Genomic DNA, 253,326 nt, shown 5'->3' with positions numbered 1-253,326 from the left:
AAAATCTACTCAGGATAGTGAGTCAACTAAGACTGATTCTACTACCAATGCCTCTACAGAGTCAGATTTGCACCCTTTAATTGTGCATAGACTAGAAAAGAGATTGGGATATGATCCACAAGCTCATATGAGAGCTAGAGCTGAGATTATGGATTATGATGATTATTATGATCCAGGATCACTTAGGGATCAAATGAAAGAACAGTCAGGGTTAGCTCATACATCTTCAGAGTCAGAGTCAGATTCGGATTCAGATTCGGATTATGAACCTTAGTGCTATTGATTTTGTATTTTTAATTAAACTACTTGAGTTATAATAACAGTTAGGGTGTTAATCAAAGTGTTATTCAGCTTAGAATAGTTATCAAAGAATTATTCTGTTCGGCTTAACATATTGACAGTGTAATTTTTAAACACTCGAGTAATGAAAAATAATGATTATAAGATAAATATGAATGTATGTGTTACATTATATTTATGATATAATATTATTGTTGTAAGTTAAAATAGATAAAGATTATAAGATAAATATTAATGTAGTTATTACATTATATTTATGATATAGTATTATTTATTTTAATTGCTTTTAATGTATTTATACTATTTTATTTTGTCTTGACTTGTGATTTATGTTCTTTATCTTTGTATATGTAAATCGTTTGAATTGCAGATAAGCTTCAAAGGATAGGTGCATTGGACGATCTTGATGCTGATGAAGATTTGGAAGAAGGAGAGTTCATTACTTCTGAAGCTGATAGACAAAGGTTGCTTGAGACACCTTATGACTTTGATCGTGTCTTTAATGAAGATGAAGTCATTCAAGTTGAACCGATAGTTGAAGTAGAACATCTCAATCCAATCAGAGATAGTCCAGATGAACCTAAGAATGTTGCAAGGTTAAGATTTGTTGTATATGCAAACATAGTCGATGAAGGACATAATAATATTTTTGATCTATACTGGAATATAGATGCTACACAAGAGGTTGACCTTGGAAGATTTAATATACCTCCGGTGCAGCAAGATCATGAATTTATTATTGATAGACTAATTCCAGGTTATAGAGGACATACTGGTTTGATGATACGTGATACGTATAAACCATCGATGTTTTGGGAATATGTCTCAGACAAGGATGCACCCAAATACTTCTCAGTGATTCAAAGTTGGTTCTATGATCACAGAATCAAATTGTTTATTATCAAGAGAAAGGAGGGTTGCCAGTACATGTCAATAAGTCGAAAACATTTCCACTCTCTCAGTGATTCTGATATGATAGATCTGGGAAGACACTAGTTCGTTAATCTTCAGAGCAATGGACTTGCAGATTTCTACTGGAATAGATTCAGAGATGAAAGGATTAAGTATTTCAGTGATAGAGGTCTGAAGCCAAAAAAAAGGATGATAAAGCCAACACCTTTGAAGAAGATTAAGAATCCAGATGGCATATTTTGATTTGTCCATAGAAGAATTAAATGTGTTAAGAAGGTTCCCGCTATCAGATGGGATCAAAATATGCTGACAGAGATGACATTTTGGCAGATAGATATCAAGTCAGGCAAAGCACAGATGTTTGTTGATGATTCAAAGAAACAGATGTTGTTGCGCATGTATGATCCAATGCAGGTTGTCAATTTGTCAAGAGGTGATCAAAGAAGACTTTTGGATACACCTAGCTCATTTGTGGATTTTTGGAGAGTAGAGGAAAGACGCTATCGCAACATTCTCGCACACTGTTTACAAGAGAGAATTCATGCGAATAGCACAAGACTTTTGTTTAATGGATAAGATTTGAAGTTCAAGTTTTGAAGACTTTAAAGAGATCTAGTTGCAATCGTCAAGGGGGAGTCTGTAGATGCAGATTCGTTGTGACAATCGCAACATAGATTTGATTATTGTTTACGTTTTTAGGAACTTGTTTGTAATCATTTAAATAAGAACTTGTGTTGATATTTAATGATTACGTTTGAACTTCAATATTATATCTGTTTATGTTTTGTATTGCGTTTGTGTGTTATATATTGTTTTGCAGGTACAAGAACATAGAATCAAGGTTTACAAGTGTCGTAGAACACTTAAACGATGATTGGATGTTATGTACGAGCCAAACGAAGTCAAACAAAGAGTCAAAGGCACGTCCCTCGTGCTGACGTCATCAGCATGAAGGATTACCCTCGTGCTGAAGTCAGCACGAGGTAAGTCGACTTATTGTTTATTCGGGCCTAATTACACAATTAAGGCCTAAGCCCACACGAACCCAATATCAATTAGTATAAATACAAGACCTAATCTACGAAATTAGGTTAATCGTTTTCGAATTCTTGAGAGTTATTTACGAATTTACGATCTAAGGTTAATTGTTCCTTCGTGTAGCCTCCTACACGAACCACAAGCCTTGTGCATCTCCTTGGGTTGGTTAATTGCTCATTAATCAACGAAAGGCAATAGCAATCTAGTTATCTCAAGAGGATTCCGCACTCTTGACATAACGAATCGCGTCTTATTACGATCCACGAAACAATAAGGCACCTTACATTATGAAAAACCTATTTGGTATTATTTTTTAATGGATTATAAATGCATTTTGACTATTTTCATTAAATTGTAACAAGTTTTGGAAAAATTTTATGAAAGAAAAATAAAACAAATTAAAAATAGTCGTATCGGCCGGTATTTCCGGTAATACCGATAATACCATAAATTTTTCCACACCTGTATGACTAAAATACCAGTTTTTAAGACATTGGCTTAAAGCGGAATTCACCATTCAAAATAAAAAAATTTAATAACTAAATATTAGGTACCATTTAAGTAATTGAGAAACATTATGTTTGAAACCAGCAATATCGTGCAAACGTTAGCTACCATTTAAATAATTATGAAACACGATATTATATCTTTACCCCTCACGTGCAAGTCACGTGGAGGAATTTTTAACGACCACGTGACGGCGTTAGCCTCCAGTATGGTCCGAGTGGAGATTTGCATACATTAGGTATGATCAGCGTAATTTCAAAAGGAAATGTATGAAACCAGTAATATGGCGCAAAGGTTAGGTACCATTTTAGTAATTAACTCAATTTTAAATTTCATTGGAATTCAAAACGTTCTTTCACATTTGCTAAGGAATCTTGATTCCTTCATATGATGGAATTCAAAAGAATCCAATTCCTTTTCCTTACGAACCAAACAAGTCAAGGAATGGAATCTGAATTCCATTCTGTCAACCAAACATGATATGGAATGAAATTTAGATTCCAATTCCATCAAATTTCAACGAATTATGCGAACCAAACGCCCCCTTAGATTATTAGGATTATTTTTGTTTGATCCGGTCCGAATTAATGAATTAAATGACTTTAATATAATGCTTGGATCATAATGATAGCAAAAAAAATTCCGACCTCTACCGCTAAAACTTTCAAGATTCGTTACTGGCAAAATGATTTCTAACATGGACTCGGTTAAGACAACATATGTTAGTCCTTATAACTTTCGAGAGTAATTCACACATTTCAAAAAAAAAAAAAAAAAATTAGATATGTAATAAGATATACACTTGTTTGTGTTAAATTAACTTATTTGGTACGAGTTTTCTTTTTAACATGGAGGTTTTAGGTTAAAATCTAAACATAGGATAGTTTAATAAAATATTTGATGAATAGTAGATTAGGATTTAATTTTGAATAAAAAATTGGGTGATGGAATTGTCTAACGTGAATATGATTAAAATAAGATAGTTTAGACTCCCTTGTTGCAATATTTGATCCCGAACCTTTGAAAATTATTTTTAATTTTAAATTAGAAAATAAAAGAACTAATAATAGTGAAAGTCAGAAACAATGCTAAAAGGCCTTACTTGTTCACCAATGGGCACTATTACCTTATATTTTATTACGAGTAGTTGACTTTTTGTGTAAATTCTTTAACTAAACCTTTTAACTTCTACGATATTGACCATCTAGTTAGGCTTATTGGCAAACTGCGCCCTTCAAAGTTCAATCAATAAATAGGTATATTGGCATTTGGCAAAATGTACACCTCAGATCAACAAATAGAGATGTGATAGATTTATCACAAAGTTTGCTTCATATAACGTCAGATCAGTTTCATTTACTGTAAACATTATAAGTTGTGAACTTGTGATAAATAAATAAATCAGAAGATAAGTAATTAACTTTCTCAACTCTCATAAATAAGGTTTTAAGTTTTATTGGAAACCTCTAGCTTGGCTAAAGCCTGAGCTTGATTCACATCCTTTTACCTTGTTTGAACTCATAACTTCAAACATAAATCCATACGCACAAGTTTTTATCAAATATATTGGTTTTAGCCAATATGAACATATAAATACAAATAGAAAATAGTTAATCCTCCAAAATATATTGGTATGCGCATTAGTGATCAACTCTATATGCGTTAATGTCATTTAGAGAGAAGACCATAAAGTCTTGACATAAGTAAATTTTAAGTCTTGACATAAGTATATATATGAGGTAGTTTAAGAATAAGGCTATATTTAAATAACTACCTTTAGGTGAACTAAATCATTTAAAACACTACCTTAGTAATACGGGTTTAAATAAAACTCGACCAAATTAATATTACGGTTATCAAATCTCAAACTGGTCTTTGTATAATGTGAAAGTTAGAGCAAGTCTGACGCTAATTAAGGGGATACAAGTAAGTTGACTCACCAGTAAGCCAACCTAGTTACAAATTTACAATATCAAAACTAAAAAAATTTAAAAGAAAAAAAAAACACAAAAATTAATGATAATTCCCCAAAAATCCCAACTACATAAAAATTAATCCAACAATCCAACATTAAGTTGGGACTATGTATTGAAATTGTAAACTTTACGTAAATATTTTCCAACTTAGTTACATTAAATTACATCTCCCAATAAATATAAAAGAGCATCCTAAATTCTTTTATAAAAAAAGTCATAACCCTTTAAAAGAAAGATTAAATTAGAACCTTTAGATTGCTTTGTTGACATCATTTGCCTTATTTAGATTTTTATACTAAATGACATTTATATTTCCTTTTAATTAACTTAAATGTCTTATAATAATAAGGGGTTTGATAAATACAGCCCTTAAGTCTGTGTTTAAGATGCATAAATTTTTTGTACATTTACCATAAAAATCAGGGGGCGAACTTTTAATATAGAAGGTACAAGTTTTTTTATGCACGTTAAATACATAAGTGCTATATTTAGCATTTCCTTAATAATAATGATAGATATTTAATACAATAAACTAGCTAATTAAACCCGGGTTTAACCCGAGTCATCTAATTGAAAACTTTATAAATAGAAATACATAATTATCTATATTATTTGTTCATAATACACCCTTTGTTTAAAAAACTCCAACGATAACACTTTGTTTAGATATTTAAAATATGGGGTTAAAAGAGTAACATATAAAAACATGAATTTAGTTAAACCTTATTAATAAGGAGATGACATCACATTAACAAAATTAGTATATATCAAGAATTCATGTAAGAAAATGTTGAGAAGCCATGTAAGCAAAAGATGATGTCATAACAATTTTACTTTATTAATATAAGAGATTTAAATTGTTATTTAATTTGTGAAAATGTAATTCATGATTCGGTAATAAAAACGATGTGAGATATGAATAATTATTTTAGTTTTGAATTATGTTAAATTGTAGGAGAGTAAGTATAGGATAAGTGATATTGTTACATGATGTTACCCATTTATCAAGGTGGTTTTTTACAAATTTTTGTTTCATATAACTGTAAAAGGGTCTCTATATCTAAAAGATCTAAAATCTTATAAGATATCATTTAAATGTATATCACATATTATGTATATTTCAAAGTATTGAAATCACAAACATTTTCTTTTGATTAAAGATATATAAGGTGATACACATTATAGTTTCAATCCACGTTATTATGAGTTTGTAAAACGATGCATGGAATTGGTCTAAAGGAAATATATTATTTGTTTGAACGACATATAAATAAAATTTTATAGTTGGGTAGCCTTAAAGAAATAATTTTATATTTAAGTGGTCTCCATGAACATTATCCCTAGATATGGATATTATTTTGAATACATAAACTCTATTTATTTTTTTTACCATTTATCTATCTACTAATATATACATATTACATAAGAATAAGCTTTGATATCAAATCATAACTATTTCATGATGAGAAAGTATACATTACATATATATCGTTATGATATATATACATGTCTTATCTATCTTTAATTTTACATAATTATAATACAAAAATATAACAAACTTATCTTAAACATCTATAATAAAAACCATTTTTAAATAATAGTATTTTTCAGCATGATTATTTATACTTAACTTTAAATGCATTATTATAAAAAGATATAACATACATATCATACTAACCATCGTAAAGAGATCGGTACAAAATATTTTTTTATTTGCCACTAATTGTATTTGATTATTTTTTTTTTTTTTTATGTTGGTATATTCTATTTCCCCAAAAGAAATGATATAGTTACAAACAAAAATCTACTAACAATATTTATAAACTTATGTAGACCAATAAAAAAAGAAAAGTAAATCAAGAAAGAGATAATGCATATAACTTTATTAATGTTTATTGGTGTCACATATATTTGTAAATTATGTTTGTAAAATTTTGTTTGTGAATATAACATTGCTAACCACAACTTGCTTGTTTATGTTTTTAATATTTTATCATTATCCTTTTATATTCGTCGTGGAAACGAGAAGCCGCGTATGAACATGCCAATTGCCAAAATGGCTGGGAGGGAAATATTATAAAGTTATTATGAGTTAAATACACGCACGTCATATCCGTTTTTATATATATCCACTGTTATTAAAAGAGAAATGTTAAATGCATCTCTTAATGTTGTATTTAACGTGAAAGAAAAAAAAACTTTATATTTTCTATATTAAAAGTTCACCCTTTGAATTTTATAATAAATGAATATTATAGTAAATGTATAAATAATTTATGTACCTTAAATACAGTCCTAAGAGTTGTATTTAGCAAACCCAGACTTAAAATGTATGGGTTTTGCTAAACGCAGCCATTAAGGCTGCAATTAAGGTGCATTAAGTAGTTGTACACTTACCATAAAATTCAGGGGGTGAGCTTTGGATATAGAATGTACAAATTTTTTATGCACGTTAAATGCAGCCCTATGGCCTGCGTTTAGCTTTTTCCAAAATGTAATACACATGACATTCATCTCTAGTATCGTAACATTTACCGTCCGTAGCAAAATCCTACATTTATTTATATTAATGCAAATTTATATTCACAATAATCTAATTTTTCTACTATATAAACAAACTCATTTTCATAACTACACTACCCTTTAATTTAAGATCTTTTGGTAGATGATTATATTAGTTAATGTTGGTGGATAGTTGTCCCTTGATCAAGTGCTCCAAAGTACCCTCAAAACTTGTGTTTTTGTTTATGAAATGATGAATCTTAATGTTATGGTATTGTGTCTTGTTTAGTTTCAACTCAACATTTAGTATTGTAAGAATTATGTTAAAGGGTGAAATTTGGATAATTTGGAAACTTGGGTAAATGACCCGTTTAGTCTTGTAAACTTGGTTTGTAACAATGGATGGTATAAAGACTTTTGGAAATGTTGTGTTATGTCTTTTATGTCAAAATGAAGTTGTTTATCAGTTCTACGAAACTCGGTAATGAGAAAAAGGGGTTGAAAGTTGATTAAAGTGTCAAGTACGAAGCTGTAGGAGGACAACCTTTGTTTCCAGGGACGGCCTTTGAGGACAGCTCTTGCAGAAACAAGATCCGTGCTCTTCTGTAATTTTTCATAAGTTTTTACCGAGATTTCGTTTGACCTTTCAGGGATCTGAAACTCATACAATAGACTTATGTTAACATTCTAAGAAGGTTCTAATTGTCATTTTTCAAATTTGAGAACTTCGATTTTTTGACGAAAAACGGTTTAAATTTTCTAAGTATAAAATTGTCTAGCTTGTTTAACATAAGTTTTCAAATAATTGTATGCTTTTCGAGTCAAAATGGTTTGGGGTGTTACATTTAAACTACTTAATATGTCCTTTTCTTTTATTCATTATTTTTTAAAATTTCTATTTAATATACTTATAATATGTTTAATAAAATTAGTTTACAACATTTACCTTTTATTTTTTTAAAAATAACTACACTATCTTTTTTACATCAATAATTACGACCTACACTCCCGTCGCCGCCATTAATACAACTAGTCGTCATAACCACCACTACCACCACCTATAGTCGCCGCTACCATTGTCACCACCTCATATCGTGAGCATTTGTGTAGTCATACTAACTTATATTAGGTTACTGAATATTCAATACACTAACACAGTGTTCTGTGTAATGTGATCGTGGTGACAACAATGATATATAGTTTGTTGATGGTGGTGTTAAGTAGTGTAGTTTGATGTAAATGTAATTGGTGTAAAGATGGTACAAGAGATATTTTAAAAATTAAGAATTTAACGTGTAATTTAATAAGATAATAGTTTATGTTGTAAATCAATTCATTAAAAGAAAAATGAATCATTTCTAAAACAAGAAAGATGTTATAATTTTTAGGGTTAAATCCATAAAAAGGTAAGATATTAACTCCAAATTCCTAACGATATTACCATTATTGAGAAATTTTCAAAAATGAAATCCTTTAAATATACGAAAATTAAATAAGTTTCATTTATTAAGAATTTTGAGTAAATATCCTACCTTTTTATGGATTTTTCTATAATTTTTTATCTATAATATAACTAAAAGAGGAGGTTAAGAGTACACTTGGCACCCCTAATAAAAAGGTAAGATATTAACTCCAAATTCCTAACGATATTACCTTTATTGAGAAATTTTCAAAAATGAAATCCTTTAAATATACGAAAATTAAATAGGTTTCATTTATTAAGAACTTTGTGTAAATATCCTACCTTTTCATGGATTTTTTTATAATTTTTATCTATAATATAACTAAAGAAGGGGTCCTTGATGCTAAAGCTTCATCCTAATTAATCCTTAATTTTTTTAATACTTTTTTAATAATTAAATGTGAGTAGGCCGACCTATTATTACTTAAAAAATCTTTTTATCCTTAAAAGTCTCTAAAAAATGTATCTATATATACATACAACTTAAACTTAAAGAAAAACCCTCACATATTCTCAAAAAAAAAAAAAAAAACTACGTCCAATCAAACTAAAAAACAGTCGACTACTAAGTTTATTTTAAAAAATTTACTTTGTTCATACTTATTATTATTATTATTATTATTATTATTATTATTATTTAACATTAAATTATTATGTTATTTTTATTATTCATCACTTTTAATTTAGTTTGTTATTCATTATAGGTTCATTATGGTCTCTTCTTCAACAACAACGGATGATCTTTGTTAATGAATTAGTATGTATATTTCAAATTATATACTGTATATATATTTTTTTTTGAGCTTAATGTTATTATGATTGTTATTATTTGACAAATAGATTCGACAAAAGCAGGTTGTCAGTGTTTTTCGATTGTGCGTATCCAACTTTTGAATGGTTTATTATGTGTCAGACCAGGTGTTATATTAGTTGAAGAAGTATAAACTATTCGGCTTATTGTGTGTATCATACTCTTAGTTTATTGTTATTGAATGCATGTATGTATATGATTACCTTTTTACGAGGTAAGTGACTTTAGCATTTATTTTTACTTGATGTGATGGTAATATATAAGTTGTCGTATCATCTAAACCTGTGTTTACAAGTTATAATCATTGTAATATGATGGATTTCCATTGTATGCTTTTTGTAAGTTGCTACATACGAAGCCGCTGGGATTTTGGAAAAAAAGGTAAATGCTTAGCGAATTTGACAGCCACTAGGATGAGGGAAATTCAATCATGTTTATATTGCAAGTGAAAAGAAGGCGAGGAAATTACTATTTGCTTGACATGCTTAACTTTATAAGTTAAACTTTCATCTTGAGCCTTATTTGTATTCGTGGGTTTCTTATCATCATTTTATGCTTTTGTGCTTCTGCAGGGCAATCATGTTGTGGCGCGAAGGTGCTTTTTCAAAAGGCAGCCGTAAAGTTGAAATCCAAAGCCATCCTTGAGCATCATCTATTGTTTGAAAGTTATTTTCCACTGGTTTGGTAAGAGTTCTTAGAAAGTACTTTTCGATCTTTGGTAAAATGCGTCGTATTTTTCAAATTATATAGTATACAATTTTTGTTTCTATTTTTGTTGAGCTTAACTATTAATTGTTTAGTCTAAAAGTATTGTTTGTGTTTGTAGTAAGTTTAGATTTAACAAACTGTAAATTTTTTATTTAACTATTTAAAGTTGGAAAAAAATGGTAAACTGAAATCAATATTTATATGAAATTAATTTTCATATGTTTCATTATTTAGTTTCCGTATTGATTAAATTGTGATATTGGTCACATATAGATTTAATATACTTGAATTCTAATTTTTTTAGCTTTGATTAATATATTTTGAGACCACCACTCAGGCCTGAGCACTGATAATATGTGACTAAATAACATGGTCTTTAATACAGAGTATTCGATTATATTGGAGTAGGTGAATGTCTGAATGATAACAATTAATTTCGGTTTGGTATATTCTTTATGTGACATCTAATATTTCGGCTGCAGCCACTATTGACGAAGGTACACTTTATTATTTTGATAGTTTGTTTACATAAGCGTATTGTTTATTCATGAAACTTAAAGTCAAACGGCTATTTCCTCAAGGTAATTTGTAACAAGTTCAGCTCATAGATTTTCTACTGTTGCCCACAAACGGTAAACTTACGAAGACAAGGCAATTCATCGGTCGAATCATTTATTGAAAGTTTGAAACAACTATCAACTATGAAAGTTGTGCACCACTTTTTAACAATAAACTTAATTATTAACTTTCGACAAGATATATATGAAATAGTACGAGTATATCTGGATTATGTAGCATAGAATCCATATTGTATTTGTAATATTCTTTCTCTCAGCTCGGCGGATTTCTACTCAACCGATTTTCCAATTAATTAAAATCGATCTATGTCGTTAAAAAAAAAATGCTCTGCTGTCTTTTTGTTTTTTGGAAAAGCTTTTAAATCTATTATGTTTCTTCTAAACCAATTTGTTCAAATTTGAGAATTAGACAGAAAAACTATATACAACTATTTTCTTTTTATAGAAGGTTGCAAAATAGCTTTTTTTTTTCTTTTTCAAAACGGCAATATATATTAAAAACTAGATTATTTTTCTGCGTACAGAAAAAAAAAAAAAAGGAATTTTACAAAATAGTTACATCGAACAACTATGCTAAGACGTTTACACATTAATATTCTTCTTCGATTGTTATTCTTAGACATCATACAAATCAAGCACACCCACTAACCTATTATCTAACTCCCATAAAACAGTTGGTGAAAGGAAGGTCAAAAAATATGTCTACATCAAGGAGCTAACTGCCAACAATTAAAACTTAAACACTCGCATTATATGGGTCAATATGCAGTATCATATTATCCAATTGGACTCATCATACCCCCTTTTAGTAGTTCATACCCGTATTATTTTACGCCCATTTGGCTTTTCCACGTATATACAGTAGTATTTGTTTTTAAATTAACGTTTTAATCACAACCTATCTATAATACCTTATAAAGGAAACTGAGTTCCTCCCCTTTACTTAATTAAAAACCTGATAAGACAAAAATACCCTTAAATAATCTTCTTTGCTAGGCGCCTTCTCATGTGATATACCAACTATGCCCTTCAACTATTTTCATCTCTAAAAAAGTACTCTCACCGCCACCACCGGACCGTCTTCCCCACCATCACCGCCGCATTGCGCGGGTACCATGCTCGTTAACCTTTTAACATACGGAAATTAGTCATCTAGGTTCACCCTTTTAATCAATAGAAAAATTTTAATTATGTTTAAATCTATTCGATGAAAATCGTAAATGGCCACTATATATACTAGTGACCAACAATGTTGTTGGCCCGGCACGAATTGGTTCCATCTATCCACGGTGTTGACGTGGGAGCTGGCTGTGTTTCTTGTTTCTTGATGAATTATTGTGGGTATAGACGATTAATTATATACGTTCGACAAATATATATATATATATATACATCTCTAAAGATTGCTAACAGTAACACTTTCCATATTTGGGATATGTTTAGTTAACAAGCGTACATCTCTTCTATATATAACTCATTTTCCAATCAAGTCAAGATATACAACCTTTAAACCTAATTAAGATATAAAATCCATCAAATTAATTAATATGACACTTTAAAAGATAGGATAAAAGAGGTATATATATCGAGTGGATTTATTTAATGAACAAATGAGGCAAGCTGGAGGGTTGACTTGAGGCAGGATTAGATCAGAAGCAATATTGTACGGGGTTGACATCAAGCCTATAAGAGCATATGCCATAATATGCTTTAATTGATTCTTAGTGTAATGCATCTTTAAATACTCGTGAATTTCAACTCTTTTTTACTCACCTGCTAATAATTATCTTTCCTATAATTATCTCTCGAAAAAACAATCGCATAAGGTATGCTTTTTATGCACTCTTGCGTGTTACATGTTTTCATGCATAAATATAAGGCTCATTGCAAGTGTTTTCATTTTAGATTGGATTTCCAACCAGAAAAATTGTGTTAAATTCGATTAGCAGTTTTAAGATATCACGATTTATGAATAATTTTTGAACATCTTAGTTTTGCTATACAAAAAGATCATGAATGATACAACTTCTTTCCCGCTTGCCTTCTTTTGTATTTTAAATTAATATACAATATACATTGCTATATCTAGTAAAAAGAAAACTATCAAATATCAAAATCAAACTAGTATAATAGCAAAAGTTACTATTCAATTCGATCAATAGACGTGTATAGCCTTTTAAGTGTTGTTCCATTTTCATTTATTTTTTTAAAACACAACTTTAATTAACCTTGGATTTGTTTAACTTTCTTTTTAACCTTTTAACATTTACCCAATTTTAGTTTTTACCTTTACGCCTTTTTTATTTTAACCTTATACTCCTATCATTTCAATTTTCTACTAATATACACAAAAAGTACTCCAATTTTAGTTCTTTTGCCTTATTTTTAAGTTTAAATTTTTACTTGATGGTTGTATATCGATTACGTACCTTCATGGAAAGAACGGTATAGTATATATGCACTCGATATTGATCAGTTCACACGATTTGAACTCAAGTTTTAGCTATTACGAATAATCTGTTAAATTAAGCTTGACTTCATATTTATAATTTTTTGACTTGTTGACACGTACAATTTGAAAGTCATTCATACATCAACTTAAGATGAGCCTTAATTATATACAACTCGTAAAGCTGAACATTATCATGCATAACTACCGAAATCATATATAATGCATCACTAGTTAATACATATTTGGGGATATATGATCATCTAAAAAGACTACTTCAATTCGTATTAGTTGACGAAAAAATAAGTTTTATGTACATTCTTTGAGGGCGTTATAATACACTTGTATGTAAATGTAAACAGCTCTTTTGTTTTTTTGCAGGCTGGTATAGATTTCAAACAGAAGAGTAGCTAGCCATGGCTCGAGAGCAATTGCAAGTGCTCAGTGCACTTGATTCAGCCAAGACCCAATTGTACCATTTCACGGCAATCATCATTGCTGGAATGGGTTTCTTTACGGACGCCTATGATCTTTTCGCGATATCCCTTGTCACAAAATTGCTTGGGCGTATCTACTATCACAAAGACGGTGCACCCAAGCCTGGAACCCTTCCCCCTGGCGTCGCCTCATCGGTTACTGGTGTCGCCCTTGTTGGAACACTATGCGGTCAACTGTTCTTCGGATGGCTCGGTGACAAAATGGGCCGGAAGAGAGTCTACGGAATGACCTTGGCTATGATGGTTATATGCTCTCTTGCTTCAGGCCTCTCATTTGGGAACGAAGCGAAAGGTGTCATGGCCACCCTTTGTTTCTTTAGGTTTTGGCTCGGTTTTGGCATTGGTGGTGACTATCCGTTGTCGGCCACGATCATGTCAGAATACGCTAATAAGAAGACCCGTGGTGCGTTTATCGCGGCTGTTTTCGCTATGCAAGGGTTTGGGATTTTGGCAAGTGGGGTGGTAGCCCTAATCGTGTCAGCCGCTTTTGACCACGCGTTTAATGCGCCATCCTACGCAACGGACCCAACAGGCTCCACGGTTCCACAAGCAGACTACATCTGGCGTATTGTACTAATGTTTGGTGCCATTCCGGCAGCCTTGACATATTATTGGCGTATGAAGATGCCTGAGACCGCCCGATACACCGCTCTGGTGGCCAAAAACGCAAAACAAGCCGCACAAGACATGACCCGAGTTTTGCAAGTAGAGATTGAAGCTGAAGAACAAATGGTGGAGAAAATTTCCAAGGATGCTAGCAATTCATTTGGATTGTTTTCAAAACAATTCCTCCACCGCCACGGCCTCCACTTGCTCGGTACCTGCTCCACCTGGTTCCTACTCGACATCGCTTTCTACTCACAAAACCTTTTCCAAAAAGATGTCTTCACCGCCATTGGGTGGATCCCAGCGGCGGCCACAATGAGTGCGACCGGGGAGGTATGGAAAGTGGCTAAGGCTCAAACTCTAATCGCACTCTGCAGTACAGTTCCCGGATACTGGTTCACAGTCGCTTTCATCGATATCATTGGACGTTTCGCGATCCAACTCATGGGATTCTTCTTCATGACGGTCTTCATGTTTGCTCTAGCGATCCCTTACCATCATTGGACCTTACACGAAAACCGTATAGGTTTTATCGTCATGTACTCATTGACATTCTTCTTCGCAAACTTTGGGCCAAATGCCACTACTTTTGTGGTCCCTGCAGAAATCTTCCCAGCCAGGCTTCGGTCCACTTGTCACGGCATCTCTGCCGCAGCAGGTAAAGCCGGTGCCATCGTTGGTGCTTATGGGTTTCTCTATGCTGCTCAGAGCACAGACCCTAAGAAAACGGACCATGGGTACCCAACAGGTATCGGAATCAAGAACTCTCTCATTGTTCTTGGTGTAATCAACTTCTTGGGCATGGTATTTACATTTTTGGTACCCGAGCCTAATGGCAAATCACTCGAAGAATTGTCTCGTGAGAACGAAGGAGACGATGAGCCATCAACCAACATGCCTAACCAAACTGTTCCTGTTTGATAGATAATTAAGTTACATATCAGTCATGGCCGGGTACGTACGTATTGCCATGCATATATATATATATATGGATCACACACAAAGGAGATTCGAAAAGGCCAACCCGGCCATATGATCATACCATTCATGTTTTGTTTGTCGACCTGTGGTTACATTATGTTATTTTACCTCGGTGTGCATGTTATATACTGTATTATTCTGTTCATTTTGATGTGTGTTGTGACATTTAATTTGTATTAATTTCATTATATAAAGTTGTAACGCTTTCGCTTATATATCAAGAAAAATTTAAGTTTGTATTAATTAATTGTCATGTATTCAACATGTCACTCTAATGTTTATTTACGATCGAGCACACAAAACAGGCATACACATGTTATTCAAGCTGTACAGTACCGACATTTAACCTCATATAATTATTATCGATAACCTTATTTAATGACTATATATTATTATAAAAATTAGTCCACTTAATCTAGTCATTAACCAAAATCAGTTACTAAGAAAAATAGAATAAAATAAAATAAATAACCTTATTGATAATTCGGTTTCTAACGAATGTATATATAGTGAAGAAAATGACCCACTAATTTTTTTTTTTTCCTAACATTCGGTCGATATATGATATCAGGAACCTCACTGTATAATAATGAAGCTTTGCACGTACTCTAGACAACAAGATGTTGAATATATATGAGTCGTTACAAGTATTTAGAGGAAAAAACCCCAAGACTTGTTATCCCTAAAGATCGAACTAAAAACGTTAGGTAAAACCTGCGATGTCTCTGACCAGTTAGACTAGCCATCATTGGCTACAGCTCTTTCAAATTTGATCTCTAACAACATATATAAGTAACCAAATTAATTTTGTGTGACGAAAATTTGGTCATCACACAAAATTAATAACCAAGTATCATTCACCACTAATTTATGTTTTTTATGTCAATAATCAAGTTTTATTTAACTTGCTTTCTCAAAGCATATATTTGAGTTCTAATATATATGACTATATATATTCACAGAGTAATTTAGCTTTATTAGATCATTTATGTATATATATCATCACTATATATATTTTGATTACTGGAGAGGCAATGTCTATACTACTATATACCTTGATAGACGTTGACCTCATGAGTCATGAGCATATACCATAAGATGCTTTTTCATGTGTTCTTTAAATACCCATCAATTCTAATTCTTATTTTCTCACTTCATTTCCTTCATTCTCTCCCTCTAAAATAAGATAGATAAATACCTATCGTCTTAATAAAGGTATGCTTCATCTCTCTCCCTCTCTGTTTGTATTCGAGTATGTGTATACCGTTTCGTATTAACTTTTTCATATGTATATAACTATATATATTGGACAAAAGATTTCCAAGGTTTTACAAACTTTTAAACATAGAATCGGATTGGAAAATATTGTTTGATTAATTATCACATGTATTATCATATATAATAGTGTAGTTAGATGGTATTTCATTCTCTATAAGTTTCTACGTACAAAAGATATAACTAGATTTCTTCATAAGATTATGTAAATAGCAAATACGTACGTACAGTGAAAGTGAATTGAACTTGATCAAGTGTTTTAAGTTTTCAATGATTTTAGTAAAACAATATATGGATGTATATATATATATATGGAAGTCATTGTGCTACATGATATAATGTACTTTTGGTGAATTATAAACATCATATTGTTAGTTGTTTTATAATTAGTTTTAGCTCTAAAAACGTCAAAGTAACATTTTCTTAATTAGTTTCTTAATGACATTCATATATAGTATGCACATGTAGACAAGAGTGTATATTAATTATACTTATTATAAATAATGAAAAAATAATATAACTATATATATGATTGTCACTTGGCAATTGTTGACCTTGTAGTCCAGTATAAAATAGACATCTGATTTATTTAGTCCTATAATTCGAGTATAATTTTATCTTTATTGTTTGTAGATGCATGCATGACTTTTAGCTATGTAGTAACAAAAAGTCACCGGTCCTAATCAATATATGTCATCACCTTTGACAACCGGCACATATATAAAATATCTCACGACCAATTTTAATAGAATTAGTTGAACATTTAAACATTCAATAATTAGTGATAAGGTACTCAAACAAATATACTTAATTATATCGATCTAGTAACGTATTTGTTTGACAAAATTATACTTACAAGAAAACAATACTAAATTGATATATAGTACTCTATCTTTACATAGATAGTCTCGTTTTTCTCTTTTAAACCAAATTAAGTTTATGAATGCATTATTTATAATTGGTTTTCTCTTTATTTACAGGAAGGTATAGTAGTTTTGGAAAAGAAGACTAGCTACCAGCCATGGCTCGAGAGCAACTTCAAGTGCTCAGTGCACTTGATTCAGCCAAGACCCAATTGTACCATTTCACGGCAATCATCATTGCTGGAATGGGTTTCTTTACGGACGCCTATGATCTTTTCGCGATATCCCTTGTCACAAAATTGCTTGGGCGTATCTACTATCACAAAGACGGTGCACCCAAGCCTGGAACCCTTCCCCCTGGCGTCGCCTCATCGGTTACAGGTGTCGCCCTTGTTGGAACTCTATGTGGTCAATTGTTCTTCGGATGGCTCGGTGACAAAATGGGCCGGAAGAGAGTCTACGGAATGACCTTGGCTATGATGGTTATATGCTCCCTCGCCTCTGGCCTCTCATTTGGGAACGAAGCGAAAGGTGTCATGGCCACCCTTTGTTTCTTTAGGTTCTGGCTCGGGTTTGGGATTGGTGGTGATTATCCACTCTCGGCCACGATTATGTCTGAATACGCTAATAAGAAGACCCGTGGTGCCTTTATCGCGGCTGTTTTCGCGATGCAAGGTTTTGGGATTTTGGCTAGTGGGGTGGTAGCATTAATCGTGTCAGCCTCTTTTGACCACGCGTTTAACGCTCCATCCTATGCAACGGACCCGATAGGGTCCACAGTCCCACAAGCGGACTATATCTGGCGTATTATTTTAATGTTTGGTGCCATCCCGGCTGCCATGACATACTATTGGCGTATGAAGATGCCTGAGACCGCCAGGTACACCGCTCTGGTGGCTAAAAACGCAAAACAAGCCGCAGCAGACATGGCTCGAGTTTTGCAAGTAGAGATTGAAGCGGATGAGCAAAAGGTTGAGAAAATTTCCCAGGATACTAGCAATTCATTTGGATTGTTTTCAAAGCAATTCCTACATCGACATGGCCTCCATCTTCTCGGAACCACTTCCACTTGGTTTTTACTCGACATTGCTTTCTACTCACAAAACCTCTTCCAAAAAGATGTATTCACCGCCATCGGGTGGATCCCTGCCGCGGCCAAAATGAGTGCTACCGGCGAGGTATTCAAAGTGGCTAAAGCTCAAACACTAATCGCACTCTGCAGTACAGTTCCAGGATACTGGTTCACCGTCTTTTTCATTGATATTATTGGGCGTTTCGCAATCCAACTCATGGGATTCTTCTTCATGACGGTCTTCATGTTCGCTCTAGCCATTCCTTACCATCATTGGACCTTACACGAAAACCGTTTTGGATTCATCATCATGTACTCCTTGACCTTCTTTTTCGCAAATTTTGGGCCCAACGCCACAACCTTTGTGGTCCCGGCTGAAATCTTTCCGGCCAGGCTGCGGTCCACTTGCCATGGTATCTCCGCAGCTGCCGGAAAAGCCGGGGCCATAGTTGGTGCCTACGGTTTCCTTTACGCTTCTCAGAGTACGGACCCCAAGAAAACGGACGCCGGGTACCCTACAGGTATCGGGATAAGATATTCTCTCATTGTTCTTGGTTGTGTAAATTTCTTGGGCATGTTGTTTACGTTTTTGGTACCGGAACCTAACGGCAAATCACTGGAAGAAATGTCTGGTGAGAACGAGGAGGAAATGGAGTCTACTAGCTCGAACACAGCTAACCGAACTGTTCCTGTTTGACTTGCAAGATGGATAGTTGTATTATATTGTTGTAATGCAAAAGGTAATTAATATATCATGGGATCAATTTCACATACTTATTACATTGTGATCTTTTGTACTACGTGTGATCACTTTAAGAATCTCGTAGAGATTCAAAAAGGGCCGGGCAACTACATATACCCTTTTGCTTGTATCTACTCTGTTTCGATGTATTACTTTTGTGTATTCTTTTCCTTTTATTTTAATCAAATTTGTAACCAATACCGGCCAGAACATTCCATGTTAATTCGTATAGTTGTAAAAAGTTTCACGTGAACAAATCCTAAGTTTATATTACCACTTCCTTTCAATGAAACGAGACCAAGTACCCGTGCGTTGTGGCGGTGAGATGGTGGGATGATAGGTCATAAAATGTGATAGGTCATAGAGTGTAATAACCAAATGCCTTAGCCGTACGGGCTCCGCCCTTAGATTTAAAAATTCGTCGAAAGTAATCGAATGACATCTCTAATGAAAGAGCATGAAATTTTAAGAACACCTATATAATTTTTATGATTTATCGATGTACGGTTTTTGAGATAAAAGATTTTGAATGAATTGACGGAATAAATGATTTATGGAAAAGAGAGAAAAAAAATTATTGGTTAACATTTGAGGAGGGGGAAAATATAATATACTTATTTTAGGTAAATATATAATATATAGGGGGTATTTTAAAAAAGTAAATGTTGAAACTTAAATTTAGACAAAGACTTTTTGCTTTATAATATGGTATAGATATATATACGGAGGATTATCTACAATCACTTACACTACTATTTATCTCATTTGTGGATTCCAATTTTTAATTCAAAACCGAGACTATTTATTTTCAAAATGTCAGATTTATAATATATAAAACAATATTAAAAAAATTTGTTGCGATTTAAACTTTAATTGATTACATAAAATTAAAAAAAACATTCTCCAAGTTTTATATTTATACGTGAAGACAACGTACATTAAAACTCTGATCTATATAAATTTTAGTTAAGGCTCTAAATAGGTGAAATGTTAATTTTAAATAAGAAATTACGCTTTAACATAATGCTCGATAGTGGATAACGACGTCCATAAAATGTTAAAGTTAGAGGCCTTGAAGCCATGAATTATACTCTACCATACCTTCATTTACCATCTTATCCGTTGCATTCGTACAAGGCAATGCCATCAATTTTCTTATCACTCAAGCTGGCAACTTGGATGCTCGATCAGCTCTATTATTGCTTGTGTGAAATGTGAACTCCCTACATATCATATCTTGTATTTTTATTGACTTTGACTTTGGAGGTTTGGACTAATCAACCAAAAGTCCAAAAGCAAATGGTCCAGATCTATAACCGGTGTGAAAAAAATTACTTGTAATCTCAGTAAAAGTTACTCCATGTCATCAAAAGCTATATTTAAGCATGATGTTGACAAGATTCTTACATTTGATAAATCTTCTTAATTATGACGCCAGACGGTTGCATACTTTCCTTTTTGTAGTAGTTACCACTTTAATTAATTAATACAAGTAATAATTTTCTTACCAATATAGGGGGAAAAGAGATTAGGAGTTGGTCAGGTTACATATTGGGAGACATGCTTTCTAGTTTCTATTAACTACTCACTCTAGTTTTAAGGAGAAAGGAGTGACAAAAGATATTGTTTTTATCACTTGTTAGTGTATATGGATAGCTCTCAACGACTTAAGGTTTTTCAATGTAACTATTAATTTTGATAAGATTTTCAATGATATTAGAACGCTTGGTTTTTTAATTGGTGTAATTTTGTTTTGAAGTAATTGTGTTTATGTTTTTGGTCTTACCACTAATTGGTGGGTAATGGCTTTGTAAATAATAGTAAACTTTCAAAAAGAAAAAAAAAGCTACTCAGTCTAGTTAATTACCAGCTAAAAAAAATGTTCATAAAGACATCTATTGTCTCAACACCAACGAATGGATACATATATCAGATACAATTTTCTTACTTTTCGAACTTACAATTTATTATTTGTTTTTTATGTATGTTTAAGAAAAACAGATAGATGATATGATGTTGTCATGCGTAATGAGAGAAAAAAATTGAAACCCGTGACCCGAACCGGAACCGACCTGGAACCAGCCCGAACCAACCCGCCCAAAGGGCTAACGGTTCGGGTCATGGGTCAAGCTTTTGTTGCATTTTCGGGTCATGGGTTGCACTGGTCGGGCCGGGCCGGGTCAAGCCAAAAACCGAAAAAAGGTGAAGGAAACCCGTGACCCGCTCACGCCCGCCCGAACCCGACTCGAACCAAACTATCACGGGCCGGGTCACGGTTCCGTTTTTTATGTACTTGTGGGGCGGGCCGGGTTTTCGCGGTTCGAACCATTTACACATCCCTAGATGATAGTAGAATTAATGGTTATTTTTTCATGTGTATATATCAACATGAAAACCTCAATTTATATTTATATCATATATCTAATTCTTTCGTTGAAATGGTCAAAATGTTGTTATCTTTCTTGAGAAAAGAGTTAGGAAACTTGGTTACATATACATGGGTAGTGGGGTGGGTAAGCAATTCTATGTTGACCAAGCAACTTATAAAGTTAGGGCATGTGTACGTAGACATCGAAACACACCTAATTTACCTAAAGAATAACCGCTCGTTATATTACAACCTTAAATTGATTTATCAATTAAGTTAAGTGATTAGCTTACTGGCAAAAGCTAGAATCTTGTACATTTCCATACTTAAACTTTCTTAAGTTTGTTTTCGAAAATTATTATTTTTTACCAATCATGTATGAGTATGTACGTTTGCTATGAATGAATAGTTGTCATATATATCGTGAAAGTTAGTCGACAATTATATATAATCAGCTTTTATTTAATTTAAAAATAAGATGGATTAAAATCATAAGTTTAAATAAATCTAAGAAAGTCAATCAACACATATATGATAAGAAGGAATCTCCCGATCAAATTGAGAGTTTACTTAATTTGTCAGTCCATGAATATGTCGCACCTAGCAATTCGAGATCAAATTGAGAGTTCGCTTAATTTGCCCGTCAATGAATACGTCGCACGCACCTAGCAGTTCGAGGAGTTGGCCAGATACGGATCGAAGCCCCCGAAAAAGTCAGGATTGTAAATGCAATACATTCATTGTTGATTTGTTAAAATGTATTCAAAATAATTTTACAAAAAGAAAAAATGAAAAAGCTAGCAAGTATTCTCGTTGACTTGGACAAAGGCTCACATGAAGTCCGTCAACTGTACGACATTTATTAGATCAGAGAGCTGGCGCTCTCCAAGTGGCCCCTTAATCCTACGGTCTACACGCATGCTGCACACTTCTTTTAATTAGTATGGGAGATAGTGGTCGCTCGTTGCAGCGGTGAGATGGTGAGGTGGTAGGTAATAGGAGGTGATAAGGCATAGAGTGTGATAGTTAAATGCCTTAGTCGTACGCCCTCGAATTTGAAAATTCGTCGAAGGTATATCGAATGACATCTCTAATGAAAGAGCACGAAATTTTAAGAACACCAATACAATTTTTATAGTTTATCGATATACGGTTTTTGAGATAAAAGATCTTGAATAAATTAGAAGAATAAAATAATTTATGGAGGGGAGAGAAAAAAATGAGTGATTGAGATTTGAGAAGAGAGAGAAAAATGAAAAGTTGAGATTTAAAGGTATTATAGGTATATTAGGTAGAGATGTTTAAATTAGTGAATAAAAAAGAGGAACAATATATATACTTCAATTCATCTTTTGAGAATTTCAAAAAAAAGAGTCTTCCTTTATAATATAGTATTCGATAGGAGCCCCTCAACCTTTCAATTTTTCTAAGTCAATATATCAATCATTTTCCAAAATACCCTTATTTTCTAATAAGTTTCGTCCGTGGTCCAAAATCCAAACACGACTTGTAGAAAATTCTATGCATATCTTGAAATTTGTTTTGTCGAATTAAAAGGAGTACAGATATAAAAATATTCAACACATGATGGTTAACTTTTATATAGCTAATTAGTATTTTAATCTCAGGCATTGTCCCGAGAAAAATAACAATGCATAAATCGTATATCATATATAAGGGTGGTGATACATACCTAATGATAAACGTACATTGATGTAACCTAATGGAATTGTGGTGGTGGTGTTGACATAATGAAAAATTAAAATTAGTACATAATGTATTAGAAAATTGAATGGGTAAAAAGTTGAAAAAAAAAGTTGTGTTAAAGTTAGTGATCAAATTTAGAAATCCAAAAGTTGTGACATAAAGTTGTAACTAAAGGGCTAAATCTAAAGAAAATGAAATTTGTGGTAAAAATAGAAAGTTAAAAACTTTTGTTGTAAAAAAAAATGTAACTCAAATTAAAAACTTAAAAAAATCCATGTAGTTAAAAACATTTTAATCGTTACATAAATAATTTAGTGGCAAAAACAGCAATTTGAAAAGTTATGGTGAAACCTTAAATAAATTAAAAAGGTTAGGTGGTCAAATTTAATGCTAAGAAACTTAGGAGATCAAAGTAAAAATTGAAAAAAGGGAAATTTAAAGTGCAAAATTAAAAAAAATCATAAAGTTAAGTGTAATAGTTTAAAAGTTAAGAAACTTATTACAAGATAAATATAAAAAGTCATGAAATTTGGGGTAAAATTAAGTAAACTTAATTAATCGTAAGCATGTTCTCAAATATATATATATATAATTGTATTAGTTATATTACAATTATAACTAAAGTTACAATAATAAATTTATAATTATAATATATATTATGAAAGTAAAATATGTCTTATAGTATATATATATATACAATTTCAAAAAACTGAAAATTATTTGATGGTGATAGTGATGGGTTGTGGTGACAGCGATGGGTGATGATGACGATAATTGATAGCGGTTGCGATGAGTAGTGAAGATTACTGATGTAAATTTAATAAATTTAAAACGTCACAATTTAGTTATTTTAGAGTTCAGAGATGAATCTTATGTTATTTCATTAAAGGTATTTTTGGTAGACCAATTATGTTAGATGATAAGTGTGCTTATTGATAAGAAGTATTTTAAGTAGACGAAACATATAATTTGAAAAGATAAAGCAGAAATTAATAAAATGAAACAGAAACTAATGTTTTACATATCGTTAGATCCTATTGATTTGTTTGGGAATAGATTTTTTCAAGTTTTCTAACATGACTAGGGAAGTGTTAACCATTAGATTAAAATCAATGGTTAAGATTTAATAGTAATTTTTTGAATCTTAGATTCTTAATTTTGATTCAAATAGTCATGTATTAACGTGAGGGAATCCGTTTCCTATTTATTTTAATTAAGCACGTAAAGCTCTAAAAGGTCGTATTTTGCTGTTATACATTGGAACCGAACAAAATACCTCCTTGAAGTTTTGTTTGCACTTATGAAAGAAACATGCAACTTTTCAACGACACGTAACCGGTGAGCATATTGCTTGAATTATAATACTTTGCAAATGAATTACTAGCAAATGTTATGCTTCTTTGAAAAATTTCTTTATAGGGATTGATCCTAAAATTTTTTTTTTATAAGAAATAAAATGTTAATGAACTATTATGCTCTAGCTAATTAAGCAATGTTCACCCTTTAATTTTTTCTTTTTACCTTTTTATGATTCACCCTCGATCTAGTTTAAGGGCAGTGGCGGCCCCGAAAATTCAAGTACCCAGTCCGAGACAGGAAAAAAATGCCCATAACTCTTAGGAATCCAATTATATAAGAATTTTTTTATTTTTATAATCGAAACGTTATAACAATAACAAAATGATAGTATTAGAAATACATATAACCACTGATTCGAGAAGCCCGCTTAGCATTTTTCATAGCAAAATGGTTGATTAGCTCTTCGTAGTCTATACTCTCTAGCTAAGATTTCATTCTCAATCGCTATCATCGCCAATCCACTAAATCTTTCTTAGGACATTGTTGATCGTAAATAAGATTTTAATAACTTCAACTTCGAAAAACTCCTTCTGGCAGATACAACTGGAAGTCAACAATATTCTATATGCAATGGTTGCATTCCAAAAATAACCAACCAACATCAAGACCTTCAAAAAGTGTTTAGGAGGATTTACTTTTTATATTCTTAATTTCATTTACATGTTTAATTTTTAACTAGGTTAAGGACTCGTGTTAACACACGGATTCTCTATTTATTACTAAGGACATAGCTTTGTATCTACATACATATTTAGTACCTAAAACTTTATATATTTACAATTTAGACATTAATTTGTTATTAGAATGAAATATATTTATACCTATAAGATATAACATATTATACTTTCACTACAAGCTAAATGACATTTAGTGACTGAATAAAAGAGTCACTAAAAGTAATAAAACAATCACTAAATCTGTTATGGCCTTCTCCTTCTGAAAATATAAGAGTCACTATTGGAACCGTCACTAAAAGTCTATTTTGACACAAATAAACAGTCACAAAAGACCGGCACGAACTAATGACTGGAATTTCAGCCACAAAAAGTCTCAAAAACATGCTAGTAAAAATTTGTTAATGACTGACATCTTCGGTCACTAAAAGTCATGAAAATACCAAAAAAAAAAATAGCAATAATTGCAATCCAAATTTACAAAATTTATAGCTTGACACAAGTTGATAATTCAAAGATACTTAAGTTGATAGAACATTTTTTGTATTTACACATAACCCGATGTAATACAAATTCCTTACATTTCTCTAATCAAGTAAGTACATAAAAAACATGTCTTTGAAAATTAACCTAAGCATCTCTACTGAATCAAATAACTGGGGTCGACATGTTGATGTAACACTGTTCATTCATGCAATGGTGCTGCCATGGATTTTAACCTTGGCTTGCACTAGCTGCACTCCATTCGGTTTCTGGAATCTGTTTGGAGTTGCAATCATCCTCGACGTCCAGGACATATGTATCCCTCATGTCGGAGATTTGTACACAGTACACCGTTTTCTGGAATCTGTTTGGAGTTGCAATCTGTTTTGAATTTATATATGTAAAATTTTACATATATAATATCCATAAAAAATTTCAAATTTCTTGTGTCCCCCTCAAAATTGTGCCCGACCAGATGTCTTGCTTGCCCCACCTCCGGGCCTCCCCTGTTTAGGGGCACAATAGTTTATTCACATTAGATTTTCTTGTATGCATCGAAGGCATTCATGGAAGAATCATAACCCCTTTTAATATATGTTAAGATTAATTAATCATTAATCAATAACTAAATGTATATTAAATACTAAGCAAAGCTGCTCAAGTAACCTGTTAATCACTATAGTCTCACTTAATTAATTGATCATTTTGTTCTTATTGACAGATGCATGCAAAGAGGTCTTTGTATTCTTTCACTAACATCCTTAAATTACTCGCCTCTAATTATTGGGGCTCTTCCATAATTTTAAAAGATTGGAGGCTTCCAAATCTGTTCGTTATAAAAAGTAAAATTCTCAACTACAATTAAAATGATCGAAGTGTGAACAAAATGTGAATGGAATTAAAGAATAACGGAGATAATGAATAACAATACGAAAAAATTAAGTAAATCATACAAGTTGTAGAAGCAGCAAAAATGAATTATGTTAGCCAGGGAAGGAGTGTCTATCTGATTCTTTTATGTTTATATGTCCATGACTTATGTCATTGTTTCAATGCTTATTATCCTCGTATCATTTCATATTTACATTTTGTCATGTGTCACAAATGTATGAGTAGATCGAAGGATATGTAATATCATTTCTCAAAGCGTTCTAAGTTAAATTTATTGTTCAAAAACTATGATGACAATGGCCCCATTTCGAGCAAAATGCTCCGACATTATAGTACATAAAGGATAAAAGACTTCAAACTATGCTTGTTAATTTTCATGAGCGATCTCAAAATGCTATTTAGCAGTTGAATTTTCGAGATTCTTTGTGAACGGCTAAATTTAATTTCATAAGTTGAAACTTTGGGCTTAGATCTTTAATTAGTGTGTAACTAAGTTGATTCGACTTAAAGTAATATGCGAATATAATCCTATCATATTTTCTCTAATATATATATATATATATATATATATATATATATATATATATATATATATACTTGTAATCATATTGATTAGAGTATCGTTGAGTCAACATCAAATATAAACTCACATAATTGTCTTCGACCTACTTAATTTTTTCAAGGTTAAACGAATATACTTATTAGAATTTATACTTGTCTACTAACATTTTGCAAACCTAACTCGTCTAAATATCACATATATAAACGATAGACATAGTTTTTTGAAACTATGATTAATTTTTATTTTTTTTTTAAACAGCAAAGGCCGGATCACGGATATCCGGACTGGATACATTGGATCTACCCGTTTCCCTCCCTCCGCTCTCGCCCCACCCGGTAAATGCGTCACGAAAGACCAAGAATTAAACCTAAAGCCTGAAAATCTCACGCCCGAGAGTATTAAACTTGAGACATTCGAATACAAGCCTAAAAGTATTGGATCTTTTCCTTTAAACTTCAGAAAGTGGGTATATGCATAATATATAACACTTTTATATATGACCTAAGAAATTAACATGTACAGCTTAAATATTATGTTTATCGTTTCCTAAAATTTCCTACTACATTTGTTTTGATAAAAATTTGTTTTTTGCTTAAATCATTTTATAATTATCAAAATAGTTAACTCAAGTTCGAATCATGTACACTATACAAGTAACTTGAAAGTGGTAAGAAAAAATATTAGAACTAGCGACATATGGGAAAAAGAAACTCAGTTAGATTAATTACTACGAAATTACTAAATTACCATTATTAAACATTTATTGTGGAAAAAAAATTATAAAATAATAAATTTGTCATGAATGAATTAATTTACACTTTAAACATTTATTTTAATAGTTAATATTTTAAGCCTTTATCTTTTAAAAAATTTTCACTATCACAATTACATCAACCAACATAACTTGACACGACCACCACCACCACTAATAGTACAATCACCGACACTACTAGACCACCTTCCCCACCACCGTCGTCGCATTGCGCAGGTACCATGCTCGTCTTATAAAAAGAAAATAGCCTCCATGTTGAAAATTACATGAGGAAATATCCAAAATATTCTTAATAATTATATTATATTATCAGTTTTTTACTCGTATCTATTAAAATGTTTTCATTAACTTTTTACAGCAATTATTTTTATATCAACTATCTACACCACTCAAAGCCGCCTCTACTACCTATAATCGTCTCTCACCACCACACCGTCCCGAACATCATCGTATTGCGTGGATACCATGCTAGTTTTTATAACAAGAAATGATCAATCCTCTTAAAAAATTGCCTAAAAATACTTCTAATATCATAAATATTTGACATGTGTAATCTACTTATTATTATTATTTTTTTTATCTCCCATTGATTTTTTCATGTGACACAATCTTATGATTAAGAAAAAAAAAGATTTTTAAGTTATTTTCCTAAAAGAATTAATCATTTTTCTTTTATAAATAGATCTAATCTATATTTATACTATATTATAAATCAAATTTTCTCTGTCTAAATTTCAAGTTTCAACATTTACTTTCCTAAAATGTCCTCACTATTTATTCTATATTTACTTAAAATAATTATAATACCTTTTCCCTCTCATTAAATCTCAACCAATCATTTTTTTTCATTCTCATCCATAAATCATTTATTCTTCCATTCATTCAAAATCTTTTATCTCAAAAATCGTACGTCGATAAATTATAAAAATTATATGGGTATTCTTAAAATTTCATGTTCTTTCATTAGAGATGTCATTTGATATACTTTGGACAAATTTTTAAATCCGAGAGCGGACGACTAAGGTATTTGGCTATCACACTCTATGACCTATCACCTCCTATGACCAATCACACTCTATGATCTATCACTTCACCATCTCACCGCCACTAACTCGATAGTTGCCGCAACGCGCATGTACCGTTATCCTAGAGTAAAATACATGTTCTCGCTACACGCAAGTAGAGTGGCCAATGCGTAACGTTTAACAGTGCATCCGATTAAAGCCATGTCAGCCGAAAAAGGAATCATAGCCGTAGAAAGTTCAAGTACGGCGGGGAAGAACTAAAAGTAGTGGGCCCAATTGAAGTCGTTAAATACAGAGGGCCATATCATACTTGGACTCTCACCACAACCACACCATCATATACTATCAAAACACCACCTTTGCTTCTTCCACAGCATAATCTGCCTGAACTCTACTAATTTTGTTGCACAACTTACAAGCTACAAGGACTTTCATTTCTTAGCTGAAGGTCAGCTTCACCAATTATTTAACTTCTTGTTCCTTTCGATTTCTTGCTATTCCATATTTTCGTTCTTTTAGTTAAGTAATTTACTGTTCCATTCAAAAAAGATTTCTATATATTTAATGTAAAGAAAACGCTTTTTGTTTAATTACTACATACCTCTAATTCTCTAAGATTAAGAATAGTAACATATTTCCTTTCTTCTAGGAATCAAATACTGTAATAAACTCTCTAGCTATGACATTTATTTTAAATTTTTAATTAACATCCAACAACAATGGATGTCCATCCGAGAATAATGGACGTCCATACTATTAAATTTTCAATTAATATATGAGAATAATGGACGTCCATCCGAGAATATTAATTAATGGATGTACATACTAACATCTGACATCTGTTTTAATCTGTGCCCGTGGATAAACTGATGTCCGGTATCAAACCCTATATAAATTTATGAAAAGTATATGTTTTAATGTATCGGAATTGAAATTCATAAAAAGTATTTAGTGCTTAATACATCCATACAAAAAGTTCATGGAATAAACTCGATAGTCATCTTGGAGACGTTATTACAAAGTTATAATCACCACAATTAGACAATAACATAATTAAAAAATAATTCACAAAACATGACCACATAAAACTTTTACAATATGCTTGATTTGTTACGAGTACTTATTAGAATACGAGAAAAGATTTTATATTATACTCCTAATAAACGGTGTAAACAAGGAAGTTGGTCAAAACACAGAAGAAATGGTTATACTTACTATCGTATAACATGGTGTGGGAACTGGGAAATGATACTTACTAGCTAGGCCCCCATCGGATCTCAATTTAGACACATGATGTATCGACTTTATATATGCCAGCCATGTAAAATAACAGTACAAATTAAACATTCTATATTTGGTTTCCATTTTATATAATTTATACGGTACGTACTCCGATCCGTAAATACCAAATAGATGTGACTTTCTTTTTTAGCATAACACGAGGCCTGACTAAGCATCCCCTATCTTGGGAGTTTGCGGAGTTCGTAGAGTTTGGTTTGTAAACCACAAATGGTTCCCTAACTAACAACCTCAGGAATGACTACTTCTCCATTTTACCCAATTAGGTATAATATATTAAGTTCATAACAATACTCTCAACCATTTTACTAAATAATACTTAGTCAATGATTAACCGACTTGTAATTGGTTTTTTTTACTGACGGGTCTCTCAAATATATACTGTACAAGTAATTTAACATATATTTCAGTTTTCAAATAATTATGCTAAACTTTGAGTGTACAATTTCCACGTACGCACGATTAATTGTGTATAGTAGAAGTGGTTAGTAAAGGTATCACGAGTCCATTTAAAAGTCATCATTATTGTCATTATATTTCACATGATTTTAAACTACAACTTGGAAAATCTTACCATAAGTCTAAAGTAATATAATTCAACTTTTGACTTTTCATTATATTGTTTAATTATTTATATTGTTACCATAAGTCCATTTAAAAGTCATCATTATATTGTTTAATTATTTATATTTCTTTTCAGGGTATGGCAAATGATAATTTGAAAGTGTTAAATGCACTTGATGTAGCCAAAACACAATGGTATCATTTCACAGCAATTGTAATTGCTGGAATGGGCTTCTTCACTGACGCCTATGATCTCTTTTGCATCTCTTTAGTCACCAAACTACTCGGCCGAATTTACTACCACGACTTCGGCGACGACAAGCCAGGGTCGCTCCCGCCAGGGGTATCAGCCGCGGTGAACGGTGTAGCTTTGGTCGGGACCCTCGTGGGCCAACTCTTTTTCGGGTGGCTAGGTGACAAAATGGGCAGAAAAAAAGTTTACGGAATGACCCTTATGATTATGGTCATTTGTTCAATTGCATCCGGGCTTTCGTTTAGTGACGAGCCCACTGCGGTTATCGTTACACTTTGTTTCTTTCGGTTTTGGCTTGGTTTCGGTATTGGGGGTGATTACCCTTTGTCAGCAACCATTATGTCCGAATACGCAAATAAGAAAACCCGAGGGGGTTTTATTGCCGCGGTTTTCGCAATGCAAGGTTTCGGGATTTTGACTGGTGGGATGGTGGCTTGTATTGTATCCGCGGCTTTCAAGTCAAAGTACCCTGCTCCGGCTTATGAGGAAAACCCGTTGGGGTCGACCGTGCCACAAGCTGATTACGTTTGGCGTATTATTTTGATGTTTGGGTCGATTCCGGCTTTGATGACTTATTATTGGCGGATGAAAATGCCCGAAACAGCCCGTTACACGGCTTTAGTGGCGAAAAATGCAAAACAAGCGGCTGCGGACATGTCAAAAGTGTTACAAGTCGAAGTCGAGGCAGAGCCAGAAAAAATGGTAGAAAGACGAAAGAACAACGATTTTGGGCTTTTCTCGAAGCAGTTTCTAAAACGTCATGGGCTTCATTTGCTTGGAACAACTAGCACTTGGTTCTTGCTCGATATCGCGTTTTACAGCCAAAACTTATTCCAAAAGGACATTTTTAGCGCGGTTGGGTGGATCCCGCCTGCGAAAACAATGAACGCGATACAAGAGGTATTTAAGATCTCGAGAGCTCAAACTCTTATCGCGCTTTGCAGTACTGTTCCTGGATACTGGTTTACAGTGTTTTTCATAGATCGAATTGGGAGGTTCGCGATCCAACTGATGGGCTTTTTCTTCATGACGGTTTTCATGTTCGCTCTTGCCATTCCTTATCATCATTGGACACAAAAGGATAACAGAATCGGGTTTGTTGTCATGTACGCTTTGACGTTTTTCTTTGCCAACTTTGGGCCTAATGCCACTACATTTGTCGTCCCGGCAGAGATATTTCCCGCGAGGCTTCGGTCAACATGTCACGGGATATCGGCTGCTTCAGGTAAGGCCGGGGCGATAGTTGGTGCATTCGGGTTCTTATATGCAGCTCAAAGCCAAGACAAAACAAAAACCGATAAAGGGTATCCCCCGGGTATCGGTGTCAAAAACTCACTTATATTGCTAGGGGTGGTGAATTGCCTAGGGATGTTGTTTACATTCTTGGTGCCCGAATCAAATGGCAAGTCGTTAGAGGAAATGTCGAGAGAAAATGAAGGCGACGATGAAGAAGTAGTCGAGATGGAGTCGGTTAGGGCTCCTGAAAATCGAACAGTCGCAGTGTAAACAAGGTTTACAAGGTTATGTTGTTTAAGCAGTGTATTTATGTTTAAACAAGGTTATGGTTGAGTGTAGAATGCTTCGGACCACTAGTATAAGGCAGGTGGATATATGTAGTCGAAGATATGTGCTATTTAAACTTGATCTGTATGTAATTAACGTTCCAAGCTAGCGTAGTATTGAATTTTGAGTCTATTATGGATTTTCCTTATTAAATTTTTTTTATATATATATATAGGCTAACACTCCGGTAAGAACACTTTTAAAATAAGAATGGTGAAAACACTTAAAAAACTTATTTTGATGCATTAAAATTCAATAAAACTAACATAGTGCTTAACTAATTATCATTATTTAAGTGTTTAACAACACATTGATCCGCCAAAATCGAAAAAATCACGGTTTTTTTTGTGTGCATCCATCTTGGATGCATATTTATCAAATTGATGCATCTAACAAAAAACGTGATTTTTTGGATTTTGACGGATCGATGTGTTGTTAAACACTTAAATAATGATAATTAGTTATACACTGTGTCAGATTTATGGACTTTTAATGCATCAAAATGTAGTTTTTAAGTGTTCTCATTTGTTCTCATTTTAATTTCATTCTCATTTGATAGCCACCATATATATATATTTTTAACAACGAGATAGTTGCTAATATTCGAGATACCATAGTAACATCTAATTACACAGTATGTGAAGCTCGAACCATGCATTCCTGGGATGAAACCCAAGAATCTTGGAAACTCCCTTTAATAATCCATTCATACAAATGTAGGAAGTGAAATTCAAACCCTGATAGATTTTCCAATGGTTTAAGACCTTACTAATAGGATCGATTGTGTTTCTATTTTAAGCATCATTTAAAAATATATGCTTTTTTTATTAGCAAAAAATTTATGAATTTATTAATGATAAATTTTAACAAAATTGTCACCACAAGATGATAAATGTCCGTTTATATAGATGAAATGAAAGAAGCATTAGCCTAGTCAGAAAACCTAACAAATTTATGTTAGCTGGACCTTATTAATTACAACCTGAAGCCCATTGTTCCGATACAAGGCCCAAGCAAGTGTTTTTTAAACCAAATCAATTTGTATGCTATGGGCTTATGGCGTTATGCAAACTATATCAATACCAATACCTAAAATACCGAATTCGATTTCACAAACCGAATACCGTACCAAAGAAGGTATACTGGTATTGCCTTCGATAAAGATAGTTTCAATATTTCACATAACGTTTTCAGGTTTCTTTGGCTCAGTCGACAAGATATTATTTACATCGGAATGCAACCATTAGAAATTAAAATTGGCCTAAGTTCTATGGTGATAAAAGTCACATTCATGGAACAGGTAGAAACTGTTAGTTTTTTAGAATACTGAATGGTTTATCTGGCCTTTAAAAATAGGTACCAACCCTGGTTTCGAACTCAAGTCATGCAGACTTATAAAAAAAGGGTAATGGAGGGAACCCTGACCCTGATACCACAATTGAATACCCATCGATTCACCCCGTATGAGCCATACTGGTACAATACCTCCATCCTAATCCCCACATGATCTGGGCACCCCGAAGGATCGAACCCACGTATCTAAACTTTACATATGGGTCTAAGTTTAATTGGTAACATGTTCCTTAAATGAGTTATTTTTTGCCCCAAGTGAGGATTAAACCTGAGACTTTAAGGTCACCAAATGTTTGCCTTATCACTAGGCTAATTCCTTGTTGGTGTCATGCAGACTTATAAGTGAAACTCCTACCAATAGTTATGCAGGAGGGTTGGTCGAAACTGCTAGTTAAGTAGTGTATATTTGACTAATCTTCATCAAATCACCTGAAGATGGGAAACCAAAACCAATTTTTAATAAGATCCATGAAATATATGATTCCGATAAAAGTCAAACAAAAGTTTCGACAAATGTTGAAACACATTAGTAATCAAGCAGATAGTGAACTTTTTGTTTTCATCTGTTAATACTTTATAAATGAGTAAACAAACTTAGTTTTGTCTCTTGAATTTACTTAGAGATGACACTTTTAATTTAGTTTTAAATAATTTTATTGTGAGAATACCTCAAATCCTTGTGAGAATATCAACTTGTCTCATTTCTAAGCCACCTTGGTGATGATTTGCAATTTGTAATGAGCTCTTTGTAATACCATTCTTTTTTCTGAACATCAAGATTTTTATTCAAAAGGAAAGACCAACTAGCAGTATACCTTGTCGAAACTATACACTGCCTTTTTTTTTTCTTTTCATTCACCACTAATTAATGTTTTGCCTCATTACTAGGCCATCTTGGTGATGATTTGCACTTTGTAACAGGCTCTTTGTAATTTATCCATTCACCACTAATTTATGCATCAAGAAGTTATACCTGTAATTTCGTTTTTATTTAAAATTCGTTCATCCCTACTATCTAATAAAAATGACAGTGTATCTATCCTAATCCGTTTGTCAAACATAATATTTTGTTTTTCCCACTAACAATGAATATGAGTATATGACTGATAAATGATTTAATTTAGCAATTTAATAATTCAATGACTGTTTTATGCAACTATCTGTTTTCATATCAATAATTGATCATGACATGGGATAAAATTTCCTTTTAGGTCCATTATTGTCTTTAAGTTTTAAATCCATCATTAAGTTTTTCAAAATCTACATATGCCAAACAACACAGAGAATGGTTAATGGTGATGAATAATGGTTAATGGTGGCATCAGAAGAGATTTACATTCTATACAGTTTTTTACCCAAAGGTAAAAATCCAAAACAGAGAATGATAAAATGGGATGTTTTAACGTTTAGTGGTGTGTCCCAAATTTCTAAATAAAGTGAAAACAATATCAAATGTACCTTCTCTTGATCAACTTGACTCCTCTATCACAAGATTTTCTGATTTTAGAAAAAGTTCAAAATATCTTTTCCTATTAACACAAGGACAAAATTATCCATTTGCCTAAACAGACCCTCATGCCCATGTGAGATCAATCAATGCCCCCATCATCTTCCTTCCTCTTCTGCTAGTTTCTTTGAGAAATACATATATATATACACACCTATATATATAGTCAAGGCCTCAAGGGGTATTAAAACCCCCCTTTTTTTTTCTCATCTGGGTTCCTTTCAAATCATACAAAAAAATCATTCACTTTGTAATCATACCAAAATCTGTAGAATTTTGAGATCAAGATTGTGTTTTTTCAGTAAAGATCAAAACTTTCTTCAAGAAACTTTGTGGGGTTTTCAAGATTGTTAAAAAAATCCATTAAAGATTTGATCTTGATCCAAGATCCTGTCTGGAACTTTCTGAATTTTGTGATTTTAGTGAACTGAAGGAAAAAAAAGTTGTAAATTTAAGTGGAAAAAAGAAAGATGGGAAGTAGTAGCAGTGATCACAAGACTATTGTTTGGTTTAGAAGGGATTTAAGGATAGAAGATAATCCTGCACTTTCTGCAGCAGCAAGAGATGGTTCTGTTTTTGCAGTGTTTATCTGGTGTCCAAAAGAAGAACAACAGTTTTATCCGGGTCGGGTTTCGAGATGGTGGTTAAAGCAATCTTTGATCCAACTAGGACAGTCTTTAAAGTCACTTGGTGTTGATCTTGTTTTGATGAATGCTCAGAGTACTATTTCAGCTCTTATTGAATGTATTTCTGCTATTGGTGCAAATAAAGTAGTGTATAATCAACTCTATGGTATGTATCCTCTGCTTCTATACCTTAATTTAGTTACTAGTATACTATAAATAATAGTAGTAGTATATTTGGACCTTGGTGGGCAAATTTGTTATCTAGAAATTGGTGATGAACCTGTAATAATCATTGTTAAATTTAGGATATGTGTATTGTGTAATTAATTAAGCTTTTACATGAGCGAATACCCATTTTGCCCTTGCATTTAATATATAGTTAACTTGAGAAGTTATTATAATGGTAATTAGTTAAGGTTATAATAGGTAAGTAATATAGTAGTAATATATGCATTTTTGTGGAAAATGAATAATTATTTTGGTACAGAAAAGATGGTAACGTTGTTGACAATTAATTGGGAATGAGGGATTATTATGTACGTACTTAGGTAGTGTAGTACTGTAGTTTTCCTTAAACTATGTCTCCTTAAATTACTGTATATTGTTTGACTGACAAAATGAAGGATTACAATCCTTGAACCAAGTAGCCCCTGGTTCATGGCCTTTTTGAATAACAGTCGATCTTTTAATACTTTTGTTCAATTTAGTTTGAATTCAAAACTAAATAAAGCATTCTTTGTGTTGAATATCTTAAATTCAGTTCTTAGACTCACCTGGTCGATATCATCTCTCCCATATTCCAATTCTACCCTGAACGGCATCATGGCAAGTTAGAACTTGAAATTCAAAAAGCCCTTGAATATCAAAAGATGGAATCTATCGTGACACTAGGAAATATCAAAAGTTATGAATATTGAAATTTATACTGATATTGAGATGATCCGTTGTTTATTTATATTAAGTTCTGGTTACTTCCAGAGATCTTAATTTGTGTTTTTTTAGATCCTGTTTCACTTGTTCGAGATCACAACGTAAAAGTAAAGCTTGGGGAGCTTGGTGTTCCTGTTCAAACCTACAATGCTGACTTGTTGTATGAACCATGGGAAGTATACAATGACGAAGGCTATGCTTTTACAACCTTTAATGCATATTGGGAAAAATGCTTGAAAATGCAGAAGGACCCTGTTACACGTCTTCCTCCATGTCGAATAGTGCAAGCCACAGGTACATGAAATATGTTAACTTCAGATAATCTTGGAAATGATATAGCCCCCAAGTATAAACCGAAAGTTATGCGTGTTGACTCAAAATAATACCCTTATGGCCATATGAGTGATTCTCTTAGCATCATGTGTAATTCTCTTAGCATCAATAACGTTTTAACATTCTATTGAGTGATAATGATATTCAAATTCTAGAATGAACAGTTGTGTAATGGGATGTTGGAGATAGTATGTGGATATGTTTCAGTCATTTAAACTTGTAATAATCAGATAATTAGTTGTTTAGATGTATGCAAATTCTGATTAGGAACCGATAGGCTAGTCTTTCTTGTAAAAAAAGAGATTTGGAATGAAATGGGGAGTAAAAGTCTCTCAAAGTAGGTTAAAAGAAAGGGTAAATAAGCTACTCGTATTTCTTATTTATGCGTTGATAATCAGTTTTGCTACATGTGTTAAGAAACATGATTTTTGTTGGCCCATTTGGACCATCCCGGACCCGATTTAAACATGTCTAATGAACAAAACTCACTGACACACAAATTCACACATTGTATATAATGAAATTCTGTTGAGTTTTTGTGGACACGTCTACTTATAGACATATATCCGAACCATTGTGACTTTTCCCAGGAGTCACAACTTTCCATAAATAACTACCTATATAACCACCAATAACTAACTTTTCGGTTGGTGACTTTATTCTTGACATACTAGGACCCTAAACTTATAAACTTTACACACACGACTCTAAATACATAAGCTAATTACACAACGACCCCTAATCACGGATTAATGAATTAACATCCAATAAGTTTGTGACCCCTATTTAATAAGATATTCAGAAGCAGAATGTGTTTCTTGAAGTCATGATAATTATTCAGCTCACAAAAACATAACCAAATACCTCTTAGACATACATCCTTGGCAGCATAGTGGTCTAGATATGCAGTATAAAAGTAGAGGTCAGGGGTTCAAGTACTGGTCAGCAGCGGGCCGATAATGGTTCGATTATCCATTTTAATTTCATCTTCTTATGTTTCTTATGATGGACTAATAACAGGATCCGTGGAGGATTGTGCAATCGAGAAACTTGGTCTTGAAGATGAATCAGAGAAACCAAGTAATGCATTACTAGGACGAGGGTGGTCACCAGGTTGGGTAAATGCTGACAAAGCTCTTACCATATTCATAGAAAACCATCTTTGTGATTATGCAAACAATAGACAAAAAGTGACCGAAAATTCAACATCAATTCTATCTCCATATATTCATTTTGGTGAAATCAGTGTTCGGAAACTTTTCCATAGCGCAACAATGAAGCAGATTTTATGGACAAAAGAAGGAAACCATCATGGAGAAGAAAGTGTAGCTTGTTTTCTCAGATCTATCGGGCTTAGAGAATATTCACGTTATATTTGTTTTAATTTCCCATTCACTCACAAAAGATCACTTCTAGGCAATTTAAAGCATTTTCCTTGGCAAGCTAACCAGGCACATTTTAAGGCTTGGAGACAGGGTAGAACTGGTTACCCATTGGTTGATGCAGGAATGAGAGAGATTTGGGCAACGGGGTGGCTTCACAATAAGATCAGAGTTATTACAGCGAGTTTTTTAGTCAAATGTTTGTTGTTGCCATGGCAATGGGGTATGAAGTATTTTTGGGATACGCTCTTGGACGCTGATCTTGAAAGTGATATTCTTGGTTGGCAGTATATATCAGGGAGCTTACCAGATGGGCATGAACTTCATCGTCTCGATAGCCCTGAGGTATGTTTAGGTCAAGCATACATTTGAGTGTAAAACTTGACATAAAATTTGCTGTTTAAAAATAAACTTATTAGCTGTTACAACGTTTGTGCTTTGTAGTGTAATTATAGGCAAACTTTGAAATTATAGTTAATCTCCCTGGAAAAATTGTCATGTTAATGCATAACCAGATCAGAAATCAAGTATTTGCCACTGCCATCAATCTTCAATGGATAGAATAGAAGGGCACAATCATGTTAAAAGTTCCAACGTTATAATTAAAACTTAGCAAGGACTACACACACACACACACATGTCTTTTGCATTCTTAAGGGTTTGAACATTTACACATTCTAGCTAGTATTATACACTTATGAGTACGAAGTATGCACACACTTAAGGATTTGTTGTATTTACAGCTGACAAAATGAATAGGTTAGACACGTTGAGTAACGGACTAAAATGGGTGATTATTTATCTGTATTTGTTGAAGTGGGTTGGGTTAGTTTGACCCGAAATCCTTCTAATCCATATTGTTTCTTTTTTCATTAAATAATTAGTATGCCAAGTTTGATTACAAATATCGTAGTGCTTCAATAACAATTCAAATTTTATGAAGACAATGTTTTAGGAGGTTTAATGCATTGATATACACAATGGGCGACGTTTGACCTATATGACATATTTCTTGTTGAACTATATTTTGTTTCACTTCTTTGACATGTCAAAGATCAAACGATACCTGGATTTACCAATTTGTAAGTAACTGGTCGCAGTACCACCTCTAGTTGTAGTGATAGATAGTTGCATAAATCTTACTGGAAATTTTGATGAATCAGGTACAGGGGTTCAAGTTTGACCCAGAGGGTGAATATGTTCGGCAGTGGTTACCTGAGCTATCAAGAATGCCTACAGAATGGATCCACCATCCATGGAATGCACCTCTTCCAGTGCTCCAAGCCGCAGGAGTTGAGTTGGGTTTAAACTATCCAGAACCTATAATCGATATTGAAATTGCAAGAGACCGTTTGACAAGTGCCATACTACTTATGAAAGAAAAAGAATCTGCTTCAAAGCAAGACAACTGTGAAGGAACAAATGAAGTCGTGGTTGATAATTGCGATCCTGAAAACTTGCCCATTCCTAGAGTATTTCTCAAAAGAGAAAGGGCACCATGTCCTTCAACATCCTCTAATGATCAAAAGGTCCCTTCAATGCATAAGGACATTTCAGTCATACCAAATAATAATGAGAGAAAAAGATCCATGCCTTTAGAGGAGCAAGAACACGATGAATATAACTTGCATGATTACAAGAGTGAAAGTGAGTTATCGAAAACAGATGATGATTTGTGTTCAACTGCCGTTTCTTCTTCTGCTAGTAAGAAACAAGCCACAGGAACAAGTACTTTCTGTTCACCGTTTCTGATAAAGTAACACAAGGTAGTAGTTCTGTACTGGTCTGTTATATATTCGCTTGTTTTTGATAGTTGATGCTTAAGTTTTGAAGCTGAAATTTTGAGTGCTTGTTTCAAAATGATATCTATAATACATGAAGTCATCTGTCTGGTTTATTTCTAGTATCTTGTTAGTGTATGGTTCATGTTGCTATGGGTTTCGTTGTTGTATTGTTCATGTTGGTTTTAACTTTGGTTTATAAAATATATGAGCAAGTGAGCAACTATCAGATAATTATGTGATTCATATATAATATAGAGGTGAGGTTTGGGGGGAGTACTCTATAAAAACACTATCATCTGTATTCTGTACATCAGCTACATATCTATCATATTTTTTCCTCGTCTAGTCGTCCACACAACATTAATATAAGAAAAAACAATTTTCTTAGAAGAAAAGATAGCTACTGGGAGTCAGGCCGATCACCTTTCCCGTAGTCTCCTTGGTGGTGTGATGGCCATAATGTGAGACGCTAGTAAAAACACCTCAATTTTGGTACGACATAACTTTTAATGGTGCTACAAGTTTGTTGTGTCACTTTAGCTACCCTCATGCCCAAAACCGCTTTAACTTTTAATGGTGCTACAATGTTTATTTATGTTTCTTTTACTTTCATCCATCTCACTTAATTACTCTTTCGAAATAAAAATGATGAAAATCAATAAAACATCCGTTGTGATCAAATCATTCGAAAAACTTCAAGCGACTTACCATACCGAATGTAAAGTGACACATGAATAGCTCATTCATCACGATGTGATTTTGTTTCCACAACATGTGTTTTAAAAGTTATATTTTCCAATATCCCCAATATAGATAAATAAAAGAGGTTTCTTTTGGTCATAATTTTCACAAGATTTCTTAAATCAAAGGTTTCTTAAATTAAAATTTTCATTAACCATAGACCTTAGGCTATCACTAAAATGTTCTATATAAAATTTTATATCCGATATTTTAGTGACTTAATCCGAGTTAATAATCATAGACAATACTACTCCTTTATAATGATTACCCACCCCCTATTTTAGAAAAATAGTTAGATTGCCCTTAATAAACAACCCTTATGCTGCATTCTTGAGTTTATTTAGGTATGGAAAGGAAAGGAAGAGAAATGATAGTTTTTTTGCATTCTTGAGTTTTTTAGTAAAGAGAAATGGATAGAAAAGAAAGGGAATTTAAGGGGTTTTAGTTTTAAATACTTTCCTTCCAAAATGGACTGGAATGAAAAGAAAATAATTACAACTTATGTGTTATTACTATAAAGCCCTCATCCATCATATTTTACTTATAATATAAAAGGGTATAATTGTAAAGTTGTTATTACTTTCTTTTCTTTTCTTATCAACTCAAAAATAACATACTTATTTAAGTTTTTCTTTCTTCTCATCTCTTTTCTATCCCTTCCTTTTCTTTTCTCATAAAAAAAAACTTGAGAATAGAGCATTAATGAAAGAGTTATTAGATATTACCAAAATTACCCTTAATGAATTAATTTATACTTTAAACCCTTATCTTCTAAAATATAATATCACCATTGTATCAACTTACACGGTTAGACCACTTGACACCAATTATCGATGTCATCGATCACCACCTGTCACCGACACCACTAAACCACCGTCTCCGTATTGCGCGGGTACATTGCTAGTCATATACAACGAAAGTCGTAAAATTAAATTGATGACATGGCAAAGAGCATAAATTCCAAAACAAATTACCAGAAAAAGAAACAAAACCGCAAAAAGTTTTAAAAACCAACTACCTGCCGTTTGTTTTCCCCCAAATTCACGAAACCCCAAATTGAAACCCTAATTCGAACCCTAAAAGTCACACGATCCTACAATTGACTCCCTAAAAAAACAAAAAATCGGAAATTTCAAATCTAATTCCACTCATTTTCTACTCAATTTCATATATCTTTCTTCAATTTGACAGATTGATGGAATCTCAAGGTAATTGTGAAAAGAATAAAAAAAAAGCCCTAGTTTTCATCATTTCGAATTTTATTTGTTTGTTAAAAAGTTTAGATTTTTATAAGTGGGTTTTGATTTTATAGGGCAGAAAACATCAAACAATCCAAAGGCAATGCTTTCATCTCTTATGATTAAGAGACAAAAGCTTCAAGAAGAACTTCGTACTATTGAAAAACAGGTTGCTTTTTTATTTTTACATTCCTTATATTATATAATAATAATAATAGTTGTTATCTACTCTATCATATTATAATAATAATGTTTTACATTTATATATGAATTAAATTTGACTAAAAAGGCATGATTATTAAAATTAAATTTGACAATGTGGGTATATGTTAATTTTTCTCTTAGTTGAGTAAAAGTTCAATTTTTGCCAAGAAATGGGTGATCTTTAATATAAAAGAATTATCGGGGAGTGTTGAACTCGGGTGTGTTCATTTGAGAAGGACGAAAAACTCGAGAAATAGGGAAGTGATCCAGGCCCATAAATCGAAAATGGATGGTTAAGATGGTTGGTAATCACCGGTGATTATACACTAGTATATATGGAGTGCGTATTTGTTCATTTTTCACTTGTGATAATCCGATGTTAACCGATTGCTCTTTATTATCTAGGGTCCCCAATAGTTCTCTAGCTCTGAATTGTATTTTTTTTCTCAGATGAACCTTCCCGTATTGGTATATTTTTGGGTACCTAAATATATCAAAAAAAATTGAAACTTTTACGCTTGTGTTTGTCAAAAGTTAAACTATCATTGCTTTTGATGAGAGAGAAATTAACAGATGCCCCACGTTGTCAAATATTTTGTATTTTTGAGTACCTTTCTTAGCAATGTGGTCAGTTTAACATCTGTATATAGAAATAAAGGCATTAGCTTGGTTATCGAGTGTACAATGTTGCCAAATGTTATATTTGGCAATGATGGAGATCCAATGTGGTTCTGGGGACAGTCTGCCCTCCTTTACCCTTTTTTTTCCAAATGTAATATTAGGTTGTCTTTATGATTATTTACAGTTTTAAAACAAGTTATCTACTGCATACTCAAACATGTTAACACAAAGCTTTTCTCTCAAAATGTTAAATTAAAAAATGAGTTTTGATTGTGTTGATGTCATAATCACTTTGATACTAATAGTTTTTTCAATTTATATAAGGCATACTGAAAACTTCAATTGTTCAATGTTTAATGAAATACTCATATACGTATCTTATGATGAATATGAGATGAGATGATTAAAAGAGCATAATGTGTTTTGTGAGTAGATCCAAGTACTGTTTAGTATATGTTTCCACAAACTTGACATTTCTTTTTTACGGTGATGCATGATATACCTTTTTAGTTGATTAAGAAAATTTCCTCTGTTTTTCAGCAAGTTTTATTGTTTATGTTGAAATGATTAAGATAGGTGTATGAGTTAGAAACCAGCTACTTACAAGAATCAAGCAATTTTGGTAATGTGTGGAAAGGATACGAAGGCTTTCTTTCTTCATCAAAGAACGCCACCAAGTATGTTTCTTTGTCTACTTTTTTCTTATACTTTCAGATGAATTCATTATTTGCATATTTTCTGCATCCACTTCGGACTTTTTACTAGCGATATGTGGGTCTTGAGCATTATACTTTTACCAAATTCTTACAAAGGGTCATATCGTAGATAATAGATTATCATTTTAGGCCATTGTATTTGGCTTCTTGCTGTGAATATATCACCACCCTTATGAAAATGCAATAGTATTAAGAATGAGTAGTTTGTGCAAAAGTGCAATGGTTCATTCTTTCATTTTTTGTAAGAATGGTTGCCTGTTTAGTATTTACAACAAAAAGCAAAGGATGTTTGATAAGTTTGTCATTATTAGGAGAGGGACAGACTAGTATTGTTAAGTTATACAGTGTGGTTGAAGGCAAAAAGTAAAAAAATAACAGGGTTCTAATGTTATGGTTACATTGCTGAAAATACTTGCATTGTTACTTTTACTTTATTTTATGACCTAGTTTTGTTCATTGTATTGCAGCCTGAAAAGGTCGAGAAAATTTCAGCATGAAGATAGACTCTTTTCCCTATCCTCAGTTACCTCACCAGCGGTATGATAGATATATTTTTTCACTTCTATTTTCTTCCCTTGATTTTATTGTTGAAAGTATGAACAAACTGTCACTTTTCTGTAGTTGGTATAATAATTTTCCCACTTGAATGGAGTAATTATTTGAATTTCTAGTCTATTCGTATTTTGTATATCTTCAGGCTGAAGAGCTTGCAGCTGGACGCGAAGGTGAACCATTTTAACAAGATCGCTCTAATATATTGCTTCTTCTCAATTATAATTTTTAGTTAACATGATGTCAACTGATCTATTTGACTTCTATGTTTTCATTAGAGGGAAGATCAGATGTAGGCCCTGGACGACCTAGAGGTGGAGGCCTGAGTATTAATGGACAGTGAGTACCCAATTCTCTTTACAGACTATTTTACAAGTGTTTGAGATAGGCATCAACAACTATAATGTTCATAAAATTGAAGAGGAAAAACAATATACAATTGTCTTAGAAATGACCATTAGTTGAGCTACGAAAGTAATCCCAACTACCATAAGTATGACCCATTTAGTGACTCCTTTCTAAGGTTCATATGTCCATAAGTATGACCCATTTATCTTGCTCAGGGGAAAACCAAAGAGAGGTAGAACTGGACCAAGAGATGGACGAAAAATCAGGCTGTCGAATGACATGGATCTTGATGACGAAGATGATCACGATATGGGTGGCATGAGATAGCCACCCCTTTGACTTGTATTTGATGACCTGTAATCTTGTTGTAAGGAGTACTAAATCTATGTAATTCTATGTATAATTTTCTATTTTTGCATTTTCATTTTTATAAGCAATCATGCTATAATTCTGCATTACAAGTTGGCAATGTCTATGTATTGGTGTCAATGTGTCACATTAAGTATGCTCAATAGGAATGCATCTTTGTAAACTGAAAATCAGATAACAGATCTTTTCTTGTACTGCATCTTAACATGTATTTTGCCAAGAATGATTAATATAGAGAAACTAGGTACTGTGGGAATTCGAAGGTACGTTCACTGGAACAATACGGACATACGGTATCACATTTGTTATGCATACATGGTTTTGATCCATATTATTAGAAAACACATATACTTATTTGTTCAATAACTGTGATGAGCTTGAAAAATAAATTTCATTAATAGTCAGTCTGTTTTCAGTTCTCAGCCCTTGGTATCAAAACCACATCTGGTCTAGTCTAAACCGAAAGACCCATCCCAATACCAAAGTACCATCTATCAAATTCATGTTACATACAGAATAACAAATACAGATACGTGTGTCTTTGTTTTGAGCGATGCTACGTTAGCAGACATGGTGTATGAACTGGTAATCTTGTATGTGGACGTGCGCGTCAAAGATCAGTAACATGCTTTATAGGCTGATAACAATCTTAATGAAAGATCCATGCAGATAACGGAGGTTTAGAAAATTCTCATCGTACCATTTACGCAAGGGTGCCTGTGAAAAGTATCTTTAATGTCACTAATTGGATTTTATACACATAGGTAGACATAAATGAGGATATGTAAAAGTATTACAATCATTTTTTATTATGTAGAAAAAAGATGTTATTAATAACACGTTGGACATTTTTTACTTAAATGGTGGAAATTTTAGTGCTATTCTTATCTTTAGGTTTATCTTTTTAACAAGTGCTAAATGGAGATATTTTCCACTTTCAGGTTTAAATGAAAAAAAAAATGGATACTGATAAATCAACTAAACTAAAAATAAATTTAATCATAAGGTGATAACATTTAGAAAAATTAATGGATAAGATTAGGATAGACACTTAGTGTAATATTTATGTCAATTTTTTTTTAGGTTGATTTTATTTTTTGGGCTTGGATATACAACTCTAACCATTTTCAAACTCTTTTTCATTCTTAAAATGTTTTGAAAATTTTAATCTGAAACCTCTAGTAAAAATATGCGTTTGTTTGACCCACCTTAATCGTCACCGCTTTTGAAATACTCCGTAATGTATATCTAAATTTTTAGAAGAAACGGAAGTGATGACAAGAAATAAATTTTAAAAAGAGATCTGATTTTAAATAGAAAATCCATGGCAGATTACTAGAGGGTGTTTGGTAGGGTGGAAATGGAATGAGAATCACTTCCCTTGTTTGGTTACACAAAAGAATGGAAATGAGGAGGTAGAAGGAGAAATCATTTCATTCTCATGATTCCTCCCAAAATGGTAAAGAATAGTGAGAATGAAATCAAATTACCCTTTTTTTTCTCATGTATTTAATTATTAATTTTAATTATTTATATTATCATATTATAATTAGTTTTTGTTTAAAAAAAAATTCATATTAATTTGTTTATTTTTTATGTTTCTCTTCTTTGTTGTTACCAAATAATGTAACTATTCTCTTTCCAAATACTCATTATCTTTCCTAATATTTCCATTCTTTATTACATTTTCATTCTCAATGATTCCCTCTTACCAAACGCCCCCTATAATCAAATAAAGACACTGAACTATTCAGAGTTTCTGACGTAATCACGTTACTCTACTCGAGCCAAATTCCATTTCCATTTATTGGGCTTGGATGGGAAATTAAAAAGTGGGCCTGAGTAGCTCCGTCATGCAACTGAGGCAACAGACAAGGCTAGAAGCGTAAGAAGAAGCGGTTAACCGGTTTCAGTTATTTTTTGAAACAGTCATAACCAGTTATGGTTAATTTGTACTGGTTTCTAGGTTTTAAAACTGAAACCTATTTAACCGATTTCGATTAATAATAACCGATTAACCGATACCGATTAACTTATTTGGTTTTTTTTAACCGTCCATTATAATATTGAGGAAGTGGTGAAGAATGGGAAAAAACAATCATTTCTGACAAGTCTGAGTGATGAATCCATATTCCAAAAACATCTCATATTCCAAATAAATATCATTTTCTAAACACAAAACAAAATTAATCATCCCAAATCTCAAAAACAACAAAAATTTAATGTTGGATCTGATTAAAGAAGCATTAATCTATATATAATATAGATATATTAAAAACTTACGAAATCATCTCATGGTGCGATTTTTCCGTCAGTATATGTATATAATATGATTCATATATATATATATATAATATGTATATAGTATATGATTAACCGGTTAACCGATTATTATTTGTAATAATTAACCGGTTAATAATCGGTTTTGGTTTTAAAAAGAGTAATCAGTTAGTAAGCAAGAGTTTTTAGTAACCTATAATCGGTTTTTACTATTCCTTTTACTAACGGTTTCGATTATCGGTTACAAATCGGGTCGTTTCGGTTAATCGGTTTTTTTTTACACCTCTACTGAAAACTCACATAGAGGTTAATAACTTCTAGGTATATATCCAATTTTGTCAATCTCTTCAAAAACAAATGTCAAGAACCTTACCGACAAGTCAGATAAATTGAACATAAACATTAAATCTAACTCATATACAAACTAGTGAATTAAGTACGAGTTTATGCTTCTACTTTTGGTCGTTTATACAATATTTGATGATGCAGCCATTTGGTCCTCAAGTCCTTATTAAGCTTTATACACCTTTGAAAATAAAATGTTTAGTTTTAATAATAATCCATGCATTGCTAAATCGTGACAAGGGCCCTCATTCATCTTTAAATTATAATCACCATTTCACAATTAATACAGTATTACTTTTGCTTTTCGAAGTGCCCAATTCAAATAGAGTATTATTTAACGGAAAACGATTATTGATGGCTGCGTAACTGTTGAGCCATGCACATATATAATTACGAAAGACAGTGTCCGCGTGTTGCGACGGTGAGATGGTATGGTGATAGGTCAAGTCATAGAGTATGATATTCAAATGTCTTAACTGTACGGGTTCTGCCCTCGGATTGAAAAATTCGTCGAAAGTACATCGAATGACATCTCTAATGAAAGAGCATGAAATTTTAAGAACACCTATACAATTTTTATAATTTATCGATATACGGTTTTTGAGATAAATTTTTTTGAATGAATTAGATAAATAAAATTATTTATGGAAGAGAGGAAAAAAAATGAGTGATTGAGATTTAAGGGTATTATAGGTATATTAGGTAAAGATATCTAAATTAATCAATAAAAAAAAGGGTAATTTAAATACTTCAATTATTTAATTGAAGTTTGAAAAAAAACAAAATACTTATAAGATAGTATTAGATTCGTGCATTTGAGATTTGTAGCATATATAGCAGCCACAGCCCACACACCCGTCATAATAAAACACCAATGCAATGTTAAACTTAAATCTGTATTTATTCCGTGTCGTGTATACTACACACGATTTGATTAAAATAATGATTTTAAACATTTAGATTAGTTTTTTTTTTTTTCATATATAGTGATTTTTTAGACATACATTTATATTTTTATGTGTAATAATAATTTAGACATACATATTTATGAGTCAAATTCATTACAGATTTTGATACTTTTGTAGATCGAGGAAACTTTAAAATTACATATTAAATCGTATATGATTAAATTCATTCAGATAAAAAATGTACGAGTAATATTAATAGTTTGGTTTCTCATTTCAAGGTATTTTTCATCAGGAGAAGATTGAAAGTCCAACGAATTGTTGGTTAAAATTTCTTTTAACACGTCTGAATTGAAACTAACTTTGAAAAAAAAAAAAATGTTAGGGAAGAAAATCAACCATCTAACTACTCAGATATCTAATAAGTTTTTTAGTTTGTAATACGTACGTCTTTAGTTTAGCAACTTGACTATTCTTGAATAGTTAATGTTCACTTGTCTTTTGTCTTGTTTTTTGTTTTTACTTTTTATTTTTTTGGTACTTGCACTTTCTTTCAGCAATTAAAGCGTTCATAATATCGGTCACTTGGTCGTCCTTGTTTCTTTGGAGGTTAAATGTGTTATTAAATGGAATTTATTTCTTTAAAACATTTGTTACGATTTATATGGTATACATCTCATAATTTATATTTTATAATACATGCAGAGTTTCATCAACGTATAATAAGATATATAAAAAATATCAAATACCGATGAATAAATTGCATCTGATATGTACCGTTCGAAAATTCCTGTTGTAGATGTTAGATAACTTTGATCTTCAGTTTAAGTATATGGGTGAGGATTCCACAAGTGTTTCAAGTTGGAGAAATCTCAAGTTCGCAATCAAATCAAGGTTTGATTTAAAAATTAACCTTAAATCATGAACTTTGATTTTTAATCAATGGTTAAGATTCTTTTAATTTACCATTCAAATTAATTTCAATTTGTGGAGATTTTCACCTTAATTAGATATACTAGTTAACGTGATTACCGACTTGACAACATATGAGAATTGGGATTATTTAAATGTATACACAACCTAGGTCGCATTTTAGTATTAAAAAATGTGAGGGAAAAGTGATATTTCCTGGAATCTACATATAGAAACTTTAAACTTACTTTAAAAACGTAGTAAGATGATTTTGTCTTCGTCTAGCACTAAGACTAGTTAAATTAAATTATATTTATATACACAGATCTGCTCCATCCCATCATCATTAAAGTTAATATATTTATTTTTCCGTATAAAGCATATTCAAATTTGGTTGATTTAGTCCAACTTTACATAATTAATAATGAAGTTAAAAAAGGATAATCTTTTATCTGAATTTTACATAATTAATATTTATTAATCACTACAATATATAGTTGAGATCTACTAAAAATATATAGGATTATGAATAAAACGCTAAAAAGAGTTGTAAATAAAAATAACCACCTTTTAAACATTTTTTCAGTCGCACTATATGATACTTTCTCTTACATCTTATTTATAATAACAAACACCTTTTAAGTATGTTCGATTTCTGTCTTAATGAGCAGATCTTAGCAACGTTATATCGATCTATACATGGGAGAACAAATCTTTTAAAATGTTGTAAGGATTTGAATCCGATAGAGTATTGATAATTTAATTTACAGAGAAAAATTATTTTGGGATGTAGATATCGAATACTACAAAACAATATTATAATATAATAACTAATAATAATATTAAAGACAAATGAATAGAAAAAGAAATCAAGTTGATGATCGAGTATAAATAGGCATCCTTGGGCAAACACTTCACTTTGTGCCTTGGGATCTCTTTTAATACAATCCAATAGACAAATATAGCTAGATCAAGAATTTACATATATGGGGAGAGCACCATGTTGTGAAAAGATGGGATTGAAGAAAGGCCCGTGGAGTGATGATGAAGATCAAATCTTGATTTCATACATTCAACAACATGGCCATCCTAATTGGCGTGCTCTTCCTAAACATGCCGGTAATTAATTTTCTCACACATTTATCTAGCTTGAAAAAGAATTGTATCATCGATCGATCCATTTCCTATCAATCTTTTCTTTTCAAAGTCACTTTGCATGATATATAAAACCTTACAAATTATGGCTTTGAATTCTCATTTTTGGTTTTCTTTTGAGTAAGCTGCTAGCTAACATATAACTTTTGAGTAAGCTAGCTAGCTAGCTAACATTATACTCGTATGTATTTACCAAAAGGCGAGACAAAGGGTCTTGGCCTAGCTAGTGTATGTGAGGTGACCCATGTCGTCACTACTCATTAGTTTCATAGTAGACAAATTGTAAATAAAATGTAAAAATACTTGTCTTTTAATTAAAGTAATCATTAGGCTGTCCCGAGGGTCGAGGACTCGAGGGAGGCATATGTGCTTTGCGGGGTGTCAAAAGTTACTACCTCATCGGTCACTATATTGAACTATCTATGCTGGATGACATATTGGATACTTTAGAAAATCAAAGATGATACAATCTAATTAATTAATTTGCACAAGAATTGATAATGAAAGCCTCATAACACAATTACTTTGTTCATTTTGTACATGATCAAACATGGTAAACACATTTTTTAATTAGAAATGATAAACGTGACTAATTTAATAGGCTTAATTACAAATATGCCCAAAGTTTAACTAAAGAAATGGTTCATATATACTCTTACCGTTTGATTTGAAACCAAAGTGGATTAGCTAGTGTTAATTTATGGGTTTGTTTTGTAATTTTGTGGTTTAGGTCTATTAAGATGTGGGAAGAGTTGCAGACTTCGTTGGATCAACTATTTACGACCAGATATTAAAAGGGGAAACTTTAGCAAAGAAGAAGAAGACACCATCATTGAACTTCATAAAAAGCTTGGAAATAGGTATAAATTATCATACGTTTTTAATTTAAAACATTATTTTTGTATACTTTAGTTAAGACAAATATATTCACAACACATAAAGTACTATGGCCATTTAGACAATAAAATATATAGCTAGTGTAGTAATTTAGTGTGACTTGGCAACTATCATTTCTCTTGCAATTTCTATTGTTTCTAGGAAGACCAATTCGTTTCAAAGCCGTACGTTGGCATAATTGACTTGATAAGTAAGTTTTGAATTATACAATGAACTTTATACATCTATATCTAATATCTAGTACCTCCTCTCATAATATATTAGTTTTGAATTTTTAAAATATTCATTTTTAAACTTTGACCATTAATATATATATATTTATATTTATGTGTTATTTAATACTTGATGAAACTTATATTATATGAAAACACATATTAAAACTCAATTAATTTAATATACTTGATCGCTAGCACCTTGCTAGTCGACTTTATTTTTTAATATACTTCTATTTCTGTCGTTAAAAAAAAAAACTCAATTAATTTACGTAACTTTCATCAAATATTTTGTATAATATAAACAAAAATATTTAAAGTCAAAGTTTTAAAAGAAAGACTTTAAAATATAAAAAATATGACACTTTTAGTAGGACGAGAAGAATGTAACATTATTGTTATTTACCTCAACTTCAATATTGAACTCTTCACGTATTAATAAAGTTAAATCTATTAATTAAGAGATGTATCGAAGATAGTTGGTACTAGACTATATATAGTGGAATTTTTTTAAATAAAATTTAGATCCGTAGGCATGATAATGACATGATGAAAATATATATATTGTTAGGGCCATCATATTATTCCGAATTGGCTATTGGCTACCATGAATCGCAATCCCGGTTTTCATGCTTCAGTAGATTAATAAATACTCGTAACTTTTTACAAAAGAGTGGTTACAACAACATGTATGCAAACAACATAATGTTTACAGGTCCCTATGCATAAAATATACAACATTTAACTCGTAGTCCAAGATGCACAAAATAATATAACATAACATTCAGTTTTATTTAATAAATAAACATTATTTGTGTATTAGCTCGAGATATTCGGATCCATATCTTTGATATATTTTATGGAAGAACTAAGAAAAATATAGAATGATAAATGCTCTTAAAAATTCTCCAAAAATTATATAAAATAAGACATGTAGTATCTATTAAAATCTTTTTTTTAATCTTGCTTTCTAATTTTATCACATGTTTTTATCCAATAGTTAGTAATATTTTTAGGCATTGTATTAGGAGGATTAATCATTTCTCTTTCAAAATTCTATACATGATAATAATGTAGCGAAAAATATGATTGTCACGTCTAGGAAAAGACTTTTTTTTCTTGATAAAAAAAGTAACAAGATACAATAACTATGAATAGAAAGTTTGATATGTGAGATTTTTAAAGTTGAATTCATATAATAACCAATGTGACAAACTTATTACTCCCTTGTCCTGTTTTAATTATTTATATTTTTCTTTAGTTTGTCTCATTTTAAGTCAAATGTGAACATTAAAGAAACAGAAAAAATTCAATTTATACACTTATACATTGTCATATAACCATTTACCAATTCTTTTTTTAATTAACATTAGTTTGGGTATTTATTTATTTATTTTTATAAATAATAGATGGTCAGTAATTGCATCAAAATTACCTGGCCGAACGGACAACGAAATAAAGAATGTTTGGCACACCCATTTGAAGAAAAGGCTTGAAAGTCATCAAACCACTACAAAGAAACGTCGCACCAAATCTAAATGTGCTTCATCAAAGGCTATACCTCTTAAAGGACAGGTTCTTTCTCAAAATCTCATTCCACAAGAGGTTGAATCCGAGGAACTAGACGTCTCTAATCAACCATCCTCTAGTGAGTCTTCATCGATAACAGAAACGACAACTAGCTCATACGGTATAACAAAGCATGAAGACAATAGTAATGACAATGAGGCGTTTCTTGATGATAGTTTTTGGATAGAAACGTTATCTTGTGAAGGAGACGACATCGTTGAATCTAGTTCACTAACGAACGTATCAACCGTTGAGGTGGTTCCAACTAGTCCGCTAACAATGATCAAGAACAAAGACATATGCAATCCAAATTTGGGCTATGACATGGATAACGTGGACTTATGGTACGACATTTTCACACGAATTGAGAATTTGTCCGACTTACCTGAATTTTAGGTTAGATATATTGATCATTGTATTTTGTTAAGATCCAGGACTAGATTAGATCAACTTAGTGTAGTTGTGTCTTGTTATTTGAGTACTACAATATTACTAATAATAGGTGAGTTTATTATCTTGACAAAGAGGTTATGTAAACACTTCCACTTTAAATTTAATTTGTACACCTCTAATCTGTTTCATATGGATTGAGATCCCCTCAAGTTACTTTCAACTTGAGGGGCCAAGTTAAGAGGTTCTTAACCCTTAGATGAAATTCAAAGGTTAAGATGCAAAGATAATCTTTTAATCTTGGCCCTTGATTTTCATTCAATGGTCAAGATCATCTCAACTTGACTCAAGTTGTAGTTTCAACTTAAGGAAATCCTAACATATGGATTAGATTACTCGACTATTAAAACATGGTCATCATTTTTTTCTTTTTTCTCATCTTCATTTTAAATCTTGTCGTATTTCTTGATCTTTTTCATTGACATTTTGAAGTTCATGAATTTTAGTCATACAAATCATTTTGTCATCTACATATGTATACCTATATCTTCTTTATACATTTAACTCATTACAATCCTTTCTTTTAAAACTAATACCTTATTTATTGTTTAGTTAGTCAAAAACAATCATTCATCTCCCAAACACTATATAACATAAGAAAATGCTAACCTATCATTCAAGTACTCGAATCTCATCTATTCATTTCACACGACTATTCATACTTTTGAATTTAAACTTGATTTTGTTTCAAAAAACATACGTTGTTAACGTTAATTCTAATATGAAGTAGTAGTCATATGGAATGAGTCATAATCATTATTCATTGTGACCAGGTTTCGTTGTATTGCACGAATACAAGATAGTTTTAAATAATATAATTTCCACTTGAGTATCACAGACTTTGTTTTAGTAGTCGATTTCAAGGTTTTCAATTTCGATTTTGTAGGTTGATTGATTGGATGGTCATATTAAGGTATCCTACTAATTTGTCCTATATATTGTGATTTCAATATCTTTACTGTATTGACTAAAAATATATGAGTGCAAGAGGGGACCGTTTTGTTTGAAAATATCGATAAAATCTTTTAAATGATTAATAAATATATAAAGTATATAAGTATATTACTGTATATCATATTTTATAAATTATAATTATCATTTATTATCACGGCGCTTTAATTCTAGTGATATCATGTTACATTGTAAATATCCTACGGGACCATTTTGAAAGGGAATTGATATTAGTATCACATTTTTTTTTATAATTTATCATAATTATGCATTATTGATTTATATAGTCAGCTGTGAAATCTGTACGTTATGGTATATTAATCAAAAATTGTGATATGATATCACCTCCCATTTTGAAACACTTTGTTAGAGATAGTTATGAACTTCGCTCTTGCCGAACAATATTTGGGATTAGTATTTGGAAAATGTCAATTGGGTCCAAAAAACAACAAAGGTTACAATATAACGCCAACGACAATGGTTAGCAAAAGTCAAAATACGCATTTAAACAACAAGATGTTTACCTGCTCATCCATAATAGTATATACTCTAGTACAACCGAAGGCTAGAAGGATTACAGACCAAATTAAACATAAGTATTGATTTTAAGCACGGTTTTGTTTTTATAATAACATGATGATTAATATATTTGTTATACAAATGGTAAAAACTTTTAATTAGCCGCCTAAGCCATACTCTACTTTTTGGTGCTTGTCCACTGAATGAACCTAGCCCATCAACAAAGAAAGTTAAAGTGACCTACATGTCGTCTAAGTTCTTTCAGTAAATTGATTATGACCAAGTTCTAGCTAGTCGTCACGATCACCTTTTAGGATTATGATATAAACAAATGAAATCGAAATAAACAACATGTTTATAATATCTATGATGCAATTTCAGGTCTTTGAATTAGTTATTAATAGAGAAAAAGGAATTAAAGGAATTGATTAAGTTTTAATCAAATCTAAAGATCCAACTTAATAAACATATACCTAAACATATAAACAATATTCTTTTTCAAACTAAAAAAATAGGAAGGATAATGATGTATTATTTTTTTTTATCAAATTTCTTCCTTGTGATGTGTACAGATCAAAAACCAGCATGATCCGTACAAAACCCATGACCCATAGATGTATCAAAACATAACCGTGATCACTGATCCGGTCCATTACCCTCTCGTGCAGGTCGGTTTGGTTTTCGGATTTAAGAGACTTTTATTCATTCACGCGTCAATAATTAGCGGACCCCGGCACGGACCGAAACCCGAAAGTGCACCAAAACGATAACCGTGACCCGGCCCGTTACCCTCTCGGGTGGGTCAGGGCAAAAACAGGTCCTAAGTTTTCGGGTCAATTGCACATCCCTACTTCCTAGTCTTCTATTATAAGATCCCAACACATTTTCAACAAAATTATCATTTTCTTTTATAAGATCATTCTCCCTAGTTAGTTCGTCACTTTTTTTGGGCGATTGATGTGCCAGTCTAGTGCCACAAAAGTATTTTTAAACTAATACGCAAAATTAATTAAAAGCCCAATACCAAACTTATGGTTAAGCACCCTACCTTGGGATCACAACTTTTAAAAAATAAAGGATACCATTTATACTATTTATTTATTTTAATAAAAGTGAATGTTATAAAAAGAGTGAAGAAGGCATGAAACAAAACCCACACACAAGAGATGGAGGGGGAGCCACTCCTAGAGACACGTGATGGAGGGAAGAGTGATCCGAGTCATGAGGGCGAGCGGAAGGGGTGGATGTAGAGATGGGGCGGGTGACCCGCTGTGATGGAGAGAGTGAGCCGATTGTCGGGTTAGGTTGAGAGGAGTGTGGAGGATAATGTCGTAAGGTTGAGATGGGACAAAAACCCTTTCATACCGATCACGGTTATACCAAGCACACTTCATTTAATTGTTTGAAACTAAAAACATGTTTTTCTTTCAATTCCTAAGTAGTGTATCCATGTTTAGCTAACTTTGATACATTGAACGAGGTTATGTATAATTGTTCTGATATAATTTAGTCTAACGTTTGGACAAGTTACAATTGATCAGCGCTAACCCAAAGGACAAAAGTTGGATACTTTAGCATATACGAGTAATTTATAGCATATTTTATTTCTAATAGCATATGCCCATAAGCTAGATCACAACCATTTACATAATCCAGCCCAGATTTTTATTTTAATACCATGCCAGTGCCACCTTTCATCAATCAAACCCCTTGAAATATCTCCCGACCCGCTATATTGACTTTACTGTTGATGAATTTTAATGCCAAGATCAGATAGTCAGAAAATGTGATACGTAGTTGCTTGAGCTTCTTATAAAATCAAATCTAAGCTCAGAACTTTTCCTACACACCGAGGGGAAAAAAATTGCATGAACTAGCCACAGACCAATCTTAAACTGTTACAATAACACAAAAAAAGGCTCTTCATCCCGAAATAATCTTAACCAAAAAAATCAGTGGCCGAATATATAATATGAATCATTCTGGGGTTAAATCTTTTGACATACCACAGGTGGTTGATTTGAGCAAAATTTAAAAACATTCAAGATGTATAAATTTAACACATCATAAATTCATAATAGGTCAACTGGAGACCCAGATGCCATTTTTGGAACGAACACTCAAGGAGGTTATAATCATTAGGATGTCAAGTTAATACAAACATATATTATGTTAAAAAAATGAAAACGATGTGTATGCTAAATAGGTCAAAGAAGCGTTGGCATTATTTCATATGAGACCAAAGGAAATGATGGAATCCATTTTTACCACAAACAAAATGTAAAATCTCATTTGAGATGGCAACTCTGCCTATGACAATAAGTGTTCAAAAATTCATAAGTCCCCTGCTACAACAGAGCTACGGATCTACTACATCACAAACAGCTCACCATAATTTATTTCACCAGAAATTAAAAATGGTGTTATTTTGGGGGGTGAAAGAAGCTGCTTGGAAATTCACACAGATAGTATGAGCATTCATAGCACATGACTATGGTAAAATTTAACAAATGATTTATGAGAGGCATGAGTATGCAAGAGCCTTCTCCTCAGAAAGTTCTTCAGCTGTCAAGTCCAGCTTCTTCCTTGAGAACTCATCAATGGAAAGACCTGGAAAAAGAAATTTCATAATACAATCAGTACTCTGAATGCAAAATAAAATGATTAAGCTTCTATGCATTACATATACAATTTGAATGACCCTAGATCACTTTGGCCCCATTAAGATCCCAAATCAACCCATTCAAAAGTAAAATGGATATGTTTAACAGAATAAATTATGTTAATCTTAGAATTAGTAAGCTACTTACAAGTTACAACAAAGATTTACAATTCTTTTTAAACACATTCAACCAAGCATTATGTTACGTAACTAGGTTTGGAAAAGTTCTAACCTTGAACTATTGACCATTCTCCATTGCGGCAAGTGACTGGGAAGGAGTAAATAAGTCCAGCAGGAACATTGTATGAGCCATCAGAGTACACCCCCATTGAAACCCAAGTTCCCTATAATTTGCATCACAATAACAAAATCAAAAAAAAGAAAAGAAAAAAAGAAAGAACACACAACTGTTTGTGTGGTTCAACTAATTGAATATTACAGAAGAACTACACTAACCTCTGGAGTTCCACAGACCCAATCACGGATATGGTCACAAGCAGAACTTGCAGCAGAGAGTGCACTAGAGAGCTTCCTAGCCTTAATGATTGCAGCACCACGCTGTTGCACAGTGCTAATGAATCCAGATTTTATCCTAAATGATAAATCACATATAATTAGGAAAAGTAGGAAAAAGTTGATAAGAAAAGGAAAAGAAAAAACTTTGTTTTGGAAGGCATTTATGTATCATACCATTCATCATCCTTGATGAGCTCTGGGACTGGCTTGTCTCCAACAGTTGCATGAGTGACATCTGGGTACTGAGTTGATGAGTGGTTACCCCAGATGATAACATTTTTGACATCTGATACTTGCACATCGAGTTTCTCGGAGATTTGGCCAAGAGCCCTGTTATGGTCCAACCTTGTTAAACAGGTAATGTTCTTCTCAGGGATGGATGGTGCGAACTCCTTCAAGATCAAAGCATTGGTGTTTGCTGGGTTAGCAACAACCAAAACCTGTATGATACAATAAGCAACATTTATTAAGATTATGGTATACTGGTAATGAAAGAGATTACTTTGAATCTATTACAATATACGAAAAGACAGGAAAAAAATCAGGCAAGAAGCATAGAGTTAACCAACTTACCATCCAATACTTCTTAATTTTAAGGAAAAAAATGAGCACCATTACATTGTTTTCGCACACCATATACATAGGTCTACATCCCAGCCCTTTTAGTAATAATGAAAGTATATAGTTGAAAACAATATGCAAGTTAAAAACACAACATCATTGTCTCCACATATTTAGTTGGCTTGTAAGTTATAAATCATCATATGCAGGAAAACTGATATAATTAGATGAACAGAATGCAAGTCAAAGACACATCAGCTTTATCACCGTCTATACTTACATACTAATGGTCACATTGGTAAACTATTAAACTATAGCAGGCATAGTAAAATGACATTAATACACAAAACCCACGGAAACTGTTTTCTCCCACAAGACAACCTAAACTCGTAGACATCAACAGATAACATCACATAAACAAAACTAACCTTGCAGTTTGGAGCGGCATACTTCTCAAGAGCGGAGGCTTGTGACTTGTAAATTGAGACATTCTTTGACATCACATCCTTTCTTTCCATTCCTTCTTTCCTGGGAAACCCACCAACCATGACGGCTACATTCACACCCGTGCATGCCTCAACAGCATCAGTAGTGGCAACAACTCCTGAGATAAACATCGAAATACATCTTCAATATCAGAATCATGAATCACAAGTTAACATAATGAAAAACTACAAATAAATAATAACTATATGCAACTATTGATGGCAATACCTTTAAGAAGAGGAAATGCAGCATCGACCAACTCCATTTTAACACCATTCAAAGCCTCTGCAGCTGGTGGAATATCGAGCATGTGCAAGATCACGGGCTGGTCAGCCCCCAACATGATCCCCCTAGCAATCATCGGAACAAGAGCATACCCGATTTGTCCTGTTATCAAAACAAGATAAGTCAGCACTGCAGTTCAAAACTCAAGAAAATCCTACAAAAAAAAACCGTTTCTACGCAACCACCAGTACGTCTAAACTATCAAACACATACAATTTACAAAGCTTTACACTATTGGATCGTTATGCATCCGCTAAAACTTAATATATATCCGCAATTTCTGATTTTGTATATTATCCAGATTTATCCAAATAAATTCAATCCAAACTCATAAAACAACCATCGATCCCACGATCTCATCTACACAAACGGCATAACAAGTACATCATGATTTTCATCATAATATATACAGAATATACGTATACATAGTAACTACAGGCTTTAAACTAAAAAAATAAAATATAAACCTAACTCATCTAAATCAAAAACATCAAAAAAATAAACCATGAAAGCTATACAAATACAGTCAACGATTCAGTCAAAGTAATAAAAAATAAGTCAGATCTAACTCAGAACACACACTTAGGTGAATTAAGTGTGTGTATTACAATACTTGATCAGTAAGCAATCATATAAATGAAAAAAAAATAAAAAACACGATCAGGTCACATAAACTCAAACAGTAACAATCATACTCAACAGATCCATACTAAAAATGATATAGAAACTTGAAATATATATTATATGTATAGATATAGAGATTTATGTTACCTGCGGCACCGGTAACAAGGACACGAACTGGATCTTTGGCCATTGATGATGATGATGATGATGATGATGATGATGTAGATCTGATTAACAGAGAAACGAGATATATATAAAATATGTATATATGTGTGTATAGGCGAAGTATACGATGGAAAGGGGAAGTGAGAGTAGAAAGGATTTTAGGGACTGATATTTAAGGAGAAGATTATCAGCGAGAAAGTATATATGTATGAAACGACGACGTTATGGGATGATGATAAACTGATAAGGTGGTGATGTGGATATTTTTTTGTTATCATATGGGCCACGTCAGGGCGGTTCATGGACCAAACATCTGGCGCACTATAGTGGTGTTGGGCTTCGGCTTTTTCCATTGTACGCTATGTGTGATTATTCATTAATTAATCATTGTGGTTTTATTCATCACAAAATGTATGCAACAAAACAAATCATTTGATGTAAATTGTTAAATCTTACTCGTGCTAATTTGTTTTTTAAGATTATTATCAAACTAAAGATCAATATTTTCTAACTGGTTCTCATCATCTTTGATTTTCCATCATATTGGTTGTACATGTGCTAGATGATTATGGTAGCTCTTGTAGGCACGCTCTTCTCGTAGTACTAACATAGTGTCCGTATAAAGTGTCATCGGTAATGATACATTGAGAGTGAGAGGCATCAATAGTGATATTGAGATATATGAAAAACATTACATTTTCAGCGATGCAAATTTTCATAATTTCTTATTCACATTTAATCATCTATCGTCCAAGAAAAAATAATTATTTGTCATTGTCATTATTATCATTATATTTATAAATAAACAATAACAATAAAGTCAACTTGTAGGTTTAATTGAATTTAGTTGAAAATGGCCCTATAAGATGTTTTTTTTCAAAAGCATGGATAATGAGATCATCGAAATTATTCCCTAAGAAGATGCATCATGCATGCTTCACCTAGTTTACGAAGTTACATATTTTGTACTTTTTCAAATACTCAGTATAATTGTATTACAAAAATACATGACTACCAAGTACTTGTTAACGACATCGTAGTGTTTTTCAGAAATTATAGACTAACAAAGTTATTGAAATTTTATAGCTCAAAAAAATAAAAAATAAATTTGCGGAGCTAGTAACAAAATTGTACACTAGGTAACTTTAGTCTTGATTTCACATCCACTCATACCTTTTAACATTTTGTATCTCTTGAATGTACTTTCAATATCTACAGGATTGTGGGATCTTTGTATCTCTTAAATATAGTTTCAATATCCGCCATCACATCTGGATTCAAGGGTCTCTCTGTAGTCAAGAAAGCGTCGATATCCTCTTTTAGCTGTTCTAAAGATGTTGCGCCGATGATTGTGCTTGCCATGAATGGTCTGTCTCTCACAAATCCAAGTGCTAGCTCAACTGGACTGAGTCCATGTTTCTTTGCCATCTCAATGTATTGTGCCGTTGCTTCCTGGCATACAAGAATAGCTTTGTGGTCAAACAGACCTGCTTACTAATTAGATGCAAATTTTCTATGGATGATGGAACGCAAGCAAGAACATAATTTAAAAGAAAACAATCAGTTGTACAGATGACACACAGTTTAAGGAAACCTTTTCTGAATAGTTGCACACATAAAACTGACTCTCTTCTCTTGGGTCCAAATCATTACCACCATGTAATTAAAATTGATTTAAGTCAAGCATCATTATCAATGTGGTTTACTTGTCCCGTAATATATTTATTTTTAGGTTTAGAGATTGGGGGACATGCTTCATAAAACTTCATTTACAATGTAAAAGGTTTGAACTTAGCCGACTCTATAGGTAATTCTAGTTTGGGTTTTACTCGCCAGGTAATAGCTAAGTCAATGCAAAATTATATAAGGTGATGGAAATACCTTGGCAATGGATTTATTGTATCTTTCCATGTATCCAGGGAACAGCTGAAGCCTGCCCTTTTTAGCAGCTTCAGACTCCGAATCCAAATACTTTCCACTTAAAGCTCCACCAGCCAGGGGAGAATAAGAAAGTAGCCCAATATTGCAGTTATTTGGGTGGCATACTTCAACAAGATCAACTGCAAAATTTGAAACAACACATCGATTTTGGGTAGCATACTTCAACATGAAAATCTACAACTTTGAGACACCAGACTCTGTATTCACACATCGTGGCATCAGGTTTTGTATTCCCCTGACTTCATAATAAAATATCACTTACATAAGACCAAAAATATATTAAGCTTGACTCCGCTAAATCACATGGCTAAATAATGGGATTAAATGGAATTTGTGTCTGACCATTGTAACTAATGCAACCATGATCTCAAAATGGACAGTCAAAGGAGTAACATGTAATAAAACCAAAAAATGTTTGGAGTAATTGAGGTAAATATCATGAAAAGAGAGCCTACCTTCGAACTTGCATCTTGTTAGCAGGCTATAACTGTTTTGAATGCTGACAATTTTTGGAAGTCCTTCAGCTTTTGCAGCATATACGAATTCCATGACTCCATATGAAGTTTCATTTGAAACTCCTATGTAGCGTACCTACTCATCCAAAAAAAAAAACTGTTATCATGATCACAATGGCACATCCTGAAATACTAAAGAATATATCATGACCGTTTTTATGTCCAGATCTCATGAAAATTATTAAATATTACATTAAAAGATGTACCCAACACTGAAAATGGTAGAAAATGAATTTAGATGAAACATGTCATTACCTTTCCTTCTTCAATAAGTTCTTGAAAGGCCCTGAGCTGTTCTACAAATGGTACACTTTGCCTCCATTTTAAAGGGTCATACAAGAACTCGCCAAATAAAGCCACATAGCGATCTGGCCTGGAAAATGTTAAGAATATAAATGTTAGCAATATATGTCTTCTCATTTATACCACATGTGTGGGTATTTGTGCGTCCAATACAGAGTTTCATCATGTAACTCACCAATGAATTTGTAATAAATCGATGTAATCAGTCTGAAGACGTTTTAAGCTTTTCTCAACACTTTCTTTAATGTTGGCAGCATCAACCCTCACAACTTCTGCATTATCTCGTACATAAGTAGATCTTTCGGAGTAACCACACACTTTAGTGGCCAATATAATCTGCAAGATACCAATGCCCCAAAGTGGAAATGAGAAACATGATCTGTGTGGTTAATATAATGTGGCGTTCTCTATGTGAAAGATCATCAGTTTGTGTCCAAAAGTGCAACTGCTTCCATGATTGAAACACAAAATACTAATGTAAATTAATGCTTCAGATAAGATTCTCAGGTGTAAAAAACGTTTCATTATTTCTAAATAAAATTAACTAGCAGCACAAACAGTGCATGATTACGATAATATTAAGATAATGTCAATAACATAGCAATGAGTTGCTCACGGAAGCAAAACATTTTGTTGTTGGGATACATCTTGTAATAGATATGAAAACAAGAAAATACAGATACATAAAAAGAAAGGTTGAGAACTGATGCAGAACCATACGATAGATTACTTTTAAATATTTAACAAAGGTGAAACATTTTCAAGTAATGTCAAATTGTCAAACAATAACTTTTTGTAATCAATGCATACATACATGGGTATCGATACCTTTCCCGTTACCTGCACTTCCAATTTGTAAATTATAATGATACAAAAAGACTGACAACGTTCAAAAGAGGAGAAAGTACCTGGTCACGAGGACGAGATTTCAGCCAATTTCCAATGTAAATATCTGTTAAACCTTGAGTCTCCTTCTTCACTGGAACCGGATACTTTAAGAAAATGGAATAGAATAAACAGAGTGGTTAAAAGAGAAATCTGTAGCTAGCTACTAAATAACTGTAGAGTAACAAAACAAAAAATGCAATCCAAGGAATTATAAAGTGAATCCTTATTTCTTACCATTTCTGCAGTGTCTAAAGTATTAATGCCATTTTCACAAGCGTAGGATAACATTTCATGAGCTTCCTTTTCAGTGTTCTGCTCACCAAAAGTCATCTGGAGTCCAGCATGAAACAAAATCAACACAAGTTTGTTATATGAAAAGAGCTTCTTACAACAACAACAATACTCAATCCCATCAAAGGCGAGGTATTGGGGAGGTGGGTATTGTTAAAACTAAAGAACAATATAGCCTAAAAATAACTACACCGTATATTGCAACTATTGTTGTTGTTTCTTCTGGTGGGGCGTTTTGTTCTAAATGCAACACCTCAGATCCTGTTGAGGTTCACCAGCAGAATACCAGTTTGGCGCTTTCTGGTAGACACTGGACAACAGTGGTTGGTGCCTTGGAGAGTGATTGTGTCACATTATTGCATAGCCATAAAAGCAAAGGTCAGGGCTTGTTCAAATCCCACATTCCTACCCATGTCCCTTTCAGTAGAGTTACGTGATACAGCGTCGGTGAGACGGAAAAAGATGGGTGATGTGGTGCATTCGTGTTGGAGCTCCTTAGAGATAGGGCGGGGCCAACATTCATAAACAGGCCGGTTGGTCTGATTGTAAGCAAACCAGTCAAAAGCTAGACTAACACATAGCAATCTCATTCATAAAATCTTTAAAGATAAGTTAAAAGCCCATAAATCATTTAAAAAAAAAAACTTACAGATAGATACAACTATATAAGCAAACAATTAGCAGAAGTGAGAATTAATTAATAATGAAAACCAGTAAGAAAAGAAAATGAACTTACGGTGCCGAAAGTGATTTCACTGACAACAAGGTTAGAATCCCCGAGTTGATTATATTGCATTGGGCTTCTTTGTGGATGCTGTGATGCAGCCGCAGCCATGGTTCTAACCTTCTTCTTCTTGTTGTTGTTATTAATATTATAAAGGGATGATGGAAAAAAGAAGTTGGATGAGGAGGCATATTTAGGGGAAATTGAGGCATTGTTGCGAAGAGGGTGGTGACGTATTCTGGGCCAAGAACAAGCAGCAGCATCCATTGAATCTTTGAAGAAGATACACACACGGTATTCTGATTTTTCTTGCACTTTCTTTTCTATCTTTGGTTTCTCATTCACACATAGGGGTCAATTTACTTACACAGTTATCATATGTCCACGTCATCTTTCTTAACTTGAAGACCGAAATTCCTCGTATTTAATTGTAATTAAATTAAAAGGGATTACAATATAAAACTGTTAGACACTTAATCGGGTAAAAACTCCTTTATAAATCATTTTTAAATTATAAAAATCATGGAACCCATAAATTTATTTAAAATATTAAAAAATTAGTATGTGAGAAATTTTTGTAGAGGCATGACGGTCATATTTAATTGTTACTCGTAATTAAAAACATACCCACTCAATATTTTAGTTGTTTTAAAGATTGAATGATTTATAGTATAAATTATTTTATTAAAAATATCTAGATATATTAAATAAAAATATTTAAACTAATAAATAAAAGAGAGATGCATTTTAGGTATGGCTGTAAAGTGTACGAGTTGAAAAAATGTTAAAAAATAGAAGATAATTTAAATATTATTAAAGCTGAAAAGTTGAAAATGAAGAAGGACAATTTATTTTATAGGAGAATTAAGATATTTTAAATATATTTAGTTATTCAAATATTAAAAGCAATTGTTTAAGAGTTATATTTTCAAAAAATACTTCAAAAATTCATAACTATAAATAAATTTTAGTCAATGAGTTGGTGGCTCATTGGTAAAAGGAAATCCACCAGGATTCGAACTTTACTTCCTACATTTGTATAAGTAAATTATTGAGGAGTTTTTGAGAGTCTCGGTTTCATCTCAGGCATGCATGGTCTCGAATGCTGACTATTAACTACTAACTCGTTGTTAAAAAAAAATTTGGCTTTATCAATTTATTTTTTTAATTGTCAACTTTTACTTAATAAATTTGGGTAGCATGTAAATAGATAAGCTAGCTAAAATACCTTTTATTTTAAACTTTACAAAAAAATTACTACGAGTAAAAAAAATACAATTCAATTCAAACTAAACACAAGAGCAATCCACCAATGCTATATAGTTTATTTATCTTTATCATATTAACTATTTTTATTCCATTTTGATCATCTTGCAATATCTAAAGGATGGTGGGGTCTTTGTATCTCTTGAATATAGTTTCAATATCCGCCATCACATCTGGATTCAAGGGTCTCTTTGTAGTCAAGAAAGCGTCGATATTCTCTTTTAGTTGTTCTAAAGATGTTGCACCAATGATTGTGCTTGTCACGAATGGTCTATCTCTCACAAATCCAAGTGCTAGCTCAACTGGACTGAGTCCATGTTTCTTTCCCATCTCAATGTATTGTGCCGTTGCTTCCTGGCATACAAGAATAGCTTTGTGGTCAACAAGCGAATTTACTAACGCAAATTTTCATGGAATGCAAGAACATAAAGTGCAGGACGACAATTAGCATATGCATGATGCATAGTTCAAGGAAACTTTCTGACTTGTTATAGACAACAATTGGGTCGATATCAGTAGCATCAAGTTTGCTACTTTGCTAATAACGATAATAATTATATGTGGCAAAACGGGCGGGTCAGGTAACAGGTCATTTATAGCATGGATTGGGCCCGGTTCAGTTCAGATTGGGTTGATCACCCAACACATTTTTTGTCCATTTTCTCTTAACTTTTGGAATTTTATAAAGAATGAGTTTAATATGATTACAAATAAGTAAATTCAGATATTATGAATTATGAAAATACCAATTCAGAACATTGTATCAATTTGAAATACACTTTTGCTAGTGCTTGGCCTGTTTTCCTTTTAGCTAAGGTAAGGTAATATACAACCCAAATCAAGCCATTTGACTCATTGATCTAATCTAATCCAAGTTAGCCCATTCATAAGTAAAATGTTAAATTTGCCATATGATGCTAACGCTTCAAATCATATCGTGGGGACCATCCATGTATTATATGTTGTATGTTACATTATTTGAAGAGGTTTAACACATAACTTTGACACACTAATTGTTAGCTAAGAATGTTGCAATTGTCAATATACAACTTGGCAACTTGCAAGTTGACCATACCAAGGCTCTGAGCAGAGTAAAGATTATCATAATAGCTAAATGAACACAACAAAATATAAGTTCAGTTATGCTATCAAGGACTCGAGGATTTTCAAGCAGCAATTTACTGGGTAATAGCTAAATGAACACAACATAATATAAGTTAAGTTGATGAAATACCTTGGCAATGGATTTGTTATATCTTTCCATGTATCCAGGGTATAACTGAAGCCTACCCCTTTTAGCAGCTTCAGACTCTAAATCCAAATACTTTCCGCTTAACGATCCAGCAGCCAGGGGAGAATAACAAAGTAAACCGATATTGCCATTATTTGGGTGGCATACTTCAACAAGATCAACTACAGAAAATAGAAACATACTTCAACAAAAAAGAATAGAAATAGAGAATGTTTTTGCACAACCTTACATAACTTACGTTAGCTTTAAGAGTTAAAAAAATGTTGTAATTTTCTCAGAAACATATATTGATCTTTAGCTTTAAGGATTATTCACAATTAGTACAGATTATCTTGTGCACCACTAAATTAGACAAAGTACTTCGCTGGACCTTTTACTCAATTGTAGATATCTTTACAAATATCACCCTCAAAAATGAATTATTGAAACAAATGATTTGTAATATCAAGATGTCAGAAAGTAATATATATTACACATTTACACTTGGTGGGAGAAGATGATATGATTGGATATCTTACCTTCAAAGTTGCATCTTACTAGCAGACTGTAACTGTTTTGAATGCTGACAATCTTTGGAAGTCTTTCATCTTTTGCAGCTTGAAGGAATTCCATGACTCCATATGAAGTTTCATTTGAAACACCAATGTAGCGAACCTAGACATAGAAAAAAGTTGATAGCTTTAACAAACTCTCACATTTACTTTTGTCGGCATTTTTCATAGATAGCAGTGGAAGATATCTTATTAGTCCTACTCTCCATCTTTTTAGTAACACAGTTAGTTCCAGTTAGGGAAAAGGAATACATGTTACCTTTCCTTCATGGATAAGTTCTTCAAAGGCCCTGAGTTGTTCAACAAATGGCACGCTTTGCCTCCACTTTGAAGGATCATACAAGAACTCACCAAACAAAGCCACATAACGATCTGGCCTAGAGGGAAATTAGGAAAAAGGTGTTTTAGCACACAAAACGTTATTACGTGGTTATATATTACTATGATATAAAGGATAAAGGAATGCATGTCTGACATATAATTAAGAATTAAAGATCTATAGTCATGGATGACAGACGGACACCTTTGTAGATGTTGATTAGTAGGTAGTATGATATACAACAACATACCAAATCCCGTCACTGCATTGTAGTTCTAAGGGTTAGAGAATGCAGAATCTTTTTAACTCATGAGATATGATTAGATACGCTACTAAACACCTTGATGCAACTGTGAGTATGTGAAACTCACCAATGAATCTGTAATAAATCGATGTAATCAGTATTAAGACGTTTCAAGCTTTTCTCAACACTTTCTTTAATGTTGGCAGCATCAACCCTCACAACTTCTGCATTATCACGTAAGTAGCTTAATCTTTCTGAGTAGCCAGCCACTTTAGTGGCCAGTATAATCTGCAATATAAGGCCCAAAATGAAAATGATCAGCATAATCAGTTAATAGTTGATAGTTCCATTGTTCAAATTCAATATATTGATGTGAATACTGAATACTATGGTTTAAAAAGGTTGTGAGATGAAAATTTGTAAAAATATAACTTGATATATAACAAGTGCAAAGAGAGCATGACTACCATCATAGTAAGATAATCTAAGGACTTTTGAATATATCTTGTAAGTTGTAACTTCAAGTATATACCAAATCAGAAAATAGCTCTAAAGTCTAAACTAGTTAAAAAAAACACACACAACAAAAGTGGATGCACAAAATGGATTACTTAGGATTATTCAACAAAAACTTTATTATCTTTAAGTAGCGTCACAAAGTTTAGTCTAAGCAATGACAACATAAAGGGATACCTGTTACCCACACCTTCAGTCTGAATATTGCACTGTATGACTCAACTAACAAAATAGATAGTATAAAAACAAAATGACCAGATGGAAAAGAGGGACAAATACCTGGTGACGAGGTTGAGATTTCAGCCAGTTTCCAATAAAACGATCTGTTGATCCCTGTGTCTCCTTTTTCGCTGGTACTGGATACTTTGAGAAAATAGAATAAGGAAATAAGAGTGGTTAGATGATAGTATACAAAAAAGAAGAGGGAACCATTCAAATTCTTCTGCAAGACTGCAAACAGTTGCTAGTGATTAGATAATTGTATACAATCAAACCAATACTTCTGGAATTGCATATTAAAGAAAGAGAATTTGAAATAGCGGACGGGAATGACTATATATGTCTTACTACTTCTGCGGTGTCTAAAGTATTAATGCCATTTTCGAATGCATAGGAGAGCATTTCATGAGCCTCCTTCTCGGAATTCTGTTCCCCAAATGTCATCTGGAATTTAGCATCAAATAGCAATTATCAGAGGTTTTTAATTCTGTTTTTATGTAAGAAAAAAAATCACCTAGTATATATAACTTGAACACTTGGGAAAGTTAATTGTCTGATAGATAAAAACATCAAGGTAGAAAAATATTATGTCAACATATAGAGCAATAACATAAAAACATCCGAGGAGCCTAAATAGATAACTGATTCTCAGCTGTGGTATATTTCATTACGAGGGTTTTGCTAACTTGTGCCCCCTGTGCTTAGGAAACGTGACCATATTCACAAAGTCATCTCCTCCAGACCAACTGAGCTACATGCCCCAAAAATTGTACCCAATGGTATATTTCATAAGCGATGGTAACCTAGTAGTAGGGGACATGCAGATGGACCGTCGGGTCAGTAACTTTTTTCAGATCAAGCCCCGTGTACATTTAGCCATAGCAGCATATATATGTATGCTCCATTTTTATTATTTTAAAATTTTTTTATGCTCCATTTTGGTAGTGTGACAGTCTGGGCAACGGTCGGTTAACCCCTTACTTTACGCCTGGTGTATCCCGACCAACATTTTTGGTATCTCGACCATATCGCTCCAAAATAGTGTGGGCCCCCTGTCTGTAATGGTAAATCTGGTACAGTAAAACCGGCCCCCTGTCATTAATAGTTTGGTCGGGTTACCAAGAGTAAAAGCGGCCCCCTGTCATTAATAGTTTGGTCGGGTTACCAAAAATAGGTCGGGATACCAGGCGCCTTACTTTATTGGCCAACATTATCATCAATTGTATAACACATGTGAAAAATGTACAAACTAGGGGCAAAAAACATAGATACAGATATAGTTAACTAACAATTAGCCAAACAAAAGTTATAAATGTAAAAGGAAGGGAAGTAAAAAAGTGACTAACAGTGCCAAAAGTGATTTCACTGACAGTAAGTTCAGAATCACCAAGTTGGTTATACTGCATTGGCCTTCTATCCTTTTTCTGTGGTGACATGGCTCTGATACAAGTGGTGGATTTGTTCCTAATGAAAACATATTTTGGGGAAATGGGAAGTGGCTTGTGACGATGATGATGAATTATAAGCCAATTAGTATTAGCAGTAGATGATGGAGCAACAGCCATTGTCAATATATTTTGTTGTTTATCTTACTTAATTGAAGATCTTTTTCATGCCGTTGTGCCCATTGGAGATATATGGTGTCCGCTAAATTATTGAAAGACATGGATAGACAGAAGCTGTTGGGGGGTCGGTTGGATTCTACCACGTAGGACGGGTCAAATGCTCTGTTTCATTTTTTTTTTCTTTTTAATAACAAAGTTAAATATTACACTATCTACTACCAGTCAAATGCTCTACTAAACAACCTTACGTGGTATATTTTCATGAAAAAACTGATTTTTGAACCCGGGCGTTGTCCCGAACGATACGTAAAACTTACAATGTGTATAAGATTGATGATATATGCGTAAAGATAAACATACATTATAAAAACGTATCATAAAACGAAAAAATTACAACATGGAGGAATAGAGGATAAAAAATGGCTCAAAAGACTATTTAAAAATGATACCACATCATAGTATTACGTGATTACCGAGTCATTGGTCATGCAAATATCAGTTGTTTTTAATTTAAAAGAACCGTTAAAATTTTTTTCATAAAAATCAATTAGTACACTAATCAATGAATAAAGAATATATAAAAGGTGAACGTTAAGGAAAAGTATTATAAAAAAAATAAAAAATCAAACATGCAGTCTTATAGGTGGATATGGTTATTAGTCGTGGATTATGTGAACGTTGACTGGGGATAACAAGTCTTAGGTTTTTTTTTTATGTAAACCTCTTTATAAAAAAAATTACCAATGAATATATGACTAAATGAATAAACAAAAAACTATTATAAAAAAAAAAAAAATCAAAGTTAGACAATAACATTGACAAAAAGGAGAAAAGACAAAATCAAGTATGCATGTTTAGATATAAATATAAGCGACATGTTGTTCATGATAATAATAACGTGAATTTAAAAAAAAAAAAAAAAGAAAGCAGGCTAGCAGCCCTGTTTGCTTTGCTGTTTATAAGCTCGTCCTTAAATGTATGTATATACTTATGGTTTTTTTTATAACAGTCAGTTGGTATTTGACATCAGGAGACACCTCATCGTATAATTGTGAAGCTTTGCACACACTCTAGACTACAAGATGTAGACCATAAGCAGTTACAAATGATTCAAAGAAAAAACCTTCAGGACATGTCACTCTAGAGAGTCGAACCCATGACCTGAGTAAAACCAATTATGACTCCAGTAAGTTGATCTAGCCTTCATTATCTTATATATACTAATGCTAAATGATTTTTTTAAGACGTCACTTAATATAATTAAAAAATTGTATACTTTAATATATCAAATGTTCACCTTTAAATTATATAGCTATTTAATTTTCATTAACGAAAACCCTTAAAACTTATTTTAGCAAAACTCTATTTTTAAATAACGTATATTTTCTATATATAATTTTAACCAAAGTATTAGGTTTAAAAACAATATGCAAACATAATTTTATCAAAGAGATGTAAACATAAGGTTGTCGCATATTAAGTTTAAGTTAGGGGTGTTCATACACCGGTTTGGTCTGGTTTTGACTAAATCTTAAACCAAACCAACATTTTCGATTTTAAAATATATTAAATCAAATTAGACCAAGTATGTTGCTAAACTGAACCAGACCAGACCATGTGAGTCGGTTCGGTTTGGCCGATTTGACGGTTTCAAATTTTTATTTCCCTTTCTTTTATTCCATATAATCTTGTGTATATATGTGAAGATTCGTGACAAAAAGTAATCACAAACACTTAAAATTTGAACATTTATCACATTATTAGAACACAATATATGTTTGAGCCAATAATCAAAAGACATTCATCGTATAATATTTTTTTTATAGATCCCACATAATTTACTTAAGAAAAAGTTTATTTTCTCTAAATTTATATAAAATGGAAGCAAAATATTTACATAAAATATATTATAGCCATTGTAATACCAACATGTTATCGTAAAATATAAACGTATATCATTTCTTTTCCTTTAAACAGTTAAATATTATCAAAAAAATATATACACATATACTTTTTGGCCTGTTCCGGTTTATGACGGGTTTTTTTTTTATTTAAACCGTAACCGAACCAATAATACTAAATTTATTTATTATAAAATAAATATTAAAAAATCATGAGGCCTATATAATTTATTTATTATAAAACAAATATTAAAAAATTAATATGAAAGAAATTTCACATTAAGCTTAGATTTATGGCAACTTTATATTCATAACTTTTTTTTTACCAAACTTCCACGACATATGAATTATTATTAATTCATAATAATGTGTTTGCATATTGTTTGTGGCTGTGTAAAAAAAAATACAATTTTTTTTTTTTTTTCAATAACCATGTAACATTAATCAAAAGGTCAAAATAAATTACATTACTTGTTGTCATACATTACCCACCGCCCACGTACGTGGATTATTTTAGTACGTATTATATTTATATGTACCTTTTATATATGTTGGGTTAATATTTTGTTATCTCTACTCCTATATAATAGAGGAGTTATATTTTATTTAGTTACTAATTTAAACAACTCTACCTAATATACCTATAATACTCTTAAATTTTAATTATTTATTTTTTTTTATCTCTCTTCAAATTTCAACCACTCTTTTTTTTTCTCTCCTCCATAAACCATTTTATTTTTCTAATTCATCAAAAATCTTTTATCTCAAAAACCGTATATCGATAACTTTCGGCGAATTTTTAAATCTGCTGGCGGAGCCTGTACGGCTAAAACATTTGACTATCACACTTTATGACATATCACCTCTTATGACCTATCACCTCACCATCTCACCGCCGCAACGCGCGGGTATTTTCTCTCGTAATAGTTAAATGTTTTTTAATAACATATATGAATCAAAATCACATGGTATTTAGATTACTTTTTAGACATGTTATAAAATTTTAAGTCTCTACTTTTTCAAAAGATTTTTCTGAATAAAATATGGTATCTGTTAAGAAAAAATTTACTTGCTTAAAAAAATACAAGCTTTTGGATGTAAAGGTTGTCGCAAATCGTTCCCAAAAATTGCTCTACTTTTTCAAAAGATTTTTCTGAATAAAATATGGTACCTGTTAAGAAAAGATTTACTTGCTAAAAAAATACAAGCTTTTGGATGTAAAGGTTGTCGCAAATCGTTCCCAAAAATTGCAACTTCAGTTTCTTATTTGTCAGAAAAAATATATAAATATTTCACACAATTAGAATACATTAACAAATCCCCTAAAGAATTACTATATCACATTTTGATAAGATTAAATAGATATGCATATATGGAAATATAAATCATAGCCAAAATTACATCCTAAGTGTGACAATCATTCCAAATAAAAAACACTCTAATCTATACAAAATATTCTTGTTAGATTATCTATATGCAATCTCAAATTGGATATAAATAATCCTCTAAGCCAAACCGCGTTTCCCCATCTCCCTGTGTCCAATTTGTGAGAATTAACCAAACGATAGATCTTCTAACAATATTCCATGCCCTTCAAACTGAAGAAGTCCGTAAAGAAGCTCATACACGTTCAAAGAGCGTGTAAGAGCTTCATCGAGACCCTTCAATCCAATGCTTGCAAAGCTTTAGAAAATATGACCACTATTGCTGTTTCACCACGCCAAAAAACACACATTCGTCATACAAGACAGCGTTTCACCATGACCCATAGTCATGACCACTTTTTTCAGCGTGATTCAATTGATGAACTCTATGTCACAAAATCGTGTCAACTGTCTAGAGAATCAACAAGTCGTATAGATGAAGAATTATTACATGTTACTTCGACTAGTACAAGTACTATTCGTAGTAGAAGGGAAAAGAAAATGGCAAGGATACATGATTCATTGCCGAAAGAGAAAAAGAAAAGTGAGGACGAGTTTCAGACACAGGAAGTACTCCGAGGGATTGATGAGAAAGCAGAGGAATTTATTTTGAAGGTTCGAGAACATTTGAAGCTTGAAAGGGAACAATCCATCACTGACTATCACGATATGCTACAACGAAGTGTTTGATTTCTTTTTTTCGTCATATATACTTTAGTTACAGCATAAACTTTGAAGCAATATATGCTTTTTATCAGCCATATGTTTTGCCGGTTTATTTATGGGAAAAGATATGAGTTTTGCTTTTAATAATTGTTTTATCTCTAGATTTTTTTTTCTTTATGGTGGAATACATACATATTGTTTTAATATTTGTGTGACAATGATTATTTTTTTCCAAAACTAAATTTGATAATTATCTGAATTATATTTAATTAAATTTTGGGTTTTGATAAATAAGATTTTGGTTAAGTTGTATTAACTAGTTGTACATTTACTATATAAAATTCAGGTATAAGCTTAATTTTGATATAAAAAAATATAACCTTTTATAGTTTATGCACTGTGAAGCCCTAAAAATTTCATTATAAATTTTTGAGTTAATTGCAGGATTCGTCCCTGTGGTTTACCCATTTTCGTGGTTTACATCCCTGTTAAGTTTTTTTAAACAAAACCGTCCAAACTTGTCATATTCTTTGCAAGTTACGTCCCTGTGGCTAACGACGTTATTATTTGGCCGTTAAGTCGACGCACGTGAGGTGCACGTGGGGGCAATTTTGTAATCTTCTACCCACAAACAACTTTGTAATTGCACGATTCTTCCCTGTGGTTTGTCCATTTTAGTGATTTACATCCCTACTCAAGAATTTTTGTGGAATAGATCAAAAGTACGCAAATTTGTTGCATGTTCCATCCCTGTGGTTGATGTAGTCAATTTTTTCCCGTTATATGGAATCATGTGCCACACATGTGAAGATATTTTCGTACATTCTCCCCAATTGTACACCTATTCTTTTTCTTTTTCTTACTTCTTACGACTCCAGCAAAATTAATTCAGTTTTTCTTTCCTTGTCATTTTCACATATCTTTCACATATCATCAAATTCCTCTTTATTCAATTTCCTTCTCATCCAATTATTTTTGAAATTAATTCTTATGATATTTAGGTTGTTAAGGCTAAAACAAAAAGAAACTTCATATTAATACACATCGAAGGCCCAGAATCCTATATATATATATACCCAATATATATTAATATAGAGGGAAGGGAATATGAGGCTGTTAGGCACCTAAGTTAGGTGAAAAACCCTTCACATACATTTTTTAACCATAAAAATCATTTGGGGGGGATCATTTATTCAAAATATTAAAATATTGGTATGTGAGAAGTTTTTTCACATAAGTTGAGTGTATAACAGCCTCATACTCACTTCTCTCATATATATATATATATATATATATATATGTAAACAACATACAAAGTAGGGATGTAACATGCAACAAATTTACGTACTTTGGATCTATTCCACAAAAATTCTTGAGTAGGGATGTAAACCACTAAAATGGACAAACCATAGGGACGAATCGTGCAATTACAAAGTTGTTTGTGAGGACAGATTACAAAACTGCCCTCACGTGCAGCTCACGTACGCCGACTTAACTACTAAATAATAACGTCGTTAGCCACAGGGACGTAACTTGCAAAGAATATGACAACTTTGGATGGATTTGTTTAAAAAAATTTAACAGGGATGTAAACCACGAAAATAGGTAAACCACATGAACGAATCCTGCAATTAACTCTAAATTTTTAATACATAGGCTTCAAATTAAACACAAAGTAACAAACCCTCGTGTGTCGGTATGTGGATGCAAACTATCAAACTTTTCCTCTAGAACTAGAATCATTATGTCCACTTAACCAATCCATCTGTAAATGCCGAACCAATATAGTTATGGGTTTAAATCTCATATCAAGTTTTTAATTCATTCTACAACTTTTTACTATGTTTCTACAATTTATAAATTAACTTCAGCATTAAGTAGCTTAGATGGTAACCATGAAAATTCCCATAAATTTATTGGTACCTATCAAATTTAGATGTCATTTATAATATAAACATTCATTCTAAGCTTTAAGTCGTTAAGTTCATTATGTGTCTTCTGCATGACATATGTAAGCTTGTACAGTTTAGTAAATTTATCAGAATGTTTGGTACGAATATCAATTCCCCTTTTATAAAGATATAAAGTGTAATTCTCTAAAGAATAGAGAAGATTGAACCCATAAAAAAAGAAGCAGCATATATTCAATCTTATAGGCATATAGCTAGTTCCTAATACGGTAGTAAGTATTTTCTTTAGATTTAAATTAACACGTAATCCGAACAAAATTAAAGGAGATCAAGCTAGCTACACATGACCTCTTCCCTCCACCAATATTTTAACACATTTTCTTCATCCCATTTCTCTGGATCTCCCCCCCTACATTGACATAATCACGCATCATCTTCATCTTTCTAAAACTGGAGTTTCCATGAAATCAAATACAATCTAATTTCTGTTTTTGGAAATCAAAAACTTTCTATTGTTATATCTTTCTTGAAATAGAAAAAGATAGGTGCATGCATGTATATAATTAGCCATGGGTCGAAATAAGCTTCCAATGAAAAGGATTGACAACAACACAAGCAGATTGGTCACATTTTGCAAACGTAGGAATGGACTCATTAAAAAGGCTTACGAGCTTTCGGTTCTATGTGATATTGATATCGCTCTTATCATGTTTTCCCCCTCCGGTCGCCTTAACCATTTTTCTTGCAAACAGAGGTCTCAATCCTAACCCTATATAATCACATTTACAATGGCCGTCGATATGTTGTGTATTTGATGAATGTTTAACGCCGGATTATATTTTATAGAACCGAAGATGTACTCAATCGATTCATAAATCTTCCTGATTCAGAAAGAGGAAGGTACTTGCATACATACGATCTTGTTGTTTATTTTCTATAGTCCATATCGTGATACATAAATTGGTTTTGTTGTTTTGGTTGCAGTGTGATTCAACATAGAGAGGTATGATTACAAGTCATCAATATCAATTTAACATGTCCATGCACTTTTACAAGCAAAATAATACTTATTTGATCATCATTTGTTAATTACTGCCATTATTTACTTATGTTTGATATGATGTAGTCACATATATAGTTTGTATAGTCAAATGTGTAGATACAATATTAATTGGACGTACAACCTCGAAATGACACAATGTTATTTCATAAAGTGTTTAGGTACCTTTTTGGTCTATTTATCATCACAATGATGATTATGGGTCCAATTGATGTTCATTTTTCATAAGCAAAAAGCTTAAATAATATACCCAGATATAGTTAAGCTATAGTTAGCAAAGCCCTTTCTATAAATAAGCTTAATTTTATCCCAAACAGAATCCTATTGTTTTGAATTACATATGGGATATTTTGATTTGATGAATGTTGCAGTATCTAAACAGCCTCCTAAGCAAGATCAGGAGTGAAAATGAGTTAGCCATCCACATTCCCTGGTTAGTCCCTCTATCCATCTCATTCATTTTGAGAAATGTAATATCATACTTAGTTTATTTATCTGAAAAAACGCCAACGTGAGGTTAGCTCACGTGGTAGAGGCTCACATCTTAGACAAACCTTTTTTGGTATATACAAACATTCTTATTCTTATATGTATCTAAAACAACCTTAGCTAACTTTGATGTTTTGATTTTTGAACCAGTCCTGGGCCGATCGATATGCAATCTGAGGTACCAACATTGCATATTTAATCAGAACTTCTATGCACTATCTTACAATTAACATAGATGCTTGTCTTTGACTCATGTGTCTTTTAGGAAATCCATCAGGAAATCAGCACCTTACAACATCAGCTTCATATGGCCAAAGAGCAATTAAGGTATTAATGATATGATGTTCTGTCTTGATCAATAAAACATGTTTGTAGAAGTTGTATCCCAAAACATAATACATATGTAGACCGAATAGTCCACGTAGTACTTGTGTTTTGGATAAAGATTCCACAAGTATGGTTAATTATGTTACTAACTCTTCTTTGGTCAATGATCAATCCAAAGGATATTTGAGCCAGATCCAACAACTTTTACATCACTATACGATTGTGAATCACACGAGAAGTTGCTTTATAAGACTTTGAATCAGGTTACACAACACAAGGTAGTCTTATGTGCTCTTCATACACATTTATCTTTCAATGTAGCTAAAGAACTCATACAGAAGAAAAGAGTGTCGATCAGCTAATTACTCTTTCCTTCTTTCATAGGAATATATGTTGAGTAACCAATCCGCTGCCTACCATCCAAGAACGTTACAGGTAAAAACTTGAATTAAGAGATGGTATTGATCTTTTGAACCATTGTACTTGTCTTTTGGTTGTGATAAACAACTCTTTTTAGCGTATGTGACAAGATATATTTAAACGATATACCTTTTGAAAGAATGAGCTACATACACCTAAAGAATTACTCGTGAAACAATGTTAACTAATAACAATATTGATGGCCATGCTTTCTTTTTTCTGTTTTTCCATAAGCTAAATGGTTTATATGACTGATATTTGAGATGCAACAGGGAGAAAGTTCATCAAAGAACGAGGATATTACTTGTTGGCCTGAAAATGTTTGTGATGGTACAAATCAAATGAACATACAGAACCACCCAAGTATGTTTACAGCAAGTTCACCCGAAAACCCATTTGAAGCCACCAGGTCTGATTATTGTTCTACAAATAGGCTTCGATCTATTACAATATACTACTTATTTAAATTCCGTAACTTTGTTCTGTCATTTGCTTTTTGCTAATGACTTTATATATATATACACTCTGTTCAAAAGGAAAAGTACTTATTTGAACAATAAAAGAGTTGATATGATCAAAATGATCTGTATGTTTTGCAGGAACGAATTGTCGAATGCAATATTTGACCCACTGCCAAAATCAACCATGAATGAGGAACCGCAATGCATTGAAGGGTTTCATGGTTGTAACCAAACCACCGACGAGAGCCTTCAGCAACTATGGCATCAATCAACTGACGAGTTACTCTCGTCTCTAATGACACATGATGTCACTTTTTCTATCACCAAGGTTCATTTCTTTCGACCCATACATTCTATCTGGTTTTATTCCTTGTATCATGGAAGTAAGTCAACTTGATTTTTACATATCTGTAGCAAAAGGAATTAATCAATCCAAGTGGAGGTATGGAGATGATGACAAATCAACAAGTAGATGCATCCTTATTGTGCCATCAACCAAGGAGTTTGTGACAATGAATTTCATGTAATTGTGGTTTTAAATATATATGTCATGTAAAGTGACTTTTTAGTAATAAACCCACCCGATATCGATTATTCATACTGAACAAAAATGGTACCAGGCGAGCCTATCCAAAAGTAATCTATATGGAAAGTATGTCATTGTTTAGTATCTTCTATTCTCAATTACCTTCCCTTGAATTATTGGCCTTCTAATTGGTTTTGTGGGGATATGATGCGTACGGTTTGAGTCAAAAATGCCAACATGGGCCAGTTGAATGGTGTTTTTGGGTGGGGTGGGGGTTAAACAGGAAATTGGAGGGTTAAGAATTATCCTTAAACCCTATTTTAAGTAGAAGTTACTAAACGAGTAGCAAAAAGAAAAGTAAGTAAGTAACTGCTGATGTAGGCAGACCTTACCTCTACCTAAGTAGAGAAGCTGCTTTCAGTTTCTACCTAAATGGTAGAAAAGGCCCTCCAACCTTTGCATGGGATGATAATCGAACCCATGACCTCTGTCTCCAAAGGCAAGGGTGTTTACCACTGATCTAACCATGCTGCTTTTACTAAATGAGTAACAATTATCCTTAAACCCTATTTTAAGTAGAAGTTACTTAATGAGTCTTTATAAATATAAGTTTTTCTCTTTTGTAATCTCATTTTGGTTTTGATTTATCAAAGTATTGTATAATTTGGAAAGGGGCCTTTGTCAAACTATATAAAAAGAAATCTTTTATTCTATCATTGTTACTAGCCATATAACCATACGCTCATATATAGGTTTACTAAAGTGAAACAATACCTTCGACAATACTAGACATATAGCCATATGCCCATATATAGGTTTACTTTGATAAACAATACCTTTTTGGGTGAATAGACTTTTTAAGGTAGATCCAGTTAAGACATAGACCATCATGATAATTTTTTTTTTCTTGAATATTCAGTTTTTATACGACATTAGAGAAACCATGAAACTTTGCACGTAGCTTAGACAAAGAAATATTGATTATGAGCAGTTACAAATATTCAGAGAAAAAAACTCAAAGTTTGACATCGTTAAAGATCAAAATTAAAACTTTAGGTAAAAAGGGAAGTGTCTCTCCCAAGCTACATATCATTCACTCATGATATTCTGTCAAAAATAACAATAATAAAACAAAAATAGAAATAAAAGTAAATAAATTTTTTTAAAGAAATTTTAGGGATGGTTCAGTTTAAAACAAAAAGAAACCTTAGAAAATCTTCCCAGGAGTTGTGTCGCCGGCGCTCTCTGTCGCTTATCTAGGCGTCGCCGTCTATCCGGTGACATTTTGGACATAGGTATGTTCATTTTTATCAAATAATAAAAATTTAATTCTGATTGATTATTGATTATACATAGGAATTATATGAATATCATTACTGTCCGTTTGGCGTTTCATAGTGGCAATGAAATTCAGTTTAGTATCTCAAGTTATCTTGTTGGGTTAAAGGATCTTCTCTATATTTTGATAATTTGATTAAAAGGTTTTACAATGAATGAATATCACATTTATTGATTCAAGTTGGTAAAATGTTTGGAGAGTTGCTTATCAACTCCATCCTAAATGGTTGAGAGGGCTGTGTCTGCACATATACTTGTTGACAATAACTATAAAATGGAGAATCGGATCTATATTGTTTAGTTACATGATAGTTGGTCATCTTTGCAGTAATATCGTTATGGGTAAAGCTAAGGGCAATGGCCGGATGTTGTGGAAGGAAGATTATATCAAATGCTTTCTTGAAGCATGTATTCTCGAAATGACTAAACTAGATAGAAAAGAAAGTGACCTTCATCAGTGGTCATGGGTATATGTGAGAAATCAACTTCAAAAAGTTTGTCACAAAAAACTTGCTATTAAACAGATGATTCTATCAAGTGGAGGTTCTTAGGATGGGCATATCTGAAAGAGAACATGGGACACCTGTATAATCCTGAAACTAATACTTTTAACTTGACAGATGACGATTGGAGAGATTTCATCGAGGTGTGTATATGCATTACATATTTATTGATAGTAATGCGTGCTAATGAATGTATAGTATTGGTCTTCACAACTTTTATACAGGAACATCCGAGGGCTAAATCTTTGAGAAGTTCTCCACTTTTGTTTCCCGACTTATGCGCTCTTCTACATGAGAGAACCTGTACCCTTGGCGGGCTTAGGTGGAGCCCCACCTCCAAACTTCCAAGGTCCCCTGTATCACTGTCTTCTCAAGATGATCAACCACTTGCTATTGAAGATGTCTCCTCTGATAATAGTCAAGAAGATGATACTGAAACCCCCTCTACTTCCATGTCGCCAAATACACAACTACCTGCAATGGTAGCTATCCCTAATAGTCTGAAAGGTGATATTGAAGAATCCTGTAGTCTCAGATCTCCAAATGCCCATATACTTGAGGCTGAAGATGCTCAGAATGGTAATCCAAAAGGTAACCCTGCTGCCCAATGTTCTGAATCTACCACTTCTGCTCCTTTGGTTGATAGAGCTAAGACAAAGAACAAAAACTTTATCGAGGAAAGACCTATAAAAAGGTGCAAAACCGCACAGAAGGTTTCTCAGGTAGAAGATATTTCAGATGCATTCAGAGTAATCATCAAAAGTCATCTCTCCCAGCTAGAAGCTATTTCAGATACACTCAAAGTAATCACCAAAAGCCACGTCGGGCCTTCACAAAAGGAGTGCATTGACAAGTTGAACCAACTCGGGTGGGCCAAGAATAGTGCTAATTATGTTGCAGCACTGGGTATATTTTGTGAGGGGTCTAGCTACAGAGAAGCATGGATGTTGTTGCCGATATTTAATGATGAGTTGATAAAGTTGTGGGTTTCATCTGTTGGGAGGAAATTGGGGTATATGTAAAACTAGTTTTCAGGATACTTTAACTTGACCTTTTAGGATAGAGATTTTTGAACGATGAAGCATATATTGACCTGATCATCTCCATGATTTTTGTTCTTTTTAAGGTCAACAGCTAATGTTATTGACTTATCGTAGTATGTTTGGTTTAGTTTCTCAAACCAGGTCCCCTTCTTTTTTTTTTTTTTTGAAAGAGACTACCTGATCATCTTCATTCCCCGAGTGGATGACCCAAAGACTATCACTGTGGTAAAAATCGAAAGCCCTCATTTTTACCGGGCAAATTCTTATCCTCCACCCGCACTAATTTCCACAAATTAACCCCCCTCCCTGCATAATTTTCTTCTTTTTATATTGAGTAGAAGACGTTATTGTTTAAAAAGATGCAAAATTGTTCATGACCCTTTTTATATCAACACCCTCAAATCAAGCTTAAAATTTGATGAAACAAAATCTTTTTGTATTTTTTAATTTTATTAACATCAAAAACTTTGAAAGCTAGTTCTAAACTTATAAAAAATGCATGCACATGATAAAAATCTCAAAAATATCTCTACTTATCCTTAATATTAAATTATATCATTAGTCCATTATATTATAAAATATCTCTACTTACCCCCTTTAAATCAAATACTTTTACCTACACCAATTGATGCCGCCGCCACCATCACCATCCGTTGCCCTCATCACACCACTGTTATCACCTTCTCACTGTTGCATTGCGCAGATACCATACTCGTAATTATCTAACTAAATTTACAAATTTACGGCAGCTATAATATATTGATTATGTTTCAATGAAAATTCATCTTTATTGTTTGAGAATCTATAATTTTAGCTAGATCCAGTTTTAATAAGGAGTTATTTAATTAAGATAAAAAAGTTATTTAGAACTTTTGACATAACATTATGCTTTGAGGAGAATTTCTTATATTATATTAAGTTAGATTGTGTCTTATTTTTCATAATAAGTGTAGGCATGCTATAGGTTATAGATGGTGTTAGTATTGACCCGATCCGACCAATTAAGACACACGTTTTCGATTTAGATTATGTCAAGGACTAGGATTTACCTTACTTGAAATCCTAGATTTGCCATTGATATCTCTATCTCTATATATAATAAAACAAGATTGTCTCTTATAAGTAGTTTTAGAAAGTTTTTGATGTGACAAATACATATTTCATCTTCAAATTTTTTTTATTTAATATGATGTCATATATAAATAAGATAGAAATAGTCTTTTACATGTTTAATAAAAATATTAATCATTTATTTAAAGAATGAAAGTTCTCTCTTATATATTCGATAGATATTTCATCTTAAAAAACTTTTTATTGAATTATGATGTAAGATAGAAGTGGTCCTTTACATGTTTAACAAAAATATTATTCATTTATTTAAAGAATAAAAATTCTTTCTTATATAATATTACAAATAAAATGTCTTTTTCTATTTAGTTGATTTAGTAACTATATAATTAATGTGTTAGTTGAATTATTAGATTTATATCAAGTTATAATCATTTAAGAACAAACATTACATATTTTTTTTAAATATATTTTATAATTTTAAAATTATAATTAACATGCCTGGGTTAAACCCAGGTTGATTAACTTGTAGGTTTACTAAAGTGAAACAATTGAAAAAAAAAAGTGAAACAAAAATACTAGAACAAAAAATTAAAAATTGAAATATATTTTAACAAAAAGCGAGCTTATGGCCTTACACAACTATTACTAACGTCAAAGGCGGACTACTTGAAAGGATTCAACCCAATTAGACCTTAGGTATTGAAACAGAAAGCTTTTATGTCTTATACTCAAAAAAAAATGAGGGCATTTTTCACGAAAAATTGAAATGTTCCAAATTGAGAAAAGACACTTGAAATGTTCTTAAAATGATGTAAATAGACTACTATGAAAGTTTCAGGACCCAAAAAGGTCAAAAATGATATAAATAAACGAAGGCTCAGAAACTGTGAAGTCTTGCACGTATTCTAGACAACGATAATATTTATTATGAGTCGTTATAAGTATTCGGAGAGAAAAACTCAAAAGTTTGACATTCTAAGATCAAACTTAATAAAAGTAAAAATGAGAGTGTCTCTTAGTAAAAAATAACAATAATAAAACAAAATTAGATTTATTTTATAAAGATGGAAAACTCCTTAAATAGAAATAAAGTATAAAAATTTTTTAAAGAAATTTTAGGGATGGTTCAGCCTAAAAGAAAAAGAAGCCTAAGAAAATCTTCCAAGGAGTTTTGGCGCCGGCGCTCTCTGTCGATAATCTAGGCGTCGCCGTCTATCCGCTGACATTTTGGACATAGGTATGTTCATTTATCAAGTAATAAAAGTTTATTTCTCATTGATTATTGATTATACATAAATTTTGTTCCTAGGGTTTGTTTGGCGTTCCATTTTTTATGCTATAAAAATTACTCAGCTTTATCAACTAATATAAAAAAATATTTCTTTCTTTTCTTATTATGCACATTACTTCATAGAAAATGTTATCAGTTAAACTTATGAATTTAAGGGATTTGTTAAAATTAAATATACACAAAAACTTTGATAATATTTCAGTTCTTTTAATGTTAATGTGTGATTGTTCAAACATATTTGTGCTTTTCAAAAAAAAAAAAAAAACTTTATGTGAATGAATAGGAATTAGTAAATAGGGATGTAAATTATTGCCTGGTAGGGTTGAGGTGAGGACACGGCCGTCGACCCGTATAGTTGCGTGTGTCTAAAAACTCGACCATAACATGGAGACATTAGTCCATGTAAACCAGAGCATTGCCCTGTGTAACACGACCCGTTTATCTAAATGAGTTGCCCTGCCCGGCTAAACAAACTGTAAACAAAATTTCACCTTACTATTTGGACCTGCAGTTTGATATATAGGTCCTCCAAATGAAAAGAGTGCTAAGGAAAAGAGTGCTAAAGGAAAAGAAATCGTAAGTGTATGTTACCTATGTTTCAAGCAATGTAACTTTATTCTTACAACATAGGAATTATATGAATATCATTACTGTCCGTTTGGCGTTTCATAGTGGCAATGAAATTCAGTTTAGTTATCTTGTTGGGTTAAAGGATCATCTCTATATATTGATAATTTGATTAAAAGGTTTTATAAGAATGAATATCACATTTACTGATTCTAAGTTGGTAAAATGTTTGGAGAGTTGCTTATTAAGTCCATCCTAAATGGTTGAGAGGGCTGTGTCTGCACATATACTTGTTGACAATAACTATAAAATGGAGAATCGGATCTATATTGTTTAGTTACATGATAGTTGGTCATCTTTGCAGTAATATTGTTATGGGTAAAGCTAAGGGCAATGGCCGGATGACGTGGGAGGAAGATTGTGTCAAATGCTTTCTTGAAGCGTGTATTCACGAAGCGACTAGACTACATAGAAAAGGAAGTGGCCTTCATCAGTGGTCGTGGGTATATGTGAGAAATCAACTTCAAATAGTTTGTCACAAAAAACTTGCTATTAAACAGATGAGGAATAAATATGATTCTATCAAGTGGACGTTCTTTGGATGGGCATATCTGAAAGAGAACATGGGACACCTGTATAATCCTAAAACTAATACTTTTAAGTTGACAGATGACGATTGGAGAGATTTCATCGAGGTGTGTATATGCATTACATGCTTTCTTGTTTTGGTTAAATTGTTGATAGTAATGCGTGCTAATGAATGTATAGTATTGGTCTTCACAACTTTTATACAGGAACATCCGAGGGCTAAATCTTTGAGAAGTTCTCCACTTTTGTTTCCTGACTTATGCGCTCTTCTACATGAGAGAACCTGTACCCTTGGCGGGTTTAGGCGGAACCCCACCTCCAAACTTCCAAGGTCCCCTGTATCACTGTCTTCTCAAGATGATCAACCACTTGCTATTGAAGATGTCTCCTCTGATAATAGTCAAGAAGATGATACTGAAACCCCCTCTACTTCCATGTCGCCAAATACACAACTACCTGCAATGGAAGCTATCCCTAATAGTCTAAACGGTGATATTGAAGAATCCTGTAGTCTCAGATCTCCAAATGCCCATATACTTGAGGCTGAAGATGCTCAGAATGGTAATCCAAAAGGTGGAACTCAAAACCCTGCTGCCCAATGTTCTGAATCTACCACTTCTGCTCCTTTGGTTGATAGAGCAATAAGACCGAGTGCATTGAATTTTAACTCTAATGGGGAGAGAGCTAAGACAAAGAACAAAAACTTTATCGAGGAAAGACCTATAAAAAGGTGCAAAACCGCACAGATGGTTTCTCAGGTAGAAGATATTTCAGATGCATTCAGAGTAATTATCAAAAGTCATCTCTCCCAGCTAGAAGATATTTCAGATACACTCAAAGTAATCACCAAAAGCTACGGCGGGCCTTCACAAAAGGAGTGCATTGACAAGTTGAACCTAGTCGGGTGGGCCAAGAATAGTGCTAATTATGTTGCAGCACTGGGTATATTTTGTGAGGGGTCTAGCTACAGAGAAGCATGGATGTTGTTACCGATATTTAATGATGAGTTGATAAAGTTGTGGGTTTCATCTGTTGGGAGGAAATTGGGGTATATGTAAAACTAGTTTTCAGGATACTTTAACTTGACCTTTTAGGATAGATCTTTGAACGATGAAGCATATATTGACCTGATCATCTCCATGATTTTGTTATTTTTAAGGTCAACAGCGAATGTTATAGACTTATCGTAGTATGTTTGGTTTAGTTTCTCAAACCAGTTTTTTTTTTTTTTTTTTTTTTTTTTTTTTTTTTTTTTTTTTCTTTTCTGAAAGAGACTACCTGATCATCTTCATTCCCCGAATGGATGACCCAAAGACTATCACAGTGGTAAAAATCAACAGCCCTAATTTTTACCCGGGTATCGTTCATGACCCTTTTATCTAATCAACACCCTCAAATCAAGCTTAAATATTTATGAAACAAATTCTTTTTGCAATTTTTAATTTTTTTTTAACATCAATACTTCCAAAGCTAGTTTCATGCAATTCCAATGCATGCACAATTGTACACCAATTCGGTACATTTTTACCCTTTTTTTTATAAGTATTTCAATGATATTTAAGGTCAATGAATGAGTAGACATCAAGGGTCATGAGATTCAATAAAGGGATTACTTTTTTGGAATGTAACTATCTTTGCCCGAATGTTTATAGTAGGAAAAAATTAAAGTTATGTGTATTGTATGTAAGCAACTTGAAAAAATGTTTATTGTATGTAAGACTACATACGTGGCAACCATATACAGGTGTCACTTGTCAGATTGTAATTGGTTGAAACGAAATTCTTACATACAATAAACATTATTTCAAAGTTGTTTACATACAATACACACGACTTTAGTTATTTCCTACTATAGACATTCGTTCAAAGTTTCTTAAATTTTAGGGAACTAATCCCTTCAATAAAAGGCTAAATAACTATCTCAAGCATAACCACTTCAAGACTTAGATTTCACGTTCTTACTTGAATAAAGATCACACCCGATTATCTTTCATTGGTCGCCGAGCCGTTACAAAACAGGTTTTTCCTCATATTTTTAGTTACTTTCTTTATGAAAGTGAGTCAAACGGAATTAGAAGGACCATTATTAACAAAGTCAGGAAAACATTTGGGATCGAGACCTGACTGACGATGTATATACATACACCCTAATTATAATAAATAAATCAAATGTGGATGCTACGATCGAGACCGATGAAGGTACCATTTTTATTACACGTCGTCGTTTAATATATCATATATAATTACGATAGTTATGTATTTTTATTTTATCAGAACACAGATTGTAAGGTTTATTTTTTAATTAAAGGTTATATTTGAATTTTGTGTCAGATTATCGATCGTCATAATATGTGAGTTTATAAGAGGGTCACATGTTGTAGAATGTGTGTGTATAATTGTATATAGATATAGGTATGTTAACAGATATCCATATGTGATGTTCAAAAGCATACGACGAATAATCTCAAAATTATGTAATCCATTAATTGTGCGTACTACAAGCAAAAAGGGGCTAATGTGACGATGAAGGCCAAAAGTAATAAATTGAATCTTAATTTTAACCTTGATAATAATACATTTTATAAAATTTCAGGTATTTGGAATGCATGCTAATGGTGAAGCATAAACTGGGCGGGCCGGTATGGATGATAGAGCAAGTAGTAGTAGTGTCGTTGCAGGCGGAGAAGATAGAATAAGCAATTTGCACGATAATATCATTCTTCACATTCTATCTTTCCTTGACCTGAAATATGCTGTTCGGACTAGTGCATTGTCTCGGAAATGGAAGCATACTTGGACTTCAATCCCTTGTGTTAACTTGAATCCTGACGTTTTTCAAACCAAGTATAAGTTTTCCAAGTTTGTCAAGCGTGCACTAACTTGCCGAAACACTGGTGTTAAAGATTCTGCGATTAAGCTCACGTTCAGGGGATCAATCGTCCAGGGGTTTGTTAACAATATCGTAACATATACATACTCGTATAATGTTAGCAAACTGACTTTGATATGGCCCACTTGCACTTACGATGAGCTCCCAGAATATCTTTTCAGTTCGTGCACTCTCAAGCATCTCACTCTTGATAATCAAGCTCATGTTTTCTACCGTAAAAGCCGCATCAAACTAAATTCTGCTTGGAGACTTCCTGCTTTAGAAACTCTGAATTTGACTGATCTAGAGATAGGTTATATTGAATCTAAGAGACCTAATCTTTTTTCCGAGTGTGTGAACTTAAAGGACATCACCTTGTGTCGTTGTAGCGTGAATGAGTTGGGCACATTCACTATTTGTACTCCGCAACTGGTTAATCTCACAATTACAGATTGTGACATATGGTCGTCAGTTCTCAAAGTGAAAGCTCCTCAACTTAAGAATCTGACGGTGTCATGTAACAACACATTTCCAAAGTTTTTCAGCTTTAATGCTCCTCAACTTGAGAATCTTACTGCAAGTGTCAGCACTAGTGCGATTAGTTTTCCATTCAATCATTTTCTGTCGTTTTCCCGACATAATTTCAATTCGCTAGAGAAAGTGAATCTCTCTTTAAGATCTAGGTATAATGAAAAGCAAGAGGTTTCCCAACGACTGCTCGATTTATTCAAGATATTGCGCAGTGCCAAATCTCTGATCCTTGATGTGCACATCATTGAGGTACTATTCTTCTGCTAGTTTTTGTGCTTTGTCTGAATAAAAACTGGATCAAAAAAATGTTGTCGTGTATATATTGCATACTATTCGTTTGTGTCTATATGAAGTTTCTATGCTCTTACTAATGTGTATATGTTTGTTTAAGAGTCTCTCATCAAGCCTGGATCAACTAGCACATGAACCTTGTCCGTTCAATAACTTGAAGTTATTGAAGATAAATATGGTTCCACTGAAGCAAAAGGACCCAATACCTGCAGTATTTACTCAAGTTATAAATTACTTGCTTGAGAACTCTCCATATGCCACTGTCAACATGGATTTACCACAGGTATTTTACACGATTGTATGCTCTTGTTATATTAACTTTTGGCAGTTACTTTTGTAGTGAAGCTATGTATGCTGGTGTTTGCATCTCTGATACATGTATCTTGTGTAGTAGTTGGGTCAATCCATATAACAGCAGAAGTCTAATTATGCTCCAAACAACATATTATCAACATATAGTGAACTGTTGATTGGTATTTGTGGTTGCTTAAACATGTTCTTCCTGCGTTTGAATGTACATTTGGACTTCTTTAGCTAGTAACTATAGAGTAATATTAAATTTAAAATGTATTTCTTAAAATAAATAGTAGAATCCAAATAAAAGTAAACCTGTTTATCATAGATGAAGGATATTTTATGTTTTATATTTTAATTTTTTTTTCGGAGTAACCAGTCCGCTTTCATTGAAGGTGCCCCAAAAGAGATCATGGCAGCAGGTACCTAATGAAGACAGGCCTAAGAAGGCGACCAAGCTGGAGACAGGAATATCGACTATGGTTGATGAGAAAAAATTGCTGGAGGCTCAAATACAAATGCAAGATCAAGTCATTGCAAAGCTGAGGGCAGAAATAGAAAAGAAAGATGAAGTTAATGCAAAGCAAAGGGCAGAACTAGAAAAGAAAGATCAAGTTATTGCAGAACTGAATGAAAGAATACAAATGCAAAATGTCAATAACATTCAAAGCCAGTTAGTTCATGCTGCAGAACTTCCTGCGGTACCTGGACCATCTTCAGCTAATGCAAGTTTTCCACCAACTTGACTCCATGGCTATTAATACCGATGATGGGTCAAAAGGACAACAATAACTTCACTCCATGGTATGCACCCTTAATGGCTTACACCCGTTATTTAACCCATTTGACCTATCGATTGGTTTTGTCGCATAAAGATATGAGTGATGGTTGTTGAGAAGCTATATAACCGACTTCATATTTTATATCTTTAAGATTTGTAGTCTTGTTTATTTTTAATTTACTATGATGTTGTAGTTGTTTAAGGTAATTGCCTTTTATATGCATCGGTACTTTGCTGTGGTGAACACCTCTCAGACGTTTCTTTTTGCTAGTCTAACTTTGAATTAATAGCAAATCTTTTTGGTTGATCTTTAGCCATATTGGTTGGTTTTTTTATATATATATTTTGGATATATATGTTAACTTTGAACAAGAACAGCACCCTTTGTGCAGGAAACAGTTCTGACAAGGGCCGGAACTGCCCAATATAGGCTTCAATATAACACCCTTTCTGCACAAAGAGGTAGTCAATCTACAAAAACAATGCATAATAACAGCAGGTTAAAAAGGTTTGGATGATTTTGGGGCTGAATTTACAACAGGCTTTAAGTAAAGCTATGACATTCACATGCTAGATGTCAAAATTCTTCACAGCAGATAAAGTCAATTAAGTGGCAAACATCCTATTTCAAGAAAATTAACAGATAGCAATAAGAAAAATATCATACAGCTACAATTAAACACAATCATGTAAAAGTTGTGAAAATTCACCGAGTTCAACTAGAAAAACAATTGGATTCATGAATTTAGTTATAGCAGCTATCATTATTAACAATGAATTCATGAAATACTACATGGTTTCTCTACAGAATGCAATATAGTTTTTCTATACAACTCAATTTCTTCATCTGTTCATATTTCATTAGGTAGAAAAACAGGGGAGATATGGTGATTCTGTGTGCAGAACTATAGTTTATGGACAAACAAAAGCAAAATCATGATCCAGTTATGACAATGACATCATAGATATCCAACTATTTCTGGCTCATAAAGCTCAGAAGATATAAAACATCAAGTAAACAAAAAACAAGAGGGAATAACTGGTATTCATGGAATCAGAAACCGGCATTTAACTACGACAAATGCAAATAATCTAGAGTCATTAATTCGTTATTCAGACTGGTCCAATGACCTTACACATGTAGCCTATATCCCCAAAAGGTATATAGCGTACTGATTTCCAACTTTCTATGTTCTGTTGGCACACTCTTCAATTCTCGATCTACACCAAAACTCAAGCCCTTCAGTTACTTTCTATGTTTTGTTGGCACACTCTTCAGTTATTTCAAACTACTGGGCTAGACAGAAAAACCAAGGGCCTCCAGCCAATTCTTTTGGCAATAGTTTACGTATCGACTTAAGCAAAGTGTTTCGTAACGAGCCAGCAGCGATCTGATCAATAAGCAACGATAATGTTGAAACATCAAGTGAATAACGTCTTGCATCCATTTCCTGTAAAAGCATCTCTACATCAACATAGTGCTTGTTCTTTAGATAACTTTGGAGAAGAAGGCAGTAAGTAACATTATCTGGTGGGCACCCGCTTTCTTCCATTTGAAGAAACAACTGCTTCGCATCACTTGGAAGACCTTCTCGGCAAACAGCACGTATCATAGCATTATATGTCCGAACAGTAGGTTGCACACCTTTCACTGCCAAGTCTTGGAAAAGATTTCTTGCAATCTCATGCATCCCGCATTTGCTTGCACCATCAATAAGGATATTGTACACTTCAACATCCGAATTTAGCTTGCTATTACCCATCAACTTGAACAAAGAAAGTGCATCTTCTACCTCATGGTTGTTGTAAAGACCGTGTAAAATTATTCTATAAGTGCATTCATTTGGGATTTGGCCTTGTGCTCGCATCTCATCAAAGAGTTTGCGTGCAGCTCCACATTGTTTAGCCGTAAACAATCCTTGTATCATGGTGTTGTAAGTGACTGTATCGGGTTTCATACCTTTTCTAGTTATTTCATAAAACATTTGCAAGGCCTCATCTATCATCAACTTCTTGCAGTACCCATTCAGGAAACTGTTGTAAGTAAAAACATCAGGGAGGATACCTTTAATCACCATGGCATCAAAAACTGTCATTGCTTTGGTCATCTCACCTCGCAAACAGTAACCATCTATGAGTGAACTGTATGTCATTATGTTCGGCTCCTTACCTTTCTCCACCATGATGTTGATAACACTCTCTGCGTCTTCTGTCTTACCTTCCTTGCAGAATGCATCAACTAATATGGTAAAGGTGTGCACATCTGGAGAGATCCTATAATCATCCATTTCTTTTAGCAACTTATACACCTCATCCCACTGACTTAATTTACATAGGCCGGAAATCAAAGAGGTGTATGTGATGACATCTGGTTGGATGCGTTTTTGAAAGACCATCTCTTTAAAAAGCTTGAAGGCGTCATCTATCAATTGGTCCTTGCAAAGACATTAGGTACAATAGATCGTCTAAAGCAGAGGCCAAAGAGGGCAAAACCATCTGTGGTTCGACGCAGCTGACAACAACACTTGATGGCACTATTGACAGTGTACTCATCAACAGGAAGGCCGATGGCACACATATGGTTGAAGAGATGAATGGCATGTGAAAAATGTTTCATTTTGGTAACGGAATTCAGCAACTGATTGAATTTCACAACAGAAGGAATAGGGGTTCTGAGTAACATTTGATCGCCTTGACATTGTTTTCATTTTGGTTGATCGTTGCAATTGCAGTGGATTACGGCAAGTCTATTGAGAGATGCTTGTCTTTAAGCATGGCAAGTGCCATGACAGGTCAAATTCAATAAGGGCTGGCAGTTGAGTACAAAAGCCTTTATAACAGAAAATTTGAGTATGTGTTACATCATATAGGTAGTAATTTCCACACGGGTCAAATTGTTTTAACTAAAAAAATTGCTTTATTGATTTAGTTCACGTGATAGGGATTAGGGAATCTCTCTATTCTTATATAATTTTTTTTATGACATCATTATTAAAGTTAAAAGTGGCAAAAAAGGAAAACGGGTGAAAGTTATTTGCTTGTAAAAGACAAACAGGCTCTGTAATGATCTTGTTCAAGTAAAGGAATCGCTTTTATTACCTACAGATTTCAATTGCAACAAATTTTCCTTATAAATTACAATAAGAAATTTCAAGAATTAAGTTCATTAAAATATACTTATAACAAAAGACATTCTCGAACAGGATAGAAAAATCTAGATACGAACCAAAAAAAAGGGCTCTTACAACCTATTTCCCAACCGACCCAAGTATATTGTCCAATGAAAAGGCTGGATTCACTGGTGCAGCAAAAAAAAAGGCTAGACTCATCAGCGTCTTTTACAACCGTGCAAAGAAAAGGCAACATAGCACCTCAAGCACAGGTATCTTCGACGACAAAGGTTTGACATTCAAATATTTCTAGAATGCCAAGGCCAGGGGTTCGAGTGACCTGAAGGTGAACACTAAAATCATAAGCTGAAAATAAAGCATTGTCACTAATATTTCAGTTACGATCCAATATAAAAGGATCTTAAGACGGTGCAATAGTGTAAACCACAATTTGGTCGGCTTGTAACTTGTAACCAATTTGACGTTTATAAATTTTAGCTAAATCCTAATAAGTTATCCATACTCATGCATCGTCATATGGGTAAAAAATGCACAACCGACTTACAAACTGTTACATTCTAAGTACATTTCCGAAAAAAGCCAACCTACCCATTTTGATATATCTAAAAGTGATCCTTGTAGTCATGCAATGGTTTGTATGCATATATTAAGCTAGAGCTTGTTATTAGTACAAAATAGTAAGCTAAGCTAACCCGAACAAAATGAGCAATCAGCGTCAGATGGACCAGGAGTAATACTGCAACCTGAATAAACAGTAAACCAAACCTTTTGTAATCTATAGCTCGTGCCACAATTAATGCCACAAAATTCAACTTCTCAACAATTTCTTATTCGTGCAAACAATAGATCTTCACATAACTACACTAACTTGACCGTTTATTTTCTGCCTATACATAAAATTGAAGACCAATGTGCTATAGAAATAAACTATCGACAGTAAAACGAAACCAAAGCCGAAGAAGGTAAGGTTAATACTTAATAGCGTCTCAGAACTCAGAAGTGAAATTTGATGCATTGGCTTCCCCTGTTCCATCATCATTTGTCACAAATGCAACTCTCTCTGGCTTGACAGATTAGTATAAGCTTCCTTTTTGCCATTGTAAATACCTATAAAAATAAACAAAGACAACAATAAGCCGATAAAAGATAGTTGCAGCAACGCATCGGACTAAGTTGCATGATTGAACCTAGTAACACCAAGATAAATCGAAGCACTCCTACTAAATACGGTCATAGAAAGAACGTTAAAACCATTATTCCCAATAATTTCATAAACGAAGATCATAATAAGAACAAATTCAGTAATATAATGAAACCTTTCGTATCTTACCTTCTTAAGTAGGCAACAAATTCTTGACGAATCGTGGGCTTCATAATCTCGAGCTCGTCATTAGAGTTCTGAAGCTACAAAAATAGTAACCTGTCAAATGATATTATTATGTCAAAGTAATAACTATATTCAACTCTTTCGAAGTAAAATTGTTAACAGAAAGTTGATATGAGTTGAGTATCTCTAATACCTAAGCGCAGCCAAGTCGTAAACTCAAGCTGCTTTCTCTTCCATATCATAATTAAGCCCTGAAGTTGAGTCAATACTTTTAATAATACAACACTTGAGTAAACTCATATGAGTGTTAATTTACTAAGCAAAGTACATGAGATCACAAGTTCATGAAAATGGGTGTGGCCTTGGAACGGTCTAATAGATACTTCTACCAATAGTACTTAGTGCAAATAACTTATACTAGGTGAAAGGCGATAGCATTGTACATATAATTCACTTTACTGATCTTGCCGATAAAGAGAATCACAAATCAGCACATAAAAACCCACGGTTATCAAGTTGGAAAAATGACATATAAAAACTCACGGTCCTCATGCTTCCAATTGTAAACACATAAAACATCTTTGTTCTTTTCAATCATATACGCTTTTTGTCTGAATACGAAGACGAAAAATGGGCACTATGGCAGTAGATGGAGTTGTCCATCTTGTACTCCTAAACAACATTGAATAAAGAAAAACATAAATCTTTAGCAACAACGTTCTCATAAATAAGGAGGTCATAGGTACGGATCTTAATCCAAAATACAACATATGCATAGAGTGTTAACAGCTAGAAATAGTTTAAGCACATCCAAAAGTATCTCTTTACTAACATGTTCGGTTGATTTTATTTTTTTTCAATTGTTTTGAAAAAAATAACATAACCATATCCCAAATGCATATACAACAAACACTTATACATCACAAAAAACTCATGTAATTTATATACGCAAAAAAGAAAAGATGAAAGAAATTAAGTGTTGTCGGTGTTTAGGATTTTTGGTACCTTTGTACTCGAAACGACATGCGGATGGTGGCGTTTGAATGATGGCGTCTCCCCGTTGAAAGAAGGGAATGATGGAGACGAATTGAAGGATCTACGGTTGGTGGTCGATCGTCAGAAACAAAGATGGAAGCGGAAGGATGGAGGCGGTGTGGGGTGTGTGTGAGACAGCCAGACAAAGAGGGACGGTGTGTTGGTATGTAAGGGTAGTTTATGAAGATTGTAAAAGTGCTTAAATTTCTTAATTCAATCTCATTTATAAGGGTTTATAGACATTAAGGATGAGTTTGATTTACATTAGGTTTTTTTTTAACGACTTTGATCTAGGATCATTTAAAAACATAAATGGTTGTAAGAAATTTTAGAGCGAACAAAATATTGTTTTTATTTTTAATAAGCCAAAATCCACTTAAGTTTTTCTTCCCGTCGTAAAATGCAGGCAAATTTAATCTTGATGTCAAATGACCCTAAATAATGACAGAATAGTGACTAATTATTTCATTGAAGAAGCATACAATCTCTGAACATTAGGATAACTGGAAATGTTAATAGCCTTAATACCCATACAAAAATACATAGAAAGCTTACTAAATCAAGCAAACTTTCAAAATTCATGTAAAACCATACGAAAATATATCTATATGCAAAAGATGAAAAGTTATGTAATCAACCAACAGAATAAACGTTTACTTCATCCACAAAATATCTGTGAAAAGCAATCTAAAGCAAACATACAGATGCATGATATCGTCGCAACTTGCAAGTTACTTGCAAGAGCCCTCCATATTACTTCCTGTACATCCAAGTCCTGAAGATGTCATCATCTGACAATGTAAAGTTAAAAAGCAACCCGTTACTAAGCAAGAAAGCAAATTGACTATCATGATGAAACCAGAAGTAATAGCCGACAGCGGATAACCTATTTATAAGTATTACAGTAGTATATTGAATATGGTTAACAGAAGCATTATTGCAATAATGATCTAAATGGCTCTAATAAAAGTGATTTTAGAGATTGCAAACAATTGGATATGCTAACTTGAAAGCAGTGTTGACATTTTTTCATTTTGACTATTTTTACCTTTTTGACTCATTAGCTGGGAGTAATAAAGTATAACCCGAGTAGACACATTCTATTGAATGAGATAAAATTGCTCCTATACAAAAATCCTATGAGATCAATATGTCGTTTGAAAACTTGTGTTTTATATAACACAGATTAGATGCTTTGCTAGTTGCTACTGACAACTTTTGAGCAAATTTTATGAGTCTTAAAGGTGAGCTATATATGAATATTTTGTAGAAAGTAAATGAAAAGCTTGCATGAGCTTAAGACAGTCTTGATGCAGGAGAAAGTTTGACAGCACATACCGCATGCTGACTCTGACGCTTATTCAGATGAAACCTCTGAGAAAACCTTAGACTCCCAAGCTCAGTACTAATCTTTGCCCATTGACTAGCATCAATGCAGGTACCTAACAGACTCTTCACCTCTTCATACTGAGAAGAAAAAAATGCCTCCACATTTACCCCTAAGCTCCCAGGTATCAAGCCTTTGATATCACACCCTATTGAATGGATGACTCTATAGTCTGGATTCCCACTCTCAACCTGCAACTTCAATTCCCCGACTTTGCACTTTATAAACTGTGATATCAATTGTTCATGCTGCATATCATGAGCCCCCAGTTTTGCCTTTAGCTCCCCAATAATCTGATCTTGCATTTGTATTCTCACCTTCTGCTGTTCAGTAACTTGAAATTGCACTTGTAGACTAGCATTCTGCTTTGCAATAAGTTGATCCTGCATTCGTATTTTTTCTTTCAACATTCGTATCTCTTGGTCTTGGGGCATAGGCTCTGGTTGCTTTTTTCCTGCCTCCAATTTAGCCACCTTATTAGCCATCGTGTCATTAGGTACCTCTTCTCTTGATCTCTTCTGTAGCACCTTAAATACAACATGAAAAATTGTTTTATTATGCATGATGAAAACACTATAATCCAAATTAGAATGACTATGTACTGTATATTTTTCACTGTTCATGCAATTATGTAGAATTAGTATAATCCAAATCGAAACTTTGAGTTGTCTGCCTAAGTTTTATCTATGTATTCAATCGGAATAACACGCTTTCATATAAATGGGTTGAAAAGCATCTTCTTGCAAATCCCAATGAAATAGTCATGTCATTATTGTGTTTTACAATACGCACATTAGATGCTCGCTGATGAAAACTTATAAGCATATTTGGCAGTCTTAAAAGTTGAATCACGGCTATTGAGAACAAAGTAAATGATAAGCTTACAATATCTGGATATGGTTTTGGTGCTGGAGGAAGTTCGGTAGCATGTAGAGCTGCCTGAATGTGACTGCTATTGGAGGGTAATTTCTCAAAATGCCTTAAATTCCCTAACTCCTTTTCGATCAATGCCCATTGGCTAGCATCGATGCGTGTAAATAATCGACTCTTAACTTCGTTATACTGAGAAGAAAACTGTGCCTCTAAATTAACCCCTGAGCTCCCGGGTATAAAGTCTTTGATATCACGCCCTATTGAACGGATTACTTCATAGTCTGGATTCCCACTCTCAACCTGCACTACCAACTCTGCCATTTTGTACTTGATCATCAATAATACCAATTTCCCATGCTGAAATTTCCTTGCCCTCACCTTTGCCTTTAGCTTTCCAATAACCTGATCTTGCATATGTAATTCCACATCCTGCTTTGCAATAGCCTGCCAATAACCTGATGTCACACCCTTCTGTTTCTCTTGGGCCACCTTCTTAGCCAATGTGTAATTAGGTACCTTCAACGAAAGAAGATTAATAATTACATGTGCAAAACTTAATATAATCCACTTAAAAAGACACATGTTTCCTTCTAGGTATTTTAATGCTGTTGGCCATTAATTGTTAGCAATAATATGTAACAGATTTCAATACACACATATGATGGTTGTTATTGGATTTTGTAAAATTATAGTTTAAGGTCTTAAAGTTGATCCATAGTTTCTTATCATAGTGCAAAGTATGTGGAAAACTTACTTCGGCGGTAGACGGTCTCGCTGCTTGACAGTGTTCAACAGATCGTCCAGCTGACTGACTATGATTGTTATTGGAGTGAAACCTTTCAAATAGCCTAAAGTTCCCTAGTATAGTTTCAATCTTTGCCCATTGGCTAGCATCAATGCAGGTATGTAATAGAGTCTTCACCTTTTCATATTGAGAAGAAAAGTGTGCCTCCAAATTTACCCTTAAGCTTGTGGGTATCAAGTCTCTAATCTCATGCACTATTGAATGGATTACTTTATAGTCAGGGTTCCCGCTCTCAACCTGCGCCTTGAATTCTACCATTTTACACTTCATGATATGTGATACCAATTTCACACGCTGCAAATTCTGTGCCCTCAGTAATGCCTTCAGCTTTCCAATAAACTGACGGTTCATTTGTATTTTTGCCTTTTGCTTTTCGAATATTCCACTAGCAGCTTGGTCTTCTATCTTCAATCCTCCTCTTTGATTTGGATTGAATGCTTTAACATTTGATGCAGCTTGAACAACACTTATTTTTACCTTTTGCTTCTCTTCGGTCATACTCTTTGTTTGCTTCGTGTTATTAAGTACCTGCTGCTATGGTAATATGTTAACAATAGTAAATAGTAAAAATGTATGACATCAAGGAACTATTTCTTAGTGAGTTTCCTATATATTATTGATTCATCCTCACCATCCTTGTTTATCTAGTTCATTCAATTTAGTGTTCAACCTTCTTCCTTTCCAAAAGACTTGGACCCACCAAAATGCCAAGTTCATATTCAAAATTTCACTGATATACTAAATAAATTAAAATACAAAAGTTGTAACGATCTAAATTTTGATGCTAGCATATATAATTTAGCTAACATCCACGTTCTTAGTGACACGCACCATTTTGACATCACTAATTCCTTACCGTCTTTTACAAGATATATAAATTGGGCAGAACTGCATAAACATGCTTAATATACGATAAAGGGACTAAGCTGAAAAATAACCAACAGTCTGAGAGATTGTAATACATCTTTATCGGAATTCAAAATGTTTGATCCAATGGATTTATGAATCATGCCCTTATATATTTCAAGATCCATACAAATAAGCCAATCTATAGAGTTAATGCTACTAAAGTTGCCACATAGGCAGATGAATATACTTAATAAGTCCAAGCGACAGTGAGGCAACAACTAAGAACTGGGTAGTTAATCACAGAATTCAACTTCCAGTTATGTAGTCTGATCATTACATAAAATAAGATTCTGCGAGTGATGAGCGGGAATATGATTAGGAATACATAGATCGCACAGTTGTGTCATACCTGTGGTAAATCCATAACGAAAATGGCATTTGGAGAGTTATCAAGGAAGTAATTTCTGACTTGAGTGGGTATTGTTGGTATACGATCAGTCAAATGCATTGCATTTATCTTCAAACACTTCAAGTTATTGAACGGACAAGGTTCATTGGAGAGTTGATCCAGGCATGATGAGAGACACTAGGTACACAATATACAAACAAATACACATAAATAAGAAATGACTTAAAAGCATCTAAATTTACCAAATCAGGACAATCAGCAGGCGTGTTGTCTAATACTGTAATTTGCAATTATCTAATGCAGGAAACTCCCAAGTTTCAGACACTGCTTAGAACCACATCCTCAAACATACAGGCTAAATTAAATAGCCCTACATTGTCATAAATAGCTCTAAGCTTATAAATAAATATTATATATATATATATGGTGGAAATAGTTTGAACTAAAATTTTGACCTCATTATACTTCCACATTGCACAGGTACTAGCTCAACACTAAGTTGTCATAACTTAGAAAACTAGTAAAAGAATAGCAACAAAAGTGACATATCTGAATACCTCAATGATGTTCACATCAAGAATCACAAGCTTGGCATTGCGGAGTACTTGGAACAAATCAAGTAGGGGAGGAACAGCAATCTCTTTTCTGCACCTGCTTCCATTTGACAAGGAGATATTCACTTTCTCTAAAGACACAAAGCCTTCTGCAGATAACCGTAAAAAACGAAAACATGATGCCATTCCACCATTAGAGATGATTGATGCCGTCAGATTCTCAAGCTGAGTAGACGCCACATTGAAAACCGTCGGAAATGCGGTGGTTTTTGTAATTATGAGATTAGAAAGTTGTGGAGCAGAAACATTGAAAACCTCCAAACCATACATAGAACAGTTATCTAAAGTGAGGTCCTTTAAGTGCAGACACTTAGAAAAAAGGTCAAGACTCTTGGTATTAACATCACCTAATCGAATATTTGTCAGATTCAGAGTTTCTAAGGCTGGAAAATCCCAATCGATCTTTGGTAGGCGACTTCTGGCACTAGAACAGAAACCTTGATCAAGGGTTAGATATTTGAGAGTGTGAGAGCTGAAAAAAAACTCTGGCAACTCATGGCCTACACCACCTGACCATTCCAAAGTCATCTGCCTAACATTACACGAGTACGCATAGTTTACAATGTCTTGAATAATAAAGTGGGTGGGTGATGCTGAGAACGTGAGATCAACTGCAGAAACTTCTGCACAGCTGTCACGGTGTGATAACGCATGTTCCACAAATTTGGAAAACTGCTTCATACCATCAAACATGTGACTACTTAAGTTAAGTCGGGGCATGAAAGTCCACAAATTCTTCCATTTCCATGACAATGCACTAGTCTGAACAGCATACTTCAGATCAAGGAAACCAAGAATGTGATGAATGATGTCATCTGGCAAGCTGCTTAATCTGTCTTCTACAGCAGTCGTTTTATCATTTTTTATCATATCCATCTGCTTCCCTCTCTACTCGGTTCAGTAATCAATACAGATGTGCCTACAATCAATGTTCGATGATTTTGACCTTGTGTTGCCTTTAAAACTAAATTTACTAATACACAATCAATATACTCGTATATTTTATGAGAGATGTCAATATCTTAAAGAACATTCTGGAAGAAAATAAAAACAACATGAAAAGAGCCATAACAATTAAGAGGGAGAAAGGGTCAAAAGGGTGTTTGCAAGTGCATACTTTCAGGTGCTTATGGCTAGAAATCTGTATCAAAATAAGCAACATGCACATGGGCTATAATAAGTGAATTTTTTTTAAATAAGCTAAAATTAACCTAACAGCCAAACAGTTCAAGCTGCATTTCGGCTTTCATAGAATGTAATATGCTAAAAATGCACCTAATAGCCAAAAAGTTCAAACAACATATTGGTTTACAACAAGTTGCAATACGCTAAAACGCAGTAGTTAATACAGACGTGCCTCCAATCAATGTTCAATGTTTCTGACCTTGTGTTGCCTTTAAAAATGAAATTACTGATGCACAAACAATATATATTTTATGAGAGATGTCAATATCTTAAAAAACATTTTTAAAGAAATATAAAGGAAATAAGAACAACACGAAAAGAGCCATAACATTTAAGGGGGGGAGGTCAAATGGGTGTTCGCAAGCGCAGACTTTCGGATGCACATGGCTTAAAAATATGTGATTTTTATTTTAAATAAGCTAAAAGTCACCTAACAGCCAAACACTTCAACCTGCATTTTGGCTTTTATATAATGCAACATGCTAAAATGCACCTAATAGCCAAACACTATAAACAGCATTTTGGCTTTTAAAAAACTGCTACACGCCAAAACGCATCTATTAACCAAACACTTCACACTGCGTTTTTGCTTTCAGAAAACTTGATACGCTAAAATGCACCCAGCACCCAAACACTTCAAACAATGTTTTGGCTTTAAAAAGTTACTTGTTAAAAGTCATTTAAAAAAAAAAACTAACACAACCTAAAATTGAAAGACTTTTTAACTATAGGCCTTAAGGTTACAGTTTAACATGCAGTAACATTTTGTACATAAAATTAATCCCTAAATTTAATTATCAACCGATATATACAAACACTTCACTAAATTTTAACTATTGCCATTAGCAAAATCAAAATATACCTATTCCCAAAGTATAACACTTGATCAAGAAGCAAAAACGGCGTGTGGTCGCCAAATATGATTGTATATATTTAATCACGTGTATATATATTATATATACACTACTGTAAATAACATACTACTCGTAATAAATATGATTATATGAATCTGGGGTATTAAAAGTTCAGAAAGGAAAAAGGACTTACCTTTTACTCCTTGGTGGATGAAATGATAATAAAGTAAAAAATAAATATAAGTACAATTTTTTACCGTATATAGAAGGATTTTCAAAGAGTCAATTAGGGCGGGATTAATCGATTGATTATAAAAAAAAAAAAATTAATTTGTGTTTTTACCCGGGAAAATAATTGGATCAGTTCGTTTTCTATTTTTTCTCCCTTAACCTCGATGCTCGTGCTTCATCTTTGTTCCATCTTCATTTTTCATGTAATGGACTAATGGGCCGTTCAAAAATATAAAAAAATGTAATGGACTAATGGGTGATGATGTTTAACTTTTATATTTTAATTATTCAATTTGATGATTTTTATTCAAATATACATATACTAGTTTTAATACTCGTACGATATACAACAGCTATATGGATTGTATCATAAAAAAAAAATCGAATATGCATCATACATGATTTGTGATTATAAAATAAATTGTGGTTAGTAAACCGATAATCGAAACTAGATTATAATAAACAGTGATAATAAATATAATATAAGTTTAGTTAGAGTTTTGATTTACTTTCAACTTTTACAATCACATCTACATTGGAACTTGTAAGTATAGTGGATGACGACAATTAGCCTTGTGATTTCAGATGATAAACTCAAAATTTTGAATTCTTCATGTTAATAACTTATTATAAGCAAGTAATAAGAGTTGAAGAATTAAAAAAGAAAAAGAGACAAATTTATTAATGAGAAAAAGATCAATCAAATAAGGTTATAATGTGTTTTTTATCTATAAGCCAAGAGTTAGAGTTCAATTATAAGTCTACTAATGAAATTGAATTTATATACAATTAAAAAAGTTAAAGGAATAAAATAAATAAATTAAATGGACACATGTCGATCAAGTATTACGCTACGTGTCGTTTCAAGAACATCTCAATTCTGTTTTAGTTTATTGGTAGATGATTTATTTTTTATTCGAATATACATATATGATTTATTACTCTAGTAAATTTTGAGAATTGCTATAATGAAAAATAATCTTTATTAATAATATTTACAAGCTAATGTATACTAGTAAAACAAGGAGAGAGGGTAAGTAAAGAAAGAAATAAATGTCGAAAATAAAACAAGATGAAAAAGTAAATAAAGAAAAACAATTATATTGATGTTTATTGATGAGGTAATTAAGGAGAATCGAACCCAAGATCTATATTGTGGATAAATTAAAGTGAACAAATTAAAATTTTTGTCACAATTTTATATGTTTTATGTTAAACTAAAAGTGTGTAACTTTATTCATATTAAAAGTTGTGGTATTTTAAAAGTTCACACTTTTTACTTTCATTTTTAATTTCTGATTAAAAATGAAAGTTCGAACTAAAAGGTGTAAACTTTTAGAATACCACAATTTTTAATGTGAATAAATATTTACACACTTCGAGTTCAACGTTATTTAACATACATCAATTCGTGAACAAAATACACTAATTAGAAGTGTAAATAGTCATAATATTATTTGTAGCGTGTGGATATTTGTTTAAAAAAAATAGACAAAAAAGAAGATAGCATGATTGATGCGATCAAGAGCTACTTAACATCATTGAGAACAGGAGATCTTCGTTCGTCTAAATAGATAATCGATGTCCTTCGCTTCATCTGCAGTTATCGGTGTAATAAAGCAAGGGGAGAGGAGCATATAAGTCAGATTGCTTAATTAATGTATAAGACTTAAGATCACACGATATTGCTTAATTAATGTATAAGACTTATGATTTCGCAACGCGCGGGTACTTACTCTTGTATATATAAAAAGAGGATCACAAACCTGCTGAAACAAATAGACAATTACTTGTTTTTTCCTCTCACATAACAACAAGGATTTCAAACAAATTTCTATTTGTTAAAGTAGGTATTAGTTGAGCACCAGCTTTACATGCTGGAGGTCTCGAGTTCGAGATATGGGAAGGACATGTGAAGGAATTTAACATCAAAGTCCTCAATTGAAGCAGGTTTGAGTTTTGCAGAGGGGGCAGGGTTTATCCTAATTAAATATCGTGCCTTCGGGCAGTTTAGTTGGGAGTTTTTCCTCCTACTAGGTATTGAGGGTGAGGGGACTCTCTAGCGCGGACCCGGTTAAGACAACGTAAGTTAGATCCCTGTTGCGAGCAAATGATCCACATCTATAAAAAAAAAAAAAAAAAAAAAGGTAATTATATTCTCATGTAAAAACTACCAAAGATGTAAAATGAGAACTTAAAGTTAGAAAGAGGTTTTAAAGTGTGACTTGACTTTAGGGGTGTTCATTATTAACCCACCCAATCCATTTGACATTTGTATCATTTGGATTGGATTATTTGGATTTGGTTTGGTGTTTGGGTGAAACCGAATAAGGAAGTTATTAAACGGTTTGGTTTTGGTTTTAAAAATTTTAATTGGGGCCCAACCAAAACCCGATTAAACATTTAACGTTTAAAAAAAATTATAATAACCTAATTTAAATGATATTAATACGACTCTAATTATTTAAATACATAGTTCTACATATCTATAAGCATATAGTTAGTTGAATAACCTTACATGAATAAATAAAATGATGTAAATTGACGTTCGAATTGCATGATTATTTAAATATATTAAATAAAAATTTGAATAGCATTTTTTATTTGGGTAATCCAAGAACCGACCAAATAACCCGAACTTTATTTGAGTGGTTTGGATTGGATGCTCATATATATGGATTGGGTATTGGGTGGTTGATCATTCTTAAAAAACCGAATAACCCAAACCAAATAACTTTATTCACTCAAAACCCGACCAAATGAACATACCTACTTGCCAAAAACTTAAAAATAGTAAGAGGTTTTAAAGGGTGTGTTATTTATAGCAAGCGAAATCATTTTTCAGGTGTCAAATTATACAAATTGCATGTTTCACATGATTGACAAGTGGCCGTTATAGCTTGGCTTTTTGTAGAAAAAAAATGAAGATATATTTAGTAGTATACCATGAAGAGAAAAGAATTGAATTCGAAGAAGTTGTATGTATGACATTCTAAACTCTCACATCCGATCCGATCCGATCCCCAAACCTTCCAATCTATAACTATATCCATATCCATATCTATATATACTTCCACCACCTTAATTGATTAATCAACATTTGCTGGGAAAACTTTTTGTTAATTTGTGCAATTGATTATCCATCAGTGTAGTCATTTTCATCTTTCTAAAGTGTGTATATCTGACATTAATTTTATGTTCTCATAATTATATATCTCAAATTAAAACCCTAGCTAGCTAGTTTCACATATATATATATATATATATATCAATAAGCAATTATTATTGCAACTTTTAAATATATAGTTTGATCATCCAGAAATGTGTAATCATAATGTTCATATATATATAATTATTTCGTTTTGGTTACTTTTGTTTTACTTACATTATTTCTATACTGTCTTGCAGGTTTATATACTGATCTTAATAGCATACAACATTGTGACTTTGGAAGAGGTGGTTGATCTTTTTGCTTTATCATTTTAAGTTAGTGTTTATGTTGAATTCCTTGATCGATCGATCTGATCATCATCTATGTTTTTTATTATACAGAAATCAAGTAATGTGCAAAGAAGTTAGTTGTATATATATGAATGTTTATATATGAAATAAGTTCATCCTTGATTTTTAGAGATGGTTAATTAATCATTTAATGGCCAAATATATAAAGGTTTCATCTTCACTAACATATATGTCAAAATCAGTGATCCATATGTTGTTTTCTTATCAAGTAGTAGTGTGCAATTGAGTTAGTTGCATAAGGCCAGGCCAGGCAAAATCCTTGATTCTTTAAAACTGTTGATCAGATAACAGCTACATATATAATTAATTAAGGGTTTTCCAAGCCGTGAATTAGATGAAAAAATTTAAAGATTGTTGGTGAAAATACAATACATTAGCATAGAGATTTTTTAAAAAAAAATTAATATTACTATATGATTTGATAAGTGTCGTAACCCATGAATTGGATGTAACCTAGCTAGGGTATTTACTGGCCTTTGTCTCGCCGCTAGTTACTTGCTAGCTGCGTATTCTTAGTTAATTAAATGCTTCACAGTTCAATGGAAAAAGAAGCTACTCATTGGTTCAGGAAAATCATGAAACATAGTTATATCGTGCGAATTTGCCTATCAAAAGGAGAAAAAAACATGCAAATCTAGTAGTCACCCTGCCACGAAGAATGGAACAACTAATTACTAGTTAATTCCGTGTTAAAGCCTATACAATATGGTATAAAAGATATGTTTTGGTTAGGAAATTGAGGATACAACTATTTGAGACTTTGATACTGGAACTACATATAGTAAGAGCCTTCTGAGAGAGTGTATATATGATAGAAATTTTCAGCTGGTAGCAAAACATGTATCGTTCTTTTGGGTAGACGTAAGCATTATGATTAAGCAGTTACGTTTACTTAAAAGCTGATCGTGCAGTTATATTGCTGCATTTGCTTACTGTAACTATATATATAGAATGTCATGCAATGTTGGTTTTTTCTACTTCCATTTAGTTCTTCATAATCATTTGTTACTTTATGTGGGGTGATCTTATTTTTAATCTCAGATTCAACTTTTAAGTAATATATTATATCTGTAAATTATAAATTACTGATAGATATTCACTATCTCAATTCAGGAACTTCATACAACCAGACGGAAAGCGTAAACTTCTGATTGAAGCCATATCAAAGGTCTGTAGATTATACACATCACACAAGCTGATGGATGACAGAAGGATCATCAGATCAGAAAAAGACCGATTAAGCTCTTTGCCAGTTGAACTTAAACACACCATTCTATCTTATCTCGAGCTGAAAGATGTGGTTCAGACTAGTGCATATTCTAGGGAATGGAGGTATACGTGGACTGCGATGCCACATCTTAAGCTAAATAGTAGCCAATTTCCTAGCATGTCTGTTTTTTCCAAATTTGTGAAAGACAATCTGTCTAGTATTTGCGACAATCCAATGGAAGTTTCTGCAATTGATCTAACATTCAAAGGAGCAGCTACTCGCCTTTCTGTTAAAAGTGTTGTAGAATATGCGTATATGCGTAATGTTAGCCAACTAACTCTTACGCGAATCAGTAGGAAGTTACATCAGTTCCCCGGGTATCTTTTCAGTGCTTCCCAACTCAAACATCTCACCCTAGCAACCACTTGTCAATCTTTTTATCTACAATATGCCAGCAGCATACCGAAAGTGGACTGGGATTTCCCGGAGTTAGAAACACTAGTTTTGAAGAATATGCATTTAGGTGATGCCACCGATGGAAACCTCAACCTGTTTTCAAAGTGTACGAAACTAAAGGATCTCACTTTACACAAGTGTTGCATGTTTGGGTTGGATATTTTCAATATCTGTGCTCCGGAACTTTGTAACCTTACAATTATAGAAGGAATCTCATTTCCAAATGTATGCAATGTGGTTGCTCCTAAACTGAAGAACTTGATTACATCAGTTAGGGCTTCTGTTGATCGAGTTCCTGTAGCATTTGATTCTCTGATATTGGCCTCGGAGGGCCTTGATTCATTAGAAAATGTGAATCTTTCCTTTTCAATGCCCGTTGTCAATAAGGAAAGGTTTATACCGGTGCTACTCAATTTGTTTCAGACACTTCACAATGCCAAATACTTGACTATTGAAACTGACATCATCGAGGTATATGAATTCCGTTATTAATTATATTCATCGCTTGTTATGTATCATTCCTAACCTTAAGCTAGTTAATTTGGATAATAAAGAAGCCTATGATTTAATTTTAAGTTTCTATTTGCTTATTCCTGCGTATAACTGTTCGTATACGATATATGTATCAAGATTCTCTCAATGTGGCCCGGACAAATCTCCCTTGGACCTTGTCCGTTTGAAAGATTGGAGCATTTGAAAATAAACAAGACACCGTTGAAGAAAAGGGACAGTATTACCACAGTAAACGCTGAAGTCAGAAACTACTTTCTTGGGAACTCTCCGGCTGGTGCAACATTTATCATGGATTTACCTCAGGTATATATTACGACTGGATAATTTATGTATTTGTCACAATGTTCTTGCTGTTTGGTAGAGACACAAGGCCCGCGCCACCCCCCATGCAAAATTTCATGATTATGCATTTTTTCTTTCATTGTTTGGAGTGTGTTAATGGTGTTTTTGCCATTTATTCCGGCCATTAGAAGAAATATTTTGCGGATAAATTTGTTCTAAATGTTTACCTCCCCAAAAATATAGCTGCCCGACTCTGCACCTGTGTGCCTTGTGACTTTTGGAATCTTATCTAACTCAAGCTACATAATTCCTAGTCTGCATCGTTCATATTCTTATTTTTTTCAGGATATGATTGTTTCATAACTTTACGGTCAGATTCTCTATAACTGCTTGCTTTTAGTAGTCTGCGCACATAGGTTTACCCATTCTGGCCTTACACTGGTACATAAATAATATATCCAGGCTCATGCGTCATATGCTTTCGATCCAGATCTGAGCATTTTCTCCCTGACCTTTTGTCAATCTCCAATACACCTCTGTCCTCCAAATCTGATTCTTGGCTAGCTTTGTTAACCAAGGAATCCTCATTATTTTTGGTTTGTTTAATGAGATATTTGATTGATCAATAATTACTTTCTAAGCTGTCCCCATGAACCATGATGGAACAAAATTGCCCAAATAAAGTCAAACATAAATTCTTGGAGAATCGATTCCCACACCCAACGCCCTGGTGATATATGGAATTGAACTTTGGTGACCTGGAAATTGGAACCAATGATCACCTGTTTGTTAACTGCCCCCTCGCAAAAGATTTTTGGGAATTTGTTCAAAACTGGTGGAATACCTTCCTGTACAGTCTGGGATGACATTGGCTGGGCCAGTTCAGCTGGCTTTTGACCTTATTTGGCCTCTCATTTTGACGTGGTGGTCCAGACAACTCTTGGGTCAATCTGGAAATATCACAACCAAACCTGTTTCCTACTAAAAATACTCAAAAGCAGAAGCTATTAACGATGGTACAGTGTTACGTTTGTCTAACTGGATTAGCAATAGATGTAAAACAATCTTACTTCAAATGGCTCGACTGATCCCCAATCTTGCTATGATTGACTTCATATTACTATATGCGCATCGTTAGATTTTATGTATATGCATATCAACTGATGTTCAAAAAGATATATGTGGCTAATTGAGTAACTCTTCTTTTATTGAAGGAACCACATATGTAAGAGATCAAGGCAAGAGGAACAAGATGAGACAAAAGACAATCACATTACTTCTGAGAATACCTGTTCGAGCAGCATTCATAGTCAGTCAGACATTCCTGCTAGAAAATTTCTTCCATCACCTTTTTTTTAATTTAAAACTTCTTCCAGCTTGAAAACTTCAATTATATTCTTGCATCGATCATCGTTACAGTCTTACTTGTGTGAAAACGGGTCAATTGAGTTGTATTTTGGAGTATTTCTTAACGTTTAATTTATTGTTAGACTAAAAACGTTTTAGCGCTGCTAGCTGTTTACGATGGATTAAGGGTCCCTTAAAGCCTAAAGGGCTGGTGATGAACCATTAGTTATATCCTAAATTGTGACTTTTGTAATTCCATATAAAATTAAAAGACAAAACCAAAATGTATGTAGAGGAAATATTAAACCGGCTAACATCAAATTATACTAGCAGTACAAACTACAGAAAAACCCTGCAGGTATACCCAAAACAATTACTCGTACTTGATAAGAAAAAAATATCAGTTTACGATACCACCACTTGTGGCGAAATCAATAGAAATGAAGTTTGATATGGAATCATACGCAAACAATGATTATCGACAGCAAGCAATGAAACGAGACCTGTATGTGAGATTCCAAGATTACTTATCTAAAAGAATGATCGGAATTCTTTGTAAGCAAAGTGCTGGGAGAAAGATGTGATTTTATTGCAGTTAGCTAGTGAGAGGTGATCTTCCTGTGGTTAATATTTGGTCTCCATTTTAATTATATAAGGTGCTTAAGCGAGTATAAATTTTTAATCGAGAAACAAAACCGACTTTTTAATGGTTGCATTAACACTATCAATAACCTATTAACGTTTGTAGATGCATTGACCAACAATGACAATTCATTTTCGATCAGTAAAGAAATTCGAAACACATACGTTGTTACAAAAGAGACGACATACGTTAATAATTATAAAAAAAAAACCTTTGCTAAAAATGTAGCCAAGGCTAAATTTCCTTTTTTCATTTTAACTTTCGTTGGTCATAGCCCATGCACCCATATATGGCTCTACATCACTAAGCAAGATGTCATCGCGGTAGTTTATGGTAAAACCCTCAATAAATCGTCAAATATCACGACATTTACGGTAGGGGTGAGCAAAAACTGATCTGAAAGCCGAAAAAAACATAAAAACCGAAAAAATCGAACCGAAAAAACCAAAAACCATTGGTTTTGGTTTTCTAAAAACCGAAGGTTATGGTTCGGTTTTGGTTTTTAATGAAAACCGAACCATAAAAACTGAACCGAACCAAAAATATATATTGTTTACTTTATTTTATATTTGTATCATATTATTATTAATTTTTGATAAATATGTTATAATATATTTGCATTTTTAGATCTATATAATAATATCATATATATGTTTTAAGTGAAAATACACAACAAGATTGATTTGTTTTAATAATTGTATAATTAAAAAACGCAGAAAACATATAAACAGTTATATATAAAACTTGTTTGAAGTTTGTACAACTTACTTTAATGGATTTGTTGTCATTATTGTAGTGTTATTGTTACTAATATTGTTTTGAAAACTTGTTGAAATTAATTATGGTGTAATTATAAGGTATAAACCTATGAACTTTTCAAACTCAATTAGACCCAAACCACAAATGGTTAAAAACCGACTAAAACCGAAAAACTGAACCGAAATAGACCCAAACCAAAACCCAATGGTTTTAGTTTTCAAAAACCGAATTACAACGGTTCTGTTTCGGTTTTAGTCAAAAACCGACCCAAAGCGAACCGTACTCACCCCTAATTTACGGTATTGAATGTCATTTGGGGTAAAACTTGCGCCTCTTTTGATTTGAATTTTGGACCTTTTGGTTGCTCAAAGAACAAATCTACGTTAGAAGTATGGGTTGATTGGGCTATCAACCCATTGGCAAGCCTAAATAGTTATACAAATGCATTTAGATTGCGGTTTTTTTTTATGTAATGTAATGTTTTTTAGAGTATTATTTATAAAAGTGTTTATTAAATTTGTTTTTGATAATAGATATTCAAATAATAAAGAACTAAGTGCACCGAGTATTCTTGAGTTGAAAGTTTTTTTTTAAAAAAAAAAAAAACTGATATAGCAAAAAAGATTGGTTAAGAATTAAAGCCATATTTTTATAGGCAAAGACCTTATAAACTAGAAATCTACTTATGTAATGTCATTGAATATCTAAGTCAAAAATTTTAATCTAAAAATAAGTTCAAAATTTAAGTTGTCGTTTAAAGACGACATAAGACCATAACCAATGGTGGTGTACTAATATAGATTTTGATTTGAATTTTGGACCTTTTGGTTGCCTGAAGAACAAACCTACGTTGGAGGTATGAGATGATTGGGCTATCAACCCATTGGCAAGCCTAAATAGTTATACACTTGCATTTAGATTGTTTTTTTTTTTTATGTAATGTAATGTTTTTTAGAGTATTATTTATAAAAGTGTTTATTAAATTTATGTTTGATAATAAATATTCGAATAATAAAGGAATAAGTGTATAACAAGTGATAGTATGCATCGAATATTCTTGAGTTTGAAAGTTTTTTAGAAAAAAAAAAATAATGTAGCAAAAAGGATTGCTTAAGAATTAAAGCCATATTTTTATAAGCAAAGGCCTTATATACTAGAAATCTACTCATGTGATGCCATTGAATATTTAAGTCAAAAATTTTAATCTGAAAATAAGTTCAAAATTTAAGTGTCGTTTAAGGACAACATAAGACCATAACCAGTGGTGGTGTAATAATATAGATATTAAATTAAGACCAATGTCAAATACATGGATTATATATAACATATTAATTATTAAATTAAATATATTTAATTCAAGAAAAACTGAGAAAAAACAAACATGTAAATTCAAATATAAATAATGTAATTAAAATTATGAAAGAACAAAAAGGTAAATTCAAATATAAATAATGTAATGAAAATCAAAGCAACAAGATTGTAATATTGGAACATTGACGAAAATGTATAACATGTTCGTTTATCAATATCATGTCAAGGCTTGCTGTTGCAACTGTTTTCTTAACAATACAATATACTCCCCCATTCCAGTTTAATTATCCTATTCTGACTGGTCAACTTTTGTTTTTTCCAGCTTTTACTGTAAATATCTTTGGTTGTATTATACATTAGCTAATTAAAGTTATATCAATGAAAAACTATTTAAACCTCACTCAATTCATATATGTTATATCAAGTGTTATATAACATAAATAAAATTATTTACAGTCAAAATTGAAAAAAATACTCAAAAGTCAAAATAGAACATTTAATATGGGATGAGGGGTATTATATTTAATTAAAAAAATGTAAATTATATTATGACATATGTTAATTTATTAAATAAAATTAAGAATTGTGATTGATTGATTAAGTTAATTTTCTTTTAATACGAGATTATATTAAAATTAAGATTAGGATTAAGATTATAGTTATTGGTGGGGTTCATAAAATATTATATTTATGTTTATGCTTATAGAAAACAAAATATAACTTTCTTTTTAAACTTTATATCTTTAAAATATCAAAAAAGTTTGTAACTTTCAACACATTTTCAACTCACCTACCACATCTGTCTAAAATATCCTCAAAATATATTCAAACTCTTATCTACCTAAACTAACTCTCTCATTTATTCACTTACTTTAATTTTTTTTACCTAATATACTTATCCTTAAAAAAAATATTTATATACTTTTTCCGTCCCACTAGAAGTGTCATGTTTTGATTTTATAAAGTTTTATTTTTCAGCTTTGACCATAAAAATCTTTGTTTGTGTTATATAATACTTAATGAAAGTTATATGAGTTGATTGAGTTTTGAATATATTATCATTGAATATAACTTTCTATCAATTATTATATAACACAAAAAAATATATAAGATCAAAGTTGCAAAACAAAGACTTTGAATATTCAAAATATGACATTTTTAATGGGACGGAGGTACATACATCAACCTTCAAAATAATTACTACGAATATTTTTTTCAACTTAAACTATTTTTACATTAATAACTAGGGGTGTTCGCGGTTTGGTTTTTACCCGGTTAAACTGTAAACCGAACCGTTTAAAAAACCGAAAAAAATAAACCGTTCTTAAATTTGGGTTTGGGTTTGATTTGTAACCAAAACCGAATAAAATATGTGGTTTTTGGTTTGGTTATGGTTATATGATAATGAATTTGGTTAAACCGAAAAAAACGAATAACTTATATTACTATTATGTATTATTAAAATATTTAACGCATATATTTTTTGTATGGATAATTATTACTCCCTCCGTCCCATTTTAGTTGTCATGTTGACTAACTTTGACCGTAAATAACTTTGTTTGTGTCATGTAACACGTGATATAAATTATATGAATGGATTGGGTTTTTAATGTACTTTCGTTCATATAAGTTTCATCAACTAGTATATAGTACAAATAAAGTTTTTACTTTTTATGTCTATTTGTCTATTATGTTAACTTTTTATTGAAATTATAAAAATTCAATGGACAAACAATGGAGAACTCGATGGAATTTTTTTTAATAATAATGACAAACAACAGTTTAGCAATTTCAGTTATGTTTTATTTGGTTTTTTCGGTTTAAACTGAAACTGAACCGAATTTTAATTTGATTTTCGGTTTGATTTTTTAAATTTGAATTAGGTTTTGGTTCGATTTTGATTTTAAAAAATAAAAATAAAAAAATCGAAAAATTCAAACCAAATAAACTGAATAACCGAAAACGATGAACACCCCAGTTAATGACCTTCAAAATATGACACTATTTTTACATTAATGCCAACCGCTGCTACCGATGTCCCACGGCCCCATCAACCGTCGCGATTAACACCGGGTAACTCTCTAGTTTTATTTGTTTTTTTTTTTTTTTAGAATATAGTTTGTGTTATGTTAAGAATATAGTTTGTTTTATGTTAATTCAGTTATCAAATACATTCAGTAGTTGTTAGATTAAATAATTTCCGTATATAAAAAATTATAAAAATATTCAGAAATTAAAACTCTCGCCAGATCTCATATAGATACAACCTAAAATCGTGTCCATAAAAGTTTCTTTTTAATAAAGAAGCCTAATTAAAGAAATTTCGATCAACAAACAGCAAGAGCACAGTAGCAAACCGATTCGATTGCACAGTACTCCCGATTTGAGGTAATTGGTAAACTTTGTTTTTGAGTTATTTTGTTGTTGTACTGTCTATGTACATTTGTAAATAATGTTGATAATAATAGAGTATATATGTGGTCTATATAGAATAGGAGGGTTTTGCTAAATGAAGCCCTAAGGTTTTTCGTTAAAATGCATTAAATAGTTGTACGCTTACATTCAGCGGTAAAGTGAAGCCCTAAGGGCTTTATTTAGCATTTTTCATAGAAAAGAATATTAGAGTTACATTGAATGCTTGTTTAGTAAAGTGCATGTTGGTTTAGATTGTATTGATCACTCTTACGAATTACGATCATTATTGTTACATTACATAATACGAGTAATTTTATTTATAGTTTCATGGCTTAGTTGGAATTCTCAATAAGATTGAAAAAGAGGATGAAATTGCAACGAGATGGTGGAGAAAGGGTTGAAAAAGATAGAATAAGCAACTTGCCAGAAGACGTTATTCATCGCATACTCTCCTTCCTTGACATGACATATGCTGTCCAGACTTGTATTTTGTCTCGTAGATGGAAGGATACTTGGACTTCAATGCCGTATATCAACTTAAAATATAGAGGCATGTTTAGAACCGTCTATGAGTATGAAAAATTCATGGCGCATGTACTAACTCACCGCAACAATGGTACAGAAGTTTTTGGAGCTGAGCTCAGATTCTATGGGAGATCTATTGATCGTCATATACTTACGTGTGTTAACACACTTGCATAATGCTAGGAAACTGGATATGATATGGTCCATTAGAGAGGAGCTCCCAAAATATATTTTTAGTTCCCGCACCTTTAAACATCTTACACTTGAAGACGCCTATATATGGTGAAATTACTTACCAGAAGCAGCCTGGGATTTTCCAGCTTTAGAAACTCTGAAATTAAGTAATATAAGGTTTCATGATCCCGGAAATACGAGTACTGTCAATCTTTTTTCCAAGTGTGTCAACTTGAAAGATATTACTTTACATAAAATTCAAATGCTTGGAAATGAGATATTCAACGTTTGTGCACCACAACTCCTGAATCTCACAATTACAAGTTCTGCCACCTTTCCGGAAGTTTTCAATGTGGTTGCTCCTCAGCTAAAGAATCTAACAGCAACACTCTTCGCCCTGTATTTTTTATTTCGATGGGGACAGTGTTAGCTTTCTGCCGCTCTCCACAGATGGCTTCAATGCTCTGGAGAAAGTGAACCTCTCTTTTGGAGGTATAAAAAAGCAGAGGCATGGTTCCAAGCTACTCAATTTGTTCCAGATAATCCGCAAGGCCAAATTTCTGAATCTTGATGTGGACATTATTGAGGTACAAATATGTTGTCATTCTGTATTAATTTTCTTGAGCTATGACTACATATAAAGCACTTAGATAGGTTTTCAGTGTCGTGTTTATAAAGATGCGCAGCGGGCACAACAATCTAAAGTTAAAATTCTTCAACAATTATCTTGAGATAATTGTCCAACAATTAATTTAATCTAGGTATATATAACTACACATGTTTTTTCCTACATTTGTTGACCCCATTTTAGACGAAAGTTCTGTACGGATAGGAACTTTTTTTAGGTCCCAATGGTGTTTCTAGTGTTTTTGGGGGGAAAATTTGGTTCCAAGAGTGGCATTTAGAATGTCGGACTTTTCATAAAGCTACCTTTTTTATGATGAGAGCCATGGATCGCAATTATCAGAGCATGTATATAGCAACATGATATAAAGTTGTCTAAGTTTAAGTCTTTTGCCCATAACGACCTCCCAACCAAAATCCTTAATCAGTTTCTCTTTTCAGTATTTTGAGAGATATTTTAGCATATATTTATTCCATCTTATCCTTTAATGAATCTATCAAATTGTCTTAATTCTTATATATGTGACATGTTTGCATCATTTGTTCCAAAAATTTCTCAAATTCATGCCTGGACCAACTCTTGTGTGAACCATGTCCCTTCAATAACTTGAAGTGCTTGAAGATAAATGCAAAGTTGTTGAAGCAAAATGAGCATATAGCAACAATACCCGTTCAAATAAAAAACTACTTCCTTAAGAACTCTCCAAGTGCTACTTTCATAGTGGAATCATCAGGTATTTTCACATGATATTTGTTATGATCTATCCATATCCTTTCATACTGTATCGCAGTTTATATATATTATATATTTGAACGGCGCAGTTTATATATTTTGTGAAGTTATTCATGTTAAAGGTATATTTCTCATATTAATTAGTATTTAGAGTGCTTGAGGTGTTGTGTGCTGTTATTAGATAATCAACAACTGGATCACTTATGACTTATGAGTGTGATTCCTTTTTGTGCATCCATGAGTGATATTAAGTTGTTATTTTTACACATTGGTATATATATTATTTGATGTGAATACATCCACATTTAGAAAAAAAAAGATCCTTTCATCATGGATTAGCTAGCTAGATTGAGAACAGTTTTTTTTTTCTTAAGAATACAAATCTTCTTCAATTGAAGGTGCCATAGAAGAGATCAAGGGAGCAGGTACCTAATGGCACAATGCCAATGAAGGTAGCCAAGTTAGTCAGATGCTTCTGGTGCCGATATTCCTCTTGCACCAAGTCCTTTTAGCCAATGTAAGCTTTCCGTTACCTTGAATCCATATATAGTTAAGAATCTATTAATCAACTTATAATTGGCACAAATTATCAGCAGGACAAACATGATGTACATATTGACTTATTATCTCCTTTTATGATTCCTGGTTATCATATCATTTGTATTTTTTAACTAATTATACGTACTCTAACATTTTCAGGTCGCCACATCCTAAAGCCTTGCTTGGTTAGAATGCAACACTGCAATTCAACCTTAAAGGAGCTCTTGCGAGTAGTTTTAAATATTACACTATGCTTTTATACATTGCTTTGGATAAAATTGGTTGAAGTAATTTATTTTTTCCTGTTACAGTGTCTTTGCTTTCTATTTGATAGTATTGAATGCAAGTGGTTTTAAAGAAGAATAATAAAAGTGAAAAATGATTGTTAGATGAAAACATACAGTTGCAGAGCGAAGAACACTACCGGGTATTGGTGACATCTTTTCTAGTAGCAGAATGTCATGGTCTCTGCTTTTGTTATATAATAACTTTACCACTCTGAACAAGACATAGCAGATCGAGGTGACAAAACGGGTGGGTCGGGCAGCGGGTTGATTACAATGATCACCTTAATGTCTGAAATAAGTAGCAACTTCATATGCTTTCTAAAACACTTTGTGCAACTTTTGACCCATACGATCCATTCCTTTCCATGTTTTTATCTATTTTTTTTTTTACTGATTGTTAATCATTATATATAATGACAAGTTCGAATCGACCAACGGGCTTATACATCACTCCACGTCTTCCAAACATTAGTAACCTGGAAAGTTAGTCTTAAAAGTTAAAAGTTAGGTTGTGGTCTATGTTTTTGTTCAGCTCTATTAACATGGCATATCTGAACTTAAAATAGGTGACCTAGACTTAAAAAATGGCTGAAATACTGGTATTTCATGTTCTGGACTCTGGACCTGGGCTAAACAGACCCAATTTAAACTAACTTGGTTTTAGGCCGGACCAATAGTAGCTATGTGCAACTCCAGGTGAGAATGTCTACCACGAACGTTTGCCTCGTACAATAAGCGACAATACTACTGGATTTGATCATTATTATTATTATTATTATTATTATTATTATTATTATTATTATTATTATTATAGTAAAAAATTATTTTAGGAACCTTTAAAATGCAAAAAAAAAATCAAGCCTAACCAATGATTATTTATCACATGATGATTGTATTTTTATTGTGTTTTGAATAATATATGTGTAATTTTGAATTTCACATTATGTAGAGATATGGATTATCATCCATGCAAGTTTTTATGTAGATAAAATTTCTATAAGATAGATTGTGATCAAATGTATATAATTAGTCACGTGTAAGCAACTTTATAGTAATATGAACATATGTTATAAGTCATATAATAGATAATTTTAATTTAAAGAAAGTTTTTAAAAGTTACTCGTTTCTAAAATAACTCTACCCTATTATTGTTATTATATATATATATATATATATATACACACCCAGTCTAAAGAAAAATTCGATCACGAAACAGCAAGAACTACTAACGGGTTCGATTGTAATTGGTAAAGTTGTTTTTAAGTTATTTGGTTGTGGTCTATATGCATGTGTAGATAATAAATGATATATAATAACAAAACAATGACTTGAATATTAGAGTGTATGTTGGTTTAGTTTGTATAGTTTTTTCTCGTCATAATATACGAGTAATATTTTTATATAGTTTTTTCAGGGCTTCGAATTCAAAACTACAAATCGAAAAGCATGGAAAAGAAGATGAATTTGCCACGAGATGGTGGAGCAAACATGGAAGAAGATAAAATAAGCAACTTGCCAGACGACATTATTCATCGCATTTTCTCCTTCCTTGACATGACATATATTGTCCGGACTTGTATATTGTCTCCTAGATGGAAGAATACTTGGGCTTCAACGCCGTATATCAACTTAAATAGTGGCATGTTTAAATCTAACCATGAGTTTAAAGAATTTGTGAAGCATGTACTAACTCACCGCAACAATCGTATAGAAGTTTTGGAAGCTGAGCTCAGATTCGATGGGCAAACCGATCAGAGGTGTGTTGAAGATATCGTGAACTACGCAAACTTGCATAATGCTAGGAAAGTGACTATGATATGGTTCCCGAAGTTCATACATGAGCTCCCACAATATTTTTTCAGTAGTTTTCGCACTCTCAATCATCTTACACTTGGCGAAGACCCTCCCTCTTTAAGGATAATTTACTTGCCAGAATCAGCCTGGGATTTTCCGGCTTTAGAAACTCTGACATTAAGTTATATATGTCTACGTTTATGTGATCCGAGAAATAAGAGCGTCGATCTTTTTTCCAAGTGTGTTAACCTAAAGGATCTTACTTTACGTAAACTCGTGCTTGACAAGGTGATATTCAATGTTTGTGCACCACAACTCCTGAATCTCACAATTACAGATTGTTTGTCCTTTCCAGAGGTTTTCAATGTAGTTGCTCCTCAGCTAAAGAATCTGACAACATCACTCAATGCACCTTATAACTATACGCACGGTGGTCCTCTCTTTCTGCCTCTCTCCACATATGGCAGCTTCAATTCTCTAGAGAATGTGAACCTCTCTTTTGTAGGCGGTAAAAAAGAGCAGAGGCATGGTTCCCAACTACTCAATTTGTTCCAGATAATCTGCAAGGCCAAATTTCTGAATCTTGATGTGGACATCATGAATGTACGTACAAATATTATGTTGTTGTCATTGAAAATTACTTCAACTATTACAGATGGGCTCAACAATTAATGAATGCAACTATCTTCTAGTTCTAAAAAGAGACACATGCAAGTGCAAATTTAGATTTAGTTTAATCTAGCTATAACTACACAAGTGTTTTTGTTTCCACATTTGTTGACCCCATTTATTAACAATGGTTGAGTCCCACGGGTTAGCGCATGTAAATAGCAACGCGATATAAAGTGGTCTATCTCGATTTAATTTTTTGGCCCATAGCGACCTCCTACCCAAAATCCTGAGTAAATTAGTTTCCTGTTTTCAGTATTTTCCGAGAAATTTTATCATAGATATATTCCATCTTATCCTTTTGTGCATTTATCAAAATTTCTAAGTTCTTATTTATGTGATTTGTTTGCATCATTTGTACCAATTAAGAATCTCTCAAATTCATGCCTGCTGAACCAACTCTCGTGTCCCTTCAATAATTTGAAGTGTTTGAAGATAAATGCAAAGTCATTGAAGCAAAATGAGCATATACCAACAATACCCGTTCAAATGAAAAACTACTTCCTTCAGAACTCTCCAAGTGCTACTTTCATAGTGGAATCAACAGGTATTTACACATGTCTAGTATGATCTATCCATATTCTATCATATTCGAGTTCATCAGTTCTAACTGTACTTGTATCGCAGTTTATAAACTTAGTGAAGTTATTCATGTTAAAGGTGTATTTCTCATATTAATTAGCATCCATCGAGTGCTTCAGGTGTTGTGTGTTGTTATTAGATAATAAACAACTGGATCAGTTATGAGTGTGATTCTTTTTTGTGCAATCACGAGTTACATAAAGTTGTTATTTTTACACATTCGTATATAGACTATTTGATGTGAATACATCCACATTTAGAAAGAAAATCCTTTCATTATGGATTAGCTAGCTAGATTGAGAACAGTTTTTTTTAACAATACAACTCTGCTTCAATTAATTGAAGGTGCCACGGAAGAGATCAAGGGAGCAGGTACCTAATGACATGATGCCTATGAAGGTATCCAAGTTAGTCAAATGCTTTTGGTGCCGATCTTCCTCTTGCACCAAGTCCTTTTAGCCAATGTAAGCTTTCTGTTATCTCGAATCCATATATCGTTAAGAATATATTAATCAACTTATTAGATTTTGATAAAAGATTGGCGCAAATTATCAGCAGGACAAACATATGATGTACATCTTGACTTATTATCGCCTTTTATGAACCCTGGTTATCATATCACTTGTATTATTAAACTAATTATACGTACTCTTACATTTTCAGGTAGCCACATCCTAAAGCCTTGCTTGGTTAGAAAGCAACACTGCAATTCAACCTTAACGTAGCTCTTGCGAGTAGTTTTAACTATGATACTATGCTTTTGTACATTGCTTTGGATAAAATTGGTTGAAGTTATTCACTTTATCGTGTTCCAATTTGTCTTTGCTTTTTATTTGAGTGTATTGAATGCAAAGGGATTTAAAGAACAAAAATAAATGTGCAGATTGATTTGAGATGGAATTACATACAGACCAAAGAGCACTACTGAGTATTGGTGATATCTTTTCTAGGAGCTGGTTTTTGTTGTATTTTAATACCACTTGAAGAAGACATAGTAGAGATGACAAAACGGGTGGGTCGGGAAGCGGGTCAAGTTTTATAAAACTCTTAACGAGTTAAATATGATTACAATGATAACCTTATTGTCTGAAATAGAGCAATTTCAGGATGTTATGTGCTTTTTAAACCACTTTGTTTAACTTTTGACCCATACAATCCATTTCCTTTCCATTTTGTTTTCTTTTAAAAGATTTTAACGTCTTCGTCAGCACTTGTGTTATACAACTGTTAAAAATGGACTTTTGGTTCCACGTACAAGCTATCAGTGATCCGTCTATTACACACACACAAAAAATCATGGATGTTTAAATTAACAGGGGATAAAATTGACATTGATTGTAAACTTGAGGGACTATTTATATAAGTTACTTTTAATTTAATTCATTTGTTCAATACAGTTTTGTAAGGTAGTTATGAATACCAAATAATCCCACCATTGTCGGTTGAATTCTGGTAACATTTCATGACATTATGAATGAAATCACCAGCATTTTTCGTTTTTTTTTCGAAGGAAAACAAAGACAACACATTTCTCGATATTTTTTTTTCTCAACGATAGAGAAATTGTGGAAGATCAAATTTAATTAAGTTGATCATGGTTGCAAAGATTATAGGGGGTTTCAGATGGAATGGCAGATCGTGACCCATATATTGAACAGGTTTTAATCCCAAAATTCCACGATATGGAAATAAAACTTATCGGATGCTTTATGATTATGTCTGTATGTATATATTCCGACTATAATTAAGCTATTCGTGTATTACAATGAGGCCACAAGTGATGGAGTGTGTAGGCACTTATGATGCAACAATTATGTAAATTGATTAACTTGATTTAGTTTTCAAATCACCTTTTAGTTTACGTATGCAGGATATATCAGGTAGTGTATGTAATTCATTTTAATCTTCTTTTGAAGGCCCTAATTGCGTTGAAAAAAGGTACTCGGTTAATCAAGTATAGCAGAAGGGGAAGGCCTAAGTTTCGTCCATTCAGACTTTCTCCGGTATGTTGCTATCGCATATACTTATTTGTTGAACCCTTAAGCACTAGTACAAAAGCTTTACCGAATACTTTAAGCTCTGTTACATAACCACAACTAACCATATGTAATTAATTATTTTCCTCTTAACTAAGAAAGCATGAAACGTTTATAATTTAAGTGTGGAAATTGAAAAAAATTCACCATCTGTTAATATTGCGTTTATTAATGTATGTGCTATTGGCAAATAAAATTCACCATCTGTTAACATTATAGCATTTTTCTTGTTCAAAGACCCGGTATGTTGTGGACAACTAAAAATATGTGTAGATGTGTGTTGATATTTGCCTTTTAATGTTGATTGATCCCTTTTTTAGCATTTGTTGAATGATCAGTTTTCATAGGTAATCAACTAAAGTTGCTGCATAAATTTACAGGATGAAACAACTTTGATCTGGTACTCCCGTAAGCAAGAAAGGAATTTGAAGTTGGCTGCAGTTTCTAAGATCATACCTGGACAGAGAACAGTTAGTTAGCTATTCGAGTTATAATCTATTGATTTAGTCATGATTTAATTTTAAGCAGCAATAGCATATATGACCCTATTGCAAAGTGAAATGGATTAGGAATTTTATTTTAAATTTATGGACCCGCAGCCTGTTTTTAAAAGATATCGCCGACCTGAAAAGGAGTACTTGTCTTTTTCACTTATTTATGAAAACGGTGAAAGATCCCTTGATTTGGTAAGATGACTTATCCTGTTGATGCTTATTATTCATGATTTTCCAAATGCTGCATTCATCTTAGAGTAATCTTAAAAGTTGTACTACATATTACTGTAGATCTGCAAAGACAATCTCGAGGTGGAGATTTGGCTTGCAGGGTTGAGGCACTTAATCTTTCCTGCACAAAAGTATACTAGACGTGCCAAAAGTGATCTTTCTGATGTAAGTATCTCACACTCAGATGTTTAATCGGAATGCATTATTTACTTTTCGTTGAATATTTGGAATACATTTATCAGCATTATGGTTCCTTAATGTGATCATTCAGTTAGTCATATAACAAGACCATGCTCATATAACAAGTCTTTTCTTATATATGTGTCCTGTATAATGTTTGCTAAATGCTAATTCAAACTTAAAATTTTGTGTATTACAGTTTCATGACGCTGGTAGTGACGAAGGTCAAAATGGTCATCCTTTTGGTCTAGCATTAGATTTTACATCAAGTATTCCTCGTGGCTCAGTTTCAATCGATTCACCTTCTCCAGAAAACACAAATAGTTTTGTCAGCTCAGATGTGGTATTTGGAGGTGCAAACATGGAAGTAAGAACAAGTTGTGCAGATAGTTACAGGATTAGTGTATCCAACACCCCTAGTTGTTCAACTCAAAGTTCTGGACCTGACGACATAGAATCGTTTGGAGATGTATATCTTTGGGGAAAGGTTTGTTGTGACGGGACTTCTAATGATGGATTGGCGAATGGTTTTCCATCAAGAAGAGATGCTCTAACGCCTAAATTATTGGAATCAAATGTAGTCATAGATGTCCAAAAAATTGCTTGTGGTGTTCGACATTTTGCTCTATTAACAAAACAAGGCGACATTTTTACTTGTGGCGAGGAATCTGGTGGCAGGCTTGGTCATGGAGTTGACAGAGACGTAGGTCGGCCTCACCTCATAGATTTCCTTTCGGTTACCAATGTTAACTCTGTCTCGTGTGGTGAGTATCATACATGTGCCGTATCTTCATCTGGAGATTTATATACATGGGGAGATGGGTCCCACAATGCTGGTATTCTTGGTCATGGAACTGATGTCAGCCACTGGATACCAAAACGTGTTTCCGGTCCTTTGGAAGGAATTCAAGTTTTATCTGTTGCTTGTGGCAACTGGCATTCGGCAATAATAACAGTTGGAAGAAAGCTATTTACATTTGGTGATGGGACTTATGGTGCACTCGGACATGGAGATCACGAGAGTGTTCAATTCCCAAAAGAGGTCGCATCTTTGAGTGATTTAAAAACTCTTAAGATTGTATGTGGTCTATGGCATACTGCAGCAATAGTAGAGTTGAAAAATCAGAAAACTAAACACGCTACATCCAAAAAGTTGTTCACATGGGGCGATGGCGATAAATATAGGTTGGGTCATGGAAACAAGCAAACATGTACTAAACCAACATGTGTACAATCTCTCATTGACCACAATTTTCATCAGTTGGGATGTGGGCATAGTATGACCGTAGGCCTAACAACATCGGGTCATGTCTTCACTATGGGTAGTCCTGCACATGGCCAACTAGGTAATCCACAAGCCGATGGAAAATCGCCTTGCTTGGTACAAGATAAATTGGTAGGTGAGTTTGTTGAAGAAATTGCATGTGGGGCGTACCATGTTGCTTGTTTGACATCAAGAAGTGAAGTATTTACTTGGGGAAAAGGTGCAAATGGGAGACTAGGACACGGAGATATGGAAGATCGAAACACCCCAACTTTGGTTGAATCGTTTCGAGATAGAATTGTGAGAAGTTTATCTTGTGGCGCGAATTTCACTGCCTGTATATGCATTCATAAATGGGCATCTGGAGTAGATCAGTCAGTTTGTAATGGATGTAGACAAGCATTTGGTTTTACCAGAATAAGGCATAATTGCTATAACTGTGGGCTGGTGCACTGTTATGGTTGTAGTTCCCGAAAGGCTTTGAAAGCAGCACTAGCTCCTACTCCTGAAAAGCCTCATCGTGTTTGTGATGCTTGTTATGTCAAACTTATGAAAGTTGCTGAAACCGGTAATAATAATGTCTCTAGTTTGAATAAGGGCATTAGTACTCAAATCCCAATGACGGGTAAAAGGTTAGATAGGTATGGGAGGACTTCAAGGCCGTTGATCTCCCCTATCACGGAACCAGTCAAGTACCATGAGGTGAAGTCAGGAAAGTACGGTTCCAAAACAGATTCTTATTCTATGGTTCCATCATTTCAGAACTTGAAAGACGTTGCTTTCCCAAGTTCACTCAGTGCTTTTCAAAGTGCTTTGAAACCCGGTACAGTGCCTCCAAGGTGTCCACCACTTCCACCATATCAACAGCCTCAAATACATGCTTCTCCTTACCCGATAAGACCTAATTCTTCATCGTCTGGTACTCCTATCTTTTCTCGGGGTCTGATTGACAGTTTCAAGAAATCAAATGAAGTTTTGCACAAAGAAGTGGCCAGATTGCAAAACCAAGTAGGAGATCCTGTTATACAAATATTTATCTTAATTGTGTTTGTACCCTTGTATGAGAGTATAACCATCTACCTCTCTATATGAGATTAATTATACATCATTTTTGTTACATGGTAGGTGAAACATTTGAAGCAAAAGAGTGATAAACAAGATTCAGATAATCGGAAACTGCGCAATGCTACTAAACAAGCTGAGGCAATAGCTGCAGAAAAAACTGCCAAATGTGAAGTTGCCGTGGATGTATTCAAATGCATCATATCTCAGGTACTGCTAATCTCATATCTATATTCACGTCTTTGTCTTTCACGTCAGCCTCTTTTTTTTTCTTTTTCTTTTTTTTTTCTCTTTGACATACTGGACGATGAAACACATCATCTCTCGTCTAGACAATTAAAATATCAGGTCTTTGTTTCCCTTTTTTTTTCTCTAATAGGCTGTATGTTACATAGTTATTTTGAATCAAGCTGATTGCTTCAACTGGTTTTCATGTTAGTTAGCCTATGCTTCTACCCTTATGTTAATTAGCTAGCTTGTACAGTATTTTTTGTACTAATGGAATTAAATTTGATGAGTGTAACTAACACGGTCTTGATGAGTGAATCCTTCATGGGCTTGTATTTGAGAAACTGCTTACCCATATTACCTACAATCAGGGAAACTAACATATTTTGTGTTTTCTTATGTTGAAAAAGGTGAACAGTAATCATAGATGATGAGGTAATGAAGTTTTTTTTTTACTGCTTTTTTATCAGCTAAATGAATTGACAGAAAAACTACCTCCGGAAATATCCGAAGATGAGAGCTTCAAAGCCTTGGCTGATAAAGCCAGTGACTACATCAACACCTATGGAAGTGATACATCTTCAGTTGTTCCTATCGTGCACTCAGATAAGCCGGAAGAAAGTTCTTCATCTGAAGTCATAAGAAAAAAATATCATAAGAATGAAGATGTTGATGAGGCCAATAAGCGAACAGATAATATTGCTGAGCCCGATAAACCAACAGAGGACGTTGATGAGGACAGTATGCCCACAGAATATATTGATGAAGCTGATAAACCAACAGAGGATCTTGAGGACTATAAGCCAACAGAGGATGTTGATGAGGCCGGTGAAACACATCCGAATGATGAAAATGTTGGTATTGCTCCAGAGGAGAACAACGAACCTTCCTCCAGCAATACCATGGAAGCTGCAAGTGAGGAAGACATAGAAGATGGATCACAAATGCTCAAACATCCGAAGAGTGAGGAACTGAAAGAAGTAATTGAACAATTCGAACCTGGCGTTTATGTAACACTGCTCCAACTTTCAAATGGTATAAAGTTGTTCAAAAGGGTTAGATTCAGGTACTTAAAACGGATTGCTCATTTAGCTCTTTCCATGTACTTTCTTTACGAGTATAGACAAGGTGGCAATATTGTGCAGATTACTTGTTATTTGGATCATTTTGGTTTTCTTGTTTTGTTTTTTTTCCCTTTTAATCCAAATGGGTCAAACAAAAAAAACTGAAAATGAATGGTATAAATCTTCAATTGGGTGGAACGCAAACGGGCTGAATATCGCCCAAACTCTGTTTTTAATGCATACAACCTCCTAAGTCATTTTATCCAAACCTTTATATCAGCAGTGTAATGAACTAATGATTCATTAAAAGATTCTGCAATCTGCCCATTGACACACTTCTGAAAACTACAACCCAAGAGTGTCAGGAGATTTATATGTCATCATTGGAAAAGCTCCAATCACTTTGGTACTTAATTACTAGCAAAGTAAAAGTTTTCAATTATCTCTTAATCCAAATTGTCTAATGTATTTATGCAGCAAAAGAAAGTTCAATGCACATCAAGCAGAAGAATGGTGGAAGGGGAACAAGGACAAGCTCTTTAAAAGGTATAGACCAGCAAAACCACAAAGCACTTCAAATGTACCGTCTGCAGCTGCATCACCTCTGGCTCAGGAAAACAGTGAAGATCCACCACCATCTACTTAGCCCAGTTTTTTGCTTGTAGTAATGGAAGGGTTTGGATACTTCTTTGCCAATGCTAGGTCTCATAATATATCAAAGGGATTAACTTTTGGGATATGGTACATCAAGATCTATGGAGCTAGGGGGAAAGGCTTTGTATGTTGCTTCTTATTGAGCAATTTGCAAAGAGCCTGCTTTCCAGGACTTGAAATGGTGACCTTGTCAGGTGCTCGTCTGCTCAAAGCTTTGCAGTTTGTAAAGTTTGGTTTAGTTAGAAGTTCAGTCCTGGACCTAATGTCTAAACAAGTAAAAGGGGAATTATGTGTATATTAGAGCGTTGACCTTATTTCTTAGTTGTACACTAGAAGAATACATTTTTTTTCCGAAAACATTTGTAAAGCTTTGACAGACAAGATCATAGGTACACCATACTGCGTTCATCAAAGAGATAGGATATATCATATATATTCATGTACTATCTTCAACTTATCATATCATAACCGCCCATTATTCAGACATACTGTATCATTAAGACTTGCTACCAAAACTTATACTAAAGGTACTCATGTCGTTGTTTTTTCAATTAATTGGCATGGGAAATGACACAAAGTCAAGGTTTGAAGGTAATCACAATTTACTGTTTGATGTCGTTAAGGACATAATGCCAGGACCATATCATCCTCTGGTTGCTTGACAACGCGAGAAAAATGAAATTAATTAATAATGAATGTTTATCAAAATATGACACACATGACTGACAATGCTTTTTAGTGTAGTTAATTGGCATAAATATAGTTGGTAGGTACATCCATATGAGTTAATTCAAACTTATTGTCATCTATACATTGCTTCAACGAATAACCATATATGATGGTGATGTAACATAAATACTTCATACCATCTTTTCAACAATATGTAAAACACGCTTTCATCACCAATTAGCACACATGCACATCGCATTCTTGATAAAGTAAATAATTCGATCTTCTTTTAATAATGGAACTCGTAGCCTAATAGAGTTAATCAAAAATAAAATAAAAAAGGACAAATTATCTGTAATGTGTTAATAGAGAGAATTCATATGCAAGTAAATAGTTTTCTGAAATACTTTTCATGCATGTATATTGTGAAATTCATCCTATATTGAAATAGATTTAAGATTTTGTGGTGGGTTCGAGCGTCATATATTGTCCAATTGGATGTTCTTATGGTGTCTCGAATACTAGTTACTAACTTATTATTTAAAAAAATTTATACATACAATCAAAGAGTTTTGATATGAAAAATCATTAATCTTGATAAAGATTAGCCTAAAAATCATTCTAAAAGTTTTAAAACATGACAAGTATTATCTACTAATTCTTTTTTTTAATCTCACTGCTTTGTTTAATAATTTTTAAACTATTACTGTAAGCCGGGATCAATTCATATATTCCCTAGTACTGGAAAGAGAGAGCCGGGAACTCATTTTAAAAAGATTCATCATTTCTTTTTTATATTAATTAATGGTATCATATTTTTATGCATGTTGGGTTTGTTAGCATTTTCGTTTAAGGAATTCTAAACTTTAAATAAACCAAAAACGTAAAAATAGTTTAATCCGTTACGCGGAAAAGATATTGACTTTTTGCAACGATAAATCAAACTAGTATTTATCTTCGCAACGAAGATAACGCCATACGTATACATATCGACATACGTCACAATTAATTGCCCCTAAAAAATAATCTTCTTTCTTCTGCTTCTTCTTGTATAGATATAGAAATATAATAAATATAAAAAAGCAGAATGCATATTTCTTGAGGAGTCTTCAAACACCAAAATTCAATCCCCCTCGTCTCTGGATTCACTATTTTATCAATCATTCAATCAAAATTCATATTAAAAAACCCTAATTTTATTAAATAATAAAGAAAATGGGTTTACAGCAATCCAAAGACGAACTTTTGTATCAACAAGTCAGTTATGGCAATACTGAAGGCATCAAAAAGCTTCACTCTGAAGGCGCTGGCCTTGAGGTATTTTTTTTATTTATTTAAATTTTATTTTTTATGGTATAGATTTAGGTTATTTATAGTGAACTTGATGTGGGTTTTTGATTTACTGTACAGAATTTGTAAAAAGGTTGTACCTTTATTGTTCTAAAGTTGAAAAAGTAGTTTTTTTTTTTTATATATTTATTTCTGGTAAATTTAGTACTAATATTACTCTTTGTTTCCTTTAACAATTTTTTATAACTTTTGGTAGAATTATGTGGCCTTTTTTAAAAGTTGGTTGTTTGTGATTGTAGTGGATGGATAAAGAAGGAAAGACACCTTTAATATTGGCTTCAATGAATCCACAGTTATATGATGTCGCTAAAACATTGTTAGAATTGGGTGCCAATGCCAACGCCTATCGTCCAGGTCGGTACTTCTTTTGAGTTCTTCGTTTAAAGGTTATACGTGATGTCTCATTATGTGGTTAGGATATATGATGCATGTTTACAAAATAGTCTTTTCGTGTTTGTTGAAGTGTTTATGTAACTGTTGATGATGCCTTAATGTGATATATGATGCATATATAGAATAGTCTTTGTATTTGTTTCAAGTCTATTGACTATTTGATGCATGTATACAATACAAAAGGGATGTATGATGTGTATGTACATTTATGAAATTGTTGATGAAATGTTTTAGGTCGTCATGCTGGTGCTCCTTTGCATCATGCTGCAAAAAGAGGTCTAGAACCGATGGTTAAGCTACTTCTCTCTCATGGAGGTATGTATGCAATTTTAGTTAAAGATAGAATATGCTATAAAGATATCAATTACTTTTGTTATTGATCACTGCTTTACACTACTTTTTATCATCTTAACTGAATATTAGCTAATGCATTGGTGATGAATGATGATTGTCAAACTGCACTTGATGTTGCAAGAGTCAAGGGATATAGCAATGTTGTTCGTGCAATTGAGGTACTAATGTACTATAATGTTCCCACTTCCTACTGTATCTTTTTAAGTTATCATAGTTGAAATGATCTTATCGTGGATTTGTAATGCTGTTGTTTTTAGAACCATATCTGCTTATTCTCTGGATGGCTGCAAGAGCTTTATGGGCCGGGATTTCTTGAACTTTTTGCTCCCCAATTACTTTCTAGAAAAGTGTAAGTACATCATTTTATTTATGCTATTGTAACATTATCTTTTTACACAGAGAGCTACTTAGCGATCAGATCGACAATTTGGGTCTGTATGTTGTTTTAGTAATTTGTATTTGTGTTACAAAACTTAATTATGTGATAATGGTGACCAGAAATAGACATAACCAGTTTAGGTTTGGAGAATGATTTTGACTATGGTTGGTGTTCATCATGGGGTTGAATAATCACTCTTGGATAACTAAGTGCTTACCTAACTCATTATTTTGAAAATATCAAGCTTCATTATTTACCCCTCTTTATTACCCAAATTTGTTTCTTCATTGGTCTAATAAAAATATAATCATGATATACAATGAAGTTCATATAACAAAATGTTAACGTCAATACATCAAAAACATTTTTGAAGTTGATAAAGTGAATGTGAATATCGTGAAGTTGAATATTATAATATAATAATATCTATGTTGGAGATAAAGATATACATTAGTACTGTAATTTTAATAGCTAATGCACATTAATAATATTAGCAACACGTTTTCATTGCAGCTGGTTAGATATAATGATTTTATTCAATATCACATTATTTTATAAATGTAGATCAATCCCCTGTTTATTCAATATTTTTTGTATGGAGCTTGTCCAATGGTTATACTTGGTGGGTTAGTGAATATATTCTTTTGAGTAAAATGTATTTGCAATATTGTTTTACATTTTTGGGATATCTCAACTCCAACCTCCATTTTTTTTCCCTAATCAACTGTACGACTTGCAGGTGGGTAACTATAGTCCCATGCGGAGCTCGTAAACTTGTAAAACCTTTCAGGTTGGAACTTGCCATATATGGAGGTTTACAGGTTGGTATCTATTTTTTTTGTGCTTTAGTTTTTTCTCTTGGAACCTCTGTATATCTTGTTCTCATCTTAGCATTTGGCTTTATCATCTAATATTGCACTGTTTTTTGGTAAATAAACAGGATGCAAAACCTCGCACAATAATCCCACTGTGGAAGGCTAATATGGATGAACCAAATTTTAATCAGCCGGATCCTACAGTTGTCATTTCTAGCTCCAACAGTAATATTTCGGAGCATTTAACTTATATATACTTGCCAGTCTAATGTGAAATTTGTACACTTTTACATTGCTTGTTTTTCTTTTATATATATAGTCCCAAAGAGCTGGAGAAGGAAGAGATGTATTATGCATTCCCAAACTAGGCGTAAGTTTATTGAGTTGACTTTTGGCCTAGACCTTCTGGCACGCACAAACACATGAAAAAGCTTTTTTTGTTGAAGTAAAATTAATTCTTTTTGTATCTTATTTGGTTGAAGTCCTCATAAAATAAGCTTATATAGTTTATTTTAGTTGGAGAATTTGCTACGGGTTTAAATTGAATAATCAACCAGTGGACTCTGATTATTCCTACAAAAATCAATAGGGACAAGCTATGTGGTGATTATAGGTAGCATTTAGCATCATATTGGTGACTGTTTATGCCCTTATATATTTAAGAGGACGGGTAGAATGACTGAGACTATATTGTTCAAGTACAGAGTTTAGACCTTTTGCCTGAGTTTTTTTCTTTTTGCATATCATTTTTTATTGGATACTCATAAATCTATATTCAATAGCTCTTTGTTCGCTGGAGATTTTTTTATTTCTTTTGGGTAAAAATAGATTGTATTGAACAATATCTGGATTTTGTTTATAGAAGGCCAAGTGGTGTTAACTGACAAATGTAGTAATGTAACATCTTTTTGGTAATTTTTCATTCTTTTTTAATACAAGAAAGCGGGTATGCATCTTTATTGTATAAGTAAAGAGTAGCCTATTTGTTGCCTAAACATAAGTTTATTTGAACTACAGAGTCACGCATTAAACTTGCACCAGCTAACGAAAATGAGAAGCAGAACTTGCAGCGGTTTTGCAATGCTTGTAAAGGAATTCCTCAGGTATAACCACCTTCCTGATCCATTTGTAACAATTTCAAATTCTTGCTTGAATGCTATACTTTGTAGCATCTAGTAGAGGTGGCAACATGCGCGGTGAAGGTCGAGAATAGTGTTAAAACTGTTTAAAGCTCATATTGGCCATTTTTACGGGCTGGGACTGGGATGGGTGAGCTGTGACACTTTCTTGTCATGGATTATATAATTCTTATCTAGTTTTTTTTATTTTATATTGATGTATGTTACAAGTTTTATATATTAAAATACATTTTCAGTGACTTTTGACTGTTTCCTTTTTTGGCCACTTTTTAGTCCACATGTTTGACCTGTTTGGGAGGGAAATCAACTCAACGGGACCCATTCATGTCAAATTAGCAAGCTCTAATTCATGATAACAGTTTCAGGTGGCTAGGTGTTCTTTTATTACACAATGTTAACATCTGAATGCAACTTTTTACACATTTCAGGTTATGCATCCTGCATTTCCATTCAACAACCAAAGGCTTATTGCTGGACCACCCTCCCAGACAACACCAGGAAACCCTGGGTCAACTCTACCTAGTAGGGCCTCACTCCAGTCCGGTTCAGTAGTTACACCCATGGCTCCTGCTACCCACACCGCCTCCAGTTCAAACAATTTTCCTGGTGAGGCCAAGCCAGACACCCCAGTTACTGATACTGCACTTGTTAATGGAAAGAAACAATGTGAAGTTCAAGATGTAGGAACAAGTAGTACCCCTGTTGGCTATCATCCCCATACAGATAGTAACACATATTCTCAAATTGTCCCAACAACACCTAATAATGTAATATCCCAATCATCGATCCCATCAGCACCTCCGCTGCCAGACATGATGGATGATGGTCCTATTCACTACCCATCAATTGATTCTGACCCTATGGACCTAAGTGAAAATATCCCTGATTGTAAATCAAATGAGAATGAGAAAATCAACAATGATTCTTCCTCATGTGTCATATGCCTGGATGCACCAGTCGAGGGAGCTTGCATCCCATGTGGTCACATGGCTGGATGCATGTCTTGTTTGAACGAAATCAAAGGCAAAAGTTGGGGTTGCCCTGTTTGCCGCACCAAGATCGATCAAGTTGTACGACTTTATGCTGTATAGAGTTGACGTTGTGTCTAATTTAATGGACGGTAAGTTTTCCTCCCAGTTCAGTTGAAATTAATTTTTGTTGGTTTATTTCTTGGTTTTGGAAGTTTATAGTTTGAACTAATTATGGTGGTGGTTAAATGCTATTGATGAAAAAAATAGTTGATAGTTTCTTTCTAATGCTGCTAAGAGTTAAAACTAAATTCACTTCGAGGATTATGAAATTGAACAGACCTCGGTTTGGTTCCTTGTGTGGTCATTCTGTGTAGTTTGGTTGATAATTCTAAATCGAATCCACCTGCCTACATTCAGACTAACTGTGATGTTTTCTAATTTTTTTATGCAGTGTGTATATATATTTTAAGAATGGGGGGAAATAATATTTGCCTGCTGTGGGAGGAGTGGATCTATCTGAAACACCATTAAAAGTTTTGGCATGCTGCTAAGCTCTTTGTTCTTTTTCATTTTTGAGATTATGAACACTCCAAATATTATCAAGCATGTATTGCAAGTTTTTGGAGCATATATTTTGCTTCCTGTATATATTAAAATGAGTGTAACAAGTAAATATTTGTAAGTTTGTCAGAAATCAAATATATATTAAATCGTGGTAATTACGTTAGACACGGTGCACCTGTGCAAGCATGCGTATTTCTGTAATATGTTTTCAGGGTTTTTCAGAATAAATGAATAGTCATGCAATGATGCAACACTGCGACAAGCTTGGTAAAATCAATCAGTTTATCATACGCCTGTATAATATTAACAATATGAAACGATTTGTACCCAAGTTAAATGTAAACTTTACACTTTATCAACAATCTGAATGATGTGGTCTATGCAATATGCATAAACTTAGGCTTAACATTTTGCCAAAACCAAGTTTCAAGTTTTCGCATATCTCCATCCTTGCTAAAAATAGTGATATGTTGATGAAATTTGTGACCAGAAAGAATATGGTCGTCAAATTAACAAAATGTCAAATTAACATTTCCATAAGTTTTTGCAAAATTGGTCATTTTGTTTACTTTTTAAAAGGAAAAGGTAATATGGTCGTCAGTTGGGATGTTGGCCAAAGACAAAAGTTAGCAGATGTGTTTAGCAAGAGAATGTTAGTGGTCATATATATCACGAAGATTAAAATTAATGGCAGGTGACCATGACAGGACCAGAATCCCATGAAATATATTTGATAGAATGGGCGAAAAAAACGGTATACAAACTGCAATCATGGAAATTACCATCAGTAACTATAACACTCAAAATGCTTATTTTCCTAGTTGATCATTCCATCTCTTAAAAAAATCACATAAGATTTTTTTTAAAGATGGGTAGCTTAAGTGTTTTAACAAATTTACGTTCTCCTTAAAGTGATCATTCAGATGTCCCTGTCGGATAGAATCCATCTGGAGTATGAACAAATCTTTTGCATCACCTTTTTACCCTGTTGATCTTCACTGCTCTGAGGTTTTGCTATCTGCTTTGAACTTTTGACTCGAAAGTGTGAATTGCCTCCAATTGGGTCTGCACCATCAAATCAGTATCCATGGACCATGGTCAGTTTCCTGTAACATCCACTTGTGAGATAACATACAAAAACATAAAAGATCAAGCAGAAAGATTTTATAATAAGATAGGTCAACAAGTATAATTAAAGACAAAATACTATAAGGATTTGAAACAAAAAAAAAAAAAAATGAAGATGACCAGAATGACAAGATGGGTGGGGGGTCTTAACTGGACTATGGATCACCATGCTTTATAATAACAATTAACAGAACAAATAAGTTTATCAATCAATGTAACCAAGTTATAAAAATGAAGACAGAGTTAAACAGTGGATCATGCAGAGACAAAGTAATAGGCAAATGGATCAAGAGTACTCTAAATATGGTAATAGTCAAGATTTAAGGACTCTCTAAATAACCAATTCATAATACATACAGACGTACAGTAGTAATCTAACAAAAGATGTTACATTTGAATATGAATTGAGTTCTTAATGCCGGATGTTATATGTTGCTTCTGTAAAAATGGTGAAAACTTCAAAGAACATTACAAATGTCCACACATCTGGCAAGAGTGTAAAAATAACGAGGTGTTGTCAAATTTACTAGTGTGTAGGATCATAGCCACTCATACTGCATCTTTCTTCCAAATGACAGCCATTAGCCATAGATGAGAAGACGTAAAAGTGAAGAAAACAACATTTCTGGCAGATCTTTCATCTTTGGACTGTTGTAAATTTGGAAATCTTGTAGGGATGTGAGGTGTGGGAGTCCCTTGAAACTGATTCCACTTTCTCAAAACCGAGTTCTTATATGGCAGATGTTATGTTACATGTTGCTTCTGTGAGAATTAATGGTGCAAAAACATTGTATCTGTAAGTCATTGACTATGCTGCAGGAGGTGTTTGTCTGTTGCTGAAAACCACAGGCTCTCTTTCTCCATCATGTTCATTCAAATCTACAAATGAAGCAAGTATTTGAAAAGTTTCCCCAATGTCTCATAACTTGTACACAATCTAGCTTTGAAAGTGCTTACAAACACCCAGTTGTTACGACTAAAAACAAAAAAACCTAGAAAGAGAAGAAATAGAGGATGCCATTATATTATACCACCTGCTAAAACCGCGTGTTGAATTGAATGGAAATCATTTAGAGTTTGAGCCGAATTGACTTTAAATTTTAGAGAAAGACAATGGTTTCAATTTGAGCACACGCACACACACACATAGAGGCTATTTAGGGAGTATGCCAATGGAAGGGATATGGGAAATGAGGGGCCAGTAGGAGCCATTTCTGCTGCATCTTTCTTTCAGATATGGGCAGTCACAGATGCGTAAACTCAAAAGCGAAGGAAACAACATTTCTGGTAAATCTTTTATATTTGGGCATGTATAAAAGGAGAGACGTTGGAGGGAGGTGAGGTGTTGGAGTCCCCTTGAAACTGTTTCCAGTTTCTCAAAATCAGATATTTCCAAGTGAGCAAGAGACGAAGGGAAGAGATGGGACAATTGACTAAAATCAATCACATCCTCTTGATCATCTGATGACGATCCCCCGAATAAGCTTAGGTCTACAAGTGAGAGAGGAAAATTCTGTGGGCCCCATTCCAAGATGGACTTCTTCAACCGCCCAATTGTAAGTTGACACAACTTGGGAGGCCAAAGCCCACGAGGAAAGGAGGCATCCAATCTCAGACAATCTGTAATATACATACTTTTTAAGGAGACCAGACCCAACAACTGGTGATCAGGAAACGACTCAAGACTTGAACAATCATATATTACCAACGTAGTGAGGCGAATGAAGCAATTTAATTCAATGATGAATTTCAGAAGTGGCATATTATGAATCCGTAAATCTTCAAGAATTGGCATGGAAACGTTGTTTAAAAGCATCATACTCTTGTCTCTTCCTCCTCCATATCCTCCGAGCTCCTTTTTCATTACCTTCTTGCATCCCCCAATACAAACTGACTTGAGCTTCTGCCCTCCTCCTGATGGGAAGGAGATTTCTGTAATTGAATCACAATGAAAGAGATTCAACGTCTCAAGACTATTTGGAACATTGCAACGCTCCATATTCTTACAGTTCAATATCCTAAGAGATGTTATGTGCAGAATGCTCCCACAATCACCCTCTTCTTTTTTTCCTAAACTCACCAAATTATCACAATCTGCTACTTCCAAGTTCCTTAGTTTCACAAGAACCTTACTTGCCTTTGCTGCTGATTCCCACAGGTATTTTATCTCCTCGCACCAACTAATCCTTAATTCTTCAACTGCACCAACATATTTTTTAACACCTCTCCACACATCATCTGTAAGCCCTGAAATCCTCTTTATTTTCAACTTGGAGACTGTTGAAGCTATTTGAACCAGACTTTTCAGCACGCCATCGCCACATCCACTTACTTTTAATACCCTCAATGAAGGTAGTAATTCCAGTGAGACTTCAGCCAATTTAGGACAAGAGCTTATATGAAGCTCCTTAAGGCATGGAAACACAATCCCACTATTGGCTGACCACACCTCCCACCCCGACATATCTTTAAACTTTAGAATTTCAAGTGAAGGAAATGTACCAGACGTACCACTAGTCCCAAGTAACTCCAAACCCACAACTTTCACTTCATGCAGGTCTTTAATAGACAAAGTTTTAAGTGACGGTAACTGCCCCAATGATGGTAGAGATAAACATCTTTTACAGCCATGTATTGACACATGTTTCAACCGAAGAAACGACGGATCCCCAACCCAATTTGGAAGCTCTGTTCCCCCATAAGACACCACTTTGAGTTGTTTCAAGCTTTCATTACGAGGCTTCAGCTCATTTAAGACCTCTTTCTCAACCATTTCCTTTCTAGAAACATCAAACACATCACTCCATTCCAAATCTAACTCACTAAGCCTCTTTATCGAAAAGTTCGCTTCTCGTGCATGAATTGAACTTTGCACTTTATCCAACCCGTGGATAGAGATTTTCCCACATAGATTTTTTAAACCATTAAGCTCTGTTATTTCAAATCCATTTTCACCTTCAATAATAATCTTGGAGAGAGTTTGTAAGTTAGTCAAGTCACCAATCCCCGACGGTAACTTATTCAAACAGGGAGTATTCCGAATGTCAAAATGTCGTAGATTTTTCAGTTTTGAGAAGCTTTTGGGCAACTTAGCCAGAACAGAACAGCCAAAAACAATCAATACATGTAAGTTGTAGAGATTGCTGACGCTTTCTGGTAGATGGGTGATTTTAGTTTGAGATAGATTAAGATACCGCAAGTGTCTTAGACTACCTATCGATTGAGGCACCTCACTTATCTCAAAGTTACTCAAGCATAGAACCCTTAACAATAATAACCGAGGAACTAAGTCAACGAGAATCCTATTCGATAAGTAGAAACGTTGCCAACTTTCTACTAACCCGGCAGATGTTGCCATGAATGTTCTTAAACTTTTAGCTTTGCTGATTTCCTCGAACTTCTTGTAAGTTACAAATCGTTCACGAACGAATGATAGATGATGGTACTTTCCCGAAACTTCTTTCCTGATATCCTTCTCTGTATCATTGTCCAACTTTAAAAAGAACTCTCCAGCAACAGATGTGGCCAAGTCATTCATCAAGTCATGCATTACAAAAAATGACTCATTAGGTGCATGTTGAAAAAATGATCTTGACAACAAATCTTCAAAATATTCATGACCCAAGCGTTCTTCTGTCAAATTGGTAGGAGGTGATTGGCGTAATAGCCCTTCGGCCATCCACAACAAAACCAACTCCTCCCTGTCAAACATGTAGTCTTTGGGGAAAGAGGAGCAATATGCAAACAACCGTTTTAAAGGTGCAGAAAGATCATGGTAGCTTACTCTAAGAGCCGGAACTATTCCACCCCCGTCTTCTAGCCTCCAAATCTCACTATTTAAAACTTCGTTCCAGTATTCTTCTTCATCTAGTTTTGTCCTCAATAGTCTACCAAGTGCTTTTAAAGCCAAAGGCAAGCCATTACATTTTTTCACAATGCCTTCACCATGTGGCCTGAGCGTCGGATGTGAATCAAAGTTATTTACACCCAATGCATGCTGAGCGAATAATGTCATAGCATAATCATGTGCCAGACTCTGCAGCTGGTTTAAATGATTGTAACCCAACTTTTTGAGCAGTTTCTCCTTTCGTGTTGTCATTATGATTTTACTTCCTTGAGCACATGCATGAAACGGACTTACAAGGGTTTCCCAATCTTCACAACTTTCGCTCCATACATCGTCCAAAACTAGCAGAAATCTTTTATCACTTAGTTGTTCTCTAAGAGCTACTTGAAGGAGATTTAAATCTGCAAAATCTTTGTTTTCACCCGTTAAAGATTGAAAGATAACTTTACTTATGGTGAAGCTATCAAAATCGTCTGAAACACAAACCCATGCCTTGAGTTGGAAACAGTCATTAACCTGCTTTTCGTCATACAAAAGTCTAGCCAGGGTAGTTTTACCCACTCCGCCCATGCCAACTATGGGAACAACGCTAAAGTTGTTATGTTCACATTGTTCATCACCCCCCAATAATAATCTATGGACTAATTCGTCTTTCTCCCTTTGTCGTCCAACAATACTAGATGCATCTACCAAAGAGGTCTGGGACTTTCTATTTATATTTGTTGATCTTCCATCTTTCACAATCAAACCAAGCCTATTTTGTTCTTTTTCAAGATCTTGCAACCTATTGGTAATATTATCCAACTTCTGATGCATCCTATTACTAAGTGATAAATTTGTGCAACAAGTCGGGATGATGAGCTTTCTTACCTTGCTGGTGATGCTTGCTGCAGATTGTTGCCGGGTGAATTCATAGTGCATGGTTTCTGTTGCCAGACCGTCAAGTATATCGTCTATATCATAAGCCAGATGCTGGAGAGCATTCAGCCACTGTTTAACTGCTTGACTAGTTATTTCTTTTTCAAAAGCGTCATTGAGCACATTTGTGATCTGGGTCAACGACCTCTCCAAGTTTTTGAGATCAGAATGAATTTGCTGACACCGAACATATTTGTTCTTAGCTTCAGTGGCCAGCTTCTGGATAACCATTTTGAGGATGTCATAAGCAATGATTTCAGCCATTCTTATATATGATCGATCTAAGAGAGCACAGAATATCTGTAGATTTGATGAAATGGGGTACGTGTAAATAATGAAAGAGTTTTTAGTCAACCATTGTTTATAGTGGTATTTTTAGTCTTGGTACGTTATAGTCAACTCTGTGCGTTGGCCCAAATAATAAAAAACAAAATTAGAGTAGATCGACAGTGGACAGTATATCTTTTTTGCACATACCCGAGACAACGAGCCGTTACAAGTATTAGTTATAGACTTATAGTATATCTTTTAATAATAGAGAGAAAAATAACAATCATTCGATAATTATTATTCATTTATTCGGTAACAAAACGGGATAATTTTCATTTTAGTAGCTCCAAAGCCTCCAATCCAAGACTAAATAAGGGCCCAGCCCATTAGCCTAAATAAACCCCGGCCACGTTATCTGTTAAAGCTACATACGTGAAAGACGGTATGTTGTTTTTTGTCATGTCAATCCAGTCACAACTAACAATATGAAATCATTCGGTAACAAAAGACTGTAAAAAACAGAAGAAGCCTTCTGGTTTTATGTGATAAAAAAGAAAAGAAAATAATGGGGTTAAAGCAATCCAAAGAAGAACGTTTGTATAAAGAAGCAAGTTATGGCAACATTCAGTCCATCAAGTTTCTTCATTCTAGAGGTGCTGGACTTGAGGTACACTTTCTTTTCTTTCCAAGTATTTCTAACAATTTATATATAATGTTGTTGTTTCATATATATTTGTAGTAGTTAATCATGTTGAGTTTTAACATGTCTAAAGAAGCAGTCTCTTAAAAAAAAAAAAGCAACATTGTGTGTTTCTTTACATAGATTTGATGCATATTTTCTTCATTTTTGAATATAACTATGAATTCATTAACTGCATGTGTGAAATCGAAAGATACAGTTATCTTTTAGTCAACATAGTATTCATATTTTCTAGTTTATTACTCTAGTTTTGTGTGTGGGTGTGTGTGAATGGCAATATATTAAATAAACGCGCTAGCAAGACGCTAGAAGCAAAACTGTACAGTCATTGTCAAGTGGAATGCAATGGATCATTCCTTTCCCTCTGTTATTTCATTAATATGTGAATTCATTACATCTGGTTATTATATGGAAATGACAATTTTTCCAGTTATTGTGAAAGAAAGAATTAGTATTAGTGGTCAAACTTTATGTGTTTCGTTTAACCATGAATGATGGTGCAGTGGATAGATAAGGACGGAAAGACCCCTCTGATGTTGGCTTCCATGGATCCAAAGGTATATGATGTTGCAAAGACGTTGATCGAATTGGGTGCTAATGTGAATGCCTATCGTTCAGGTGATCTTTATGATTACATGATTACAATATATGTATATATCTGTATCTGACTTGATTCATAACTTGAAAGATGGAAATGTTTTACTTGAAAAGCTTAATTATAGTGCCCTATGCACAAAGTAGTATATGATTCTATCAACTCAACTTTATTTAATTGGTTTATTTATGAAAAACTATGAAAGTATTTGTTACGGATCTCTTTCAGGTCGTCATGCTGGAACTCCTCTGCATCATGCTGCAAAAAGAGGGCTACTAGAAATGGTTAAGCTGCTACTTTCAAGTGGTGGTATGCACTTGATTTATGGCATTCATTATTGTGGTTTAAGGATCATTTTCTTGTTTAGCATTGCTTACACAATATATTATCATCTCATTTTTCAGCTGATGTGTTGGTGATCAATGATGACGGTCTAAGTGCACTTGATGTTGCCAGAGTCAATGGATATAGCAATGTTGTTCGTGCCATCGAGGTACTTACATATTTTTTTTTCACATATGATTCATGAAGACTGTCACATCTCCTTAATATTGTAATGATCTGTGGCTTCATGATTCTATTTATTCAGGAACATAGCTGTTTTTTTTCTGGTTGGTTGCTAGAGCTTCATGAGTCAGTTTCTCAAGAAGTGTGAGTATTGCATTTTGTCTGTGTTATCATAGCACTATATCTTTGACTAGATAATGTTTAGACCAATACTTATTTAAGGCTTATGAACTGTGTGATTCCAATCCCGGGCCTAATTTTGAACGCTCTTTACTATGTTTAAGGGGTATTTGGAACCCGTTGGATCACAGTTGCCTATATGATTAAAACTTTTCAAATTTAGACTTAGCAGATTCGTAGCAGGCTCTCAATTCCCCTTATTGATTACTGGTACGTATTATTCTCAACCTATCAAACTTAAGGAAATGCACGGTTTGCAGGTGGGTAGTTATACTGCCATCTGCAACTCGTAAACTTGCAAGGACTTTCAAGTTGGAACTCGCTATATATCCTGGTTTACAGGTTAGATTAAGCAAGACTAGCTCTGATATTTCTACTAATTGAACAATCAAGTCTCAGTAACTTTACTGTGCTCCAGTTGATTCATGTTTTCCATCTGAGAAAATAGACTTGGCATCTAATCTTGCACTGTTCTTGGTTAATGAACAGTTTGCTAAACCTCGCACGATTATAGAACTTTGGAACGCAAACATGGATGAGCGGAACTTTGATCAGGCTGATCCTGCAGTGGTCTTTTCTAGTTCTGACAGTAATGATCGACACACTTCAACCAGTAGACAAGTTTATGTATTAAATAATTTGTACTATTTTACATTTTTAATCTGTTTTTCTATTATATATATGTTTAGTATCAAGGCGATGGATACGGAAAGGATCTAGATTGCACTCAGAAGTCATGCGTAAGTTCGTTGAGTTGAAGTCAGCTTAAAATTTAAACACGCAAAAAAAATATACATATCTATAATCCAAAGTCAAAGTTATTGCCTTTGAGCCTGTAATCGATGTCAAATAAACTTGTGTTTCTAGCTATCATGTGTGTATTCGATGTGTATCGTAAGTAACAAAAAAGCTATGAATACATGTCGCTTTAGCTTTATCCTACAATTTTTGCCTAAACCTGAGTTTGTTTTCATCTGCAGAGTCACTTACAAAACTTGGACCAGTTAACGAAAGTGGAAAGAAGCAATTTCAGAGGTTTTGCAATGCTTGCAAAGGAATTCTTCAGGTATAATGGTCAACATGATCTGACTGCTATCTTTTCAAATTCTGGCTTGAATTTTGAAGGTTGGGTAATCGGTCAACATGGGGACTTTTGTGAGTGTTGAAACGGGTCAAGTCAGGTTGACCTGAAATACTTCTGTCCAAGTTGTAATATTGCTACCAGTAATTAGTGTGACACCTATGATTACCTAAAACATGTAATTTCACTAATAGTCTTTTCTTTTTGGATAAGTTGTTGAGGAGGATATACATTTTGGGAGACTATTGACCCATTTCTATTTTTTTAAAATGTTTGACCTTGTAGTGATAAAACATAACCGAGAGACTCATTCATTCATAAGTAAATGATTTGAATATGTCATCTCTAAGCATTATTAACGTATCGGTGACATGTAAGCTTTACGAATTTCTGGTTAAACATCCTGCATTTCCATTCAAGAACCAAGTATCTAATGTTGGAACACCTGTTCAGACAACACCAGCAGACCATGAGTTAACCTCAGCCGTCAACAAAATCGTACCATCAGCTCCCCCGTTGCCAGACATGATGGATTTTTCATCATTATGTGTTATATGCCTGGATGCACCAGTTGAAGGAGCTTGCATCCCATGTGGTCACATGGCTGGATGCATGTCCTGTTTGAATGAAATCAAAAGCAAGAAGTGGGATTGCCCTGCTTGTCGTGCCAAGATAAATCAAGTTGTACGACTTTATGCTGTATAAGGGTGATGCCTTATCTGATTTACTGACTAGTAAGTTTTCTATCTCATTTCATGAAGAATTCTAATCAGTCGGTCTGATTTGGCTCATAGATTTGGGTATTGAGCTAAACCAATGTGAACCATGCCAAACCATTCATTGATTTTAATTGAACTTAAATAGATTATGTTAATAAAATGGAACTCTGAGTCCGATTTATCCATAATAGTCAATAGATAAGCACATTTAATATCATGAGTTCAATGTTTTCAAAGTAAAGATGGAAGGATGGGTGTGTAAGGATTAAAACAGGCATTGCCCCGTGGTAATTTTACAGTAATTTCTTCGATAACTTTATTTAATATGTTGTATATATGCTTTCAAGTGGAACGATGGACGAGCAAAAAATGTATTTATGACCCGTTTCCTTCGTTTCAAAATATTTCTTTTATGGGTTCTATCCAAGGAAAATCGAGTGGGTCCAGATTTTCTCTACTTTTAGGCATGTAGTTCAACTCATGGAATCGAACTAAGCCAAATCAAAAATGACCGGTGTAGTTCCTTCAGAGGTTTTCCTCATTTTGGTTGTTCGAACCAGACTGAATATAACAACTCTGGTCCATATTTTTGAAACCTGATGATTTCTCTTCGGCTTTGCAGTGTGTATATATTATTAGCCTAAAATGGGAGAAGTTGGAAAATTTGAAGCCGATCAACTGCAAAAATGACCGGTGTAGCTCCTTGTTGCCTTTGATTTTTAAATTATCAACACTCCAAATGTTATGTGGTAAGTTCTGGATTATTTGGAGCAAATCTTTTGCTCATTCCTTTTTAATTTTATTATGAGTGACAAGTAAATATTTCAATTTCAGTATGTGGATATGAATTTGGTATAATATCCTAACTGTGGTATCTATATTAAAATATGATAACTTCGTTAGTTTCTCAAATTTTTTGTATGTAACATGCCAACAAAGGTCCAGTTTGTAACGCCGAATTTGATGCTACGAAGTTTCGTGCAAAGTTTGATGTTGTTCATGCACGGAATGTATCTTGAACTTTTTCTTAATGACCGTGATTATTTTGAAAGTGATGTAAAGTATGCCTTTTAAAACGTACTTAATCAAAAAGTATTGTGGGTGAAGGTTAGCAAATAGCAATTGGTTGGCCCATCATTTAAATGGGCTGCTGGTTTGCCATAGAACCTACCGTTGTGGTAGCCCAAAAACTCAATAATTTATTAATGTGAAAACTTAGGTAAATTTTATTATCAAATTCAAAGGTTTAATTTGAAATCTTTTTTAATATGATAGTACCTAAAATAAGTAAAGTCATGCAGTATAGATCATTATCCCTTTATTAATTTATGCCCATATGGACTATTAGTCAAGTTGAACAAATCGGATAAAAGCATCTCAGTGGATCTTTAAATTTCAATCAAATTAATCAATAGTCAAGCTTGGTTCGAAGCTACTCAACTTTATTATGACTTCATTAGTCATTTTATATCATGATCTCATTTCGATAAACAACAATAGAATGATGTCCGTATGATATGTGATGGTAGATATTTTATAATCTTTCAGCAAGAATAATTAAGCTAATAATCAATTTGTTATACTTCAAATTTTAAATTTTAAATAAATTTCCAGACGCTTTGTACTATTAATAGTAGTATAGATAATTGTGAAATGATACTCATATAACTTAGTGTAATTGATGTCTGATAACATTACCATAAAATAAATATCATAGTGAAAGATGTATGAAAGAAATTTAAAAATTTCAGAAAAAAAATATCTTTTCAACAAAATAATCTATAAGCTGCTCTAATGCTTATAATTAGACCTGAACCTATATTAAGAGCTTTTATTTGCACCAATGCTCTAGGCTTCTATATAATATAACTCATATATTCACAAAGGCTGTATATTCTCTTTGTTTTAACGTGTTAGGTTCGCATAATATTTTTGTAGGAATGGAATCTATTAAAGTATAATTTGAAAGGAATAAAATTTGACCGAATATATTTGATTTTTTTAAAATTCAAATGACAGAAGGAATGAAATTTAAGAATGTAGATTTCATCGAATGATGAAATGTTTACATTTCAATGAAATATGATTCATCAATCTTTGAACAATCAAACATACTAAAAAATAAAATTCAAATCAAAATCCATTAAATTTAATTAAATTTTATGAATCAAACGCGAACTAAAAAGTTTAATAATTTGATATATGGAGTATATTATAGTTGATATTAATACGGATAAAATACAAAGGGAAGCATTCGAGATTCCCATGGGTTTAAGTGGGTGAGGAGAGTAAATTGTGTGAAAGGTAATTCAAAGGTAAAGTACAGATATGCAGAAAGACTGGGGGTGAAATGATTGATCAAACCAGAGAAGTGTCTTATCAATGTGGGGGTAAATTATAATTAGGTCCACCAGCCTAAAAAAAGTTAAACCCCGACCAGATAGTATTAGCGGTGAGGTTGCCGCTAATACTGCGAGCCCCTATGTCCTTAATGGTAAATCTGTCAAAGAAAATAGCGGGGCCCCTGTCAGTGTCATAGTATTAACGACAACGTCGCCGCAAATATCTTGGTCGGGATGATTTTTGCCTGTTGGTGTTACTCTGTACTGTAATTCTTTCCTCTGTGTTTCAACATATTTGTACCGTCCACACCTCTTTTCTTTTCTTTTCTTGGAGACATGACCACTCTCTGAACACTAACCCACAACCCTTCTCTTTCCCCCGTGCGTTAATATAAACTTTGGATTCATTTTTCTTCAATCAAATAACGATTACGTAAGTCCAATTTTTTTTAAATTTTTTTAGCGCAAGTGTGGTGGGTCATCTAAATATTACTCGTATCTACAAAATGAAGTTTCATTTTTTGGCGTAGTCTTTTTGATGTTTTTCTTGGAATGAACAATGTCATGCAACCGTAAACAAAGAAACGTTTATACCAAACTATCTTGTTACATTACAATTAACAAATTGCAATTTTCTATCAACGTTTACATTGTTAATTAGTTACATCTCTATTAGACTATTCACATTCACAATCCAACCCAACGATATTATTCATTAAAAAACTAATTTCTCTCTCTTAAATCTATCTTTTTTTTTTTTTTTGAAAAGTAACTTTTATATATAAACTACCCCGGCAAATCACCGGCGGTACACTGTACAAACATTTACAAGAGTATAAACTTACACCAATCTATCTAACCCAACTAAACCAAAATTTTACACTCTCATCAACAAAACCAAACTATTTTTTAATAATAGATAATCTATTTTATTTAACATTTCTCTTAGTCAAAACTAATTAAAATTCTTTTTTAAATAATTTATTAATAATCTTCATAATAAAAAGATTATTATATATATCATTAAGAGAAAAAAAAAAAGAAAAAAAAAAGCAAATGGATGCAAGTGGATTTTGTGTTGAACATATGCAAACTAGTGAGTTGCCACGTACCAATCGAAGTCTCCAAACAATGTTTGATGAGCCAATCAAGTTGGCATAGTGTGAACTTATTTAGTAATTTTTTATTAATTTGTGACCCAATCGAACAAAAATAAAATTGACGATGGGGTGGTCTTAACACATCTCTAAGGTTAAGTTAGTTTGGTAGATCACTTCACACTGTATCGGCATTCGACAATGATAAATATATGACAATTTTTTGTCATTCATAGCAATTAATTAGTTGTTTTAAACAATAATAATATGTTTGTGTTTGTTGTAAATGAGAAGAATGTTGTAAGTTTGTGTTTTCAATGCTCTAAAAAGTAGTCAATCCTTTTAATGGTGAGGATGTGAACAATTAAGATAGGCACAAAATGTGGTCAAAGGTCTACTAATTATAGAGAAAATAGAAATAAAAACAATCAGAGTAATGCAAATATTTTTCAGATAAAAGGGGTACGAACAAAAACCACACAGTTTGGAAAACTTTATATTTACTTCCGAAATAAACAAAAACATAGTCCTATTTTATTACTACAAATAAACAAGCAATAGAGTGTTGCAGAAAACCTGATATGACTTTTTGTGATGTCAATCAAACTTTTCATTATATTTCCTTCTTTATATTTTCTTTTTGGACATTTTCGATAACATAAACTAACATCATAATCATTCCCCAATTTGCCACTTACCAATAAAAATGGTAAAATATTTAAATAATATAAATAAGACAGAAAACCCGATATGCAAATCTAGTTTTTTTTTTTTTTTTTTTTTTAACGGCGAAAGTGAAGTATTATTAATAACTCAAACTAACAAGAAGCTAGCATAAAGATAGGTACATAAACAAACAAGAAAATAAACGAAAAACCAATCAAGAAATACATGGCTTATTACACCAACTATCCCAATCTAACTCCACTTTTTTAGCTCTATTCGGAATCCATAAAAACGCCATGGATCTAATTTCTTCAAAGATCATATGAGCTGTAGAAAATACCATATTATGCACCGCATCATTCCTCGATTTTCAGAGGCTCCAAATAGCAATAAGAATAATGGCATTGAGCATTTTCTTCCAATTTTTATCCCCAGCTCGAGAATAATGAAAGGTGTATAAGTCATAAACATGAAAAGCATAAAAAGGGTTTACCTGACACCAGGATCCAATTAAATCCCAAACCTCCATGGAAAAGGGACATGCCGTGAGAATATGATCAAGAGATTCATCGGCAAGATTACACCTAACACAAGATAAAGACCTCATTGTAATCCCCCATTCATTGAGTTGAATTAGAGTCGGAAGTCTGTCTCGATTTGCTCTCCAATTTCTTATATTCACCTTCTTTGGAACCCAATTGTTCCAATGATAGTTGGGATGTGAATTGTGAACAATAGCCGAGTCGAACTTTATCTTAAAATCTGAAAGTATGAACTCATTTGCTTTTATGTGTGGCTGTAAGTCTACATCTCTTATGGAAAACACTGATTTAGCTTTGAAAATTGATTTCCATAACCCCCTGTGCCAATTGGCTGCTGCCCGAATCGTGTTTTGTCATTCGTGCTATAAAAAATGACATTACCAAACTTCAGAGTTTTGATGAAACTTGTAGCTGTTTAGAGTAGCCATTACATCTCTCATATATATTATTTTTAATTTTTTTTAATATTTAATTCTTACCAATCTTTATAAATCTTTTAAATCCTTTAACTTTATCTTCAACCATACAAACATCCTCAAGTAGACTAAAAAGTTACATACACCAAAAATCTTTGGTTTTGAACAAATGAAGAACATGTCATTAGATAAGGACATGCACCTACAAATTTTAATTTTAGACGTGCCAAAAGATATTTATAAACAAATAAAGACATATAAAGATTTCTTATATATTGATAATAGTCTTATTTCCCCTCATCTTTCCTCACATTAACATCACCAATTAAGCTTATTAATAATTTTTCAAATCTAAACAAATACGGTGTATAATTATTCAAGCTTCTCTCGTAAATATACTTAATCAATTTAATTACTATTATTAACACATAGATTTTTCTTTTCTTTCATCTTTCAATGTTGACATATATATATATATATATATATATATATAGATAAGTTTTAAACACCATCGGACTAAAAAAAGATTTCTGAAAAGTCCTAGCGACATCAAACACTAATACCCCACGTTTATATTTTACAAGTACGAGCATGGTACTCGCGTAATGCGGCGGTGATGAAAGCCGGTGCGATGGAGGCGGTGGATGGTGACGGTGGCGGCATCAAATAGTATATGTAATTTTTATTTTTTTATTTTTTTTTTAAACAGCAGTGGTGATTGATAGAGATATTTAAATGGGGATTAATTATATGTAATTGATGTAAAGGTATTTTATTTAAATGGGGATTAATAGAGATATTTTATAACATAAAAGACTAATGGTATAATTTAATATTAAGAGTTGATAGTGATTTAATTTATTAAAAACAAATTAGTCAATTTGCATATCTCATTTTTGTAAACTTTCAACATATAGGGGTTATATTTTTTTATATAGTAGTAAAGTATAGATGTAACATCCCAATATTTTAAGGTAATAGAAAATTAACCCTTTTCATAATTTTGACATTAAATTAATTTCCTGGTATTTTGTTTTGAGAAAAAGGGGGTTAATTTAGTTGGAACTTTAGTGACTAGTGGGTATTATACCCACAAAAATTGAACAAAAACGTGGCATTAGGAGTGGATGTCCAGCCAATTCAATTTTCATGATTCATACTTCCACTACTTCTACTATTCAACCTTCTTCAACCTTTTCTTCCATTCCATCCAATTAAATCAAGTGTGTTCATGCAATTAATCAAAATCAATCAAATAATTCTTCTAGTAAAAAAAATAATAAGAATAATCATCTCCAATTATATTAAAAATTGAAATTGAGGGCTTGTGTGGAGGTGGTGGTGGCTGAAATTTTGAAGGAAGAAAAAGGAAGGAATCTTGATTTAAAAACCCTAATCTTTTGTCTTACACTTTTGAGGTATTGAATTCTATTACCCTAGTTTTATCTTATTGTAGAAATTTAGGGTTCTTAATCTTTGAAATTTGGGGGTTTTTGTTGTATGGGATTTTCAAGTAAAGCCCTAGTAATTTTGATTGAGAAATGGATAGTTTGATTTAAACAGAGTGTTGATAATGAAAAACCCCATAGTAAGAACCCGATATTTTGTGGTGTTTGGCTAGTAAGTATGATATAAAGTGTTATTATGAGAATTTGGATTTTTGGAAAAGTTTGAGTAGCCAAACACCATAATGCTAGAAGTATGTTGAATGCAAGTAAATGTTGTGAAAGAGTTGAGTTCATAGAACTCATAGATATATATTGTTGTATTATGTATAGGTGGTGAAGATCATCACATTGAGCATAAGCCATAATATCTAATAGCCAAGTTTGAGGTGAGTGTATATGCATATAATCATGTCATTGTTAATAGAGGTCATAGGTGGGTAAATTCCTATGACCCATTTGTTTGATTGATTGTGAGAACTAGTAGGTGGGTAAATTCCTACTAGTCATATTGTATGTAAAAGCTAGTAGGTGGGTAAATTCCTACTAGCCAAATTATCCATGACCATGTTGAAAATGAGATTGTGATGATAGTTATGTTTGTGATTGCTATGCAAGTAATGGCTATCTTTGATAGGCTATATGTGGTGCTTAATGCACATTGATATGAAAACATGATTATGATTATATGTGTATGCATTCACTAAGCAATTGCTTATGTTTTAATTGTTTAACTTTTTATAGGAAGTGGTAGTAGCCAAGGTAAAGAGTTGATCAAGTGATAGATTGAAGTGGAAGTAATTAACATAGGTATTTTGGTCATCTTGAAGGTTGGCAACTTGGATAATGGGGTAGATAATCCCTTGATACATTTTGGCTCTTGATATATGTTATTTTTGGTTAAACAAGTCTATTTTGGTATAAAACCTGTGATAAAGTCAAGTTTTTAGTTATTTGGATTGTATATGGTAATGTAAATATCTAGTAGGTCAATGACTCGGGTAAGCGACCCGTTTCGTTGTACATTGATTCTTTTGGTCGAACAATGGTTGTAGTTATCATTTATCATGTCAAATACTTGTTTGAAATCTGAAATGTAGTGTTTTGAAGCCTAGAATTGAGTTTGGAAAGATTACAAGTTGAGTCAAGTGTCAAATTTGGTCACTTTGTTATTCAGCACAAATATGTGGCACATAGAGTAAAGGTATGTGGCACATTTTTGGTTCTGTTCAGATTTGGGTCATTTGTGTAGCACATACACTAAGGATGTGACACATAAAATACTGAAAGTCAGAATATGTGGCACATGAAAACTTTCATGTGACACATATTTGCTCCTGTCCAGAATTTGACAAAAAAATGTGACAAATGCATATAAGCATGTGGCACACTTAGGAAAAAAAAAAAATTTATTATAACTTTTATATTTTATAAATGAAGTTTGGTTGTTACAATAAATCTATCACCTTACTATACCAAACTTGAAAATAAGCATTTTAATAATTAATAACGACTTTGAAAACATCACAACATATGTCATTTACAAATTACGTAACTTTTTCATTGCATCTTTAAATTTCATTTTCCAGATACATGATCTTCTTGGTTTATTTTGTCAAAACATGTTTAAGAAAAAGATATTATTGTTTATGTTAGAAAGTGAAACCTACTAGAACAAAAGGTATGATGATGGTCGACCTAAGACGTACGTAATATTATTCTTAATTACATACCACATATAAATCTCATGCAAAAATTATATTTTTGATACTTCAAATTAGCAACTTTTGCACTTTTAGTCTCCAATTTAAAAAATACACTACAAAACAAATTTCATTTATTCACGCTTAAAATGTTTAAAAAATACACACACATAAAAGTGTGAAAAATTTTAAAAAATTATAATTTTTTCACATTTATATATGTGGAAAGAAAAAATTCATACCTAAAAGTGTAAACAAATGTCAAATATATTCACACTTAAAAGTGTGAAAGTCAAATTGTAACATCTAATTTTTTCACACCTTCATTGTGTGACAAAATTTGGTGTTACAAATTATTCCTTACACTTTTAAGTGTGAATAATTGATATACTTTTACACACTTGTAAGTGTGAACTTTTTTTTCTCACTAAGTGTGAAAAATTTATGATTTTTTAAATTTTTTCACACTTTTAAATATGAATACTTTTTAAACATTTTTAAGTGTGAACAAATTAAGAAATTTCTTCACACTTCTTTAAAGTAAGTGTAAATAAATGACATTTTTGTTGTAGTGATAGCAGTTTTCATACCTAAAGTTTCGTGTTTTTTTCACTTTTGGTACCACGTTCATATGGCGTTAATTTTTGTTGTTAGCTCACTCACGTGACAAACATGTGAGGGGTATTTTAGTCTTTTGAACCCCCCCTCTTTTTGAAAAATTACACTTTTAATACCTCAAGTTGTCAAATTTTTCACTTTTGATACCTCAAGTAGACAACATATTTTTAATACTCTCCAATTTTCATCTCACATATTAGAATCTATCAAACAACACAAACTCAAAAATCAACACACATTGAGATCATCCATATATCCATGTATACCTATATTTCTATACCATACCAAATCCAATACAAAAAAATGCATAAATAAATTCAAATCTCTTATATGAATCATACACCACCAGAAAGGGTTGCCGACTATCTCCTTCCCCATCAGGCACCACAACCTCCACCTTAGCTAGAGATTCCGATCTAATCTCGTTTGTAGCAAATATATTCATTTGTAACAGATTTCATTCAGATCTCGTTTGTAGCATATGCCGCTCAAGTTTCATTTCTGATAGAAGAAGAGGGTAATTTAGGGGTGAGAGGTTCAATAATACGAAGAAAAGAGATCGATGGTGGGTGCGTTTTCCGGCGACACGAGTTTTTTCCGGCCATCGATCCACCATCACCCATAATTACACCAACAACATATAATATTTCAAGAATGGATACACAACATTGGGTTTTTTTTAAGAGTCATAAAAAAAAGTAAAATCATGTGTGTTGATTTTTGAGTGTTGTTTGACAGATGCTAATATGTGAGATGGAAACTGGAGAGTGTAATAAAAATATGTTGTCTACTTGAGGTACCAAAAATGAAAAAATTAACAACTTGAGGTATTAAAAGTGTAATTTTCTCAAAAGGAGGGGGTTTAAAAGACTAAAATACCCCTCGCGTGTTTGTCACGTGAGGGATTTAACGGCAAAAATTAACGTCATATGAACGTGGTAACAAAAGTGAAAAAAACACAAAACTTTAGGTATGAAAACTGCTATTTTTTAAATTGGAGACTAAAAGTGCAAAAGTTGCCAAGTTAAAATACCAAAAATGTAATTTTCTCAAATCTCATCACAAAGCATCTTTTATCATGATATAATTAGGGCCATATTATGGATGAACATATTTTCCTTTCATCATTTCTGTCACAGTATCCAAGAACACTTTTGAGAATACCTCGAAATATCAATGAGACAATGAACATTCACTTGTTTCATCTTCACCTCAACCTAATAATTTCATTTAGTAATTCCTTTTTTTTTTTTTTACTGTCTAATAAACCTCGTGTTCCTGTCCAAATCTTTTAGACCAGATTCTATCTAGGTGATGACTTCTTACGATTCACTTAAAAACTGTATCTACTCAATTAGCTTGGGTGAGTCTTCCTACACGACTGGACGCCCAGCTCGATCTAGACAAAGCTGAGGGGGTTACCACCACATCCTCTCCTACCACTCTTTTTTTATCTCTTCATTCTCGCTCGGGTAAAATTAGACGCCATGCTGACATGTTGGGAAGACGACATGCCACGACGAGACATGATGGCTTTAGGTTAAGGAGTCTGTACCCATATAGTTAAACATCTATCTGTAACCTTGTTTTCATTAAAAATAATAATAAAACAATAAAACATGAAGAAAAAATAATAGGTGACAGATAGACCGCTATCACCAATATCTCTAGCTCCTCCCGTGAATTGAAGTAGCTTACCTCAGGTGGTGCCTCACTTCCCCACTCCTCACTCCCACACCTTTTTTGTCACAGGCCTAATATATATATCTCAAATCTCGTATATATATATATAGTATAATAATACATACATACATACAAACAAATGCATATCATACGAGTATGTTATTCTTGTTAAGTGTGTCATAGATGGAATGACTGCCACACATATCAGAATACAAACGTTTGAAGAAATTAATCTTAAAAGCCACCAACTTGCACTTTAACTAGTTGTTAACATTACTAACCTATCATCATCAAAAACTAACGATTAGCTAGTAGCTAGTAGTCCTTTTTAATTTGACCCAGTAGAAATAGTTACTATATAAATTAAACTTAAACCTAAAATCACTGCTTCTTAATAGTACTAATCAATCAATTATTTGAATCATATCATATATAATAGTTCATAAAACAAAAGAGCATCAAGATCAAAAACTCAAATCAATCTCTCTCGTTACATCTCACATCTCTTATCTTGTTTTAATTTTGACGGAATTAAATATCGTTGTTATAAGAACATCAAAATCATATATGTCCATCAAAATAGTACTCCGTACTAAGTTTAAATAAAATTCAAGAAACTGAAATAAAGTACTCTAATAATAAGTTAAGAAAAATAGTTACACTTACACACCCATTAGTTAGTTAATTAATAATTAACTAAATTTAAAAATGGGGTATTTAATTCATTGGGTATATATAACCCTTTTTTTTTTTTTAATTAATAAATGATGACTAGAAAAATAACTGCTAACTTGATCAAGAAAGATGATGCGGTGGCAGCTGCGACGACGGAGGAGGAGGAGGCGGCGGTGGAAGCTGCGGCGGCCGTTTTCTTTTCTTTTTTTCATAGCTAATCCCTCTAGCTTTAGCTTGAGAATCCCTAACTTCACGTAAATAAAGCCTAACAGCACGTGCACCAAATGGGTTGGTTTCCGGCTTCCCACCGTTTTCTTCAAAAGCTGCCCGAAGACGACCAATGAGTGCATCAAGGCTGCCCCACGCTTGTCGAAGAGGACACGGGCAGGGTGCTGGTGGATTAGGGTGACCGTAAAACGGACAAAGTTGTGTGTGAACTTTTGTCTTGCCAAACTGGTCCAAGTACCTTAGAAATTCAAGGACATGTGCACCGCTACACCGGGATAGAGTCAACGGTGGCCGGTGGTTTCGGAGGTATTGACCGAAGGTGTTCCAGTCACGGCGTTTTTGGTTCTCGTAGCGGCTGAGAGTGGTGGCCGGAGATGTATTGGAAGTGGAAGAGGATGATGAAGATGTCGTTGTTGTGGATGGGCTTAATAACAGCATGTTGTTGTCATTTGTGGTGATTATTGACTCAACTTCTTGTACTTGTGGAATTACTACATGATGATGATCTATGCTAAAAGAGTGATACTTTTCCATTTTCTTTTCGTTAATAAAAAATATAATTAAATAAAATCAGATAGAGATCTAGCTAGTAGAATTTAAGTAAAAAACTTGTACAGGGAGTGAATATTTTTCAAGAAAAAAACAACAAACCCTAATTATTATGATCGAGTAGTAGTACTTATTTTAGGGTTTGTTCTAAGAGTGGATATAGCATGTGGGAGTAGATCAAGAATTATTGGTGATAAAAATGATGAATGAAAAATTGAAGCATGAAAAAAGCTAGACGACATACAATGGAAGATCTATCAACTGTAGTGACTTGGTTTAGTTTGGTAAGTTTTGAAAAAGGTCATGTTGTTGTTGATAATTGGCAGAAATAAGCAGTTATTTTTCATTCTTTTTTTTTTACCTAGAAAAGGGTATATGACTGCAAGTACTAGAGAGAGAATTGGGGAAACTATGTATATGGATAAGTGGTGGTGAAATTGTACACAAAAAAAAGGTTTGAAATTAGGGCTTTTTGTGGAAGTGAAAAGAGGTTGACAGGAAGCTATATGGAGGTGATGGGTGGTGGATGGAAAAAGAAGTGGACTTCACAAAATATGCTACCATAACTATGCATAAGTTAATACGAGTACATTTTTTTTTTTTTTTAAAAAAAGAAAATTAACAATAAATAAATGATTGATTCTTTAATCCATTATCATATAGATATTTTCTGACTTTTCAAAAACTGTTTATATAGATAAAAATATATAAACATCAATTAAATGATATGTGTAATTGGCCGAGCGATGTTATACTTGTTGGTTTCTATAACTATTTATTAAATCAAATCATAAAGCACGCAGCGGAAAACAAGATCTATGCAGTTTATTTAATTAACCAAAGTATAGAATATGTACCTTATATTGGAGAGATTAAAACAAGAACAAGGTTTAAAATAACATCTCTACGATTGCACACACAACATTAAAACGTACGTATGCTAGTACTTGATCACGAACAAACAACCCTTTGTTAATACCCTTTCACACGAACCAAACAAAACCCGAAACCCTTTGTTTTTGTGAGGATTGGCCGAGACCAAGAGAGAGGGAGGAAGAGAGAATTTTAGGGTTTTAGAAAACCTTAATAATTGTGTGTGAAAAACTTAAAAAAAGGGTTTGTATTTATAGCCAAACTTTAGCTTGAAAAAAACCCTCAAAGTGGCCGTCCCCCCTTCTAGGAATATTCTAGAGGGTTTCTTAATTTTTCATTTAATCACAATTGTCTCCTCCGTAAAGTCCGTCAGTTAAGTACCGTTAACTATTAACATTTAACAGACGACCGTTACTTTTTCGTGATCAAATTAATTAATAAATTACATTTAATATATTAATTAATTATAGTTACATTCACGTTGAGGTTTGACCCCGTACGTTTAAATACTTTTCGGACATACGTTCATTTTACGTGATCATATTACAACAATACTCACATGAGTTTATGAATTATTTATTTATACTTTTACGAGGTTTTTTACCCGCACGATATGCGGCAACTTAAAAATATAAATGAAATAGATTTTGGTTAAGTTTACAATGTAGACGTCAATAATGATTAATTAATTTTTTTTTTGATTTGGTAGTATTATGCTAATGTATTTTATCTTCTTTTTTTCAATTTAGTATTATAATGCTAATGTATTGTCTATTTATTAATACATGAATAAAAATAATATACTTAAGATACGTTCGACAAAAGTAGTTGTACCTTATATCCGTTGCTTTAATTTAACTTTAAGCTATTGTTTTTAAGAAAAGTTGTTAGTTAAAACTTTTAGTGGGATAGAGGAAGTATAAAGTTAGTGTATTGTTTTTATTGTTTACGTATGAATATACATAACAAATTTTAAATAGATTTACAAAAAGTACAACAAAGAACTTGATATTTACATGCTAAACAGACTCATGAAGTTAAGTGACTTATACAAAAGACGAAGTCGTTAATTCCTACCATCTACACAGACCCGAAAGTATAAAGCTGTGTTAAAAAAGTCTCTTTGTTTTGAGTTTGGGAGTCACCGAAAAATCATTATTTTCGTTGTATCTTAATGTAGGAATCCAACCTATTGAACATGTTCTAACCCACAAACAAAACAAATTGCTATTGTCATTATTATTAAGAACATTAAACATGTGAATATTAAGTTTGCATAGAATTAGAATCATACTATTAAGAAAAACTTAGAAGAAAAATATCTATGCTAAAAGGTGTAACTACAAATAAAAATAAGGGAAACTTGATTACGGAGCTAGTAAATATTATTTTTGCTCTATATTGAAAGATTTATTCTATAGGTAATATATTAACTTTTTGTATATAACAAATATATATAATAGATTCTATATAATAAATATAGGATATAAATATTTCAAAATTTTATTTTATTATGTACCAATAATTTTAATAAGAAAAAATATGGAGATGCCACATAAGATTTATCCTATGTGGCAATGTTATAAGCTAATTTTAAATTGAAGATGCTTTGAAATCGTTCGGTTAACTACTTTATATGTAAGCATACGAACATTACATTTTGTTAAATTTAAATTTCAATATCAATAATCACCACTATCGTTGTTGTTATTACATTGTTGCATCGCACGGATACCCTTTTTGCATAAATAAACATACAAAATTGTAAAATAAAAAATAAACTTTCTTGACAAGAATAATTTCTTTTGTTATTATATATAATCATTCCTCCAAGCAAATTAATTAACTAATGCAAAATGTTAGATCATTTTTTTACAAATAGCATGAAGCATTGGATCAATGGGAGGATAGATCTAAGCATTCATTCTAACAACAGTGTGGCCGATCAACAATCTTACTTGACGACTTGAAAATTCTTAACGTTAAAATGTCATATTATGTAAATTATCACGTTTTTGTCGTATAATAACATTCAAATTTTTAACTCGTTCATATGTTAAGTCAATGAGCTATTATTCTAATAGTTAAAATGGGGGTGGCTGGGAGACTTTGGTTCTCTGAAGGTCATGGATTCAAATCCGATTGGTGTTTAATTACCCACTTGAAGAAAACCAACTCTTAGGCTATCTCCAATATTAAGGATGCCTTTAGGCGTCCTTAAGCTGTCACATCATATCCTTACAAATCCTTACACATTCTTATAAATCCTTAAAATCCTATAACTTTATCTCCAACCATACAAACATCCTTATATATCCTTTAACTCCACTAAAAACAAAAACAAAAATATAAGTAAGGGCACCTAAGGGCATACCCTTGAGTAAGGGCATGCATCAAAAAATCTTTAGTTTTGGACAAGATTCAACCGCAAAGGATATACAAGGGCACCTAAGGGCACCCAAAGACGCTCAAAACATACCCATTGTAGATAGTCTTATATATTACGTTTGTATTTAAATTTAAGCATTTGCATAATACAAATTGACTAAATTTGCTTTTATATATACGAGAACAAGTACCCGTGCGTTGCGGCAGTGAGATGGTGATGCTGATAAGTCATAGCCTATGATAGGTCATAGGAGATGATATGTCATAAAGTGTCATAGCCAAATATCTTAGCCGTACGGGCTCCGACCTCAGATTTAAAAATTCATCGAAAGTATATCGAATGACATCTCTAATGAAAGAGCATGAAATTTTAAGAACATCCATATAATTTTTATAATTTTATCGATGTACGGTTTTTGAGATAAAAGATTTTGAAAGAATTAGAGGAATAAAATGATTTATGCAGGAGAGAGAAAGTTGTAGGCATTGATATATGGTACATTATGTATTATCATGTGTACATTGTTGAAATTGAAAGTTGAAACCCTATTTGCTTTATAATATAGTATAAATATCTATAATCTATATAAAACAGTAGGAATCCAAGCATTCTAAACCATCCTATTAACTTATAGCTATTTTTAAACGTTGCCACATAGGATTTATGTGGCATCTCCATGTATTTTTTCAATATATATATATACCCGAAATAAAATAAAAGTCAAATTTCTTTCATATATATCGAATCAAATCTTATCAAAAAACAGATAGTTATTTTTAAACGTTGCCTCCATGTATTTTTTCAATATATATATATATATATATACCCAAATTAAAATAAAAGTCAAATTTCTTTCATATTTATCGAATCAAATCTTATCTAAAAACAGATGGCTAATTAAATACATTAATATTTTGATTTGGACCTATAATCTATATAAAACAGTAGGAATCCAAGCATTCTAAACCATCCTCTTTAACTTATAGCTATTTTTAAACGTTGCCTCATAGGATTTATCCTATGTGGCATCTCCATGTATTTTTTCAATATATATATACATACCAAAAATAAAATAAAAGTCAAATTTCTTTCATATTTATCGAATCAAATCTTATCAAAAAACAGATAGCTATTTTTAAACGTTGTCACATAGGATTTATCCTATGTGGCATCTCCATGTATTTTTTCAATATATATATATATATAGGAAAAAGGTATAATAAAACAAGTATTAACATAAAAACATGGAAGACAAAATATGTGTTTGACGTGTATCAATGGAATTAATTATGTTATTTAAAAGATGTCAAGGGTATTTTGGTACAAATAATTATAATTATTCTTTCTTCCAAGTTTATCTCACAATAAAATCCTATTATTTAGCCTTCTTTTCATACACGTACGACTGTGTATACAATTATATACAACTACAGTGAATTTTTTAGAGCAGGCCAAATTTTTTAAAATGAAACTCCAAATCGTCAAAAATTCAAATGGAGATTTTGATAAGCCTCGAGACAACAATACATCTTAGTACTAACATATGTTTCTTTACTAATATAAATAATGTGGATCAAAAAATAAAATGTAGATCAATGAAAGATTTTCCAATGGTTTGATTTGAGGTTATAGAGTTGCGTATTCAATTGAACTAATGTGGATCTAAAAATAAAATGATATTTGTATATTTCTAAATTTAAAAAAATCTTCTTTATTTTTTTGCATCATTATAGTTTGTCGTGAATGTGTTAAATTTTTTGTGCATCATTAATATGTAAAAAAGAACAGTCGTGTGTTTGATGCATCGTAATTTTCTAAAACTAAGTATGATGCACGACTATAAAAATGATGCACCATGATGGATGTAATTAAGTGAATTACGAGTAATACTTAATGAATTATGTAAATCAGTGTGCATCGTTAATTAACAAGTCTTATAAAAAAAAATATCAATATAAGAAATCAAAGGATGTAAAATCATAATTTTCTTTTAATATAACTTATTAATTTAAATTAAACTAATATAATTGCGTTGAATAATAACTAAACTAATAAATTAAAACGAAGCTATAAATGTGGACTTCCAGGGGATTTTTATAAATTCTATGCCATTGAACTTTCAAAGAATTACAAAAAGGCCATCTTTAAATTTAATTATGGATTTTTTTTTGAACGGCAAAAAGAGACTTTTATTAATGAAAACGACCAACTAGCAAGATGCTAGATGTCGAAAAATACATTGTCTAGAGAAAGAAATAACCATACAACCACCTTCCGAATTAAAAACACATATGTACTCAAAGTACTCCTAGAGTCATAAAAGAATACGACAACCATCAATCTAGACCAAAGCAAGAGGGTTAACCAACCAATCATCCCAACGGGTAACATTCTTCTTGTCACGACTTTTTATCCAGAGAAAAGAAACTGAAACCAAAGAGTTAAAAACATCCTCACTTGGCACCTTAGCGTTGGAATGACGAGTATCGTTCCGACTTTTCCAAATGAGCCACCACCAACTGATTAATAGGGCCTGTAACCTGTAACGAGCTTTACTTGAAATATGCAGCTCCGAGCACCACTTAAGCATTTCTTCAGGAGGCAATTCGGGGATATGGAGGTGTATCCACGCGCTAAATAGATATCTAATTTCTGAAGCAAAGTGGCATAGCTGAAAAATATGTTTCGTATCTTCCACACCAGCTAAGCATTGTAGGCAACGAAAACTAGAAACATCCACTCCTCTTGCAAATAGATTAATACTAGTGGGGAGACAATTCCTACGAAGTCTCCAAAGGAAAAGATTGAGTTTTTTTGGCAGTAGCTTATTCCAAATAGTTTTGGGACACTTATTAGAACTCTGGAATGGAGCTTGATCGATCTTTATTCGAAGTTGAGAAACAGAGAAGTTTTTGTTACCATCAAGATTCCAAACCCATTTATCCACCAATTCTTTATCTAGGACATTCGGGAGTCTATTCACTAATTCCTGTAAGAGTTGAGACTCGCCAATTCCAAATCCAGTGATCATTATGCCATCGTTCACTAATGGTGTAACTTTTATTAGTTTCAATAGCAAAGAGCCTAGGAAAACTAACCGCAAACGAGCTATCGCCACACCAAACATCAGTCCAGAAATGAGTAGTCTGGCCATTTCCAACACTTCGAGTAATGACGTTAGAAGTAATAGATGGAACTCCATGAATAGCCCGAGCCACAGTTGCAACGCGAGCCCACACGCCTTTATTTTTGAAAGAAAGGTTTTTGAAACAATCTCCTCCATGTATAGCCGCAAGAACACATGCCCAGAGACTTTGAGGATTAGATAAAGCTCTCCATCTCCATTTGTATAACAAGGCTTGGTTCATAGCATCTAGACTACTAAACCCCACGCCACCATCCTCTTTAGAAGCAGTCACATCTCCCCATTTTATCCAAGGGATTTTTCGATGATTAGGAGATCCACCCCAGAAAAAAGAAGATCTTATAGAATCAAGCAACTTGCTGATTTTCTTAGGCATACGAAACAAAGACATGAAATAAATACTTAACGAACCAAGGACTGAACTGATGAGCGTTGATCTCCCGCCAATTGATAACATACTACCTTCCACTTGGCTAATCTTTTTTGAAATTTAGACACAATAGGATCCCACAATTTGGCCCTCACTACACAACCTCCTATAGGAATGCCAAGATATTTAAACGGAAGGGATTCAGCTTTACATCCAATAATATTCGCGAAATGCTCCACCTCATAATTATGCACTCCGATGCCAATAATCGAAGACTTTTCAAAGTTTATCTTGAGACCAGAGACACAATGAAAAATATGAAATGCATCAGCAATCGTATCTAAGTTATCTTTCGACCATTCGCCAACCATCATAACATCATCTGCATAAAAAAGATGGGAGATGGAAACATTGTTAATGTTAACACATTTAATTATGGATCTAATATTGGTGGATGATCTAAACGGCTGATATGTTGTCTTTTATGTTTTAGATTTGATGGTCCACAAATGCTCAACTTATGTTTTATTAAGTATACAAGAAAGAAAGTACGCAAGCAAGTAAATAACAAGAACAATGTAAAGTTCAATAAATCAATGCAAGGATAATCATATGTATCATTGATTAAACGATGAATACATGGTTGATCTTACACTTGACTTACAAGAATACAAAACAACAAAGATAATTTCTAAGTTTTAAATAGACAAGAAAAACTTAGACAATTACAAGTGACACACACTTTTAAGATGGCAAGAAGAAGCACTTAATACAATGTGGCTGTGTTGCTTTATATAGGGGAAGACTTGGAGCAACACAGCCTGCTTTGATTGTGACTTGATGGTGGTTGTCGACTTCCAATTGGCTCATGGTACTTAAATCATGTGCCCATTGTCTTCTATACCAAATCGGGTAAGAGAGAGAGAACCCTTGCTTTGGTCCCAACATGTACATTACCATTCAGGGTAAATTACAGTTGGTTAACCACCACGTGACCTTTTTGTCTTCATGTAGTTTGAATATTTCCCGCCATGACAAACTTAGATCAGCATGCATCCCGCTGAACAAGTCTCTTCATCTGCTGATGACTTGCTAGAGACTTGCTGACGACGTGTGTCAGATTGTCAAGTCTCCTTCAGCGAATCCCAGACTTAACAATCTCCCCCTATTTGCTGAGGAGACTTGCTGGATGACAATTACTTTAGACAAAGATAAGAAAGAATGAATATGAGCTGAAGATGTCTTTTTATATCATTGAAGTGAATTACAAGTTGAGCATAAAGCTTTTACAAAATAGACATCTAAAGATTTGCTGCCTCTATCTCCCAAGCATCTTCCTGCTTGGCAATTCTAAGTACTGGATCATCTCTTCTTGCTGGCTTCATCAATTCCTCATCAATCCTGCTGATTACTGAGCGAGCACTGATCATCTTTGCAAATCTTCTTCTGATGCTGATCAGGAAACCAGTGGATGCTTGTTCAATTTCGGCCAGTCTGAAAAAGAGTTGATCATTTCTGAAATTTTGGAAGAAAATGCCAGCAGGGTCTTCAAGTATTCTTCCTTCTTCAAAAGAACACCTGGGAGGAAGCCTCAAATTTAATGCTGCATCACCAGAGATAGGAGGAAGGTCAGCAGGCAAAGGTTGGGCAGCTAGCTTTCTTTTTAGGACACGTTTGCCTGCTGAGGAAGAGACAGCTGCTGGAGAACCAAAAACTGCCCTTAGCATGGGAAGGTCTGCCTTGAATTTTGTTTCGAACTTCAGTGCTTTTTCAAAATAATTCTTCAACATCCCTTGAAGTTGTTCATAACTGGCAGCCTTCTTATCCTTGATGATCAAATAGATTTCATACCATTTGAAGCTCCCAAGTTAGTTAATTTTACATCTTCAATCAAAGTTGGAGCACTGTGCCCTTCTCTTAGGAACTTCAGATTGGTTTTCGTTCCCATGGCAGCTTTGTGAACTTCAGCTGCTATGATTCTCTCTGGCCTCTTCCTATCATTCATGATTTTCAACCACCTGGCCTTTTCTACTTCGAATTTTTCTCTTTTTTCTTTTAGTTGCTGCTCTACATCAGCTTGCTTTTGTCTGTAGAGAGCTTCAGGCCCACCAGTGGTTAGCAGCATTCTTTGCTCTCCATCCATCTCATCCTTCTCCAAGAGGGCCAGCTGCTTGATGTATTCAAGGTTTTTCTTCTCATTTTCCTTATTAGCTTTCAGCCTATCCAGCTCTTCCAGGGCCTCCTCTAGAGTTTTTCCCTCAGCAGTGATTGATAAAACATCAATGACTTGAAATTGATTTCCTGCTGGGGATGTGATGGATGTATTCTGTGCAGTCAGCGGCGAGGGATGGAGAAAACCGGTATCAGTCAGCTGCTTTCTCTGAGCTGCTGTTATTTTAGACACTTCAGCATTTCCGAGGAAGCGAGGATGGAAAATATTGAGCACTTCCCTGGATGTGTCCCTGGCCATTTCTTGTGCAAAACCGGTTTCCCAGGCTGCCCTGACTGCACGAGGACTCATTTCCTCTTCTTCAACTTGGGAGCTTCAGCAACTATCAGTTGTTGCTCCCCCTCAGCAGATGCTTCTACAGCCGTCTCCCCCTCAACGCTAGTAGGGAGAACATCAGTTCTTGTCTCCCCCTCAGTATCAGCAGGGGGAGAATCCACCTTTTCTTCACTGACGGCCACTATTGCCAGTTCATCAGTGGCCGCTACAGTGTTTTCTTCATTTACAATCTTGTCAGCTGAAGCTTCATAAATGTCATTAACAGCTTTGTTTACTGCTTCACTGACAAGTGCCATTACAGCAGCATCCACTTTGTCCCCCTTGGAGGTAGTATCATTAACTACTACCTCCACCGTTGCTGCTGGAGCCGCCTGCTGCTGGAGAAGTTGGGACAGCATCTTCTTGATATCCCCAACTTCTTGCTCCAATTTTTGTTGGCACTTACGATCTTCCTCAGTAAATGAACCTTGAGGAGGAGGAAGACTGGCCACAGTGGTTTCCAAGGCATTGATAGCCTTGGTGTTTTCTTCAACCTGGGTGGAAAGACGAGAAACCAGGTTGGCCATTGTTTTTACTTCAGCAGCAGCGGATTCACTGCTGCTGCATGCTTTTTGTGCTGAGAACCGTACAGCAGGTCCAATTTTGCACAGCGATCAAGAGAGCCCACGAATGACCTGCTGATCCTTTTTGATAGAGTTTGTGTAGGTGCGAAGTTTTTCTTGATCAGCAGCCATAGACACAGATTTTTCTTTTATTGTCTCAATGCTGGCAGTGTTTTCATTCTGCTTGCTGTACCAGTTTTCCAAGATCTTCACCAATCTGTCATCTTCATGAGTTTTGAGTTGTACAGCGATTGTGGCAGCCTTGGTGAGATCATTCAGCTGGTGTTCAACTCTAGTCAACCTGTCAACGATTTGAGAATCGACAGGCGTGACTTGAGGTTGCACCTCAGTTACTTCGGTATTAGCTGCTGCATTATCATCAGCAGCAGCTTCTTGTGCACTTTCGTTAGTCGCTGCTGCAATGTTGTCAGCAGCAGCAACTTCTACATTATCATTTACGGCTGCTGCTTTTTCACCATCAGCAGCAGCAGCCTCTTCATCCACCTCCATATCACTTGTTTCCATTTCATCAGCCTGGATGGAGGAATCCAGCTGGAATTCATCCACCACAAACTCTCCCAAATCCAGATCACTCTCATCATCATCCCCTTCAACATTTTCACCTTCCTCTACACCACTACCTTCAACAGCCATCCCTTCTCCAGAAATATTTAGAGGGGTAGGGGAACCGGGTGCCTCAGCTTTAGTGTGTTGTATCACCAAAGCATCATCGGCCGTAGATTTTGTTGTCTCTAGCATCACCTGTGATATGGCTGCTGACAACGACTCAGAGGGTTGAGAAGAAGAGGGAATGATTAATTCGGTTGACTCAACTCTAATGGGCTGGGGTGGCCCTTGATCTTCACCAACCTCGCCTACAGAAGTTTGAGGTGGCTGCTTGCGGTTACCCTTTTTCTCGTCAGCAGCCTTTTTTGAGGCTGCTGATGGGCTGGCTGGGTCTCTATTGTCTTTGGGCAGTGATGACTTCTTAACCTTAGTAGTTTTGCCCTTTGATATTCGCTGCTGCTGTTTTGGGACAGTAGTAGGAGGTGAAGTGGAAGAAGAAGAAAGTGTTTTGGTTTTCTTGGGAGCTTTGGAGGTTGCTGGGGGGATTATCAGCATACCAGCTCCAGCAGGGTTGGGTCTATATACATCAGGATATACAGAATAAAGTACCTGTTTCATTTCTGGGGTGAGCACAGCTTACTTGGAATCAAATTGTTCAGGATCACAAGCTGGAATCTTGTACACAGAGCTTGTAACCCTGGGAGAGAGGATGAATTGTGCCCCTTCAGGGAGATACTTTTCCTTTAGCTCCTTCTTGAAAATCAGTGAGAGAAAGTGAGTGAAGGGGACAGAGTTTGATCTGTTCTTGATAGTGACCTTCCCCTTTAAATCTTCAAAAATTAAGCTGGCAAAGTCAATGTTGCGACCATTTGCCAGCGCATAAATCATCTGCATTTGTGCAGCAGTGGCCTGATCAAAAGAGCCACTGTTGCCACCCAGACACTGAATTACATGGGTGAACAGCAGCCTCCATACACTCGGCAGATATTTCTTCTGAGGGTTGCTGTGCACAGGTTGTGCAGGTTCAGTGTTGGTCCCATAACCAATGGTTAACAACCATTCCTTCCACACTCCAATGGGGACCAACTCCACATATGGATGCTCTTCTGATTGTTTGGGAACGACGAAGAGCATCTCTCAACGAATCTACTGAAATGGAGATAGTGTGTTCTCCTTTCAGTACAGTTCCAGTGATGGTGCTACTGGCAACCTTGTAATCACATGTCCACCAAAACTCTCTAAGGAGGTGGACACACATCTCTTTTGGGCAGAATAGATGGCCTTTCTGGCTGGGCATCCCATAATGAAATCCAACATGGAGAAGTACCCCTTTATTTTTGATGGGATCTCTACAGATCCCAGATAGTTGTTGGCCTTAATGACCAGTTTTGATGCTTGGAAAGATACTTGATTAGAAGGATTTATGCCTTCATTATCATATACCTTGGAGTTGAGATAAGAGATGTTTTGTTGTTCAGATGAAGAACTCATTTTTGATGAAAGTGATGAAAGATTAGAGTGAATGAATATTGCAAGGAAATGAGAAAGATTTGAGAGAATATGAAGAGTTTAAGAGGATGTGAAAGATTATTAGAAAAAAATGAACGTAAGAGAGGGTGAGATGGAAGAGATTTGCATATATATGGCATGGATATGGGTCCCATAACTGTAAAAGTGAGTTGTAGTGGGTACTCTCTTTCATATGTGGCAACAAAAAATATTATTTTGAAATAAAAGGACACTGTACCTATATACGTATGAGAGATGTATGATGTGACCAGAAGAACCACGATTTCAACTGCACTCGAGTTCATACGGCGTATACAGTGTACAAGTTGCCCATTTGGGAGAAAATCGAGGTAACCGTTTGAGAAATATATAATATAAAATTAACAAAAATACGTAGTGGAATACACTCAGATAACTTGAGGTATCCACTAAAGAGTTGTATGGTTTTGATAAATAATGGTTACCAAATTTTGATCAGCACCACAAAAACCAAAGAGGTGGATGCTGATGATCATTTCACAATTTTTGGCAAATTGTCAGCCATAAACGGATTTTTGGAGTCTTTACCAGCAGCCGTTTGCTGCTGGACTAGATAGGGACTTTCAGCACCCTATTACTTTTGTTATGCTTTTTCCCAAAGCATCAGGGATCAACGGATTTTAGACGTCTTTACCAGCAGCCGTTTGCTGCTGGACTAGATGGAAACTTTTGACTTTCTATTGCCTTTATTTTGCTTTTTCCCAAACCAACAGGGATCAGCGAGTAGAAGGAAGAGCTCGCTGATAATCTTTGACTTAAGAAGCCGCTGCTCATCTTCATAAAAGGAATATGGGCAGCAAAACATGAGTGATCATGTTGAATTTGTAAAATCACCATTTAACATACCCAACCTGCTGACGAAATCCTTGAATCTCTTTTCATCTAAAGGTTTAGTGAAGATATCAACAAGTTGGTCATTAGTGGAGATGAAGTAAATTTCAACATCCCCTTTCATGACATGATCACGAATGAAGTGATACCTAATGTCAATATGTTTAGTTTTGGAATGCTGAACAGGATTATGTGTGATAGCAATAGCACTTGTGTTATCACACATGATGGGGATTTTGGAAAAATTTAGGTCATAGTCAGCAAGTTGGTTTTTCATCCAAAGGACTTGTGCACAACAACTTGCTGCAGACACATACTCTGCTTCAGCAGTGGAGATGGAAACTGTATGCTGTTTCTTACTAGACCAACTAGTCAGCCTTCCCCCCAACAGTTGACATCCACCACTGGTACTTTTCCTATCTAACATGCATCCAGCATAGTCAGAGTCAGAGTATGCAACTAAGTCAAAAGTAGAATCCTTGGGATACCAGAGACCTAAAGAGGAAGTCCCTTTGAGATATTTGAAGATACGTTTGACAGCGAGAAGATGGGACTCCCTTGGGGATGCTTGATACCTTGCACAAAGGCAAGTAGCAAACATAATGTCGAGACGACTCGCTGTGAGATACATTAGAGAGCCAATCATTCCACGATAGAATGTGGGATTCACATGCTTACCATCCAGGTCAGCATGGAGATTATTAGGAGGAGACATGGGAGTAGACTTTGTAGTGATATTAGACATATCAAATTTGGCCAGCATGTCTCGAATATATTTTTCTTGGTTTATGAAGATGCCATCAGTGAGCTGGCGAATTTGTAAACCAAGGAAGAAGGTTAGCTCACCCATCATGCTCATTTCAAAATGAGAGGACATTAGTGAGCTAAATTTGTTGCAAAGTTTCTTACTGGAGGATCCAAATATAATGTCATCGACATATATTTGTACATAAAGAACATGAACACCCTTCTTAAAGATAAAAAGGGTGGAGTCTATAGATCCTCGCTGAAACTCATGAGAGAGAAGAAATTCGGAGAGAGTGTCATACCAAGCTCTGGGAGCTTGTTTAAGACCATATAATGCTTTGTAAAGACGATAGACGTGGTTTGGCTTGGTTAGATCTTCAAAACCAGGTGGCTGCTCCACAAAAACTTCTTCTTCAAGTTTTCCATTTAGGAAGGCACTCTTGACATCCATTTGATATACTGTGAAGTTTCGATAAGCAGCATGTGCCAGGAATAAGCGTATTGCTTCAAGTCTAGCCACTGGTGCAAAGGTTTCGTCATAGTCGACTCCTTCTTCTTGAAGGTACCCTTGAGCTACTAACCTAGCCTTGTTGCGAATGACAACACCATCTTCATCCATTTTATTCCTATAAACCCACTTAGTTCCAATGGGTTCTTTGCCAGGAGGAAGAGAAACTAAGAACCAAACATGCTGTCTTTGGAATTGAGTTAGTTTTTCTTGCATGGCAGCAACCCAAGATGGGTCAACCATGGCTTCTCCAATATTCTTAGGAGTTATCATTGACAAGAAATTAACATATAGGCATGTGTTTCTAGTCGCTGATCTAGTCACAATGCCCTGCTGAGGATCACCAATAATCTGGTGAGCAGGATGACTTGAAGTCCATTTAAGTGATGGAACACTCGATGAACCTAGAGGGGCAGCGGAAGATATTTGCATGGGGTCAGCAGGAGAAGAATAAGAGGAGAAATCAATGGTAATTGAAGGATTAAGAGAAGCTTGATCAGTGGAGCCATTTGGTTGATTTAAGTTTTCAATGATGGGGTCATCAGCAGACACCATGTCTTCGGTGTAACTTGAAGCATCATGAAACTCTTCATCAGCAGAGTTATCAACTTGCACATCATCTGCCAGTGATCTAGGTTTGGCTGATGCTGCATGGATTGACCTTAAGATAGGCTCAACTGGCTCAATCGTATAGATATGAGCAGCAACTTGCTCCAGCTCATGGTCTGCTGAATTCTCATTAGTGAGTTGCTGTTCAAGAGGAGGTGAGCAAGAAGCATCGACAAATGAGTCAGCATCCTCCATAGGAGGGTTGATGAACTCATTGAAGATTTCTTCAGTATAAGATGGTTGGATATCTTTAAGAGCAGAAGAGCTTTCATCAAAAGTGACATGAATTGATTCATCCACTTTTTGAAGACGAGTATTGAATACTCTAAAAGCTTTGCTAATAGAAGAGTATCCAACAAAGTAACCATCATCAGCTTTAGGATCAAATTTCCCTAAATGATCCTTATTATTAAGAATGAAGACAGGACATCCAAATACATGAAAGTATTTGATTTGAGGTTTCTTTCCTCTTAAAACTTCATATGCAGTTTTGTCATGTCTTTTGACAATGAGGCATCTATTTTGGGTGTGACAAGCAGTGTTGACTGCTTCAGCCCAAAACCTATTTGGAAGAGAGGACTCACTGAGCATAGTGCGTGCTGCCTCTATAAGAGTTCTATTTCTCCTTTCAGCAACACCGTTTTGCTCAGGAGTTCTAGTGGAAGAGAAGTTTTGTGAGATCCCTTGATCAGCACAAAAGGTTTCAAGAGTGTGGTTTCTAAACTCAGTGCCATGATCACTTCTGAGTTCTTTGACCCTTATGCCATTGAGATTCTCCATTTTCTTAATGAATTTGATGATTTCATCAGCAGCATCACTCTTAGAATTAAGGAAAATTGTCCAAGTATATCGTGAATATTCATCCACAATTACTAAAGTGTATCTGCTACCCTTTATACTTTGGACATTCACTGGACCAAAAAGGTCCATGTGAAGAAGGTGAAAACACTCCTTGACAGAGTTGGCTTGTTTAGTTTTAAAAGTAGCTCTATGGCATTTGCCTTTTTCACAAGCACCACAAAGCCTATCTTTTTCAAAGGAAAGAGGAGGAAGGCCACGAACAAGGTTCTTTTTGGCCAATGAGTTTATGGTTTTGAAATTCACATGCGACATACGCTTGTGCCATAACCAGTTTAACTCAGATGTTGATTTAGCAAAGAAACAAGTCTCACTATCAGTTTTGATAGGAGTGAAGTCTACAAGATATACATCTCTTTTTCTTGGAGCAACCAAGACGACTTCCTTGTTGATGTTTACTACAGTGCCTTGATGCTTATCAAGGATTACTTTGTAGTAAGCATCACATAGTTGACTTATGCTGATGAGATTATGCTTTAATCCATTTACATATCCTTCAGTCTGGCCAGTAGAGTTATCACCAAACACCACTGTAGGACCAGGTGCCTTAGTATAGTCATCCAGCAGGGATTTTGAGCCTGTTATGTGTTTTGAACAGCCGCTGTCTAAATACCACACTCCTTTACCTAGCGAGCCCTGCATGGATGAAAAGAGGATAAGGATCACTTTATTCATCCAAACCTATGTCAGCAGGATTTTCTGGAGGTACTTCAGTGGAGGAAGTTGGCTCTACAGAGAGAGCCTCCACCAGAGTAAGGTGATTTCCCACAGAGACAGGGATAGGATTTTCTTCACTTGTGGGCAGAATGCTGGTTTCATTACTATGAAAGTAAGCAAAGTTGCTCACAACATCAGGAGCACTGAATTCAACCAGCATTGAGGGTTGCCCCCAAGCATTTGAAACAACCCTTTGAGAATGGGGAATTTCAATGCGCTGAGCAGCAATGTAGTTAGCAATACTTGAATTTGTGACAGAGGAGGAGTCACTGATAACTGGTTCAGTAGAGAGGTTCTCACTGATCCTGTTAGAAGAGGAAGACGTTTCAGCAGCGGTGGGGATTTTAGGTTCACATATAACTGCTGGAGCATCTTTTGGACAGAATAGAACACATTCAGAAGCAACATGTCCTCTGCTGCTACAGAGATAACATTTATTGTCAGAGGAATTGCCTTGACTTTGTATGAGAAAATCCCTCAGTTGAGATGAAAGATCATTCACTCGCTGAGTGAGTTCATTTATTTGAGGAGATGAGGAAGAGGAAGCCTTGCTCTTTTGCTTAGACTTGGATTTATTCCTTTGTCTAAGCTTAGGAGGGGGCATTTGAGGAACAGGGCCAAGTATGGACTCACCATGATGATTTTGAGGAGGCTGATGTCCTCTAATCATGGACCATGCTTGCTTCCCAGCAGAATGAGAAAAGGAGGAACCCTACTGAGGCAGATTTTCACGAATAAAAGTTGTGGATCTGACTAGACGTTTTGGAGTGATAGACCTCATTTGCCTATGAGGTAGATACTCCTTGTTGGAAATAGAGGATTGACAGTGCTGAGAGGGCATATGTCCTCTTTGAGGAGTGATAGACCTTATTTGCTGATGAGACAAATATCCTTGTTGAGGAGTTATAGGCCTATTTTGAGAAGGCTGTCTTCCCCTTTTTGGAGTAACATGCCTTAGATTTGATTTTGAGGGCATAGATTGAGATACAGCATCAGCATGTACACCCTTTGTGGGAGGTACTTGCTGTTGTCTTTCATCAGCGAACCTGACCCTTCTGTATACTTGTTCTGACATAGAATTTGTATGAGAAGGTTCAAGTTGAGAAGATTTAGCACCAGAAAGTTGCTGACAGACATGATGCTCCTACTGAGGGATACCATAGTCATAGGGAGCAGCAATGGTGCTTCGTTTAAAAGGCTCAGCACCTTTTGAAGATAGAGGCTGAGGAGCAATGGGTACATACCCATCACTAGAGATATCTCCATTGAAGGTTCTTGGTGGAGAATTTTGAACTCTCCCATCATGTGGCATCATGCCAACAATAGGGAGATGGGAGAACATGTTGAAAGTGCTGGTAGAAGGACTAGTACTTTTAGCATTTAAAGAGGAGGAAACACTGGAAGATGCTGAAGCTTTGATGTCCATCTCAGCATGATAGTCATTTTGTCCCTTGACAAAATACCACTTTTTCATTTCATCCAGTGAGATGGAAGATGAACAAGGTGGAGGAATGGATACTTCAGGCTTTACATCATCTTTAAAGGAGTCAGCAATGGAGGCAGCAACATCAAAATTGCCACCAATTACCGCTTGTACTTGAGCAGGGACTTGTTCGCTCAAGCATTGATGATGAAATTTAGAAGCCTTTGACCAGGAGGTCACAATCTTCTATAAATTAGAGACTTCAGCCTTGAGAGATTCATTCTCAAGTTGAAGTTTTTGAGTCATCAACTCATGAGATTGAAGTTCAACATGAACATTTTTCAATTTCATAAGTTTTTCAGATTTTTCACTCAACTCTATTCCAGCAGAGTTAAGTTTAGATTGAAGTTCAGCACGTAGACTTTCTACGAACTGAAGATCACAAGACAAAGACTCAATTATTTTGGTCTTGTCTTGATTAGACGAAGAGAGAAGAGAGTGTACCTTTTTAACAGTGACGTTTACCCACTGACTAGAGGAGACTTGATCCTTGGTCAGAGCATCACTGTCAGAAAGTGCCATAAGGCACATGGCATCAACATAATCGTCATCATCAGAATCATTTGAGTCAGCCCAATCATGTTCTTCAGCAATCAGTCCTTTTGTTGGAACTTTATCCTCTGTTTCAGCAACCTTTGCCTTCAGCTGATAATATTTGTTCCTATATTCATCAGCAGATTTGGAAGGATTAGTTTTGGAGGCAGCAGGATTGGGTAAGGAGACTCTACACTCCTTCTGATAGTGGCCTTTTCTGCCACACCTCCAGCACTCTTCCTGTGATTTGTCAATAGGAGGTTTGAGGGGAGTAATAGTTTTTCGATTATTCCACCTTTTAGAGTATTTTCTTCCGGCAACTAGGGCAAAGCCCATGAAGTCATTAAACATTTCTTCTTTTTCTTCATCATCCAGCTCATTAATGAGAGTCTGAATTGATGGTGGAAGATTAGAGGTACTGACACCATCATAGAGATCGATGGGCTCAGTAGAAAAAAGAGCAATAGGGTCAGAAATAGGATGAGGAGAGATGCTGACTGAAGAAGAGGAAGAGCCAGCATGTCTTTTGGCATCAGCAAAAGCTCGAATATTTTGAGGCAATGCTCTTTCTTCGAATTGAAGAGTGCCAAAAAGTTCTTCAAGATCAAAGTCTTGGATTTTCTTCGTTGTACGAAGAGTTTGTCTTAGTTTTGCCACTTAAGAGGAAGAGAATCAATGAATTTATGACATACCTCAAAGTTATCATGGGTAATGCCAACATTTGTCATATCATTGAGCAACCCTTTAAAGCGAGTGTAGGTGCTCTCAAGACTTTCATCGGGCAGGGAGAAGAAATTTTCATAAGCTCTTTTCAAATCAATTTTCTTGATTTTAATGAGGTCAGCAGAACCTTCATAGGTGCTGACAAGTCTATCCCATACTTCCTTTGAAGAGGGATACTTGATGACCAGTTTCATGATTTCAGTAGGAAGAGTAACTATAATCATGTTTTTAAGTCTAGCATCAAGATTTACCAGCTTTCTTTCTTCATCTGTCCATTGGACCTCTGGTTTAACCAGGTCAGTGACTATTTCAGGAGCTTCAGGTGTAGCTCCTGGAGTCCTTTGGACATACATCGGTACGTATGGACCCTCAGTTAATATGGTCATTAAATAGGGTTCCACACCAGCGATGTGTAGAAGCATCATCTCCTTCCAAGAACCAAAATCTTTGGGCTCGAACTTAGGAGGTGTCGACACGTAACCAAAGTCACGTGTGTTCACAAGGCTGGAACAGAAGACATGGTTCTTGTTAAAAAGAAATTTGAGAGGAATTAAAGAACAGAAATTTTAAATATAAACAAAAGAAGGCAAACAGATCTTGTTCCAATGATTTAGGAACGGTGGCTCTGATACCACTTGATGGTCCACGAATGCTCAACTTATGTTTTATTAAGTATACAAGAAAGAAAGTACGCAAGCAAGTAAATAACAAGAACAATGTAAAGTTCAATAAATCAATGCAAGGATAATTATATGTATCATTGATTAAACGATGAATACATGGTTGATCTTACACTTGACTTACAAGAATACAAAACAACAAAGATAATTTCTAAGTTTTAAATAGACAAGAAAAACTTAGACGATTACAAGTGACACACACTTTTAAGATGACAAGAAGAAGCACTTAATACAATGTGGCTGTGTTGCTTTATATAGGGGAAGACTTGGAGCAACACAGCCTGCTTTGATTGTGACTTGATGGTGGTTGTCGACTTCCAATTGGCTCATGGTACTTAAATCATGTGCCCATTGTCTTCTATACCAAATCGGGTAAGAGAGAGAGAACCCTTGCTTTGGTCCCAACATGTACATTACCATTCAGGGTAAATTACAATTGGTTAACCACCACGTGACTTTTTGTCTTCATGTAGTTTGAATATTTCCCGCCATGACAAACTTAGATCAGCATGCATCCCGCTGAACAAGTCTCTTCATCTGCTGATGACTTGCTAGAGACTTGCTGACGACGTGTGTCAGATTGTCAAGTCTCCTTCAGCGAATCCCAGACTTAACAAGGTTAATAGTTATTTTATAATAACTAACCTCTATATATATATACCCAAAATAAAATAAAAGTCAAATTTATTTCATATTTATCGAATCAAATCTTATCAAAAAACAGATGGCTAATTAAATATATTAATATTTTGATTTGGACGTGTATCTCATAACAATATAATATGATTTGATTAAGTATTTAGTTATTTTAAGGTCATAGTACAATAATAATTTTATAGATTTCATTGCATATTGGATATTTTTTCTCTCTATAAACTTTATGATAAAATACGTATAACAAATAGTGCATCTTTCAAATAAAATTAGATCTATATAATGATGTTGTAATTATTGAGTTATTTATTAGTCGAACACAATATTAATTCTTATAATTTATAATTTGTCAAATATAATAATATACAATCAAAAACTCACTTTTTTAAACATCTATTTGAAATAGCCGCACATGGTGCGGATAAAAAAGACCCTCGTAAATATATATATCAACAGCCCACCACGCATGGAATCGACGATAAACTTAAATTCGCACATTTAGTGAATACGATTCTATCTAGTAGTTAATAACTTGTGATTTGTAATGAAATTATAGATATATCATATATATATATACACTTAACAATATAATATCACCGTATTAAAAATATATATATATAGTGTAGATTATGTAGTAAAATTTATATTTGATACTAAGAAATGTTACAATGACAAACATATGTAATTTGTTAAAAGCAAATTTAATTGTGTACCAATTAATTACATTAATATTTTGTTTCTCTTTCATGCATGTTTTTCTCTCCTTGTTGACACACAGATTTATAAACTTTTGTTTATAATTATTTTGTTAATGCACCATTTCTCTTAGAAATTAGATATGTAAACAAGCCGAAATAAACGATGCTTTACACATATAATAATAATAGATGTGTAGTCTGGGGAAGGTTCTTTTGAAAACCTTTTCATTTACGAGAAACTTCATAACTTTAAAATTATGTATCCCGTAAAATCTAAGAGTCCAAAAAAGTCAAATCGCACCATCTCTGTAATAAGTAAATGTTTCTTTTTCTCCTTAAATTGCTGGAATTATTCATAATAAGATATTGGCTACAATCGAAAAGGTTTTATCAATAAAATTTTTATTTATCCACGATCTAAACTAAATCATATATAAATGACTTTATTCATATATGAAAACATGAAAAAGTTATATTATATGAGAAGAAAAAAAAATGTGTTTTTTTTCTTTTTTGCTCATAATATAAAGGCTTTCATAGCTTTTCTAACTTAAATATTTAAATAGTTCTCATATAAATTTTTTTGCTATGTGATCGTCGATCGTGTATAATAATGATATCTTGTTCTTCTTTTGTCTATAAAATAATTGAACCGATAATTGGTTTATGACAACTGCCGAAGTAATAGGCTATAGAATATATTGAGAAAAATGGAATAATATGATTTTGTTTCCAAACCAATCAACCTTTTGTATTGATTGACAATACCTTCAATGCAATTACAAATATACCCTCTTATGTCTCCCACTTTGAAGAAATGAAACTTACCAAGATATCTCTCTTAAGTTAGCTTTAATGAAGCCAATGGGTTAAAACCTCTGCAGCATTTCGAATAGCATTTCGAATGATGTTTATGGGAGATCAGAGTTTGAGTCTGAGCAGATGAGGTTTTACCTCCAATTTAACATCGTGGCTTCTATAGCGGTTATATTGGTGGATTTTTCTTCGCCTGTGGTCCCTGACTTCGTGGATCGGTCGCTAATAATTGTCTGCCCGTATGGATGTAACGGCTAACCGTCCCATTACATGAACATTAAAATAAATAAAAAAAAAGATAACTTTAATGAAAACTGAGGTATGCACCTAACATTAAAAGTAGAATTTTACTTTCTTATTAATTTATCATGGATGATTGGATTCATTTGATAGAAACTAATTGATAGATTGTCGTATGCATATAATTAGACTTAAAGGTAAGATTAAAATTTTAAAATGAATGGAAAGATGAAATGAGATTATAAAAGTGAAAATCAATATTGCCCTACGTGCCAAAAAAATTGTATCGTAAGTGCCAAATAACTTATTAATCATTAATTATTTTTATCGTATCACAAAGAGGATATGGGAAAGGCTCGTGCAATATTTTAAAAACCGGTATTTTAGTTATATCGATGTGAAAAATTTTTCCGTTATTACGGTGTTATTGGTATTACCGAAAATACCGGCCGGTACGACTATTTTAAATTATTTTATTTTGATTCATAAAATTCTTGCAAAACTTGTTACAATTTAATGAAAATAGTTAAAATATAATTATAATCCACCAAAAAAATAATACCAAAAAGGTATTTTTATAAGTTTAAAAAATTTCACAAATAACAAAATATTATATTAATGTATCATAAAAATATTTTTTTAAAAAATTAAAAAAAAAATACCGGAACGGTAATACTGAAAAATATCGACCGATATTGAATAGTGAAAATACCGGAAAAATATCGAGCTTAAAATACCGGAGTATCCTCCGATACCGATAATACCGACCTGTATATACCGGTATTTAAAACATTGGGCTCGTGACCAGTTAATCGTGCACAAGTGTATTTTAATTTTATTTAATTAGTCGTTATTAGTACAATAATAATAAAGGAAGATACTTTCATAAACTATCTAGCTATATATGGCGGTAATCTTTATGAATTTCTTTTTTTTTTTTTAATTCTTTGGCATTTCCAATGTCAAAAACTAAAATCCACTTTCTTTATTACGAGAGATAGTGCTCGCACGTTACGACAGTGAGACAGTAGGGGTGATAGATTAAGTCATAAAATATAATAGCCAAATGTCTTAGTTGTATGGGTTTCGCCCTCGGATTTAAAATTCGTCGAAATTATATCGAATGACATTTCTAATGAAAGAACATGGAAATTTAAGAACATCCAAACAATTTTTATAACTTATCGATATAAGGTTTTTGAGATAAATTTTTTTGAATGAATTAGAGGAATAAAATGATTTATAGATGAGAGGAAAAAAAATGAGTGGTTGAGATTTGAAAAGAGAAAAAACAGGTTATTATAGGTATATTAGGTAAAGATGTTTAAATTAGTGAATAAAGAATAAGGGTATTTTGGATAGTTCAAATTAAATCATCTTTTAAAAAAAAAATGGGCAAAATGCCTTATAAAATAATAATAGAAAAAGAGAAAGAAAAACGTGAAAAATCTTCTCCAATGTCGACAGTTTGTCTACTTATCATCAAATTGTACATGTACTATTATTTATTACACTAAATCTCAAATAAACTAAAAGTAAAACGAAACAGAACGAGTTATAAACGAACACCATCATTTTAACACAACCATGAAGTAGTTGGTCCGGATTATTAGTCTAAGTCTTTTAATGTAATCTTTTGATATTTTGCCAAAGGTTTTTCATTTATTTTCTTTTAATAAAATATAAAAATTGGCAGTTTAAAAAAAAATGAAGTAGTTAGTGGGTCTATGTTCCATATACTATACTAGTAAATTAACATTGATAACGTATGTTGTATCTTGTATGTCTAAAACATCTCCCTATATTAACTGTTCATAAAAGTATCAAAAGTAACAATTCTTTGTTGACATATTCGTATCTACTTGAATCTGTTTGACACGCTTTTTTTTGAAATCTAATACGACTATACGAGTACTTACGAAAGGGTCCACATATTCTTTCTTATCTAGAATCATGACAAATGTCATTAATGAATATATTTAGGAATAATTTTAGGAATATATCTCTTATATAAATAAAAAAAATTTTATGAAATATTATTTTTTAAATAATGCTTACTTGTCATTATTAGACTTATTTATATAAATTATTTATTATTTATTTTCTTAATTTACTAGCTAAACAACCCGGGTTCAACCCGGACAATATAATTAAAATTTTAAAAGCGAAAAATGTAAAAACAATGTATGTAAATTTTAATATCGATATATTATATCTTGATATGAAGATAGTGAATCGATTAAGACAATGATATGTAAAATAAGAGTATCTGTTGTGTTAACAAAGTATAAAAAAACATTCCATTATATTATATAGAAAAAAATTAAAAAATATTTGTTTCAAATAAAATATTAGGAATTTTAAATAAGCATTAAGTGAGGTTTTTTTTCTTTTTTTTTGGTCAAATATGACATCATAAATAAAAGAAAAAACTTTTAAAAAAATGTGTGATCTTGACATATTATAATCTTTCCAAAAAATACTTTTAAAAAACAATCATTCTTTATTATATATAAAGATAACAACATCCAATTTAAAGTTTAAATTATTTTCTAATTGATTTATGATTTATGTCTTTTTTAGCCTAAGTCCAATATAAATTAAAATGTAATTATCTAATTTTTTTTAAACGATTATATGTCACTTTTCAAAAACAGTATCATCATCTCTTTTTGTCTTAATATTATCAGTCAGACCGGGTATATTAAATAAAAGATAATTGTTATGACATCATCATTTTTTAAAAAATAACTAGTTGACACACAAAAAGAGAAGTGTCACTTAAGGAAAAACATATTCTCTCTTAATTATATAGAGATATATTATGCATATAAATCCAAAATCAAACACGACTATGTAGTCGTAGTCGTACTCCCGCATGCATCACAAATTTATTACACCGCGGACCACAATAATTGATCAGTCTTATAACATATCATTTTACAATATATATACAATCATTATTATAATTTAATAGAAGAAGCTGGTGAAGTTGATTTATTGTTCTTCATGTGGGGATCCTACTTTTCATGATTTCGAACAAGAAAATTCTAAAACCGAATGTCATGAATGACCGTTGATATAGACAATCAGAAACACAAATAAATGTGATAATAATAAAGACTGAGGTTAGTTACATAGTAAAATACGAAACCATCTCCAATAGTTTAGTGGCGAGAAGGCCGATCAGTTTCCTCACAAAATATATATTTGGGGGTGGTCACGGGTATTCAATTTCCACCTATATATTGGGTCTGGGGTGAGTTTCCCCTCCAAATTTTTGAGTAATAATATGGGTTGCTCATGAGAGGTTTAAATTGGAGATCTATTTAGCGAAGGAGTTCTTTAACACGAATCCGGTTAAAATAACGTAAGTTAAACCTCCTTATATTCACAAGTAATTTACATCATTAAAGAAAAATGTTGTAATTAATATAATTCGTATTGTAAACATAATGAAAACATGATGATAATAATAATGTGTACCTGACGATCTAGTGGACCTTCTAAGAGCAATAATGTTTGCCATAGGTTTTGGGTTCCCAAAACGAGATGATTGTATTAAGATGAGATTGAGAATTTAGAAGAGAAACACACACAAGAATTAGATGGAAGATTAGGGTTAAGAATGTTGTACATGACTCTCTATTTATAGAGAGAACATTTACAACTTAACCCCTGGTGTTTAGTATGTGCAATATAAGTCCCCGTAGTTCCAATCATCTAATGGGAAACCATATAATATGTCTTTAAGAGTAAATACGTACATCGTATAGTTAGTAGACATAGGGATTTCAGTTATCATCAATTATCATATTACGAATGATAAACGATCAGTGACGGTCATATTAACGTGGTTCAAACAAAAAACTCTATAATCAAATACGATGATAAAATAGAGAATGACTAATTGAGCCATGGTTTTTATGCACATTCTAAAGATGTCTATATATTACTTGTAAGTTTTAAAAGCTAATTCATATATTGTAACGGTAAAGTTGTTACAACACCTGCATTACTCCCTCGATTATTCTTAATACGATGTTTATGACAAGAATTGATCCTCATGCTTATATATCAAGAGACAGATTTTAAACCAAGTGGGCAAATTAACCCCACATTGGGTGATTTGAATAAAGATATATAAATTCTATTAGTATAATCCAGAAAAGGCGGGTCTTAGTTTTTTTTTTTTTTTGGTGTTGTAACCAAAACAATTGTGTATTTTGGAAATTACTATAATGTGTGCTTCACTGATTCATACAATCTGTCTAACTCTACCACAACCAACACCAAAAATAAGTTACATGTGATGCGACGAGCTACCTAAGGGCAATATCTAGAAACAATGTTCCTTCAAAAGGCTGGAAGCTAATTTAAGTCGGAGGGTTAATATCAAATGAGATTAATCTAATATTAACTCAAACAGTTTACGTATTTAATAATGTTTTTTCATTGATCTGGAGTTTTGGACAATTTTGAATCTTCATCATAACGTGGTGATACCGTAATATGGAAAAACGTGGTAGATATAGATGTTGGGACTTGGGAGGGCCCTCACTATGTTTGGGCTAGTTAATGTATTTCTCTTAAAGCCCATAAAACGCTCCAAATCAAATGGGCTGGTCAAATTTTAAAACCCATTTTGATTGTTGAGACTTAAAGTAATATCTATACTCCCTTACTGGCTTTAAGGGAGTAAGAACCTGATATTACTAAAATACCCTCCTAACTTACTGGGAAAAACCCTCTCTAGGTCGATCTTTCTCAATCAAAAACACACAAACACAACAAATAAACCCTATCTCTGTCTCAATCCTTCTCTATATCGATTCTTGATCAATCGAAAAACCCCCTCTATTTCGATCCACGCCTCTCTGTCTCGATCCTTCTCTATCAGAAACACAGACACAACAAATAAAACCATTCATCGATTCGTGATCAATCCATATATACACCGCTACCAGCAGCTCGATTCGTGACGCCACCAACAGATTCGTGATCAATCCATATATACACCGCCACCAGCAGATCGATTCGTGCTCAATCGATATATAGGGAAAGACATCGCCACCAGCAACGATCTATTAATTAAACCCGCCATCAAAAGGTATGTTTTTTTACATCCTACTGTTAGTTATGTTATACACCCTATGTATATATATATATACATACTTTTATACATCGATTTGGGGATAATGATAATTTTATGTTTGTTTATTAGCATTGTTGATCATGGATGTTTTAAAGAATGGATGGATGGCCACGATGAATCTGGTTCAAATGATGTATGTTCTCATGATAGCGTTTAATTGGGTTTTTTTTCCCAGCATTAATGACCGAAATCAAATCGACCTGGGCAACATTAATCTGGTCGACTAATTCCCAATTGAACACAGAGATATATGTAACTTGATTTTCAGAATTATTATAGTTGACTTATTGCATTATATTGAACTAAATATGTTATTTTATAATTTGCAGACAATGCAAAATGCTCTCTTTTCTGCCAGTGAGACCACCAAGGTACAATTCTCAAGCCAAATGTTTGGATTTTTAGTTGATTTTCTATTTTAATATGTACTAGCTCAAATCTCTAGTTTATCCCATAATTTTTAAAATGCTAAAGTGTAATGTCTTTGTCAACGTATCATATTTATTCGAAGTTTTGGTTTTTTATATTTATGTATTCACCGATGAAAGTAATGTAACTTTTAACATTATTTAGCATAGAAAGATATATAATGATATTAGAGGAATGGTTGTATGATTTTGAGATAAAAGTCGTTTATTAGGTGGTTGCTACCTTTTATAGACAGAATTGGACCATCCAACCCAAGCTCATCAAGGTTAAAGTAGGTTAGGATGATATACATTTTTCATTTGATGATATTTGGTTCTCAAGTTTAAGGTCCATCTGTTTGCCTCATTTCGCTTATCACTTTCGTACTTTTGTTAACAAAACTATAATCTTGCAAGTATTACTATTCAGAGGTTTATCAAGCTTCAGTGCCTACTTCTGGATTTAATCTACCAGAATCTGTGTTTTCACATGGACAACTTTATGTGGCATTATAAAGAGGGTTTTTACGACAAAATACCAAGGTGTTACTCAATCTTGCCAAAAAACTTTAAACATCCTGTAGTGTTCACCTCAAATGTTGTCTACCGGGAAGTGTTACGTGACGAACGAACCATATATAATGAGCTAAATTTTATATCTTTTTGAACATTTGTACCCATTCCTTTTGCCTTGTATATTGGTTATACCTTATGATCAACTGAATTTTAGGTTATATAAACATTTGTAACCATTACATGGATCCTGAGGCTGAATTTTCGTCTCTTGGTTGTATTCCAACTACAATATTATTTGGTGAAGTATCTTCATCATTTAGTTCATAATTGATTTTGGTTTTCATTTGCTTGGTTGGTTTCTTGGTTTTTTTGGATTATTAGGACTATATTTTTGCCTTTGCAGTTGGTAGTAATGTTATTAAGTCTGCCTTTGTACAAGTATTGTGGCTGCAGTACTTTAAGAAGCTTGCTAGATGGTTTTGGGGTAAGAGTTATATACAATTTGGTGCTGAAATTTAGGAGTCAAAGGTTTGTGACATTGTGGAAAGAAGTAAATGAGATAGTTGTCTTTCCAAAAAAAAAAGTAAATGAAATGGTATTAGTTGGATATTAAACATGAAATATGCCTTGGTGTAATGTTACTGTGCAGAATTTTGGTCTTCTTATGCAGGTTTGACTTCTGAAAGTCAAATGCAGAAATGGCTTAGTGTTTTATGTGCAGGTTTGACTTTTAAAAGTCAAAGGCAAAAATGGCTTAGTGTTTTATGTAGTTTTGGTCACCGAATCATCTATCATGTCATATGATATATAGACACGATAGTAATTTAACGTTACGACATCTTGCGCACAATAAACCAGAGCCGCTGCAACGCGTGGGTACTGGGCTAGTAATAAGTTATTTATTGTTAACAACATTTATATTTCACTTGTTACCAAAAATATAATAGTAATATATTAAAATAATATATAAGCTATTTAAAAAAAAAAAAATCATTTAGCTAACATGTATTGCCGTCTCAATTTCTTTACTTTCTTTTCCTTCTTAGAAACTCTAATCAAACCTTTTTGCCTATATATCAATAATCCATCCGATATAATTAAAGAGGGTGGGGTTCGAAGTTGTCAACATTGCCATATCATATAATTTGGTGTAGGGTGCTCAAGGTCAAGCAAAAAAACTCAGGGCGTATTTATTTTTTTACACACGATAATAAATTTCCTAAAATAATTGATAAATGAGTACAAAACTGATGTACCATACATGTAATTGTGACGGAATAAAAATAAAAATGCTAGTAATAAGTAAAATTTGATATAAATCTAGAATTAAAATAAATAAACCCTCGGCTGCTATGTAATGTTTAGTTAAGATACGACCACCAACAACCAAACAAAAAATAATATGCTTGCAACAAGCCAACAATTTTCGATATTGCTTTTGCTATATATATCTTTTTTCTTTTCTTTTTTTTAAGGAAAAAAAAAAAAAAATTTCAAATTTATAGTGAGTGTATAGTGTGTGCTCAAAATTGCTTCTCTACTCTTCCAGACAACTCTTATTGGTTATCTCTCTAAAGTGTAAGTAATTTGTTCTTTCTAACTCTTCGTTTTTGCTTAGTTGTTTTTGTTTGTTAGCTTATCCAAACGATCGAGATTACAACAATCCATTTATAGGGGTCTTTCATTTCAACCACAGAAATACAGATTTCTAATTAATACTTGATTGAAATTTAATTTGACAATTATCACTGTTTCAATCCCATATACAGGATTTTAGGGATGTCATATATAGCTATATTTTGATAGTTGTGGATTCTTGTTATAGTTTCTGATAAACAGACTTGTTGATTGTTTCCTGACCTTTTTCACAAAGATGTTTACATAGTGAGGTTGAACCCGAGACCTCTTGTGAGGACGCCTAACTACTAGGCCAACTCGGTGGAGTAATATATCTATACTTCTATACTATATTATAAAAAAAATCTAGTCATTGTTGAAAGTTACATGGAATTGTCTAAAATGCCGTAAATGGTTAAATTACACTATGAGTCTTTAATCTTTTAAAATATCTTCAACCTTACCATTTACATCAATACTTTTACATCAATCGCCGTCTCTACCACCAACAGTTGCATCCACCACCACACCGTCGTCGCCATGACCACCGACGCATTGTGCGGGTAACATGCTAGTTATATGATAGAAAATATATATGTATATATGAGTATATTATATTATATGATGATGTCTTAAAAAAAAATAGATTTTAGGCAAGAAGAGAGGGAGTGCGTTTTGATTTATGCTAGTATGTTACCTGCGTAGTGAGTTGCTATCAAATAGCTTTTGCTGGTAGCCGGCAAATAGTTCCTGATGTTACTCAAATTACTTTAGTCTTTTGGCAGTTCCTGGCTATATTTGTTGCTTCTTGGGATTGCCAATGATGGCTAGTGAATAGTTTAGGGCGCTTTCTCGATTTTTAGGGTGGTTCTGTGCTTTTGGTGATTTCTGTTGGTTTTGTGTGGTTTATTGCAAATATTTTCTGATGCCTTTTCTAACTTTTTTGACTGGTTTTGGTATTTTATTGGGCTTACGCTGGTTTCTAGTTCTCCCCGGCAGTGATGATGTAAGAGAGGGGGGGGGGGGGGGGGAGAGTGTGATCATGTGCCATATTCTTATCGAGCAGGGTATATACGGTGACATGGAACATTCTTATCGGAACCCCTTAATCATAACCCGGGGTTGGGTATAATATAAATAACTTTAAGGACCAGTTTAGCTGTTGGGACTGAAAGTCAGGAGGTTTTCAAAAAGGACCATTTCCCTTGTTATTTGTTAGCACGATTCACCATAATAACAATCTAAATTAATAGCTTTTTGAAAGGAATGCTTTTGCTTTAAAACCTTTGCATTCTATTGAAATTTTTAATTCAAAAAAGTGTTTCTCTAATGATGTAGAAAGGTATTATGGCGATTAAAAGTCTGGTTTAGTGATACCTTTTTGCGATCTGTATGTAGCTTTTTCATCTAATAGTAATAATAATAGATTTATACTTCAGATATCAGAAGTGTTAAAAGATATATAAGAGTATAAGAAAGTCAAATGGCGTTGGAACAAACAACTGGGAATGATGGTCCTGTGTTCACTGAAGTCGATATGGGTTCTTCAGATTCTGGCTTAACGGTCCGAGCAACTGTTGTACAGGCATCCACCATCTTCTATGATACACCAGCTACTCTTGGTTTGTGCACTACCTTCTTATGATTTCGTTGAAATAATGAGCAATAATAACTTTTATCTTGTATTGACTGATCTCTAAAACTTGCACTTATCAGAAAATATGTGTTAATTCCAGTAATTTCAGTTATGTTGCGATATGTGTATATCTTCAGATAAGGCCGAGAGATTTTTAGCTGAAGCAGCTTCATTTGGATCCCAATTAGTTGTCTTTCCAGAAGCATTTGTGGGTGGATATCCGCGTGGGTCGAATTTTGGTGTGACAATTGGTAGCCGATCACTTAAGGGTAAAGAAGATTTTCGGAAGTACCATGCTGCAGCCATCAATGTTCCTGGTATAACCATCAATTTATTGCTACAGATAATCATCAACAAGAAAATAGTAGTATTCTTTCTTGATGCGTCGCTGATTGTGTTTTGGTAAAAGTGCAGGTCCTGAAGTTGATCGCTTGGCAGCAATGGCTGGCAAATACAAAGTTTATTTGGTGATGGGAGTGATAGAAAGAGATGGATATACTCTTTACTGTACAGTTTTGTTTTTTGATAACCAAGGATGCTACCTTGGAAAGCACCGAAAGCTAATGCCTACGGCTCTGGAGCGCATAATATGGGGCTTTGGTGATGGGTCTCATATACCCGTTTTTGATACTCCAATTGGGAAAATTGGTGCCGCCATTTGTTGGGAAAATAAAATGCCACTACTTAGGACAGCAATGTATGCTAAAGGTTGACTCTAACATCCCTAATTAGAAGTAATGATTGATTCAATTTGGGCTATGACCTATGATTAATCTCAGACTGTTCAAATGGAGTGAATCAAAGTATTGGCTAAAAGGGAACTTGGCCGGGTAGCTCAAACTATCAAAATGTTCCTTATGTTGAATAAATGATGCAAAAAATTGTCGGACAAATAAGGTTTGTTGTTAGACCAACCTGGCTCGACACATGTAAAAAATATATCCATCTTTGACCCTCTCAACAGCTCAGGTTGAATTGTCCTGTTTTGATGTTCACTAAATAATTCATGTTGACCGCCTCAAAAAGGTAGAATTAGCTACAGGAGTTTTTGTTAGGTATCCTAACCAACTTTTGTGTTTATGGTTTGACCAGGCATTGAAATATATTGTGCACCAACAGCAGATTCAAGAGAAGTTTGGCAAGCATCAATGACCCATATAGCCTTGGAGGGTGGATGCTTTGTTTTATCAGCAAACCAGTTTTGTAGAAGAAAAGATTACCCTGCTCCTCCAGAATATGTTTTTACTGGAACAGATGAAGATCTCACACCAGAATCTGTTGTTTGTGCTGGTGGCAGTGTCATAATTTCGCCATCAGGGACCGTTCTTGCTGGGCCGAATTATGATGGTGAGGCACTCATTACAGCCGATTTAGGTACATCACTCTCTCCTTATCCATCAAACTTTCTGTAATTTTAATTATACATATGCATAACCACCACCTAAGGCGGCCATGGTTAGGCGTCTTATTTCATCAGAAGGGGTCTCAGGAGGTAAACATCTTGGGGGTGGCCAGGGAAATGGTTCAAAACAGTCACTGGAATACCTTGGTTAGGCTATATTCAGACAAGGAAATGCTTCCCCGCGTATATCTGAGTCATAAACACTCGCCATCCTCGGGTAACCTGAACAGGGAAAGCTTCTTCCTTTTACCAGTTTACTAAACATATGCATTAGGGGAAGCAAAATGTACGGGTTGGGTAACGGGCCAAAAAGTGTTGGTGTCAAAACAGATACGTTTATGTGTGCGAACCTCAAAACACGTTTTTTTTATTATATGCCTTTATAATGCCATGTTAAGATTCTTGACATGGTGCTGTCTCACTTTGGTATAGATCTTGGAGATATTGCGCGGGCAAAGTTCGACTTTGATGTAGTTGGGCATTATGCAAGACCCGAAGTGCTTAGCCTAATTGTGAGGGATCATCCAGCAACCCCAGTTTCTTTCACATCTGAAACGCCACAAGACTCTCACAAGTAACTTTCTATGCATGACTTCTCTGCATGATGTGTTCGGTTTGTTGCGCTTGTTTGATATCTGACCATGTTATTAAATTGTCCATAATTACCAATGTTGTACATGAATTTCCTGTACCACCTTTCGTTTTCTTCCAGTAAATCAGCAGCACTTTCTTTTGGTGGCATTGGTTTGTAACTTCTGTGTTTCTTTCTCCCGTTTGTGTATTGCGCTCTGCTATCTGCCAACTTGATATTCTGATTAAAATGAACGCCTATTAGAAAAGACAAAATTCTGTACATTGTTGTGTCCGAATGATCTACAAAGCCCAAATTTTGTCCTTTAAATGGATCAGTAGTCGATGTAAAAAGATCTTTGTCATCCTTATGTGGCCGTTTAGGGATTTGTGTGGTTATTGTGTTTGGTTTCGCTTTGTACTTCTAGCTAGTTACTAATTTCTCTTCTCCATCTATATGTTTCTTCTTTGAGGTTCAATTTAAGAAAGCTATATTAGATGCAACAAAAAGAAAGTTTGTCAAAAAGAAAAGACGGATATTTGTTGGTCGGAAACTATTTATGATGGCACAAATCAATTGGACAGACGAAACCTCCCAAATATGTATTTTTGTGATTTACGCGTTAATGTTTTGGTTTTCCTTAAAACCATACCATGGCAATTAAGTTGCCTAGCATTATGAAAATATGCATACAAAGTATAGTTAACAGCAGCGCAGGTGGGATATCCTCTGAAGGCGAGGTCAACTGCAGTGACTAGTGGATGATTGTCGCCATTTGATGGTTCGGGGTTCCAAAAAAATGGTAAAATGGTGCAGACTAGAAGGGAACAAGCGACTTAAGTTGAGCCGAAGGATCAAAAGTCCAGATTCTTCCATCTCAGTAGGAGTGTGCAAATTTGAATCGCATACATTATATGTATGAAAGAGTTGAAGAGAAAATGAAGAGTAATATTATCCGGCAAAGTTGCTTTTATACTATCTTCTTTTACTTCCTGCATTAGTAATAGAATGAGCAGATGAAAACAGAGTTTGATACATGCATTTTTATTAACATGATATGTTGCATCAGTTTTTGTTTCTGAATCACATGAAGAAAAAAGAAACACGTGAAAACATCCTAATTAACGAAGGGACTAGCAGACGTCCTAGTTATGATGATAGATGATTTGACAAGGGATTACCAATTGTTATTCATCGGCTCGACATTAGCATGAACTATGTCGTAAGATTTTAAAAGTTGTATCCGCCTGCTAGTAAATTTGGAATGAATCATGTAATAGTATTATATGTGCAAACCTGGCAATTTAGATGATCTTATATATGTAACCTGGCCAGACCGGCCAACTTGCTACAGTTTGACCGGTTTAGGCCATCTCAATGGGTCCATGTACACCACCTTTCGTAACCTTCACATGGCCTAGTACAAGCTTTGTCGATGTGGGTTGCTTAAATTTCACTGACCATCTTTCAAATTCATTGATCATTTGATCACATTGACCGTTTCCATTTTGATAACTTTTTAGCCATGTCATATCACCTGATACAGTTCTTATCTTCACCCTATATGAGTATTCTCTTGAATTTTATTTATGTCAAATAAAATGCAAATAACTCGACCAAAAACCTAGATCCATGAATATAATTTCCAAATTAAAATCATTGTATTCTAAGAATTAGGTGGGGGATAATTTGAACACTTTTACCCTTGTATTGGCCGTTGCACGTGATACTTTTGAGTCCTGGTAATGTTTATCTATAACTTGTCTAAAATGGATCTTGTAAATTTAAGATATACCAATCGTGGATCAAAGAGATGAACCTGCCCAAGCCGAAAATGTCATTGTGATCACATATCGGCCCGAAATATCCTGGCTAAGCCACTGCAGACCCGAAAGACTAGCTTGACTGTGGTTTCTTTCACATTAGGTACAACTAAAGAAATGACAAATAACTTTTCGAGGGATTAATGCTCGAGTATGACCCCTATATATGAGTACATATTTGGCTTGCTACTCTTGTATTCTTCCATATATCCATATTACCAGATTGATGCATTTAACCAAACCCCCCCTTCATTTTCTTGGAACAGATCAAGCGAACCTATTTTTGGTGGTATTCCTTTGTTTTATCCTTCTTCTGCATTTGTATTTAACTGCTTTCGTTTGTCCTAAGACGAGAGAATGTGGCGAAAAATGTATGTTTCTCAATAAAACTTGTATATGTATTATATGGACAACAGAAATACAATTTTCGATATTTACATCACGTTACCGTCGACTATTTGAATCAAACAGTATCCAAATGATATGGTAATAGAACTTTGTAGGCCAAATGGCCAGTTTCTAATCTACAAACGAATCAAAGTGTACGTTTCCATCTTGTTTTAATAATCTTCTTACACTCTTTTGTGGATAGATAACAAACTTAAAATTTTGCGATCTATCTATGGATACAGAGAATCTACAGTGCAACTTATGTATGACATCCAAAGTCAAGAGTATCTCGAGAAAGGTCAGAACCAGAAACTATACGATCTCTTAGATCTTTAATCATTTTGTACCTTTCCATTTCATCTTCGTACTCTTTCGTTGTAGAAGGACACGACAATCCTAAAACTGTCTCTTCTGGACACTCGTTTAAGTCATCACTTTCGTTTTTCATGTCAAGTCCGAATTCCCACTCTATGCAATCAGAGTTACGCCTTGCTACCTCATTCTGTGTGTTCGTCAATCCATCGATTACAAGGACTAATTCGTCATTTACCAGTTTATCATTTTCGTTGTCAATGTTTTCATACCATAACGAGCGTATAGCTTCCTCCATTGTGGTTTTTTCATCTCCACCTTTGTCATTCTTTGTGCTCTGATACCATGATAAAACTTCTGGCATCCTTTTCAAATGCTCAACGCTATCGGCTTCCAAAAGCTCCTCAAGGTCATGTACTAAAATATTCATTTGTTTATGTTTCTCTTCGTACTCGTGTTTTGCATCTATGAGCTTCATTTGGACGCGTTCCTCGCGTAACATATCAGCTACACGAAGCATTTCCCTCTCTTCTTCCATTTCTTGACGAACCCTTTCAGATTCTTTCTTCAATTCTTCAAGCTCCACTCTATCCTCTTCAATACTAAGTGCCATCTTTTCACATAATTGTTCCAAAATCTCCGTTGTTTGTTTCTCTGATTCCGCCTTCTTTACTGCCTTATCTAAAGATGACTTTGTATTAGCCAGTTCCCGGCCTAGTTTTTTGTTCATCCGCTCAGTTTGTCGTCTTAGTTTCCTCTCATTTTCCAATTCTTGCGCTATCGTCTTGACTGCTATCCGCACCTTGTCTTGCTCTTTGCATTCACATGTTGTGTTGTCGTTAGATTTTTGTTCTTGGATTAACTTGTTGACATAAGCCCGAGCCTTTTTAAGCTCGTGACTCAACGTTGAGGCCAAGGAAATGTTCGTCGGATGGTTATGGTCATGGTTCGTGTCAACGGTCCAAACGTGAGTTAAAAGGTTGAGCAACTCTTTTGCTACCATAAGCGAGTGCTTTATCTCGTGTAGACCATTAGTCGATCTTAGCATTGAATCCTGGCGATTCTTGGTCGCAGCCGGTTCAATCTCACCACAAGGTCGAGACTTTCCCTACATATATAGATTAATATGACAATCAATTTTTGAATAATCTAAGTTTCAAAAAATGTAATGCCAACCTACAACAATATCGTGACTGTTATAGATACAATTTTCACCGCCCAATAACCAATTTTTTTTTTTTTTGAACATTAATAACCAATTTATTTAGTAAATAAAAAAGATCTCACCCGTTAATTTTATAAAAGAAATAAGTTAAATTCATTTATGATGCATAATTATTCTTAATAGGTGATATGAATAATAAATAACAAAGTTTTAGATTGTCACTAACATATTGTTACATTCATATTGTTACCTATTTTGACAATTATTATTATCTATTCTACATATTTAACATGTTCTCGGATTATTAGCAATATGTACATTTTCATTTACAAATTTGTCTTTATACCATCAAGCTATTATTAATGCAGAGCACCACATTCTTCTTGTTGGGATGTAACATCAAGGTGAAGAGACGTTACATAACATTAAAAAGTCATTTATTTGATAATAACATAACATCGCTTTATTAACATAACATCAATATATATTTTTATATATTGATTTTTATTTTATTTTTTTACCGTTCAAGAAAAAAAACATCAATATATATTTTTACACAGTACTAATTATTACTGTATAACTTGGCGTTACTCTCCAAGTGGATCTGGAGATTTCGGGCTGATCATAATGGGCTGTGGAGATCAGTGATTGTGGCTATACATGACAATGGTAGGGGGGTAAATTCAATACCCCATAACAGGTACATTACTGGAACCTGGTTGTCTATGGTGAAAGAACTAGAAAATAATAAGGTTCAGGGGGTTAGTTTAAATCTGCTAATTAAAGCTGTGGTTGGTAACGGGCGGGCTGTGAAGTTTTGGCTTGATCCTTGGGTCTTACCAGAACCACTTCTGATGGGGTTCCCATTACTGTTCGCTTTGGAAAAAAGAAAAAGTTGCCTAGTTGCTGAAAGGGTTGGATTCGAGGGCCGTTGGGACTGGTACAGGAGACCCAGAAGTGAAGCTGAAATTAAGGAATGGAGAAGGTTATGTAGACTTCTGGATGAAGTTTCTTTAAACTCAAATACGGATAGCTGGAAGTGGAGGGGTGACGAGAAACATGGGTTCTCGGTCAAAGGCATGAGAAAGCTTTTGATCAAGGAAAAGGATTTTAGTGATAGATTCATCTTTAAATGGGTTAGATGGGTTCCGAAAAAGTGTAATATCTTTGTGTGGAGAGCGGTAATGGATAGAGTCCCTACCATGGTTTCACTTCAGGCTCGTAACTGTTTTGCGGGGGATGTGAATTGTGGGATGTGTAACATGGGGCCGGAAAGTATCGATCATTTGTTATGTCATTGCCATATCACCATTGAGGTATGGAACGCGGTGAGCTCTTGGTGTTGTGTGACATCAATTTTCTTCTTCGATGTAAAAGATATTGTGGACATACACAAATATGTTGGTGCAGGGAAAGAGAAAAGGAAGATCTTGAAAGGCATTGTTTGGACGATGTGTTGGTGTATTTGGAAAGCTAGGAACGATAGAAGATTCAATGAGATTGAGGCCAACCCGGTGGAGATTATTCACAACATCAAAAGTCTTGGTTTTTTATGGTTCAAGAGTAGGTCACAAAGGAAAGGAATTAGTTGAGAGAAGTGGTACAAATTTGATGTTTGTTAATAATGTTATACTGTAAATTTTCAGGTCGCTTGTGTTTTGCAAGGACATTGTGAATATATATATACTATACATTGCATTTTCAAAAAAAATTATTACTGTATAACTTAACACTTATTGAAGCAAAGTGCAACAAAGTAAGCATCATTCAAATGTATTTATTATGATTAGTAACTGTAATTTAATGTGATGGGAAACATAATTTTGTTGTGGAGGCTGACCCAACCCTTGTAGGACATAAAAGTAAAAAATTTAGTACTATGATTAGGAAAGTAATATTCTTATCATAACTTTTGATAAAGTTTACTACATTGTATAACTTTTAAAACACACTGTACAAGCTAGTATAGTAATGCATGCTTGTGATAAATATATCAATGGTTGTGGTACAGTTAACAATTCCCCTTTTTTTTTTTGAAAGGTGAATTTCGCAGGAAACTTTGTGTCGCGGTTCGACAGCGGAAGGTCTAGCATACGTTGTCTTAACCGGGTCCGCGCTAGAGAGCTCTCTCGAAGTAGAAATGTCTATTTCAAATACCCGATAAGGGGAAAACCCTTACTAATCCGCCCGAAAGCATGACGATCAATAGGGGTAAACCCTGTCTCTCAAACTTGAACATGAGAATACCTAAACCAGGTCCTTAAAAAGGGACTTCTTTATGTTCTCCCAAGGATTGAACTCTAGATCTCATGGATAAAAGGATGTTATTTCAACCATTGAGCTAATGTTCAAGGACCGCTATTATTACTATCCATGTCAATGTAGTAGTTTTCAAAATTTAATGATAGCATTTACTGTAAATTTTTATGGTCTAGTAGATTGAGTAAATAATGTTAGTTACATATACAAGTATAATTGAGACTGGCATAAATTTAAGTAACTTAATATTAATATTCATAAAGGAAAATTATAGAGGGTGACCCCACTACATGCTGTCTTTCTGACTTATGGGACAAACGGGAATGCGCAAATAAATCATATAATTGATCCTTCCAAATTCAAATATAATATACACAAAAGATTCTTAATTCATTTTTGACAAATATAAAAAAAAGTAATAATAAATCAATGAAAACCGTTTATTTCCATGTATTTTTTGGTATGTAATTCGGCCACAGATTAATCTTACATTTAAGAGGACTCGAACCTAGGTTTCCTCCTAGTAATAGTGGCTTGTAGCCATCCCACCAAAATGAGATGATTATTTTTTTTTTATTTTTTCTTTATTTTATTTTTGACAAATATATACTATATATTGTACTCTATAAGTGTGTGTTTTCTTAATGACGAGTTAGTAGCTATTAGTTAGCAGTTAACATTCTTGACATCATGGTTACATCTAATTGGACAATATGCGGAGCTTGAACCACACATTCCTGAGATGAAATACATAACTCTCAAAAACCCCACATAATAATCCACTCCTACAAATGTAGGAAGTGAGATTCAAAGCCTGATTAATTAAGTTTATTGAGCTATAGCTCCAAAAAAGTATTAGGCATTTCTATGACTGTTTTTGATGTATTTATCTGATTACCTTAAGATGTTTATTAATTAAGATTGAAACCTAAGATTTGTATGAAGCCATTAAGAAGTTTAATCACTATGCATGCCTTCAGTGTTAGTTTATATAAATTTTATGCGCTAACTCTATATAATTTCAAGTATTTCATGATTCTTGCGAACGAAAATAAATTACATGTGGATGTTATACTATTTGAGTAATTGAGTCATGCTAACATAAAAGGTTTAGTACATATATTCGGTAGTATGTATTTGCTAACATAGTTGTCATCAACAATAACACAATCAAATTTATACACATGAGTGACAATATTAAAAAAGTATATACGCATACTGGCGAAATAAATTAAAATTAGATACATATGATATAAACACAATAGATTTCATACTATAAATATTTTATATCTTTTTTAGAGCATTTAACTCTAACATGTAGATCAAATTAATTGTTGTTTTTCTTATTGGTTTACTTTCCGATCGATTCTAGTTTTAACTTTAATGTCTGATATGAAACTTAAGATTACATTATAATATACTCACAAATTTCCCCCTTCAAATTTTAAACCTTGATAAGAACCCCAGGGCACAAATACCTTATCTATACTATATTATAAAGCAGATTCTTTCCAGATTTTCAACATTGAGTTGAAATTTTCAATATTGATTTTAAGTACATTCCCAAAATACCCCTCTCATCTATTCTATATTTATTTAAAATAACCATAATACCCCTTCTCTCTCCTCAAATCTCAACCAATCATCTTTTTTCTCTCTCCTCCATAAATCTTTTATTCCTCTAATTTATTCAAAATCTTTTATCTCAAAAATCATACGTCGATAAATTATAAAAATTGTATGGGTGTTCATAAAATTTCATGCTCTTTCATTAGAGATGTCATTCGATATATTTTCGACAAATTTTTAAATCCGAGGGCGGAGGGCAGAGGCCGTAGGCATTTGACTATCACACTCTCTGACCTAGCTATCACCCACCATCTCACCACCGTAACGCGCGGATACTTACTCTCGTCAATAAATAATAGTCACCAATCTCATTGGCAATAAATTATTGTTTTTAATAATTAGTAATTAAGGCCAACAATTTCATATGATTTTAGTTATTAAGATATATACGTGGCTTATTTACTTTACTATATATATCAAACGAAAATCATCTTTCTTTCTTAAACATCTGCAATGCGAAAATCATCTTTTTCTTAAAGTCTATGTAATTTATGATACAATAATTAAAAGTTGATGGAGTAGTATAGTTTTTCATATAAAAAAACAAAAATCTGACATTACCTCAAATGTCTTGGCATCATAAGTCAAGGGCATTACTCCAAAGCTAGTACCTTTCTCCATAAAGCTACCAGGAATTCTGTATTGTGGATTTTTTACCTGCAAAAAACATTTTGCAAGTATATACTCTTTAGCACATGTCATATAAAATATATAACTTTTTACATATGTTGTATTCTATAATAAATTAAATCAATCATATGGTAAAGTTAAATATATACTTAAAAAGGGAATGATATTGATATCATTTTTTTTTTATTGATTTATCACAATTATGTATTACTGACTTGTATAGCAATACAGTTTGTATATAGTGATAGATTCATCAGGTGAAACGAATATCACTTCTCATACTATACATTCTCATACTATACATTGTATCTGTTTTTATATAGAGTATGTAAGAAGAAGAAGTCAAACGGGTAGCATGTTCATTCAACCGGTTTTACAAAAAATAATACGGAGAAACATGCATATATAAGTTTTTTTATATTAATGTGACATCCTTTAATGTATACTTAAATGTTTACAACTTCTAGTAGTTTTATTTACAAAGACTCAATTAATTTACTGGCATCTGTTTTTGTACGACTCGTATCAAGATATAATTAAAATGATTGAAAGTGAAGAATTATATATCGGGAAATATCTTAAATACATGTATGATGTATCATATATACAATGTATACATTAAATATGTTTTTTTAATAAAAAAGAAAAAAAAAGAAGCCCTACCTCACAAGATCCATCAACATAAGTTGTTGTTTTCTCCAACACTTTTTGCAATGCCAATGTAGTACTCTCCTTTTCTTCTTCTTGGCATTTCTCATTTCGGGGTGAATCGGTATTGTTCTCCACCAAATAATGTGACAAGTTATTAATGTTTGCAAACGACGAAGAAGAAGCCGTTGGAAACCTACGTTTTCTGAGCTTACTAATTGGCATCTCTATATTCCCAATTTCCATTTCCAAATTAAATCAAAGTTATATATATGTATATATAGAGATAATTAAAGGGAGAGGAAAAGATAGATATAAGAAGCCAAGGGAAAAATATATGTGTGGGTGTGTGTATGAATTTGATAGCTAGATAGATAGTTGAAAATGCCAAAGAGAAAGAGGTGGCAAATACATGAATATAAGTCTGGAAGAATGGGAACATTATGCATGTGGAAATGGACGGCGTGGATGTTGGATGACTAGAGGGTGAGGGTGCCCACAATTTTTCATTATTTTCTATTCTTCCTAACACGTTATATTGTTGTTTTAATGTTTCTATCATTATTGGATGGACATTATATTTGCATAATTGTATTGATATTGTTGTGTCGATGTTCCTATCATTCTTGGATGTATATGTATAATTGTATTTTTAAACTTTTTTCTTTTTGGTATTGAAGAAAAATTATCGTGGCAAATTTTATATCATTAGATGGATGCATGTACGTCGTGCGGTGTCGATGCTAGTGACGACATTTTAGTAGTGGTGATATCGGCTGGTGAAGGTTCAGATTCGTGGCGATGGTGTAATTGATGTAATTAAGATAATTGATATAAAGGGTTGTAATTTAATTAATAAAAGGTATTTTTAAGATGTTGATAGATTAAGGCATTTTGAAAATTTCAACATCTTGTGGCTTAAAAAAAAAAAATTAATCAATAGAACATGTTTTAATTTGAACACTGATGTATTAAACATGTATTTGAAGGAATATGCATCTCCCTAGGTATTGTAAGGCCTCCAATCTATAATTAAGAAATTTAAATTCTCACGTTCTAGACCGAACAACGTTACATTATTTTTTACTTTCAGAATTTTACCAAAATTTCACTATAACAATTAATACTCTCAGTCTCACCAAATTAGCTGAAATCCAAATTCTCTTGGAAAATAAAAATATAAAGCAAGTGAGTCTCGCACAAACCCAAATTCTCAAATCTTGAAGAGGAAGGCTACGAAAATTTGAGGTGAGAACGCCGCAATGTCACTAAATTAAGTTCTCATGAGAACGTTCAAGATGTAAGTGATAATTTGGTGATATCAATAAGGATTTCAAAACATGAGAATGTGGCTCAAAAATGTGGTTATTGACACAGGCCTTAAGTATTTTTTTTTTTCCTTATAATTAAGTAGTATATTCTTTTAGTTATGTTTGATAAAAAGTTTGACAAAGTTGCTTATATGATGTATGGGAAGGGAAATGAAAGATATGGCTCTCTACTGCTATATTTAACACGTCACTACATATATAAATGACTTGTACTTAAAATTTAACAATCTCATATATTTACGGAACAAAATCTAATGTATAACCTTTTATGTATGTAAAATAACATTAATCATAGTCTCGGGCTATAAAATATCATTTCACGTTATGTATTTATGCGAGTCCACATAATTAACCCGGAACAATATGACTCATGCCTAATTACATGTTACTCAAGACATTTGACTTGTTTGTTTAACTACCCTGTTTGTAACATTTGATTTGACTTGTTTAGTAATGAGTTTTCTAATTTTAATTGTCTTTTCAATATTGAAGTTTTCTGGAAAAAAAGTTGTTATATATATTCTCGGATTGAGATTTCATAAAGTTGATTCAACTGGTCATTGTAATAAAGTTGGTCACTAAATTAACTTTATGGATAAAGTTGGATCAACTTTAGGGAATCCTAATCCTATATTCTCGTAGAAAAAATTGTTGTAGTTTATCATTTTCCTATATAAAATCATACCATATGGTAAAATAAAGATGGTTTTAAATGTCAATAGTTTCTAATTGTGTATAAAAACCATCTTGTGTTGTATGTAAACTTAATTATCTCAGGCTAGCTAAAAGGATAGGGTGGTTCATCTTTCGTTTAAGTACCCTATGAGTAACTTTGTATAACTCTTATAGACATCTAATTTGCCATTTAATTAACAATAACATTGTTGATTCACAATTTACATTACGGGTGTGTCGGTGTTGAGATTTGGATAAACATGAGGTTTAAAATGGGTCGAAACAACAACACACTCTTTTATTTTTATTATTATCGTAATAAGTAGAATATGAAGAATATAAACACCACAAATCATTTGAAAGTAAATTTTGATTGGGAAACCAATTCATATGTAAATGTTATTAGACGAGGGACCGTTAGACAACATTACTCAATCATCAAGCATTATTGTCATAGATATAGAATTAGCAACAATATAGCAAGTTGTGCAAGAAACAAATACAAGTTGCAATTGAATAATATGACAAGAATAGATCCGAATTCTCTTCAACCTCGAAACCAATTCTATTGTATCTAATTCTAAATTCTATAACCAAACTTCCATTAGAAGTTCAACGGTTGCTCAATCCTGTTTTTGACAAAATTTTAGATGATGAGATATAAACAGTCATACTTTTATTTAAAGATGAATATCTAAATTTAAGAAATGAAATATAATCTTGTGATCTTGTTATACGAAAGCATTTAGCCTGTTGTTAAATCGAATATTGTTCATTCATTTCATATATCTTAATTTTCTTCATGTTCTTCACTACTTCTTCCCCAATAAGTGATTAATTCATGCGAATCAAATTCCAATTGACTCAAACATGAAATGCATAAACTGGTCCTACATATCACGTATTTATCATTTACCATATCAACAGTGCATGTCCTCGCGTATACATAGTAACAAGCACCAAGATTTTATTTGGCCATCCCATAAAGTTTTAGGAATAATAGAGGATTTATTCTTGTATGTGGTCTGTCAAGAAAAAGATGGACATTTTAACTAGTATCATATGTCACGTCTTTTTCTATTTCCACTCTTCATTCTCATTGGGGTCACGATATGATCCTACTTCCTAGGATGGATATTTGACACCATCTTTGCTGGAATGGAATTGTAAAAACATATATTACCACTAAATTAATATAGGAGACGTAGTGTTTTTAAACACATGTTTTGTAGTAATAACTAGTAGAGTATCATCATTCATTATACAATATGCAAATTGTTAAAAATTAAAGCAACACTAATATGTTAATTTTTCATTTTAGTAAGAAAAGGAAAATCTCCCTCTAATTCCCTTGTTAAATTAAAATCTTAATTTTTTATTTTTATTTATTTATTTTTTTTACAATGGGAGCCCATATACTTTTTATTAATCTATCATGTTGTATAGTTTTTATGGTTAAAATTAAAATTAGTTTTATACAGCAGTTAAAATGTTATTCATTATTCGTTAAGTAACTTTCAACTTACACATTAATTTGTAAGATTTTTACTCATAACTTCCTTATATTAAAAATCTTTCTATCCTTTCTCTCTACAAATTAACTGTGTTAATATACATCGAAAAGCTTCATTTTAGCTTGAATTACTTAGAATCAAATTGTAAAATTTTTAGCAAATAATACAAATAACAATATTGCACAACAAGGGTAGATTTATTAAAAGTTGTGATATCTATCTTTATCAAATATCAATTATCTTTCATAGTATCTAGTTCTGGCTCCATTAGAAAATGGAAAAACTAGCAACAAACTTGTGTGTTTCATTTGTCATGCAAGAACAATGGTAGATTTATTAAAAGTTACATATGCTAGAACATATCGACATACACTATATATATGTACAATTTTTATGCATATAGGTTGTGGTTGGCCTTAAATCAACCTAATTAAAATTTAATTCGACAATGGCTAGTGACATGACAGTTAAAAAGTAATTATAAATGTGTATATGGGTCGATTTTGTTTGGCTTTATGCCTAAACCAGAAAGCAAACTGAAAATGCTTGGATTTGAGAAACTTCGAATAGTTCGGTTACAATTATGTAAAACACTAACACAGCTTCTTTTTTTTGGTTTCCAAGTTGTTTTCCTTACAAAATTTCAGCCCAAGATGTAAATATAAGATAATAAATCAGCCCAAAAGAACTTTAAGCCCAACCCTTTAAGAAAATTTCTGTTAATAGGCCGAACGCCCGAACCTATATCTAATGGATTCTCGGACGGGGAAAAGCGGCACTCGACATTTAGTGCAGTATATCATGTAGGTTAGTGAAAATGTGTTGGGTGATTAATATGAATTATACTGTCTTCAAAAAAAATCTATCGTGTTCTTGTTTTTGTTTACTTATTTGTAGCTATGTCACTAACATCTTGTTTCATACTTTTTTTTTAATAAGATGCATCAACGGGTAAAAAGATGAGTGTAAATCCAAAATTTGTGGGCGTTTACTTTTCAAAAAAACCAAAGTTCATATGATATATGAGTAGCATTCAATAATTCACCCTAAATGATAGTTATGTCGTAACCCAGACAATTCTATCAAATGTGATTAACTATATATTGAACTTTATTGTTGTTCATATCATTGTTTTGGAAAACCCATTAACCATGGTAATCATACAAATTTTATAAATAAATTGTTTATCAACACATGTCTTAATCTAGTATAAAGTTAAAATTAAACGAATTTTGGTTACCTATAGTGTAAATGATCTCAACATTTCTAATAATGACTTGAAATGAACCAAAATAAAAATAGACGTAGTGGAGTAATAGAAAGTGTTTGTAACAGAATAGATCTCAATTATTCATGCTTGATGGGAACAAACTCACAAAATATTCTATTGTTACATCTTGGAGACTACGTTGGTCCTAAACTTTGTAATATTAAATTGTAAAGTATGATTTGCATAACCAAAATTACATCAATTTTACCATTTGTCCATTTCATAATTACAAAAAATAGTTCGGCATTGACGTGCCATGTGGACACCAACTCCATACCCAGTGCTCGTTTGTTAGTTTATTTTATCGAATAAATATGCAAAGTTACATTGCTTGAGCGTCGATGACTACTCAGTATACGAGTTTTGTAGTTTTGTGTGTCGGTGTGATTGTGGAGTAATGGGTTTCACAAATTACACGCATTATTTTGTTTTTGTGCCGTCATTTCAGAAAATTTGACTTGGTGCATATTCGATCATGAACAATGAAAGCTTTCATTTCAAATATTTAAATAGATTATCAAAACTTTAGTTTGAGATCCACTATAATTTTCAAAATTTCAGTTTGAGATCCACTATGTTATCAAGTATTATTACGATTATAAACAGTTTCTTGTTCATTCATACATATATATATTTGGTAATTGGTAATAGAATAGCATAGAAAGCAATGTTAAACTACATTATCAATATGACAGATGGAGTATTTATTAATTTTATTATCAGAGTTTTCAAATCATCATATGTAAAGACAGATATACATAATTACATACCACCATATATAAATGATGATCGAAGCAGTTGAACTTATTTAATAAAAAGTTTATACACAATTATCGTGTAATTAATTGTAAATATCATGTAAATTTATATTTAAACTCAACGATTTAATCCATAAGGGATAACTTCCATTATGAATCCTCGACTTATATATATTATGACCCCGCTTAATTATGATCAGATGCTTAACCATCATTATAAAAAAATAAAAATAAAACTCAAGTTACATATCACAACAATACAACCAATATACTCTCTACATACATGAAAATAATAAAAATCCAAATCCATACATTCTCGATATCACATAATAATATCTAAAATCACAAAAAGATACCAACTCATTACTCATGGTCCAGAATAATAATACGCACAACTCTAATTAATTAAAAAGAAATAAAGATAACAAATTTGTAGGGGTTACATTTACACATCAATCAAACTGTTGGGGTTCGTCGATAGCTTAGTAGCTCACATGCAAATCACATAATAAATGTCTAATTTACTCGTATGAAAAAGAAATCCATTCCCACCGACGTACTTCCCATCCTATATTTAACTCCCATCCGGCCATCCTGTACCTTTTTCGATATAAAAATTGAAAACCAGGGACTAAGTATGTAACAAACACATTCTCCAAGGTCTTAAAGTTTCTATAAAAATAATAAAATATAAACCACCGCGTGACAACAGTATCCACTGTAAACACTCTCAGATCTACCTCCATTTATACACATATAGATATAGATACATATATATGCTGTGTATATATATATATATATTCTCATTCAGTCATTCTCATAATTCTTCCACTCACTCACTAACCACAAGCTGAACAACTCGATTTTAGATCTATTATCCGGACGCCAGTAAGTTCAGTTTCTCCGTTAGCTTCATTAGATCCGATTTCTAATTGCATCATTTTCACTTCATTTATCGTTAATTTCTAACTGTATATATATATATATATGTATAATTAGGTTTTAAGTATTGGATCAGATCTGTATAGTTAGAATTATATTGTATAATTTGTTGATAATGTGATTTTGCAGGTTTAGAATTTGTGATTTTGAGATTATACAAATGATGTTAATTGTAATCTGTATGTATAGTTTACTGTATATGTAGTTCATTGTGTGTTTAACATTATTGAATATATAATTTGATAATGAGGAAGTGAGTGTGTTTATATGTGTTTACTTGTATGCTAAGTTACATATAGTAAAAGTAAAATTTGGATGTGTTTTGAAGTGGATATGAGGTAATGTGATTTAGATTTGCGTTTGATTGGATCCGGAAGTTACGAATCTTATTAATGATGATCATGATCTATATGTTTGATAAATTAAGTTGATCTTTAGTGGATCTTTTGTTTTTGTGGTTAAGCAAATAAGGGAGAATGAAATGAGTATAGATAGATAGAAAAAATACAGAATTGTCACAATTTAAGCCGGTTTAGTATTATTAATGGAGATCTTTAGTAACGACGTAGGAAAATGTTATGTCTTGATTTACATTTACTGGTAAGGTAAAAGGGTTTTATGTTAATGATAATGGAAGTGGTTATATTAGTACCCAACCAGATTGATGGATATGTCGGTGTGTCCTACCTGATCTGTGTTTGTTATGTGCTATTTATAGACATTGCACTGTATTTTGTGTTGGCTCTGGAGAATCTTGAGTCTTGACTACAAATATTGGCTTAGTGAAACTGAGATTCAGAGATTATAGGTGCATTTAGCAAGCTGTGTTTCATGATTTTTAAATTTGTATAAGTTTTTTTTTATATATTTCACTCTAAATAGATTTCATTAGCAATATTAAATTGCCTGGAGACTGGAGTGCTTTGCAAATGATGCTGATATGTTTTTCCCTTTTGCATAACAGGTTGTTTGGAGAATTAAGCTGGTATCTGGATTTATTATAGAGAGTTGGGGAACCTACAAAGTTCAGCATAGTTTCGATAACGAATACCACGTTATCCAACTGGAATTAATCATCCACTGACTAAACTATGAGCTCTTGTTTGTGATCTATAGAGATTGCATTTGACGTGAAAACCTATCAGCGTTGTAGATCACTAAACATAACATTAGTTATGAGAGGAAGAACAGATGGATCTCAGAAGAAACGTTTGCTCACTTTCTTCGTACTTGTAGCAGTTTTTCTTCTTTTCTTGTATTTGTATTTTGGCTCTCAGAGCCAAGGTCAATCAGCTCTAGAGTATGGTAGCCGGTCTCTACGGAAGCTTGGATCCTCATACTTAGGTGTAGATGAAGAAGCCGATCTTGGTTCCAAAGATGAGTTCAAGTTTGGCCTTGATGATGAAGATGGTATCGTACCAAAGAGCTTTCCTGTAAGTCATTCACATAGAATAGGTTTTATGGTGCTTCTGTTGCTATCGTTCATCGTACCTATAGATTGCTGTCAGAAAACTTTAGGTTTGTGGCTCATACTAGTATTCTTCTTATTTTAATCTGTTATTTTTTTTCCATGAAGGTTTGTGACGATCGATATTCTGAATTGATACCCTGCCTAGACCGTAACCTTATCTACCAGATGAGATTGAAGTTGGATTTATCTTTGATGGAGCACTATGAAAGACATTGCCCTCTGCCTGAAAGACGTTTCAACTGCTTGATTCCTCCCCCAAATGGTTACAAGGTGTGGATATAATCGACTAACCTTGGAATTTGTAGATAATATTTGTTTCTAGTTCTGTAGTTTAGTTCAGTTGATCTTATTATTCTTCCTTCCTGGATTCATCTGCTGATGCGCAGGTCCCTATCAAGTGGCCAAAGAGCAGAGATGAAGTTTGGAAAGCAAACATACCACATACCCACCTTGCACATGAAAAGTCTGACCAGAACTGGATGGTTGTTAAAGGTGAAAAGATTATATTTCCAGGTGGAGGAACTCACTTCCATTATGGAGCTGATAAGTACATCAAATCACTTGCAAATGTAAGTATCCTCATATTTTACACCTGATAACCGTAGGTAGTTCTGTTTCCTGCATCTAATGAACAATTTAATTGACAGATGCTCAACTTCCCAAATGATAATATGAACAACGAGGGAAATCTACGAACTGTTCTTGATGTTGGTTGTGGTGTTGCAAGTTTTGGGGGTTATCTGCTCTCATCTGACATCATTACAATGTCTTTAGCACCTAATGATGTGCATCAAAATCAGATCCAGTTTGCACTGGAGAGAGGCATTCCTGCATATCTTGGGGTTCTTGGCACTAAGAGACTTCCTTATCCAAGTAGATCTTTTGAACTCGCGCACTGTTCTCGTTGTAGAATTGATTGGCTACAAAGGGACGGCATTCTTCTTCTTGAGTTAGACAGGTTGCTCAGACCAGGTGGCTATTTTGCCTACTCGTCCCCGGAAGCATACGCTCAAGATGAAGAGGATCTTAGAATATGGAAAGAAATGAGTGCACTTGTTGAACGTATGTGCTGGAAAATAGCTGCAAAAAGGAACCAAACTGTCATTTGGGTGAAACCTTTGACCAATGATTGTTACATGGAGAGAGCTCCTGGCACTCAACCTCCTCTCTGCCGATCAAACGATGATCCAGATGCAGTTTATGGAGTCAACATGGAAGCTTGCATTACTCCATACTCTGACCGTAAGTTTCTTAAACCATTTCGATTACATTTGATGGCATTATTTTATTCCAGTATGAAAAGGGTTTGTTTAATGACCCATATTCTTTTTTCATTCTTGCTAATTTTATCACGGATTTCATAAGATAGACAGAGTCGGAAAAGAGACCTTGTCTAACCTTTAAGAGTCAAATTGGTTTCTTTTCAAGTTTTAAAACTGGGATGGAGTTTATTTCTCCCGTGTATCTCCAATGTTGTTTGATATTTTATGTCTCAAGTAAATTACAATTTAGAGGTAATGTTTTTCACTAATGATATGTTGATTAAGATGGTAAGTGATTCCTTTTACTGTTAAAAGTCAAACAGAGACTGTAGTTTAGCAACAAATAGAGCATCTTTAAACTGCTACACTTTCCTTATACTTTTCAGACTTTACTCTACATTGTTACTCTTGGATGTTAGTTTTCTGTAAGTTTGAATTTGTTATAAAAGTTGAACATAGTTGTTGTCTTCATCAGATGATCATTCTAGTAAAGGAAGTGGATTGGCTCCATGGCCTGCGAGGTTAACATCTCCACCTCCCCGTCTTGCCGACTTTGGCTATTCAAGTGATATGTTTGAAAAGGATACGGTATGTATACAACAATCCTTCTCTTCTATATGATTTGAGTGTTGATCCGTTCACAAAATTTAGCAAATACTTTTACAGGAGTTGTGGCGTAAGAGGGTCGAGAACTACTGGGATTTGTTGAGCCCAAAAATATCAACAAATACAATAAGAAATGTGATGGACATGAAGGCTAATATGGGTTCATTTGGAGCTGCTTTGAAGACCAAAGATGTTTGGGTGATGAATGTCGTTCCTGAAGATGGACCGAACACATTGAAGCTTATTTATGATAGAGGCTTAATCGGCTCAACACATAACTGGTATGTCTTTCTCTGTCCACGACTTTTGGTTCTATAATGTTTTCAAGGTGCGCAATGGAACCTGAAGAGCTATCAAACATTATTGTATTGAAACCCAAAACTGAATTCATTCGAACTGGGCGTAGTACTAGTCTTGGTTTCAATGGGCTTCCAGTGAATTGTGAATTAGAAATTTTATACTGATAAATGCTCTTTAAGTTTTTTTCAGATACTTTATGCTGATAAATGCTTATAAATTTTTTGTGTACTACTAGTCCTAGGGCGTGATGGTAGATATGAACATGCTCATTTCAGAAATATTTTCTTCTAAAAGATTAAGAACAAAAATTTTAATCTTGTTCTGGTTTTGATAACTTCTAACCTGTTTTGAATCGCACAGAATTGAGGACCTGTTCTTTAGCACGGTATATTAGATAGAAGAACCATTAATTATGGAGTTAAGAAAGATATAAACCCAACTATAAGACTAGATGCTTAAATTTTTGTCCCATTTATACAGACATATGGATCGAATCATCTTTTCTCTCTAACGTGGTAAATGAGTGAAATCGAAAAGCTTAAACAATCTATATGAAGTAATCCTGTCAAATGGGGCGAACGAGTTGAAAGTCTGAAATGTTTCGAGTTTAATTGTAATTGTATAGCTCTGCAACTGTATTTGACACGTTAGCGATTCATAAAAATTTAGATAAGGGTCAAGAAAGCGTTTTTGGGTCCGCCCATCTGTTTTAACTTGCTAAGTTTTTCCGTTTGACGGAACCTGTTACCCAACCAGCCTGCCATTTTGATTTTGCCATTTAAAAAGATGACTATGAATAATAATGCCATTCAATACTTGATATTATTGGTGCATATTTTATTGACTCTTTGGCTTATATTCTGTTCAGGTGTGAAGCATACTCAACTTACCCCCGTACATACGATCTACTCCATGCCAGCAACGTGTTCTCAGACGTCATCGAAAAGAAGGGTTGCAGTGGTGAAGATCTATTGATTGAGATGGATCGTATTTTAAGGCCCACAGGTTTCCTAATTGTTCGGGACAAAAAACCTGTCATTGACTTTGTAAAGAAGTATTTACCCGCAATACACTGGGAAACAGTCGCAATGGCAGATTCATCATCAGAATCAGATGGAGACGATGTTGTGCTAATAGTCCAAAAGAAACTTTGGCTCACAAGTGAAAGCTTAAGGGAGTCAGACTAAGTTAAGTTTTGAACCTAAAAACCACTCTTAAAAAAAGGGTATTTAAAAGAGGGAAAATGGTTTATGTTTTGTAGTATCAAATTGTGACACTAGCTTTCACCTTAAGATTTAGTTGATTTATTTGTTATGATGATATACATTTGCATTTGCAAACCCTTAATATTTATCTGTGTATTATTTTAATTGGATTTATAAATTATTTAAATAATCCAAATATGCATACGTTTTATAAGTTGCTTTTGATAACATTTTTAGTTTTCTTTTATGCTATAAAGTATATTGTATAAATTTAAGTTTATTGTGTTTGTTGTAGTCACAGTTTGAGAGTGCAAAACATAATTTACCCAATGCTGCATTGCTATCCAGCACTTCACTGTTGTCTCTGAAAGGAAAAAAAAATGCTGAAATAGGGGAAAACATGGAAGCAGTCACTGTATACCCGACTTAAAATCAAACCGTTGATGCCTCGAAAGACTAGGGGGAAAAAATGTATCATCAAAACACTGCAGGTCTTGATAATCTGTAGCTGATAAACTTTTTTTTTTTTTTTTAATCGAAGTACTTATGATTCATCTAAAAAATGTTAAGTTCTATTGAAGAAGGTAAAATTAGTTTTAATTTAATTAACATTAGATGTATTTTTCTAAAAGATAAGGTCATTTACTCATTTATGTGTTACGGAACAAAAGTTAGCAAAATCCACATATAACTACAACAATACAACCAAATTTGAGTAAGGGTATGTTTGTTATGTTAGAATGGGGCCAGGAATGAAAAGACATATTTCATTCAATTAGAAAAATGATGTTTGTTCAAAACTCATGAAAAGAAAGACCTATTACCTCAATAATAAAAATCCATCTTTTCTATTCAACCCACTATCCCTGTTTTTTTCCTATTCCGTGAGAGAATGAAGTGATGAAAGGACAATATACCCCCAATAATCCTGACTTTCAGGTAACCAACTAGCACGGTAGTTCATTTATTTCTCATTAACTAGAATATGATGGACATAATTCTTCAGCAGTAAAACTCACAAAAGAATTATTCTTTTTTTTTCCCTTGTATGACGGTCTTCTTTTGTTGTTGATTGTTTTTTGATTTTATAAAAGTTTGATGTGTTTGGAACTTGTGTAAAACAATTAAAGGAAATTGTACTTGTTTTAATTTGTTGTATCTTTATATGTACATTATCTTGTTTGTCCAAGTATACAACTTTAGGATGTTTTTAATTGTGTAGTTGGGTTGCAGTTATGGCTTGACTTAGCTTAAACAGAAAGAAAAAACTAAGGAAATTAGTTATATGTTGTTCGTTTTGGATTCAACTTATTAGTTTGGTTAGTTTGTATATGCATTGGTGAGGACTATAATTGCTATACGTATACACATGTATCCGCCTAGACCTCCTTACATCATGTTGTACTCTGCAAGAAAATTTATGCAAAGATTAGTGTACCGAAGCAACAGGACATGTTATGAACAACTTAGAATGAACACATCAAAATTTGTTAAGCTTTGTCATATGCTTGCTAACGAGGGCAGATTGAAGGCTTCAAAGTATCTCCAGATTGATGAACAAGTTGCCATTTTTTTACGTATTGGGTCACCACGTGAAAAATAGAGAATTAGGGTTACATTTTCGTCGATCAGGGGAAACGATCAGTAAACATGTTAACAATGTACTCAATGTTGTTGTACGATTAGAAAGGTACTTGCTTAAGAACCCGAGCCGATACCTGAAAGTTCAACCGATAATAGATGAAAATGGTTCAAGGTATGCTATCTGCTAGCCTCCAAGGTATCTATAAAATTATTTCATGTTTAATGTTATTAAAGGGGTGTTTAGGAGCAATGGATGGGACACACATTGATGTGTATGTACCAGAGGAGGGCAAACCAAGATATCGTAACCGAAAAAGTGAAATAACAACTAATGTTCTTGTTGCTTGTTCTTCTGATATGCAATTCACGTATGTATTAACGGGCTGGGAAGGGTCAACAGTTGATGGTAGAATACTCCGCAGTGCCATTCTTCGAGAAAATGGATTAAAAGTGAGTAAAGGTAATTACTATCTTGTTGATGCTGGATTTACCAATGGAGAAGGATTTCTTGCACCCTTCAGAGGTCAAAGATATCATTTAAATACTTGGTTGGGTGGAAGACGACCAGAGAAGGCTGAAGAATACTTTAACATGAAACACTTATGTGCAAGGAATATCATTGAACGGTGTTTTGGAGTTCTGAAAAAAAAAAGGAAATTCTTAGAGGTCCATCGTTTTATCCCATTAAAACACACAATAAAATTATTCTAGCATGTTGCCTTCTACATAATTTCATACGCAATTAAGGAATCTCTGTTGATTCGCTTGACAGAGACAACGACATCGAGGATCGTGATCTTGCTTCAACGGTTGAACATATAACTAGAGTTGGGACATCAAATGAATGGACTGCTTTTAGATCGAACCAAACATACCCTAAATTTCGCTTCTCATGAGAGAACTGACGATTCATTCAGATGTCACAAACGAAAAGTTAAAATTAAAAAATACCCAATAATATTTCTTTAATCAACCGTTATTTTATGGCAACATTTTTGTTTTCTTTATTATGCATGAATGACTTTAAAACGGTTCAATAATCCATCTTAGATAGTTTGACAGATATTTCTTAAATAAACATCTCTCCTTCCATATAATTAATATGCACTTAATATTTCTCTGTAAGCTAATCCTCTACTCGAATGATTTTGATTCAATCATTATTATAGCCTTTAAGAAAGAAATTAGAGAACTGATTGAAGATGTTATGGCATTGATATATGCATTATATATAATAATAATAATGTAAAATTCTTTGAATTGGACATAATTATTTTGATTCAATCATTACAACCTTTAAGAAAATATATAGACACCCGCTAATCCCTCCCTCTCTCTCACACTATCCCAAAAAAACTGTCAAAACTTGTTATTATAAGTTGTAAAAAAAGGGATGAATCATCAGAAACTATCTACCATCATGGCATTATATCAATTCCATGCTAAACATTATGTATAGAGTACGCTAGCTTGAAAAGGTATATGACACGTGTATTACACTAAATCTCTTTAAAGATTAAAATCATGTATAAATGATGTGGATTCACTAAATCTTTTTCCTAATCTTCTTGACATATCTAAAATCAAATGAACTAACTACAATAGCTGATAGCATTAAGCATATTTCTAAAATAGTGAGATGATTAAGTATGTTGATTTTGATACACGATTGAACATAATTAGAGTTTGTCTAACAATAATAAGAGAAAAACCTATACTTTTTGATGCTAACAGTTTGCTGATAACCATAGTACAAAAATACAATATAAGAGTATTGTGATCCAAATTCATGTGTAGGCCTCATGTCCATGGGGTTTGGTTCGTTTCCATTCTGTTTGGAGTTTTTTTTATCTTGTCCCCTTATTCATTTCTTTGATATTAATGGCAAAGTTTCATTTCCAATTTAATTAGATCATCATCCACAATGTTGTTTTTTCGTTTCTCCTACTATACTTGCAATGTAAAAACAATTAACAGCTTTCAATACGAGTTTCTCTGTATATATAACGAAATACAAATCACCTCCCATGTAAATAAAACTTGCACGTAAGCTATGTTCTCCAAGATTACATTATTTTATTATTATTATATAGTATATATAATAATAAAATAATATAAAATATACAATATAATAAGTTGGAGTATATTTTCCATATTATTGGCTTCTGTTGGAACAGAAATATATATAGTAAAACATATATATACATAAATTGGTGGATTAATTAAATTGAATTCAATAGTCATGAATAGCTTTTATGTTTGTCAAGTTGCCATGTGACGAGCATATATAACCCACATCATATATATTATTGACTACATGAGTTTTTGTTTAAGGAGTCAAACGCACATGGAATGTCATTGTCGCCGAAAACCAACCCTATCCTATCCTCCTCTTTCCCATTTACATTAGGCTTTTTATTACATTATATATAAGTACATTTTTGAAATAACCATTGATCATTTATGGCTAAAGTCCAGTACGTATAAAATAATGCAACGTATGAGTGAAATAGTAAGCATTTGTATATGAGAGTGTACATGAATTAGCTAGAGAAAAGGGATGAAAGCAAGTTATAAGAGTGGCATAAATGATATGGGTAAGAGTGTGGGGGCCATGCATGTCTAAATCCCACCTAATGAAGCTTTGACTTCAAGAAACAGAATGACAAAATCTATGTCTTGGTCACAATTATAATTATGTAAGTGTTTAAGTCACGTAATACAACTATGTTCCAAATTAACATATGTTAGATATGTGAATTTTTATGTGTACACCACATCATTTTCTTACAAAAAAGAAAAATTGTCACTTTATTTTTTAAATTTGAATCATATATATAGTGTAGACATCATCCTCTTTATATAACAGAAATAAACATACTTGTAAATTAAGGGTATTTTCAATATAATATGCATAATCAACAAACAATTTTATTATAATTATGTACGACTAAAAGATATATCCTTTATTCCTTTTGTGAGTATATGTTTGAGGTATAATATTTTTGATCTAAAGAAAAAGAAACTTGAACGAGCTCTTAACATGCTTTTTAAAATCTTTGGAAGCAATTCTATGTATGTCACTCAGAAGCCACAAAATTATATTTATACAACAACTTTATGTTCCTTAATTTCATATAAGTTGATCATCTTTTGCCAAATGGAAAAATATAGTTGGAGCAATTTGGTAAGTTTGTGTATAAAGAACAACTTTTATGCTCCTTAAGCTTTGTTTGTGTCTAGATGTTTTATGTATAGCTTGTTACGTGGGTTATATAACATCTAAATGAGATATGGAGTGTGTTGCTCCTTAGGTTTTAGGTGCTCATTAGATGCACAACTATAACTTTTGTGTATAGTCGATATGACAATTAGTCGTACCATTTGAACCCTTATCGCTATTTGTGTAATACAAGCTTGCCAGAGTACATTTTTACCTTTAAGCTAAAAAAGTTTTAAAATCTTCTCAAATTTAAAACTTTAAAATAAAAAAAAAGTTATGTTGAACCTTTTTAAAAATATAAAAACTAATATAATAAAAAACCGACCCCACAACTAAAATCTTACATACTTCTCCACAAAAAAATCACAACATGCAATCAAATTGTTTTTTAAATTTAAAAACATGTTTATCTTGTTTATAATTTCTTCTTAACTAAGCTAATTTATATAAAAAAAAATTATGTAAAGGAAACAAATTATCTCATTGGATATAATTGTTTCCAATTGATGCTTTCTAAAGTAACAGGGTTTGAAAGTAAAAGACATAAAAGATTAAGTAACAATATAACGTTTTTGCAGGTAAAACTATGACTTTACAAATTGCCTTCTTATGGCCAATATATCGTACATGGCGCTAGAAGCATGAAAATATCGTGAATGCGCGTGGATTAACAGTCACATGATCAAAGGCAAAAGTGAGTTTCAAAGGCAAAAGAAGACGACTTTAATAAGCCTAAAGATTCTAAACCAAATACAGTATTTTTATTTATTAATGTCGGGTAGTTTACTAAGAAGAAAATGTGTATAAGAGGAGCGAAGTGGAGGGATTGAACTTAAAAAAGACAATGATAACTCAATCTATTTTATGTGATTAAAAATTAACTTAATTATAAGAAAATGACATAGAATAATTTAAGGATAAGATTAAAAAAAATACTTAGTGAAATCTATGTGTTAAATTTATAATATCTAATAAAGCAAACCATCATTTCCCTTAAACTATTTGCCTTTAAGAACCAGAAATACCCTTCCTTCTTATTTACTAATTTAAACATCTCTATTTACTATACCTATAACTACAATACTACCTTCAACATCAATTACACCTCCCCCATCACTGCCCCCCCCCCCCCCTCCGCCATCACTACCTCCACCGTTGTCACATTGCGGGGACATAAGTCTATTTCTTAAGATTTTAAATTGATTTTTAGATATATTAGCTAGGTTTATTAATCATTTTCCTTTAATATAACGAACCTCCCAAATTCATTCCGGTCTTTTCGATCAACCCTCTCAATCTTTTTTATCAATATCCATTTAATTTTCACTTCTTCCAACTTTGTTTTTAATCTTTTTAAAATTAAACAAACATTTCCTAAAACATAACATTTCATTAAAACATAGCATTTCATTACAAGTTAAAAATAATTGCAACTCTATTTTTAAAAATAAAAAACCTACAGAATACTAATTTAAGTTTTCAACCGGTGGTGGTTGACCCGTTGGATCGTCGAGGTATGCCAAGTCTAGATCCATTGCATGCTCCATAAGATTATACCGGAGACTACGATTGACATTTTCATCATGTAACTCCGGTAGTACTCTGGGGTCATAAGGTATCAGTACCGGTTGTTCAATTATATGAATCAATGATATTACTTTCCCGTCGTCCTTTATAATCATGTTGTGCAATATACAACACATTTCAACTACTTTTTCGCTCACCACTCCGCCCCTTAACTACATTTAGCTTACGTTGTCTTAACTGAATTCGCGCTAGAGAACCCCTCACCCTCAATACCTAGTAGTAGGATAAACTCTTAACTAAACCGCCCGAAGACACGACATTTAATTGGGATACAACCCTGCCCTCTCTGCAGGACTTAAACATATTTCACTAGAGGACTTTATTTGTGAAATTCCTTTTAAATGTAATTCCCAGGTCTTAGGTTTCGAATTCGAGACCTCCAACATGTAAATCTTCAAGTAAGCGGATGTTATATTGCTTTTAATAAGATTATTTAAGATGATTTATATTCAAAAACTAAAACACAAATGATTAACAAGAATATTCATACCAAAAAGATAAGAATATTTATTTTCTGTTTAGTTTTGTGTCGAACGAGAAATCTCTGTAACATAGGATCTTGGATCACATCACAATAATAATCATCATATCCCCTCTAATTAACAAAGGGGCAGTTGTATAAATTCATAATCTCGTGAAAAGTTTGGAGACGAAACATTGAATAACGCGCGACAAAAAATCAAAATCACAAAAAAAAAAAAGAAAAAAATAAAAACCCCTCTCTCTCTCTCTGTGTGTCACTGGGTTTTGCTTTGCCTTTCTTTTCAAAAAGATTTCTTCTGATTTTCAACTGCTCACAATATCTATACTATATATCTATATCTATATATATATATATCTAATATTTGTATGAGATGAGAAGAAAGATGATGATATCATCAGATGCTTTCTCTCTCTAAAACTAACTTATTTTTACTCTCTTTCTCTCACTCCCAATTTTAATTATATATATATTTTTTAAAAAATTAGGGTAAAAAATTAGGGTTTTCAGTTCCAACCGATAATCCTCCTCTTGGTACTTTCTCTCCCTATAATTTCTTCAATTTTAGGATTCTATTTTTTTCATTCTTATATATATATATATATATATATATTGTATATATGTTTACTTTATTGGACCTTTTTTTGATCTAGTATTCATAAAGCTTTAATTTTTTTAAAATTTACATTGTTTTTAAAAAATATTATTAATTTGGTAGTAAATTTAAAGACTTTATGGATTGATTGCATTCACTATATCTGGATTGTTTCATGTTCTGGCTTACAGATAAATGCAGGTTAATTTTTTTGCTAAAAAATATTATTGTATTTTGATCAGAATTTGGAAAATTAAGTAGATTGTACATATAAGCAGTATTTAGTGCTTTATTTGAATGATCATATATATGTTTATTGAATTTTTACGGTTGCGTAATTGTAGGAGAGTAATTGGGATAACAGGATTTAAAGTTGGTTCGCCGTTGGTAGTGTGTGCAAATTGATAAGATTGGTAGTCAATTGTTATTTAGAGAAAGGAGAAAATATAAGAGACCGGATTGCGTTACTTTTCGTTGTAGTTGAGTATTGAATTAGGCGAGAGTGTTTCGTGATTAGGGTGAGATGGATTTTGCAAAGAAGTGGGTTAAAAAATTGAGACCAAAAGATAAGCCTAAATCTTCACCTAGAAAGGAAGGTAGAAGTAATGGAAAGGAAGGATTAAGAGCAACGAATGATGAAGCACCATCAAACGCGACTAAGCAGAAGGTCGAAGCTGCTAAACAGTATATAGAAAAACACTACAAGGAGCAAATGAAGAATTTGAATGAACGCAGGGAACGGTACGAATTCTAGGTGGTTAGCCATCTCATTGTTTTATATCATATATCTTCTTTTCGTCAAAGCCTATTATGCTACCCATGAAGCTGTTTTAATGTGGATTATATTAATGAAATACTGATTTGTTACTTATTTGAGGGTTGTGGGGATCCAAGTTATCCGAGTTTGTGGCTCCTAGTTTCATTGCCAACTATTTTTAGACATAACCTAATAGCCTGCATTTTACAACATTGGAAAAAGTGGATACATGACTTCCTTTGGAATGAGAATATTCAATGACGCCATAAATTCATTCTTGATGCAGGCGTCACGTACTTGAGAAAAAATTGGCTGATTCAGAGGTTACTGAAGAAGAGCAAAACAATCTACTTAAACACCTGGAAAAGAAGGAAACAGAATATATGCGCCTTCAGAGGCATAAAATGGGTGCTGATGATTTTGAGCCATTGACAATGATAGGGAAGGGTGCATTTGGAGAGGTATGTTAGTAATTCTCACCATATAATGTATTACTGTTTGCTTTTTCCTTACCAACGACATTATTATTCTTCCAGGTTAGAATATGCAGGGAGAAGACAACTGGCAATGTGTACGCGATGAAAAAGCTTAAAAAGTCAGAAATGCTTCGTAGAGGCCAGGTATAAATTTATTTATGTCAATTTGTTTCTTTTGGAACTTCATACGTCATTTGCATTTGGTTTATATTCAAGTTTCTGTAGGTTGAACATGTGAAAGCAGAAAGGAACCTACTTGCAGAGGTTGATAGCAATTGCATTGTTAAGCTATATTGTTCATTTCAAGATGAAGAGTATCTTTACCTCATAATGGAATATCTACCTGGCGGAGACATGATGACTTTACTGATGCGCAAGGATACACTAACTGAAGATGAAGCTAGGTTTTATGTAGGGGAAACTGTTCTGGCAATCGAGTCCATTCATAAACATAACTATATTCATAGGTTGTTACAGAACCTAATTTCTACATCCTGTTATACAAGCGCATGGCAGTTTTTGACAGATGAATATCTCCAACTTTTGCAGGGATATTAAACCTGACAACTTGCTACTTGATAAATTTGGGCACATGAAGTTGTCAGATTTTGGATTATGTAAACCCTTAGATTGCACTAATCTCCAGGAGAAGGATTTCTCTGCGGCAAATAACTTAAGTGGGGCCCTTCAAAGTGATGGGCGCCCTGCAGTGCCGAAGCGCACTCAACAAGAGCAACTGCAGCATTGGCAGAGGAATAGGAGGATGCTTGTAAGTTGTTTCTACGTATACAAGAATCGGGCTGCAAATGAATAAAGTTCATATTGAATTTTGTTAGCTTTTATGAGTGTTTTGACTTTTGAGTAGAAAAAACGAGATTGAAACTTGTAAGCAGTTGAGTTTGGTTTTTTAAGGACTTGACTCAAATATTTATCAATTGTTTCACATGAACAATTTTCAAGCTATTCAAGATCTCAATTAAACTCGAATTTATTATGAGCTGAGTTTGAGGTTTGCAGTCCTATATTATGTTTGACAAAAGACGAACACTCCTACAGATTATAGTCCAGCCACATTGATTTTGAGCACTCACCTTAAGAATCTTTAATGTTGTAATGTGTAGGCATATTCAACTGTTGGTACGCCTGATTATATTGCTCCTGAAGTTTTGCTAAAGAAAGGATATGGAATGGAATGTGATTGGTTTGTATCTTTGAAATATTAATAAGCAACACTTGATGCTATATCTAAATAAAATGGTTTAAATTTCCCTGTCTTAGGTGGTCTCTTGGGGCTATTATGTATGAAATGCTTGTCGGATATCCACCCTTTTATTCAGACGAGCCTATGTCTACTTGTAGAAAGGTAAAATTGTAAACTTTAGGAGGATACACATGTTTTTATATCTTTCTGTATGATGGTGATCATTTTTCTGTAATAAATAGATTCGATCTTGCTAATACAGATAGTAAATTGGAGAACACATTTAAAATTTCCTGAAGAGGCAAAGTTATCCCCGGAAGCAAAAGATCTTATCTGTAAACTTCTATGCAATGTTGAAAAGAGGCTTGGAACCAAAGGCGCTTATGAAATAAAGGTATTGTGCTAATATAGCCGACCCGACTGATCTGAGGGTTTTGTATTAGCTCTGTTATGCTTTTAATAGCTACATATAAAGTGTTTAACATGTTGCCTTGATATTTACAGGCGCACCCATGGTTTAACGGTATAGAATGGGAAAAGTTGTATCAAATTAAAGCTGCATTTATTCCAGAAGTAAATGACGAGCTGGATACCCAAAATTTTGAGAAGTTTGAAGAGGTGGATTCTTTTGTTTGGGCACCACTATAGCTTTTAACTGCATATAGTATGTTTCCCCCTGTTATCTGCTTACCTTTTCTTTGTTTGTCATGTAATACCACTGCAGGGTGACAACCAAATTCCTTCCTCAACAAAATCTGGCCCTTGGAGAAAGGTTAGTGAGCATCTTGGTTTTCCAACAAAAATCTAACTTTTCCTCAAGTCCTCTATAATTCAGTAGATTGACTACTTCTAAACTATTTAAAGTTGGCTGTTTAGCTACAAAAATTCCCTTTCTTTAGTGCTTCACTAACTGCACCACTCCATGCGTGTGTATTATTTTTATTATTATCTGGCAATATTAAGTGCACACATTTGGCTAGTAAATTGTACAAACCCTTTTTGATATGGATTCACACATGTAGTGGTTGAAACATGGCAGGCGGAAAGTAATAAATGCACAATAGCTAAGATACATGGTTCGGTATAAGGAATGATCTCTGCGTCTTTAATTTATTCCATATTAGGCTTTTACTACAAATACCGTTTGTTCCGCTCACAACAGTTCAATTAGTTCTCCGGGCGAAAAAACATTAGACATTTCATCTTAGTCAAAGTTGTTAGCTTAATTAAGGCAGAAGATAAAGATAGTCGAAGTCATTAACTTTGATTTACTAAATAAAAATCTACAATGGATTTAATGCAAGATAGTTATGTGGAGGTTGTTTAAATCGTATATGCACTAGTTCCAGTCAAAATTATTTTTTATTAGGGTTTAGTATTTTCGAATGCAATCAACTTTAAACGAATTGTTATAGTGTGTATTAAACTTCAATCATGTGTATTGTATGTAATGAACTTTCAAATTATATGCATTGTATGTACTCGCGTATATGTGGCAACCATATAGGCTGCCACTTGTAAATTTTTTATTGGTCGGATACATACAATGCATAAGATTTGAAAGTTCATTACATACAATACACATCATTGAAGTTCGATACATACTATAACAATTTGTTTAAAGTTGTTTGCATTTCAATGTACTAATCCCTTTTTATTACTATAAACACAAAGACAGAAATTAGCTAGTATTTGAGGTATGCAAGTAGTATTTTTCTCTTCTATTTTAGCAATTAACCTATATCAGAATTGATCCATAAGATTCATTTAGTCATCAAGTATAAAAAAAGTTAAAGTTGAAATGAAAAGGAGCAAAAGAAAGAAATGGATGGGGCGGTGGAATAATCAAGCTAATGCAATGGATACATAATCAAAAATTTTACTTTGAACAATTTTCATTCTATTTTCTTTTGGAATGGAAAGAAGTTCACGTGATGACATGAAAACTAACCAAATGGAAGGAGTTACAATGTGGGAAAGTTCCATTTCGTTCCATCACAACCTACATAAGAAGTATACAATGCATCGGATTTTCTTTCCTAGAAGGATCTATTATCCATTATTCAAGTTACCGTCTTTTCTATTTGCGACAGTCACTTTTAAGTTATTTGCATGAACGTTTTGGGCTTGTCATGCTACTACTGACATTCTCGTGGAAACAATGGTTTTCTTACATATACATGCGGTAAATGGAAATGTGACATAATATGTAATCTGTCTACCGTCTATTACATTAAATGAGATCACAATACTTCTATTTTGGCTTTTGTATGAATGTAAATAAATCGAATACAGATGGAAAAGAGAAAGCAACCAAATAATGAGTAGGGATGTAAATTTCAGAAATAAGCACCATTGAATAGTTGCTCAATACTTATAGAGGGGGTTTGGGATCTCCTTTCTTTTAAGTACTTACAGCTTATTGTGGCTTTTGAACCCCATAAACACTTTCTATGTGTTGGATGAGAAAGAAAAAGTGTGTACTTTCTTAATTTACACTAAATCAAGCACCATTGCAAATACTTATTTTGAACATACTTTAAAAGTAAGCACTTACAAAAATAAGCAATTCTAACCACCTCGAAGAGAAGTTATCGTTATCGAGTAGTTATTGTAAATCATCCTTTTGAACTTTTAATCCGTTAAATAGTAACAAATATATGTTTGAGGTGTATTGTAAACCGTTGCTAGAAACTTAGCATGGTGTATCTGGAACAAAATGCTCCATGCATTAAATTAGACTAAGTGCTTCAATTGTATCAATGTCAGGTTTCTTACTATGCATTTTGGATTTCATTAGTTCATTTCACAGTTGAATGCTATATCACATGGTTAACGTCATTACCTAACCACATATCTGCTTCTTCCAAATTTGTATGCTCATTTAAGATTGTTAGTACACTTTAAGATCCACAAGGTACAAGTCAACCAGAAGTTTAAATTCTATAATATTGTGATACGAATCAAGTTCATATCATATTGATAAGAAACCACTTCAGAATTATTACCCCACGTGGGTGATTGAACCACTAAGGCAACAGCTGTGAAGACTCATGCCCTCATTGCTTGTTCGGCGTATGCAAGGTGACATGTACATGCGTGCATCTACATTTGTAAAACGTCATGCGAGTCATAATTAGTGTCTTACTCTTTGATTCTTGAGAATCAGATATTTTTATGGGTCACTTCATAGTGTTTGTTCTTATATTGTTGCCTTGATTCATATTATATGATTTATGAAAGACTTCCAAACTTATCAATGGTATTTTTGCGTGTTCGTGTGGATTATCATGCTGACTTGCTACCGCATATGTCTAGATAATGTTTTTGCATCTTGTCGCTATTATAAACTTTGTGAGATATCTTTCTTTTGGGTCTTTTGGGTATATTTATCATATATTTTTTTCAGCAGATGCTCTCCTCTAAGGATGTCAACTTTATGGGGTACACGTATAAGAACTTTGAAATTGTAAATGAACATGAAGTTCCGGGAATTGGTACGTAGTTCTCTCCTTGCATGCATGACAGCTTGTACAATAGTTTTCTAAGTGCACTTTGTTCTTTCATTTGATCATCCTTACTGGTATATCCGAGGAAAAATGATGGAAATATTGATAATGGCTAAATTTTAATTTCTGGTGTAGCATATATGACATTAGATTCTGAGCATTTATGTTTTAACGATTCTGATAAGATGCATTAATGTGATGTTAATTAATTATTTTGTTAAATTTATTTCAGCCGAGTTGAAGAAGAAGAGTTCAAAACCTAAAAGGCCTACAGTGAAGTCACTTTTTAGTAAGATCTCTCCTCCCCTGTTCCTCCTCCTCACCCACCCAAATACTAAAAAAAGTATTTAACCTATCTGAAAACAGATTCAATGTATGAGTCAAATATATAAAATACTTTTGAAGTTTTGAATACTATACCATGAATCTATGATAGATTGTAATCTTGTGGGCTAAAATCTGTGCTGTCAATAGTTTGTATAATTCTAACAAGCAAGAAGCAAAGTTCTTCAAATTTTATGCGACATCCCACAAGTAAAATCTGCATTTATGTCACGCGTAAATCTTACCTGTCCCTGTTCCCCTTCTACATTTAATTAAGGGTTAATCACTTAATCATGGTATGATCCTCAAATGTTTCTCCATTTTATCATTTTAACCTTACTGCCTTTCTTGCGTTTTTTTATCCTTCAATTTTGGTTGACCAAGTATTTTAACTCAATAAACTATTTTCACAATGGTTTTACCCTCTTTAAACATGCAATTTGTTAGACCTGCCAGTTAGTGATGAGGGGTCAACTTGTAAGTTTTATAATGAAACTTTGAGAGGGTTAAATCCATAAGTACATGAAAGCTTGAGAGTTAACCATTATTACCCCTGAATACTTGGGCATTAACCTGGAATAGCTGGTCTCAAAGATTGTTTTAGGAAGTCAATTATTGTTTGGGATCAAAAACCACGGCCAAAAAAAGTTACGACTTCAACGATTAATTGGCGAGGTTGAAATCCTTGTCAACCCTTTTAATTAATTGGATATGATTTGTACACCATCATATAATTGTTTTGCCCTTGCACTAACAAGGTGGTTAAAAGAAGTTATATTACATATGGGGAGTAGAGGTAAATTTTGTTGAGTATGTCATTAAGTCGAGCTTAATCAAGTTGAATTATTTTAGCTTTTGATTTTTTTATGTGCTTCCACCGGGTTTGCTTAATTGAGCAGTGAGTTTTAATAATATTTTCAACTTATTTTAGCACTTGAGTCTAGCTTAAATTTTCAATGAAAAGAGCTCACTTTTGTCACGAAGGCTTTGGAGGTTTCTAATTGAGTTTGAGCTTTAGTATGGTGGTTAAGACGAGTTTATCTGATCCCATTTCAGCCCTATGTGTGGGTTGTTCATATCATCCATGGAAGTTTGCTACTTAAAGCTTTTATAACATGAAGAACGGAAGTAAAATGAATTGTGTTGGGATTAAACATCAGATCTTAATTATCTGATTGATTTACCTTTTCTACTTTGCAGAAGAAGAAACCGATTCAACCTCCACCCAAGGAAGCTTTCTCAACCTCCTACCTCGCCAACTAGAAGTCTCGAAGGAAAATGAGTCGACATGATTTTTACTAATGTGTTCATAAACAGTTACTAGCCATAGTGAAAAATCAATCAAAAGCAAAAGCATTGAGTTCCTTGCAGCCGGATGACTTTTTCCTTACTGTGTGGGTGGGTAAATACAGAATGAAATGGATTCAGTTTGTTCAATTTGCAGATGAAAATGATTTGTTTAAAATTATGAGTGACCGACCTTTTCATGGCTTTGGGCATTTTTTTCTTCTCTTTTCTTATTGGTTTTCAGGTCTCATGTAAATTGGTTTCCTGGAACTGTGTATATCTGTTTTAGTTTTACTTGTAATTGGCGTGTAACTTATCCATTTATCAAAGTAACATTATTGGATGTTAATGTTTTTGTAAGTACTTTGATCAATATAGGGATGAGGTTGAAAGTAGTAAACAACTTTTGTTACCAATCAAGTGCCATCAAGTTGACTTTCTGTGTGCAAAATGAGTTACCACTTTTCTTGACGCAACATCCATCTTGTCAGTCCGATTTAACAAATTGCGAACCATGAGTCAAATTCTGTCACATGCATATGAAATATGTAGATAGAGTTGAATATTCATTTATGCATGCAACACCGTGATTTAGTATACACAAACCTTGGATTAAGGCATTAAGCTGACTGCTAATGACATATGGTCTTACAGTGACACGAACTTTGTATTAACTTGACATGTAGTCAGCGAAATGGAAAATAACACTGCATCCTAGTCTTCCCATATCATACTTGAAGTACCAATAAATTTTGAAGGGAAATTACATGCCAAATCCGTTGTATTATTAAGCTTGTGAATTGATAGGGAAAAGCCTCACCTTCAGGCCATGTTTCATTTGAAGTATAATGGAATCACTTGGACGAACTTTATGACCCTCGACCAGCTCCACACTGTAATGGTAAATGATGACACTCGCCACCATTTTCATTTGAATCAATCCCATTTCCTTACCCAAGCATGTCCTCGGACCAGCATGAAACGCGGTGAATTTGTAAGACGGTTGGTGTTTTATCCCTCTTTGAGAAAACCATCTCTCTGGCTTAAAATCCATGCAATCATCCCCCCACATCTCTTCCATTCTTCCCATTGAATAAAAAGACAGAATTATCCTGGTGTGCTTATCGACAACATGACCGCTTGGAAGGATGTCCGGCTCAGATGGAGACTTGTGCTCAAATGCAACAGGTGGATACAACCTTAACGCTTCACATATACCTCCATGAAGATAAACTAGTCCTCCTAACTCTTTTGCACCTAGACTTTGCCATTCACGACCACCTAATTGGTACTCAATCTCTTGTCGGATCTTCTTCTCTATACGCGGGTTTTGAGCAAGAAGATAAAAGAACCAAGAGAGAGCTGTGCTTGTGGTGTCTCTCCCGGCAATCATCAGATTGAGTATCGTGTCTTTTAGAAACTTCCTCGGGTCACCAGAAGTTCCATTTTGTCCTTCAAAACCTCTAACCAAAGAAGTTAACAACCTGGTCTCCTTATCCTCTTCCTACATTAGATATTAACAAATTAGTTTAACCACTAATATTTTGGCTTTACATTGCATACATACAAGTGTAGAATAATTGATTAAAGTTATAGGCACACAATTAGTATACTTTTTCTACCACTTTTTGAGACAAACACTTGTATATAAATTCATCAAAAGCCTTCCAAGCTTCAATCATCTTTTTCTCCTTCCCCAGTCTGAATTTTTGTTGCAACTTCCACACCTTTTCGGGTAGAATATGTCTCCACAAGAGAGCTTCTTCAGCGTACGTGAAGGCTTTCTCGCATGGAATGATCGGCAAATGGGGGGACAAGCTTTTCGGGTCATAATCTAAAAGCAATAAACAGATAGCATCAAAAGTGAACCTCTGAAATATTTCTTGCAAATCCGTCTCAAGGTGATTCAATGAGATGGATTCTAGAAGAGGAAGAAGCCCATTGTTGATTTTGTTGATGATATTTGTTTCAAGAAGAGTATGAAAGTCAGGGTGTTTGAATACAGAAGACATGGTTGTTTTTCTATGGACTTCCCATAACTCGTGATCAGAGTTAAAAATGCCATCTCCAAGTATATCAAAGATGTTACGAAAGTTGGGGCCTTTGGGATAGTTTGGGAAATTCTTGCTTAACATATGGTGAATGTTGGCAGGGTCAGAGGTTACTAACATGTCTACATTGGCAAACCAAGGACCTTTGAGCAAGAATGTACCATCATTAACTTTGAGGAAATCAGTGGCGAAATCATGGATACGGTGGCAGTTTAGGAGGATATCGGGTGTCATGCCGAAAAAGGGCCAACTAATAGGGAGACGCCTATTGCGGTAAAGATACATGACCCCAAAAATCAGCAAGACAATGAAAAGGATAAGCATATCGGAGTAGTGGAAGGAAGCCAAAGGGTTAGGAGGAATAAGGCAAAGCTTAAATGGAACATGTGATGTGATAGTTTTTTTGTTTTGTTGATAGCTTGTTTGGTATCTATCTTTAACTCTCATAATAGATTGATATTTTGTTTGTTTGTGAAACATGATTAGATACCATTGTTATATACGAGTATTTAATTCTAGTAGGTAAAAAAATTGACAACGGGTCATGCATCTCTACTGGACAATAAAAAGTCAATGCCGCTGAATTTAATCACCACTGATGTTCAAAAATAAAAATAAAAAATTTACGCACCAATGATATCATGGTCCAAGGAAATGTCATTGCTATTCAAGTCGAGTTGTTATTGGCTAATGGATATCTTTTGAATTGAAGTTAGCAGAAGACTTACTAAAATTTTGAAGTGAAGTCACATCTTTTAATTTTAATAATGTTTAAACTAATATAGCTTGTAAAATGGAGAAACTTTTTTAATTCATCACAAAATTGTATAGAAATTTTATAAGAAGGGCAAAATAGTCGGAAATTACTTTTAAATAACCAATAATTGGTTATTACACAAAAATCAATTTGAAAATGGCAGTTCATCCTATAGCCATTCTGATTCTTGTGATCCCTAAAAATATAGATCAATTTTCAAGCAATTTAACATGTCAAATCTGCAATATTATTCGAAAAAGATGATAACTTAACTACTGATAGTAGTTTTAACAAGTCTAATATGGAGACGTTTCAATATTCAGTAATTATCAGTTGCTCGCAGTACAGCAAGCCTGCTCTGATCCGACCTTGTTGATTGGGAAAAGCCGCACCTTTAAACCATATTTCATCTGAAGTATAATGGAATCACTGGGACAAACCTTATGACCCTCCACCAATTCCACATGGTAATTACAAATGACGGCACTCGCCACCATTTTCATCTGAATCAAACCCATTTCTTTACCCAAACATGTCCTTGGCCCGGCATGAAACGCTGTGAAAATATAAGACGGCACATGCTTTATCCTCCCACTTTGATCAGAAATCCACCTCTCTGGCTTAAATTCCAGGCAATCATCCCCCCATATCTCTTCCATTCTTCCAATCGAATAAAAAGACAGAATTATCCTCGTGTGTTTGTCTACAACATGACCACTTGGAAGGATGTCTGGCTCAGATGGAGACTTATGTTCCAATGCAACAGGTGGATACATCCTCAACGCTTCGCATATACCTCCATGAAGATAAGCTAGTTCTCCTAACTCTTTTGCATCTAGACTACTTTTCTTTTCCGACCCACTACTTAAATGATTCTCAATCTCCTCTCGAATCTTCTCCTCCACGCTCGGGTTTTGGGCCAGAAGATAAAAGAACCAGGAAAGAGCAGTGCTTGTGGTGTCCCTCCCGGCAATCATCAGATTCAATATCGTATCTCTTACAAACTTTCTCGAGTAATCAGAAGTGCCGCTAACTTGTCCTTCAAAACCTCTAATCAAAGAATTTAACAACCCGGTCTTGTTATCCTCTTCCTAAATAATCAGGTATAACAGATTAGTTGACTAAGAAAAGGAGTGAACCTTTGATGTCCAGTAACTCATTGGTACCAACTTAGATTAAATGACTATAAACATTTTCTCTTTACAAACTTATTTACCTTTGGTTAGATGCAAGACTGTTTACATATTACCTCCCCTATACCCCGTTTTGATAGGGATTGGGTCCTGTTGTATACTTATTTACATATTTTTAAGTATACAAATTAAATTGATCTTTTGTGTATCTATTTAATATTGGTATTTTACCTCTTGTTGAGACAAGCACTTGTATATGAAATCATCAAAAGCCTTGCAAGCTTCATTCATCTTTTTCTCCTTCCCTAATCCAAATCTTCGTTGCAACTTCCAAACTTTTTCTGGCAAAAAATGTCTCCACAAGAGAGCTTCTTCAGCGTATGTGAAGGCTTTCTCACATGGAATGATAGGTAAATCCAGGGACAAGCTTTGAGGGTCATAATCTAAAAGCAATAAACATATAGCATCAAAAGTGAACCTTTGAAATATTTCTTGCAAATCCGTCTCAAGGTTATTCAATGAGACGGATTCAAGAAGTGGAAGAAGCCCTTTGTTGATTTTGTTGATGATATTTGTTTCAAGGAGAGTATGAAAGTCAGGGTGCTTGAATACAGAGGTCATGGTTGTTTTTCTATGAATTTCCCATAACTCGTGATCAGAGTTGAAGATACCGTCTCCAAGTATATCAAAAATGTTACGAAAATCAGGACCTTTTGGATAGTTAGGGAAGTTCTTGCTCAACATATGGTGAATGTTGGCAGGGTTGGAGGTGAATAGCATGTCAATATTGGCAAACCAAGGACCTTTGAGTAAGAATGTGGCATCATGACTCAGTTTGAGAAAATTAGTAGCGAAATCATGTATTCGATGAACGTTTGGGAGGATATCCGGCGTCATGCCAACAACAGGCCAATCGATAGGAAGATGACGACTACTAGTACTTGTCCTGTAACGAATCATGATACTGGTAGAAATCAACACAACAAAGAAAACGAGAAAGATAACCATATTGGAATTACAATGTGAAAAGTACTACTCGTAATAGATTCAAGATTTAGTTTAATTTAAGTTCGATTTATACACAAACTATATAGACAAAGTGATGAAATGAAAAGCTATATATCTATATATGATAAGATGGTCCAGTAACTAGCTAACTTGTGGTATTCCACACCTACCTACCTAGCTATGACAGTGCATTAATTGGCACAAAAGATGATTGATTGAGAGAGTAGCTGTTGCTATATATTTAATGTGTTTTTATCATCGATTAAAACGTAAAACGAACAAATGAATTTTATTTCTAGGCTCTAGCTAGCTAGGCAGCAAACACAAGCATATACGGCCTAACTAATTTGGATGATGCCAAACTAGTTTTGAAATCACCTTCAAGCCACCTTAGTCGTTATTATCTTAAATCTCCTTACAAAAAGATCTCATGTTCAAATTCTGCTAGATACAAATTTAAAGCAAGATATATAATAGTGAAAGGTTCAAAAACAGTTACGAGATATATACCTTGGTTAAGCTACATACAATCATATATCCAAGTCGGAAGAAAAAAAGGAAAAAAAAAAAAGGGGAAAACCTTGTCCATTTACCCTAAACCATATCTTGCAACAAAAATGAAAATATATAGAAAGGATAAAGAACAAACTTGAGCAAACTAAGGTCTCATGTGTAATTAATTTGGCCTCACAAGTTTATGTTTGGACAAAAGTATCTATGTAAATTTTCACCTGGCTTATGTCAAACACTTGATATCAATTTTTAATGTCCATCCATCTAAGATTGTGTGTAAATACTACACGTACGTTAAAGCACGTAAGGGTTATGTGTTGTCGTTGACTATGTTTGGTAAAAGTTTGCCAATGCTTCATACTTTTCATTTGGAGTTTATTGTCGATAACTAGTTACTTTTTTTTATTTTTTAATAAATAGATAAAATATTCCTTGTACTTAAAAGATGGTGATATATTCAATTTTTATACTTAAAAGAGGTATTATAGTTTTTACTTCAAATTAAGTCAACGTAATTGATACATGTGTGTCAAAAACATATGTTGTGCCAACTAAATATGCACATTATTATCAAATCAAAAACGATTATAAAAGAAACGATTTTATGACGTGGATTGCCAATAACAATATTGGGCCATTCTGGGCTTTTTAATAAATAATTGGGCCTTTTAATTTTAATTTACGGGTCTTCTTGGGCAATAAAAAACGGGTCGTCTTAACTCCTCCAAGTAGCCACACCACACCTTCAAAGTTTTCTGAAATCTACAATCAGGATTAACCGATTCAGGTACGGTTTTTTTATTTTTTATATTTTTATTTTTTATATTTCATTCAATTCATCTCCAGTATCGATATATATATGTGTGTGTGTATGTATATATTATAATTGTATGTAATTGGAAGTTAGGGTTTCTAAGAATTAGTTATCATGTCTTTGATTATATATTGACGATGCTGCTTTGTTTTGTTTTATTACATGTTGGGTTTCTTTTCATGTTAGGTTTTTTAAAAAAAAGTTATTAGTTATTGCTCGCTCAGTCCCCCAATGAATGTCTCGCTTTTCTATTTTAGGTTGTACCAAAATAAGTGCCCAGTTCCCAAGTTCATATTTTTTCCACAAAACTTGATTCCAAAATTTTAAAAGTATGTGCAAAAAGTAAGTGTAATATGTTAATCTAGCTAATTTACAATGCGATGATTATGCATTATTGAAACTGTGTGTTCACGTCCATTGAGGACACTTATTTTGGGACGGGGGGAAGTGTTATCTTGATTTTAGTTGTTGGTTTTAGGTTATCAGCTGAAGTTTGAGAGATATGTTACATGGTTGCCAAGTTTAACGGTTATTCTCATTCTCGTTTTATTGATTACATGGATATATGAAAATAAAAGAATGTTCAAAACAAAATCTTTACACTCATGCTTTTGGAGGTCGCTCTTTTATACTTTTTTTTTTTGTGGTTTGTGTGTGTGTGTGTGTGTTATATATATATAAGTACTTGTAGGTTCTTTGATTTGATACTAATTAGATTTGTTTTTCAAATGTCATTGCAGCTTCGGGAGATTCTGACAACCTGAGCTTACATAAAGAGGGACAATATGCAGGTAGCTAAGGCTAAATCGACTTATTATTTTTTAGATTTTTTCTCCTTTCCATTTTGATATATTATATGACTATTGTGTTATTTCTGTGTGCTTGGCAGGCAAGTGACAGGTTTAACATCAACTCACAACTTGAGCATCTGCAAGCCAAGTATGTTGGAACCGGACATGCAGACATGAACAGATTGTAAGTGCTTTTCGTATCTTTTTTTTTTTCTTCTTATTAGTTGATAACTTGATATTAGTTACACACTGGGTTGTAAAACGAGAGTTTTACTTAGAGGTTGAAACACACTACTTTTTGATTCATAATTGATAAGTGATATGGAGTTCATTGAAAGTCTACCACTGATGTTATTCTGTTTGTAACAAAGCCAAGCTTAATGCTTTTCATTCAAAAAAAGTGAAGGATCGTTATCAGATTTGATTTATGAAATTAGTGATTTTTATTCCATCAACATACGCATAATTTATATGATACTTTGTTTGCATGCAGTGAATGGGCTGTTAACATCCAGCGAGACAGTTATGCATCTTATGTTGGCCACTATCCCATGCTTGCTTATTTTGCTTTGGCAGAAAATGAATCAATTGGGAGAGAACGCTACAATTTTATGCAGGTATTTTCCTTTTAACATCTTATCAGGCTATCGGCTACATTGTTAGGGTTCTTTATGATCCTTTCATATAAAAGCTTGTAACCTATCAGATTTCCAAACTATGATGTATGTACTGGACGTTTGCGTTTATTACAGCTAATTGCTATATTTCCCATTTTGCAGAAAATGTTGTTGCCGTGTGGACTTCCGCCAGAAAGAGAAGAAGAGTGATGGCATCAAGTTTTCCATGCCGATCTGGTTTCTCAATGTTCACGAATCCATTATGAAACTTTTGTAGTATCAACTTTGATGTGGCAGGATAAACAACATGTCAGTTCATGGAATTGATATTGTATGCGTGTTACATTTAATTGAGGTTTATTACTCCATGTATGCAGTCTTGTTTCATGTAGAAAAATACTGTTCTTTGTTTGCCAGTAATTCTGTTATGGGGTTGTTGATTTGGTATGTTGTATGGTGTTAATTTAAGACTTTTTAAAGCCAAACTACATCGACCTTTTTGTTTATACCTTTTTCCAGAAACCCAGTATCTCTTTAACACCCTCAATTCCCTACCAATTTTTGCTTGGAAATCTATCATCAAATGCCACTCTTCGAATGGCAACTTTATAGAATCTTTGACTTATTTTGTAAAAATGTGGAATCTTGGAAATATACCCAGATCCTAATGTGTTTCCCTTAGTGTTGAAGTCTTGCACCCGTTTGATGTGTTCCAGGTTTGGGCAACTTTATAGAATCTTTGGCTTGTTTTGTAAAATTGTGGAATCTTGGAAATATACCCAGATCCTAATGTGTTTCCCTTAGTATTGAAGTCTTGCACCCGTTTGATGTGTTCCAGGTTTGGGCAACCTGTATATGCTTGTGTAGTTGTGTTATTCCAGTCTGCTTGGAATTTGATGTTTTTGTAGGGAATGTGTTGTTGAGTATGTATTGTAAAATGGGTCAGTTTGGTGCAGCAGAGGTGTTTAAAAGTTGAGTATATTAGCTCAAAATGATAAAAGCTGGTCAAAACTGTAGATACTTGAGTAATTTGGATAGAAACACAGTCATGCTGAGTGAGAAAATAGTATTTGAGACAATGCCAGTGCGAGATGTTTCATATAACACGATTGTGTGGTATAATGAAGCAAGCTATGATGATGGTTAGGGAAATGGATGTGGCTAAGTTGAAGCCTCATGCTTTTACTTTATCAAATGTTTTTCCTGTTGTTGCACACTTAACAACATTAACTTTTAAGACAACAACTTCATGGGTATATAATTAGGAGTATGCTGATGATAAATTGTTTATAGCTAGCTCACTTGTTAACAAAGGTTAAATTTGAAGGTGTATGTTTAGATATAAACACAAAAAATTTTTTTTTACCACATTGGTCATCTTTTTTACCACCTAATCATGTTAGTAAAAATAACAATAGCTAACCATATGAAGACAAGTCACACGATTCTGTTTAAACCCTCAAATTGTTTCTTTCTTCCCTTTATAATTCTCTTTCACCTTCATTTTTCGAACAACAACTCTCTTTCACTTCATTTTTCGAACAACAACTCTCGAATAGAACCTGTCTTAGTTGAGTACCTTTTTCATAGTCGGTTACATTAATTACTTGCTACTACATTCAACGTTAGGAAGACATAAAGAAAACCACTAAAAGACTTCATGACTGTATTTTATTGAGTTTATATTAGAAGAAAATGATTAGAATGAGAATAAATATAAAAAACTTGTGGATTTAAGTTTTATTTAAAGAAGAAGGGGAAGAAAAATATAAGAGAATTTGTTTAAAAAAATTTTGAGTGGAAACTTTCTTTCTATTTATTTCTCTTTCGTTTTTCTCACACCTTTTACAAATATAACTCAATATACTACATGTACTCTATCAAATTCCATTTTATATCGCTCTTGTCATAAAACAAAATTAATAATCCATGCTTTGTAACCGGTAAACTTAAAGGTGTTTTTTTTAGAATGGCCGGTAAACTTAAAGTTAATAAGATACGAGTAAGTCACCAAAAAACAAAATTAGGTATGAATCCCTGTGTCCAAAATCTTTCTTATCCCTTATAATTTATTTTTCTTTTCCTTTTGGAACAACAAAAACATTTCTCCTAAATATCCGTCCTCTTAACTAGTTAATCAAATCCCTTCAGTCTTCTATACAGATCATATATCTATACATCTATAATCTATCTATCTATATATCTGTAAACCCCAAAAAACACCAATTTCATTTTCACCCATTAAAATATTCATATATTTCGATCTGATTTCAAGAAAAATCTTAAGAATCTTGGCCTGCATTATCACTGCAATTAGTTTAGAATCAATTTAACACACCAAGTTTGAATCTTGATTCAGTTTATGGGCCAAAGTTTTATGCTTTATTGATTAATGGTCTAGTCTTTGCTATTTCTAAGTACTAATCTTTCTATCAAAATTTGATTTGGGTGTGTGAGAAACTTGTATTTTGAAGATTCTGTGTTTTGGGTTTTGATGGATCTAAGTGCATTTTGAAGATCTTGGATATTGTTGGAGTGAAGTTGTTTTTAAGGAAATTTAATTGAAGTGTAACACGTTTTCTTTATTAATCGGGAACTTCATTTAATTATGGATCATGTGATTGGTGGAAAGTTTAAGCTTGGTAGAAAGATAGGAAGTGGGTCTTTTGGAGAACTTTATTTGGGTAATTCATATTTTTACTTTCTATTAATATGTTCCTATTTAATGTTTATGTAAATTGTTGCATTTTGTGACTCTTCTATTGTTTGTTTCACAGGAGTAAATGTTCAAAGTGGTGAAGAAGTTGCAGTAAAGCTTGTACGTATTTAGGGTTTACATATATATACATTTTGGCCTATGTTACTATGTACTATTATCTTCTTGATATTTATACCGAAATTTGCATGTTGTACTTCGTTAAGTAGTTTCATACGACTGTATACTTGTATCTTTTATGTATATAGTTCAGTATGTGTTTGTTATCTTGATGTGTCAAGTTTTTTTTTTTTCCTATTTGAGTTACTGGTTTCCGTGCATGTGGATGCCAGTAATCATGTTTTTGGCCATAGCATATGGATATAAGAGTTCTTATGATACTTGCTATAGGAATTGGGCTGTTTAGGTTGAGAAAAATGGTGCATTTTTGTTTGAAGGGAAACTTTTAAAACTGAAAATGTGTTCATGTTGAACTCTTATGGAAAAAAAAAAAGAAAAAAGAAAAGAGAACCCATGTAACATGTTTATATATAAACTTATGAAAAAAGGATTATAATTATTTTCCTTTTATCGATGAGAAACTTCTTCTGTTTTCTGAATTGGAAAATGATAACATTTGAAACTGGTTTTTAATTGGTTGTGTAGGGATAAACAATGCATCCTTAATTTTCACTTTTCTAGTCAGCAAATTAGATTAGTATTTATCAGAAATGTCAGTGTCTTAAGTTACTCTGAGTGTAGTTGTCATCATGAGAATTACATTTCTTCAACAATGATGATAAATCTTGACGAAGAATCTGTTGGATATATAGGAAGTATGTTAAAAACTTAAAATGAAGAAAGCCATAATCTTTAAGACGATACACATAAGCTTCCCAAGCATGCCTCTTATTTTTTCTACCAAAACATTGTCATATGATTAAATATTACTTGTATAGAGATAGAATATCTAGGTTGTTTATGTGCTTTAAATGTATTTGTGGAAGTCCATGTGTATAACTATGTAAGAAAATGAAGCAGAAATATATACTATTTAGTGCACAATGTTTGGCGATTACTTCAGTAGCCATTCTTATGATGTGTGTCTTCGGAAAGTTAGTTGTATGAGATCCGATATAAGTCGTTCTCTACATAGCTGTAATGGCACGTGTAAAGACAATTGACCCTTTTCCAAATCTTATCCCCCAGTATAAGTGAAAACCGATCAAAATAAAAGAGTGTATAAGTTAGTCTTCTAATGTTAAAAGCTATTAATAAGTGAGCGAATAAATTATGAACATGCTATGTCATTAAAATCCTTAAAGAAAGCACCAACATACCATATGAATAGGAAAAATGTAATATGGGGATAAAAGTTTCACTGAGTTTAAACATATTAGTACGATATTCACACTTAATAAATAGTTTAATAGCTAAAATAAAATTGGTAATTTTTCCATAAAGAAATTGTGTGTTGAGTTTACTTTAAAGTAATGGGTAGTCAAATAAAACAACGGATAAAGTTGTCATTCTAAACAAGTGTTCAGATCCTCTTAGGGGTTTCATTTTGTATATGTGTGTGTAACCTAAGTTGTAAATACTCTCAGGAATCGATCAAGACCAAGCACCCACAACTTCACTATGAGGCCAAGTTGTACATGCTTCTTCAAGGAGGAAGTGAGTATCATATTTTTTTTTTTCTTAACCTGTTGTTGCTATGTTTAATGTATTTGCATGTTCTATCTGTTTAACTTTATGTCATTGAACTTACCACACACTTTCTTCTATAAATTAGCTGGTGTTCCCCATCTCAAATGGATTGGAGTTGAAGGCGAATACAATGCTATGGTCATTGATCTTCTTGGACCAAGTTTAGAAGACTTGTTCAATTATTGTAATCGCAAATTCACTTTAAAAACAGTTTTAATGCTCGCTGATCAGTTGGTAAGTGTACCACATAGTGTAATAAGATTGGTCGAGGACTTGATATCAACACTCTCATCCTTTTTAATGTTTTATGTAGATAAACAGAGTAGAATATATGCATTCAAGAGGTTTTCTTCATCGTGATATAAAACCAGATAACTTTTTGATGGGTCTAGGACGAAAGGCAAATCAGGTATTCTCATTTACAAGTTATAACTTTTTTAAAATACCATCTATTTTTCAATGTTTAAGCTGGATATTTGCATGGTAAATTTTATTTATTTAGTATCCAGGGTATTTCTCATTCTCTTAAAAAAAGTTGTGTGATGTGTATGAAGTATGAACTCAATAGATCCTTTAAGTATATGTAATTAACTTCCATTTTAACCTTGTTTTCACAAAGTTTATCTACATCCTTCTATTTCAATGTGAGATTCTGATGATGAACATATTTCTGTTTGTATTTGTGTCACAACAGGTTTACATTATTGATTATGGTCTAGGAAAAAAGTATAGGGATCTCCAGACACACAAGCATATACCATACAGGTATTAAAATCTTTGTGTATTCATCTTTGTTTAAATCTGTAACTACAATTGAACTGTTGCCGCATTCGCTGATACCTTTAAGTTCTCGACCAATCTATCATATATGTTATATGTATAGATTTGTTTAAATCTGTAAGTACAAGTAATGAAACCTTTGTGCATAAGTTTTTGGGTTATTTTCACGAGTGCTGTTGTTTCCATGACCTAAAACTTTTTTGAATGTTGTTACCTTTAGTATTAAGCTCTTTCTTGTTAATTGTTCATAGATTTTGATTCTTTATGACATTATACTTGTTAACTTTCATTTCAGGGAAAATAAAAATCTCACTGGTACAGCCCGTTATGCAAGTGTTAATACTCATCTTGGAGTTGGTAAGTAATGTGGTTCAATTTAATGGGTTGGTTTGCTGGAAATGTATCATGACAAGACCTTCCTTGTAATAATGTCCATGAGTTCAAATTACATGGAACTTTTAAATTCTGGATTAAACAACAATGAAGTATCTTTTTGGAACTTCATCACCGTTATCTTTGTTAGCATTCTAGTTGATTAATAATGCAATTGTGTTTATTATCAATTGCAGAGCAAAGCAGGAGAGATGACCTGGAGTCTCTTGGTTATGTCCTCATGTATTTTTTGAGAGGAAGGTTAAATATATTATAGCGTGCTTTATTGTTTGTTTTTATTATTTAAACTTTTAATTGTAACTCATTTCTTATATCTATGTGCTTGTAGCCTTCCTTGGCAGGGGCTGAAAGCCGGCACTAAGAAACAGAAGTATGATAAAATTAGTGAAAAGAAGATGCTTACGCCTATAGAGGTATTTCAAGATCAAACATGTTCAAGTAGTTATTTACTATAATTAGTTAATTACGTAAATCTTTGTTTAAAATATCCTTTATTACTTTTTAATTAAGTGACTTGTATATGACAAAACCTACAGGTGCTATGCAAGTCATATCCTACCGAGTTCATATCATATTTTCACTATTGTCGATCATTGCGCTTTGACGACAAGCCGGATTATTCATACTTGAAAAGGCTTTTCCGGGACCTTTTCATCCGAGAAGGTAAAGTCTTAAATTCATTTACTATTCTTCTATAACTCTGCTTCCATTGAAAATGTACTATGAATAACTGAATAAGAACATTTGATATGGATAAGCATATGCATGTTGTATGATTTTGTTTTTTCCTCAATTCTTATATTTTCCATCGTATGAGCACGATCTGAACGCTAATATTATCTTTAGTTCTTTAACTAGATTATGAGCATTCTTATATTTCAGGTTACCAGTTTGACTATGTTTTTGACTGGACTATCTTGAAGTATCCTCAAATTGGTTCAGGTTCCAGTTCTAGACGGGTTCGTATTTCTTTTTTTTTTAATTGGTTTATATTTCTCTTAAAATACCTTCAGTTTATAAATCTTCCTTATAATCAGACGGCTGGCAAACTACCATTGAATCTCGGGTCACCGGCAGAAAGAGTGGAAAAAACCCCAGGTGTGTTTTCTCATTTAGTTTGATTCACAAGATTATGGCCGTGTGTTTACTGAACACTAGTATGTACACACGTAGATGGTATATGTTTATATAGTATGTATACTCTGTTTAGTTTTGTTAGTGATATGATCTGTCTAATGCATGGAAATGTTTGTTTAATTAGTTAATTACACGATATTGCCACGTTTGAGTCTATTGGCTTTTGACATCATATGTTCAAGTAGAAAGGTACACATAGTGATATTATATATTTGTATATCTTATAGTGAAACCAGAGGTTCGAGATAGATTCCCTGGCACAGTTGAGGCATTTGCTCGGCGTAATGGTTCTGGTAGTGGCTTGCATGGTGATCATTCGAGACATAGATCTTCAGAACATACAACACCATCCAAAGAAATGGTGAGTGGAGTAGCATATAAGTTTCCAATTCTCTTCACAACTTGCCATGAGTATCAACTATAGTTCTATTAGTAAAACAGATAAAGTGGTGAGAGGTATTTCATTCAAAATCCTAGTTACTGACTCAATCAAAACGATTTACGAGTGAGAAGCTAATACTCAAGGTCATGTCACTAAGAGGTGGCAAGATAGGTGGGTCGGGCGTGTTAGGTAACATAGCAATGAGGTTTGGGTTGAAACGTGCATTTTCTTAGTGCATAATAAGACTGGCCAGGAAGGGTGGTGATGACCCACCAACAATTTTTGCCCAACTTTATAGAATATGTTACAAAATATTTTCTGCATTAAATTAGATTAAAAAATCATAGAGGTAGTAGTTTTGACTGAGTTACTTTCGAATGGGTCAGTTGGGTTTATGTTTTTACATTGCGTGTACTTTCAATACATAAAGCTTCATAAATCAGTTTTTTTTTTTTTTTTTTCAAAAAGGTGTACTACAGCAATAATATAGTTTTGTAATTATAGTTAACACTTTAATAATCTGACTATAAAAAATTGAAAGAAAATGGACAAACATGTTTATGCCCAACTAAATCCGTTTGACCAGTGATAAAACTTGTCTGTTTTGACCAATTACTAACTCTCCGGTGCCACATCTATCGTCTAGCTTTCATGGACTCATAAATTTGTAGATAGCTTGTTAGTCATGGACCTCTTCTGTGCATGGAATTTATGCTTGTACGTTGTATATATCCAGCATGGTGACTCTGATCGAGGCCGCATTACACGAACCGGGAGTACTTCTAAAAGAGCAATCGTGTCGAGCAGCAGACCAAGCTCATCTGGTGAGCCCACCGATAGTCGATCAAACCGGATAGGTTCAAGCAGCGGTCGCATGTCAACTGCCCATAGACTCCACTCTCAACCTGGATTTGAGTCCAAATCATCGTCTTTCACACGGGCTGTACCCTCATCAAGAGGTGGTCGTGATGATGCTCTTAGAAGCTTTGAACTCTTAACTATTGGCAAGAGGAAATAAGAAGCCATTTTTCGAAATTGTGGGTCCTTTCTGAATAACCATTTTTATTGATCCATCTACAGCGAAACCTTGAAAAGATTTCTTTGATCACTTAAACCTTGAAGAATGAGAGATTACATCTCATTTTAGGGTGGATGTTTATGTCCATGTTGAAGAATCATTGAAATCAAATTTGGCCTCTTGTCATCTTTGAAATCGCAGGGTCCTATGAAAGTCAAATTATGTCAGATTACTTGTATTTTATACGCTAAAAGTTGTACCTGTACACATCTGTACACACCTGTAACTGAGTTTTTTTTTTTTTTTTTCTTTTTCTTTTCTGTTCATCGAAGATACTGCCTTACCCAAAGCAAAGCAAAACATTTCTGCTTGCTGCTCTGTTTACTGTATCTTGTGAATGCATCTCTATTGTAGATTTTTGAAACTTGTTGAAAACAAGGGACAAATATATAAAATTGTACTGATATCACATTGTCACAACTCACAAGCAGTCGCACTCAACTCTGATTTTATGTATGAAACTTTAGAGTTTGCTATTGCGTACGTGATCTGTTACTTGCAAACTTTTTTCATGGCATCGGTTTGTATGGACGTGACAATTTATATGATTATTATTTTCGCACAAATAAAATTTTATTTGATTGAAGTTAACTGGATACATAATTTTGATACACATCAATGTTCACATGTATTAAAAGGTTTTTGAGATTTAGGTTACTAGGGGAACTTGAATACACAGAAATACATTTAAAGACTTGTTATAGCAAGATAACCACAAAATAAAAAACAGCTATATACAAAAGATCTTCAAAAAAAGAAATTTACAGAATAGAAGAGTCGTATTCTATTTAATTATTTGTAGTATAATTTTTCATGAAAAATATCTAAACATGCACTAGTCACTGGTCAGTACTCGGTAGTACTTGTTCTTGGCTATTATTGTTCAGTGTTATTATTAGACCTCCTCATGCCACCAGCCTCTTGAACCCTCTGAATAAACCCAAGTTGATGATCACTACAACTTCCACCACTGCTGCTCGGCGCCATTGTGTAGTACTCTTGCTGCTGCTGCAGAAACTTGACGTTGTAACCACTCGCAGGAGGTGTATTAGTCCTTGTCTCCGTCCCGTAAAAGCTAAAACCGGATGAGTTATTGTTATAGCTGCTCAAGGGTTGAGGTGGAGCCATGGTAGTATGTCTCGCCATCAATGCACTAGAAGCATTACCACCATTACTAACACTTCCACCGGTGTATTGTTGTACCATGGCACGGAAATTGGTGGTGTCAGTATTGAGTAAAGTGATCGGGGTCCTACGTGAAATTCTGGACCTCTTACGAATGTTGTTGGGCCGTATTACACGGCCCAAATGATTACTGGCACTACTAGTCGTAGCGCTGGTAGTCGTAGTGATTGTTGTCGCATCAGTGACAACATCACCGGACCACCGCATGCCAGTATGATGCGGAAGTCCAATGAAGTTATTTTGGTAAACTTGAAGCCACTCATTGCTTGAAGAAGTAGCCATCTATTGGTTTCACTAATTGTGAATGGATAAAAACTTGTATATATAACAAAGAAGAAAGTTGGTCGTTGGTCAACATATACGGTGGACTTTTCTAAGATAGAAACGACCCGTGAAACTACTAACTTAAACCCTAATGGTCTGGGGTATCTTCTAAATCCACTATGTGAACATCGGGATGAGTTTACCTAATGTTTCAAATTCGAGTCTTGGCGTTCTCATCTCAAAAAAATTTTCTATGAGCATGGGGTTGGAGGTCCAGAAATTCTCTAGTTAAATTTGTCTCCAACACGTCTGAATCGAAACTCACTTAAAAAAAGAAAAAAGAAGCGACCCGTGACTGGCACGTGCTGAGTTGATGGCGGAAAATAAGTGAGACTTGAGAATGGTTCTTAGAAGCAACCTTACAAATCAACTTTGTCTTTCTCGAATTTTACATTTATATTAAGAATGAATAATATATATACATGTTAATATATGTGATAGACAGCTAAAAATATACATGCTTACATAGTTACATACATAAAAGATGTAGGTAATTATGTCTTTAATGCAAACAAATGATTAGCATAATAATAAAATGTATTGTTTTGATTCTTCTACTTCAATGATAAATTTGTTCATAATTGCAGTCGTACACATTCTAGATGATAGTAATCCACTTCAAAAATAAGTCAAAAAAAGGTGGTTGGTGTATGTTATACGTGCAAATAATCACAATATATGGCCCATATAAAAGTCAAATTAACATCGACTGTATACACTTTGATTCACATAAAATGAAGAATTCTTTTTTTCTATCATTTATCAACAAGTCTTTGCTTCAATGATATCTAACGTGTTTTATCAACTAGATCGTTATGCACTCGGATCTTGCCTTGTGCAAATTGTCAATCTTTTTCAACACAGGTGACATAAATCTGATCCAAATAAATAAAATAAAAGGCAGTTGTATTACATAAAAATACAAGCAAATGCGGATCTAAGAATTCTTATCGGAGGGCAGGGACGATATCAAAGGTGGGAAAAAAACCAATGCCCTTCTCAAAATTTAAATTTTTGTTTAGTATTTTTTACTTAGTAGAGCTTAATAAACACTCTAGTAGCCTATTGGTAAGATTTTTGATCTTGAAAGAATCCATTTAGAGTTTGAGTCTACAACCTATATTTATGGGGTAAATGAATAGGGATTTTTCGAAAGTCCTAAATTTCATCTTAACTATTCGTATTTTATAGTAATAGAAGTAGAATATATACCTTTAAAAAAAACTAACTAATAAAATTTAAATTTTGGGTAGCCATAGCCAATAGAGGTGACCCATTTATGATATACATCTGCCCTTAAATAATAAAAGTCAAGTTTTAGATAAATTTAACTCATCCAAAAAACTAAAGAACGTTATAAGAGGTTCCTTGTGCATTAACATATGTTGTTTTGTTTTGTTGTACGTATGAGCAGTGTATGACCATATAAACTTTTATTGAAATGGAATGAATGGTTTCCACTTTTTTCAAACTAATTTTCCAGATTACTATTTTACTTTATGCTACATTTCTAATTCTAAACCAATTGGGTTGGATCAGTGGTTGGAGCTCATGCCTTTGGAAACAGAGGTCATGGGTTCGATCCTCATGCCCAGTAAGGCTGGAGGTCCTTTTTTATCTATGGCAGAACCTGAAAGCAATCTCTCTACCTTTGGTAGGGGTAAGGTTGTCTACATATCAACCTCCCCCAAACACAGTCGAAGACAGTATTAAGACCCAAAACCCGTAAAAGACGGCATTGGGAGTTACTTCTACATTTCTACTTCTATTTTACTTTATATTAAATTTTGTTATAAAAGCTTGTTTTTGGAAAGATAAGTTACAAAGTTAAGATCCGATTAATATATATATATATATATAATAGTTTTTTTACCCGCACGATGTGCGGCTGTTTAAAACGATCATTCAACAAAATTTTGACCAATATTGTGTATTTCGTAGATATATAAATAAAGATAAAAAACAATGTTTGAATTCTCGGTATCTATATTTGGTTCTAACGAAACTTTAAATTAATATTTAAAGATTTTTTATTTTTAAGATTGCATACATTTTGTATAGTTAAAATAAATCTATAGTAACTTGTTTCTTTTGTTAATCTTCAAATTTATATTGAATTTATTTTTAAATCTTTTCATTGAACTTAAAAGTTAATTAAGGTATTGTATTCTCGTATTTTAAACCATGTTTAATGTACATGAAGAATAAATGCGTCTCGAAACTTTTTTTGGTAATTTAAATAAAACTCTTTAAATTAATAAATTATTAACCATTAAGTGACTGGATTGATAAATGACTGAATGGATATATAACGTCTGTATGGATTAAGTCAATATAATTGTTTTTTTTGTTTATTAAGTCAAAAAACAAACACGTCTAATGACTTAATGAATTAGATATCTTTGATTAAGTCATGACTGTGTGTATTAAGTCCAAAACAAATGACACCTAAGTTTGTAAATGTTGTTTGTAACTATATCATTTCTCAATTCTATAAACAACATAAAAGCAAAAAATTATTGTGTTAATTTCTTTATAATTTTATAACTTAATTAAATAATAGTTGTCAAATAAAACAATGTCAAATATCTTCCCAAGAAAACAATGTCAAATATCTTCCCAAGTTCCATGTATATCAGTATAAAGGATATACATTATCCTTCACATTCTATACCATCATCAAAAATATCGATACCTGCATGATTGAATAATTGTAAAGTCTAGACACAAACAAATTTTGCAAATAAACGATAATACAAAATTAAATTAGAATGGAAAAAAATATTTGCTACTTGTCAACTCGTTTTTTGACTCGGCACAAAAACTTGTTTTTTGACTCTTGAGATTTTACCCCAATCATATAAAAAGAGATGAAACTTTGAAAAAGAAAATTATCATTCGAAATAAGGTTTGAAATCATATTAAATTAACTATAAAATTGTAAAAAGAACAATAAAAAGTTATCTAAATATCGACCATTATTGCAGACTTTTTTTTTTTAATAAATAGCCAAACTTGTTAGTGAAAAATATATCTTAATGAATCTAAATGTGTAATGTATGGATTAGATATAATCACATTAAAGTTGAAACCAACTTTTGGTGAATATCAAAAAGTCATAAATAATAAACTAAAATACGTCAAAAATAATTCCAATGAAAATATAACGATTCCAAATTTGGTTAAAGAATACTTAATTAATAAGTTTGCTTAAAAGTTTATTTTCACTTTTTTATATATATATTTTCTATATTTTATATTTATTTTTATTTATTTGTTTTATATAAATATAAGATAAAATATTATGAAAAAGTATGAAGATGCCACATAGGATAAATCCTATGTGTCAATATTTTAACATAGCTTTAGTTTAGAAGAGTGATTGGATTTACTCGGTTAACTACTGTTTTAATAATTATATAGATATATGATTAGAAAATATCTAATCTAAAGAGGATAAATAAAGATTTGGTGTGTGACTTTTTAGTACATGCATTTATCTTTCAAAATCATTTTATTTACTTTTACGGAAACCACTAAGAAAGGTCTTGGTACCTTGTTTTTATTAAAACTTTAAGTGGTTTAATAAAATAAGGGAAGTGATATATCTACATTACTTTTTAGCCATCTATAACAATTGTATATATTTTACAACACAGTGTACAACTGTTTAATGTATATATTATTGTAAATGACAAAAAGTAATTATAAATATATCACTTCCCATAGAATAATAGTGCTTGGGTGATACATAATAAAATAAATATTTTGTTAATGACAAATCATAAGATTGTTAGTATAAACTCATTGGATGATGCATTAATTTATATAGCAAAAATTTGAAAGATGGTTATTTATATATTTAAGTATAAGTACTAGTTTTTATACATGTAATAATAATAATTTACTAATAACTCTTGGGGCTATTAGCATTTTCCATAAACTAACAATTTGGCCAGTTTGACCAGTTTTGGAAATTTCGGGTTAGTCATCCATTACACGGTTGACCAGTTTTGAAAATTGTCAAATGAGGCGTGCTATTTATACAGTTAGGCAAGGTGGCCTACAAATTAGTTTAGTGCAAACAAACAAGACAACCGGATCAGTGTCCAACTATGAACACATGGGTGCTAACTTGAACACCACACAGCATGACTTGACAAAGCACCAATTGCTGAAAAATTGCTGACAGACGAACCTGATATGTCCTGTCTAACTCCATGGTCCCATAATTAGCAATGGCAGTTTAAACGGAACCCAAAAGAATAATAATAATTTAAATAAATAAATAAAGAGTTATGTGACCGGGCCGTTTTGCCACCTTTAATAATGACATCAAGTTCTATTAACAATGGTTGAACTATTGATAACCTTTATCAGAATCCTTACTCTTCAAATGGTCTAAAAATTCCTGCATAAAAGAATAGATGTTCATACAGCCATACAGGTTTCTCTTCAAAATAGCATTATCAATACGATAGAATAAAAACCTGCATCTTATAAGAATACCTATTTCTTAAGAAGTTCTGCTTCGCGAAATGACAAGCGATTGTAAACATTACATTCACGAGCTACCCAAGGAAAAAGTCTTGGAAACGACCACTGGAATATTGGGTAGGCTGCATACATCAGAGCCAAAGATTCCGCCACAGTTTACCCGTTTACTCAAGCATTACGAGCAAAAGTCTACACTAATCATGAGCACCATTTAGTATTTTGATTGATCCTGACTATTCATGTTTATTGTTGTCAGAAACTACAGAGATATCTTACAAAATAAATTGAGCCTCTGTGGATAAGCTAGGCAGATACTCGTATAATTTTATTTCCAAAAAGAGAAGCGGGATGCAACCATACCATTTAGCTTCCAATGCATTTTGAGTATGTCATTTATGATGATTAAAAACATTTTGGCCTTTAAAAGCACTGAACCAGTTTCCATCTTTACTCTTATGCCTGTATGTGGTCATATAAACCACAAGAATATGTCAGCTTGCAATGTCTTTATGATAGAAACCATAACTACACATCATATTTGAGGTGGCAAAATAGGCGGGTTGCAGGTTGGGTAACTGATTAAAATGGATTCAAGTTAAACCGGTCATACTTAACAAGTCTGATAAGGGATGGGTCAGACCCACACTTTTGGGGCATTAAGACATTTTCTACTTTAATTTACAAAAATTAGTGTATTGCTTATGACTACAACAACAATATTATAACATTAATCAAAATATCGATTTAGTGGGATTATAAGCCTTTTTAAACACATTGTGTATTTGACTCATTCCCCTTTTAGCATAATAATTATAATTTGATCAATTATGAGATAAACCATAAATCATATCGACCCATTCAGAAGAAATTAGTAGATACTGTCCCCTTTAATAGATATCTGCTTTACCTTCGTATAGACATCAAAGTTGGAACAATCTCAGTCAATGCCAGCCCACTTTCTGAAAGCTTTCACATGTTCAAGCCTTTTGCTTTGAGCCTCAGTTCTAGCATTCGATGATTTCAATTTTATATAAAGATTCTTGTGCAGTTTCAGAAACTCACTTCTATAAAACCCCTTATCAGGATACATTCCGTGCTTCTTCATGCAACCAATGACCTCCATCACCCTCTCAAAATAACCCCCTTTCAAAAAATTAAGAATTAAAACCTCATACAAGTCTCTATTAAAAGATAAATTCCCTTCATCAGAACTCCGTATATCACCCCATAATATAGTGATTTCACGATACATTTCTAAAGAAGAATACCCCATCACCATGTATATGTAAGTTGCCACACTAGGATACACTTTCATTCGTTGCATACTTTTATATGTCTTTAAAGCATCATCAATCATCCCAGCCTTCATGAAGAAGTAAATTGACGAGTTAAATTCATAAACTGAAGAATCTGTATCCCCTTCTTTCATTTCTTGGACCAAACATGTAATCAAATCTGATCTATCACTAGAAACAAGAACATCTTTTGGGATACTTGTCGTGTCAAATGTTATTATACCAGCGTTCTTGATTTGTTTCAGCAATGCCTCAGCTTCTCTGTGCTTATTACCTTTGTAATAAGCCATTAACAATGATGTATATGACTCAGCGTTCAGTAACTCACCCTCCCGTTCAAAATCATCCAGGATATCATGGGCGGTTTCCAGCCACCCCACATGAATACAAGCATTAATAATATCAATACTTATATTATTCATCTGGATTTGGCATAAAAGCTTTACAAGCTCAGGAATCCTACCTTTTCGTTTGTATCCTACAATGAGCTTTGCAAGGGTTTTGTTGGTAAACACTAGCTTTCTGTTCTTATGCATTACAAGACCCTCGTTTCTTTCTAGCTTCACTAAGGAATTTCCATGTAACAAGTGAGGTAAAACCTGTAATTTTAAACCTTTTCTAAGATTCCGAGATCCAAGCGAGACAAGGGAAGGCATATGTGGGACCTTCCGAGTTTCACTGAAATTGATCATATCGAATATGAGATTGGAGGCAGAATCAATATCATTAAACTTGAAATGTAAGCTCATAAGGCAGTCGTAAAACTGGAAATAATGATGACTTAAATAACCTGCAACTGGATCAACACAATCTCTAAATTTCTTCAAATCATCTCTCTGGCAGTTAATTGCATGGATCCGGGCAATAGTGTTGATAGTATATGCATCACCAACTACCCCTATTTGTGCCATCAACTCTATGAGTTGCTGGGCCTTTAAAGATAAGGTATGATTTGAGCAAGCATCCAGTACGAGGTTAAAAACTGTAGTATCAGGTTTTATTGTAGATTGATTAGAACCCGAATGCTGAAAATGATCACAAATCTGAATTAATATATTCGATGCAAGATACGCGCCAATCTCTTTCTTGACCAAATGAAGCATAAGCGGCCCCAATAAGTTAGTTGGTGGTATATTATCTTTCTCGATCATTATCCTAAGAATCATGGATGCAGGAACAGACATCTGGGCTCTAGCTAAAGAGAGTGAGAGGTTGTACAGCACATCAAAGTGGAGTGAGTTTGTCTTCTTCTTGGGAAGAGATAGGATGATATCGTATGCTCTCTTAAGCGATTTGGGTTCACGCGTGTAAGACAATTCTGTTATGACCATACTTAATAAGTGGTCATCTGGGAAACCATAAAGTTTCCTGAAACCTGTATAAACTTCCCATGCTTCATCAACTTGATGATTCTTTAAATAACTTTCAAGATTTTTCACCAAAATGTCATGAGAAGATCCTTCCCAACACAGGCTTCTTGGTGCCACAATATTGGACAGATATCTGAGACGAAAATTCAAAGGCTTTTGAGAGATAACACCCACAAGAAAAACCCTGCTGTAATCGTAGACAGCAATTTCTTTCGCACAAAAAGGTACCATGTCAGGCTGTATATAAAACCGAGCCAGATAAACCAGACTTGAGCTACTGCGGATGAAGCGGACATCGAAAGCTGTCGTTCTCATCAATGACCATGCCATTTACATATATTATTTCAACTGCCAAGACAGCAAAATTGGCTCAAGTAGGATATCCCTGATTACCCAAAAAGAAAGAATAAAAATCCATATCCAGAGGCACTAAATGAAAGTTATAAATGCTGACGATATTATCAGCTATCCTTTAACATCTACTGTAAGTATCAAATTTTCAATTCATTGCTATTGTAACGTATGTAAACAGTAAACTCTTATAATAACTTGTAAACGATGACGTGACAACTCATATGGTTTCCCCATCAAATATATATATACTTGTTACGTAATGAAGAGGTAACTTGGATATATACAATAACAATGAATTAAAAGTTTGAAACACACTTCAGAGGTGGATACATACAATAGTAAAACACGACAAATTTGATACATTATCATTCAATTGTTGCTGATATCAAAGCTGGGAATCATTATGAGTATTTCACTTATAATAAGAGCATCAAAAAAAGGCTTAAAACACATTTTATCTCACATAAAATTACAAATTACTAACAAGACTATAGAAATACAGTGAGAAACTATAACAGGCATTTCATCAAACATCTGGTGTGCTTCCTCAAAAAATCATTATCTATATACAGTAACTTTTTTTTGCCATCAGATGAGGAATTTTATCAATACAAAGTCATAACTATACAGGGAGTGAGGAGAAACCTGAGATTGCCAGGAGTCAATTATTTTGCTTTGGGGTTTTTTGTAAGAATACTTTTGCAATTATTGTGGTTTAATGTTTTTTTTTTTTTTTTTGGAACAGCAATTTGGGGATTTGGGGTTTAATGTTAAGGGTAATATTGGGATTTTGTAAGTATCATTAAAAAATGACTTTGCTATGTAAATATGTTGTTTTTTTTTTTTAATTCATCCTTGAATATTTAATCATTTAATATTATTAAAGATCTATTACTTATTTATTATTTAAAGGTCTTAATTAGAAAAATATTATGTATCATTTTTAAAGTTTTTTAAAAAAATTCTAAATTTTCTGCCGGAAATACAAACAGTTGCATTTTTATTTGAGAAGTTATCATATCTTCTTATGAATATTAAAAAT

General features: G+C 33.3%; 33 protein-coding genes and 1 long non-coding RNA gene across 45 annotated transcripts; 21 read left to right on the top strand and 13 right to left on the bottom strand.

Moving 5' to 3' along the window:
* The first annotated feature begins 13,659 nt into the window (after positions 1–13,659).
* LOC122599811 (low affinity inorganic phosphate transporter 1-like) lies at positions 13,660–15,267 on the top strand. Its single transcript, XM_043772396.1, has one exon. It carries the CDS (start codon positions 13,660–13,662, stop codon positions 15,265–15,267), a length of 1,608 nt encoding a protein of 535 aa, XP_043628331.1.
* Positions 15,268–16,470: 1,203 nt separating this feature from the next.
* On the top strand, positions 16,471–19,477 carry LOC122599244 (inorganic phosphate transporter 1-4-like). Its single transcript, XM_043771722.1, has 2 exons — positions 16,471–16,542; positions 17,583–19,477. The coding sequence occupies exon 2, from the start codon at positions 17,624–17,626 to the stop codon at positions 19,232–19,234; it is 1,611 nt and encodes a 536-aa protein (XP_043627657.1). The 5' UTR covers positions 16,471–16,542; positions 17,583–17,623; the 3' UTR covers positions 19,235–19,477.
* A 9,979-nt stretch (positions 19,478–29,456) lies between these two features.
* On the top strand, positions 29,457–32,929 carry LOC122599978 (low affinity inorganic phosphate transporter 1-like). Its single transcript, XM_043772603.1, has 2 exons — positions 29,457–29,568; positions 31,120–32,929. Exon 2 carries the CDS (start codon positions 31,123–31,125, stop codon positions 32,740–32,742), a length of 1,620 nt encoding a protein of 539 aa, XP_043628538.1. The 5' UTR covers positions 29,457–29,568; positions 31,120–31,122; the 3' UTR covers positions 32,743–32,929.
* Positions 32,930–35,667: 2,738 nt separating this feature from the next.
* LOC122599977 (cryptochrome-1) lies at positions 35,668–40,836 on the top strand. Its single transcript, XM_043772601.1, has 4 exons — positions 35,668–36,451; positions 37,288–37,509; positions 38,569–39,275; positions 40,094–40,836. Exons 1-4 carry the CDS (start codon positions 36,130–36,132, stop codon positions 40,688–40,690), a joined length of 1,848 nt encoding a protein of 615 aa, XP_043628536.1. The 5' UTR covers positions 35,668–36,129; the 3' UTR covers positions 40,691–40,836.
* A 1,602-nt stretch (positions 40,837–42,438) lies between these two features.
* LOC122600259 (chromatin modification-related protein MEAF6-like) lies at positions 42,439–45,552 on the top strand. The gene is made up of 7 exons (XM_043772953.1): positions 42,439–42,663; positions 42,768–42,862; positions 44,095–44,195; positions 44,702–44,771; positions 44,932–44,959; positions 45,065–45,125; positions 45,350–45,552. The coding sequence occupies exons 1-7, from the start codon at positions 42,651–42,653 to the stop codon at positions 45,459–45,461; spliced, it is 480 nt and encodes a 159-aa protein (XP_043628888.1). The 5' UTR covers positions 42,439–42,650; the 3' UTR covers positions 45,462–45,552.
* Positions 45,553–50,859: 5,307 nt separating this feature from the next.
* On the top strand, positions 50,860–54,330 carry LOC122600636 (transcription factor MYB14-like). The gene is made up of 3 exons (XM_043773383.1): positions 50,860–51,064; positions 51,831–51,960; positions 53,619–54,330. The coding sequence occupies exons 1-3, from the start codon at positions 50,932–50,934 to the stop codon at positions 54,172–54,174; spliced, it is 819 nt and encodes a 272-aa protein (XP_043629318.1). The 5' UTR covers positions 50,860–50,931; the 3' UTR covers positions 54,175–54,330.
* A 3,617-nt stretch (positions 54,331–57,947) lies between these two features.
* On the bottom strand, positions 57,948–61,160 carry LOC122600426 (malate dehydrogenase). Its single transcript, XM_043773136.1, has 7 exons — positions 60,980–61,160; positions 60,152–60,310; positions 59,866–60,041; positions 59,051–59,316; positions 58,817–58,952; positions 58,593–58,704; positions 57,948–58,308 (listed from the first exon to the last, which is right to left on the bottom strand). Exons 1-7 carry the CDS (start codon positions 61,020–61,022, stop codon positions 58,214–58,216), a joined length of 987 nt encoding a protein of 328 aa, XP_043629071.1. The 5' UTR covers positions 61,023–61,160; the 3' UTR covers positions 57,948–58,213.
* Positions 61,161–61,956: 796 nt separating this feature from the next.
* LOC122600424 (protein tas-like) lies at positions 61,957–65,998 on the bottom strand. Its single transcript, XM_043773135.1, has 8 exons — positions 65,672–65,998; positions 64,879–64,974; positions 64,665–64,748; positions 63,932–64,092; positions 63,709–63,826; positions 63,394–63,529; positions 62,879–63,057; positions 61,957–62,449 (listed from the first exon to the last, which is right to left on the bottom strand). The coding sequence occupies exons 1-8, from the start codon at positions 65,924–65,926 to the stop codon at positions 62,210–62,212; spliced, it is 1,269 nt and encodes a 422-aa protein (XP_043629070.1). The 5' UTR covers positions 65,927–65,998; the 3' UTR covers positions 61,957–62,209.
* Positions 65,999–66,862: 864 nt separating this feature from the next.
* On the bottom strand, positions 66,863–71,669 carry LOC122600175 (protein tas-like). The gene is made up of 8 exons (XM_043772846.1): positions 71,373–71,669; positions 70,375–70,470; positions 70,087–70,170; positions 69,419–69,579; positions 68,988–69,105; positions 68,696–68,831; positions 68,160–68,338; positions 66,863–67,279 (listed from the first exon to the last, which is right to left on the bottom strand). The coding sequence occupies exons 1-8, from the start codon at positions 71,589–71,591 to the stop codon at positions 67,040–67,042; spliced, it is 1,233 nt and encodes a 410-aa protein (XP_043628781.1). The 5' UTR covers positions 71,592–71,669; the 3' UTR covers positions 66,863–67,039.
* A 3,403-nt stretch (positions 71,670–75,072) lies between these two features.
* Positions 75,073–75,683, top strand: LOC122602428. Its single transcript, XM_043775110.1, has one exon. It carries the CDS (start codon positions 75,079–75,081, stop codon positions 75,604–75,606), a length of 528 nt encoding a protein of 175 aa, XP_043631045.1. The 5' UTR covers positions 75,073–75,078; the 3' UTR covers positions 75,607–75,683.
* Positions 75,684–85,835: 10,152 nt separating this feature from the next.
* LOC122600356 lies at positions 85,836–88,379 on the top strand. Of its 2 annotated transcripts, XM_043773061.1 has the most exons (4): positions 85,836–85,967; positions 86,533–86,597; positions 86,953–87,283; positions 87,383–88,379. In XM_043773061.1, the coding sequence occupies exons 2-4, from the start codon at positions 86,554–86,556 to the stop codon at positions 88,232–88,234; spliced, it is 1,227 nt and encodes a 408-aa protein (XP_043628996.1). In that variant the 5' UTR covers positions 85,836–85,967; positions 86,533–86,553; the 3' UTR covers positions 88,235–88,379. The 2 variants fall into 2 exon arrangements, with proteins under 2 accessions (XP_043628996.1, XP_043628998.1); XM_043773063.1 differs by lacking the exon at positions 86,533–86,597.
* A 980-nt stretch (positions 88,380–89,359) lies between these two features.
* On the top strand, positions 89,360–92,186 carry LOC122601870 (FBD-associated F-box protein At2g26860-like). The gene is made up of 4 exons (XM_043774605.1): positions 89,360–89,375; positions 89,770–90,825; positions 90,968–91,150; positions 91,557–92,186. The coding sequence occupies exons 2-4, from the start codon at positions 89,818–89,820 to the stop codon at positions 91,905–91,907; spliced, it is 1,542 nt and encodes a 513-aa protein (XP_043630540.1). The 5' UTR covers positions 89,360–89,375; positions 89,770–89,817; the 3' UTR covers positions 91,908–92,186.
* Positions 92,187–93,231: 1,045 nt separating this feature from the next.
* LOC122601869 (pentatricopeptide repeat-containing protein At3g22470, mitochondrial-like) lies at positions 93,232–95,665 on the bottom strand. Its single transcript, XM_043774603.1, has 3 exons — positions 95,662–95,665; positions 94,436–94,633; positions 93,232–94,385 (listed from the first exon to the last, which is right to left on the bottom strand). The coding sequence occupies exons 1-3, from the start codon at positions 95,663–95,665 to the stop codon at positions 93,232–93,234; spliced, it is 1,356 nt and encodes a 451-aa protein (XP_043630538.1).
* A 2,281-nt stretch (positions 95,666–97,946) lies between these two features.
* LOC122602267 lies at positions 97,947–101,926 on the bottom strand. Its single transcript, XM_043774976.1, has 5 exons — positions 101,759–101,926; positions 100,450–101,031; positions 99,708–100,211; positions 98,774–99,349; positions 97,947–98,226 (listed from the first exon to the last, which is right to left on the bottom strand). Exons 1-5 carry the CDS (start codon positions 101,855–101,857, stop codon positions 98,167–98,169), a joined length of 1,821 nt encoding a protein of 606 aa, XP_043630911.1. The 5' UTR covers positions 101,858–101,926; the 3' UTR covers positions 97,947–98,166.
* Positions 101,927–102,267: 341 nt separating this feature from the next.
* Positions 102,268–103,248, bottom strand: LOC122601868 (F-box/FBD/LRR-repeat protein At5g56420-like). Its single transcript, XM_043774602.1, has one exon. The coding sequence runs from the start codon at positions 103,246–103,248 to the stop codon at positions 102,268–102,270; it is 981 nt and encodes a 326-aa protein (XP_043630537.1).
* Positions 103,249–109,362: 6,114 nt separating this feature from the next.
* LOC122601867 (F-box/FBD/LRR-repeat protein At2g04230-like) lies at positions 109,363–110,988 on the top strand. The gene is made up of 3 exons (XM_043774601.1): positions 109,363–110,301; positions 110,461–110,646; positions 110,971–110,988. The coding sequence occupies exons 1-3, from the start codon at positions 109,363–109,365 to the stop codon at positions 110,986–110,988; spliced, it is 1,143 nt and encodes a 380-aa protein (XP_043630536.1).
* A 5,721-nt stretch (positions 110,989–116,709) lies between these two features.
* Positions 116,710–120,092, top strand: LOC122600107. 3 transcript variants are annotated; one of them, XR_006324007.1, is made up of 5 exons: positions 116,710–116,758; positions 117,424–118,386; positions 119,037–119,157; positions 119,555–119,673; positions 119,856–120,092. It is a non-coding gene; the product is annotated as an uncharacterized LOC122600107 (long non-coding RNA). The 3 variants fall into 3 exon arrangements; XR_006324006.1 differs by lacking the exon at positions 116,710–116,758 and adding an exon at positions 116,887–117,073; XR_006324004.1 differs by lacking the exons at positions 116,710–116,758; positions 117,424–118,386 and having other exon boundaries at positions 118,410–119,157; positions 119,856–120,011.
* A 1,337-nt stretch (positions 120,093–121,429) lies between these two features.
* On the top strand, positions 121,430–123,763 carry LOC122601866 (putative F-box/FBD/LRR-repeat protein At5g56810). Its single transcript, XM_043774600.1, has 4 exons — positions 121,430–122,380; positions 122,816–122,993; positions 123,374–123,492; positions 123,692–123,763. Exons 1-3 carry the CDS (start codon positions 121,430–121,432, stop codon positions 123,406–123,408), a joined length of 1,164 nt encoding a protein of 387 aa, XP_043630535.1. The 3' UTR covers positions 123,409–123,492; positions 123,692–123,763.
* Positions 123,764–124,475: 712 nt separating this feature from the next.
* Positions 124,476–130,654, top strand: LOC122599005 (PH, RCC1 and FYVE domains-containing protein 1-like). Its single transcript, XM_043771452.1, has 9 exons — positions 124,476–124,686; positions 124,945–125,031; positions 125,445–125,534; positions 125,664–125,750; positions 125,850–125,954; positions 126,169–128,241; positions 128,359–128,505; positions 128,994–129,589; positions 130,065–130,654. Exons 1-9 carry the CDS (start codon positions 124,657–124,659, stop codon positions 130,231–130,233), a joined length of 3,384 nt encoding a protein of 1,127 aa, XP_043627387.1. The 5' UTR covers positions 124,476–124,656; the 3' UTR covers positions 130,234–130,654.
* A 1,267-nt stretch (positions 130,655–131,921) lies between these two features.
* On the top strand, positions 131,922–137,038 carry LOC122599841 (putative E3 ubiquitin-protein ligase XBAT34). 2 transcript variants are annotated; one of them, XM_043772429.1, is made up of 11 exons: positions 131,922–132,227; positions 132,500–132,614; positions 132,888–132,968; positions 133,077–133,165; positions 133,265–133,356; positions 134,126–134,207; positions 134,327–134,426; positions 134,521–134,571; positions 135,219–135,304; positions 135,769–136,460; positions 136,763–137,038. In XM_043772429.1, the coding sequence occupies exons 1-10, from the start codon at positions 132,126–132,128 to the stop codon at positions 136,429–136,431; spliced, it is 1,461 nt and encodes a 486-aa protein (XP_043628364.1). In that variant the 5' UTR covers positions 131,922–132,125; the 3' UTR covers positions 136,432–136,460; positions 136,763–137,038. The 2 variants fall into 2 exon arrangements, with proteins under 2 accessions (XP_043628364.1, XP_043628365.1); XM_043772430.1 differs by lacking the exon at positions 134,521–134,571 and having other exon boundaries at positions 131,923–132,227.
* Positions 137,039–138,333: 1,295 nt separating this feature from the next.
* Positions 138,334–143,032, bottom strand: LOC122599838 (putative disease resistance RPP13-like protein 1). The gene has a single exon (XM_043772426.1). The coding sequence runs from the start codon at positions 143,030–143,032 to the stop codon at positions 139,157–139,159; it is 3,876 nt and encodes a 1,291-aa protein (XP_043628361.1). The 3' UTR covers positions 138,334–139,156.
* A 571-nt stretch (positions 143,033–143,603) lies between these two features.
* LOC122599844 (putative E3 ubiquitin-protein ligase XBAT35) lies at positions 143,604–147,500 on the top strand. The gene is made up of 10 exons (XM_043772432.1): positions 143,604–143,705; positions 144,242–144,356; positions 144,562–144,642; positions 144,738–144,826; positions 144,923–144,984; positions 145,281–145,362; positions 145,510–145,609; positions 146,001–146,086; positions 146,555–146,835; positions 147,443–147,500. The coding sequence occupies exons 1-9, from the start codon at positions 143,604–143,606 to the stop codon at positions 146,804–146,806; spliced, it is 969 nt and encodes a 322-aa protein (XP_043628367.1). The 3' UTR covers positions 146,807–146,835; positions 147,443–147,500.
* A 10,627-nt stretch (positions 147,501–158,127) lies between these two features.
* On the bottom strand, positions 158,128–158,873 carry LOC122601865 (protein LIGHT-DEPENDENT SHORT HYPOCOTYLS 4-like). Its single transcript, XM_043774599.1, has one exon. It carries the CDS (start codon positions 158,767–158,769, stop codon positions 158,128–158,130), a length of 642 nt encoding a protein of 213 aa, XP_043630534.1. The 5' UTR covers positions 158,770–158,873.
* A 26,754-nt stretch (positions 158,874–185,627) lies between these two features.
* LOC122599845 lies at positions 185,628–187,880 on the top strand. 6 transcript variants are annotated; one of them, XR_006323958.1, is made up of 4 exons: positions 185,628–185,992; positions 186,107–186,170; positions 186,367–186,408; positions 187,364–187,532. XR_006323958.1 is itself a non-coding variant. In XM_043772433.1 (3 exons), exons 1-3 carry the CDS (start codon positions 186,218–186,220, stop codon positions 187,571–187,573), a joined length of 324 nt encoding a protein of 107 aa, XP_043628368.1. In that variant the 5' UTR covers positions 186,177–186,217; the 3' UTR covers positions 187,574–187,880. The 6 variants fall into 6 exon arrangements, 1 of the variants encoding a protein (XP_043628368.1); XR_006323954.1 differs by lacking the exon at positions 187,364–187,532 and adding an exon at positions 186,678–187,309; XR_006323956.1 differs by lacking the exon at positions 187,364–187,532 and adding an exon at positions 186,875–187,309 and having other exon boundaries at positions 185,629–185,992.
* Positions 187,881–188,442: 562 nt separating this feature from the next.
* LOC122599842 (bifunctional nitrilase/nitrile hydratase NIT4B) lies at positions 188,443–192,356 on the top strand. Its single transcript, XM_043772431.1, has 6 exons — positions 188,443–188,538; positions 190,017–190,199; positions 190,351–190,530; positions 190,628–190,921; positions 191,306–191,587; positions 192,048–192,356. Exons 2-6 carry the CDS (start codon positions 190,061–190,063, stop codon positions 192,191–192,193), a joined length of 1,041 nt encoding a protein of 346 aa, XP_043628366.1. The 5' UTR covers positions 188,443–188,538; positions 190,017–190,060; the 3' UTR covers positions 192,194–192,356.
* Positions 192,357–194,389: 2,033 nt separating this feature from the next.
* LOC122599840 lies at positions 194,390–201,411 on the bottom strand. Its single transcript, XM_043772428.1, has 3 exons — positions 201,058–201,411; positions 200,326–200,421; positions 194,390–195,819 (listed from the first exon to the last, which is right to left on the bottom strand). Exons 1-3 carry the CDS (start codon positions 201,286–201,288, stop codon positions 194,659–194,661), a joined length of 1,488 nt encoding a protein of 495 aa, XP_043628363.1. The 5' UTR covers positions 201,289–201,411; the 3' UTR covers positions 194,390–194,658.
* Positions 201,412–207,324: 5,913 nt separating this feature from the next.
* Positions 207,325–212,541, top strand: LOC122599839 (probable methyltransferase PMT3). Its single transcript, XM_043772427.1, has 8 exons — positions 207,325–207,478; positions 208,497–208,965; positions 209,109–209,273; positions 209,390–209,572; positions 209,651–210,245; positions 210,741–210,853; positions 210,932–211,152; positions 212,040–212,541. Exons 2-8 carry the CDS (start codon positions 208,708–208,710, stop codon positions 212,356–212,358), a joined length of 1,854 nt encoding a protein of 617 aa, XP_043628362.1. The 5' UTR covers positions 207,325–207,478; positions 208,497–208,707; the 3' UTR covers positions 212,359–212,541.
* Positions 212,542–219,940: 7,399 nt separating this feature from the next.
* On the top strand, positions 219,941–227,749 carry LOC122599077 (serine/threonine-protein kinase tricornered-like). The gene is made up of 14 exons (XM_043771532.1): positions 219,941–220,047; positions 220,191–220,587; positions 220,890–221,064; positions 221,140–221,223; positions 221,305–221,546; positions 221,629–221,848; positions 222,201–222,280; positions 222,358–222,442; positions 222,543–222,674; positions 222,785–222,898; positions 223,005–223,052; positions 225,693–225,777; positions 226,022–226,078; positions 227,314–227,749. Exons 2-14 carry the CDS (start codon positions 220,370–220,372, stop codon positions 227,403–227,405), a joined length of 1,632 nt encoding a protein of 543 aa, XP_043627467.1. The 5' UTR covers positions 219,941–220,047; positions 220,191–220,369; the 3' UTR covers positions 227,406–227,749.
* A 263-nt stretch (positions 227,750–228,012) lies between these two features.
* On the bottom strand, positions 228,013–229,829 carry LOC122599078 (alkane hydroxylase MAH1-like). Its single transcript, XM_043771533.1, has 2 exons — positions 229,023–229,829; positions 228,013–228,904 (listed from the first exon to the last, which is right to left on the bottom strand). The coding sequence occupies exons 1-2, from the start codon at positions 229,773–229,775 to the stop codon at positions 228,188–228,190; spliced, it is 1,470 nt and encodes a 489-aa protein (XP_043627468.1). The 5' UTR covers positions 229,776–229,829; the 3' UTR covers positions 228,013–228,187.
* Positions 229,830–230,439: 610 nt separating this feature from the next.
* LOC122600778 (alkane hydroxylase MAH1-like) lies at positions 230,440–233,101 on the bottom strand. 2 transcript variants are annotated; one of them, XM_043773539.1, is made up of 3 exons: positions 233,081–233,101; positions 231,573–232,287; positions 230,440–231,299 (listed from the first exon to the last, which is right to left on the bottom strand). In XM_043773539.1, exons 2-3 carry the CDS (start codon positions 232,236–232,238, stop codon positions 230,538–230,540), a joined length of 1,428 nt encoding a protein of 475 aa, XP_043629474.1. In that variant the 5' UTR covers positions 232,239–232,287; positions 233,081–233,101; the 3' UTR covers positions 230,440–230,537. The 2 variants fall into 2 exon arrangements, with proteins under 2 accessions (XP_043629474.1, XP_043629473.1); XM_043773538.1 differs by lacking the exon at positions 233,081–233,101 and having other exon boundaries at positions 231,573–232,403.
* A 456-nt stretch (positions 233,102–233,557) lies between these two features.
* On the top strand, positions 233,558–235,531 carry LOC122600562 (uncharacterized protein At4g14342). The gene is made up of 5 exons (XM_043773299.1): positions 233,558–233,649; positions 234,417–234,467; positions 234,566–234,651; positions 234,961–235,084; positions 235,247–235,531. Exons 2-5 carry the CDS (start codon positions 234,462–234,464, stop codon positions 235,292–235,294), a joined length of 264 nt encoding a protein of 87 aa, XP_043629234.1. The 5' UTR covers positions 233,558–233,649; positions 234,417–234,461; the 3' UTR covers positions 235,295–235,531.
* Positions 235,532–237,188: 1,657 nt separating this feature from the next.
* LOC122599370 (casein kinase 1-like protein 10) lies at positions 237,189–243,679 on the top strand. Its single transcript, XM_043771876.1, has 14 exons — positions 237,189–237,768; positions 237,862–237,902; positions 239,387–239,456; positions 239,575–239,723; positions 239,803–239,898; positions 240,184–240,254; positions 240,565–240,626; positions 240,839–240,902; positions 240,991–241,075; positions 241,199–241,325; positions 241,545–241,621; positions 241,700–241,760; positions 242,027–242,160; positions 242,918–243,679. The coding sequence occupies exons 1-14, from the start codon at positions 237,693–237,695 to the stop codon at positions 243,197–243,199; spliced, it is 1,395 nt and encodes a 464-aa protein (XP_043627811.1). The 5' UTR covers positions 237,189–237,692; the 3' UTR covers positions 243,200–243,679.
* Positions 243,680–244,019: 340 nt separating this feature from the next.
* LOC122602115 lies at positions 244,020–244,723 on the bottom strand. The gene has a single exon (XM_043774843.1). It carries the CDS (start codon positions 244,649–244,651, stop codon positions 244,136–244,138), a length of 516 nt encoding a protein of 171 aa, XP_043630778.1. The 5' UTR covers positions 244,652–244,723; the 3' UTR covers positions 244,020–244,135.
* Positions 244,724–248,788: 4,065 nt separating this feature from the next.
* LOC122598985 (pentatricopeptide repeat-containing protein At4g17616) lies at positions 248,789–252,986 on the bottom strand. 2 transcript variants are annotated; one of them, XM_043771437.1, is made up of 5 exons: positions 252,930–252,986; positions 250,173–252,315; positions 249,542–249,724; positions 249,278–249,459; positions 248,789–249,179 (listed from the first exon to the last, which is right to left on the bottom strand). In XM_043771437.1, the coding sequence occupies exon 2, from the start codon at positions 252,258–252,260 to the stop codon at positions 250,203–250,205; it is 2,058 nt and encodes a 685-aa protein (XP_043627372.1). In that variant the 5' UTR covers positions 252,261–252,315; positions 252,930–252,986; the 3' UTR covers positions 248,789–249,179; positions 249,278–249,459; positions 249,542–249,724; positions 250,173–250,202. The 2 variants fall into 2 exon arrangements, with proteins under 2 accessions (XP_043627372.1, XP_043627371.1); XM_043771436.1 differs by having other exon boundaries at positions 249,278–249,454.
* Between the last annotated feature and the right edge of the window lie 340 nt (positions 252,987–253,326).

This window comes from Erigeron canadensis, chromosome 5, assembly GCF_010389155.1.
Source record: "Erigeron canadensis isolate Cc75 chromosome 5, C_canadensis_v1, whole genome shotgun sequence".
Classification (NCBI taxonomy): domain Eukaryota; kingdom Viridiplantae; phylum Streptophyta; class Magnoliopsida; order Asterales; family Asteraceae; genus Erigeron; species Erigeron canadensis.
The sequence above is the reverse complement of the archived record's forward strand: the minus strand, read 5'-3'. Positions and strand labels throughout refer to the sequence as shown.

What these genes read in the sequence shown, in the direction of transcription:
- LOC122599811 (XM_043772396.1), top strand. Translation starts at nt 13,660, where the DNA reads ATGGCTCGAGAGCAATTGCAAGTGCTCAGTGCACTTGATTCAGCCAAG.
- LOC122599244 (XM_043771722.1), top strand. Translation starts at nt 17,624, where the DNA reads ATGGCTCGAGAGCAACTTCAAGTGCTCAGTGCACTTGATTCAGCCAAG.
- LOC122599978 (XM_043772603.1), top strand. Translation starts at nt 31,123, where the DNA reads ATGGCAAATGATAATTTGAAAGTGTTAAATGCACTTGATGTAGCCAAA.
- LOC122599977 (XM_043772601.1), top strand. Translation starts at nt 36,130, where the DNA reads ATGGGAAGTAGTAGCAGTGATCACAAGACTATTGTTTGGTTTAGAAGG. An exon ending in AGTGTATAATCAACTCTATG is followed by an intron (nt 36,452 to 37,287) that starts GTATGTATCCTC and finishes GTGTTTTTTTAG; the next exon opens with ATCCTGTTTCACTTGTTCGA. An exon ending in ATCGTCTCGATAGCCCTGAG is followed by an intron (nt 39,276 to 40,093) that starts GTATGTTTAGGT and finishes TTGATGAATCAG; the next exon opens with GTACAGGGGTTCAAGTTTGA.
- LOC122600259 (XM_043772953.1), top strand. An exon ending in TTCGTACTATTGAAAAACAG is followed by an intron (nt 42,863 to 44,094) that starts GTTGCTTTTTTA and finishes TGATTAAGATAG; the next exon opens with GTGTATGAGTTAGAAACCAG. An exon ending in TCATCAAAGAACGCCACCAA is followed by an intron (nt 44,196 to 44,701) that starts GTATGTTTCTTT and finishes ATTGTATTGCAG; the next exon opens with CCTGAAAAGGTCGAGAAAAT.
- LOC122600636 (XM_043773383.1), top strand. Translation starts at nt 50,932, where the DNA reads ATGGGGAGAGCACCATGTTGTGAAAAGATGGGATTGAAGAAAGGCCCG. An exon ending in TGCTCTTCCTAAACATGCCG is followed by an intron (nt 51,065 to 51,830) that starts GTAATTAATTTT and finishes TTTGTGGTTTAG; the next exon opens with GTCTATTAAGATGTGGGAAG. An exon ending in CATAAAAAGCTTGGAAATAG is followed by an intron (nt 51,961 to 53,618) that starts GTATAAATTATC and finishes TATAAATAATAG; the next exon opens with ATGGTCAGTAATTGCATCAA.
- LOC122600426 (XM_043773136.1), bottom strand. Translation starts at nt 61,022, where the DNA reads ATGGCCAAAGATCCAGTTCGTGTCCTTGTTACCGGTGCCGCAG. An exon ending in CCTTGTTACCGGTGCCGCAG is followed by an intron (nt 60,311 to 60,979) that starts GTAACATAAATC and finishes TTTTGATAACAG; the next exon opens with GACAAATCGGGTATGCTCTT. An exon ending in ATGCCGCTCCAAACTGCAAG is followed by an intron (nt 59,317 to 59,865) that starts GTTAGTTTTGTT and finishes TGTATCATACAG; the next exon opens with GTTTTGGTTGTTGCTAACCC.
- LOC122600424 (XM_043773135.1), bottom strand. Translation starts at nt 65,926, where the DNA reads ATGGATGCTGCTGCTTGTTCTTGGCCCAGAATACGTCACCACCCTCTT. An exon ending in AATCTCGTCCTCGTGACCAG is followed by an intron (nt 64,093 to 64,664) that starts GTACTTTCTCCT and finishes GGTATCTTGCAG; the next exon opens with ATTATATTGGCCACTAAAGT. An exon ending in AACTTATTGAAGAAGGAAAG is followed by an intron (nt 63,530 to 63,708) that starts GTAATGACATGT and finishes TTGGATGAGTAG; the next exon opens with GTACGCTACATAGGAGTTTC.
- LOC122600175 (XM_043772846.1), bottom strand. Translation starts at nt 71,591, where the DNA reads ATGGCTGTTGCTCCATCATCTACTGCTAATACTAATTGGCTTATAATT. An exon ending in GATTTATTACAGATTCATTG is followed by an intron (nt 69,106 to 69,418) that starts GTGAGTTTCACA and finishes ATTTCCCTCTAG; the next exon opens with GCCAGATCGTTATGTGGCTT. An exon ending in AGTAAGATGCAACTTTGAAG is followed by an intron (nt 68,339 to 68,695) that starts GTAAGATATCCA and finishes TATTTTCTGTAG; the next exon opens with TTGATCTTGTTGAAGTATGC.
- LOC122602428 (XM_043775110.1), top strand. Translation starts at nt 75,079, where the DNA reads ATGCCCTTCAAACTGAAGAAGTCCGTAAAGAAGCTCATACACGTTCAA.
- LOC122600356 (XM_043773061.1), top strand. Translation starts at nt 86,554, where the DNA reads ATGAAAAGAGTGCTAAGGAAAAGAGTGCTAAAGGAAAAGAAATC. An exon ending in GTGCTAAAGGAAAAGAAATC is followed by an intron (nt 86,598 to 86,952) that starts GTAAGTGTATGT and finishes TCATCTTTGCAG; the next exon opens with TAATATTGTTATGGGTAAAG. An exon ending in ATTGGAGAGATTTCATCGAG is followed by an intron (nt 87,284 to 87,382) that starts GTGTGTATATGC and finishes ACTTTTATACAG; the next exon opens with GAACATCCGAGGGCTAAATC.
- LOC122601870 (XM_043774605.1), top strand. Translation starts at nt 89,818, where the DNA reads ATGGATGATAGAGCAAGTAGTAGTAGTGTCGTTGCAGGCGGAGAAGAT. An exon ending in TTGATGTGCACATCATTGAG is followed by an intron (nt 90,826 to 90,967) that starts GTACTATTCTTC and finishes TGTTTGTTTAAG; the next exon opens with AGTCTCTCATCAAGCCTGGA. An exon ending in TCAACATGGATTTACCACAG is followed by an intron (nt 91,151 to 91,556) that starts GTATTTTACACG and finishes CTTTCATTGAAG; the next exon opens with GTGCCCCAAAAGAGATCATG.
- LOC122601869 (XM_043774603.1), bottom strand. An exon ending in GCTGCGTCGAACCACAGATG is followed by an intron (nt 94,386 to 94,435) that starts GTTTTGCCCTCT and finishes GTACCTAATGTC; the next exon opens with TTTGCAAGGACCAATTGATA.
- LOC122602267 (XM_043774976.1), bottom strand. Translation starts at nt 101,857, where the DNA reads ATGCATTTGACTGATCGTATACCAACAATACCCACTCAAGTCAGAAAT. An exon ending in CGAGACCGTCTACCGCCGAA is followed by an intron (nt 100,212 to 100,449) that starts GTAAGTTTTCCA and finishes CTTTCGTTGAAG; the next exon opens with GTACCTAATTACACATTGGC. An exon ending in CAAAACCATATCCAGATATT is followed by an intron (nt 99,350 to 99,707) that starts GTAAGCTTATCA and finishes GTTGTATTTAAG; the next exon opens with GTGCTACAGAAGAGATCAAG.
- LOC122601868 (XM_043774602.1), bottom strand. Translation starts at nt 103,248, where the DNA reads ATGGATATGATAAAAAATGATAAAACGACTGCTGTAGAAGACAGATTA.
- LOC122601867 (XM_043774601.1), top strand. Translation starts at nt 109,363, where the DNA reads ATGGATGACAGAAGGATCATCAGATCAGAAAAAGACCGATTAAGCTCT. An exon ending in TTGAAACTGACATCATCGAG is followed by an intron (nt 110,302 to 110,460) that starts GTATATGAATTC and finishes ATATGTATCAAG; the next exon opens with ATTCTCTCAATGTGGCCCGG.
- LOC122601866 (XM_043774600.1), top strand. Translation starts at nt 121,430, where the DNA reads ATGGAAAAGAAGATGAATTTGCCACGAGATGGTGGAGCAAACATGGAA. An exon ending in TTGATGTGGACATCATGAAT is followed by an intron (nt 122,381 to 122,815) that starts GTACGTACAAAT and finishes GTACCAATTAAG; the next exon opens with AATCTCTCAAATTCATGCCT. An exon ending in TTTCATAGTGGAATCAACAG is followed by an intron (nt 122,994 to 123,373) that starts GTATTTACACAT and finishes AATTAATTGAAG; the next exon opens with GTGCCACGGAAGAGATCAAG.
- LOC122599005 (XM_043771452.1), top strand. Translation starts at nt 124,657, where the DNA reads ATGGCAGATCGTGACCCATATATTGAACAG. An exon ending in GTCCATTCAGACTTTCTCCG is followed by an intron (nt 125,032 to 125,444) that starts GTATGTTGCTAT and finishes ATAAATTTACAG; the next exon opens with GATGAAACAACTTTGATCTG. An exon ending in TCATACCTGGACAGAGAACA is followed by an intron (nt 125,535 to 125,663) that starts GTTAGTTAGCTA and finishes ATGGACCCGCAG; the next exon opens with CCTGTTTTTAAAAGATATCG.
- LOC122599841 (XM_043772429.1), top strand. Translation starts at nt 132,126, where the DNA reads ATGGGTTTACAGCAATCCAAAGACGAACTTTTGTATCAACAAGTCAGT. An exon ending in CAATTACTTTCTAGAAAAGT is followed by an intron (nt 133,357 to 134,125) that starts GTAAGTACATCA and finishes TACGACTTGCAG; the next exon opens with GTGGGTAACTATAGTCCCAT. An exon ending in CCATATATGGAGGTTTACAG is followed by an intron (nt 134,208 to 134,326) that starts GTTGGTATCTAT and finishes GTAAATAAACAG; the next exon opens with GATGCAAAACCTCGCACAAT.
- LOC122599838 (XM_043772426.1), bottom strand. Translation starts at nt 143,032, where the DNA reads ATGGCTGAAATCATTGCTTATGACATCCTCAAAATGGTTATCCAGAAG.
- LOC122599844 (XM_043772432.1), top strand. Translation starts at nt 143,604, where the DNA reads ATGGGGTTAAAGCAATCCAAAGAAGAACGTTTGTATAAAGAAGCAAGT. An exon ending in GAGTCAGTTTCTCAAGAAGT is followed by an intron (nt 144,985 to 145,280) that starts GTGAGTATTGCA and finishes CACGGTTTGCAG; the next exon opens with GTGGGTAGTTATACTGCCAT. An exon ending in CTTGCAAAGGAATTCTTCAG is followed by an intron (nt 146,087 to 146,554) that starts GTATAATGGTCA and finishes ACACCTGTTCAG; the next exon opens with ACAACACCAGCAGACCATGA.
- LOC122601865 (XM_043774599.1), bottom strand. Translation starts at nt 158,769, where the DNA reads ATGGAAAAGTATCACTCTTTTAGCATAGATCATCATCATGTAGTAATT.
- LOC122599845 (XM_043772433.1), top strand. Translation starts at nt 186,218, where the DNA reads ATGACCGAAATCAAATCGACCTGGGCAACATTAATCTGGTCGACTAAT. An exon ending in AATTGAACACAGAGATATAT is followed by an intron (nt 186,290 to 186,366) that starts GTAACTTGATTT and finishes TATAATTTGCAG; the next exon opens with ACAATGCAAAATGCTCTCTT. An exon ending in CTGCCAGTGAGACCACCAAG is followed by an intron (nt 186,409 to 187,363) that starts GTACAATTCTCA and finishes TTGCCTTTGCAG; the next exon opens with TTGGTAGTAATGTTATTAAG.
- LOC122599842 (XM_043772431.1), top strand. Translation starts at nt 190,061, where the DNA reads ATGGCGTTGGAACAAACAACTGGGAATGATGGTCCTGTGTTCACTGAA. An exon ending in TGATACACCAGCTACTCTTG is followed by an intron (nt 190,200 to 190,350) that starts GTTTGTGCACTA and finishes GTATATCTTCAG; the next exon opens with ATAAGGCCGAGAGATTTTTA. An exon ending in ACTCATTACAGCCGATTTAG is followed by an intron (nt 191,588 to 192,047) that starts GTACATCACTCT and finishes ACTTTGGTATAG; the next exon opens with ATCTTGGAGATATTGCGCGG.
- LOC122599840 (XM_043772428.1), bottom strand. Translation starts at nt 201,288, where the DNA reads ATGGAAATTGGGAATATAGAGATGCCAATTAGTAAGCTCAGAAAACGT. An exon ending in ATGTTGATGGATCTTGTGAG is followed by an intron (nt 200,422 to 201,057) that starts GTAGGGCTTCTT and finishes TGTTTTTTGCAG; the next exon opens with GTAAAAAATCCACAATACAG. An exon ending in ATGATGCCAAGACATTTGAG is followed by an intron (nt 195,820 to 200,325) that starts GTAATGTCAGAT and finishes CTATATATGTAG; the next exon opens with GGAAAGTCTCGACCTTGTGG.
- LOC122599839 (XM_043772427.1), top strand. Translation starts at nt 208,708, where the DNA reads ATGAGAGGAAGAACAGATGGATCTCAGAAGAAACGTTTGCTCACTTTC. An exon ending in CTCCCCCAAATGGTTACAAG is followed by an intron (nt 209,274 to 209,389) that starts GTGTGGATATAA and finishes GCTGATGCGCAG; the next exon opens with GTCCCTATCAAGTGGCCAAA. An exon ending in ATCGGCTCAACACATAACTG is followed by an intron (nt 211,153 to 212,039) that starts GTATGTCTTTCT and finishes TATTCTGTTCAG; the next exon opens with GTGTGAAGCATACTCAACTT.
- LOC122599077 (XM_043771532.1), top strand. Translation starts at nt 220,370, where the DNA reads ATGGATTTTGCAAAGAAGTGGGTTAAAAAATTGAGACCAAAAGATAAG. An exon ending in AAACATAACTATATTCATAG is followed by an intron (nt 221,547 to 221,628) that starts GTTGTTACAGAA and finishes CAACTTTTGCAG; the next exon opens with GGATATTAAACCTGACAACT. An exon ending in ACATGAAGTTCCGGGAATTG is followed by an intron (nt 225,778 to 226,021) that starts GTACGTAGTTCT and finishes AATTTATTTCAG; the next exon opens with CCGAGTTGAAGAAGAAGAGT.
- LOC122599078 (XM_043771533.1), bottom strand. Translation starts at nt 229,775, where the DNA reads ATGCTTATCCTTTTCATTGTCTTGCTGATTTTTGGGGTCATGTATCTT. An exon ending in AGTGTTTGTCTCAAAAAGTG is followed by an intron (nt 228,905 to 229,022) that starts GTAGAAAAAGTA and finishes TATCTAATGTAG; the next exon opens with GAAGAGGATAAGGAGACCAG.
- LOC122600778 (XM_043773538.1), bottom strand. Translation starts at nt 232,349, where the DNA reads ATGGTTATCTTTCTCGTTTTCTTTGTTGTGTTGATTTCTACCAGTATC. An exon ending in AGTGCTTGTCTCAACAAGAG is followed by an intron (nt 231,300 to 231,572) that starts GTAAAATACCAA and finishes CTGATTATTTAG; the next exon opens with GAAGAGGATAACAAGACCGG.
- LOC122600562 (XM_043773299.1), top strand. An exon ending in CATGCAGACATGAACAGATT is followed by an intron (nt 234,652 to 234,960) that starts GTAAGTGCTTTT and finishes GTTTGCATGCAG; the next exon opens with TGAATGGGCTGTTAACATCC. An exon ending in AACGCTACAATTTTATGCAG is followed by an intron (nt 235,085 to 235,246) that starts GTATTTTCCTTT and finishes CCCATTTTGCAG; the next exon opens with AAAATGTTGTTGCCGTGTGG.
- LOC122599370 (XM_043771876.1), top strand. Translation starts at nt 237,693, where the DNA reads ATGGATCATGTGATTGGTGGAAAGTTTAAGCTTGGTAGAAAGATAGGA. An exon ending in TAATACTCATCTTGGAGTTG is followed by an intron (nt 240,627 to 240,838) that starts GTAAGTAATGTG and finishes TATCAATTGCAG; the next exon opens with AGCAAAGCAGGAGAGATGAC. An exon ending in AAGAGTGGAAAAAACCCCAG is followed by an intron (nt 241,761 to 242,026) that starts GTGTGTTTTCTC and finishes TATATCTTATAG; the next exon opens with TGAAACCAGAGGTTCGAGAT.
- LOC122602115 (XM_043774843.1), bottom strand. Translation starts at nt 244,651, where the DNA reads ATGCGGTGGTCCGGTGATGTTGTCACTGATGCGACAACAATCACTACG.
- LOC122598985 (XM_043771437.1), bottom strand. Translation starts at nt 252,260, where the DNA reads ATGGCATGGTCATTGATGAGAACGACAGCTTTCGATGTCCGCTTCATC.